This window comes from Microtus oregoni, unplaced genomic scaffold, assembly GCF_018167655.1.
Source record: "Microtus oregoni isolate MIOR12 unplaced genomic scaffold, Mior012 000005F_ref0000423, whole genome shotgun sequence".
NCBI lineage: Eukaryota > Metazoa > Chordata > Mammalia > Rodentia > Cricetidae > Microtus > Microtus oregoni.
In genome coordinates this window covers 49,420,691-49,709,048 of record NW_024543064.1, presented here as the reverse complement: position 1 = coordinate 49,709,048, position 288,358 = coordinate 49,420,691, and the positions used below count along the sequence as shown (strand labels likewise).

At 40.0% G+C, this 288,358-nt stretch overlaps 3 protein-coding genes and 1 pseudogene across 13 annotated transcripts; 3 read left to right on the top strand and 1 right to left on the bottom strand.

The window, feature by feature from the left end:
• The first annotated feature begins 11,174 nt into the window (after window positions 1-11,174).
• On the top strand, window positions 11,175-11,267 carry LOC121448983 (annotated as a pseudogene).
• Window positions 11,268-72,352: 61,085 nt separating this feature from the next.
• Usp1 (ubiquitin specific peptidase 1) lies at window positions 72,353-84,590 on the top strand. Its single transcript, XM_041652801.1, has 9 exons — window positions 72,353-72,959; window positions 75,278-75,516; window positions 76,994-77,114; window positions 77,658-77,762; window positions 78,826-78,986; window positions 80,098-80,789; window positions 81,408-81,578; window positions 82,106-82,307; window positions 83,120-84,590. Exons 2-9 carry the CDS (start codon window positions 75,347-75,349, stop codon window positions 83,847-83,849), a joined length of 2,352 nt encoding a protein of 783 aa, XP_041508735.1. The 5' UTR covers window positions 72,353-72,959; window positions 75,278-75,346; the 3' UTR covers window positions 83,850-84,590.
• Window positions 84,591-86,089: 1,499 nt separating this feature from the next.
• Dock7 (dedicator of cytokinesis 7) lies at window positions 86,090-275,452 on the bottom strand. Of its 11 annotated transcripts, XM_041651518.1 has the most exons (51): window positions 275,075-275,452; window positions 244,688-244,793; window positions 241,033-241,208; window positions 240,738-240,806; window positions 238,573-238,702; window positions 238,270-238,482; window positions 237,646-237,731; window positions 232,661-232,727; window positions 231,316-231,465; window positions 226,053-226,133; window positions 223,187-223,352; window positions 220,990-221,132; window positions 217,588-217,681; window positions 216,317-216,479; window positions 181,491-181,608; window positions 178,177-178,247; window positions 174,651-174,789; window positions 173,739-173,840; window positions 166,720-166,806; window positions 165,419-165,650; window positions 163,081-163,245; window positions 160,954-161,123; window positions 152,856-152,945; window positions 151,676-151,765; window positions 151,312-151,347; window positions 150,675-150,770; window positions 149,076-149,216; window positions 148,880-148,993; window positions 146,890-147,060; window positions 139,745-139,884; window positions 132,817-132,986; window positions 131,053-131,207; window positions 130,517-130,699; window positions 130,282-130,417; window positions 123,393-123,489; window positions 121,331-121,427; window positions 118,737-118,871; window positions 117,803-117,955; window positions 114,392-114,550; window positions 113,404-113,504; window positions 112,032-112,224; window positions 111,072-111,215; window positions 108,815-108,946; window positions 107,373-107,387; window positions 99,787-99,912; window positions 98,516-98,605; window positions 98,159-98,395; window positions 97,655-97,798; window positions 95,835-95,941; window positions 89,500-89,667; window positions 86,090-86,519 (listed from the first exon to the last, which is right to left on the bottom strand). In XM_041651518.1, the coding sequence occupies exons 1-51, from the start codon at window positions 275,110-275,112 to the stop codon at window positions 86,477-86,479; spliced, it is 6,429 nt and encodes a 2,142-aa protein (XP_041507452.1). In that variant the 5' UTR covers window positions 275,113-275,452; the 3' UTR covers window positions 86,090-86,476. The 11 variants fall into 11 exon arrangements, 9 of the variants coding, with proteins under 9 accessions (XP_041507452.1, XP_041507453.1, XP_041507455.1 ...); XM_041651519.1 differs by lacking the exon at window positions 107,373-107,387 and having other exon boundaries at window positions 99,787-99,921; XM_041651521.1 differs by lacking the exon at window positions 151,312-151,347.
• On the top strand, window positions 194,749-202,501 carry Angptl3 (angiopoietin like 3). Its single transcript, XM_041651528.1, has 7 exons — window positions 194,749-195,296; window positions 195,884-195,994; window positions 197,327-197,441; window positions 198,328-198,441; window positions 198,891-198,986; window positions 201,604-201,870; window positions 202,225-202,501. The coding sequence occupies exons 1-7, from the start codon at window positions 194,802-194,804 to the stop codon at window positions 202,407-202,409; spliced, it is 1,383 nt and encodes a 460-aa protein (XP_041507462.1). The 5' UTR covers window positions 194,749-194,801; the 3' UTR covers window positions 202,410-202,501.
• Window positions 275,453-288,358: the final 12,906 nt, after the last annotated feature.

The window sequence follows — 288,358 nt, the reverse complement described above, 5'->3', positions numbered from 1 at the left end:
GTAAAAGCCAGGACAATCCCACAGTCTTGAGACGTCTCCGCCCAGGACACTAATCACAGAGAAGAACAGTAATGTCAGAGTGGAGAAGTCTGGAGAATGCCAGTGTATTCCGGGGACAGAGTTTGGCTTCCCAGCAACACAAGAGACCAGCAGTGTAACTGACCTGTGCATAGCATCACTTCCTGCCAAAGACACAAAATTTGAATCGTGAGGAGACATCAGATAAACCTGAACTGGGGGACATCTCCCAAAATAACGGGCGTATGGTCCATAAACGCAACATGTGATTCTGGCTTAGGACCTAAAATGGCATTCTTCCACTGCAGGGCAGGAGGATGTAGTTAAGATGACTGGCAAGTGGCAGATGACATCTGTCTTTCTGTTAGGTGACAGGTTTCACTATTAACCTCCTGAATTTGACCGTTGTGTGGTGGTTATGTAAGAGACTGTCTTAGGAATCCTACACTGCCAGGATGGGGAGGGAAAGGGCGTCTTGTCTGGAACTTACTCTCTTATAAAAGCAAGTGTGGCAGGGTTAGTGTTTGGGAAATGAATGAAGAATTTCCTTAAATTCCTTAAAAAGTTCTTAAAACAATTATGCATGTTATGTGACGTATGTGTGCATGCATTTATGATTGTGTGTGTGCTCATCTGCGTATGTGTGTGTGCGCGCGCGTACGCGTGCAGAGGACAAACAAAAACTTTACTGGAGATGATTCTCTCCTTCAACCTTGTGGATCATAGGACTCAAACTCGGGTCATCAAGCTTGGTGGCAAATGCCCTTATTCACTGAGCCATCTCTCTAGCCCACGACATTATGATTCCTTTTAAAATTTATTTCTACATTTTTACTATTATTTTATATTCATAAATGTCTACATGTATGTCTGTATCTTTGTTTACATTTCTATCTGTATACCACCTACATGCCTGGTACCTGTGGAGGCCAGAAGAGAGTGTCAGATCCCCTGGAATTAGAGTTACCAATAGCTCTGAACTACCACGTGCATTCTAGGAATTGAACCTGAGTCTTCTGCAAGAACAGCAGCTAGAACTCTTAACCACGGAGCCATCCCTCCAGCCCTGCTGCTGCAATCTTAAAACTGTTTGCTCAGAATAAAGTTATTTTAAAGTAAAAAATTATCAAATTAGTGCATTTGCTTTACTACCAAGATACTGACTTTTAAAATATGGTTTTTAAGCCAGGCGGAGGCCAGGGCTACGCACTGAAACCTTGTCTTGAAAGACAATAAATTAAAACGAGCATTTTACTTATATTTTAAAAATTTGAAAATACAGTTATTGATTGTGTGTTCATGTATGTGTATGTATACCAGAAAAGTAAATCAGGAAAGCTGAACTTTGGCCATGTGAAATTTACACTTGATGGAGGAGATAAGAACAATTACATCCATGCAACATGTGTTCTTCACAAAGCATCCCTCATGGGCAGACAATGCCACATTTCTTCCAGAAATGGCCTCACTGCTTCTTTCTTAATGTGCTTTCTGTCCCCACAGTGCACCCCACCTCCACAGGAAGCCCCCTTGAGGCCACCAGCTGGGTCACTCACTGGCTGTGCAATTCCTTCTGGGCAGTGAGAAATGGTGGTGATTTTTTTTTTTTTTGATAGCTAAAACTTTTTCCATCTTGGAAAGCAATAAAGTCTGCGGCAGATGCAGACTACGTTTTCAAACCCCCTGCTCATTACAGAGATAGGCATCTAAGGAACCCTGGGCCGAGTTCTGGGGCCGCTCTTTTGAAATTTGAACAAAAAGGAACTTGTTTCGGAGCTCATGAGGGAAGGTCTGAAAGCTCCATTAATTTTAATAATGATTTCCAATTAATTCATTAGTCATTTCCTGATTTTCTGAAACAATTTGGTTTCAAAGTGCCTACCCCTTACCATGGGGTAACGCTATGATGGATTGATTCTCTATGCTAAACTTTCAGTTCTTTATGCAAATGCAGACAGAAGCCTGGGCCTGGCTTGACATGTATCATTTGCAACAATAGTCTATTTGTGGTCTTTGGAATGAAGAGACCCAGTGCTCCCAGGGGATATTAAGCAGTTAGTGATACATGGAATCATAACAGGTGCTTCTCCTGGCTGAGGCCCAACATCTGATAACACGGGGGTATCCCTAAGGCCGCAGTCCTAATTCTCCAACTAAGCCTTTTAGGGTAATCACAGCTTCACCATGAGGGGGTGGCAGAGGGGTTGGGGAAGTTAAGTTGTGATGTGGGGTGGGTTAGGGAGAGTGTTCTGGAACTTGCTTTCTTGCCTTCCTTGCCCTTGTCAGCTAGGGACCACATCACCACGGCCCGTCCCTTGTGGCTGGGATGCCTCACTCCTTAGGGTACCACTTGCCTGCTGGGACTTGCCAAGGCCTTTGCACCTTCAATACTGTTCTGGAGCAACTGGTGCCTGCACTCTGGCTTGAACTGCCAGCCAGCAGAGGTTTAGCTGTTCAATAAGGTGACCATCTAGTTTTAGAAAATAAGGAAATACCTCAGTCCACGGCTAATAAACTACTCTCCAGTCCATAAAAGGATTTCCCAGAAAGTCTTTCTGTAAACGGAGCTTTCCTGATAAGTAGGAAACTTATCGTGAAGCCAACAAGGCTCAGCTACAAAGTACTTCGCTTGCAGAGGCCGCTTAAGGTGGTGGGATCAAACAGCCTGCTTCCATGGCCATATGAGCTCACTTTTCTTTCTTTCTTTCCGTCTTCCTGCCTTCCTTCCTGTCTGCCTTTCTCTTTCTTCTTTCTTTCTTTCTTTCTTTCTTTCTTTCTATTTATTTATTTATTTATTAAAGATTTCTGTCTCTTCCCCGCCACCGCCTCCCATTTCCCTCCCCCTCCCCCAATTAAGTCCCCCCCCCTTTGCCCGAAATGCAATCAGGGTTCCCTGTCCTGTGGGAAGTCCAAGGAACCCCCACCTCCATCCAGGTCTAGTAAGTTGAGCATCCAAACTGCCTAGGCTCCCACAAAGCCAGTGCGTGCAGTAGGATCAGAAACCCATTGCCATGGTTCTTGAGTTCTCAGTAGTCCTCATTGTCCGCTATGTTCAGAGAGTCCGGTTTTATCCCAGGCTTTTCCAGACCCAGGCCAGCTGGTCTTGGTGAGTTCCCAGTAGAACATCCCCATTGTCTCAGTGTGTGGGTGCCCCCCTCGCAGTCCTGAGTTCCTTGCTCCTGCTCTCTCTCCTGCTCCTGATTTGGACCTTGAGATTTCAGTCCTGTGCTCCAATGTGGGTCTCTGTCTCTGTCTCCTTTCATCGCTTGCTGAAGGTTAATATTCAGGAGGATGCCTATAAGTTTTTCTTTGGGTTCTCCTTATTTAGCTTCTCTAGGATCACTAATTATAGGCTCAATGTCCTTGGTTTATGGCTAGAAACCAAATATGAGTGAGTACATCCCATGTTCCTCTTTTTGGGTCTGGCTTACCTCACTCAGGATAGTGTTTTCTATTTCCATCCATTTGCCTGCAAAATTCAAGAAGTCCTTGTCTAATATGTATATATTCCATACTTTCTTCATCCATTCTTCCATTGAAGGGCATCTAGGTTGTTTCCAGGTTCTGGCTATTACAAACAATGCTGCTATGAACATAATTGAGCATATACTTTTGTTGTATGATAAGGCCTCTGTTGGGTATATTCCCAAGAGTGGTATTGCGGGGTCCAGGGGTAAGTTGATCCCGAATTTTCTGAGAAACCGCCATACTGCTTTCCAAAGTGGTTGCACAAGTTTGCATTCCCACCAGCAATGGGTGAGTGTACCCCTTTCTCCACAACCTCTCCAACAAAGGCTATCATTGGTGTTTTTTATTTTAGCCATTCTGACAGGTGTAAGATGGTATCTTAAAGTTGTCTTGATTTGCATTTCCCTGATTGCTAAGGAAGTTGAGCATGACCTTAAGTGTCTTTTGGCCATTTGAACTTCTTCTGTTGAGAATTCTCTGTTCAGCTCAGTGCCCCATTTTATAATTGGGTTGATTAGCCTTTTACGGTCTAGTTTCTTGAGTTCTTTATATATTTTGGAGATCAGACCTTTGTCGGTTGCGGGGTTGGTGAAGATCTTCTCCCAGTAAATGGGTTGCCTTTTTTCTTAGTGACAGTGTCCTTTGCTTTACAGAAGCTTCTCAGTCTCAGGAGGTCCCATTTATTCAATGAGGTCCTTAATGTCTGTGCTGCTGGGGTTATACGTAAGAAGTGGTCTCCTGTGCCCATGTGTTGTAGAGTACTTCCCACTTTCTCTTCTATCAGGTTCAGTGTGTTCGGACTGATATTGAGGTCTTTAATCCATTTGGACTTGAGTTTTGTGCATGGTGATAGATATGGATCTATTTTCATTCTTCTACAGGTTGACATCCAGTTTTGCCAGCACAATTTGTTGAAGATGCTCTCTTTTTTCCATTGTATACTTTTAGCTCCTTTATCGAAAATCAGGTGTTCATAGGTTTGTGGGTTAATGTCAGGGTCTTCTATTCGATTCCATTGGTCGACTTCTCTGTTTTTATGCCAATACCAAGCTGTTTTCAATACTGTAGCTCTGTAGTAGAGTTTGAAGTCAGGGATGGTAATGCCTCCAGACGCTCCTTTGTTGTATAAGATTGTTTTGGCTATCCTGGGTTTTTTGTTTTTCCATATAAAGTTGATTATTGTCTTCTCCAGATCGTGAAAGGTGATGCTTCTCTAATTTCCCTCTCTGTTTCCTTATCCTTAGTGTATAGGAAGGCCACTGATTTTTTGGAGTTGATCTTGTATCCTGCCACATTACTAAAGGTGTTTATCAGCTGTAGGAGTTCTTTGGTAGAGTTTTTGGGGTCTCTTATGTATACTATCATATCATCTGCAAATAACGAGAGCTTAACTTCTTCTTTTCCGATACGAATCCCCTTGATCCCTTTATGTTGTCTTATTGCTATTGCTAGAACTTCAAGCACTATATTGAAGAGGTATGGAGAGAGTGGACATCCTTGTCGTGTTCCTAATTTTAGTGGGATGGCTTTGAGTTTTTCTCCATTTAATTTAATGTTAGCTGACGGCTTGCTGTAAATAGCTTTTATTATATTTAGGTATGACCCTTGTATCCCTAATCTGTCCAAGACTTTTATCATAAAGGAGTGTTGAATTTTGTCAAATGCTTTTTCAGCATCTAATGAAATGATCATATGGTTTTTTTCTTTCAGTTTATTTATATGCTGGATTACATTGATAGATTTGCGTATGTTGAACCAGCCCTGCATCTCTGGGATGAAGCCTACTTGATCATAATGGATAATTTTTCTAATGTGTTCTTGGATTCGGTTTGCCAGTATTTTATTGAGAATTTTTACGTCGATATTCATGAGTGAGATAGGCCTATAATTTTCTTTCTTGGTTGGGTCTTTGTGTGGTTTTGGTATCAGGGTAACTGTAGTTTCATAAAAGGAATTTGGCAATGACTCTTCTGTTTCTATATTGTGAAATACATTAAGGAGTATAGGTATTAGCTCTTCTTGGAAGTTCTGGTAGAATTCTGCATTGAAACCATCTGGTCCTGGACTTTTTTTGGAAGGTAGATTTTTGATAACGGTTTCTAGTTCTTCGCGACTAACAGGTCTATTTAGATCGTTCACCTGGTTTTGGTTTAGCTTTGGTATGTGGCACTTATCTAAAAAAATGTCCATTTCTTTTGCATTTTCTAGTTTTGTGGCATACAGGCTTTTGTAGTAAGATCTAATGAGTCTCTGAATTTCCTCTGTGTCTGTGGTTATGTCCCCCTTTTCATTTCTGATCTTATTTATTTGCGTGTTCTCTCTCTGTCGTTTAATTAGTTTGGATAGGGGTTTGTCGATCTTGTTGATTTTCTCCAAGAACCAACTTTTTGTTTCATTGATTCTTTGGACTGTTTTCTGCGTTTCTATTTTGTTGATTTCCGCCCTCAGTTTGATTATTTCCAGTCTTCTACTCCTCCTGGGCGTGTCTGCTTCTTTTTTTTTCTAAAGCTTTCAGGTGTGCTGTTAGGTCTCCGATGTATGCTTTCTCTGTTTTCTTTAAGTGGGCACTTAGTGCTATGAACTTTCCTCTTAGCACTGCTTTCATAGTGTCCCATAGGTTTGAGTATGTTGTCCCTTTATTTTCATTAAATTCAAGGAAGACTTTAATTTCTTTCTTGATTTCTTCCTTGACCCAGGTGTGGTTCAGTATTTGACTGTTCAGTTTCCATGAGTTTGTCGGCTTTCTGGAGGTAGGATTGTTGATGAATTCTAACTTTAATCCGTGGTGATCTGATAAGACACAGGTGGACACTGATATTTTTTTGTATCTGTGGAGGTTTCCTTTGTTTCCGAGTATGTGGTCAATTTTCGAGAAGGTTCCATGGGCTGCAGAGAAGAAGGTATATTCTTTCCTATTTGGGTGGAATGTTCTATAGATGTCTGTTAAGTCCATTTGCTTCATTACCTCCAGTAGTTCTCTTACTTCTCTATTAGGTTTCTGTCTGATTGACCTGTCCATTGCTGAGAAAGGTGTATTGAAGTCTCCTACTACTAGTGTGTGTGGTTTGATGTCTGCCTTGAGTTTTAGTAATATTTCTTTTACATACGTGGGTGCTTTTATATTAGGGGCGTAAATATTCAGGATTGAGACGTCATCCTGACAAATTGTTCCTGTTATGAGTATAAAGTGTCCATCTCGATCTCTTCTGATTGATTTTAGTTTGAAGTCAGTTTTGTTAGAAATTAATATAGCCACACCTGCTTTTTTCTTAGGACCATTTGCTTGAAAGACCTTTTCCCAACCCTTTACTCTGAGTAGATGCCTGTCTTTGTGGTTGAGATGTGTTTCTTACAAACAGCAGAATGTTGGATCCTGTTTTCGTATCCAATCTCTTAGCCTGTGCCTTTTTATAGGTGAATTGAGACCATTAATATTAAGTGATATTAATGACCAGTGGTTGTTTACACCGGATATTCTTATTGTTTTTGGAAGTAGAATTTGTGTGTCTCCCTTCTTTGAGTTGTGCTAGTGAAGGTTCGCTAGATGCCTCAGTTATTGTAGGCAGTGTTGCCAATGTTGGATTCCTTGGGTTGCGGTTTTCCTTCTATTACTTTCTGTAGGGCTGGATTTGTGACTACGTATTGTTTAAATTTGTTCTTATCCTGGAATGTCTTGATTTCTCCATTTATAGTGAACGAAAGCTTGGCTGGGTATAGTAGTCTGGGCTTGCATCTATGGTCTCTTAGCTTCTGCGTTACTTCTATCCAGGACCTTCTGGCTTTCATTGTTTCCATAGAGAAATCAGGTGTAAGTCTGATCGGTTTACCTTTATAAGTTACTTGGCCTTTTTCCTTTGCAGCTCTTAGTATTCTTTCTTTAACCTGTATATTTTGTGTTTTGATTATTATATGGCGAGGGGATGTTTTCCTTTGATCCAGTCTGTTTGGTGTTCTGTATGCTTTTTGAATATTCAAAGGAATATCTTTCTTTATGTTGGGAAAGTTTTCTACCATAATTTTGTTCAAAATATTTTCTGGGCCTTTGAGCTGTGACTCTTCTCCTTCTTCTATTCCTATTATTCTTAGATTTGGTCTTTTTATTGTGTCCCATAATTCCTGAATGTTTTGTGATGAGAATTTGTTGGCTTTGCAGTTTTCTTTGATCAGAGCGTTTATTTTCTCTATGGTGTCCTCAGAATCTGAGATTCTTTCTTCTATTTCTTGTATTCTATTGATTATGCTTGTTTCTGTAGGCTCTGCTCGTTGGCCTAGATTTTCCATATCCAGTTGGTCCTCAGTTTGTGTTTTCTTCCTTGCTTCCATTTCAGTTTTCAATTCTTGAACTGTTTCCATTACCTGTTTGATCGTTCTTTCTTGGTTTCCCAGGGTATTATGTACGTATTTACTCATTTCTTCAAATTTTTGGTTATACTTCTCATCCATTTCTATAAGGGCATTTTTCACATGTTGTTTAAGGGACTCTACTGCTTTTATAAAGTCAATTTTTTCCACTTCTTCTGTGTTTGGGTGTTGGAGACCTTCTGTTGTAAGATCATTGGGTTCTGGTGTTTTCATGTTGTTTTTCAGATTATTGGGTGAATTCTTTCCTTGGCGCCTGCCCATCTCCTCCTATCGATGCTATCTAAGGGGTCTGTTAAAACTGGTTCAGGTTTCCCTGCTGGCCAGGGGCTCCTCTTACAAAATGCCCTTGCTCTGTTTCCTGGTTCCTGTCGGGGGGCCAAGATCCCTCTCACCCCTCAGAAGGGTCTTCAGAAATAGGACCCGGCTCCTCCTTTGCCAGGGACCTCCCCAACCGAAGGCCTACCTCTTTGGTTTAATTGTAGTGGGGCGATCTGTTCTCGGTGTTGTGCGCGGTCCCTGCAGCCTGCTTCTGCTGCTGGGATGGTTCCCGCCGCCAGCAGCCTGTGTCCTCTGCTGCCGCTCCGGTCCCAGCCGGTCCCAGTCAGTCCCCGCTGGCTGCGCTAGGCGTCCTCCGCCGCCCGGTGTTCCTTCTTTCTTTCTTTCTTTCTTTCTTTCTTTCTTTCTCTTTCTTTCTCTCTCTCTTTCTTTCTTTTATCCCTCCCTCCTTCCTTCTTTCCTTTCTTCCTTCCTTTCTGTCTGCCTATCTGTCTCTCTCTCTCTCTCTCTCTCTCTCTCTCTCTCTCTCTCTCCCTCCCTCAAAAGTATGAGATATTTTCACTACTATTGATTACGGCCGTTATTTCTCTTGTGGAAGTTTCCCCTCCATACCCTTGTGCCCTTGGTTATGGGGTCGCTGAGACCAATTAAAAATTTCTCTTAATTATTTTTTAGTGTGTGTGTCAGGGGAGTGTTGTATCCCGAGGAGCTGGAATTACAGGCAGCTGTGAGCAATGATGTGGATGCTGACAACTGAAACAGGAGCCAGCACTCTTAGGTATGAGTTCTCAAGCCTCTCAGAGCAATCGTAAGACTTACATAAGGGCACATAAGTTAGTGCTAAGCCATTTGTCTGGGTTTAGGATGTTTCCATGTGGCTCAAATTCACTCCGCTAGGTCATTTCTTATGTTAGATCCTCGGGTGCAGCGAATTCTCTGAGCTTCCAGCACATACCAAGCTCTTTAAACAGGTGACAGAAAGGGGCAGGTATCAGGTGATGAAGGAAAAACATGTTAGAAGAAGTCTGCCGGGTGGAGAAAAATGAGCCTTGGCTGGACCTTGTCCCTGGATGAAAGGAAGGATCCATCTGGGAAAGTCACACTTCCCTCACAAGGAAAGCAGCCCTTATCATGTGTGTGTGTGCGTGTGTTCATGTTTGTGCACACGTGTATGTGTGTCTGTGTGTCTGCTTAGAAATTTCTGTCCACTCCAGAAAGCCCAGCAGCTGCTCATGTCCCCTTATTTGAAGGAGCTGGAATCTGCATTTCTCAGGAGATCCATCTCTGAGAAATGGAGGTTAGGCAAGTGAGGCATTTAAATGTTTTGAGAGATGACAATATTTAGAAAGATCCCGAGGAGAATCTTCTATAAAACAGGCACTTCTTTCCAGATTATTCTTTTGTAAATTCCAGGCTTACAGGTATTAGTTCATTTATTTGAGGCATTTTCTTCATGACAGCTCCAGGGGAAAGGGTATCTGGCGTGCATTATTTAATCTTCATGTTAACCCGTTGAGGGAGTCACTACAATTGTCTGACATTTGGTGTTTGTTTTGAGGGGTTTAAAAACCTGCCAAGACCCACCCCCAGCTCTGAAGAAGTAGAGCAGTCTTCGAAAGCTACACTCTAAATCGTTCAAAGGGCTGTGTCTCTAGTCCCAGCCCTTGAGACACTGAGCGGGAGGGGCTACCAAGACCAGGAATTCAATATCAGCCTGAGCAACCCCTGAGACCTCATTGAAAATAAGAAAGAGCTGGTGACTTGTCTCAGTGAGAAGCCATGTGCTTAAGATGAGCAAAATTCTAAATTAGATCTCTAGCACCAGAACAAAGAAATAGTGTGTGTGGAGAGAGAGAGAGAGAGAGAGAGAGAGAGAGAGAGAGAGAGAGAGGTGAGTCAGGCATACCTTTGTTCCCAGTACTTGGGAGACAGTGGCAGGTGGATCTCCAGGAGTTCAAGACCAGTCTGGTCTACAGAGGGAATTCCAGGACAGTCAAGGCTACACAGAGAACTCTGTCTCAAAACAAAAATAAATAAATAAACAAACAAACAAGAACAATAGAAGCATTTCATAGAAGAATTTTAGTTTACATAGGAAGTTGTAAGAATTGGACAGCCACCATTTTACAATCTGTATGAAGCTCTATGTAGTCATCAGTACATACTGACATCACAAAACTGAAACAAATCCACCAGACTTTTGGTGGAGTAAGCACCATCTCCTGTATTCTTTTCAATTAAAACAAAACCATACAAATAAATAAATAAATGATCGATTAAACCTGATTCCCACCAAAGATCTTCATTGGATACAGAAACCGCAGGAGAGAGAAGGTGGTAATAGTATGATGGGAACTCATGCTATTCACAGACTGCAGCCTGTGAACAGTCCACAGAAAAAGCCGCCTGGTTCTTTAACAACTTGGTAGCAAGACATTTTAAAAGGAGGAGGAGCTAAAAAGGAGAACCCACGAATAAAAGGCAACTTTAAGAGAAATAATCTATCAATGAGTGGGTTCTGATTCTAAGGGCTCACAATTATTTTAGAACTGAGGACAAACCAATAGAAATTACGGAATATTTGATAAAAATTAAGCTGTTGTTTGTTTTCCATATGGGTTAATGCTATTGTTGGGGTTTTCATTTTAAAAAATTATTTAACTTCATTTTATGTGCATTGGTGTGAAGGTATCAGACCCCCTAGAACTGGAGTTACAGACAGTTGGGAGCTGCCATGTGTGTGCTGGGAATTGAACCTAGATCCTCTGGGAGAACAGGCAGTGCTCTTAACTACTGAGCCACCTCTCCAGCCCCACCCCTCCTTTTAAAGATTTATTAATTTATTATGTATACAGAGTTCTGCCTGCATAGATGCCTACATGCCAGAAGAGGGCACCGGATCTCATTATAGATGGCTGCGAGCTGCCTTGTGGTTGTTCAGAACTGAACTCAGGACCTCTGGAAGAGCAGCCAGTGCTCCCAACTTCTGAGCTATCTCTCCAGCCTAGGGTTTTTATTCTTTATATTTTAGGTATACATATTAAAATATTAAGACTATACTTGCAGGGATCATTTCTATAGTTCATTACTAAAATATTTATAGAGAAAATATGTTATCTGGGATCTGTTCCAAAAAATTCAGTAAGGGAGGAGAAGGCTAGGAATGCAAATGAAAAAAAAAACCACCCTTGTATTAATGTATTGATCTTTAGCCAGTTCACAGAGACAAAGAAGGATAGTGTTACCAGGAGAGGAAATATGGAAGTTCTTTAATAAATAGAGGATTTCAGTTCAGAATGATTAAAAAAATCTGGAATGTTATTAAATATTATTTTAACTAGGCAAAGATGTGTTACATTTGTTTATGCTTCAGAATATCACTTTAACTATGTAAAGGTGTGTTGCTTTTGTTTATGCTGCATTTGTTTAATTATGAAAGGATCTGTTGTATTTGTTTCTGCCTAAGACACCTGATTGGTCTAATAAGAACTGAACAACCAATAGCTAGGCAGGAGAGAGGACGGGCAGGGCTAGCAGGCAGAGAGAATAAATAGGAGGATCAACCTAGGCTGGGAGAAAAGAGGAATGAGAGAGAAGGAGGAGGAGAGAAGGAGGAGGAGAGGAGGAGGAGGAGAGGAGGAGGAGGAGAGGAGGAGGAGGAGAGAAGGAGGAGAGGAGAAGGAGGAGGAGAGAAGGAGGAGGAGAGAAGGAGGAGGAGAGAAGGAGGGGCACATTTGGGGCAAGAAGCCAGGCAGACACACAGCAGCAGTGAAAGTTAGAAAGGGAATAAACCCCGAGGCAAAAGGTAGAGAAAGAGAAACAGGTTAATTTAAGTTAAAAGAGTTAACCAGAAACATGTCTAAGCTAGACTGAGCATTCAAAACTAATAATTAGTCTCAGTGTCCTGATTTGGGAGCTAGTTGGTGGCCCAAAAGAACACACTGGAGAATGCTGGAGACGTAACTCAGTTGGCAGATGTGGGCCTGGCGTGTGTGTGGCCCAGAGTCAAATATGCGCACAGAGCATCGACGAAGGTGTCTCAGTTTTGTGCTGTGCTGCCTCATTTTCACTGTTCTGTGCTGTCAGCCCTTCTCACATGCAGAGTCTCCCAGGCCCTCTGCAAAGGCATCCTCTAGGCATTGCAGCATGCATCGTGTACTCAGAGAGGCTGCTCGCTTAAGGTCCAGCCAAATCCAATCCACACATCTGACTCTGGAAGTCAGGACTCCATTCTGCTTCTGAAGCTTTTGCTGATGAAAATGCACGCACAAGAGAATGCTAAAAATAAATAAAGTCTCTGGGAAGTAGCTAACAGTTGCGATTGGAACCTGGGCTAGAACAGTTATTGCATCAAGCATTGCTTTAGAGCTAAGCCTCCCAATAGCCAAGGCAAAATGGGAAATATGATGCATTGTATGGTGTTTGATTTTTAAAGACAAACGTTACTGTCCTTTCTTCCCCTAGAACCAGGTGTGTGCCAGCTCATTTACTCATCAGCAGAAATCAGGCTCTTCTCAGTTCTTCAAAAGACACACTTGAGATCTAATGTTCCCATGCCATGGACAGGTAACAAATTGTGTATGTGTGTTTCCTTCCTTTCTTCCTTCCTTCCTTCCTTCCCTCCCTCCTTCCCTCCCTCTTTCCTTCCTTCCTTCCTTCCTTCCCTCCCTCCCTCCCTCCCTCCCTCCTTCCTTCCTTCCTTCCCTCCCTCCTCCCTCCCTCCCTCCTTCCTTCCTTCCTTCCTTCCTTCCTTCCTAATTTGGAAAAAGAAGAAAGACATTGTTTTTGACACCAAACTCTAAGCTAAATTGTGCATGTGTTTTCTTATAGAAGGGACACTGGATGTCCTATGGAACAGTATCTTTGTAAGCTGGGACATGTCACAATCCACATGGCCACTTCTGTGTCAGCCCCTAGCATAGACAGGAACTGGAGGGTTATAGGTATCATGGGTCTCCTGCATAGCCTTGAACTACTATGCTGTGTCCAGCCGCACATAGGTAATAGCATTATTATACATAGAATCCCATATTGCTATGTACTGCACTCTGATAAGATCAAGAACTCTTAGGCTCAAGGATTTGAGAAGACATTTAAATTATGAGATTTTTAAATCCTGTCCATTTTTAAATCAGTATGTGTTCCTGAAAATTTTAACAAATACAAAAGTCCTTCAGTAGACGTTAATAGCAGAACGTTTGATATGTCGTCACACAATAAGGTGACAAGCAGGAAGGACAGGATCCCTTGGTTTCCAGGGAAGTGAGCCGGAAATTGGAGGTCAGAGCTGTTCACAGAGGTTGAGGAAAAGACCAACTGGATGAGGAGAACATCCGTTGTCACATGCCAGGTCCTTCAGGGGAAGGGTTTCTCTGTTGGTGGTCTCTAACCGCTTTCCCACAAAGGACCAGTGAATTTCCAGGAAAGACTAACTTGATGTACACGCTGCTTAGGGGACATCTTTATCAGCAGCGCATCTCTTAACATCTCTGTTGGGGATATTATTTTAAGGAGTGTGACTTTTGTTCATGCTGCATTTGTTTAACTCTGTGAAGCTGTGATTCTTTGCCTGTCTAAAACACCTGAAGGTCCTCATAAAAAGCTGGGTGGCCAACAGCAAAGCAAGGTGGGGCTGACAGCAGAGAGTAAAAATAGAAGGAGAAATCTGGGAGAAGAAGAGAACAGAGAACAAGCGGAGGAGAACGTCAGGGGTCAGTCACCAGCTAGTCAAGGAGTAAGAAGGAAAGTAAGATATAGAAAAGTAAGAAAAGGAAAAAGCCCAGAGGCCAAAGGTAGATGGGATAATTTAAGAAAAGCTGGCTTAGAACAAGTCAAGCTAAGGCCAGGCATTCATAACTAAGAATAAGCCTCCGTGTATGATTTATTTGGGAACATTCTTCCCTAAACCTGAGCCTTGTCACCTTAAACATCTAAGAAACGTTTCAGAAACACAGCCACTCCACCCATGGGACCTGATCCGTAAACGGTGGTGGCCTGAGGTCAAACCTCTGGTGCTCTCCTCTTGCTTCTTGGGAAGCCAGTGAGTCCGCTGAGATCGACCAGTTTCTTTCAGAAACTACTTGGAAGAATGAAAAGGGCCAATGGTGGCTAATGTTCCAAGCGACCCTTAGAAAGCTTTGAGTTCAGCCCACCGAGAAAACTAAAGGATGCTTACAGGGGCTGGCTGGGCTTCAGTTATCCCAAGTGTCTTCAGATGCATGCACTCCGGCCCAAGCCAGTGAGCCAGGAGGGGAGGAGGGCAGAGTGATTTTCGGAAGACCCTGGAAGCACTACCTTCTCTATGTTTGCAATGTTGTTGGTTTAACCCAGTGCCTTGTGCATGCCAAGCAAGCCCTCGACTCCATATCCCCAGTTCTCACCCATTTAAAAAAGATTGTTGTTTTGAGACAGAGTCTCCCTAAGTTGCCCAGGCTGGCCTCGGTCTCACTCTGTAGCCCAGATAGGCTCCAGACTTTCAGTCTGCCTACCTTAGCCTCCCAAGTCTAGTATTCTAGGTATGGACCACAATCCTCAGCTTATAGGAACATCTTTTTTTTTCTTACATTTTTATTTTATGTGTATTGATTGTTTTTCCTGCATGTGTATTTGTTTAGCTTAGGAAGGCCTGGTTCCCACAGAAGGTTAGAAAAGAGTGTCGGATCCTCTGGAACTGGAGTTACAGCTGGCTGTGAGCCACCTTGTAGGTGTTGAAAATCAAATCCAGGTCCTCTGCAAGAGCCGCAAATTTCCCTCTGATCATCTTTCAGCATGGAAGAACTGACTCTGGTTTGGGCCATGGGGATGCTCCGGCCCTGGACCACCACCTGAGGCTATCTATGCTGGTATCCAAGGGCCATGCTGTTACCCAGGGCCATAGTGATCTGAATGGCCTGTGACCTACTCAGGACCGTAGTGACTCTGGTTCTGAACGGCAGTCAAAGGTCGAGTCTGGGTCTGTGGTCCTACTGCAGTCAGGTTGGTGTTGATGTCCCTGACCCAGTGGTCTGATCTGAGCTGATCCCAGTGGCCTGAGCCCCTGAGAGCTGGTCCTGCCCCTCACTGGCTGCCTCAGTGGGAGAGCTATCTCTGGTCCCAGGAGAACTGGCCCTAGTGGCATGGGTGTAGGAAAGCTGGCTCTTGGAGAACTGCCTGCCCCCTCACTGGCCTCTGCGGCAGAAGAGCTGGCCCCACCCCTCACCTTGTGCTCTGGAGAGCTGATTCTGACCCTCACTGAAGGAGGGCTGTCCCAGGGGAGGCCCAGACTGACCAACTCAGTTACCACTCAGGTCCATATCCAGGGCTCTGAGTTAGCCCATCCTAATGTATTTTTAAAGATTTATTTTATTTTATATAATGCGCGCGTGTGTGTGTGTGTGTGTGTGTGTCTGTATGTGAGTATATGATATGTGAGTGTAGTATCTGAAGAGGCCAGAAGAGGGCATCAGATCCCATGAAGCTGGAGTTAGTCATTTGTGAACAACTCCATGGTCTATATGGATTTTCTCTAAGAACAGTGTGCATTAACTCATGAGCCACCTCTCCAACCTCCATATCATGTATTTTTTTTTAATTTTTTTTAATATTTATTTATTATGTATACAATATTCTGTCTGTGTGTATGCCTGAAGGCCAGAAGAGGGCACCAGACCTCATTAAAGATGGTTGTGAGCCACCATGTGGTTGCTGGGAATTGAACTCAGGACCTTTGGAAGAGCAGCCAATGCTCTTAACCACTGAGCCATCTCTCCAGCCCCATTTTTTTTTTACATATCATGTATTTTAATCTGTTGTCACCGTCCTAATCCACTAACTGCCTTCCTCTTCTCAGCTAGTACACCTTTTACTTTTGTATCTTTGTATAGACTTGTATCTGTGTGCGTGTGTGTGTGTGTGTATGTGTACGAGCTTAATTATGGTTGCTTGCAGGAATATGGGTGAGGTTTTTATTAGAGCACAGGCAATTTACAGTGGTTACATCACTGGAAAAGAAAGTCTCTCCCACTCCCAAGCAACCATTAATGTCTGTAGACCCTGAGAGGTGTGTGTCCTCATAAGACCCTCCTACTCCATAATGAATGACAGGTTCAGTCGTGCAGGGCTTGTGCAGGTGATCGTGGCTGCTATAAATTCTGCAATACATTTTATCTTAAAGGAATAAAAAGGCATTTCCAAGATCTGTCCATTGGAAAAGGCTAGAGGCAAGCAATCAGCCTAGTAGAATGGACGGAGCCCGTGTAGTTGGTCCTCATATCTGTGGGTTCCACACCTTTGAATGCAGCCAAACTTATACAGAAAATATTTTTTAAAAAAAATTGCCCCTGTACTAGTTATCCATCCATAAATAATTCCTGTGGCAATTATTTTTATGGTTGCATTTGGTATTATAAGTAAGGCAGAGGTGATTTCAAGTATGTGGGAGGGTGTAACAGGCTGCAAAAATATACCCTACCGTTCTATATAAGGAATTGCACATCAGCAGATCTGGGTCCCTTATAGGAGTCAGGCAAAAACTGGAATCAACCCAAGGTCGAGGGGAAATGTACTCAGATTGTGTTTTCCCACACTCTACTTTCTGCAGGAAGGAGCTGCTGGATCCCTGGGGGAGATGAGCGATTCCACATCTCAGGCATGAAGACTCAAGAGAAGACTGCCACACTAAAATGCAAGGACGAGCACTGTAAGCAGGGGGTCTCACCAAACAAGGACACAGTGGCTTGGACAGCAGCAAGAAAATCACTCAAAAGAAACAAAACTATCAGATGTACTGAGAAACCTTGTGTTTATTCTGCAACAGTTGAAATTTGTATTGATGATATTTGGATTGTGGGGAACTGCCACATTTTGATTATTGATAAATAAAAGGTTCAAAATTTAGCATCTTTCTTGTAGACCTGTGCTTCAATTCATAGTGAATAAGACGTTTCTTTCTTTTCTTTTTAAAGATTTATTTTATTTATGTGTATCTGTATGAGGCTGCTGGAGTTTATGGGTAGCACGTGAGTGCAAGTGCCCAGGATGGCCAGAAGGGGGCGTAAGGTCCTTTGGCTCTGAAGAGACAAGTGGTTATGAGCTGCCCAGCTTCAGCGCTGGAAACTGAACCTGAGAATTCTGCAGGAACAGCATCTCCAGCCGTTGTTCCAGCCTCCTTTTTATTTTTTTTGTTTACAAAAATGGTTTCTTTTAGATAGTGTTCCAGTTAAATGAATTGCTTTTTAAAGAAAATCTAAACTGACTATCAGTAATTTATACTTCCCAATAGATCCCAAAGCTGGCCTGGAACTTGCTGTGTAACCCAGGCTTGCTTTGAACATACGATTTTCCAAAGTAATACCAAGCCAGGCGTAATGACACTTGACTTTTACCCAGCACTAGGGAGGCAGAGGCAGGTGGATCTCTGAGTTCAAGGTCAATGTGGTCTGCAGAGCCAGTTCCAGGACAGCCAGGGCTACACAGAGAAACCCTGTCTTGGTGGGGGTGAGGGTGAAGGTGGAAGTAGGATCATTCCTTCTCTTGGAACACTTCACCTTGCACATTCTTGAGACGGCGCCAAGGATGCCCTGCTTTGTTCCTGCTTCTGTGGGTTGAGGTAAGTTTGGCGGTGGCAGCGTCAGAAGTGACCGCGCTCTGTCACTGAAGACATGTTGAACTTTTAAAAACTAGTGGACCAAATAAATACGGAAGAGCCACTATGCCCACAGCTGTCGCGTGACTCCCCTGTTGTTTGACAGGATGAGGGGTTATAGAAAACCGCGTATAAAATCGGAACACAGCAATTTCTCTCCCTGTCTTCATTTAATACCCAGGATGTTTTTATATTTCAGTCTGAACCCAGAAGGAAGATTGTGGGCTCCGGGCCAGCGTCTCCCCCTTTTCAGGACCGACTTTTCTTCCTGTTTCTTTATAGAGTCCAGAAGAGCAGAAAAACCTGGAACACATTATGCACCTCTGACAGAAATAAAATACAAACGTGCTGTGTCAATTTCCCACGGACGCCAGAACCTGATCCTCATTTTATTTTCAGAAATGTGGGGGATGTTTGGCTAAAAACCCAGTCCACCACAACTGAGCAAGCAGGGTGTACTGCGCATGAGCTGTAAACCAAGTTCAGTCTCCTGGGCTTCCTAGCCCTAAGTTTCTAATACCCTGCCCCACAGTGGAATTCCAGGGCCCACATCCTAGGTCCCAGGAGGTTTGCAAAGTTCCCTTCTTTGCAAAGCCCCAGATTCTTGGCATATACTAAAGTGTGTGTGGGATCCTTCATGATAAGTAAGGCAGAAGAAAGACTTGCAGTAGAACAAGCGCTTTCTGAACAGGAAGAAGAGCAGACCAAAGCGGAGCCCCCAGATGGTTCTGTTTGCTGAGCTGCGGGTCTTTGTTCTGCACTTCGCTTCCTGCCTGAGCGCGGTGCTCTTTTGTTAATTTGGATTTGAACCAAACTGGATTCTTATCCCAGAACCAAGCCCCTGGGTGAGGAAGTTGCCGTTAGAAACAAAAATAAATTAAGAGGCTAGCATTGAGCAATGCAGGCATTTTATTATTATTATTATTATTATTAAAAATTCAAAAAACAAAACAACTTAAGGTGGGGGTCTCACTATGTAGTCCTGGCTGGCCTGGAACTCACTGTGTAGACCAAGTTGGACTCGCAGGCACTGGCATCCACCTGCCTTTGCCTCCCCAGTGCTGGGATCAAAGGTGTGCATGCACACCTGGCCCAGGGCGGCTCTTCTTGATATTGACTTCCAGTAAAGCCCATGGGAGCAGCGACTAACTTTCTTTCTTGTCTAACAGCTGAAGGACCTGAATCTTAAGAAGTAGCAATTACCACCTGACAGACCGTTGACTCCCACGCTTCTGCCCGCAGTCACCATGATAAACCTTTTTTGTTTTAATTAGGAGGTTTTGTAAGGATTTATTTTTAAATTTTAAAATTGTAAGAAATTTCTAGGGTAAATGTCATGGCTGCCAGGCATGGTATGAAAAGGGACAAACTAACTGCCTTAGGCACTTACTCACGCCAGGCACCATGCAGCTACAGCGGGAACTGCTTTAGGTTATAGACCTGTGTCCTTGCAGCTGGGCTGGGCACAGGGGCTTTGGACAGGCACAGGCTTTGATGTTTCACTGAGCTCTTGCCGATTTGACCCTGGGTAGGTGCTTTGGGGTAACCAAGCAACAAAAAGGGCCAATCCTGCTGAGATCACTGCTACCTCGGTGGCTATGTTAGTGGTCATGAACACACATTTGTGAGTACCTTAGCAAGAAGGCCACTTTTCTCAGTGTTTCTCCTATGGGAAGAGCATTGACCTGTGACCGTTTCTGAGTCCTCTAAATGCCACTGTGCCCAAGAGCTCCATCCCTGGGCATCTTTTCCAGTTGGTGTTGTCCGTCTATGTGCACATAGCTGGGGGGCGGAGCACAGGAAATTTACCAGTGTGCATATGCTCAAAAAAAGACCGACTCTCTCTCCCACAGCAACTACCCTCTGCCAAAAACTCAGTAAGGGGTGGGGCCCTGGAGATCCTCCTCCATCTATGCTGGGATTTTGGCTGGCTTGATCTTGTGATCTTGTGCCTTGAGTTTGTGACTGTAATAACCACGCCAGGCCCAGAAGACAGCGCTCCACAGCCCCTCTGCATCCTCTGGCTCTGGCATTCTTCCCATCTCCTCTTCTACATTTCCTGAGCCTTGGTGGTGGTGCAGCTAACACAAATATCTCATTTAGGACTTTTCGTCTGTCTTTTAAGCAGTGATTTATCTCTCTCTGCACTGACTGCTATCTACTGTACAAAGAAGCTTCTAAGGCCAAGGTTGAGAAAAGCCCAGGATTTTTGGTAGAAGCTGTCCCCAGGTCTATTGGTAGAAGCTGTGCCCAGGTCTCCTGGTAGAAGGTGTCCCCAGGTCTACTGGTAGAAGCTGTCCCCAGGTCTATTGGTAGACGCTGTCAGCACCAGGAATTGGGCAGATCAAGTCATCAGTTAGATTTTTTATTCACCCCACCCCAGAATCTATATCCCAAACTTCATAGGTAGAAGCTGCCTTCCAAGGTGGTAGTATGGAGGTGATTAGGTTATAAGAGTGGGCTCAGGGGCTGGAGAGATGGCTCAGTGGTTAAGAGCATTGCCTGCTCTTCCAAAGGTTCTGAGTTCAATTCCCAGCAACCACATGGTGGCTCACAACCATCTGTAATTAGGTCTGGTGCCCTCTTGTGGCCTTCAGGCATACACACAGACAGAATATTGTATGCATAATAAATAAATAAATAAATGTTAAAAAAAAAAAAAAAAAAAAAAAAGAGTGGGCTCATCAGGAAGGGGACTAGCATGCCCAACAAAAGAAGATACAGTAAGAAGGCCACCTACGAACCAGACACCAAATAGGCTGGCACCCTGATCTCAGACTTTCTAACCTCCAGAAAAACACGAGAAATAGCTGTTATCTATAGGCACGCAGGCTGTGGTAATTTGAGACAGAAGCCAAATGGGCTAGAATAGCAAGAGAAGCTTTGCCTTTCAGGGAGTAGGCTCTAAGTTTTTTTTTTTTTTTAAATTGTGTCTTCGTGGCTGGGTTCTGATACCAAGTATGTATCACGTACAATGTCAGCTATTAAGAACACTTAATTCTTGTCCTGCCTTGAGCACAAGCATCCTGAAGGATTCTGTCTCTTCTTCCACCATCTACTTCAAAGCCATCCACCCTCTAATTTTACCCATAAGCACCCTGCTAATACTGGCTTGATAAGGCAGCATCTTTCCTAGCTTTGTGATGCCTCCCTGCTCATTGGGAATGGCCAGTCATTCCTCTCACTGTGAGTCCTGCAGCCCTGCGTGGATGCTCTTTCTGACAGGAGGGGGGACTCACCTGGTGAGTCTCCTCTCTTCTTGTTCTCCCTTTCTTTTCGTTCTTCACCACTGCTTTCTAAACTTCTTCTTTTTAAGACACTGTAAAAATATGTCAATGCTGTGGGACATCCTCTTCTAGGAAAGAAAATTCTAAAAAGTCTATACACACGAACATACAGCGAGTAATGTCAAGAGGTTTCCTCCACTCGGCCTTCTCTCATAGGGCATGCTGGCAACTCCTAGGTCTTCAATGGCAAGCATTCTTCCAAACCCCAAAATTGTATGTCCAATTTAACTGAAAAATGTATCTGTCTCAAAGCATCATGACACATATACTCAGTGTGTCAGAAAGTGACCCAAATAGCCTCCCACTCTCCGTTCATTCTTTTCCATAATAGCCCATCTCGTGTTAACAATGTCATTCCCCAATCATCGAGAGGAAGCCTTCCCACGTCTGCTTCTTTGGTTCTTGTATTCTAATGTCATACAAGGATTGCTGGAGGAGTCCTCATTTGGTCTTCCTGTCTCCTAGTCCACCCTCCACACTACAGCAAGTACATCTTCATTATCTCTGTGTCGGTGCCGTTGCTTATGGTCGTACTTCAGCAAGCGCCTTTCAATGAATGAGAGTATTTGCATGGTTAATGCAATTGAAGAAAAAGTAGAAGTTGTGTTTAATGATATTTCAGAATCTCCACTATGCTAAAATGCATTTTGAAGCTTCATGTGAGATATATGAAATAAAGTCGTGATCTCTAATCACTGACATGTCACCTGGTCACCTGCTATATGTGTATCAAAGAATCTATAGGTAGAGAATTTCTGACTGTCCCAATGTGACAGCTCAGCTTGGTCCCTGATGCTGTCCTTTCACAAATTGGGTCTGTTCATCCATCTAGACCTGGTTCTGCACATTGCCCCTATGGCCTCCATCTCCACTTTGCCTGGGCTCTACTGAGAGTCAGTGACCGTCACACCTATTGGTTTGTTAGTACTAACTGCCTGCGTGACCTCTTTGTTTCTGTAGCAATCCTTGCCTGATAAGACTTCTTTAGAAATTTCTGGAACTCTGCTGTTACCCTAACCCTTATAGCCATGTGTATGTGCATGTGTGTGTATGTCTGCTTTTCTTTATATATTGTTATTTATATATTATTTTTCTATAAATATAAAATATTTAATATTACATTTAATTTCATGCATTATTTTTATTCTGTATACTAATATATATCTTATTATTTATATATTTTATGCATAAATATTTTATATTTACATGTAATATATTATTTATATACTTTATAATATATAATATAAAACTATATAAAGTATATGATAATACATTATAATTACTTTTAGTATATATTAATACATATATTTATCACTGTAGATTACAGAATATATGTATTATAGAATAGATATATATTACTCTTCCTGTGTATGTTTATGTCTACATACACAAGCATACACACATTGTGTGATGGGAGAGTTAATGTTAGTAGTTAAGAGTGGAATAAAAGTCAGGTGGTGGTGGCACATGCCTTTAATTCCAGCACCTGGGAGGCAGAGACAAGTGGATCTTGAAGAGTTCCAGGACAGTCAGAGCTTTTACACAGAGAAACCCTGTCTCAGAATTTAAAAAAAAAAAAAAGAAAGATTGTAATAAAAAGAATCAGTACTGTGGGACAATGGTCTGTACCCTGTCACTTGTATTTTAAATAAACACAGATTGGCCAGTAGCCAGGCAGGAAGTGAAGGCAGGGCAAGGAGAACAGGAGAATCCTGGGAAGAAGCAAGAGTCAGTCTGCAGTCATCACCCAGACACAGAGGAAGCCAGACACAGAGCAAGCAAGATGTGACTGCCTCACCAAGAAAGGTACCGAGCCATGTGGCTAACACAGACAAGTATTATGGGCTAATATAAAAAGAGAGATATACAGTAAAGATAGATTCAGATGAAGAAAACCTTTAAATGGTTTACAATGTGTTTAAAAATATGTGTAGGCTTGTGAGAGAAAAGAAAAAGGAAAAGTCCTTAAAATAAAAAAGAACGAGAGTAGTTGGGTGTGGTAGCACACACCTTTAATTCCAGCACTTGGGAGGCAGAGGCTGGCAGATCTCTGTGAGTTCAAGGACAGCCTGGTTCACAGAGTAAGTTCCAAGATAGCCAAAGATACACAGAGAAACCGTGTCTCAAAAAGCCAAAGATTAAAAATAAAAATAAAAGAAATAGAGTTTAAAATAAAGCCATATAAAGATGGAAAACACACACAGAGAGTCTGGATACTGTATGTTATTGTGTTGTCTCTGAATTGTATGACTGCTGGCGAAGGAGCAACAGCTTCTAAAAGGCATTTGATTATAAATGCTGCTGGATTAAATCAACATATGTGTTTTTAAAAATGCCTTGACTTCAAAATTTAAGTCAAAAGGTATGTTACTTTGGAGAAGAGGTGTTGCTTTTGTTTCCACAGGAAATGAGAAGCTGTGAATTCATTCTGAATTAAGAAAAATCAGGTTTGATCAAGAAAGACCCCCCTTGAGAAATCTCCGATACGAGCAGATGGCCCAGATGTCTGATTTCGACATCCAGAACAGTTTTAATACTGCTAGCTGAGATGTTCAGGCCTCACAGAGTATTCCATTCAGGACTTGACCATAATTCAAAATTTTCTTTTGGTCCCTGTAAGATTATCAGCGCCCTTAATCAGCAGGAAGTATCCTGGAAAACTACGCCCACAATCTAAAAAAAAAAAAAAAAAACGGATTATGGATATTTATCTTTGTTTAGAATGTTGGTTTACAAGTTGTTATGGTTAACAGTCAGGAGAAAAGCTAAACAAAGGAGATTAGATTCAGAGTTTTTGTCTAAAAAGGTGGGGAGTGTGGAACAATGGTCTATACCCTTTCACTTGGATTTTAAATAAACGCTGATTGGCCAGTAATATAAGTTATAAGAGTTAATAAAAAGCCTGAGCTAAATAGGCCAACCAGTTTATGATTAATGTAGACCTCTGTGTGTTTCTTTGGGACCGAATGACTGCGGGAACCCTACGAGACAGAAAGCTCTATCAATAGGCAGCCATCAGGGAAAATAAGGACCACTTGGCAAACTGTAGTCAATGAAACCTGTGTCAATCAATTCTGACATTGTGGGAAGACACAAATGTGTCTGTCTTTACTTCTGACATAGTGCACTTCTCTTCCTGGCTTCAGCTCTTGTCAGTCTTGGGTGACTCTCACCTCTCTGTTCTGCTCAAGTCTCAGCGATGGTAACGGCAGCTAGGGAAGATAGCAGCTTCTATCTGTCTCCAACCCCCCCTGGGAGGGGGGGCTCCACCATCTTGCTGGTGTCCTTAGCTCTGTTCACACCTCCGTCAATAGTCACTCCTTCACTTGAATCCTCTCCAGAAGCCGTTTGTTTCCTGCTGGATCCCTGACGGATCACGGTTAGTCTCCATACAAAATGGGGATCCTAACACCTGGGTCAGTGTGAACCCTTGAAGCTCAAAGTTCTGGGCACAGCCCTGACCCCCAACAGTGCTTCCGGGATGGCCAGCTGCCTGGTCGCACCTGTCAAGCACTTACATACTCCGCAGTCTTTCTGCTCTTCTGCCCAGACTCAGGTAGGCAGGAGAATCATGCCAAGCCTAGCATGATGAAGAGAAAGGGCTACCATGGGGATGGAGAACAGAGCTGACCTGCAGGTCCCATTCTAGGGCTCCAGAACAGAGAGTCCTAACAGGGAGTGGAACAGCTGAGGACAAGGCATCCGTGGGCTTGGCATTCCGCTGGAAGAAAGCTGCCTCTGTGTGGGCCCAGCTGCTCCGGCCCCCACACTGACCCCTTGTTTCCCAAGGAGGAAATCCTTTCAGTTCCAGACCTAACCCTCAGTTCCCATTATGAAATCCCAGCGGCCTGGGGCGGAAGGGCTGTGTGGAAAGAGAGGCCATTTGAATTCGATTTTCAGTTTGCAGCATAACTAAGAGGAAACTTGCAAAGGGTGGTGTCCTGGTCTAACTTTTGTCGCTGTGATAAAATACGCTGACGAAAGGCAAGGAGGGGAGAAAAGGTTCACTTCTTTTACAGTTCCAGGGTACAGCTAATCACCGTGGCAAAGTCCAGATAGGAACTTCAAACAGCAAGTAGCATCACATTGTCAAGAACAGAAAGCTAGGCAGTGGTGGCGCACACCTTTAATGCCTGCACTGGGGAGCCAGAGGCAGGCGGATCTCTGTGAGTTCGAGGCCAGTCTGGTCTACAAGAGCTAATTCCAGGACAGGCTCCAAAGCTATGGAGAAACCCTGTCTCGAAAAACAAAAACAAACAAACAAACAAACAAACAAAAACCCAGAGAGAAATGAGCACCATGCATGGACACCTGCTTGCTTGTGTTCAGCTCAGTTTCTCCACTCTGAGACAGTTCAGGACCCCATGCCTAGGGAATGGCACTCCCAAAAGTGGATCTTCTCATATCAGTTAATTTAAGTAAGACAACCCCCTACTGATACGTTCACAGGACCACCTGATATAGACAATACTTTTCTCAGGTGATTCAAGGTTGTGTCAAGTTTGAAAAAGCTAACCATGACAAATGGTACTGGAAATGATCTATTAGGAGAATATGCAGGTAGGTAAACTATTTATTGCTAGTATTGAACTTTACTCATACTGAGAGGTCTCCCTAAAGGAAACTGATATTTTGGCATATTGAATAAGATAAACTATATTGTGGCATTGTGGTGGTTTGAATGAAAATGGCTCCCTGTGAGCTCATATATTTGAATGTTCAGCCCCTAGTTTGTGGAACTGTTTAGAAAGGATTAGGAGGTGTGGCCTTGTGGAGGTGTGCCAGTGGGGATGGACATTAAGGTTTAAAAAGCCCATGTCTTTCCCAGTTATCTCTCTATATCTATCTATCTATCTATCTATCTATCTATCTATCTTCTACCTACCTACCTACCTATCTTTATCGCTCTGTCTCTTCCCCATCTCTGCCTCATGTTTGTGTATCAAGATGTAAGCTCTTATCTCCTGCTCTAGTGCCCTGCCTGCTGCCATGCTTCCTACCATTTTCAAGTATGTTGAACATCCCAGAAGCGCATGTGCTATTTAGTCAATGCCTACATGGCTTGGAGACTCCACACTATTCACCACGACATAAGAGTGGTCAAATGGTCTCCAGTCAGCCAAAACTGGGACCATGAACAAAGCATCGCCGGTTTGTGAGCATTTTGGTGAAAAGGTAAAAGGTTAACAATTCTTCACATTGCTTCCGGATCCTTGTCTTGTTTTGTTTGTAGTTTTATAAGCTTATACTCTTTGTACATAGTGCTGGCTTTTTCATAAGGAGAGTTTCTTCCAAGTGTATCATGTATTTTGAACATATTCAACCCCTTCCATTACCTCTTCTTAGCTCCTCCTCCCCCTTTCCCTGTTTCTCCCCTCCCCCTTCCTTCCACTACTCTCTTTCTCCAGTTTTCTTTTCTTTTCTTTCTTTTTCTTTTTTTTGGTTTTTCGAGACAGGATTTCTCTGTGGCTTTGGAGCCTGTCCTGGAACTAGCTCTTGTAGACCAGGCTGGTCTCGAACTCACAGAGATCTGCCTGCCTCTGCCTCCCGAGTGCTGGGATTAAAGGCGTGTGCTACCATCGCATGGCTCTTTCCAGTTTTCTTGTTGTGTGTGTGTGTGTGCACGCGCACGCATATGCACACGTGTTTGTATGATATATCTATGGGAAAACATGCAATGTTTGCTTCTCTGCATTTGGCTTACTTCATTTACTATGATGATCTCTCATAGCATCCATTTTTTTCCAGGCCACAGTATAATTTAATTTTTTAAGGTTAAATAAAACTGAGTCATGAATATATACCGCATTTTCTTTATCAGGTCATCTGTTGACAGACATGTAAGCTAACTCATAACTTGGCTTTTGCCAGAGGCACCACAGTAAGTGCAGTGTGTGGTCATCTCTAGGGTGTGTTGACTTAGAGTCTTTGAGATATATCCCGAAGACACAGCTGTCATATTTTAGTTTTTTGAGAAAATTCTGTGCTGGTTTTCATAAAGCCTGAACCAGTTTGCATTCCCCCAGTACCAAGTAACGGTTTCCATTTTCCCCACATCCTCACCACAATCGTTGTTTATTTGTTTTCTTAACAAGAGTCATCCTGGCTGCAGTGAGGTGAAATCTTAGTGGGGTTTTAATTGGCAATTCCCAGATGACTAAGGATAGCAAAATTTTTTCACATGTCTAGTGGTCATCAGTACTTCATCTTTAAGAAGTATCTGTTCATTTAATTAGCCCGTTTATTGTTTGGGTTGTTTATTTGTTTTGTTGGATAGGGTTTTGCTTGTTTGTTTTTGGTGTTTGATATTTTTTAACTCTTTCACAATTTCATACATATATGTCTTGGCCATATTTCTCCCTCCCATATTCTCTCTTGTCCCACTAGCCCACCTGCTAACGGCCCCTTCTTTCCAGGTCCCCCTCCTACTACTTCTCCTTCCTTCCTTCCTTCTTCCCTCCCTCCCTCCTTCCCATCCTTCCTTTTTTTCTAAATTAGAGTTTCTTGAATGAACACAGGGTATTTGCTGAGCAAGGGCAATCAACCTTCCAGTGACTACATCACCGAGTTCTATGCCTCCCTCTACCCCAAACACCTTCACCACAAGGGGTGGGACCTTGTAAGGCCCTCTCCCACCCGTGATGGAATGTTGATGAGCCCCATCTTTTGTAGGTCTTGTGCAGGTCTCCACAACTGCTGTGAGTTTGTGGATACAAAAGCCATGTCATACCCAGAATATAATATTTCATCTTATTCTTTCCTACCTCCTATGTTGATTCCCTCATCCCCTACTTCTTCTATTGTCTTAGTTAGGATTTTATTGCTGTGAAGAGATATCATGATCACAACAACTCTTTTTTTTAATTAATTTTTTCACTTATTTTACATACAAGCCACAGTTTCCCTCCTCTCTTCCTCCCTCCCTTCTTTCTTTCTTTCTTCCTCCCTTCCTCCTTCCTTCCCTCTTTCCTTCTTTCTTTCTTTCCTTTCTTCCTTCCTTTCATCGTTTCTTCCTATTCTGGTTTTAGAATATGTAATCTTGGCTTTTGTGATGAGTTTGGCAGTGTCCCTTCTATTTTTATGCAACAATTTGAGGAGTATTAGTATTCTTTTAAAGTCTAGCAATTCATCTCTGAATCTTCTGGGTCTAAGTTTTTATTAGTTGGAAGTCTTATTGTTTCATTTTCACTGCTTGTTGAGAATGAAATGTATTGGATTGATTTAAGTTGTTTACAATATCTTTGTTTAATTTTAATAAATAATATGTACCTGGAAACTTCCTATTTCTTCTACGTTCTTCAAATGATCAGAATACAGGTTTTCAAAGTACCCCTCCAGCAATCATATGAATTTTATCATGCCTTTTGTAATGTCTCCCTTTGTATCTTTAATTTTAATTACTTGGATCGCTTTTTTCTTTCTTTTGGTTGGTTTGTCTAAGAGTTTGTCAGTCTTGCTTATGTTTTGAAGAACCAACTCTTTGCTTCATTATTTGTATTTTTCTTTTTGCTTCTATTTTATTACTTTCTATCATGATCTTTTTTAATTTCCTTCTATTGATTTTGAGTTTGACTTATTTGTATATCCATGTTCCATATATATATATATATATATATATATATATATGATTTAAACTATAATGTCATTTTGGTGTATTGTTCCTTTGATGTGGGACTCCCTCTGTATGCTGTGAATACTTTTTATCACCACTGATTAATAAAGAAGCTACTTTGGCCTATGGCAGGGCAGAATATAGCAAGGTGAGAAATCTGAACAGAGAAAAAGAAGGAGAGAAGGTGGAGTCAGGGAGATGCCATGTAGCTGCCGAAGGAGAAAAATACCAGAGCCTTACTGGTAAGCCACAGCCTCACAGCAATATACAGATTAATAAACATGGGGTAATGTAAGATATGAGAGCTAGGTAGGAATATGCCTAAGCTGTTGCCCAAGCAGTGTTGTAATTAATATAGTTTCTGTGTGATTATTTGGTTTTGGGAAGCTGGGAAATGAAGGTGCAGTCTCCACTTACATTCCTTAGTCAATAATGCTGTCCTTCTTTATTGCTTCTCACTAATTTGGATTTACAAGGTTGTTTTTTTTTTTGTGAGATATTAGACTTGCTACCCTTGCTTTTCTGGTGACATTGTATACTGTTCCACGCTTTCACTCTAAACCTGTGTTTGTCCTGACAGTGAGTTGTATTTCTTACAGGCAACAATAGGCAGATAGATTTTTTTTTTTTAACAGAACTTGCCTCAAGTTTATTTGTAAAAACAGCATAAGGTCCTGAACATCTGCAAATACTGTGTAGGTGTTCACACCAGTCCATCTGTCTTCACACTGGCAGACTGCGACCTTTTTTATGGGGCCTTCACAGGGGCCTGGGCACCTTTGGGAGCCTGAGCTGCAGCTGAGGCCTCTGCCTTGGCTTGAACCTTGGGCTTTGTTTTTTGGAGCCTACGACCCCTGGCCATGTAGCTTCTAATCTTCTTCCCAAGCTTGGGGTGAGCAATTAAAGCCAGACGGGTGAGTTTGCGGGTGGGGCCCTTTGGCACCTTGGGCTTCACCACCTGGGGCTTCACCAGGGCCTTGATGGCCTCCGCACGTGCGCTCATGGCCTTTGCATTATTTGCCTGCATCTTTTTCAGGCCTTTCTTGTTGTGCTTCTTGGCAAAGCGCATGTTCCTCAGGAACTTGGGGTCAACCCCCTTGAGAGATTCGTATCTTTGTGACCGGGGTTTCTTGATGCCATTTCTGTGCCATTTCCGGGACTGGTTGTGTGTGGTGTGGTTCTTGGACTTGGCCATGGCTGGACGGTAATCGGCGGCTCCCCTAGGCAGATAGATTTTAAATCCAGTCTGATCTGTACCTTTTAACTGAAAAGTTGAAATCAGTACTGCTCCATTGTCTAGACTGTGTGAAGCCATGCTAGACAGTTCCCAGCACTAAAAAGAAGCAAACAAAAACATTCAAAGTTTTTATTAAAAGCTGCATGTTAATTTCTGTCATTTTATTGTTTTTGTAGTGTTTGGCACTTTTTTAAAAAAAAATCCTTCCTTTCTTATTTACTGTTCTGGTGTGGTTTGTTCTTCCCTGTGACCCCATGAATGTGTTTGTTTTTCTTTTGGTGTGTAGGATTCCTCTGAATATTTTTCTGTGATCATGGCCAGTGATCATGCGAATTCTTTTCAGTTTTCCTTTCTTCTTTCGTTCAGAAAGATTGGATATTGTCATCTTGGTTGGCGGTTACTGTTTAGAGTTTAAAATAGTTTGCTGTTCTTCTCATGTTTTTGCCATTGTCTGTGACTTCGTGTCTCTCTTTGTCAGTTTTTGGTAAACTTCCTTTGTCCTATGTATTTAGTGTTGTAATTATAGCTGACATGGTGAAGCTCTTTTCTGACCTTGCTGGGTCAGTGTTCTAAATGTCTCAGATCTGCAGGGGCATTTCTTTCTCTAGATCTGGACAGTCTCTGCTGTGGTTTTTATTGAATAAGTTTTCTATATCCTTATCCTGAAATTCCTCCTTTTCTATACCCATGGTGTCAAAATTTTCTCTTTTAATGGTACGAATTGACCTCACATGTTCTAGTCATATTTCCTATTAATTTATTGTTGCCTTTGTCTGAAAGTTACTCAAACTCTCGCATCCTGTCTTCCACATTACCTATCCTATTGATGAGTATTTATATGACTTGTTGAACTTTTCACTTCCCAATATTTAAATTTGATTTTCTCAGAGGCTGGAGTGATGATGGCTCAACAGGGAAAAGCACTTGTTGTCTTTCCAAAGAACCTGAGTTCAGTTTCTAGCACCCTCATCAGGTAGCTCATAACTACCTGTAACTCCAGCTTCAGAGGAATCCAATAACTCTGGCCTCTGCAAGGACCTTCACTGACATTCACACACCCACACGCAGACACACACACATATTCATGGTAGTGCGCACACAATAACAATTAAAAACAATAAAATGTTTTTAAATTAGATTTTCTTAGTATTCATTTCTATTTCTTTATTGATGTTTATCCTTCTTGGCTTCCTTATTTCATTCATTGGTGTGTTCTCTTTTCATTTACCCAGGAGTTTATTCATATCCTCTGTCTTTGTTGATCATTCTTATAATCATTCTCTGGGATTTTGTCTTATTCTCCGATTGGAGGTCATTGCTATGGAACTGGTTGGAGGAATCATGTAGGCTTGATTCTTCGTGTTTCTTGTTTGTGCAGTACATTTTGTGTTTGGATGTTGGCTGGATTTTGTTTTAGTCCCCCACATTCTTTCAGCAGAAGTATTTGCAATGCTGAGGTGGGAAACAACCACACTTGAGAACATGGTATCAGTTAATTCAACCCCATTCCCCTGGCGTTAATAAGGAGCATAGATAGTACTCTGTGCACTAAGATGTTTGATGCGGGTGATTGAATGGAAAAGAATTAACAGAGCAAGACGAATAACTCAGAGGAATCAGAGAAGGGAAAAATAAACAGAAGCAGGAGCAACAAAGACAGAGAGAGGAGACAAGGCAGCTGTGTCTAGAGGTAGATGAAAAGAGAGATAAAGAAATGGAACCAACCAACCTAAAGCAATTCCTGCTTTTGTGTGACTGAGACAGGGGGACCCCGAATTCTGGCCTGTCCTATGTTCTTTGGGGAAACCCCATCAGAAAGTAACAACAACAAAAACAAAGCAGGTAGACAGCGAACAGAGCGGACAAAGCTGGTCCCCTAGACTGGCGTCCCGTGTTATGAGGGATACAAGCAAAGGCAAGGGCTTTGCAGGAGCTCAGAGTCTACACAAGGTCTCTCATCTGGGTGATGGTGCCAGCACATGGGAGGTCTTTCAAATAGTCATGCCACGGGTACCAGCGTCATGCCTCTGGATGACCCTCTGCAGAGTTTAGGCGCGTGTGCAAAGCCCGTGCCTGTGTGGCCCATTCCAGATGACAACGGCTCAGCCCAGATTTTCATCTCACAGGACCCCGAATGGTCCGGCTCAGGTTCCCCCAATTATCTACAGATTTTCTGCAGACCAGGTTTTAGAGTAATACCGGACACTTTTTCTGGGTCTCAAAACAGGAAGTTCAGCCAAGCAACTCATTTAGTAGTATCTCTTTAAAATGGCTTTTTGGCCTTGGTCAAGGGTCAGAAAGAGAAGACTCTGTCCCTTCTGTCTGTGGAGACAGTCGCTCTATGTGGCTTTTGTTCTCTCCTCACTTCTGCTAATAAGGTCTCATCTAGCCCAGACTAGCCTGGAATTGGCTATAGAGTGACCTTTAATTTTTCTGATCCCCCCCCCCACACACACACCCGCTTCCACCTTCCAGATGTTGAGAATATAGACACACATCCCCATGCTCAGTTAACCAAGAATTTAGGATTGAACTCTAATCCTGTAGATGCTAGGCAAGCACTCTCCCAATTGAGCTGTATCCTCTCTCTCCTTAAGCCGTGCATGGACTCCATCTCCCTGGGAGAAGAGCTTTACCCAGGTGGGACTCTGGAACGGCCTTTGAACTTTTCGGTGCCGTTGGGTTTTTATTTTACTTTGCTGCTGAAACTAGTGTTTTCTGCCACGCCCACCCCACAGGACAGCTGCTGGCCACGGTCCTCAGTTTCCTCCCAGCAGATCCGCGCAGTCTGTGTCCTCCACATGGTTTCTTCTTCCACACTAGCAGGTCCCTCTTTCCACAGCTGAGGATCAGTCAGTGCTAGGCTATGAGTGCCCCCTACTGTTGACAGGCTCGAAATCACTCTCAGGGTCCTGCAGCAGACCTCTTGGGCTGTTCCAAAGCTTTCTTTACTGAAGACACCCTTCCCATGGATTAAACCTCTTTTTACCTTAAGATTTCCTTCAGTTTTTAAACAGTTGATTAATTGGCCAGATACTTCTGTATATTCTTTCTCCTTTAACTAGGAAGTCCTGTAATTTTTAGTTACTCAAGTCTTACAATTTATTTATGCAGAAGGTATATATATATGACATTTTGAAAGTCTATAATATAGAACATAAAAAATTGGATTCAAACTTTATTATTTGTGCCAAGCACCAAATATCAGAGAAACAATTTTTTAAAAAAATTATCTCAGTATTGAGCAAACAATAAAATAAAAATGGAAGTGTTTCACGTGAAGGAAAATAAGGCCTCTGTGAGATCCAGAGTCAGGATAGAGAAGAACTTAATCCTTTAGTCTGTGCCCACAGTGTATGCAATGAAAAACTACACAGGGTTTTTCTCCTAAAAGAATCTACAACCTAGTAGGGGGAGTATATATCTGGGTAAATTTTTATTCCCCCCATATTTAATTTAAATCCAAAAAATGAGTGAATTTGGAATGGAACTTTGAACCCCCCAGGGGCCCCAAAATTCAAGGATGTAAGTGAGAATAAACAATCTGGGGAATAAATTGGGAGAAGTTTGAGACTAGCAAGAGAAGCAGGGGAGGCACTCACACATTCATAGTTTAAATGGCTGTGTAAAACAGGGACTTAACCATACAAGGAATAACACCCAGAGTCAGTCCCAGGGGACTGGCCTGTTTTGGGGAGCTCTCCCTACAAGTGAGAGGGAGTGGGACCATGGTTAAGACAGAGAAATGGGAGAAGTGGATGAAGTGGGAGATATAAGCGTAGCCCAAATACTTATCGACTCCAGTCTGGACCTGATATTCCTTCCTTTACCTCTGATGCCTGGCACATTCCTGGACATCTTTGGAAGTGCAGGTCTCCATTGTTGGCCCTGTTTTGGGGCAGTTCCTCACGGGTTGGGGCACAGATTCTGAGACCTGTGCAGTACAACTGTGTAGTATTTTCATAATCAATGTTTTAAAGAAAGAAAAAGAAGGGGGGGAAGAAAAATTTGGGAGCAGCAGTAGCAGACACTGAGAAAGCCTTCTCTTTGGGTTGCTCAGAAGCCCAGGTACCCTTTTTAAAGACCTCTACTAAGGAGGCCATTTAGGGAGCCCAGTCACTGCATGAACAGCCCTCCTGGGGGACTTTAGCAAGTGTGACAGGACAATACTCGGAAACATGGTGAGTGGACTATCTCTCCAGTTAGGGAAAGAAAGTTTGGATGACAATCACTTAGTAGAAACCTATTTAGAATCAGTCTGTAGGGGACCACAAACTCAGATTGCAGCATTATACTAGACACTGGGAAGGAGCCCCTCAGGACAGGGACTTTTGCAACTCAGCCCATGAAAGTGGGACCAGCACCTGTGGCCTGGTCTTGAGACGGGGCAGAAGTTTACAACCAGACTTCTGTAAGGACTGCCTAGGGATATGATGGGCATCTGTGACCCAGCCCATGAAGGACTGCCCAAAGTCAGGGCCAACATTGGCCACCCACGCATTCCTTCCAAAGACAGTCCAGGAATGTGGCAGGTGGCTGAGGGAAGGGAAGGACTGGAGTCAGGAAGGAGTGTGGCCTTCACTCAGCTTTCCCCTTCAACCGCTTCTCCCCTTTTGAGCTACTCCTCATTCTTTATTTATTAGCATTCAATGACAGTTTAATAGGCCAGCTCTGTCTTACTATGTCCCTCTTCCTCTCCTCTCTTCTTTTCTCTTTTATTCTTTTTCTATGATTTTTTCCCCTTTCACAGGTTTTATCAATGAATAGAGGCTGCCCACATTTGTGGGATCTCTGCATCTCCACCTCTTGAGGGCTGGGGTGTTTTAAGTCATCTGGTTGTGTGTCCTTACCTCATGCGTTATTCTGTCTTAAACCGAAACTGCCACATCTCTTCATATTATCTTTTCTGTTTCTCCTTTTTATTTTTCCTTCTCTTTTTCTCTACCAACCTAATGGCCACCATTAATCTTGGTTTGTGTTTTCTGTCCCTCTCATACCCACAGTAACAATATCTCAGGGAACCCGGTACTATCCGTGCTCCTTTGCTTCCTAAAATGATTGTGGTCAAGTGGTTGCTTTTATTGACCCCTTACTGCATTTTCACGGTGGCCTGGCCTTTGATAGTGGTTGTCTTCTGTTGACATTCTGCTGGGGATTGATCCTAGTATTCCTAATGTCATCCTACAAGAAGAAAACTACATCCCAAACCTTCTACAAACTAGATCTTACAAACAATTCCAAGGAAACGAGAAGGGCTTTTTAAACAGCCAAACTACAACCTAACCCCAGATGCACAAGTGTCAAAGCAAAAACATGCAAGACATGAAAACCCAAGACACCAGACACCTCTGCAATTCACTGATCCTGGAGGAGTGGCCTTCACCAAGTGTGAGTTTAAAAATTAATGTGCTCTCTCTCTCTCCAAGTGTAAGTTCAAAAATTAATGTGCTCAGCCGGGCGGTGGTGGCGCACGCCTTTAATCCCAGCACTCGGGAGGCAGAGGCAGGCGGATCTCTGTGAGTTCGCGGCCAGCCTGGTCTAGAAAAGCTAGTTCCAGGACAGGAACCAAAAGCTACGGAGAAACTCTGTCTCGAAAATCAAAAAAAAAAAAAATTAATGCTCTCTCTCTGTCTCTCTGTCTCTGTCTCTCTCTCTCTCTCTCTCTCTCTCTCTCTCTCTCACACACACACACATACACAAACACGCACACACACTAAATTTTTAAAAGTAAATTAAAAAACCCAGGATCCATCTATTTGTTGCTTCCTAAAAAAGCACCCAAAACACAGACACAACCTTAGAATGATTGGTTGGAAAAAGGTATTCCAAACAAATGAAATTAGGAAACAAACAGGAGTTATTGCTCTAATAGCTGACAAAATAGACTTCAAACAAAATTTAATCATACTTTTTTTTTTTTACCGCACTATTTGGCAACATGAACCTGGAAGAGTGGGACCTAAAAATGAGGAGACTTCTGACATCCCCCCCACCACCACCTCGCCTTATTTTTTAAGTGCAACTGTGAGAGCCAAAGTTACATTTTAAGTTTTAATTACTATGCCTAAGAGATCCATGGAACAAAAATGCCTCTGATCCATGAGCCCCTTGCCCAAGGACAGATAGTCCTGATAGCTGGAGGCTGTTGTTGATGGGGATAACCAGTCACGTGTTTTCACTCCCCTGAACATGTTTTGCTCAACCCATCTGCGCTGGATGTGCGTGAACACACAGGAAGGGGCAGGACATTCACCGGCAGGAGATATATCAGGATGCATAGGCTGGAAGTACGCCAGAATGTAAGCGTGCCCCTGATTGGACCTCATAGGAAGTACTTAAGCAGCTGCAAACTGTGACTCAGAGCCATTTTTTCTTGGAAACCAGAGATGGACCAGGCCAGAGCCTATCCACCTTGCCAATGTTTAACTAAAGCTTGCCTCAAATTTGGCTTTAAATTGTGGTAGTGGTCTTATTCTCTACCAGTGAGATTAACACACTATGTCCAGAATAGTTTTTGGTTTTGTAGGACCCAGCCATGACAAACTCAACAGTCTCAGTAGTTTACCCTAAGGAAATACCCGATTCCAAGAAATACCACAAACTGAGACCACCCTGGTACCATCCAGGAACAGACCATCCAAAGGAAATTCCTAATGTTCCAACCATTGTAGACAGGATCACCTGCCAGCATACACCCATCGCTCTTCACCAGGACACCCCTTGACAAACGTCAGCCAATCAGAGGACCTGAACCTTAGAAATCCCTCACCCCAACCTCTGCTATTATAAAAACCCCACCCCAGCTGAGCTCTCTGATCATGCCAATGCATTGGGAACATGTAGAGTTCAAGTTTGAACTTGAATAAGAACAAAGGCTCTTTGCTTTTACAATACAGGACTCGGTCTAGTTGGTTTTTGTGGGACTCCATGATTTGGGGATAACAGTTTTGATTGAAGATGTTGTTGATAAATCTAAATGTCACTTGATACACAAGTATCTAATAAATAAGCAAATTATAAATGCAATGAATAATATTAGACCGGTTGTAATGGTTTATATAAAAACTGCACAGTTCCCTGAGGGACGGCAGCAGGCAGGGAGCCCTCACCGCTCAGGGGGTCACTGAGGGTGGTTTAGGGCAGCAGCGGGTAGGAGACCACAGTAGGCCACGAGGGGCAGCTGCTTCTACCACCCGAGGCCTCTGTGGATCCCAGGCGAGTTGCAAGTGAGAGACGGATAGGCATGCCATGCAAGAAAGTAGGAATAGTTTAATTAGTGGGTTATAGAAGAAAAGGGAAAGGAGAGAGAAAAGAGAGGCAGGGGGGAGAGGAGAAGAGGCAGCAGCCACCTCTTCCAATATACAATATAATTCTTTCCCAAGTGTCTTGCCAATTCTGATGACTTCCCAGTTTGTCCCTGCTGAAGCAGTGGCAGCAGCAGAAGTTCACAGGAACTGTGTCCTATGTGCATCTTTGGAGGAGCGGCGGCAGCCAAAGCTGCATTGCTGGCTGGCATGACCCTGTGCCACAGGTTGGAGTGTTTTTAATCTAAATTTATAACTTACAATTTTACCAACTAAGACTCTGAATTCAGAGGCTGGGGTGAAAACCTGCTAGCTCAGAGAAGTTCAGGAACAACCGACTGACCTTCCTCCTTTTCTGGAATCTTAGAGAAAGAGGGTTCTTCTGTTACCCCAAAAGGGCACCACACTCAAAGCCCCTCCCTGTTACTTCCTGTGTGTCTCTCTATCCATTTTCTGGACTCCCTCTGACCCTCTATAATTATTTTATGTCAACTACTTGCTGGCTCTGTCTCCTGACCCAAGGTTGATTTTATTTAACTTACGCAGTCTCAGGGTTCAGAGTGTGATTGAAAGTCCTGCGACAATAGAGACAATTCCATATCAATGCTTATTGAAGGTCAACGCACAATAGCTTAGTTATGGAATCAATCGAACAGTCTTCTAAAAGGGGAGTAGATTCAAAAGAATTGGTATATATACCTAATTGATTTGTTTTCAGAAACAGAGAAACGAAATTATGCTATTTGCAGAATAATCAATGCAACTAGAGATAACCATTCTTAGATTTTATTTAGATTCATGATATCACATATGTCTAGAGGAACAAAGGGGCCTAGTAGGGGGAATAAAACAAAAGAAGAGAGGGCTGTGAGGGAGGGAATAAGCTCAACATAAAATATATACTTGGATGAAAATCTCCTTATGTGACATAGTTCCATTTACAATAAGTATAAATAATGAAAATTTAAGAAACAAGTAACACCAACAACAGAAAAGAGACCTTGATATTCATACACAAAAACTAACCCAACGGATCTCTGATAGGGTTGAGCATAGTGTGAAATCTTCACCTACAGATGGTTTAATGAACCTTATTGTCGGTGAGGCCTTCTTTTGCTGGAATATTTGTTTCTTGAAGGTATAACTTTGTCTTATTAATTTGACAGCCTCCAGGTTGCCCAGGGTCTGGAAAGGAGTGACACACCAAAGCTGAACTGCAGTCAAGGAAGCGCAGGACAAGAGAAGCTCACAGGAAGACTGAGCTAAAAAGAAAGAGTCTTCAAGGGTGACAGTGGAGGCAAGAAGCCAAAGGACGATTCTGAGCAAAGACCCCAAGGATTTGAGAAATAACCCAAATACTTTGGTCTAGTTGGAGAGTAACCCTGGAAGAGACATATGATTTTTATTGTTACCAGCCTTCCAAATTGTACTGCCTCCATATTCATGAGTGTGGGCCCATTCATTCAGGAGTGAGGTAGCTCACCCTACAAGGAAGGGACAAGTTCCTATCATGGCTAGAGATCCATTTGAACAAGCTTGGCGAACGTCTGAAGCTCCTCTTGCTCTGTCAGATTTTCCCCCTTCTGTGACATTCTAACTCGACAAGCAAACCGGAGCTAAGTTTGTGGTGCCTGAGCTTTCGGTGCGTTTGTTTAAGATGACCGTGGAAAGATCATGATCATTCTCCAGGAAGGAGACGTGTTTGGTAACAGCACTGCACGTCCCTGTCAGGTTACCTCCAGTTCCCATAGAAGACTAACAGGCTAACGAGCCGAGTCTGAATGAGCGCCATGAGATTTTATCACAGCACGGGGGTTGGTTTGCCTCGAGGAGAACATGTGGATTATGCAGATGCCTTATTTCTCAACACTTGATGTTCCTTTTCCAGCAATTGTTAAAATGCCGACCAGAAATAAAACACCATCCAGCAGGCTTTAGTACTCTGTGCGAAGCCTGCTTGCTATCAGCAGCTTGTGGCCCCCTCACTTGGAGTTCCTTCATTTAAAAGATGCGAAGCTGGAAACAACATTAATGTTTCTAACAAAAAAACCCCAGGTCCTTCAAATCACTCCTGGTGGCCTTCCCTGGAGAACAGCCCACTGTGCCTCCCTGCTTATAGGCTGATTTGTAGGTAAGGAAGACATAATAAATGCCATTTAAAGTTAGGGGGAAATGCACTGAGTAGCTCTATTAATGACGAGATGGCTGGGGCCCTCTGCTCTACCCAGACAGTAGTGGATAGGCAAGGGAAAGCTCCGGAAGCGCTGGCTTAGGCCTCGTTCAGATCCCTTGACATTTGATGGCACCTGCAAGCAGGCAAGACCACCAGCAGCTGCTGCCTTCTAATGTTAAGGCTCTCGTCCAAGTTCCTAGTATCAGGACCTTAGTTCCTGAAATGCTCCAGCTATTATCTTGGCCCAGGGCCTCCGTGCGTTTCAGCTCTTGAGTAGGTCTAGGAAGTTGGGATTCCTCAGCTACTGGCCTCAGCCGGTTTTGGGATTCCTCAGCCGTGACCACTGGTCAGTGTTACAGCTATTGGCCTGGAGTTTCTAGACCAATGGTTCTCAACATGTGAGCAGAGACCCCCTGGAAGGTTAAATGCCCCTTTCATAGGGGTTGCATATCAGATAGTTACAATTCATAACAATAGCAAACTGACAGTTACAAAGTAGCAAGGAAATAATTATATGGTTGGGGTCATCACCCATAAGGAAGTATATCCAAGGGTCACAGCATTAGGAAAGTGGAGAACCCCTGGTCTAGACCTCTGACCCTGCAGATCTGACAGCCCTCTAGAGTTCGAGTAACCAAGGCTTGTAATTTCCCTGCATCTTCTCTCCCTTTTTAGCCTCTGCTGCTTGTCCTCTCTTGTCTTCTCCCATTCTCCCACCTTGCTTGTCTGAAACTGTCCAGCTGCTGCTTCAACTGTCAGGCAGCCGTCTGTGCCGCCATGTTTGTGGCTTGACCTAATACCTGCTCTCTTCTGCTGCTTCCTTTCCAGATCATTCTGCACAACCAAACATGGGGTGGCGGTGGAACCACTTTTATTGGATTTAATACTACAATACCGGAGGGAGTCCACCAGCTGACTCTCAGAGTGAGCCTGGATAGCCTGCTGGTATGGTTCAAGGAGAGCCGCTTGGACCAATCACAGATACCTCTTAGGCAAATGGAGGTTTGTGTTTGCGCCGATTGTAGCCATGCCTCTACAACACTGACCGCAGCAGACTGTTGGCTCGCACCCTAGGGGAAGTTTGTCTCTCGGCCTGTGCAAAAATGGTCGCAATGTCATCTAGAGTTCACAGAGACTTTTGTAGCAAAAAGAACTGATTAGATCTGCACCTTCAGCAGCTGAGATCATTGTGCGGTTTCCTCAAGGCCTCTGTGGAGTGTTCACAATGGACAGGGCTGGCTGCTGACCTGACTGACAGTCCTCTGCTCTAGGCAACCAGGGCGGGGGGTGGGGGGAGTGGAGGGGGTGGGGGGTGGCGGGGTGGGGGGGTGGGGGGGACTCCAACAGCTTCCAATATCAGGTTGCCTTGTCCCCTGGTGTCTCTTCTTATCACAGGAAAATGGACATTAGAAGGAATGCTTTAAATAAGAAATCAAGAACATATCATTTATTAGCAGTGATTTTAGCAGATCTTTAATGGAGCTTGACTGAGGAAGACACAGTTTCTTTTCTCTGTCACATCTCCTTACATGGATTGGGATTTAGGCACTCAGGGCTGTGCAAAGATTCGAATAGGTCAAAACCGGTTTCAGCAAGACAATTTGTGACTTCTTCCAGAAGTCCTTTGCCAGCCAGCCCTGTCTTCTCCAGGAGGATCAGAGGAGGAGGCTCTGGAAGGTTTGTCGTTTGCACTGAAAAGGCCTTAAACTAAGAACACACTCAGCCAAAGTGTGCTGGTTTGTGAGAACTGAGAAAAACTCTGGTTTGTTTGTCAGCCTTCCCACCAGTGGGACAAACACCTGGGAGAACAGCGTAAAAGAAGGAAGGGTTTGTCATGGCCCACATTGTCGCTGATTTTAGTCCCTGACTGGATGATGCCATTGCTTTGGACCTAAGCTGAAGCAGACGTCACTGCGGTGGAGGCGTGGCAGATGACGCTTGCCTCACAGGATGTCACTGCGGTGGGGGCGTGGCAGATGACGTTTGCCTCACAGGATGTCACTGCGGTGGGGGCGTGGCAGATGACGTTTGCCTCGCAGGATGTCACTGCGGTGGGGGCGTGGCAGATGACGTTTGCCTCGCAGGATGTCACTGCGGTGGGGGCGTGGCAGATGACGCTTGCCTCGCAGGATGTCACTGCGGTGGGGGCGTGGCAGATGACGCTTGCCTCACAGGATGTCACTGCGGTGGGGGCGTGGCAGATGACGCTTACCTCACCAGCAAGCGGAGTCTGAGAGCAAGCCTGCTCTCGCAGACTTCGTCCCTCCCATTTCTGTTTCATCGGAAACCCCAGCCTACTGGATAGTGCCTCCCACACAGAGGGGGATTCCTCTCCCCTCAGCTGCTAGCCCGCATTGCAATCATCTCTGGAAATATCCTCCTAGAATCTCCCAGAAGTGTCCTTCTAGGCTTCTTTAATCCAAATAAATCAACAACAGAGGTTAACCATTATTCCTGGGTAAACAAAAACTGAGTCAAGGGCCTGGCATGATGGTAGCTTAGCAATGAGGACCACTGGCTGCTCTTCCAGAGGACCTGGTCTTGATTTTCAAACCCACATGGCAGATCACAACCAACTGTAACTCCAGTTCCAGGGGCTCTAATAGTCGTCTTCTGGCCTCTGTGGGTATATATATATATATTAATTTTACATATAAGAATAAAAATTTTAAAGGAGTTAAGACATGTATAAATTAATATATTTAGCATATACATAATTGCTAATTCATAAATGTTAGAAATTATCATCATCATCATCATCATCATCATCATCATCATCATCATCATTATGGCCTGGCAATGCTTAAACATGCATAGGCAGCCCATCTATGGCAGTTCTCTAGTTGTTCCTATCCTGTGCAGTCCTAGATGCTTGTGTTATTGTCATACCCAGGGTTCCACAGTCTTCCTTTATGCTGTCTAGCCAGCGTTTGGGGGGCCTTCCTCTTCACCTTATCCCAGCACTCCTCCAAGCAGTGCTGTCTTCAAGTATCTGCGATCATTCATTGCCGTAACATGGCCGAAGTGTTCAAGCACCATTGCTGTATCCTGTAGTTTTCTTCCTTCTGTTGATGGAGATATTTCTCAATGTCATCTTTGCGCAGCCCATCTCTTTGTGTGACACCTAGAATCCTCCCGAGACATGCCATCTCAAACACATTCAGCCGCTAGAGGTGGATAGGGACAGCAAGGTCTGCATTCCAGACACTCGGAAAGGTTTGGTCAGCAAGAGCCATAACAACAACAACAAAATTACAAGTGTAAGAGACACTTATTTTGAGCTGCCTTCTTTACAACTCCGAAACCTGGATGATGAAACGCTCCTCAGAAATTAGGCTAGCACAAGTAATTTGGGACAATCTTAGACATGATTGTAAAACCATCTCAAGTAAGCGGGTATTCCAAGAAGCTCCAGTGGGTCGCAGTGTTTAATGTATAGAAGTCCCAGCAGGTCGGAGTGTTCAGTGTAAAAGGAACAACAAACATTTGTAAAAGATCTGGAATTTAGAAGTTCAGTCCCGGGCTGGAGAGATGGCTCAGGGTTAAGAGCACTTGATGTTCAAGCAGAGGACCTGGGTTCTGTAACCCAGGTCCTACATGGTGACTCACAACCATGTGTGACTCCAGTTCTAGGGGATCAGACTCCCTCTTCTGACCTCCAGAAACACCAGGCACACATGTGGTGCACTCACACACACATGCAGGCAAAATATCCACACACATAAAAATAAAAAAATTAATCTTTAAAAAATAAAATGAAGGTTCAGCTCAAAAAATTTCAGCAAAATTGAGTAGTTAGTTGGCATTTTCTGTGTCAATGGACTAAAAGAGATTAAAGAGCAATTAAGAGGTAACAGAAGTTACTGTAAATTTTATAATGCTAAGTGATAATTTTAAGCAAATTTTAACATCCATTAATAAACTGCTGGCTTTTACAGAAAAATAGTAGAAACAGTATGACCTCAAAGATATACAGATTACGCAATTCTCTTGCAAACTAATTGAGCTTTAAAGATGTATTTGGATGTCTCAACATCTTTTTTTGTTTTTGTTTTTGTTTTGTTTTGTTTTGTTTTGTTTTTTTGGGAGACAGAGTTTCTGTGTGTATCTCCGGCTGTCCTGGAACTTGCTTAGTAGACCAGGCTGGCCTCAACCACAAAGGATCTGCCTGCTTCTGTCTCTGAGAGTTAGAACTAAAGGTGTGTGCCACCACCACCCAGCTCAAGATCTCAAAAATAATTGTTTAGAAAGATTCTTTCCATGCAGCTAAATAAAATACTTAATTGAAAATATAAATCTTCCATACATAAAGGCATAAGAACAAATTAATTTAAGAAGTCTGTTTAAAACGATGAATACATAAAAATACATTGTGTGAAAACCTAAAGATGTAGTTTTTTATCTATAGTTCATATCTATATATATAATTTTATCTATTGTGATAAATCAGTAAATATGAAGTTATTGTTATGGATTATTTTAACAAATCTTTGTGATTTCAGCATACTCTTAACAAAGAAAAAGTTATCTTATATGTTAAAAATAGCATACAGATGGAATTATGGTATGATAATGAAATGACTTTATACCAGCATGCATGTCAGCCTCCCTACACACACTCACACGGTAATGTGTTCAGAGTTCCCTTCTGCCTCCTGTCTGAGAGAGAAGCTCTTACTTTGACCCCAAAGACCATGGCTTTTTTTTTTTGTTTGTTTTTTTGAGACAGGGTTTCTCTGTAGCTTTGGAGCCTGTCCTGGAACTAGCTCTTGTAGACCAGGCTGGTCTCGAACTCACAGAGATCCGTCTGCCTCTGCCTCCCGAGTGCTGGGATTAAAGGCGTGCGCTACCACCGCCCGGCAAGACCATGGTTTTTGAAATGAGAAGATATGTCTATTACTTTTGGTCTACATTTTATAAATCCACATCTCAGAAATTTTATATTAAATAGTTAAGTTCAATGACATTAAAAAGAAAATCTGAGGCTGAAGAAATGGCTCAGTGGTTAAAAGCACTGGCTGCTCTTCCAGAAGACACAAGTTCAATTTCCCAAACCCACATGGTGGCTCATAACCATCTGTAACTTCAGTTCCAAAAGATCCAATGTTCTCTTCTGGTCTTAGTTGGCATAAGGAATGTAAAAGGTACACAATAAAAATAAAAGAGGAAAATCTATTATAAAATTTCAAGAAAAGGCCAGGCACACCTTTAATCCTAGCACTCGGGAGGCAGAGGCAGACAGATTTCTGAGTTTGAGGCCAGCCTGATCTACAGAGTGAGTTCCAGATCAGCCAGAGTGCAGAACTCCCATTAAACCTGGATATCTCTTAATTTGGCTTGTTTTGATTTGGCTTGATTGGGAATTTGTGTCGGCGGAGAGCTTGCGTTAGAAAAATATTCCCAACACCTACTACAATATGGCCACACGTTCTAGTCCTTCCTGAGCAATGCCACTCCCAGATGACTAAGTATTCAAATATGTGAGCCTATGGGAAGTCATTCTTATTCAACCACCACACACTGGCAAGTGGAAAATTGTCTATAAAAGCTATAATTAAAAAACTATTTCCACCAAATTTTGTCTAAAATTCAATGTAAGAAGTGGGGCATATTGCTAAAGGGGAAGATTTTTTTTTCTTTTTGGGTCACTTACATTGTGCTAATAATCACACAAAGATGGGCACCACAGTAACATTAAGACACCTCAGACTGTGGACCCCAGCACTCGGGTAGTCCCAACGCATGCTGACTCCAGGTTTGACTATAAGATTTGCTTTGGTCATGGTCACTGAGCAGTGAGCCTGTGGTATGTACAAGCAGAAGCCCTGCGCCTACATGCTTGCACACTGGGACTTGCCCTCTTACACTAATACCATGTGCACACTGGGACTTGCCCTCTTACACTAATACCATGATCACTGTATGGAGCTAGATCTAGCTCCCTGGAGTGTAGACACCATTGAGTTCTTCAGATGAACTCATTTCTACTTTTTCAAAAGAACCAGAGACCAGCAGAAGTCTGCTACCAATCTACAGAGTGAAGGAGAAATTGCTATTGTAATAGAACACATTCAGTGGTGATCCACATCAAGGCTTACATAAAATCTAATTTCTAGGTATTTGACCTGAAAGGGAAATACATTATGATGATCAACACAATGTCAATGCTAAAACTAATCATATACTTGTATAATTGAAAAAAATATATAAGTGCTTTTCAATGTCTAAAATAAAATACAATACAATAAATAGTATAGTGTGCTTGAAATAATCTATTTTCTAAAATTAAAAGCCTTTTAAAATATTATTGTTCAAATATGTACTATAGTGAAACAATATAAAGTATAATGAAGTTAGTAAGAAAATACTTTTCAAGGTGGGTCTGGAATTTTCCAAAAGGTAAGGGAGGATGGTAGCATTCAAAAATATTAAAAGAATTCAAAAGCTACTTTCAACAGAGTTCCCCAGAGTTATTGTAACCCATTCTTTGCATCAAAAATGAAATAAAGATTATACTTAATTAAAACAAGATTATAAAAAGCCACGGATCAAAAGAAAATAAGAATTAATTTCTCTTCAAATACCTAGTGCTTAATTAAATTCTATTCAGGAAAGGAAAAATACTGCTGAGAAAGTTTAATTGTAGGTGCCTTTGGGTGGCTGCAAAGGCTGAGAAGATCCTGAAGACATGAGAAAGCCAAGACTCCTTCCCTGAATATAAATAGTCTGGTGAGACTTCCTGCTACTCCCTCAGCCTCACCCACCTGCCGGACACTCCGCCCACTACGTCATCACCAAACCTCAAGATACCACCAGCAAAGCCTTCCTCCCATAGCCTTGGAAGGACCTTCCACTTACCCTGGGGCTAGAGACTATTTAAAAAAAAAAAATCAAACTTCTGAAGCCAAATGAATTTTACCTTCCAAGTGACCTTTAATATTTCAAAGTGGTGCTTTTAGTTGAGCTTTAGTTCTTTGAGAGCGGTTTGATCAGCTATTTTTAAAGCATTTATTTTAAGCGCATCTGTGAGTATATGTGTAGGTGTACCATGTGCCTGCAGGAGCTTGTAGAGGTTAGAAGCCGCATTAGATCTCCTGGAACTGGAGTTACTGATGGGTGTGAGCCTCTGTGTGAGTGCTGGGAACTGAGCCTGGGTCCTCTGCCCCTTGCTCAGCAGTTTTGAAGTTGGTTGCCTTTATTAAAATGCGGGACAAAGCTCAGGGCTTAGTTACCGAGTCTTCCTTTAGTTTATAGCAGTAGGTTGAAAGAATTCACTTCAATCCAAAATAGCCAGGATGTGAAATACAAAAGCAATCCTTGTACAGAGCTCGCTCTCTCTCTCTCTCTCTCTCTCTCTCTCTCTCTCTCTCTCTCTCTCTCTCTGTCTTTGTGGTGATATTTTGTTTATGCTCTAACAAATAAAGCTTGACTGAAGATCAGAGGGAAGAGTAGCCACTAGTTAACCATAGAGGTCTGGAAGTCTATACAGACAGACAGGAAGTGAAGCAGTTGGGTGGAGAGAGGAATATAAACTTGGAGGAGGCAGGAGCATAGTCCTATTTTGGCTGAGGAGTTAGCAAGGTAAGAGTAGGCTGTGGTTTGCTCCTTTCTCTCTCTGTTCTTTCCGCATTTACACTGTTATCTGGCTCTGGAGTTTTATTATTAAGACCAATTAGAATTTGCACTACATTTCCTTCCTCCCTCCGTTCCTCCCTTCCTCCCTCCTTCCTTCTCCTCCCTTCCTTTCCTTTTTATTTTTTTGCAAAGTTATTTTTTTTAGTGTTATATATGTACATGATTTCAACTACCTAAATAGTTTTGACAAGAATCCACATTCTCCAGGACAATCACTGTCAACTTCTGGGTGGTTCTTATATCTAAATAATGTGTTTCTGTTTCTAGGTGGTGATGTTTTAGTCATAGTTAACTTTTCTTAAGTCAGACTCTCTCTACATAGCCCTAGCTGTCCTGCAACTATGTAGACCAGGGTGGCCTTGAACTCACAAAACTCCACCTGCCTCTGCCTCCCACGTGCTGGCATAAAAGGCATTCACCAGTATTCCCCAGCCCCACTTACCTTTCTTTTGTGTTATCCCACACCTTCAGCATGAAAGTACAAGTTAGTATTTTAAGCCTCTTATACAGCTATGCTATAATTTGTCCATTCTGCCCAAGTAAGATGTCACTGACAAAATGGACCAATGTGATATTCTACAGGATGTCTAGAAGATTCAAGTCTCCTGGTTATCTCATGAGTACCATTAGGAAACCCCTAGGACTAAACTGAAAATGTGCCCTTTTCTCTATTTGTGAAAATGCCAACTGTTTCTGGCCTTTCCTTGTTTGGAATAAAAAAAAATAACACTTTCACCAGAATCGATGATGCATACCAATACCCCAGGTTATGTGATTCTGCTCTAAAAAATACCTAACATCTGGCAGAGCAGTTGCATTCTGACCTACTAATAGGGTGAACATGCAGTAATCTTCTGCCATTCTTCATCTCCATATATATATATATATATATATATATATATATATATATATATATATTGTAGGACCAGATGGTGAATTAAACGGGGATATGCTCTGCAGGTCTGTTTTCCTTAGATTCATAAGGGTGGCCCTAATTCCTGCCATTCCCTCCTGAAATACAAAATTATTTTCTGATATGTTCAAAACTGATTGTTTGTGATGGCATCTGTGAGTCTTCAGAGGTAAATAGTTTATTGTCTTTGTCATTTTGGGCTGTAGTGACCGAAAGTATAGACTAGGTGGTTTGTAAACAACAGAAATGGACATCTGATAGTCTCTCTATGATCAAGGTACCAAGAGTGTCCTTATTTGGTAAGAGGCTGCTTCCCAGTTGAATACTTGTATGGGGGAGGGACAAAGACTTTCTTCTCAGTTTTTTTTAAGGGTAGTTTATCCCTAGACACCCCCAAAGGACTCTGCCTCCAAATGTCACACTGGGAATTAGGTGTCACCATATGAACTCTAGGAGACATACATAGTCTGTATTAGATGGGGTCAAGAAAATCGGCCTACAATGAGATGTGAGCTACTTTTTGAGATAGTGTCTCATTATATAGTTTGGAACATCTCCAATTTATGATCCCCTGCCTCAGTCTTCTAAGTACTTGAATTATAGGTATGTACCACCATCCATGTAGGATAAAAGGGCCAGAGGAAAAAACATTTTGACCTTGACTTGACTCTGAGATGAGGGCCAAGAACTTGAAATTCCACCAATCCCTGACCACAGAATCCCACCAATCCCTGACCACAGAATTCCACCAATCCCTGACCAAAGAATCCCACCAATCCCTGACCACAGAATCCCATCAATCCCTGAGCACAAAATCCCACCAATCCCTGATCACAGAATCTCACCAATCCCTGACCACAGAATCCCACCGATCCCTGACCACAGAATCCCACCAATCCCTGACCACAGAATTCCACCAATCCCTGACCAAAGAATCCCACCAATCCCTGACCACAAAATCCCACCAATCCCTGACCACAAAATCCCATCAATCCCTGAGCACAAAATCCCACCAATCCCTGATCACAGAATCTCACCAATCCCTGACCACAGAATCCCACCAATCCCTGACCACAGAATTCCACCAATCCCTAAACACAAAATTCCACTAATCCCTGGGCTTGCCCTAAGATCAGACCACAAAAACTCACCAATTCCAGGCCACCCTGGAAAGCTCTGCCCTGTTCCCAGAAACCCTATATAAATTCTGCATTCTGTTCAGTGCTGCTTCTTGTCTGGGCAGAGGCAGACACCCTTCTGGTGTTTTCCCTCCCAATAAATCTCCTGTGTGCAGTTTGTTGTGTGGTGTGACATTGCGGTACTCCTTAGGTCCTGGTTGCCAGGATACCTCTCAGAGCAGAGCTGTAACACTCTCACTGGGGAAACTCCCCCACGCTGGGGCAGAGACGTAACTCTTCTGTTGGGGAAACCTTTCCCTTTAGAGCTGCAACATGTAAAATGCCCAGCAGAATACGATCTTTATTTTTTGAATATTGTTATTAGTTCCTTAAGAATGTTACTCAATATATTTTGATCACATTCACCTCCTACACCTCCTAGCTCCACCCCCACCACCCCAAACCCTAACTTCATGCCTTTTGCATTTTAAAATTCTTTAAAAATAATCCATCAATTCCAATTTCTACTGCCCATACACTCCTGGGTATGACATCATCCAGTGGAGAGACATCAACCCACCAGGGCCACACCCTTAAAACTGGCTCTCTCTTCTCCAAGAAACAATCAACTGTCCTTCTTAGTTAAGGATAAAATCTTGTGAACACTGTCCATACTCTATGTTTATGTCTTTGTAACCTGAGGAAGATGGATCAGAGTTCTCTCTCTATCACATACACTTAGGAGAATCCACAGGAGGACACATACCAACACATAGTCTTTGACTCCCTAGTTATAGAACCAAGAGAGACAACTGCTATTAAAAACTTGATATATTTCATAATAGTGGCCTGAACTGAAATACGTATCATATTTTGGCTGGAGACAAAGGCAGTTCAAAGGCTTCTGCCATGGCAGTAGGGCAGTTTTGTTAGTAATTATTAACCTCCCAGACAAATGTTCTAATGGGTTTGCACCAATAGGTCATGTTGCGGGATACTTGATCTCATTGTGAAACTCTGAGTTTGGGCTAACAAAATTAATCTTGGAACAGGGGGTGGAGCAAGTGACTAGTTGACAATGATTAGCCATAGAGAGTATGGAGAACCCAGGAATATGGATAGAGAGATGCACAGGAAGGAGTTTGGGATGAATGGAGAGATGCTTCTTTTGCTGGGTCTCCAGCCAGAAGGGAAGGTCAGTTGGTTCCTGCTTGGTGTCTCTGATCTAGCAGGTTTTCACAACAATATCTGGTTCCCATGTCTATATTAGTAAACACATGATAGAAACTAAGTTAAAACCTACATTTGGCAACTATGACCATGGCTGAGCCATGTAGGCAGAACCTTAAATCCCACCAGGCCATAGTCTGAGTGCTGGGGTGCTGATTGCGGGGCTGCAGGGTGCAGAAGGTAGTTAAAATATCAGTAGATTCAGGTGTGGCTGTGAGTTTCCCTTTCCTTGGGGACCATTGGCCCCCAGCTCACAAAGGCAAAGGAAGCAGTGTGCAGGAAGAACTTCCGGGAGTCAGCTTCAGACAAACAGCTCATTTTATTGTTCCGGGGATAAGTTATATGAGGATCCTTAGGGTTATGGTGGGAAGGGCTGTTTGGTCATAACACAGCATCTAATTAGCATAGAGGTGGGAGGAAAGAGGGAGATTTGTGTGCTGAGTCACATAGCATTTGCAGGGAGCTCTGTGCAGGGTCGTACTCCAAACAAGGGCAGGTATCTGAGCGTAGCGAACTGTCCATTTAAATTTAGTGGAGAAGAGGAAGCCCTGGGGAGAAAGGGAGTCCTCAGTTTTGCACCAAGCTCAGACAGCTATCAGGACATGGTGGACTGCAATCTTAATAGCGGGGGTTCTTCAACATGCGGCCGCTAAACCGACAGAAAAACAATGTTGGTTACCCAAATGTGGCACCACCACATGAAGAGAGAAGCCATGCCAGTTGGTGCTGCCACAGTCAGCTACCGCTCTAGGCAGGCTCGGCTCCAGTGGTGAATGCCTTGTGAATGGATCATCATGGGGACTCTGGAGTGGGGGCTTGTGCTGGGGAACTGTGGAAGGGGTCCTGAGCTTGCTGCTTACATCACTGCTATGGACAAATTGAGAAGACTTGGTGAGACACCTGGGAAATTCTTAAGGAGAGAGTTTAGTAATATTTAAAAAAAGAAAAATCTTTCCCACATTAAGATGGGAAATATCACAATGCAGGAATGTAGGCCTTTGTCTAGTGCTACAACAGACTGCTTGAAAAAGGAAAAAATAAATGAAGGTATAACCGACTTAGCTGAGATTGACATAATGCTGCTTAACATTACTATTCGTTTGGGAATTTATATTCATCCTTAAAAGTGGTTTGATAATTGTACCAAATATGAAAATTTGATTGATTAGATACAAATTTTAGAAAGACTTACTATTGATGAGGTACAAGCATTAGAAAGACCTACTAATGGAAATAAGAAATCATCTGGTGTAGCAGGGTCTTCTTTCGATGTGTTGCTTTCATTGGTTGAATAAAGAGACTGCCCTGGTCTTCTGATAGGACAGCAGCTTAGATAGGGGGAGTAGACAGAACAGAATGCTGGGAGAAAGGAGGCAGAGACAGAGCTGCCTGCCATGAAGCTGCTAGATCAGACATGCTGAATCTTTCCCAGTAAGCCACAAGCTCGTGGTGACATACAGATTATTAGAAATGGGTTAATTAAGATGTGAGAGTTAGCCAATATGAGGCTAGAAATAATGGGCCAGACAGTGTTTAAATGAATACAGTTTCTGTGTAATTATTTTGGGTTAAGCTAGCCAGGAGCTGGGCAGCAGGAATCGGCCCGCTGCTCCTCAACAACAATCATTCCTTGTATATAACACACATTAGCTCCCATACACGTCTACCAGGCCCTCTAGTACAAAGTAATGATGAAATTGATCATCTGTTAATAGGAAATGAGCTAAAAGACTCAGAATTTCATAAGAAATACCATGTTAATACCAAAGGTTTGAAGAAAGAATTTTCTGTCACTTGGTAACAAGCCAAGAAAATTGTAAGGGGGATGTCTTCTTGGTCTTTGTATAATCAAACTCCATTACCTGCAGGAAGTAATCCAAAAGGTACCCAAACAAATGAAATTTGGCAGATGGGTGTGTTTCATATTGCAGAGTTTAAGAAATTGAAGTATGTGCATTAAGGAGAGCATCATCAAACCACTTGGTCATTCCAATCCAAACTAACTTATAAGACTATATCGGGCAAGAAAAATAAAAGAAACCCCTAAAGTTAGGGTTGGGGCAGGGTTTTGATTTTGATTTTGTCTTTTCAGGAGAATAAAAGCATCCAACTAAAGGAGTGGAAAAGACCACTGGACAAATGAGACATATGAGGAAGAAGGTGGAATCATCAAGAGAAAATGTCCCAAGGAAAAGAGTAAATTGGCCTAATCGTACAGAGTAGAATTTAATACCTCTTTCCAAATGCTTCTTCTTGCTGCTCTGTACAAACATAAAAGGCCAGTTGTCTTTTTGTAGTGCTAATTCAATCAAAAACTAAAGCTGCTGTTGGAGTTGGAGCATGGCTCTCTCCTCTAAACCCAAGCTTGTTAAAGGAAAATCTAAATCTCTTGTCTCATGTCAGAAGGCACAGAATAAAAGCCAAAATTAAGGGACTATTTTATTGCCCAAAATCTCATAATCCTTTGGTTTTATTTTGACTTTTAAAAACTCTTGTTACGGTATAAATATCTCAACCTTTAAGATCACACACACACACACACACACACACACACACACACACACACACACACATACACTTTCTGGCATGATATTAGTGGTCACATACAGTGCTAACCAATTCTAGAAATAAGCTTCATCTAGCTTCTTGTATGTGTTTTCAGGTTTGAGTCTGAAGCAAGTAGCTACAAACTATGTTTGTGTGCCCTGAGCATACTTAATAGTGTAGGGTTAAAAAGGCCAGTGAAAGAATACCCTAGCCCTGAGACCAGAACCAAGGAAACATCCTGTCTATGAGCAACACAGATATTAAAATCCAACCAATCCTAGAGTATGAAATTCAACCATTCCCAGAACATGAAAACCAAACAGTCCCTAAACATGAAGAAACCAACCAATCCCTGAGTAAGAAATACAATCAATTTCTGAGTTTGTTCCAAGCTTGGGAATTGAGAGTCTACCAATCCCCACCCTGAAAATTTCCACCTTGGAAAACTCCTTTCCTAATAAAACTTATATTAGCCCTGTACTTGTTTAGTTTGGGGGCTGCCCTTTTCCCACCCTGGCAGAGGCAGCCACTGCTTGATTCCTCCCTCCTAATAAATCTCTTGAGTGAGGTTTGTTGTAATGACTTTCTTTTGCTGGAGCAGAGTGATGCTGAGATGTAACAACTTTTACCAGAGCAGAATAGAGCTGTAATAGCTCTCACCAGAGTGAAACAGGAGCACAGAAGAGCTAGAACAGTTTGGGTGGGGAAACTTTCCTTTGCTGGAGCAGAATTGTTACACTCTGAGGAAGCTGAGCAGAGCTATAACATTTCTCCAGAGCAGAGCAGAACAGAGCTATAACAACCTCGCCAGGGAAACCCTCCCCAGCTGGAGCAGAATTGTTGCATTAGGGAAACCTTTCCCAGAGCAAGAACAGTAACACTTTCCTGGGAAAGCCTTGCACCATACGAACAGAGATGTAACACTTCTGTTGAGACACCTTTCTGTTGTAGGGAGATTGCTTCAGTGTTCCTGGCTGCTCAGCCCTGAAATAGTCACACAGAAACAACATTATTTGCAATACTGTTTGACCAATAGCTTAAGCATATTTCTGGCTATCTCATATCTTAAATTAACCCATTTCCATTCATCTGTGTATTGCCACAAGGTTGTGACTTACCAGGTAAAGTTCTGGCATCTGTCTCTGGTGGGGCTACATGGTTTCTCTTGACTCCACCTTCTTCCTCCCTACATTCAGTTTACTTTTCTCCACCTAGCTAAATTCTACCTTGCCATAGGCCAAAGCAGTTTTTTTATTCATCAATGGTAAGCACAGCATACAGAGGGGAATCCCATAACACCTTTCTCTTCAGAACTGTAGGTATTCCTTGGCTGCAGACTGCCAGGATACTTTTTCCTTCAGAGCTGTAACACTTACAAGTATTCCTTAGCCTCTAACTCCCAGGATACCTTTCCCTTCAGAACTTTAACACTTACAAATAGATTGTGGCCCTCTAAGCTTTCAGAGATCTGCTGTATATGGCATTTAAAAGTTTTCTGCAGTGAACTGTGACCATTTCTAACATCAACCTTTGATGTCTTCAAAGGGACCCCTGCGATTACAAATCCACCTGAACTTTGGTGATACCATTAACAAACACCACCCAAAGATCAGTTTTTGACTATAAACTGTTCAGGACAACTTCAAAGCAGTTATCTAAGATGGTCTAGTCTCATAGACTACTTCAGCTAGGACTTCATCTAAGTCTGCACTTTCTCATCACACAGAGGCTTGATAACAAATGATACTCCATTATTCCAGTTTTTTCAGGATCCCCTAAAGATGCCAACACCCACAGACAGCAGGAAGTAATTTTAAGAATATGACACCCATATTCCCAAGAGATGGGGTGAATGGTTTTATCATTCAGTGGGTTGTGAATATTTGTCATTATTTAGGGGGGTTAGTTGCAAGTTGTTATTGGTTATAGTTAGTAAAGAATCTAAACAAAGGAGGCTGGATTAAGGGATTTCTTTCTTTCCTCCATCCTTCTTTCTCCACTATTAGTGAAAAGAGGGGGTATAGGAATGATAGAACAAAGGGGTAGATTATTCAATCTACTAAAAAACAACTACTAATCTTAAATATTTTACATTGGTATGGATTTTTTTATACTGATACAAATGTAAGGTTATTTTGTTATAACATACTGTATTTGTGTTTATATGCCTGTTTACAATATTGTACCTATGCACCCCATTTAATAATGTAATGTAAAGTTCTGTTGTAATAAGAGCGGCAGGGCTGTGTCCCCGCCACCCGGCTGCCCGCACGGCTAGCTTTACCCGAAATAATTACAAGGAAACTGTATTATTTTAAACACTGCTTGGCCCATTAGCTCTAGCCCTTACTGGCTAATTCTGGTATCCCGATCAACCCATCTGTAATAAACTGTAGCACCAGTCTTACCGGGAAAGATTCAGCATGTCTGACCTGGCAGCTTGCTTCATCGCGTGCGTCTGCCCTGGAGAGCGGAGCATGGCCTCTCTGAGGCGTCTGCTCCCGAGAGGAGAGCTGTCGAGTCTGAGCTCACTTCCTCTTCCTCCCAGCATTCTGTTCTGTTTACTCCACCCACCTGTGTTCTAACCTATGAGGGCCAGCCAAGCAGTTTCTTTATTTTTTTAACCAATGACCTTCCTCTATCATTTCCCCTTTTTCTGTTTAAACAAAAAGAAAGGAAGGCTTTAACTTTAACATAGCAAAATTACATATAACAAAACAGTTATCAAGTAAGAATTACAGTTACAATATTTATATCTACATTATCTTTTATCATAACTAAGGAAAACTATAACTATCTATCTATTCTTCAACTCCATCAAAGACTCCAGAAGCATATAATATTACCTAAGCAAACAAAAAGTAAGCAATTTTCAAACTCTAGAAATGACAGAGACATTTTGCTGCCTGGACAGTCATCCAAATTCCTCTGTACTGTTGGGGCATCCATCTTCGGCCTACAGACCCATAGTATCCAGCAGACATTTCCACAAAGCAGGAAATTTCAAAGGCAGTCACTATCTGCTTTTCCTGAAGAATGTCTTGCAGACTCTTTCATGAACCAGGAACCGCGAAAGACCATCTCACCTTTAGGCAAGTTTAGCAGTCCTCTCTCTGCGGGTTCTCTGTGTCCAGTTTATGCAATAGTCCAGGCAAGAACAGTTTCTTGCGCAAATGGCTATCAAACTCCATAAGGATCCTCTTTGATGCCCATCTTCCTCTTGAAGTAGATTGGTGCTGCCAGGAGCAGAGTGTCTCATTGTCATGAAAAGTCCTAAGTTATTAAAAAATTAAATGCCATATTCTATAATCTTTGAAAAATATGAAGAATGCCTATCTAAAATATATCTATGTATATCTAGAAAATTTTAACTAACATAACTACAAGCTTGACTATTATTGATTATCTATTAACAATCTATATTCCTAATTATACATTACATTTTTAAATGAACTACACAAACACAGTACCTTAATCAAGATCAGAAACACATATACATATAACAAAATTGACCTTAAATTTAAATCACTAAAACAAAATCCATATCAATGTAAATTATTCATATCTCTATCATATCCCCCTTTAAATGTAAAAGAACGTTTATAAACCATATTTGGGAACATGGGCACAGTTTTTTCTCTTCAAACTGCTTCCTGTTGAATGGGGGTGTCATTAATTAGGTCTTTCATGGTACAACCTGTGTGCTAGTTTCATCTCAGTTGGCAGTTGAGCAAAGCAATCTTCTGAAGATGTTCACAGCAACCCTTCAGGAGGGCATGGTCCATCATACCATATTGGAATAGAAGAAATGAACAGGGTCTCATCCTCTGTGAAAACAAAATAAGAAACTCCTGTCCAAAGCATCATGTCCTTAGATCCAAATTTCAAAGTCAAGGCATTTTCAAAATATCTATGTTGGATTAGTTCAGCAGCATTTATAAATAAATATCTTTTAGCAGCTGTTGCTCTTTCCTCAGCATTCAAATAATTCAAAGAGAGCATAATAGCATACAGTATTAAGATTCTCTGTGTATTTTCCATCTTTGTGCAGCTTTGTTTTAACCTCTATTTCGTTTATTTTTACTTTTAACTTTTTGCTTTTTGAGACAGGTTCTCTGTATCTTTGACCTGGAATAACTTTGTAGACCAGGCTGTCCTTGAACTCTCAGAGATCCGCTCGTCTCTGCCTCCCAGGCATTTGGGATTAAAGGCATACGCTACTACACCTTGAACTCACAGAGATCTGTTTGTCTCTGCCTTCTAGGCACTGGGATTAAAGGCGTGTGCTACCACACCTTGAAGTCACAGAGGTCAATCTCCCTCTGCCTCCTAAGTGTTGGGATTAAAGGTGTGTACTACCACACACAACAACTCTCTTCCTTTTTTTTATTGTTTTTTACTTTAAGAACTTCAACTTTTAGCCTGCATATATTTTTAACACGCTGTAAATCATTTAAACAACATCTTTGTCTTTGACGTTCTCTTTACTGTATCTCTCTCTGTTTTTCTGACCACATGAGTCTTTAATTTACCAAGCAATCTCAGTAGGACTAAAGCCATGGCTTTGCCGGCTAAATCCAGTCCATTCCTTAACTTTCCAGCCTCATGGCTGAGGTACTGGCTGTAGCCATGTTTACTGCCACAACTCTATGGCATTTCAAGGCTCCTGCCAGCAAGTAAGTTGCAGCATTATGTCCACAGACAACACACAAGTCCTCTCTTTGTAGTCGGCCCTCCTGCCTCAGTCAGAGTTTGCCCTGGCAGGATGGCCCAGAAAGCTGGCATTTTTAAACAGCGCAGCTTTTTTCCTGCTACGGCTGAAAACCGAAAAGCATGCGTTCAGCTTTTCGTCAACACCATTTAAGTGTTTCATGGCAGGACCTCTTAAGAGCTGCAGGGTTTTGCAGCTGAAGCTGAGTCAGGAAGCCTCTCTTAGATGAGAGCACTTGCTTGCCTCTAGCAAGCAGAGCAGACCCAAGAAATTGCCACAAGAAACATGCTTGACTCTATTCTTTTCCAAGTTTTCTTAGGCTTTCTGTGGATTCAGCTGTCCACACGTCTGGGCGCCATTTGTAGTAATAGGAGCAGCGGGGCTGCATCCCCAGCCCCCCTGGCCGCCTGCTAGCTTATGCCTGAAATAACAACACACAAATTGTATTCATTTAAACACTGCTTGGCCCATTTCTATCTAGCCTCTTCTAGGCTAACTCTCGCACCTGGACTAGCCCATTTCTTATAATCTGTTTAGCACAGCTGGGTGGGCTTACTGGGAAGATTCTAGCCTACGTCCATCCTGGGTCAGAGCTGAATCGCGTCTGCCCGGGAGAGAGCTGCATGGCATCTCTCTGAGGCGTCTGCTCCCGAGAGGAGAGCTGTCGAGTCTGAGCTCACTTCCTCTTCCTCCCAGCATTCTGTTCTGTTTACTCCACCCACCAGTGTTCTAACCTATGAGGGCCAGCCAAGCAGTTTCTTTATTTTTTTAACCAATGACCTTCCTCCATCAAAGTTCTAGTCCTTAAAAATTATTATTACAAACTGTTTAGGATAATTAAGAGATGCAGGTAGTTAGTCATAACAATCAAAGTTGTAGTCTTGCTAGATATGTTTTTAAGGTCAAATATAGATATATTTTAGATAGATAAGTGGTCTTAAAGCACTCCAGAGATATTCAGCCTATGTCATCTAAGATGTTTTAATAACATAAAGCTTTTCATGACAGTGAAATATGTCTGTTCATGGCAGCACCAATCTTCTTCAGAGAAGATGATGAACATCAAAGAATCTCCATATGGAGTTTGCATTAAATGTGACAAAACTAGCTACTGGGCAAGAAACTGCCTTTGCCTTAGCTGCTGACAATATGCTGTCTAAATTAAACAAACAGGACACAAAAGAAAGTAGATGCCAAACTTGGCCAAGACAAGGTGGGCAAGTCCTTCAAAATTCTTTGCTGTAGCAAAGATGTTTGTACCAATCACAGCACAACCCTTAGTGCAAATGAATATTGTTTTACTGATGGTGTTTGCCTCTCATGTGAGTGCCAATTTCTGAAAAGGAAAGCCACCTAGAGTTCACCAAGGTTTGTCTACAGTCTGCTTTCCATACCATTGTGTGCTGTCTGAAATGATCATGACTAGAACATGTATTCAGCCCTGTGAGATGGTTTCCTTTAGATGACTGAATATCCTCAGGGTGATTATAACATATCCAAACAGTTAGACTGCCATGAGGGAGTCCAAACAGATGCCAGTAAAAGGGCTACTTGGCTGACAGTTCCAACCCAAGACAACCAGACATAAGAGACTATCTATATGGTCTTGGCTATTAATTATTCATAGAAAGCATTAAAATGGTGCTTACAATAAAGACTGAAGAAAAGACCAGCAATTCTATTAGCCTTTAACAGTAATTGAAAGTGTTTAAGGATGCTTAACAGTGCCTGACTTCCCCCAGGGAGAGATGAGTCCCTCTGATAAATCTGAGTCCTACAATAGCTTTACTGGGTCTGAGACCCCAGTCAGTGGCCATTTTCCAAGTATATAATGATTTACCTTGTAGTTGGACTTTCTTTGGACCACAAGTTCCCAAATAATGACATGAAGACTTATTATTAATTATAAAAGCTTGAAATTAGCTTAGGCTTGATGGAGGAGGGTCATCTGTGTATGTGTTACTTTCATTGGTCAATAAAGAAACTTCCTTGGCCCTTTGATAGGACAAAAGATTAGGTAGGCAGGGTAAACAGGATGCTGGGTAGAAGGCAGTGACGCAGACGCGATGAAGCTCCGACCCAAGATGGATGTAGGCTAGAATCTTCCCGGTAAGCCACCACCTCACGGTGCTACACACATTAATAGAAATGGGTTAATCAAGATATGAGAGTTAGGCAGTAAGAGGCTAGAGCTAATGGGCCAACAGTGTTTAAAAGAACACAATTTGTGTGTTGTTATTTTGGGTGTAAAGCTAACCATGCAGGAGTCGGGCGGGACGAAAAGCAGGCCTGCTTGCCCCTCATTACAAATGGCACCCAGATGTGGATATCTGAATCCACAGAAAGCCTGAGAAAGCTTGGGAAAGAATAGAGTAAAGCATGTTTTCTTGGTAGCAGCAATTTCTTGGGTCCGCTCTGCTTGCTAGAGGCAAGCAAGCACTCTCATCTAAGAGAGGCTTCCTGACTCAGCTTTAGCTGCAAAACCCTGTAGCTCTTTTAAGAGGTCCTGCCACAAAACACTTAAACGGTGTTGATGAAAAGCTGAACACATGCTTTTCGGTTTTCAGCCGTAGCAGGAAAAAAGGCTGTGCTGTTTTAAAATGTCGGCTTTCTGGGCCGTCCTGCCAGGGCAAACTTTGACTCTTTCAGGCAGGCAGTCCTACTGAGTGTGGTCTGTGAGCAGAATGCTGCAACCTGCTTGCTGGCAGGGACATGGAAACATTGTAGAGTTGTTGCAATGAACATTGTTCTGGGCAGCACCTCAGCCACAAAGCTGGAATTGCAGAAAGCTAAAGAATGGGCTGGATCCAGCTGGCGAAGCCACAGCTTTAATCCTACCCATGTTGCTCAGTAATTTAAAGGCCCATGTGGTCAGAAAAAGAGAGAGATACAGTAAAGAGAGATTTAAAACGAAGAAAACCTCTAAATGATTTCCAGTGTATTAAAAATATATGCAGGCTAAAAGTTAAAGTCCTTAAAGTAAAAAACTAAAAAAAAAAGAGAGAGAGAGAGAGAGAGAGTAGTTGGGTGTGGTAGTACACACCTTTAATCCCAACACTTGGGAGCAGAGGTAAATTGACCTCTGAGACTTCAAGGTGTGGTAGCACACACCTTTAATCCCAATGCCTGGGAGGCAGAGACAGACAGATCTCTCTGAGTTCAAGGTGTGGTAGCATACACCTTTAATCTCAATGCCTTGGAGACAGAGGCAAGTGGATCTCTGGGAGTTCAAGGTGTGGTAGCATACACCTTTAATCCCAGCACTAGCACTAGAGAGGCAGAGGCAAGAGGATCTCTGGGAGTTCAAGGACAGCCTGGTCTACAAAGTTATTCCAGGACAAAGATATACAGAGAACCTGTCTCAAAAAAATAAAAGTAAAAATAAACAAAATAGAGGTTAAAATAAAGCAGCACAAAGATGGAAAATACACAAAGAATCTTGATACTGTATGCTATTATGCTCTCTTTGAATTGTTTGAATGCTGAGGAAGGAGCAACAGCTGCAAAAAGATATTTGTTTATAAATGCTGCTGAACTAATCCAAGATAGATATTTTGAAAATACTTTGACTTCAAAATTTGGATCTAAGATTATGATGCTTTGGAAAAGTCCTTTTGTTTTCACAGAGGATGAGACCCTTTGGATTGCTTCTATCCCAATATGGTATGATGGACCACACCCTCCTGAAAGGTTGCTGTGAACACCCTCAAACAATTATTTCACTCAACTGCCGACTGAGATGAACCTGGCACACAGGTTATACCATGAAAGACCTGAATAACAGTGCCCCCATTCAGCACAAAGCAGTTTGGAGAGAAATAACTGCACTCATATTCCCAAATATTGTTTATAAATTTTTTTTACATTAAAAGGGGGATATGATATAGATATGAATAATTTGCATTGATATGGCCTTTAAGGTCAATTTTGTTATATATATATATATATATATATATATATATATATATATGTGTATTTCTGATATTGATTAAGGTATTGTGATTGTGTGGTTTATTTAAAAATATAATGTGTAATTAGGAAATATAGGTTAATGTATAATTGTCAATAATAATCAAGCTTGTAGTCATGTTAGTTAGATTTTCTAGATATATAGAGATATACTTCAGTTAGATAGGCATTCTTCATATCTTTCAAAGACTACAGAACATGGTATTTAAGATGTTTTAATAACTTACGGCTTTTCATGACAATGAGACATGTCTGCTCTTGACAGTACCAATCTACTTCAAGAGGAAGATGGGCATCAAAGAGGCTCCTTAGGGAGTTGGTTAGCCATTTGGGCAAGAAACTGCTCTTGCCTGGACTGATGCATAAACTGAACACAAAGAACCCTCAGAGAGAGGACTGCTGAACTTGCCTAAAGGTGAGATGATCCTTTGGGGTTCCTGACTCATGAAAGAGTCTGTGAGACATTCTGCAGGACACAGCAGATAGTGACTGAACGGTCTTTGAAATTTCCTGCTTCATGGAAACGTCTGCTGGATACTATGGGCCTGAAGGCCAAAGATGGATGCCCCAATGGTACAAAAAACTTTGAGTGACTGTCCAGGCAGCGAGATATTTCTGCCATTTCTAGATTTTGGAAGTTGCTTATTTCTTGTTTTTTTAGGTAATATTATTATTATCCCTATTATCAGTGAGTCAAGGTCTGCCAAAATTCTGTTATTGTTGGTTGTGTTTGCTAAGAGCCATGACTTAACTTCTTAACAATGATTATCTCATCTCAATAGTCTGAGTAAATGCAGTACAGTATCCTCTGGGCTCCTCCTCGGAACATAGATGTGATGGTTTATTTGAGAATGGCCCCATAGGCTAATGTATTTGAATGTTTGTTTCCCATTTGGTGGACTGTTTAAGAAGGGTTAGGATGTTGGAGGAGGTGAGTCATCAAGAGTAGGCTCTGAGGTTTCAAAAGCTCATGCCAGGCCAAGTCTCTCTCTCTCTCTCTCTCTCTCTCTCTCTCTCTCTCTCTCTCTCCCCCTCTCTCTGCAATATTTGAATCAGATATGAGCTCTCAGTTACTGCTCCAGTGCCATGCCTACTAGCTTGCCACAACACGTCCTGCCATGATGATCATGGACTAACCTTCAGAAACTGAAAGCAAGTCCCCAATTAAATGTTTCCTTTAGTATGTAGCCTTGGTCATGGTGTCTTTCCATAGCAATAGAGTAGTAACTAAGTCACCAGGTAGTGGTGCACAAGTCTTTAATATCAGCGCTTGGGAGACAGAGACAGGCAGATCTCTGAGAGTTTGAGGCCAGCCTGTTCTACAGAACAAGTTCCATGATGGTCATGACTACACAGAGAAACCCTGTCCAAAACCAAAGCCCTCCCCCCCCAAAATAAGTAAGTTAATAGCTATATAACCTGCCTGGCTGTACATAATGTACCCAAACTAGCACACTTACCTTCTTTGGCCTTTGAATCCTGTAGGCAATTTTCCTATCCCAGCAGCTGTTTCCCAAATAGCTACAAGAGAGTCTTATTATTAATTATAAATGCTGGACCAATAGCTCAGGCTTATTACTAGCTAACTCTTACATTTAAATTAATCCATATATCTTATCTATGCTTTGCCATGTGGCTTGTAGATAAGTATTACATGCTTATCTAGCTTCTCCTTGTGTTTGTTGGCAACTTCTCTGACTCTTTTTACTTTACAGAATTCTCTCTGCATCTAGATGTCCTGCCTATACTTCCTGCCTAGCTACTGGCCAGTCAGCTTTTTATTAAACCAATCTGGGTGACAAATCTTCATAGTGCACAAAAGGATTATTCCACAGCAGAATCCCTTCTTGTCTCTTCTGCCAGCCCTAACACTTTTGATATTAGGTATTGGTTGCATTTACTAAGATTGATTTCCCATGCTTCTAGGAGTCACTATAACAATAATATCACACCAAGAGAACACAAATTCTGCATTCTAGGGATCCTTGACAAAGTATATTTAAGGAGAATGATTCCAAAGTAGCATAATATTCCTTACCCAATCTTATGGTCTGGCTCCTGACCATATCAAGTATCTCTGAGCTCAGTTTTATGCATACTTCTTAAGTTCTTGTAGGGGTAGGTCTTGCAACATCTTTGGGGAATACTTCTTAATCTCCATTATCAACCACAGCACTTTCCCAACTAGGCTGTCATATAATTATAGCATACTGGACAGAGGGTTAGGTGGAAAGTAGAGTGGGGGATAAGGAAGGAGAAGTTGTTATTTAGTAGACACCATAACAATGTCTAGCAAGACAAAATGATAATTTTCAGTAGGGAGGCAAGTCTGACACTGTGGGCACTAAAGAGCCTGGGGAATGAATATTTCAGGGACACCATCCAAACGGTTTCTCAGTTTATTGGGACGATAGATTCTCCTTAACCATGGCCCTGATTTTGGCATAGCATACTTCCTGTTGGGCACTTGTCTATCTTCTAGGTTCAGTCACTCTAAAATCCTCTTGGATTTTAGCTTTCTCCCCAACAGATGAAAGTTTCTCTGGTTGTATGAAAGTGATCTTGTTTTCACATCTTTCATATTCTAGAGTTTCTACTCCTACTATATCTCAAACATCAGCCAGTATATTTCCTTCCTTTATTAAAAAGTTACATTCATTGGAAAAATAAATCTATTTTTTAAAAAATTACATTTATTGGACCTGGAGGGATATGCATGCTGGATAGGTTTATTTTGTTGTTTAATGCTTTAATCATTGAAGAGGGAACCTCACTTGAGAAAGTGTCCCCACCAGATTGGACTGTGGGAAATCCTGCAGTGCACTGGATGAATGACTGATGTGGAGGACTCGGCCCATGATGGGTGGTGCCAGTACCAGGCAGATGGTCCTGAGCTGTATAGTAAAATGGGCTGAGCAACTATGGAGAACGAGCTAGTAAGCAGCACTCCTCCTTAGTGTCGGCTTCAGTTCCGGCCTCACCTGCCTTAGTGATGGACCATTACCTAGCAGTGTAAGATGAAATGAGCTCTTTCCTCTCTAAGTTGCTTTTAGTTGTTTTATCACAGCAACAGAAACCCTAAAGCATAGATCAGTACCAACAGTGGGTATCATTGTGACAAACCTGATCCATGATTTGCAGAGGACTGTAAAGGGATTTGGGACTCTAGGCTAGAAAAGCCATTGAGTTTTCAGAACTCAGCTATTATCGCAGTAATTTAAAAGAGACTGCGGAGAGTCTGGTTTGTAAAGTTTCAGAGGGGAGATTTTAGAATCCATGAAAGAATTTAGTGGAACCATTCAATATTTTGAACTAAGGATCTGTGGTTCTGGTCAGCTGCAGCTGAAGAATTAGTTGTGATTAAGAAAAGGCAGGCACCAGTGAAGCAAAATCTTCTGGGAAGTGTTTCCTCTGCATCAACACACAGAACCTATGATCCAGAGGGGCCCAAAGCTTACATTGGCAGCTGAATTTGGTAATGTGTAAGAGTTTCTTAGCTTATATTGGTTTTGAAGTTCATGGACAGCAGCTAAAGCTTCGTGAGAGACCATTGGAGAAGATGCAGTCTCAGTTGCCGTATGTAACGGCATAAACGAATGCAGGCAAATTGTAATATATATATGTGTGTGTGTGTGTGTGTGTGTGTGTGTGTGTGTGTGTGTATAGCTTTAATGGAGAAATAGACTTACAGAACCACCGTTCCCGCAGAGACCAGGAAAGCAGAAAGTGACGGGCTGGGAGCATGCTTGCCAAATTTATAGGCAAACATTAGCCCGAGGCGAACACGCCCCCTAAGGGGCGGGACTTATCCCTACATCTCCCCTTTTTGTCTAAATAAGACAGAACTAAACCAAATACAACTATATACAATAATAACAAATAATAAATATAACAAATAATATTGAGAACAGAAGTTTTGCTAAACATTCTATCTCAAGGAGTCTAAATAATGTAGAGAGTAACTACAATTATATAATCTTCAACTCTGTCAAAGATCTGAGAAGGGAATAAATATTACTTAACAAACGAGATATATTCAAAATGTGCAACAATTGACAGAGACAACTGACTACCTGGGCAATCACCCAAAGTCTCGTTTGCAATGTTGAGTCAACCAACTTTGGCTAAGGCCTAACATAACTGACATGCCATTATTAAAGGCAAGGAACTTTTCAAAACTATCTTACCCTGTCTTGGCAGGATAAGACAGTCCTGTTTTATCCATTGATGCACGCTCTGTGTCTCTGTCAGTGGTTGAGGTATGGGCATTTCTTTGCCCAAAGACCAGTTCTGCCAAATAGAAAGGCTCCAGGTGGAGTGTCTTTGGTGCTCAACATTCTCTCGGGAATAGAGCGGTGTTGCCAGGAGCAATTGTGTCTCACTATCACGAAACTCTGAGTTAGATTAAAGGCCATTTTCTACAGCTCTTTGAAGAGGTTGAAGATTATCTATCTATACTGAGTATAATCTTTATATATCTAGAGAACCTGATTAGTCTAATTATAAATGACAAACTTAGATGACTATTTATCTATATAAGTCTCAATATCTATCTGACTTAAAGACTAAGACAATAAATAACTGTGTAACAAATGAGGATAATGACCTCCAAATATAAACACTGTAGAAATATACATTGTAATATGGTAAATATATATCAATACACAAACATTATATAAGTATCTTAATCAGAGGTAGAAATGTACACTGCAATATGGTAAGTATATACAATATATATATATATATCAATACAATATATGTCAATACATAAAAAATGTTTTAATCAGAGATAGAAACATGCATGCATACAATAGTCAATATAATTTAACTTTGTATCAATATACAAGAATCGATACCAATATATTTGTCTAAAAGCAGTAACTCACAATTATACATCTATTATCCCATCATTCCCTCTTTTTTTTTTTCAAAATATCCCTGAGCTTATAAAATTCCTCCCCCAACCTCCCAACCCCTAAATGTTGTCCCTAAACCCAGGGGCAAACTTTACTGGGAAAGGGGACGTCGTCCTCTAGAATTACTTCCAGCTGTCATGGGGGCGACGTTCTTTCTGGGGGATTCTGTGAAACTAAAATGATGGTTAAATTTCAGGATCAATGTCTTTTAAAATTGCAAATAGTCTCTGAGTATTTTGTGGAGGTCTGGCCAGAATGTTGTACAAGATGTGCACCATTTCAGCTAACCAAGTTGGGATCGTCTTGTGCAGCTGGTACCCAAACACAGGTCTTGTAGTAGCGCTATCAGTATCATGACGTCATATCAACCAGGTAGAGTTGTTGTTGTGGGGCCCCATCTTCTTCCTGGAAACTTCAAATGTCACTTCAGGAAAAACTCATTGTTCATTGTGAAAAACTTAAACATTAATCATATAGACATATATAGACATACATATATATATATTCAATGAAATAGACAAAAGGGGGAGATGTAGGGATAAGTCCCGCCCCTTAGGGGGCGTGTTCGCCTCGGGCTAATGTTTGCCTATAAATTTGGCGAGTGCTCCCAGCTACTGCTTCTGCTTTCCTGGTCTCTGCAGGAACGGTGGTTCTGTAAGTCTATTTCTCCATTAAAGCTATATACATATATTTACAATCTGTCTGCATTCGTTTACGCCATTACATTTTGGCATCCAAAGTCGGGCTATTTTGCCCCCGACTCAAGCGCGTAGCCCACTAACTAACACAGCACGCTCCTGGGTGCTGTCTTTTAGTTCGTGACTCGGGCCCCAGTGCCGAGTCTGAGACATACTTGGCGACACAGGCCCATTCTGCCCTGCCTGCTCGCCAGAGCAATTAACCCCTCCCTGCCTGCCTTGGCTAAGTTTGCAGCAGAATCCCACTGCCTGAATTAGCAGAAACTGAAGTACCTGTGGTTTTACAACAAAAGCTGCCACAGCGGCAGATTTGGTCTGATACAAAGTGACTTGGCTGGGCGGTGGTGGCGCATGCCTTTAATCCCAGCACTTGAGAAGCAGAGGCAGGCGGATCTCTGTGAGTTCGAGGCCAGTCAGGCAGTGGTGGTGCACGCCTTTAATCCCAGCACTCGGGAGGCAGAGACAGGTGGATCTCTGTGAGTTCGAGGCCAGCCTGGTCTACAAGAGCTAGTTCCAGGACAGGCTCCAAAAACACAGAGACCACCACTGGCAGGAACCGATCATTGCAGGTAAAAAAATTTCTTTTATAAATAAGATGCTGAACACATTACTGTTCAAGAATTTAACAGTTTTTTTTAATTGTACCATGTGGGAGATTTTACAAGAGGTGTCTATCACCCCACATCTATGGATCCTTCTGGGATTCGTAGTTTTCATTGGCACTAAATGGTTTGATAATAGAAATATGATGACGTCTTTACGAGACAAATCCAGGATTCTTAAGGCAGAGAGACGCCATGCTCCCCTCTCCCGGGTAGACGTGATAGCTCTGCTCTCTGAGACACACACGATGAAGCTCCGACCCAGGATGGACGTAGGCTAGAATCTCCCTGGTAAGCCACCTCGTGGGCTACACAGATTATAAGAAATGGGCTAGTCCAGGTGTGAGAGTTAGCCGAGAAGGGGCTAGATATAATGGGCCAAGCAGTGTTTAAAAGAATACAATTTGTGTGTTGTTATTTTGGGGCATAAGCTAGCCAGGCGGCTGGGGTGCTGGGGATGCAGCCCCGCTGCTCCTATTACAACAGCCGTAAAATCTCCAGGGTTGAAGGGATAACAGAGAGCACATCCCTATATCTACCACACTTGATTGAGGGGGTTCACTTACAGTGTCAGAGAATCAGTCCATTATCATCATCACAGGGAATATGGCAGCATGCAGGCAGATGTGGTTGGTGTTGGAGCCGAGAGTACTACATCTTTACTTAGAGGCAACAGGAAGTCAACTGATAGTTACACTGAGGGAAGCTTGAGCAAAAGAGACCTCAATGCCTGCCCCCACAGTAATACATTTCCTCCAACAAGACCATACCTTCTAATAGTGCCACTCTGTTTGGGGGCCATTTTCTTCCAAAACCCCCGTATTGTTTGAACAAAAACGTGGCACTACCAGTGCATTGCAAAGGATGACAACCTGCAGTGAAGTTTTGCTTATGTTTTTTAACAAATAAAGCTTGCTGAATATCAGGGTGCAGAGCTAAGTAAGCCACTAGAGGCCAGGCAGTGGTGGTACAAACCTTTAATCCCAGGACTCAGGAGACAGAGGCAGAGGGATTTCTGTTAGTACAAGACCACCCTGAGCTACACAAGACTGAATCTAAAAGAGAAACAGAATTCACACAAGGGTGATCCCAACACTTTGGATCCCATGCCTTTAATCCTGGCACTAGGGAGGCACAGGCAGGAGTGATATGGTTAGATGGAGAGAGGAATATAAGGTAGAAGGAAACAATCATTCAGTCAGTTTGAGGCTTCGTGGAAACAGTTGTAGTCTGAGGACAGAACCGCCCCTTCGGTCTGAGCATTGGTAAGGTAAAAGGTCTTTTTAGTGGCTGGCTGCTCTGCTTCTCTGATCTTCAGCATTAACCCCTATATCTGACTCTGGGTTTTTTATTAAGACCAACTAGAATTCATGCTACAAAAACCTAAGACTGATTTATATTATTAACTAGTTTTGTCTCTTGTGTATTTGCTGGCTGGGTTTGGTCTTTGTCTCCTTAGGTATATTTTATATGAAATATGCAGCTTTATCTTTTTAAAAAACTATTGTGAGTCCAGGCACATACCATGACATTTGTGTTGTCAGAGAATGTTTGGAAGTTGGCTTTCTCCTTCCACTGTGGGTTCAAGATTGTCTGGTTTCACAGAAAGGATTCTAACCCACTGTGACACTGGTTAGTCTTCTTTCCCTTCTCCCCTCTCCTCCTGTTTTTGAGATAGCTGAGCTGGGCTGTGACTCATGAGTCTCCTAAGAGCGAATATAATAGGTATTCACCACATACTTATATCTCAGTGTGCTGAAGAACACCAGTCCTTTGAATTTCTGGTAATTCTCCTGCCTCAGATCCTTGGTGAAGATATTACAGGTGTGCACCCTGGTATAACTCCTACTCATGTAGCATTTCCATTGTCACCTTATTTCACGCCACCATTTATTCCCTGGCTTTGTGAACCATCCTCTCAGTGGATATTTCTGCTTGTGCCCTAAGGTCCAGTCTTTTCCATCACAAGTCACTCCTCCTCACACCCCCAGGACAGGGTTTCTCTGTGTTAACAGCCCTGGCTGTCCTGGAACTTGCCTTGTAGACCAGGCTGGCCTTAAACTCACAGAGATCCACTTGCCTCTTCCTGAGTGCTGGGACTAAAGGCACAAACCACCACTGCCTGGCTCAAAGTCACTTTGAAGCCTTGCTGTCTACTAGTTCAGAACTATTTGATGGCATTCAAGTCAGTTTAATCAAAGCTCAGACACGCTGGAAAGGAGATTATGGTAAGGGACATGGGCAGGGAAGAGCCCTCCAACCTGAAGTGTGGCTGAAGCCTCTGCCGGCTGAGATTTCCAAAACCTGTGCTGTAAGGCTGGATACATAGCTTTATTTGTACAAAGATATTTAATGCTAAAGCAACGATGACCCAGGCTTAAGGTTGGAGAGTGTATGACCCTGAGCAGAGCCTCACACCTTCCCTAGACATCACCTGAGAATCTTTGTTTTTTTGAGACAGGGTTTCTCTGTGTAGTTTTGGAGCCAGTCCTGGAACTTCCTCTGTAGATCAGGCTAGCCTTTAACTCACAGAGATCCGCCTGTTTCTGCCTCCCTAGTGCGGGGATTAATGGTGTATGCCACCTCCGCCTGGCATCACCTGAGAATCTTAAAAGAATTTTAGTTTTGTTTTCTTACCTCTCAGTATCCCTGTGGGCTAGATTTTTACTTTAACAACCACAATCCTGTCAGGAGCCCCCTAGAAGCCATTCAGAGATGTCATTTTAGGTTTCTTAGAAGCTCTTTAAAAACTGAAACTTCAAATGCCACCCAAATCCTATGAATGAAAGAAGAGCTGCAACTGTCCCCTGAGTTTGTACTCACACTTGGGCAGGTCTCTTTGGGGCTCTTCTTTAAGGAGCCCCCATCCATGTTCCCTTTTGTCTTGTCTTTCCCACTGAGCCTCTCTGAACCTTCATCCTTACCCCTACATTAAAGTATCTCCAAACTCCAATCCTGCTTCGCAAACTGTCTTCACAAAATGTGTTTCTGTGACTCAGTAGCGATTTGGACTGAGTGCAGGTCCCTAAACGTTGACGGGAACTTCTTAGGCTGCTGAGAGTGACCCTGGGGAGATGTGCCTCCTTGCTTGTCCCCACGAATGCTCATTTCACTGCCATTGCTCCAGTCTTTCTTTGTCTTTGCAAAAAGCATCCTGCCCCCACTGCTTTTCTAACTAAAGCTTCAAAGTGTTATGTAGTGCTATTTCATTTGTATTTTAATAAATGAAGCTCTCCTGAAGATCAGTGTAAAACAGCTACCTTGGTCAGCCTTACAGACCAGGCAGTGATAACACACAACTTTAAACCCAGTAGCAGAATTTGTTTGCCAGAGAAACCCGGCGGTGCATAACCTTAATCCCAGTGGTGCACGCCTTTAATCCCAGCCCTAGAGAGGAATATAAAATGGGAGGAGACAGCTCTCACACAGTCTCCTTCTGAGATTCCTGAAGGCAGGATCACCATTTCAGACTGAGGTAAGAGCTAGTGGCTGGTTGTTTTACTTTTCTGATCTTCAGGCAAGCTTTGTTTGTTAAGATACAAATGAAATATCACTACAGGCTTACAGATATTTACAGTTTTCCCTATGCAAACCCTTTCCAGGTGCACTTCCTGGAGCTGTCTGCCAAAACGCTAAGTCTTTCTAGAGTATCCCATCTAAAACACCCATCTGACACATACAAATCTAACCACTTACATTATTTCAAATCACCAGTTTAATTTCGGTCTCCCGTAGACTGTAAAGCACTCCCCATGTTATCCCTACCACCTCGGGAAAAAGCCTGGCAATACAGTGGGCACTAAAACCAAACCAAATCAAACAAGCAAAACCCAATTTGAACGGATTTAGTGAGTTCTCATCAACTGCGGCACCGCACCGTGAGATCATCTCACAAAGACACAGCAAGCAAAACCAAATCCTCCAAACAGGCAATTCGGTACCAGCTCGCGCCAGAACCCGCCGCGGCTTGTGCCGCGAGAGACCAGCCTGCAAATTAAAACTCCGCAGCCTTGGGCTGAGCACTGCCTAACTCGGGCGGTGCTAGTTTTTATGGACTGGCTTGGGACCGGGCCGCGGCTCCCGCAGCGAACAGGACACCCAGCGGACGCCGAACAGCAAACCAACACGTCAGCCATTTTCCGAGTCTCTAGCGACCCTGCCAGAAAGCGCACGCCAAAGAAGAAAAAAGAAAAGTGGACAGGGTAGGCGGGCCTGCACCGGGGCCTCGCCCCAGGGACCACACCCTCGGTCGCCGCCTCCTAGGGCTAACAAAACGCACAGCGGAACTCTAACCGCCGGCAGCGAAAGCGCGCACGGGAGCGCCAATCAGCGCGGAGAGAGGCGCTCCGGGCCGCCGCACGCCCAACCAGGCGGACAGGGCTCGCTCCCTCTACTTTGTTATTGGCCAGCCATTCCTCTCTGCCCGCTGATTGGCTGGCTGTGCGGACACTTCTGATTGGCTGTCCCTTCCGGGGCAGAGGCAGGAGGCTTTGGAAATTGTTCCTTCTGGATTGGCGCATTTGAGCACCTGAGGCAGGGGCTTGTCCCGGCCACTCCCTGTCCCATCTCCCAACCCGTACGCTCCCTCCCTTCAACTCGCAAGCCCGAATGTTTAAAAAGAATTAAAAAAAAAAAAAAAAAAAAAAGAGGGCGTGAGCGAGCTCTTGCGCGCCAGCCCGGCCTCCTGCGCAGCGCGCGCCTCTGCGAGGACCCGCGCGAGCTGCCCGCGCCGCTGCCTGCGCTGTTGAAAGTGCAGAACCCGTTAGGCCCCGGGAGGAACTACCGTTCCAGCTGGTTCCGGAGCCGAGCGCGCCGCTGGCGAGGGGCGGTCGCGCGGCGGCTCGCGCCTTCCGCGTCTCTGCAGCGTGGGGAGGAGAACCGGCACTTTCCGAGGACGCCACCTCCAGCCGCGACGCTGGCGCGGGCGGGGGTTCACTCGCGGGGGTCCTGAGACTGAGGAAAACGCGCCAAGTTCCCGTCGGTGGCCGAGCGGGGACCCTCCGGCTCGGGAGCGCCGCCACCGCTGTGCAGCCCGGAGCCTTCCCGGCCGGGCTGCGCCGGGGATGTAGTGGGGCCGCGGCGGGCAGGACCGAGCGGCGGCCCGGCTCCCGCTCCGCGGACGAATGGTCACTCCCCCGCGGGAGACACTTACCTGCGAGCCTTCTCTCGGGACTGCGGCGGGGCTCACCTGTCACGCCCGCACTCTGCCTGGCTGGTCTCCCCGGCGGCGGCGCCGCGGACTCGCTCAGGGCCATGACCGGGTAAGGAGGGCCGGGGCTTCGGGGCTCCGCGGTTGCGGGGCAGGTGCGGACTGTGGGGAGCCCCCCCCCCAGGCCCGGGCTGCGCTGCGGGAGGTCGGGGGGGGGGTGGAGCGGGCGGGCGCGGCGACCCCGGGCGGCCACCCGGCAGCTTGTGTCTCTCCGCCCGCGCCTTTCGTAACAGGAGCGCTGGCCCGGAGGAGAGGTGTTTGCCATCGCTGTGTCCCGGATCGGGGTTTGCGAAATTTTACCGCGCATTTTCTTGACTTACACTTTCCCCAGAAGTGTGAACGGCGCCACGTGTCTTAACCCTGCGCCCAAGATCTTGTCTTTATTGTTTCACACTTTTCTTTAAAAAATAGTTGAGTACTTGCTTTTACACAGATTTGAAAAGCAATGGGTCGGGGGTTCCCGGTGTCATTTGGTCAGGAAGGTTTACCGTTAAGTTCATCGTACGAAGCTTGGTTTATAAAGTTCGCGAGAGATGTTTTTGCCCGAAAGCCCCTGCTTAGAAGGGACGGTGAGAGCGTAAGATCGGGCACCTGGGAAAGTGTCACCCTCTCGGCGACCGTCAGGGCTGGTTGTTTGGAGGGGCCGGGAGGGGATGGTCGGCTGAGGTGAGGTCCGCTATTTCAGCTGACTGATCACTTTCTCCGTCTCCCATTGGCTCCCAGCAAGGCACCTTTCTCGAGTCGTTAATGCTTGGGGCTCTCTGACAGTTCAGCGAAGGCTGATTTGTTATTATTCATAACGTTCATGTTTTCATTATCAAATAATAGTAGCAGCTTATTGATAATGTTTCATCAGGAATATTAAGGGGCCAGGAGACAAAATTTAAGTTGCAGACAAGATGGGAAAATTCGTCAGCTTAAAGTTCTTCCTGAGATGATTCCCCAAAAATGTTTCCACTGCAGTGTACACTGGAGTTAATGTTTAGGGGTAGGAGTTGAGTGGCTTTTTGTGTATCTCAATTTACTACTCAGGTACCTACATTTGAAACTCGTTCATATTTTAGGGATATTGAGATGAAAAAGTATTTTTCTTCTAGGTATCCCAAGTGAAAAATAAACTTCTATAAAGTATCACAAATATTGCCATATCCTTTTTTCCTTCCATTTTGAAGTTTTTACCTTGAAACAGGGTAGAAACCTTGTTCAGTGTAGTTTAAATCATAGAGTTTAGAAATAATTGGAGCTGGGTGTGGTGGCTCACAGAACATTCAAAGCAGCACTAGGGAGAGGCCGAGGCAGGTGGATCTCTGAGTTCCAGGCCAGCCTACATGCGGCATTCAAAGACAGGCAGGGCTGTACAGTGAGACCCTGCTCCAAAACAAAATTGGAAAACTAAAGAATACTGTAATTTTTAATGCGCATGACATGGAGCAAGTTTTTCCACCCATGGTTCCAGCTTTGTATGTGTAGCTTCTTTCGGATTTTATAACTAAAGGCCGGATAATGTGCTTTTCTCTGTATGTGAATTACAGCTGTGTAGAGACTTCATTGTGTATATCATAAATTGACTATAATGGCCGTGGAAAGAACATTCTTCAGTGTTCACTACTATTGTGGCTTTTCATTTGTCTCTGGGCTTTTTTTCTTTACAATTAGAGACGTTTTGTGTAAACCTATTTTTTTTTAAGCTGGTGTGTGTGTGTGTGTGTGTGTGTGTGTGTTTGGATGTGCACACAAAGGTCAGAGGGCACCTTCAGAAGTTGGGTTCCTGGGCTCAAGCTCAAGTTGTCAGGCTTATTATTATTAGCAAGTGTCTTTACCCACTTGGTCACCTTACCAGCCCTGGGTTTTTACTTAATTCTATGACTTTGTTGTGCTTTGTGTATGATTTTACTAAATGGGTATTTTGTGATGTGGCCCTTTATATATACTGAAGTATTAAGACTTTAGTAGTACATCTTTGAGAAAGTTAGACAGTGTAGCTTCATTTAATCCATCAGTTCTCACCTTGTGGATTGTGACTCCGTGGTGGTCAAATGACTCTTTTACAGGGGTTGCATACCAGAGATCCTGCATATTATATATTTACATTGCGATTTGTAACAGTAGCAAAATTACAGTTAGGAAGTAGCACACAATAATTTTATGGCTGGGGGTCACCACAACATGAGGAACTGTATTAAAGGGTTGCAGCATTAGGAAGGTTGAAAAGCACCGATTGAAGCAACCATCCCTAAGTGTCTACTGTCAGGTGTTAGGTTTCTAAATATGGTGTCCTGGTGTGCACCATTCTTTTAGCTTTCACAGTTGTTAATTTGGTCATCTACACCTGATGACTAACTACACCCTTTTTGTTTGTGTGATTAACAGATACAATTGGTGATTACAGCTGCCTTCTAAAAGCTAATTCTCGTCAACTCCTCGCAATTTTAAAAGAAAATGCCTGGTGTCATACCTAGTGAAAGTAATGGGCTTGCAAGAGGGAGTCCCTCAAAGAAAAACAGACTTTCTTTGAAGTTTTTTCAGAAAAAGGAAACTAAAAGAGCTTTAGATTTCACCGATTCTCAAGAAAATGAAGAAAAAGCTTCTGAATATAGAGGATCTGAGATGTATGTATTTTATTTTAAATATATTTCTGTACTTTATTCTGAGTCAATGAAGGAACACTGAACTTGGGTTGATACTTCTGCACTGACCTGACAGTTGACATAGGTTAAATACTCAAGAATTTGCATTCAGTGAGACAAGATGTGTCCTGGTGATTTCTCCTAGGGTCACACCCACAGCATTAACTCATTAGCATAACAGCTGCCTTGTGAGTGGTTGAGACTAAATTGGGGTACTATCAAGTGAAATTAGAGCCAGGCTGCGGTGGTGCAGGTCTTTAATCCCAGCACTTGGGAGGCAGAGACAAGCGTGTCTCTGTGAGTTCAAGGCAAGTCTGCTCTACTGAGGGAGTTCCGGGACTGTCTTTAAAGCTACAGAGAAACCCTGTCTTTAAAAATCAAAAAGGGGGGGGGGGGTAGGGTTGGTTGGGCGGAGAAACCATCAGTTTATGCAAGGCATTGCGTGTACAGACGAGATTTTCTTTGGTTTGGTTCAGAAGACTTGACTCCAGAACAACTCAGAAGCAGGAGAGTTGCACATTATATTGAAACTGGATTTTAAAAATGGCTTTTAATGCACATTAATTCTTTAGTCACTAAAAAGATAAGGAGAGAAGGAATGCATAGAAAGTACAGATGAGTCCAACATAAAAGTGGATAAAGCTAATTATTTTTCTAGTCTAAACTCATGTTTTCCCTTTTTTATGGTGGATAAGTGCATAAAAAATGTAATTGATGGTGGCATTGTAAAGCCCTGAATGGAAATCCCTGGTTTCAAATGGCTGTCCTATAGGACTGAACAAGTGTTTGAGTGCCTACATTAGTCTAGCTGCATGATGTTTTTATTGTAATTCATTATAATGTAAAGTTATTTTTAAATTAAAAATAAGGAATAAAAGTGAATATTTCAAATTACTCTAGTTGGGGTCTTAGTTCGACAAATGGGTGGTTTGTTGGGTAACAAAATTAGATTTTATCCCGTGTATGTTTTCCCTGTGATTGTTAGGGTTAGTTTTATAGCTCAGTGATCTCCTGGGTTCAATCCCAAGTACCAAAGATGGAAAAAAGGTGACCTATTTAAGTGAGGAGAAGCAGTCTAATTCTCTTCATAGACTTTCTTCTAAATCTTTACGAATAGGACCTAGTGTATAACCTCTTTAAATAGTGTTGCTAATTATTAGCTCATTCCCAGGTTTATATTCATAATTAAATTGATTAAAAATGTCCCAGTAGGTGAAAGAAACCACCATATCAGTTCATTTACTTTTATGGGACTAACATCCTCTTTATGGAATTATCTGGAGGTTTGTAGAGTGTGACTTAAAGTCTCTGCGGGGGTATGCTTATTTTGAGTCTGAAATGTTTCCTCTTGAAACTGCCATCTGACTGTCCATATCATACCCCATTGTAAAAACCTAAACTTAGCACAGCAGCCTTCCCACTTTGGGGTTTACATCATCTCTTCCCTGTATGTTAACAGTGACCAGGTTGTTCCTGCTGCACAGTCCTCACCGATAAACTGTGAGAAGAGAGAGAACCTGTTACCATTTGTGGGACTGAATAATCTCGGCAACACTTGCTATCTAAATAGCATTCTTCAGGTAAAATGATGTAATGTTTAATGTTTCTTGAAAATTTTAGATTACTGAATGGCTTTGTCTATACTTTGTTTACCTTTATTTGTAAACAAACCAAATTAGGCGATAATACGCTAACTGCATCTTATTAAACTTCCTGTGGGGTAAGAAAAAACAAAGGGGAGATATTAAAATTGGGAAGATTGCTTAAAAGGAAGGTGCCAAACCATCCCCCCCCTTCTTTGCCTGCTTTATTCCTGGTGCTGTGTCCACTTAAAAACTCTTGTTATTTTGTGTACCCTTAAAATTTTTTGTCGCTTTTTTTTTGTCCTTGTAATCTTAATCTTATTAATGTATCTACGTAGGTTCAGTAAGTGCTACTGAGAGTTAGTAGAACAGTGGGTTAGTATTGATGGGGTAGAGAACAGTTTTCATAATGGTCTTAACATCTGATTTTTAGGTAAGACATTAAAAATGCCCTATAAGACATTAAAAGTGCCCTATAGAAGGCATTAGTGATTTTAGGTGTATTGTTTGCTCAGTACTTAGACAATGTCCCTTTTGTAGGTGTTATACTTTTGTCCTGGTTTTAAATCTGGAGTGAAACACTTATTTAATATTATTTCAAGGAAGAAAGAAGCTCTGAAGGATGACTCTAATCAAAAAGATAAGGTAAAAAATTAATTTGGTTTTGTTTTGTTTTTGTTTGTGTTTTTTGCTTTGTTTTTTGGGACAAGATTTCTTTGTAGCTTTGGAGCCTGTTCTGGAACTAGCTCTAGCGGCCTTGAACTCACAGAGATCTGCCTGCTTCCTGAGTGCTGGGATTAAAGGAGTGCACCACCACTGCCTGGCCAAAAATTTGAAAAGCAAAATAAGATAGGGGGAAGGCCATGCATGGTGGTGCACACCTTTAATCCCAGACACAAGTGGATCTCTGAGGCTGAGGTCAAGCCTGGTTTGTCTCTATTTGATTTCTTGACCAGACAGGGCTACACAGTGACACCCAGTCTCAACAACAAAAAACAACTCACACAAACAAATGGGAGGAGTTAAATTTATTTGATAAGTAAGAGGTTAATAGGTTAATATTGATGTTAAATAAAAGGCCGGGTGGTGATGGCAAACATCTTTAATCCCAGCACTCGGGAGGCAGAGGCAGGCGCATCTCTGTGAGTTCGAGGCCAGCCTGGTCTACAAGAGCTAGTTCCAGGACAGGAACCAAAAAGCTACGGAGAAACCCTGTCTTGAAAATCCCCCCCCCCCAAAAAAAAAGTTAAATAAAAGGTAATAGATTATTAGGAGAGTTCAGAACAATGGTGATAGATTATTTCTGTTGATTTATAAACAAGAATTAAGGTTTTAAGCACTGTGTATATTATAGTATTTTTTTATTCTGATAAAGGACCTTACCAGATTATTCAGTCTTGTGTAGAGGGTTTTTTTTTTTTTTGGTTTATTTTTTATGCATTGTTTACTAGACAAGTGAAGCTCCACCACTGAGCCACATTCCTAGCCTGAAATGCAAATGAATACATTAAAAGAAAACTGATTAGAAAAATCACTTTCCATTTAGAAAGCAACAGGAAAAAACTCTAAAATGAAAAAAGTTGACGTATGTTTAATGGAATTTTTGTTGTACTAAAATTAAAATTAGAAGAGCTACATTATTCAGTTAGACTAAGAAGTAAAGAGGTACGTATTTAATGTTTATAAATTATTATTTTTTTCTTGATAGGGAAGCTGCAAAGAAGATCCTTTGGCAAGTTATGAGCTTATATGCAGTTTACAGTCCTTAATAATTTCAGTTGAACAGCTTCAGGCTAGTTTTCTCTTAAATCCAGAGAAATACACAGATGAACTTGCTACACAGCCAAGACGACTGCTTAACACACTCAGGTATAGCCTCTTTGTCTGTTTCTGTTATTAGACAAGAGTGATATATGAATAAATAAGGAATAAATGGCAAGAAAATTGAAGCTTCTAGATTCACAGCCTTTTATATCCCAGAAGCTTTGAAAATTAATTTTTAAAAATAAATTATACTAAGTTAATTAGATTCAAATTTATATTAGTCTATTTATATTCTTTACTCATAGTTCTTTCTGATGTGAATCAATAAATTTTCTATCAAAAGATTGTGTGATTATAGGATACTGCCCCATATGTTGATGATTCATACTTTTATATGTGCTATATTACACTCCTTAAAAAATAACGGATATATGTGGTATGTGGGCTCCACATCAGATCAGTCTCTGGTGGTAAAGCCTAGGTATTAATACAATTACTGATTTTTGTGGTACTAAGGATCAAACCCAGGCCTTGTGCATGCTTGAGCATACACTCCATCATTGATCAACATCCTATAGACCCATATTGTCATCTGAAAATGAAAATACCAGAATTCCTAAACACATATGGTCCTAAAAATTTCAGATTAGAAATTAGTCTATATTCAAAATGTATTATGCATAAAAACTGCAGTTTCTAAATACTTATTATATGTGCTTAAAAATTAACACACACACATGATCCATAACATTAAGAAAATTTCATAATGAGACCTGACGTAAAAACCTCTTTAGTTTTTGAATAGATGTAGGCCCAGGACATTTATTTACTTTTGTTATGAGGCATTATAAAATGGTGGCCAAGAGCTGGTTCTGGACCCTCACTTTGTATCTCTTATGACCCTTTTAGGCAAGTTATTTAGCCTCCTGGCATCTGTCAGTAGTTACTTAGTGGTAGTTACTGTGCAGGACACACAGCATTTCTAATAAAACCTTATATTGTATAGCACTGTCAGCATTAGTTATTCATAATATTTAGAAGAGGGTCACAGTATGGTGATAATAAAATACGGTAAAATTGGTTTTTACTTTCAACTGTAAATTTAGGTAAGAGGTTTCAAATTAGAATACGTTTGGATATTTAAAATAGTTGATGGAAAATTTTTATGTTACTATACAAAACTAGAATTAGCTAAAATGAACACTTCTTTTGATAGGGAGCTCAACCCTATGTATGAAGGTTATCTACAGCATGATGCACAGGAAGTGCTCCAGTGTATTCTGGGAAACATTCAAGAAACATGCCAACTCCTGAAAAAAGACGAAGTGAAAAGTTTGCCTGAATTATCTACAAAGGTAGAAGAAAAATCTCATCAGAAAGAGGAACTAAGAGGAGTTAACAGCATGGAGATTGACAGTATGAGGAATCTGGAGGATTTTAAAGAAAAACTCCCAAAAGGAAACTGGAAAAGGAAATGTGACAGTGAGTCTGGTAACATGAAGAAGAAAGTTAAGTTGTCCAAGGAGTCTCAGTCACTGGAAGAGAACCAGAGACAAACTAGGTCAAAAAGAAAAGCTGCTGGCGACACCTTAGAGGCTTCTCCTAACATCGTCCCCAAGTGTGTTTCTGAAAATGAGAGTGTGAGACCCTCCCAAAAGAAATCAAAAGTTAAAATAAATTGGCTAAAGTCTACAACTAAGCAGCCCAGCATTCTTTCTAAGTTCTGTAGTCTGGGGAAAATAACAACAAACCAGCGATCCAAAGGACAATCTAAAGAAAATGAGTCTGATCTTGAAGAGGACCCAGGGAAACACGAAGGTGATTCTACAGCTAATGGTGGTACAGTTGACTCCCCAGGAAGCAGTGGTACACCTGTGGCCGCTAGTGATGTGAAGCCCATAAACAAAGGTCAGTGTAGTTATTAAAAATGGCAAGTTGGGATATTAGTAACTATAGAAATATACAGTAGTTAAGATTTTGTTTTCAGAAGGTAACTTAAGCATTGGATGTCAACTGTAGTGTTTAAAGTGATATACTTGAGTGTATGAACATGTATTATGTAATACTCTTGTATTAATGTTAGGGTAATTTTGCTCAATGGTTTCTAAAGTAGGGAAGTTCAGTACATTTTTAATGGAAAAGCGGTGGGTTTTCCCTCTTTTATTTACAGAATATGACATAAACTCATAAGGGACACAATTCAGTGAATCTTATTGAGATTGTGTTTATACATGTACGCATCTTAGGGAAAATTTGTAGTTAATGTGAATGTGCCCAATTTTTTTTTTTCTTTCTCTGGGGCAATTCTATAAAGACATGTCTTTGGGAGGCAAGTTGAAGATTCAGCTGACTTTAAGGATAGTAATTTCTATTTAAAATGTTTTTGGTAGTGACTATATTTAATAAATAAGGCACTGCTTAACTAGATGTGAAAAAGGTCTTGTGTTCATGATATACTTTATTTCAGTGGGAAATTGATGAATTGGAGTATACTTTATAGACTTAATTTTCCTGTTTTCATTTTAGGTGCAGAACAAATTGGTTTTGAACTCGTAGAGAAATTATTTCAAGGTCAGCTAGTATTAAGAACTCGCTGTTTGGAATGTGAAAGCTTAACAGAAAGAAGAGAAGATTTCCAGGATATTAGTGTCCCAGTACAAGAAGATGAGCTTTCTAAAGTTGAGGAGAGCTCTGAAAGTAAGCAAATGGGAGCCTGTGTGCACCATGGTATAGTCAGTTTTCTCCAGAATAGTGTAGTATCCTTGGTATATAATATATAGCTTTCCTGTTATTTTGCACCATTTATTAATTATATTTATGGAATTGTAGCATTTTAATTTGAAATGTTGGAATGCAAAAATGAAATACTTTAATATTGGAGACCCTAATATTTGGTAACTGGAGTTGTTTTAAAATTAAATATTTGAGCCACTGTTGTGTTGAGTGTAAACCATGAAAAGTATAGACAGTCATGAGGCCGGCTGGAGATACTGGCAGTTGACTTACACTTAGCAGGGACTGGGCTGACCTGGCTTTTTTTCTTTTTTTGGCTAATAATATTTAGAAGACATGTATGTGTACTTTCAGGATAACTGAAAGCAAATGAAATCTTTTTAGATGTTGGGGATGGGTTATTTGAAACTGAATGATTATATTGCACATGGAACCTTTTTTAATTTTTGAATGTCTGAAAGATACTATGAGTGAACAATTCTGTTTTATAGTTTCTCCAGAGCCAAAAACAGAAATGAAGACCTTGAGATGGGCAATTTCACAATTTGCTTCAGTGGAAAGAATTGTAGGGGAAGACAAATATTTCTGTGAAAATTGCCATCATTATACGGAAGCAGAGCGAAGTCTCTTATTTGATAAAATGCCTGAAGTTATCACTATCCATCTGAAGTGCTTTGCTGCTAGTGGCTTGGAGTGAGTATTGTGAATGAACTGAGGGTCTCTCAGAAACAACTCTGCTCTCCGCAGGTGGGCTGTCAGGGCATGCATCCTACATAACTGTGCTCTTGGGGGCTGGTAGTACAGCTCAGATAGTGTGCTTGTCTAGCAAAGGTGAGCTCTCAGATTTGGTCTCTAGCACCAAAAGAAAAAAAAAAACTAGAACAATTCTCAAATATATCCTTTCTTATTCATTATGTAGGTGCTAGTTTTAGTATTCTGCTTTAGTGGAACTGACTGAAATGGAGAAATCTTTAATGCTTCTTTCCTTCCCCTTCTTTGAGACAGGGTTTCACTGTTAACAGCCATAGCTGGCCTCAAAATACAGCTGTCCCCTTACCTCAGAGGCTGCAGCTAGAATTAGAGGTGTGAGCCACCAGACTCATGCATACTTTTTGGGAATATAACAAAGCAAAATTCTTTTCAGTTTTAAGGAAAGTTGGAAATTGAACTCATCTCTGAAAACTGGAGAAATTTTATAGTTGGGAATTTGTCTATAAGTTATTAAAAATAGATATAAAAATGGATTTTTGGATAATCTGTCTTTTCTGACATGCTGTTGCACACTCCATGGTCTTTCACCTGCCTCTGCTTCCCAAATGCCAGGATTAAAGGTGTGCATTATTACACCTAGGTTCTATTTTAATATTTTTGTGTATGTGCTTTTTCAAAATTGAGGTCTTAGTCTGTCTTTGCTCATAACTAAACATTAAGGGCTTGGTTTCACATTGCGTGTAAAATTTTACATTTAAAATGGAATTACAGGAAACCTTTTTTTCCTTCCAAAGGTTTGACTGTTATGGTGGTGGACTTTCCAAGATCAACACTCCTTTACTGACACCTCTTAAACTGTCCCTAGAAGAATGGAGCACAAAGCCGACTAATGACAGCTATGGATTATTTGCTGTTGTGATGCACAGTGGCATTACCATTAGTAGTGGGCACTATACTGCTTCTGTTAAAGTCACTGACCTTAACAGTCTGGAACTAGATAAAGGGAATTTTGTGGTTGACCAGATGTGTGAGATAGGTAAGCCAGAGCCACTGAATGAGGAAGCAAGGGGGATGGCTGAAAATTACGATGATGAAGTATCAATTAGAGTTGGTGGAAATGCCCAGCCAAGTAAAGTTTTGAACAAAAAAAATGTCGAAGCTGTTGGACTTCTTGGAGGACAAAAGAGCAAAGCAGATTATGAGCTGTACAACAAAGCGTCTAATCCTGATAAGGTTGCCGGGATAGCATTTGCTGAAAATAGGAATTCTGAAACTAATGATACTAATGGGACCCATGAATCTGACAGGAACAAGGAATCCAGTGACCAAACAGGCATTAACATGAATGGATTGGAGAACAAAATTTCATATGTAGTGCAAAGCTTAAAGGAGTACGAGGGGAAGTGGTTGCTTTTTGATGATTCTGAAGTAAAAGTTACAGAAGAAAAGGACTTTTTAAATTCTCTTTCCCCTTCTACATCTCCTACATCTACTCCTTACTTGCTATTTTATAAAAAATTATAGTGAGTATATTTTCCTTGTGTATATATTAAACAGACCTGGACAAACATTGGTAAAGTTGATTACACCTAAGAGTCTTTAGTTTATCTTTTGAAGCTATTGGATATTATTGGTCTCTCTAGGCTTTTATATAAATAGTGAGATTTTTAAATACTGAAAACCATGTTAATTTTTAGAATCATTTTCCACAGTAGAGACTAGTGATGCATAAATAAGCTTCTGGGAACAAACTTGTATAGGTACTAAATAATCCAAAATAGAAGTTTGAAAGCAGTTAACACTTTTGGATTTACACAATCTTTTGTGTTTGCTTTTTAAAATAAAGTGCTTGTATTTGTATTATTCATATTTTGGGGTAATTATCTACTTGATGTTTATAGGTCTGGCTTTTTCACCTGAGAAACAGAATCTCATTCAGTATATTTAGTTTTATAGTAGTCATGGAGCCAAATCTTTGGGCTGTATCAGAGGCACGAAGTCTAGAATGTGTATATTCACAATGATGTATATTTTGTGCCTTCAATAACTTTGGAAAGCGTCTCAGAAAAGCTGGCAGTCCCTCTATCTTCATAAGAATTTTATATGTATTTATGAAGATGACTCTAGTCAATCTTTTGGGCATGACTAATTTGTATCTCTTCATATTCATTCTGCACAATCTGTATATAGTACATCGACCTAAAGGTATGACCTTTAACTTTTTTAAAAACTGGGAGGTCAATAAAATTTAAGCTGTTTAACAACCATGTATATAAATGTGTGGTTTTTAAATGCATATTTTTATCAAAGTGGAGTTCTTAAAAACAAATGTGTACATACAAGAGAGAATAATCATGTATAATTACCTTCAATACTCAATTTCTGGCAGTGGAGAGCAGAGGTGAAAAGCATTTTTAGAGAGAAACTACTTACGTCCATCCAAGTTGTCTTAGTTTTAAGACTCTATGTTCGGCACACATAGAAGGTTGACAAAGTTTTAAGTCACTTGTTTTAGGACCACAAGGGACATTCTTGGCATTAAGCTTTTCTTAGAAATGAGTAAGTAGATAATGCTATTGGAGTAACATTTCATTCTGATAGGAAAGGTTGCTTATTCCATTAACATTCTCCCACAGATGGTGCATGGGAATGAAGTCTGCTTGCCTTCTCAGTAGTTGACAATCACTGGTGAATCTTAAAAATCACCATCCTGTTCTATCAGTTAGAGCTGCAGAGAGTTCCAGTCCAGGAAGGTGTTTTCAGAAAACATTGCCAGGAAATATAACAAAACAGAGTAAGAAGTCATTCTAACTCATGAGAAAATAACTGGTATTTCATAACTAAATCATAATGGCATAAATCTTAAAGTCCTGCAGGCTACCACTGAGATGTGAAACAGCTCAAGTAACAAAGTGAGAAGTGACAGGTGTGTACTTAGTGTCTTCTCCCTAATGCTGCCTCCTTTACCTCCCACAACCTACCAGAGAGGGAAAGGGTGCCATTTCTAATGACTCACCAGTACTCAGCACTTAAGGGTATTATCAGTGTTGCTGTTCTGAAAGCCACAGTGCCAAAAATGTTTGAAACATTCAGGAAATGTCAATATTCACTGGGGTAATGGTGCCAAGCTTGTAAAATGTTGATTTTCCTCTGTGTAACTTTGTCATATTGAAATTACAATTACTTTGGTGACAGCAACTAAATTTATGCATTTTCTAAAAACATGTGACTTCTCACTTAATTGGTAGATTAAAACCAGTGAAACCCTAGCTCTGTGTTACCATCAATGATAAGAAATAGCCTTAAAGCAGCTTCTATTTAATAGTTCAGTCAGTGAACTATTAGGTTCATTTGAGGTTAATATATAGGTTAATTTGAGGCACAGAAATCAGTTCAAATTGCTGATTCATGAAGTTGATACTAATAAATGATCCATAAAGATCAAGCTGCTGTCATTACCATATTACCAGTATTAGATATTTTGGTATATAATCATTTATAGAATTTTTTTTTCCTTTTGAGATGTGGACTAGGCTGGCCTCCAACTCACAGAGTGCTGCCTCTGTTTCTTGAGTGCTGGAATTAAAGGCCTGTGCTACCACTGCCTGATTTTATGGAAATGTTTTATCAAATACATTTTTGGCAATTCTTAATAGGTCTTTTTTTGGGAGTAGAATCTGCCACCAACCATTTTTTTGAACAATTCATTTTTTCCCATTATAATAGAGGAAAAAAAAACAAAATCCCACTCATTAAAATTAGTGTAAACATTCACATATTTAATAGTACCTTTAAAATAAGCATTACTACATTTAAAATGGTTCCAAAATGAATGAATCTATAAATGGTAATATAAATTAAAAAATAAGAACTTAAAGTAAATAAATTTAACATTAGCTATGGTATAAATAATTATAAATGTGTACTGTACCTTTGAATCATTAAAACTTTTTTTAAAAGATGACAGCATGTTACCAGGTTAGACACCACAGCCATGAGCCTGACATGTAACAGCCTGAATCTGGTAGCACATTCTTCAGTGAGTAAATGCTATTGCTTCCAGAATAACATTTAAGTCCTGTGTTGCAATAGACCTCTCAGTCAATGTTGAATACATGGCTCGTTTCAAGTGACTAGAACAAGTGTATACTTTAGAGTTCCATTTTTCGAAGGCTCATTCGGCTGAAGGAATCTCTGAGGAAAATAAGAGAATATGGTTAAGAACGATTTTTAGAAGGTACCAGGTTTTTTTTTTCCCCTCATAAACTTTTAAGGGTTTTTTGTTTTGTTTTCCCTGCCAGAGACACCTCAATATTTAGATGTTCATCTTACATTTTCTATCATATTCTGGTTTACAGATTTCTCTACAGATTAGATGTATGTGATAGCAGCCACTTTGCCAAATCTATTGATTATTTGTCCAAAAGGTTATTTGGATATCTACTTAAAGGTGTCATGGGAGAGATTTCTGAAGTATTCAGAATTACTATGGTACGTTTTTTTAAATCATAAACTTGAAACCAAACAAGTGTTTCTCAAACTACAGTATCTTCTATGTGGATTTATATATTACTATTTACCCTGTGTGAAATTAAGAAATTTAAGTTATTTCACAAAGTAGCTGATTATGTTATTTAAAAAACAACAAAAAGCCGGGCGATGGTGGCGCACGCCTTTAATCCCAGCACTCGGGAGGCAGAGGCAGGAGGATCTCTGAGTTCGAGACCAGCCTGGTCTACAAGAGCTAGTTCCAGGACAGGCTCCAAAGCCACAGAGAAACCCTGTCTCGAAACAAACAAACAAACAAACAAAAACAAAACAAAAAAAAAAACTTGCAAGGGTAAGGCATAGTGGCTCACACCTTTAATCCTGGCACTCAGGAGGCAGGCCTGATCTACATTTAAAAAGAGTAGCATTCATACATAACATCTAGTTTAACAGAAGGCCTAAATTCTCCAACCTGCTTCTATGGTCAGTCCTCTCACCAGGTCTCTGGAAAAGTCCGTTCTACCCATATGAGAGTATGAAGATGGTCAAGGGCCCAGATCACATTTGACAAAACAACATTCCAGGTTTTATATTTTAAGCAAAATTAAATCCTAAGAAATTTTTATTTCTTAAATTCTAAAGAGTTAAGGATTTTATTCATAAAATGTCTCTTTATAGATTTCCTTTCTCATGAATTGGTCCTTTTTTTACTCACCCTTTCTAATGTTAGTTAAGTAGGTGCCGTGGGAGTTTAGGAAATGTGGCAGCAGTTACAAAGAGAATGACATTTAGCTTTGAAGTTCAAAGATTGCTTTTTTAGTTCCAGGGGAAAGTTTTAAAGGCTGGATACTACTCATCAAGAAAAGGGATTGTTAACTCTCCAGCTTAAGAGTGCTTTCTGCCCTTGCTCTTACAGAAGACCCAGGTTAGGTTCCCAGTACCCATAGGTTGCTCACAACCTTCTGTAACTCCAGTTTGAGGAGATCAGATGCCTTCTAGTCTCCAAGGGCATCTGCATGCACGCACACACACAGTCTCTGGGAGTACTGGGGGTGTAATTCAGTTGAGTGCTTGCCTAGCATGCAGCAAGCTCTCTTTTAGTCTCCTAAAACCACACAATCTGGGTCTAGTACCCTTGTAATTGAAGCACTCTGGAGGTGGAGGCAGGACGATCCGAAGTTGATGGCCATTCTCCCCCTACAGATTGAATTCAAGACCAGCCCTGAGTTATAGGATACCTGTTTCAAAAGAATTAATTTTGATTTTTTAAAAAAGAAAAAAGGTTCCCTAGATCTGGGCTTCGCAATGTATGCCTGGGCAGTAGATGCAGGAAAATGGTCAAAGGTCAACCTGGCTTAAGTAGCAACACTTCAAATCACTGCCACCTTCCAAACAAAACCACCAAACCAAACAACAAAACCCAAAAATTCCTCAGAACCAAAAACTGCATGCCGATATTAAGTTCAGAGGACTAGACTAAGGAGATGACAGGAGCCTGAAACTATGTTGTGCTGAAGGAACTTCCTCCAGCTGTAACAGACTCAGCACAGGAAGGACTGGAGAGTGAAGGAGAAACTGGAATTAGATTTGCCAACTGCTTGATCACTGGATACCTTGTACCTTCACATCCCCTGGGGCTCCTGACCTGCTGGGGCTGATGGCGATGAGTGCAGGCAGCTGGAGATTTCAGAAAGTCTGAAGGGAAAGCTAAAAATGAAGGTGCTTCTTTTCTGTCTGGGAATTCTGAGAGGAATTTTCCCCATCCATGGATGTAGGATAGGAGTATACATTTTGTATTTCCTCAGTAGTCCAGGGGGAGATAGATGCTCCCTGGAGGATGTGACATAAAGCAGGCCCTTGGCTGATTTCTTCTTTCCTTTTCTAAGACAGCATTTGTCTATGTGGCCCAGACTCCTTGAATTTACAGCCCTGCTTCAGCTTCTCTAATACTAGTATGACAGCAGTATACGGTAGCTATTTTTCTGAATGGCTATGTGAATTGTTTCATTCAGTGGCTTCTCAAAGGTTATTAAACAACGTAATTAGTTATCAAACAAAAGGGTGATAAAACTGCCACAATAATCCAACAGATAAACAGAAATTTTTAAAAAAATGTGAAAAAAGGGCAGCTTATTTTTATCAGTTTCTGCCCAGTTTGCAGAGCTCAGGTGTTACAGAATGAATGACTGTCACCGCCATGGGTTCTTCATCTGCAATTGTATCTTCACCATAGTCCACCTCAGGTACTAAGCCTGGGGCAAGTACTTCTCGTGTGGAACCAGGATGCAATCGTAGAAAATTCCAAGTCCTTTTTGACTTGTCAAAAAGAGAACACTACTGATGCCTCTGGGACAGTCAGGTCACCTGCTTTAATCTGTGGCAAGGTTATGTAGACTATTGGCCCTGGCTGAGGAAAACGAAGAACGAGCTCATGAAACATTTTAGTGAATTCTCTCACAAAAGTACCAGAAGCTGGGACAGGACTTTGAATAGGTTTATGAAGGCAGACTTAGGAGGACTGTTCCAATTAGCGTATCGTCCACAGAAAAGGCTGACTTTCAGACTGATCAGGGGACAAGTGGCAACAATGGCTCATATACTAGTTGAATTTATTAGGTTTGGGGGGATTAAAATCGATCAGTTTTTCTTTTCCTAAGATGCTCCAAGGAAGAAGCACAGAGCGTACCTGTGGCAGGTGACAGGCAGTGCTGCCTTGTACAGCTGAGGGATTTTTCTGTTTATCAGTGGCTGCAAGGCCTCTTTAAGACGGTGATAGTTTCTCTCCAGTTCTCTTTGATACTCCTTTTGATCTGGCCCAATTAAGCTCTTATTTTTTCTTAAGGCATCCTCACACCTAGGGGGTAAGAAAATACATGTTTAGATATTCCCGTCCTGGAAATTCGTAGTCTTGCCCACCCAAAGACAGAGACACGTTTACCATGATGACATTCCATATTTCAGCTGATGGCAAATGATTCTCTCTTGTTTTAGGTTTATGGTAGTGTTATGGTTTGCGTATAATACGGCTCTATAGTCTTCATGTGTTGAAGGCTTTGTCCCCAGCTCATGATACCGAGAGGACTGGATCATGAGGGTGCTAACGCCATCGGTGACTTATTAGGAGGGGGTGGATGAGCAAAAGGAGTGCTGTGCTTCTGAAGGTCTACTCCGCTTCCTCTCTGTGATAGAATAGTCATCTGAGTCTCTTTAAAATCTGATACACACTTCCTGTACTCACTATTCCTGTACTCATTAATTTAAATACATATTTCATTAATTTGTAGCCCAGGCTGGTCTAGAACTTGTGATTCTTCTGCCTAAGCTTCTGAGTACTGGGAAGTGTGTGCCACCATATCTGACTTTCACAGCGACAGGAGATCAAATGGGAGCGGTGGCACATGCCTATAACCCTAGTGGCTGAGAGTCTGAAGCAGGAGAACAGCAAGGCTCACGTGAGCTGTCTCAACACAACAGTCATATGTATATCAATATCTCCTTGCCTGTGAATGCTTAGACAAATGTATAGTTTTAAATGCTTATATTATAAAGAAGAGGCCATCAAGCTTGACAACCTGATTCCAGACACCTGTAACTTGTCTTCTGGCCTCGAAAGCAGGTCCAGAGCATTTGCATGTGTGTGCATACACAAACACAAATGGAATTTTAAAATTAAAAAGAGTGTTAGTTTCAAATACTAAGCAATTTTAGCAGAGTAAGCTTAAAATATGAATTTAAAGTGTGTATCACCTAGGTGAACACGTGAACCCCAAATCTCTTGTATATGTGGTATCCCATTCAGACATTCTTCTTTGTACATGTTTTATATTTATATGCTTTGCAATAGGGGCACAGCCAGTAGTCTCCAAATATATCCAAAATATACCAGCTAGAGGAAAAAAAGTACATACATTCATATAATGGAACACACAAAAATTAAGTAACGCAACATTTATAATCACTGAAGATAGCAGCTGACAGAAACCAGTACACACTATTCATTTATATAAGACTAAAAGGATGTAAAATGGCACATCACTCAGGGATTCAGTCATTTCTGATAAAACTGTAAAAACAAGAAAAGAACAGAATTCAGGACACTTCTGGAAGTGACACCAGGAGAGGAGGATGACAGCAGACTATAGAAACAAATTGTTTTAATTCAAGATTAATGAAGATAAATTTTAAGAGAATTTCAGACCAAAAGTAAGTACACAGACAGTATTATTTTTAGTAATTAAGAACAAATCGAAGTGTCATGAAAATAGATCAGCAAGAGACACCCTATTTATAGGGGTTTTAATAAAGCTGGGGGCTGAGACTAGAGTGCTGGCATTCATGGCATTATTAGTGCTGAGACATTTTGGGGTGTATACTATATTAAGAGCCAATAAAAATGTTTATTTTGGCTCAGTGATTTCATGATGGAAATTTTAATTCAACGAAAGAAAGAAGACCCACTGTGCTATAAATTACATCACATTTAAATTCAAACTGGGGAAAACAATATCAAATCAGTTAAACTGATGAATATCACCATTTAAATAATGGTTCTAATTTTAACTGAAATATAGTTTAAGATTATATTTAAACTGTGAACTATGATATTTTGTATGTGTGTGTGTTAGTAGAAACACACAGCTAACAGAAAAAAAAGGCATGGCATGGCAGGCATGGTGGTGCACACCTTCAATCCAAGTACTTGTGAGGCAGAGGCAGGCAGATCTCTGTGAGTCAGAGGCCAGTCTGGTCTACAAAGAGAGTTGTTACACTGAGAAACCTTGTCTCGAAAAACCAAAAAAATAACGGAGTATTGACTCTAATTCTTTCTTCCCCCAACTCCCCACCCTTTTTCTTCAAAACGAGTTTTCAACCTGAGGCCCAAGTGGAGTGGACCTCATTGTATAACCCAGGATACCTTCAAACTCACAGCTATCCTCCTGTTTCAGTCTCCAAGTGACTTATAGCTATGCGGTACCAACCAGCTATGTAACTTTTTCTCCAAGGTTTATATGATGAAGCATTTAAAAACTTTTGGCCTTTTTTTTTATAATCGAAAAGGAGAAAGTTCTCTGTCCTGACAATACCACATAAGAAGTCGTGTTGACTACAAGAATTCATTCCTCTGAAGTAAGTCTCTCTAGTGTTAGGATGCAGCTAAGGAGTCCTGGACATGCCTTCTTTATGTGAGACCCTGCCTTTTATACCAAGTACCAAAAAAGAAAAAGCAAACTAAGTATATCCAAAAAGATAACTGTTTACAATCGCAGTCCTGATAAAACATCTTAAAACAATAGCAAGCAAAAAGTTATCTGATCATCTATTATTAAATTCCAATGACCCATAGAAACCTGTATTATCTCATGATCACTTGGCCCAAAGACAGCAGGATTTATTTTGTTGTTTTAAACCTCCTAAATAATGAAATTAATGCTAGCAATCTGTGAATTTCATAAGTATGAAATACATACATCTTCCAGGAAGTGACACAGGTCTTGTGTTCATGTAAGTAACTATGTTTCCTGCTATTTTCTAAGATCAATCCCATGAGGCCATCTAGCCAAATGATTACATTATAGGATACATAGAACTAAATAAAGCTCTTATAGCAAATTCAGGAAATAATCAACAGAGTGAAGGAACAATCTACATATGGGCAAAAATAGTTTGACTAGGGCACACACATGGTGGCTCACAATCATCTGTAACTCTAGTGCATGTAACTCCCTCTTCTGGCCTTTGCAGGGACCAGACACAATCATGATACACAGGCACACATATAGGTAAAACACCTGTACACATAAAAAGAAGCTTAAAAAACAAAACAAAAAAAAATAGAACTACCAAATGGCAGAACAACCCATAACCAGGTCTACCCCCAAGAGAAATAATCAGTCTGTTAGGCAAAAAGACATTTATAACCCACCCCCACTTCGTTCACTGCTGCATGATTCACAATAGCCAAGGAGTTGAACAACCTACGCCAGCCATCTATCAAATGATGAGGAGGGTTAACAGGGGTGGGCAGGAGATGAGAGAGGTAGAGGGCGAGAGACTTAAGAATGTATGACATAAATGGATGAAACTGTCAAAGAACAAATTTAATAATAAAAGGTGGGGGGGAAGCTGGGGAGGTGGCTGTCTAAGCATGAAGACCTGAGCCCAATCCCCTAGCACACATGGAAAAACCAAAACCACAACAAAGATGAGGTGCCAGGTGTGGAGTTCCATATACAAATTAATCTCAGTGGTGGATGGGTGGAGAGGAGAGAGCAGACAGGAGGAGGCATGGAGCTCACTAGCCAGTCAATCTAGTTTGCTCAGGAAGAGACTTTCAAAATAGAAGGTAGAAAATGCTGGAGGAGGTCACCCAATTTCAACTTTAGGTTTCTGTCTGCATGCATATACAAATATACAAGCATGGTACATATATATAATGGAATACATTTTAGCCTTAAAATCGAGTCTTATTCATAACAACTCATAAGAAAACAGATATTGTACAGAGTGAAATAAGTCTAGCTCAGGAAGACAGGTATTATACATGTGTAATCTAAAAATGTGATTCCCAAAGAAGTTGGGACTAGAACAGTGGGTACCAGAAGTTGGGGAGAAGGATGGGACAATGGGCAAAGAGACTGGCAAAGGATACTTAGCTACATCAGACTGGACCGAGACACCGTGGTATGCTATTACAAATTAGGGTAACCAAAGACAACAGTGTGCTATACTATATCCTAAAAAGTTAGAAGAAAAGATTTTGAATATTTTTGCTACTAAGAAATGGTTAAGTGTCTGAGGATATATATATATATATGAATGATGTAGTGTATTCGTGGATCAAAACATATCAATGTATCAGTTAAAAACAAATTTACATTTAAAAATCACAAAATTTCATAGAACTGATTGTTTTGTTTCTGTGACAGAGTCTGGTTCAGTCCAGTCTGGCCTCAGTTGCCAGATAAAAGATGTCCCTGAACCTCTAATTCTCCTGGATGTACCTCTTAAATTCTGAGATTAATTATAGCTGTATGCTTAAATGTTTTATGTAATCCTAGGGATCAAACCTAGAAGGACTCCATGCATGCTACATACACAGACACTCTTACCAGCTGAGCTGTGTTCCCCAGACCCCAGATAAAGCTTTTTAAGTTTTTATTTTGGGTGTCTGTAAAGCTCAGGTGAAAGGAACTGAGAGTTCTGTAAAGCTAATGCAATGAAAAGGGAAGTGGCAGCACCATCCACATTTACTGATGATAAAAACCAATGTCCAGTGCTGTGGGATAATGCTTTTATACACTGTAAAGATTTGTCACTCATATTGGTTTAATAAAATGCTGATTGGCCAGTAGCCAGGCAGAAAGTATAGATGGGTGACCAAACTCAGAGAATTCTGGGAAGAGAAAGGCAGGGATGCAGTTGCCACACAGACAGAGGAAACAGATGAGAATGCGTCACTGAGAAAACATACCAAGCTTAATTTAGATAAGAATTATGGGTTGATTTAAGTTGTAAGAGCTAGTTAATAATAAGCCTGAGCTAATAGGCCAAACAGTTTATAATTAATATAAGCCTCTGTGTGTTTCTTTGGACTAAATGGATGTGGGACCAGGTGGGACAGAAACTTTTGTCTACAGTTCATAAGTTATTTATAATTTAATAAACACATTCAATAAACAATTTGATAAGATAAACCATGTTAGAAAGTACAAGACAGGGTTCTCTGGCTCAAGCTCTGATGCTTTGTTAGCTGGAACTCAGTCACAATTGTCCAGTGGCTCTTTCAGAAACCTTCGGTAGTGTGGGGGATTAATCCAGTACCTTGGATGTGCTAGGGAAGTACTCTTCCACTGAGCTGCAGCTACAGCCCATGGTACTCTTTAGTCTGACCTTTAGTGCTTCCTAGGTGTTTCTCAGGCCCTTACCCCATGGCTTCTACGGTTTCAGCATCACTGCATTACTGACCATTCTTACACAGATACTGAAAATGGTTCATGCTTTTTCCTTTTTGGTAAATTCTTTTACTTTTTTAATGTCTAAAACCTAGAATTAATTCTTCAAGGTCCACATAAAATGTGTGGAATCTTTCCTAACAATGCCAAGTTATATTAATCATTCTTTCTTTTGTGATCATATTATTAATAAATAAAAATTAGGAATTAATAATGAGTTGATAAAGACTTTTCCCTATTGTTACAAATTCTAATATTTATTGAATACCTATTATGTGCCAAATATTAGTGTAGCAATGCTTTTAGGTTGATTTTGTGCTGGGGGAAGTTAAGATTATACACCAAAGTTGCTGTCCTTAGAAGGTCTCATTACAATGCTGATTTTTGGCTGGCCTCTGGGAATCTGGATCTGGAGAGGGGTTTGCTGTTCCAGATATTTTATTACTATGTGCCTTCCTCCTGCCAGTTTAGTATGCCATCCCCAACACTCTGCAAGTTTACTGCTGGAGGAATGCACTGGCAGAGGGTCCTCTGAGCTCTAGACATGTGTTCTTCCCCTTGCTCATCTTCTATTGTGCAATAAGTCACGGTGACCAGAACAGTGACATGCTGAGTCCTGTGAAGGGGGTGCACTTGAGGCCCTAGACATCCGTGCATTATTTAACCCAGTTTGCAAACCTCTCTGAGAGAGGGAGATTACATTATCTTTCATTTGTTAGGAAACTGAAGATCACAAAGACTAAGTGACCTGAGTAAGGACATAAATACACTGATAAGGTTAGTATTTCAACATATTTTTCTTCCAGTTTTTTTGAGGGAGGGAAACTGGTGCTACACACTGAAGAATAATACTAATTGTTTTGGCATAAACAGCAGCTTTCAATGTCAGAGTTGGGTATGAAAGGGTGCAGGTGGATGCTAGTAAAGAATAGTAAATGCCATGCAGATTGCTCATCACAGGGAACAAATTCCTAGCTTCTCTTTTCAACAGTTCCTTGTGGCTCTTATCTTAAATTTTGGTACTGGCCACTCTTAATTTGAAGTTCTTTATGCAACAAACCTCAATTACCTTTTAGTAAAGTCTTTGAAGCAAAGACGCAGCTTGTTGTGATGTCTGAAGAGCTTTGGGTCACCAGGTATTTCAGACAGGAAGACCTGGGCAACCTCCAAAGGTCCCTGAAAAATAAAAGGGAATAATGAAGTGTTTTTATTCTTTAGAGTTATGGAGTTTACCCACAGGGCCATGGCAATGACAGGGCTACATTTACACTGAATACATGCATGTCTTTTACGACTCTTCAGGGACAGCGACTACTTCAGGTTTTCCTACAATTAGATTTCTCTCTCTCTCTCTCTCTCTCTCTCTCTCTCTCTCTCTCTATCTCTTTTAAATTTTACTATTTTATGTGCATGGATATTGTGCATGCATGTATGTGTATTTGTATATATGTATGTATTTATGTATGTATATGTACATAAGTAGGGGCCACTGAAACCAGAAGGCGGCACTGGATGCCCTGGAACTGGAGTTAGGAGACAGTTGTGAGCTGCCATGTGGGTGCTGGGGGAATCAAACTAGGGACCTCTGGAAGAGCACCAAGTGCTCTTACTCACTGAGCCATCTCACCAGCGCTAGATTAATTTCTTAATGGTTCATCCTTCAAAGAAATGAATAGGATTTTGAAGGTTGACTATTGACTTCATGAATACACTTTGCCTTATATTTTTGTTTTTAATTATTCTGGATGCACAAATTTCAATGTATCTCCCAATCCACTGGTTATTAGAAAACAACTTCCAACTTCCCTCAGCCTTGCAAAGGTTACTCTTGATATAGTAAATTAAGCAAGATGATTTTCTAAATAATTTGAAGAGAGAAAACAAACATCACATACATGTTAGGGGCACAAAGGTCTTATTTCAGTTGTACAATAGAGCATTTTTCAGCATTGCTTTTTAATCCAAAAAGTGGTTAAGACATATGAAAAACCTGACTAAAGCTTTTCCTGATGCTCCTAACTGGGGATATTCTTTAAGATTGGGGCCAGGCTCCAGGCGGTGGTGGCGCACGCCTTTAATCCCAGCACTTGGGAGGCAGAGTCAGGAGGATCTCTGTGAGTTCGAGACCAGCCTGGTCTACAAGAGCTAGTGCCAGGACAGGCTCCAAAACCACAGAGAAACCCTGTCTTGAAAAAAACAAAAAAAACAAAAAAAAACCCAAAAAAACAAACAAACAAACAAAAAGATTGGGGCCAGGCCTAAAGTTATGAGCAAGATGATCTGAGCAAACCATAGGAATATCATAATGGCTTCTGACATGTGTGATAAAATAACAGTGGTATCTTATATATAAATGTTATTACATTTTCCAAAATAGTTCCACATTATTTATTCCAGGACAAGGAAACACCATCAAGAATTTAAGAGAGCAGAGATTCACATGTATTCAACACAGCTCTGGAATGAGTCTTTTTTGAATCATGTATATTTTTTAGGGGAAGATTTTGCTTTATGAGACAGGGACTCATTATGTAGCCTGGACTGGAACTTGCTCCAGAGACCAGGCTGGCCTTGAACTCACAGAGATCTGTCTGCCTCAGCCTCTCCAGTGTGTGATTAAAGGTGTGTCCCCACAACTGTCTAGCAAAGAATATTTTACGTGATCAGATTCCTACAATATAATAGATATAAACATAGGCAGTGGAGAAGGCAGATAAGAAAATCGTAATGAGATGCTATTAAACTTCCGTTTTTCAGTTTACCTCCATTTGTACTTCGTACCTTGTGACTAATCCACTTGATATGATTTTGTTATTCTGTAAACATGACACTATTACTCCAAGTCCAGTGTGTAAGTTAAAATGCACACATCCAGCAAGAAACACCAACCTGGTTCACAGTTGTGCCTACAGACCCCTGGAGGACCATCTGAAGCATTTTCGGGTCTGCTGGATCCTGATGTGTTGCAAATGCCAATTCTTGCGTCTTTTTCTGCATGTCTTCGATAGCAACTTCAATTGGTGTTAAGATTATCTGAGTAAAGTAAAACAATAGCAATCAGGTCAGTGTACTGACTAAAACTACCTAATGAGCTTTAAACAATAAAATCAGAAGAAATGGGACCCATTATAAGCTTTCATAACAAAATCTAAACCTCAATCTCTAAATTAATAAAAACAAAACAAAACAAAAACCCAATAAATCCTTAAGAAAAACCAAAACCAAACTGATAATGAATTAGGGACTCAGAAGATAGCCAAAAATGAATGAATAATAATGGTAAAATTCTATTATGTAAAGTAGATGGGGCAGATTTTCTGCTAAAACCATATGCTAATTCACAGCGTGTATATACTAATTGCATGAATCCCTTTTCCTCAGTTGTGGACTTACCTCTTCTTTGTGAGTGACATTGACCCTTGTTTTAATGTAAGGAAAGGCATGAGACGTTGTCAGAATGGTCTTCCGTTTGAACTGTTCATGAAGTTCCCCATGGGCACGGCCATCTAAAGTGAAGGGTGTACAGTACATGAACCGGCGGAGGTTATAATTCTTGTCAAAATAAGTGATTCTGTCCTTCATCTCATAGGTGTCAAAGAATGGCTCCACATAGGTAATCTGAATGTATGCCTGAAAAAGGGAAAGGTCCTTATTCACTAACAGTAACCTGTCACTTAGTAGATGTCAAACAAAACCATGTGGAGACCTTCAGAGACGCAACTAAACATTATTACAGTCTGATCAACTTACCTTGTTAGGATCTAATTTACACTTGTCTACAGGATTTGAGTCCTTGATGACTTCAACCACATCCTCTCCAAATCTTTCTCCATAAAATCCCTGTAATGAAGAGAAGGTAATCTTTTACATGAATTTCCTAGGATTAGTAAACCAGAGTAGGTCCTGGAGGGAGATGCCTCAGCAAGACTGGGAGATTTGGCAAGTTTTGTTCTAACTATATCATTTCCATCTATACAATTAAATAACAGTCAAAGAATTTTTTCTTCAATAAAAACTCAGGTTTTTACAAGGGGTCCTCAAAAGAAATAAGACTGAGCAGCAGCTTGGGCAGTGGTCATGGCTCTTCAGAAGGAAAACTAAGCCATTGAAGGAAGAAGGTGACCTGTGAGTCCAGCCACTCAGGAGCTCTCCACACATTAGCCCCACACCTCCCACAAAGGGGCTTCGTATGATAAAGTTTGGGAAATGTGGTCTCAAAATTTCTCAAGACTTACCAAATTCATAAAAGATAAAAAGTCATAGTTTGAGCCAGATTATGAAAACTACACAGAGTAAAGTGAGCTGTAAGGATCAAGACCAGCAGAGAAGAGAAACAAAGCCGAGAGGCCTGTTTCCCAAGCTGCTCTGTACACACAAGTCTCTTGGAGATCCTGTCAAAATGTAGACTCTGATTTAGTCTGAAGTGGGAGCTAGGATTCTACATTTGAAGCAATCTCCTGGGTGACACTAATAGACTCGAGGCACAAGCCACACTTGGTGCAGTAAACGAAGGGTCAGAGGAGCAACTGGAAAGGAAAGATGTGTTAACACAATGAACACAGCGGTCATCTAAAAGGAAGGAGCTCTCCAGAAGGGATTCTATGAGGGTTTCCAGGCGTGACCGCAGCGGAAATCTTGGAAGACATCTCACTGGATGGTTAGGCCACAGAGACAACACTCAAGTAAGCTATTTCCTGGACCTCTGCTTTCAAACCCATCACACACAGCTACTTAATATCTTGTCTCTTTTGTAAGTGTAGACAAACTCTGGAGTAATTCAGAAGGATAAAGTAGCTTAGAAAATTTGTGTGAAAAGAAAGCCTCAAAAGTATAGCTAATAATAATTTACTGTTGTCATAAAAGAATAGAAGGCTTTGAAAAGGTGTTAAGTTTACCTCTCAAAAATTCTTATATACCATAGAAGTCTTTTATCTGGCTTTTATATAATAATTAAAAACTGGATGTGAAAGTCTATTCATTGTAGAAATAGAAAATGATATTCGTGAAGCGCCAGCATTCACCTCCAATCTGTGAGAAATCTCTGCGAGTTTGGTTATTGCAGGCTCCTTGTACACAAACTCCTGTTCATCCAAATCCCCGAACTTGGTTCCATAAAAACCAACACGGAAATAGGTGCCAAACATCCGCTTACCATCCTAGGTTTAGGAAAATGAAAAAATTTAATATAAAACCTTTTTGTTTTTTACATTCTGCTTAGATTGCTATATTGTAAAATTTTCAAAACACTGTAAAAAGTTAACTCTAAATTATGTTTATTTTTTTCAATGAGAGTAAAAACAAAAAAAAATGATTATTCTTCATTATTTCTAACAATGGTTATGCAAGTTTCTTTCTTTGTTTATTTTTTTACCAAATAAAACAAAATGGTCTTTGCTTTTAAGTTGATACAGTTGGGCTACATTAATTTATTTTCTTTATTGAGCCTTAATAGAAAAGCACACCAAGTTAAATAAAACAGCACTAATATATTTTTAAGTCAACACTATCCTTCTCATCCTTTAATATCCTTTGCGTATATTAAAGGAGCCAAGGAAAGCATCTGGCACACAGTACAAAATCAGTGAGGTGCCAAGTCCTTCAGAAGTATTAATGTAAAAATCACTTCATCAGTGCCATTCTGCTGAGTGAACATATAGGGAAGAGGAAAAGTGGAATAGAAAGGAAAAAATGTGACTGCAAGGCAATAATAACATTTTGAGATGACTTGATATTTTAAAGACTGCCAAAGGCACTCACTAATTTCCCAATTTTTGATCTTTTTATGATAAGAATCACTATCCTGCTTCTGACATCTCAGAAGCACACAATGCTGTCATAGGACTTAACATCAACCACACACTGCTAGCAGGTTCAAGGACAGAAACCTACACGAGTCTTACAAACTCAGGGAGAACCAATTCTTTCAATAAGGATAACATCTGGATTTTCCCCACGCAGTTCTAAAATGTTTCAGAAGAATTTTGCAGTGAGCCCTACGTATAGACCACATAAAGCATTAAGTTCCTCTGATTTTCTTTAAGCCTAACTTGTTTTCTATTTACTTTTGCTTTACAGAAGAGACCAGATGGCAAATACATTGAAAAATTGAACAACAAATATAAGTAATTAATCAAAATGAGAAACTTGGGTCCTAATTTATCAGTTTTATAATCCTCACATGAGGAAAAGTATAATGATAACCTCATATTCTCAGCCATACTCAGAAAAATATCTTTGATGCTAAAGAAATGAAATATCTAACAAAAATTTTCTTCAGTTACTTCATTTGAATTTAACATGAATATTAATTGATTCTTATAGTAAATAAAATGTCTGGATGAATTAAATAAATTTTATGAAAAGTTTTATTAGAACCACCAATAACACACCTGGACACAATGAAAGCAAGAAGACACTGCATGGAACACACACAGAACATCCAAGATATCATATACAAAATCTATGATTCAGTTTCAAACCATGCCTCATACACAAATAATTCTCACTTCTTAAAACTAAAAATACTAGAATATTCTATTCTAGCTATGTGGCTCAAAATGTTTCCAGTTTAAAATGTTATTCTAAATCTTTAATATTATTTAAAGACAGTAATTAGGACTTGCTTCCCTTAGCTAAACTTTCCAATTCTCAACCTTTGTATAATAAGGATTACTTTCTTGCTTCCATTTTATTGATCTTTCTAGTGACATCCCAGAACAGACAGAACATTGTGATGTGACCTGTTGGTGAAGGGACCCAGGAGCTCACTGTCTTACTAGTCTGGACCCTGAATCGGACTAGAACTTAACTACCTCTTTTAACATACTTTTCATATTGATATTATTATGTTAGCTATCATTAATCTTCTATAACAGAATAAAAATAAGACTTGCTCCTCAAAATAATAAAATATGAAATCAAATAGTTACAATATAAATTGGTATAAACTAATGGAGTAGGGTCAAGAATGAAAGATTAATCTTGTTGAAGCCAAATCACAGTTAATGCTCCAGTTATCCACAAGGCTCAAAAAAAAAAAAAAAAAAGTAAAAAAAAGAGGGGACATACCAGTAGACAGAGAAGAAAAAAGCAGATCCTGCCACAAAATAGGATATATGTGATGTGATGGAAAGCGTCCATTTGAGTACTGAATGCCTAAGGCACGTAAGGCATTATGACACACGAATTCACCCAAGGCAGAGAGGGATGTCTCTCGTCAAGCAGGTGACAACTGAGGGGAGAGATGCTAACTAGTCACATAGATTTCTTGGGGGAAGTTTACTGCAGCCAAAGGCTCTGAGACAAAAGTCTTATCTGGATTGAGAAACAAGATGGAGAACAGTGTGGGTGGAGCAGAGGCAATGAGAACAGGAGACAGGAGCATCAGAGAAACAACAAGGAGTTCCTGGACCGTGTGTGTGTGTGTGTGTGTGTGTGTGTGCGCGCGCGTGTGTGCATGTGCGTACACGTATGTGCGAATGTGTGTGGTGTAGAGGGTGAGGACAGACAGAGAAAGGCCAATAATCCAAGCAACCATATTCCAATTTAGAGCTCACTGACTGTATCCAGTTTATCAAAGCTTCATCTTCAGTAAAAAACATTCAACTAATTTTCTTTTCAGTTTTGATACTTGCTTTTGTTTTGAATTACTTTCCTGCAATTTATCACTCTTTCCTTTCCTGTTCAGAATTTATTCTGAATTTCACATCACACTCTCACACTACACATAGCATATTCTTCCCAAGCATTTTACTCAGGACTTTCTTGACTCTGTGGGTGATGAAGCTACGCACCAGCAAAGAAAGTTAGCTCCCAAGTCAAACACATTTTACGTCTGTTCTAGCTTTGTTTTCTTTACTAAAGAAGCAACCTTCTGTTGGGTAGCGGTATATTTCCACAATGACACCATTCCTGGAGCATTGCTTATCTTCATCCAGAGGTTTCCACTATGCTAGCTGATTTCCATACAGGCACAGCAGCATCTACAGTGGCCATCTCCTTTCCCTTCTGTTAGGTCTATTCTTCTTAAAGACCATTTATCAGATTCTTCTAGCAACGATTTCCACTTGGAAACATAATACATGAAGCATTTTATTAACCTATTTTTTTTTTTTGAGCAGACCAGGGAAGGGCACATGGGGATTGATCCTGGGGCTTTAGGCAAGCCCTCTACTAATGAATGACATCTCAGCCTTGTTTTCCTTTCTGTTTTCTATCTTGAGACAAGGCCTTGCTAAAGTTTCCAGGCTAGCCTCAAACTGTAACCGTCTCGACCCCTCCTCTGGAATGGCTGGGATTATAGGAACATGCCACTGCACCTAGCCTGTTAGCCTAACTCTTATGTGAAGATTTCAACAGGAGCTGGGGGATAGTCCAGCATTCGCTAGAATTCATGAAGTCTATGGGTCTGACCCCATTATATCAACAACCAAACCAACATATTTCAAGTGACAGTAATGGTAAAAACAATGACATTAACACAGCAACAATAAAAAACTGATCTCCAGCAGTTTCTGAGTATTTACTATGTTGTAAACACTCTATATGCATTATATCAACTTCCTTTTCATTTCTAGTTTTTGTAGCCTATACTGGCTACCAGAATGCTGAAGTTACAGGCACACAACAGTATGCCCAGCCTAAATGTATTACATCAATATTTAGCAGAATTCTGTGATTAGTATCACTATTTTTTTAATCTTACAGATGAAAAAGAAAAAGAAAGAAAGAAAGAAAGAAAAGAGCGTGAGAGAGTAATAACCTTCCTATGATCACACTGTAGAAAGGGATGGAGCAAATGTTAAACTCCGGCATTGTTATGGGACACCAAAATCCAGGCTCCTACACAGTCCATACCCGAGTACAAACGCCCACACATGAGGACGACCTTCAGCTGTCGTCACTTCTCTGGTGATTTTCTTAAGAACTCTTGTGAATTTCTCTGAGTAATTCAATTTATTTTTAACTTTTTTTTTTCTGGTTTTAAAACAGTGTTTCTTGTAATCCAGAATAGCCTGGAACACCCTATCTAGCGAAGACTGGCCTTGAACCCCATCTTCCTACCTCAGCCTCCTAGGTCCTGGGATTATAAACACGTCTGCTGAGTAACTGGCTACAGGATTACCTCCCCTTCTCTGTTTTATCTTCCTTCATGTTACAGTGCCATCCTCTACCACCCCTGTTTGTGTGTGTCTGTTTTGTTTTGTTTTTGAGACAGGGTTTCTCTGTGTAACAGCCCTGACTGTCCTGGAACTAGCTCTTGTAGACCAGATTGGCCTCAAACTCACAGAGATCTACCTGTCTCTGCCTCCCGAGTGCTGGAATCAAAGACGTGCTCCACCACTGCCTGGCGCTGCCATACCTGTTTTTTTATATTTTGCAGATCTTTCTTGTACAATCCAATGTAAAGATCAAGTGGTAGCTTAACAGACATACTTTTCTCAGATATAGCCTCACCAGTTTCTTATCAGAGGTTAAATTACGACCATTACATATCCCCATCCCCCCAGAAGATGTCATATTCAATATCACCTACAGTTTGCTGATGTCAAAGCCAGCAGAGGAAGCAAAACAAAATGGTTTGGCATGTTCTCACTAGATCCACCTTAAGGTCTACTACCAGGGAGGCACCAACTGCACAAAGCACTCCCTCTCACTCCCTGCCCCCTCAGCTAAAATAGCACATGGTCCTGAGGTAAAGACCCATGCGTGCTTTATACCCGTATTTCCTCTCTTCTTGTAAAGTGTCACACATCCCCCACTCAACTACCTCCAAGTACCTTTACGTTCCATCCTCAGAGAGAGAGGGAAAAAGGGATAAAACCTTTCAGTGTTCATTCATCTCCTCTCATTTTAATTGGCTGTTTCTAATTCTGCATTCATTTTATTTATTTGGATGAATTACAATATTTAACTCAACATTAGTGTAGAAGCCAAAACTGTATGTAGCCAGTGTTTCTGAGCACACAACAACCTAAGCATTAACTGAAATTTATGATGTTCATGCAATTCAGTAATAAGTTAAGGGAATCACTTCAGATGCCTTTATGTCAAAGGTTAGGGGACAGCTCTGTTTGGTAATACATCAGGAGTTATCCTTATAAGGTAACTTTATTTTCTATAACAGTTCTGCAGTTCTGGATTCTAAATGCTACATGGAATAGGATATGGTATTTAAATAAATAGGTTGTGATAATTTTTGAATAGAGGAAATGACATGTAACTATGTTATCAATATTTGAAGAGAGTTTTTTTTTTAAAAAAAAATATGAGCTTCCAGAGGTGGATCTCATCAAACAGACTGATAACTATTTGGCAAATGAGCAAATGCATCTTTTAGAAATAAATGGATGCGCACAAAATGTGAAATGGTCATGACATTTCATACAGAAATGAAACATTTTCTTTTAAATATAATTTAAGCACACCATAGGAAATGATGCCAAGTACAACAAACAGGCTTAGGGGAAAAATGATAAACAATAATAAATATAAAAGCAAATAGCAAACAGATATGGAGGAACAAAATGCAGTAGTCAGCACTGGCAGCTCTGGAGAGTGTCACAATGTATCATCTATAAATACTTCAGTAAACTGCTAAATATCATGACTGAGGGTTTTCTTTCTCTCTCTCTCTCTCTCTCTCTCTCTCTCTCTCTCCCCCCCCCCCCAAAAAAAGCTTTGCGAAGTTACATAATTTCTCCGAATCAAGAACAGAATGTAAAATGAGGAACATTGCAGAATCAAGAAACCTTCTACAATATATAAGTTGTCCTTACTAGGTATTGATCCAATGAGAGCTGTATGAGAATACTAAGAAATTAGCTAAGAAACAGTTTTAAGAAAAATGAAGAGCTGTCAGAGTCAAACAGGAAAAGATTCACAAGGTAGGAACTTACCACAATAGACAATAGTAAAAGTAGGGAGGAGGCCAGCAACCAGGGGCAAGAGAGAGAAAACAGAAAGCATTTTAATTAGGGGAATTTCAAAACATTTAAGCAGCAAATGGCAGCAAACACATTTTTAAAACACAAGCATCCACTTAAGTTTAACAAGGGATAGCAAAAAAAAAAAAAAAAACCAAACAAACCAAACAAACAAACAAACAAAACCACACGTGCAACAAATTCAGATGCTATGAAGCTGAAGATCCATAAAGGCAGTGACAGGAATGCAAACGAGGAAACACGGTCTGTGCAGCTTTTACCATGCAATGACATGATGGGAGAATGGGATTAATCTCAACCAGTGGAAAGAATATTGTCCAGGGGTCGATTTAGCATCAAGCAGACTTGTAAAAAACTGCTCAGAGGTTTTAATGTATTCTTAATTTTTATGTCTAGTTTTCAGTTAATTCTATTTCATGCTAGAATATCCATGAGGAACTTTATCCCTGGAAGACAGCCGTGGCAAGACTCTGCTTATGTCTAGATGAAGCCACAAAATGAAAGATTCTATTTTAAACATAAATAAGGGCATGCACATTTAATCTGGAGAATGGACGTAGATGTACAAGTACCAGCTCATGAAAAGATAAGCAGAGGGTAAGCGCTTTTTCAGAAATAGAATGACATTCAGTAGTCACATTGCTCCCTACGGTTTACTATTGGGTTCCCAAACAAGGATTGTAAAGGAACCAAACAGAGAAGCCTAGCTATTCAGGCAACACAGGTCTAATGACAAGCCGAGAGGCAAAGCCAAAATCTTACCAACACACCTAGCCCAAATAGACCTTATTCACTATTAGGGCATAATTTATAGTATTCTCCCTTTACAGAAAGATGAAAAATTACTATAATCAGCTCTCCATGGTAATTTTAGATAATATTTAGTTTATATTTAACTTTTCTAAATTTAACTACTATATAAAAGGAAGTGCAGGTAGTCTTTATTATATAGTAATAAACTATAAGAATATGAAGTCAAATTTACATTTTCTCAATGTCTTTATCTTGCTTTCCTAACTAAATTTAAATGAACAAAATGGATTTCTTTCCAGGGGTGAGGGTCGGGTGGGCTATATACAGGGCAAAGTGACTCATGATCAAATTAAACACAATTTCTTCAATTCAAGACGCCTACTCTCTGCCCACATTTCAGTTATCACCAGAGTTGGCCTCCATCTTTACTGACGGGATGCCCAGTTTAACAGACAAATGACTTTTCTCTTCACATAGACATAGAAAATGGTATGTCTGCTAACGGACGGCATCAAACAAAATACACTATTTTCTGTTTATACCTCTGAGCAATATCATACAAATCGACCTCTGTAAATGAGTGAAACAACATGGTTAAAGGAAATCCGTGTGTAAGTGTGGATGAGGAAATGCGCCAAAGGATAAAAACAAACTCAAGTGACAACAGCGGCTCATTTACCAAAGAATCTCATTAGTGTAACAGCTTCCATGCACTGCCTGAATCTCTACAGCAGAAAAGTCTTAGAATAACTTACAGTATTTAACAAAATTTCTTTGGTTAATGAATTCAGTTGATAAGCAGACAGCAACAGAATGCCCACAGCTAGCACATGTGGGCAAAGCATTGGCATAAGAAATCTGGTCCAATCCATCTATTAGTGTCTTTAACTAACTAAAACATTACCTACCTCCCAGCCAGTACTCTGTGTAATAAAAAGTAAAAAAAAAAAAAGGGCAAGTCATAAAAAACTGTTCAGAAGAAAAAAAGGCCAAAGGAAGTTCAGTTACATGGTACCATACCACAAATTCCTTACCACAGAGGATAACAAAATATTTCAAACAGCAAACATTCCTTCATTTAAGACAGACAGAAATTTTATAACCTATTTGTTTAAAACTCAATATCCAAAATTTACCTTTGAAAAGACATCTTAAAAGTGAAAGTACTTTCTAAGTGGAAGGACACATTTCAGGGAACAAGAACCTAATCTACCGCCTGTTCTGCCTCTGTCTAACTCAGATCTCTAATTTCATTCCACTGAAATATCCAGGTTAAACAGGACATATACTGCAATTTTGCCAAATGCCAGGAACTCAATCAAATGGATGGAACTTTCCGGAAAAACCACTAGCTCCAGACTGAACACATAATTTGCATCAAAGAGCTCTCAAGGCAGATGAAGTTCCTTGTATATGTACATAACTGATTATTTAAAAATACCTATTATAATCATGAAACCTAAATAATCTTTTGCAATTTCAATATCTGATAAGATTACAATAGAGTCCTGGCTTACCAGGAGCAGCCTAGTTGACTTTCAGATTCTGTCAACTCATCTCTGACTGCTTGGCACTGAGGTCGAGTTGGTAGGCAGTGCAGCAGCTGCAGTGCTGCGTGCAGGAGGGGGTGGTCACTGCTCCACTGCCCTGTGGAGGGCGGGGCTGAGGGAAGCAGATCACTGCATGGGAGGAGGCCCAACAGGAAAATTTCAATGGTGCCAATGACTGGGTCAGAAGTGCCAGCCACTAATTTCACTTTCTAAGGAAGTTTAATTTGATTCTAATTTTGGTGATAATGTGGCCTACACAGTGAAGTAAAGTACTGAAATGACTTTATAAATTACACAAGAACTTTTTTTTGTTCATTATTTTCATGTTAGAAATACACTATGGGTAACAGTGCAAATGCAGGAGAAACAAACATAGCCACAGCAGTAAAAGATACCAAGATTTCATTAGAATTTCACATCACTCAACAAAAAGTTAATTTATACATAAAAACTTTTTGGCAACAAAGGAACAGATATTAATTTAAATATCAGGTCCATAATTATAATCTACAATGTATTACAGAAAATAAAGTAAGATCACGAAACACTGCTAGATGGTAATAATTCAAAAGTTGGGGGGGGGGAAGTCATTTGAGAAGTCTCTAATAGTCATAACCACTTTAGGTCAATTCACTCATTGTTGTGTTAATGAATCTGGGCTTAGCTTAGCTATGAACCTTCTTTTAGCCCAAGTAAAATGGTCATTTCATGGGATCTGGCTAGACAAGAGCACCAGGCAGTGTTAAGGTTTCTAGACGCCCCCTCCCCATAATAATAAAGCGAGAAGTCGGGACTGTTACCTGATGAACGATTTTGCTGAATGCTTCCTGAAGTTTACCATGGATTGTGGAGAGCTTCTTTGCATCCCGATTAGCTTCATGAATAGGAATGAGTACTTTGTAAACCTCATTAACTGCTTCGTACATGCCAGCCTACAGAAATAATGTCTGTGAGATGCTGCTTTCTTTTAGATCAATGAGAAGAGTCATTACAATTTGTAAATTCACTGTATTTTTAAAGATAACACCACTGAAGCTTTTCCAAGAGGTCTAATTTTTAATTGTATTAAAGCTTAAAAACCAATTTTATGTAATGTATCCTTTCATCTGGAAGGACTCAAGTGGGTATGTGCTTATAACTATATATATATATATATATATATATATATATATATATATATATATATATATATATATGAATTCTTCCATTTGTGAATCACTTGACCTGGGCATCCTGTTCCTGGTTAGCCTATAATGATGTCACTAAGTTAAACGTGTGTGCATAGACACTCCTGAGAACCAATTCAATTATTACACTGGTCACAGATCCCCAATTCTCTTACAATCAGATAACCTGTGGCCTCTGGGAAAACCTAAATCATTTGATTTTTGAAAATTGTAAGCTGGCACAGGAAGCTGCTTACTAGAAACTCATGGAAAAGTCTTGAAACACTTTAAGGCAGTGTGAGGTTCTGAGCGCTCGCACTGCTCTGCACTCTGGCCCGTAGCAGACTATACTGTAGTAGTGGAGACAGCAGCTTTCCCAGGGCTTCCCAGCTCAGCAAACGTGCTTTCTGTAAGAGTGCGAGTAGTACACACTTCAGAACTGATCACAGGAGGACCGTGAAGCAATAATGTAGCTTCAATAGGGAAATAAATTTAGCATAAGTAAAATACTCTGCAAATTATCTTAATAAGTTAACATTTTTAATTAAATTAAAAAGAATATATACTTAATATATATTAATAATATGTGTTAGCAAAAGAATTTCTGCACAACAGACCACTAGTCTTTAATCTAAATGTACTTCTTTGGATGATTAAAATTATATACATATATAGATACACAGATAAAATTCACTAAATTAGTCTGTCAATAGCAAAAACAAAACAAACCAAACAAACAAAACCTTGCCCCATGCCCCCCAGCTAGTTCTCTTCAGTTTTGGGCTAGCATGGGATGGTCACGTTCCTTAGTGATAGGACATTTTTGAAAGGACTGAAGTCTGGAAAATATTTTTAAGAGCTTGAAAATTATTATACTTAAATATATTGGTTCTAAGGACCAATAACACTAAAGATGGTAATGATGCCAGTGGACTACCACTGACTAAAGCAATGAACACACACTCTCTCTCTATGAACTGACTCACTCCTTCCTCATGCTAACCTGCAGTACAAATTACTATTAGATGTGTTTAACAGTCAAGGAAAGCAAGACATAAACAGACTGAACAACTTATACCTGAACTGACACGGCTGTTAAGTGTGGAATGCAGACTGAACTTGATGCACTGAACTATACATTGCAGGACAGGCTCAAGGCCTAGAGAAGAAATCTCTAGGCCCAGGGAAGAAGGGCAGCTATGTACATCATCTCAAGCTTTGCCTTTACCCTTCCATAACCTTATAGTCTCCTGAACCTTGGTGCTGGGACACTGAACACTAAGCAGTAAAATCAAAGAAAGCAGGGACTTGATCAAAGAGGCTCAAGAAAGTTGGGCTATGTTCCTTCTATAAACGTCCTGTCTGGGCTCCCCTTGACAGCTTCAATTCTTCACATACAGATGGGAAGGAACGAAGACTGGCCTTATACAAACAGAACAGGCCGGTAAGGGATGCAGGATGCACTCTGACGGGCAAGAGCCAGTCCTCCAACACCTACCCAGGGAGGACCTGCTCCACAAGCACAGCTCAACGGAAGGGAAACCTCCAATTCCTCTGGCAGAAATGCTGCAAAGTCATGTTGGTCTACTCTTAATGGAACTTAAAAACCTCAAAGAAGTTTTAGTTTCTTCTTTTTCAATTTAAAGGTTTCAGAAAATATTTTATAAACAAAGAAAATAACCACTGCAGATTAACCCAGATTGGCCTGGTTCAGAAACAAGCCAATGAAAATGCTGGGGCAAGCCACACACCATTAAGATACAAAGAGCAGCAGTAACAGATCTGGATGGAGAGTTCTTAAAGACACGTGGAGCAAAAGCTCTCAAAGGAAATGCAAGGTCGCAAGGCAGAGAACACTGCCATGCATGTCATTTATGGATCAGTCACCTACCATAGAGAAGGAAGCGGCGGCTTGTTCCAGTAACCCCACGAGCCCTGACTCAGTAAAGTACTTTCCGGAGCAAATACCTTCTTCGTCTGGAGACACCACATCATCTGAGACAGCAGATTCTTCTAACACATTAGATGAAATATTCTAGGGAAAAATAATGAAAAGATTTTTGCAGTGAATTACTTTCCTAGCATGAAAAACGTACACGGGGAAATAACTGACGGTTAGATTTCACTATTCACTAAAGTTAAAGAAAAGAAGCTGGGGTAAGCCCATTCAGCTGTGTGGGACCCTGGATTCAGCCCCTGTGCACACTTTCACAATGGGGAAGAGAAATCTCTACATCACGCTCTATTTTAAGATAATAAAATTATAACTGTTGCTGGATAACTTCCCCAAAAAACCATGTGGGAAAGGCTGACATCTGACCCCCACAGGTGGTGTCCTGGCACATCGTGAATGAACACACTCTCTCTCTTTTAATTTGTGAAAAAGAAAAGAAACAGCTCATGCTCAGTAGCTAAGAGGACCTAGGACTGAAGCTCTAATTTCAGCTTCCAGTTTAAAACCAAGTCCTCTTGGGTGGCAGTGGTGCATGCCTTTAATCTCAGCACTCAGGAGGAAGCAGGTGGATCTCTGACTTCAAGGCCAGCCTAGTCTGTAGAGTAAGTTCCAGGATAGTCAGGGATACATAGAGAAACACTGTCTTGAAAAAAAAATAAATAAAAACTAAGTCCTCTTTAATAGGCTGGAGATGCAGCCCGGGTGGAGTGCACGCCTGGTACCATGAAGCTCTGACTAAATTCTCGGAACAGACACAGAACAAGAGGATGGGCACTGCTCACTCACTGTGCTGGCCACTGACCTACCTCCTTCTTGCTTTCCTTACAAACTCAAGGAGTCCACAGGACCAGGTTAAAGGATTTACCTTGATCGCACACACACACAACAAATTCCTACCTGGAATGTTACACAGCCAACAGGAAGGTATTTCCGGTCCTCCAGCATGCTCAGATATTCAGCGACCAGTGCTGCTGAGTGGACCAGGCACTGGGCAGCTTCAGCGTGATTGCTTCGTTCAGAGTGTTTTCCAGCCATGTTCTGAAGCCAGGTCAGTCGCAGGTCTGGAGAGGTCTGGTAGCCCTTGGCAATTCTAATCAGAACAGAAATGCTTCTCAGACTGGGTGGGAGTTCAGAGAGTCATGCAGAGTTTACCAGACAAGTTCCTGCTACGGCACAAACCTGCCACAGTAAGTGTTTCAGTGGCTGGAAATGTCACAGAATACGGAAAGAATCACTGTGTCACCTAAAATGGGCACTACTGCTTTGGGTTGGGGTAAAGAGACATGCTACATTAAAACCTGGCTGCTCAGAAAACTATTATATTTAAATCTAAAATAAGATAATTTCACATAATCTATAAGGAAAATTAGAAGATATATAAGGTAGTTCCATCACACCATCTTTGTCTGAAGAGAATGCTTTTGTGTGTGTTTCTTATGATGGGTAAAACTGTGAAAAAGAGGGCCACATACAAAGGAAAATCCCGATTTTGCTGCTGTGTCTATCAGGATACAATGAGAAGAACAAGATTCTCAAAATTTGTACCTAGAAACACTATTTTTAAACAATCATAATTTGAAATTATGACAATTTGTATTACATTAAACATTCACATTCTGTATTTTCTGAAAAGATTGTTCTTTATATTTAAAATGTGGGTTTGGGGGTTTTCTAAGAAGTTCAAGATCTAAGATACTAAATTATTTATTAAAAATTTTTTCTTTCTTTAGACAAGCATTCTGTACTTCTGAGGCTCTACCTTTAATCCCTTGTACTGCAAAATCATAACATACAAGCAAACTGAAGTCAGTTTTTAACTTTTACTTTATGCATATGGGTGTTTTGCCTTCATGTATGTATGTCTATGCTCTGCAGCTGTAGATGGTTCTGATCTGTCACATGGGTGCTGGAAACTGAACCTGAGTCCTTTGGAAGAGTAACAAGTATTCTCAACTGCTGAAGCATCTCTCCAGTCCAAACAGAAGAGTTTAAGAGCAGTGACAGAACATATTTAAAAGTTGCCTCAAAACAAAACAAAAAACCATTCTCCCAGCCTCTGCAGACATCACACATACACATGGTCACAGACATACATGCAGGCAAAATACCTACACACATACATAAAAAAGTAAAATTGCAATTGACCATTTAATTAACATTAGAAGGTCACTTCAATAATTTTTGTATATTTGTTCTCGTCAAACATTTCCCAGGTGACTTACTAATCTCATAGTGGAAAGAATGAGTGAGTGAGTCACACAAAGGCTACCTGTACATGAGATCAATCAGCATTTCGGGATCCTCCTGGTGTTCCTTCATTTTAACAGTGTCAGAAAGGATCATATGGAGATTAAAAACCAGATCTTGGACCTGTGGTAGAGATCATATGAAAAGTTCTTTTGTTATTCATTAATTTTGTCATTGATTAAATGAGTTTGTGAACCACTTCAGAGAAGCTTCTAGAATTTGAAAAACAAGTTATAGTGAGAACATGGGTGTGACGAAGGGGGGGCATACGCTCTGCATTCTGCAGTAGACTAGACTTTCCCACTGCACAGGGTGCTGTGAGCAGGGGCTGAGGCAGGGAAATGAGGACTAGGAGAGCACGAGAAACTCCCTCACTGTCTGACAGGGTAGCTGGGTGGAATCGGCTTTATTAAAGGCAGACTAGCACTGGACTATCAGGCAGGAGTGTGTCATCACTGTCTAGTCTGCCTGAGTCCACTGTCCTGTTACAGATGAGCAGAATTAAACGGCAACCATATGAACAATTTTAAAGACAAGGGTCTATGGAGATGGTTCAGTTGGAATAGCACTCTCCACACAAGCATGGGAACTTGAGCTTGTCCCCAGCACAAGACAGGCATGGTGACTGGCATAATTCCAGTGCAGAGGGAGGTAAACACAGGAGGATTGTTGTGCCTCACTGGTCAGTCATCCTAGCCAAACTAGAAAGCTCCAGGTTCAGGGAGCTAACATCTAATCTCGACCTTTGGAGCTTCCCATGTATGAACACATATATGCACACAGACACAGATCACTTAGCCATGTCTGCATGCACGCATGCACGTGCGCGCGCGCACACACACACACACACACACACACACACACGAAAGACAGTTTTATGAAACAATCTTCTCTAGGTTACTGTGGAAAGAAATACAATACTCCAGTAAAAACCACTATTTAAGAATCTGGAAAGTACCTATTCAGCAGTTTTACTGCGAATTAAAAATATAGATAGTAGCATTTCTCACCTGATCAGGAAATGTTGTTTCCCTCAACTCCAGATCTTCTTCAGCATATGTCAAAATAGTTTTTAGAGAGCGTCTTAAGAATTCTTCATTAAAATTCTGAGATGTACCCACCAAAGAGGACAGTGACATTGTTACTTGCATTTTCACTCTGGCAAAGTTCTGTGGAAGGGAAATTGTTGTTATATCAAGCATCTGGTGAAAAACATTAGTGATCCTAGAGAAGCTAAATAAGGAGAACCCAAAGAAAAACATATAGGCATCCTCCTGAATATTAACCTTCAGCAAGCGATGAAAGGAGACAGAGACAGAGACCCACATTGGAGCACAGGACTGAAATCTCAAGGTCCAAATGAGGAGCAGAAGGAGAGAGAGCACGAGCAAGGAACTCAGGACTGTGAGGGGTGCACCCACACACTTGGACAATGGGGATGTTCTACTGGGAACTCACCAAGACCAGCTGGCCTGGGTCTGGAAAAGCCTGGGATAAAACCGGACTCTCTGAACATAGCGGACAATGAGGACTACTGAGAACTCAAGAACAATGGCAATGGGTTTCTGATCCTACTGCACGCACTGGCTTTGTGGGAGCCTAGGCAGTTTGGATGCTCAACTTACTAGACCTGGATGGAGGTGGGGGTTCCTTGGACTTCCCACAGGACAGGGAACCCTGATTGCTTTTCGGGCTGAGGGGGGGGGGGACTTAATTGGGGGAGGGGGAGGGAAATGGGAGGCGGTGGCGGGGAAGAGACAGAAATCTTTAATAAATAAATGAATTAAAAAATTAAAAAAAATAAAAAAATAAATTATAGCAGCAGAAAAAAAAATAAAAAATTCCGAAGGAAAGATGCTTTAAATAAAGTAATGAAATCTGAAATCTATGCATTAAAATCTGAATTTGAAAAGGACACAACAGACTCCCCGGTAACTAGGCAGATTCTTCCTATAGTCTTCCTTTGTTTCACCCAGCTATCATCCAGAGATGGTCCCTCTTGTGAACCTTGCCATGCTGGCCAGGAATCACATACGTGATTTTCACTCTCCTTCCTGCCTGCAAATTCCAATTCCCTAGTCTTATCCTCAGCTTTGTAGCAGACCACTTGCTGTGGCCCCTCCTTCCTGTCTGTGCCACTTCCAGGAAGCTAAGATGATTCTCTCCTATAGCCTTCCTTCCCAGCCCCTCCCTCTGTCTCATCCACCAACACCAGAGACACTCTTTTTCTAGAAACCTATTGGTGAGCAGGAAATCAGTTCCTCTGGGGAATCAGATTCTTGTGGCAGGCCTGCTTTCCTCCCTCCTACGGACCTTCTCAGCACCCCCACATTCTAGACCATCCCAACTCCTGTGTGTCAGCTTGGGAACTCCAGTGGTCACACATAAGGTACTCAGAAGCACCCTCTACCAGGCAGCCCACAAGCTCCACTTGCTCTTAAAATCCAGAGGGCAACAGAAACCAAGGAACAGAAAATCCACCTAACAACAACAACAACAAAAGACCAGATACCAACACCTAGAATTACAGTCATCACAAACCCAGGTGCCTAGATGCCAGTGTAAAAACACAAACAATAGTCAGGACAATGCATCTCCACCTGCAGCCCAGGAAGCCTACTGCAATAGGCCAAGGGTGTTCCAATATAGCTGAAGCACAAAAAAAAAAAAAAGACTTCCAAATAGCTATTATGAATATAATCAAGGATTTTAAAGGATATGAATCCACTAAGGAAATCTATGAAAACACAAACAGTGGAATAAAATGAAGAAAATAGTTCAAGACAGGAAAGTAGAAATGGAGTCCATAAAGAAAACCTAAATTGAGATAAAATTAGAAACAAAAAATTCAGGAACTTAAACAGGAAACTGAGAACATAATACAAGTATATGCTCTACCACTAAATTAAGCTCTGACCACCATATCCATAGTCTAAGAGGGACAAGAAATATGTAACTCTAGCTTACTTCACTAGGTCCATGCTATGACGAAATCCTAGTTTTTAGTAAACTGCATTCTTATGCAGTGATATTTTTAAGAGTTTACATTTTATCTTCTTTTTTTCATAGCAAAAACTCATTTCTGCTCCATTATTCCCTATGAAACCACTCTTAGAACTAGCTGTCAAATCCAAGTCTGACAGTTTTCTACTTCCCACTTGTGGTATCTATGGTACTGGTCACCTTCTCCCTGGAATCTCTGGCTTTACCTTCAGTGGCACTGCTTTCTACAGGTTTCTCAGTCTTTGTGTAGAGCTAGGGCCTGTTTAGGGCCTCTGCACAGCACAGGAAGTCAAGTGCTCCTACACTAAGCTATGTTCCCTGCTCATCTTATTCTTTTTTAACTATTTTCTGTCTTCTTTGTCTGCTATCTATTTTAAATCAAAATTGTGATGTTTAGTGTTAATTTTTAACTCAATAAACTCTAGAATCGCATAGGAGATGAGCCTTCAGGCATATCTGTGAGGGATGGTCTTGATTAATCTTAGCTTTTAAGAATGCTTGCTAGGATTCTCTTGATTACACTGATGTGGGAAAACTTGTTTTTAATTGTACGTTAATCTATTCTCAGAGCAAAGGACCCTGAAGTACATAAACATAAACAGAGAGAGAACAGAACAGTGGCCTGCATTTATCCCTGTCTGAAGAGACCAGCTGCTCTATGCCCTTGATGCCTTGACTTCCCAGCCACGATGAATTGCTCCTTGAACTATGAGTGAATACAAACCCATTCTCCCTTCAGCTGCTTCTGTCAGGGTTTTTACCAGACAACAGGAAAAGAAACTAAAACACCAATGTTCACTGTTTTGTCAAAAATCTCTTTCCATGTGGTAAGTACTAAAGAAGGCCTTTCCTTGGATGAACATACATGCTTGTTAGCACTCGGCTCGTACTCCTCTGGAGAGCTCTAGACCATTCTACTTTACTCAACAGTTCCATCTGGATAGGGCACAGACAACCTAAAGTCAGTATGGCCAGTGTATCTTGTTTTCTCATTGACTTCCTCAAACCAAAAATCTAGAAGCCAGCCCATGCTCACTCTTCTCTTAGTCTTCAAAGAATAAACCCAATCCAGTCCCTGCTGCCCTCTAGACTGCCTATGTTTCTTTCCGAAAGACGCTACTCTTGTCAACAACCTTGCCATTCTGCTCTAAGTCACTGTAGTTAAATTTTAGGGACTTTAAAAACTAAATGCAATCTGTAAAGTTACTAGAATCTTTTCTTCTGGGTGATGAGAACCTGGCACCTAATAAAAATGTGGCAATGGGAGTTGTATTGCCAAACACACCACACACATGCATGCACACACATTTGTAAGATATCCACATGATGGGAAATAAAGACATTCTAAGTTCTTAATACCTGTCTATTAAAGCTGCATTTCATTACGAACCCAGACAGTTTTCATGGCAGACACTTACATTCCCAATCTCAAAGTTCTGCCTCATGAGGAGGTAGAGAGAGGCACTAGCATGGGACCGTATGGTGCTGATGCTACTGCTGCAGTGTCGGAGAAGCCGGAGGCACAGATCAGCACACTGCTCTGTCTCTTCCTCAAACAGGAGCTCAGGAAACTGCAAGATTTTAATACAGAGATGTATTAATATAGCCTGACTTGGGAGTCTGGTCGGTTGGTCAAGAAATTAAAAAGAATGGTTAAGAGACTATTTTAATTAAGGTAAAAAGTGCACACCACAGTCAGACAGCTTGGGCTAAAATACTAGGGATGTCACTTGTTAGGTAGCAGTGTAACCCCGGGAAGGTTTCCTTTCTCCATAAAGTAGGCCTAATAATATTATCTAGATTGCTGTACCTCAGTGCGGTACTGTGAACACAGCACGAACATATAAGAGCTCAACATAAATAAGTAAATACAAATGCACATTTTGGGAGGAGGGGCAAACAGCAAATAAACTTCTGAGGCAGCAGAACATGGAGCCACCTTTAGACAGCAAAGGGTGTAAAAAGTGCATTAACTTCTTAATGAACAAGGTGAAAAGGAAGATACATGGTTGAGGTGGAGCTTAGTGAAAGGGTGTTCGTATCACATGTGTGAAGACCCAGGCTCCATTTTCAAAACCACAACACCCAGATTTCAGGCTCTTCTCAAAACAAGACCTTAAGATTTTTAAAATTTTAAGACAAGAAACTGATTACCGATAATTTGGATCAATTCAGGTTCTGAAGACAGAAGCAGAGACAGAGGATCAGGGTAAACACATTAAGTTTTTAAAAACACATTAAGTGTTTAAAATTAATTTATAATATATTGACCAGTGAGCGTGACAAATGACCTTAGGCAGTGTTAAAGAAGAAAGGAAAGTCACATAAGACCACAGGTACAAGATCACGCACCTTGGAGACCAGGGCTCTCTGCGTGGCAAAGCAGTGCTGCAGATACACTGCGCTTTGGTTGCAGGCCATGCTCTGCAGCAGCACTTTCAGCACCCCACCCAGAATGCTCTCCTTGGATTCTGTTACAGAAACAGTCTGCAATGGAAACACAAACACATTAAGCAGGCATGCACCTATAATGTGGGTAGGTAAGTAAAATACGTATAAAAATCCAAACATTTACAAGAAAGGGAAATGGTAAAAGCCAAAAGGACTTCAAGAGAAGATGCTGAGCAGTATTCGGATGGAAGAAAAAAAAAAGGAGTAAAAAGGCCACAGAGACTTTTAAGTTGGGTGTTGCAGCGGGGATTACAGACACAATGGCAAGAAAACATGAAGTACGTTCTATGAAAATTTATAAATAAACTTGGACATCTGACTTGAGGCACATGCAGAAGATGAGCCAAAAAAAACTAGAGTAAGTGCCCATGGCAGATGACACTGGTTTCATATAAAATATCATTTCCTTTCTTTCTTCCTTTTAAGATCTAGAAGCCTGGCTTTTGTCTGAGTCTTGGAATTAAGCTCAAAAGAAACGTGAACTAAAGAGAAGTTGTGTTTCTACACTCAGAAACCCAAGTCTCTTCTAGTCAGTGAAAGGCAGTGTAGTGAGGATGAAGCCTGAGCAAGCACCTCACATAATCGATCTTGGAAATACTATTTCTGTTCATACTATTTTTTTCTAGTAGTTTACACCTAGCCCAACTAACAGAGCACCAAAATAAAAAGTGTGGTGATATTTTGTTTGTGCTTTAATAGTAAAGCTTGCCTGACAATCAGAGTGCGGAGCTAACCACTAGTTAGCCATAGAGGCCAGGCAGGGGTGGCACACACTTTTATTTCTAGCACTACGGAGGTGGACACAGAAAGATATTTGACTGGGTAGAGAGGAGACAGGAGCTCATGCCATTAGGATCTCCCATTTGGTCTGAGGATTTTGTAGAGGTAAGAAACAGTGGCTGGATGCTCTGCTTCTCTGATCTTTCAGCTTTCACCCCCAATATCTGACTCCAGGTTTTTATTATTAAGACCAATTATATATTTATGCTACATCTGGCCATATGTGGCTAACATCTGGCATCCAATGTAGTGCAATTAAAATTTACGCAACAAAAGTCTTTTAAAATCTAAAGAATTTCCCATTTTGGTCATTAAGCAATCAAGAAATACAGACTTTTTTTTTTTTTTTTTTTTTTTTTTGGTTTTTCAAGACAGGGTTTCTCTGTAGCTTTGGTGCCCGTCGCGGAACTAGCTCTTGTAGACCAGGCTGGCCTCGAACTCCCAGAGATCCGCCTGCCTCTGCCTCCCAAGTGCTGGGATTAAAGGCATGTGCCACCACCGCCCGGCGAAATACAGACTTTAAAAAGCCATTTATTATTAATTTGTGCATATTGTATGTCTGCTTGTACAGTGGAGGTATATGTGTACACAGTTCAGAAAAGGGTGCTAAGAGTCTTCTACTACTCCCTGACTATTCCCTCTCAACCCTGGGCTTATATTCCTGGCTAGGCTGAAAGTCAGCAAGCCTCAGTGATCCTCTTGTCTCCATGTCCTTGGAACTGAGGTTACAGGTATGTGCTAGACATAGGGTTGTCATGTGGTGCTGGGAATTTGGTCTGCAGTCTTCGTGACTGCACATCAAGTGCTCTTACCGCTGAATTATCTCTCCAGCCCCAAGAAATACTGAAAGTTTTATGTTTTAAAATTTTCAGTCAGGGTAAGTCAGTGAAACATAAGAATTAAAATCTCAAGAAAATGAAAAGAACAGGCTAAGAAGAAAATACAGAACATCATGAAGTAGTAGCCATTATAGGAGCACTGAATTAAGAATATGACAAAGTGATGGTACAGGAAGTGAATGGAAGAAACCGGTGACACATTTACTAAAACAGCTGGGGCATCCTGGTAATAGACTCACATCTGGTTCTTCTACTTACTTCCTGTGTGACCATGGGACACTGCCTAACCATCGCTATGGCTAACTACTGCTATCTACAAGATGGGGACAATGGTAGTTTCCATTGTCTGTTTCTTATAAAAACCAAGTTAAAACTTATGAAGTGCTTACTTAGTACATTGCTTGAAAAACTCCATAAATGGCGCCTGTCACTAACAGGGTAATAAGGTCTACAAAGCTACTGATAAGGCAGTTTGCATTTATGTAAAATTACCAAGTAGAGAAATTACACATAAAAACCCTAAACTACTGCTTAATATACAGGAGACACAGAATAAACCTAGCTTTGCACTGCATGTTAAATGTATTCCAGCGGGACACCCCAATATAAATATATAGTGGTTACTGGAAACACAAGAGCAAGCCAAAGACTTTTTCTTTTTTGTCCAAAAGCAAAGGACAAAGAGATGTAGATTTTACAAGCACCTTCAAATAAACATTTACAAACTGTGGAAAGAAATAAAATTTACAACTAGAGAATCACTGACTACTCAGAACTACCTATAATTATTAATGCCCAAGCATCCTTATAAGGGTCACACTGATTCTAATCTCTGCCTGCCGAGTCTCTGCTTACACTCCTCTTCCCTGTCCTTACCTGAACGACGATCTCTAATGTGTCTAAGATGATGAGATTCGCTTCAGTAGCCAGGTTTCCATCAATCAGTGCTTCATGCTCTATCTCTGCTCTTGACCTAATATAAAATATTGTAAGAAATTTTACTTATCTTTCAAAAAGCCAGAAGTAAAAAATGACTTAGATTCATTAAAACAAAAACCTTGAAAGTATTAACTTTGCTTGAACAAAAACATAAAAAAGGAAGAAAAAGGCAGTAATTCATGTATTAAAATGTTTTGATCCCTACATTTTGTTGACTGTATAGTAACATATACCTCTCTCCCTCTTTTTCTGACTCTGTCTGTCTCTCCTCCCCACCACAGACAGGTTCTCACCGTGTAGCCCTACCGGCCTGGAACACTTATGTAGACCAGGCTGGTCGCGAATTCAGAGATTCACCTGCCTCTGCCTCCCGAGTGCCACTATGTCCAGCAATATATACATCTGTCCCCAACAACACAGTGCCACTCAGGGCATATGCATTTGTTTTACAGCCACTGGCACAGACACTAGGTGGTGCTAATATATACTACTATGGTGCGTAAAGCAACAGTCAAAGGTATTTATCTTCAATTCCAAACATTTTCAATGTATTTAGTAAATAAAAGCACTCGATTATTCTAAGATTTTATCTATTTTCTGCTTAGCTATTCATACAAATATTCTCAAAAGGCAATTTAACTCTTTTTTAATTTTTAGTTTTTCAGGACAGGGTATCTCTTTGTAGCATTGGCTGTCTTGGAACTCACTTTGTAGACCAGACTGGCCTCAAACTCACAGAGATCCACTTGCCTCTGCTTCCTGAGGGCTGGGATTAAAGGTGTGCACTACCACCAGTGATTTAACTCTTAAACAAGACAGGCTGGAATCATATATTAGAAACAACACATGAGGCAATAATGTTAATAAACCTCATTATAATCATTCCACAACTGTATATACATCAAAACTCACATTGTATAGCGTAAATATACTTCTTGCCAATTATAACTCTTTAGAGAGGGAAAGAAAAACAATTTGATGCTGAAATCAGTTGCCAAATGTCTTTTCCACAGAAAATGAGTTGGGTAAAATAGTTTTGCTGTATTTATTTATAAATGAGTTTTTAAATATGCAATGTATTTTACTGTAACATAAAATTATTTTCTCAAATAGTTTTAAAGCTAAAACTTAAGAAAAATAGTTATCTTCTAAGATATAAATGACTAACAAAATAAAAAGATACAAAGACTCTCTTTCTTTTTTTTGATCTGCACAGGTTTTTATTTTCTCCCCTCATTTTCCATTTCAAAAGTTTCCGATGCCTTTTCATGTTCCACTGCCATATGAAGTGGAAAAAGTATTTTAGAGGAAAACCTGTGATGACTTTTTTTCCCCTTAAGAATGTATTCAAAATCGTCTCAAGTGGCTTGGTCCCTCTATCCATAGGAGCCAGTCTTGTGGACATGAACCTGTAGCCCAGCGGGGCTCTCCAGATGTACAGTCAGCATTGGCTTGTGTTCTATAAGTGGGGACGAAAACTACATTGGGCTCTCTCCTCTTCCAATAAAACACAATTGTTCTGACAGGCAGGGCGGGATGAGTGCAATCCCGACAAAACGGCTATGGGGAGGAATTCATTCAGAATACTGCATGCATAAGGATGTTCATATAAAGCCCCGTGCCTCATGATGGACACATATCTCCACAGCATGCATTTGGCTATCAAGGAAGCCTTGTCCCCCAAGCCACAATATGGTAAATTTACATGTGTGTAATCAGGGTAGAGTAGTTGAATTTACAAGGCATATAAAAGGCAGCCGTGAATATAAGGAAATGTACATGGGGGGAGAGACTTTATATGGAAGTTCCCCTTATGGTTCTGGTGCAGTATGCATAGAGAGTGTGAGTGGATGAGGATAATACTTTATCTAAAATTTTGGCCTAGACTGGGAATAGTCATCAAAAGGGAAAAGCCACATTTACAAGAATTTCTGCAAAGTCGTTTTCTTTTTTTTAAAATATGGCTAGCCCATCAGAACAGATTAGAAGGTCATATTACTTATCGAGTTTCTCTGTGTTCTGGCGCCAGTGAGTCATGTCCTTTCTCCACCGCAGGTTTTCTTGGCTCCCAAAGGCACTTCCAGATGGGCTCCTCTCTGTGAAAGCAAAGTCAAAATGGTATTTCAGGTAGAACACATGTACATATATTTGAAAACCTACAATAAATAGTGTATATCTTTAATTTTATAAAATCATTTCTTTAAAAAAAAAGATTTATTTCTTTTTTATGTACAGTGTTCTGCCTGCATGCATTGCCTGCATGTGTATCTACACCCCAGAAGAGGGCACCAGACCTCATTACAGATGGTTGTGAGCCACCATGTGGTTGCTGGGAATTGAACTTAGGCCCTTTGGAAGAAAAGTCAGTGCTCTTAACTGCTGAGCCATCTCTCCAGTCCCATAAAAATATTTTTTTTTCAGTACAAGTGGAAGAAATGAACGGTGGTATTTTCAGTTAAAAGTTTTCATAATAATTAAGAAGGAACCATTTCTTATACAGGTTGTTTCTTGGTAAAACCCAATCTCTTAAGTAAGCAAAGAAAGGACCTAACATGAGCTCTATTATAAGGCTAAAAAAATGGCCCAATTTCCTTGAGGGTACTGAGATGTGTTGAATTATTCTCTCTTGCTCTCCCTGTGTGCATGGGTAGTCAGAATGGTCTCACCACACAGGATCCTGATTAAAGACTCATACAATGGCTCCTGAAACTTTTATCTGATTGGTCTGCTCATAAACTTCCACTGGGTAAGCACTCACTTAGCACCTCTTCAGAAAACCTTTACCCATCCTCCAAGATATCAATGCCTCAGTACTTGCTTTGCTTTTGCTCATAACACTGATTGTTAATTTTTAACAAGACAGGGTCTCACTTTAGCCAGGCTGGCCTGAAATGCACTATACAGTCAAAGCTGTTCATGAATTTAATATAATCCTCCTGCCTCAGCCTCCCAAGTGCTGGGACAGATGTGAACCACCACACAGGACTCCATAGCATATATTCATGCAAGAACACGTTACTTGACAAAAGTGATGTTTGTTTTGTTCTGCATTTCATAATAAAGTATCTGGAATACAGTGAGTGCACAATAAGTTTGTGTCCGTAACAAAACATAATAAAGCCTGGGAAGATGGACTTATGATTACAGTGTTTGCAGTGCAAGCAAGGAAACAGGAATTCAGATTCCCAGAACCCACACACATATGAGGGAGATGTGGCAGTCTGCTTGTAATTTCAATTTTGGAAATCAGAGAGAGGGAACCCTTGGAGCATGTTGGCTAGCAAGATGGTCATACTGGAGCACTTTGGGAGACCTTCCCTTAAAAAATAAGGAGGGATGACTAAGGGAAGTGTCACATCAGCCTTAGGGTTCACACATGCATGCACACACACAACCTATACAGAAGCACATATATACCAGCATGTATATATGCACCACACAGATATGAAAAGATTAAAAAAATCTGTAACAAGATTAAATTCTTTTAAGAAAAAGATTCTGAGAGAGAGAGAGAGAGAGAGAGAGAGAGAGAGAGAGAACATGTATGAGAGAAGGGAGGGAGAACACGCCACAGAAAACAGAAGAGGGCATTAGATTTTCTGGAGGTGAGGTTGCACAAGAAGCTGTGAGTTGCCTGACATTAATGCTGGGAACAAACTTGTATCCTCTAAGAACAGCTTAAAATTACTTCTCTGTTCTATAGGAACGGGCTGGGGGACCTCTTTCCCGAGGACTTTAGGTTTGAAGGCATGAGTGGTCTTTTAATAGGCACCATACATTTATTCTGCATGGAAAAAGGACTGAAACTGGTGGGTAAATATACAAGAATGTGATGGACTCAAGATTTCAAGCTCTCAACTAGGAAATGAAGACTCCACATTTGAAAATAATAAGACCGAAGACTTGAGAGGATGGAAGAACAATGAAAGTAGAATTAAGAGTTCACATAGGAATTTAAAAAATTCTAAGAAACAGGGATCATTTTATACAATGACAAAAAAGTCTCTATGCTTTCCTATTGTTTTTCTTTCCTACCTTTCTTAGCTTTTTAATTTGGAGGGTTTTCTTATAGATTTATTATTATTAATCATGTGTCTGTATTTGTGTCTCTGTGTACTCAAGGGCAAGTATTCACTGAGGTTCTCAGAGGATTAATCTCCTAGGAACTGAAATTACAGGTCATTGTAAGCCATGTGACATGGGTGCCGAGACCTGAATTTGGATCCTCTACAAAAGTGTAGGAGCATTTAACCACTGAATCACCTTTCCTTATTTTGAAATGTATTTTGATCATATTTACTACCCCCAACTCCTAGCCACCCCACTTCATATTCATATTCTGTCCTTTTTAACCCACTGAATTCAATTTGTGTTACTCAAATACTCTTGGGTGAAGAGCCTACCATGCGGCATGGTCAATGTACTGGATCCTTAAAGAAAACTAGTTCTTCCACTCCTCATATCTATCAATGCTAAAAGCTCTATGTTAATGCAGGACTTTGCTATGGAACAATCCTTTTGTACACTGTGAATATTTGTTGCTCTCATTGGTTTAATAGAGGGCTAATTGGCCAATAGCTGGGCAGGAGGCCAACAAAAGGAGAGCACAGGGATGAAGAAGTGCAGAGTCTCCAGAGACCACAGAGAAAACAGGAGATGAACGTGCCATGTTGAAAAAGCTACCAGCACGTGGTAGAACCTAAGTAAGAAATGTGGGTCAAAATGTGAGTTACTTATTAACAAACCTAAACTATCTGCCAAGGATTTATAATTAGTAATAAGTCTCCATGTCGATTATTGGGGAGCTGGAGGTCCTGAAAAAAACCCCACCTACAAATGGCACCAATGTCCAGCACCTACATGCACATAAGGCCTAAGAAAACTTAAAAGAAGGCTTGAAAACCACAGCCAAACACAATTTCCTAGTCCTGCAGTCTCTCATGCCAGATGTGATACACAGATACATCTTTCAGCCACTGCCTGTGGGCTTGAGTTACCAGCATGAGTGCCACCAACACACTATAAGCTAAGCTGCCTGTCGGGTTTAAGGTTCTGCAAATGCAGACAGAAAAGGTTACAGATATGCAGTAAAGACAGATCCAGATGGGTAAAACTTCTAAATGGGATATGTGTATTTAAAAGCGTACATAGTCAGGCTGGAGAGATGACTCAGTGGTTAAGACCACTGACTGCTCTTCCAGAGGTCCCAAGTTCAATTCCCAGCAACCACACGGCTCACAACCATCTGTAATGAGAACTGGTGCTCTCTCCTGGCCTGCAGGCATACATGCAGGTAGAACACTGTATACTAAATAAATAAATAAATCTTTAAAAAAAAGCCTACATAGTCTTGGGAGAGAAAAGAGAAAGGATATAGACATTCACAGAATAGTTTAAAAATAATAGTATTTAAAAAGACAGTAAAAAAAAAATAAGTCACATAGAGATGGGAAATGCGCAAGAAGTCTGGGTCCCGTGATGTTAATATGTTGCACTCATTTATTTATTTATTTAAAAAGAAGGGGTTTCTCTGCATAGATTTTGGAGCCTGTTCTAGAACTTGCTCTGTAGAGCAGATCTTGAACTCACAGAGACACCCTTCCTCTCCCTCCCAAGTGCTGGGATTAAAGGTGTGCATCACCACCATCCAGCTGCCTTCTTTGGCTATGTACAACACAGTCAAGGCTTGTATTAATGCAGATATGTATTCTACCTTTGAAAATTTATGATTTTCCTAAAACAGGGACCAGATACAAAATAAGGAAGAAAGAAAGAAAGAAAGAAAGAAAGATGATCCGGTGATCCATGATCCAATATCTCTGAGCACCTCTGTTGCAGTTTCCTCAGAGCTCTGCATACAAAACGGCTTCAAGATTGCTGGCTGATAGAGTACAGTCTCACAAACTACTCTAGCTAAGACTTAACCATTATCCTGATTTTCTTAAGTTTTCCCCAAAGATGCCAGCGCCCCCAGACAACAGGAAGCAGTCTAGAGAAACAACACTCACATTCCCAAAAGATGGGATATGGATGTTTGTCATCAATTAAGGGGATTAGTTATGAGTTATTATTGGCCATGGTCTAAACAAAGGAGTTACATTCAAAGACCTTTCTATACAAAAGAAGAAATATAAAACAGAAATGATGAGATATATAAAAGTGTAGATTATTGAATCTACTTTAAATCAAGAAGCAACTATTAATCTCAAATATCTTGGTATGGATTTTGATTTATTGATACAAAATTAAAAGTTATTTTTGATATACTATATGTATGTTTCTACTCTTGTTTGGGGCATGCAGTTCATTTAAAAATGTAATGTATAATTAAGAAATACAGGTTAGTAGTTAGTCATCTATAATAATCAAACTTATAGTCATATTAGGTATGTTTTCAAGGTTAAGCAGATATATTTAGATAGACGGTCTTCAAACACTTCAAAAACCTAGAGAATAGGGTATTTAAGATGTTTCGTGACAGTGAGACACATCTGCTCTTGGCAGCACCAATTTACTTCAAAAGAAGAGGGTGGGCATCGAAGCATCTGTGTGTGGAACTTGCTTTCTTTATGGCAAAAGCTAGTCATTTGGGCAAGAAATGGTACTTGCTTCAATTGCTCATGGTATGCTGTCCAAACTGGACCAGCAGGAAGCAAAAGAAAGCAACTGCCAAACTGCCAAGATAAGATTCAACAGACGTTCAAAATTCCCTTTTCTCAGATGTCAGATATATTAGGCTTGTAGGGCAAAGCTGGATGCCCCAACACTGCAGAGGAACTTTAAATCAAGTTTAAACACTTGATTTAAACACTGCAGAGGAACTGCAGCCAGATGTCTCTATTCTTAGGTAATATTACATCCTTCTTGGGTCTTTGAGAGTTAAAGACTAAATAGTTAAACATACAGTTTTCCTTAGTTATGATAAAAAGTAAATTAGGTATAAAACTTTAGACTCACAAAGATAAATAAAGTATTTTCTCTAAATTTTCCAAATATAAATGGACTGGATACTGTAACTGTAATTCTTACTTAATAACTTTTTATTATATTTTTTTATTTTTTAATAATATATTATGTATAATATATTATATTTTATTATAATTTTACTATGCTACAGTTTAAACCTTCCTTTTTAATTAGACAAAAGGGGGGAAATGCTGTGGAACAATCTTTTTGTACACTGTGATTATTTATTGTTCTCATTGGTTTAATAAAGGGGTAAATGTCCAAGAGCTAGGCAGTTAGCAATTAGGTGGGACTTGCAGACAAAAGGAGAGTGTGGGGTTAAAGAAAGGCAAAGTCCCCATCCACAGTGCAAGCAGGAGATGAATATGTTGTGATGCAAAAGGTAGATAAAAAGGTGATAAAAAGGCTCCACATGGTAAAGCCTAGATAAGAAATGTAGATTTATTCAAATTATAAGAGTTAGTTAGTAACAAGTCTAAGCTATCAGCCAAGCATTTACAGTTAATAGCAAGTCTCCATGTTGACTATTGGGGAACCAGCAGTCATGAAGAAAACCCTGCCTAACGGACTTCTTACTCCATGATAGAACTGTCTGGCTTGAGCTCTATTATTTCCTTCCCAGGCTGATTGTGTCCTACTCACCATTAAATTCTAAACACATACAGTATATAAAATCTACCAATATCAATGATTTCTGAAACTGAAATGTCAGAAAATTCTAATTGTGCTGATGTTGGTTGGTGAAACAACTTTAATCCCTGCACTCAGGAGCCAGAGGTAGGTGGATCTCTGAGTTTGAGGACAGTCTAGCCTACAGAGAGAGTTCTAGGACAGCCAGAACTATACAGAGAAATCCTGTCTTTTAACGCCCCCCCAAAAAAAGTAAAGAAAAAAATCTAACTAACAATTAAAGAATTATAGTTCACAAGCCAGATGTGGGGGCACACCTGTAATCTCAATACTCAAAAGTGAGACAGGGGGATCACCAACAGTTTAAGGTCAGACTGTTCTACATAGCCAGGTTCAGTCACTCAGGTATACACCAGCAGACCAGACCCTATCTCAAAATAAATAATTATATAAAGGAAAAATAAAATCCATTTACAGATTCATATTTAACTCAATAAATACATATTAGACATTTAGTACGCATTCTTTACACAGATAACTAAGCCATTTCTGACACTACAAAACTCTTATCAGTATTATTATTTATGACATTTTAGTATTTACAAATGCTTGCACACATATTATCATCACAGCGGTGATAAAAGCAGGCAGTTATCCTATCTTCTAAATACTGAAAACAATTACAAAGAAGTGAGGAAAAGGAAGTTGGGAGATTAAGTATCATAGCCATGGTGATACGGTTAGTGGAAGCCAACCTAGCAATAGAAACAGACCTCAACAGGGAATAAACTATTTTTTTCTACTTCACATATGAGTCTGTGGGCAACATCTTTTTTAATTAATATACACAATATACTAATTTACACTGCAAAATGAAAGATTTAGCAATAAAGGGGCATGTTACATAGAATGACCTCTGTAAGAAGTGTGCTACTCTCAAAGACAGTGATAACGAGGAAGCTACACTATCTACACAGAGGATACACATACACGCCTGTCCTTTGTGTTCAGTTCTGCCCTGAATCTAAACGAAAGTGTCTCTTTTAAGAAGGAGTGGGAAGGAATGCCACACACAAGGACAGCAGGCAAAGCTGAGACCACCCATAGCTAACTAGGACCCACTTCTCATTTTAATTAGAATTTCAAACAGCATCTTCAGAAAAGCAATTATCATGTTGATTCAGTTATGTTCAAAGTGTTTCTAGAAAGTCACTGTGGACTTGCAGCAGCAATGAGTACAGAACACAATCCTTGGAACTGACACATCCCTCATCAAGAGAAGCTGCACCTACCAAGCTGTCCTCGGCTCCGCCGCACCATTTCCTGCCTGGCACCGATGCTTCCCAGAATGGCTTCTTCAAGCTTGGCTCTCATATCTTTTGATTTCTTAAAGGTCAAACTATTCATCCTTTCAAACACCTTTTTCCCCTAAAATTTAACAGCAGAAGAGGCATTGAGAACATTTCCTTCTTCCTTTCCACATTATTTTACTTCCTTGTAAGTTTCAATGGGCTAATAGCTACTTACTTTGTACTCAAAACAAGAAACACATAGATAAAGCAGATCCAGCAGCCGGTTCAGCTGTAGGACGGAGAGATCTGTAAACCACTTCTGCAGAACAGTTTCATCTGCATTCTTGAGAACCCACAGCAGGCAGATCAAAAGGCTGCGGCTTGATTCTGCTGAGAAGGTGGTATGTTGCCTGCCGCTCTGAAAACAGAAGAGCAGCATGGGTCCCACTGACCAGCGATCATTTCACTCTTGTTGACACACACCTATAACTCCAGGACTTGGGAGACTCGGGTAGAAGGGCTCCAAGTTTGAGAAAGTTTGAGCTACCTTACAAGCTTCAGACATATGATATCATATGAGCAAATAAATACTACTATAAAATAGAATTTTCTTAAAAATAAACTACTCTAAAGAAAGCATTTGATTTAGATAACACATGGGAAGGCCAGCCATAACGAACCCTAGCATCTGAAGCTTCATGACTGGCAGTAGACACTGGCTTCATTGTGGCAGAACTGCCAGCGGAGAACAGAACAAGTGCTTCATTTTACCGTTGAAGTGAGAAGGAAACTGCCAGGCCTTGTTAGCTGAGGGACTGACGTTCCTGCGATTGCCATGGCAACTGTCTGGCTTATCATGCTCCCACTCTCACTATCATAATCATCAGGGGCTATACAAATCGGTCTTCCTCGTTGATTGTGTGTTTCTGAAAGGAAAAAAAAGGAAGAACTTTAGGTCAGCTGACAGTTACTACACATGAACTCCTCATAGGTTAGAACACCCAAAGCCAAAGATCCATGTGTAATGTTTACTCTCCCCAAACTCAACCACTAATACTCTGCGTTAACTAGCAGCCTCACTGACAGCAGGAGACGGCGGCAGTGAGACTGTGTTCCCCTTTCAGAGACCATTAGTGCCACGGCACTTTACATGTGCTCTCGACACTTCAGACAGCTACCCGGTACTACAGTACTACAGTGTGAGCCAGAACTAATCCATGCTCTGTTTAATGCTGCATTTTATATCTAATTGCATGTCTCTTAACTGTGAGGGCCACCATGTAAAAACAGACTCTATTTTTAAAATGAACTTTATAACTTTTCAAGATTTAAACATATTGCGGTACAAAATAGTTGTTAACTATTATCTATATTTTATCATTTATTACATATCTGACCTTTTCTTGATATTTTTGACATTTCTAGACTATGTAGCTTGTCTGAGTTTTTTAAAATGTGAATTTTTTTGCATTTTAAACTTAAATCCATGTTTTCAAGATTATCAATTTTTATCAAGATTAATTTCTTCACTATCATTTTTATCATCAAAATTAATTTCTTTTTAAGTTTTTAAATATCAACTTTTTCTATTTCAGTACTTTTTAGTGGAAAAACTGACTAGTTACAAAGAGAAATCTAACAGCATAAACATCCCTGCCTTCAGACCAGAAGCACTTCAGTGACCCTAACCCTGGGAGGTCACAATGCCAATCTCTCACAGACAGAGAGTTATTTCCTGATAATATCAGGAACCCAGGAAATGTTTTTACTTCATTAAAATTGAAGTACTTTACCAGGTTGGTTGCTAGCTTAAATACTGTACAATCTAAACTGCGTATTTAAGTACCTTCCAAACAGTCAAAGTAAGGGAAGGAAACACTACAGGTTCTAGCTTTTAGTGAGCAGCATGGTCTCAACATACTAACCTGGAATAAACATAATTTTTTATATGCAGGTAAATAATAATTTCCATTACTCATCTCTATGAATAAAGCTGGTGACAGAAGGCAAGTACTATTCTCTCTTAACATGCACAATACACATACATACAATAAAGGCATATTTTCTAGAAGGCAGGTATGAACTGCTATAAACTCATGGTAATTTACACTAAGATCATCTCAGGGATCTCAAAATGAATCTTGTTTGTTCAAATGAAACGCAAAAGTTTCAAACAAAAAAGTTAAACATAGTTATTTACAGAGTATTTCTATGGGGGGTGCATTTAATTTAATTTTTAAATTATTTCATTTTATTTTTTATATGTCTGGGAGTTTTGTCTGCATGTGTGTATGTGCACCTTGCATGTGCCTGGTGCCCAAAGAGATCAGAAGAGGATATTAGATCACCTAGAATTTATTGGTCTTGTAGCAATAGTACCATGTGAGTACTGGGAATCAACCTGGAGTCCTCTGCAGGAAAAGTCAGTGCTACTAATCACTGAGCCTCTAACTTCTTTATATATTTTTAACCTTAAAAAGCATTTTCTACAACTTTTGGACAAGCTTTGAAAACTGCTTTAATTATACTAAGTACCTGTAAAATCGTACAGCTGAGGTACAGTTTCCATGATGATACCAATGAGAGGAAGGTACAACATAGCCACCCGAGCCTTTATCTGAGGGTCAGAGTACCGTGGGTCAGAGTCATGACTGGAAAGTAAGTTGTGCACCATATTGATGACTTTCTTATGCAATCCAAACAGTCTATTTGAAAAGAAGAGATGAAGAAGCAGCAACGAGGTCACAGAGATTAGTCATGTCTTTAAAACAAATAGAAAGTAATGGCACTCAATCAATCTTTTTAATTACATAACTCTGCCAGCTATATTTTTGTGTATTCCTATAAAATACTCAATTTAAATAAAATAAAATACACAAATTTCAAAACAGTATAAAGTAAATATTGTAGGAAAAGAAAGCATTTCATCAGTTCACTTAAGAGTAAAACCCTTTGACATAACTCCTTACTAGTGTTTCCAACTGAGAATGAACATGAGAGCACACACAGTACCACTTTCAACAAAACGTAAGCATTATTATTGTGTGTACGGAAATAGAGGCCGCACATGTGCCATGGTGCTGTGTAGAAGTCAGGGGACAACTTTATGGTGTCAGTTTCTCCTTTCACCTTTCCATGGGTGCTGGGGCTTAACTACGGCTGTCGGCTTGCACGGCACACACTCTACCTGTTGAGCCATCTCACTGGCTCGGTAGTCACAATTTCTAAGCAGGTTTCAGGTAGTTTTAACTTTTACTTCAACAAATTAGATCTTTTCACATTCATCAACAATGTACTATTTCTTCTATTTTTATTTTGTATGTGTACTTAGTGCTAGTACACGCATGACTCTTTGTGTGCATGTGTGAGGCCCATGCGTACATGCGTAAGAGTTGTAGATGTATGGAGATCAGAGGTGGACATAAGATTATGTCTTCCTTAATTGTCCTCCAATTCATTTTTTTTTTTGAGGCAAATTCTCCCACTGACCCGTATGTTACCAATTTGGCAAGATTAGCTGGCCAGCAAGGTGTAGGAAGTTTCCTATTCCTACCTTCCCTGAGCTAGAATTACAGATGTTATGATCTGTGGGTGCTGGGAATCCACACTCAGATCCTCATGAGTCAACCGCAACTCCTTTACTGAAGGAGCGAGCCATCTCCCTTGCCTCCATTCCCTTTTTTCTTCCCTGAAAGAAAAACCCTCTATCTGACAGACCATATGATCAAAACACTGGGGGTGTCTTTGGCCATCTCTAGTTTTAAGTGGACTTATTCGCTCACGCACCTCATTTAAGCCCTTCAGATTCCTCTAGACTCTAATCCCTGCACTTTCAAAAGTACTCTAACAAGGGTTCCTGTGCTCTTCCCACACACACCTGTCGTCTTCACAGACTCTGATTAAAGCATACCCACTCCAGCTCCCACAGCCCATAAACTGTAGCAAGCACCAGCTTCAGCGCCTGTCCTTGCAGGAGGACTCAGCGGCGAGTTCTTGTCTTGGCAAAGAAGAGCCATTCTGGATTTATGCTGGCCAGATCTTTTAAATATGCCCATCTCTTCTAAAACAGCATTTTTCCTTTTCTTTTTGTCTTCTTTTTTAAAAAAATTTATGTGTTTGTGTAAATGTGATGTGTAGAGGGTAGGCCTGAAGGTCATCAGGGGGCATAAGATCCCCTGGAGCTAGAGTTACAGTGGTTGTGTGATGTGGGATTCCCCTCTGTATGCTGTATGTTTTATTGCCATTGGTTAATGAATAAAGCTGGTTTGGCCACAGGCTTAGCTGAGTAAAGCCAGGCAGGAAATATAAAGAGAGTAGACACAGTCAGGAAGACGTCATGTAGCTGCTCAAGAATAAGAGGTAACGAACCATGAGCCTCGTGGTAAAATACAAAATAACAGAAATGGGTTAACCTAAGATGTAAGAGCTAGCTAGAAATACACCAGAGACATCAGTCAAACAGTGTTGTAATTAATATAGTTTCTGTGTGATTACTCAGGTCTGGGCGGCCAGAAATGAAGGGGCAGTCTCCGCCTACAGTTGTGAATCATACAGCACAGGTGCTAGGAACCAATTTCACATTCTCTTCAAGAGCAGGAACGCTTTTAACAGGTGAGCCATCTCTCCAATCCCCAAACAGGTCTGTCCCTGTACTTGTAAAACACTCTTTTTTTTTTTGTCTCAGAAAAAGTTGTATTTCTCCCAGAAAGTGCTCTCCCATGCTGTCAGTGAATCCCATCTCCCTTCAACACTTTCAATGACCATCCTGACCAAATTCTTCCCTTGCTTCAAGCAAGCTTTACATATTTTTAAAGCACATCTTAAATTTTATTATAGGGTTTACTTATAAAGTAAATATATTCAAATATTGTCCAAACTACGCAGGTTCACAGAAGTCTCTGTGTGACACTCTTCCTATCCGCTCCCCTGTGTCACATCCTCCTGAAGAAGCCAATCCCAATGCCGATTCTTTTTATTTTCACTCACTCTTTCACAGCTAACGAGCTCCTCCCCTACTTCCTTGTGTCCCACTGCACTTAATGAGCATGAACGGTGGGGGTTCCCAGGCTCAGTTTCTGAGCTTCTGCTGTTTACATTCTCACCATAACGGTTCTCAGGCCCGGACAGGCACTCCTACCCTGTCAGCAGCTGTCACACCCAGACTCCAACTGCCTAAACTGTTTTTATGAAGTCTTTTCGTGTATTTTATTTTTCAATCACATTAAAGTATTAAATGTATAATTATCCAATACTCAGTGCTAATGACTGACCCCAGAGTTTTGTGTAAGCCACACAAGCGTGCTCCCTCTGAGCTGCTGCCCCAGCTCCTGCCCTGTTCATGCTGTCTGAATTAAGATGCATCAGCTCCTGCTTCCTGATTCCTTCTTTGAGTTCCTGCCTGACATCCCTTCATGATGGATTGTGATCTGGACATATCTGGACATACAAGTTTCCAAGTTTCATCACAGAAATAGAAAACTAGAACGACAGCTCTTTAGAACACGAGAGATCTGTGCCTCTATTAGACTGTTTCATGGCCAGCTTTCCTGCTATAAGGGAAGTTCATAACAAGCACATCTTTGGCCAATTACAGAACATATTAGTGCTAATCAAGGAATGATTCTTAGTGCTTAGCAAGCAGATGAAGTCAAAGGACAAGCACTCGCCTTAAGGATCTGGGGCAATGTATCCTACACACAATCTCTGTCTACACCTGAAAAAATGTAACAGAGGCATATGACAATCTTAGGGTCATTAAGCACTATTCTGAAATTCAACTGCTAAATCCCAAAGGTAGAAATGAACTTGTCACATTCAAGCTAAAAGGTTAGAATGGTTTCCCTTAGATGAGCTGAGCCTCTAGTTACTGAGAGCATTAGACAAGCTCTGCGGCTACAGCGCAGAGCACGAAGCACAAGAGTTGGTCGGCTCTCTAGCTCCTCCTCTAATGGAGGGGCACCTGATAAACCTCAAGGAAGCAGTTTGCAGAGAGAAAACAAGACTGTGCGGCTAACGGTGACTGTGGCAAGGGCAACACGGCTACAATTTAGTAGGCGGTGAGAATCTCCATAGGAACATCCTGTTTTGTGAGAAGGTCTGAGAAACTACAAGCAGGAAACGACTATGTGAAGATCTTAGATAATTCAAGTACTGCTTTGGGCAGAGAAAAATGCAAGCATCAAGGCCCAAATGTATGAATGAACTTGTCACACTTAAGAAACAGACAATAGCAAGGCATGGCTTTGAGGACAATTAATAAAACTCTGGGTTTTATTCTAAGTGGTATTTAACTTACAGGAAAAAAAAGAGAGGATAACTTTAAGTTATTACAAATAATGCTGTTATGAACATAGTTGAACAAATGCTCTTGCAGTATGATTGAGCATCTTTTGGGTATATTCTCAACAGTGGTATTGCTGGATCCTGAGGTAGACTGATTCCCAATTTTCTGAGAAACAGTCACACTGATTTCCAAAGTGGTTGCACAAGTTTGCATTCTTACCAGCAATGGATGAGTGTACCCCTTACTCCACATCCTCTCCAGCATAGGCTATCATTGGTGTTTTTTATCTTAGCCATTCTGATAGGTGTAAGATGGTATCTCAAAGTTGTTTTGATTTGCATTTTCCTGATAGCTAAGGAAGTTGAACGTGTCCTCAAGTATCTTTTGACCATTTAAAATTCTTCTGTTGAGAAACCTCACACTGGACTGAGCTCCCAAGGTCCAGTTGAAGAGTGGAAGGCGGGAGTGTATGAGCAAGGGAGTCAAGACCACGAGGGGTTCACCCACCGAGATAATTTGCCTGACTAATGGGAACTCACCAACTCCAACTGGACTGGGAGTGAACAAGCATGGGATCAAACTAGTCCCTATGAATGTGGTTGACAGTTGGGGCAGACTGAGGAGCCAATGAGAATGGTACTGAGATTTATCTCTACTGCATGTACTGGGTTTTGGGAACCTATTCTCTTTGGATGTTTACCTTGCTCAACTTTGATGTAGTGGAAAGGGCATTGGATTTTCCACAGAGCAGGGTGCCTTGCCCTCTCTCAAGATTGGAAGGGAGTGGAGGGGAAGGTGTGTGGAGGGAGTGGGAGGGGAGTGGGAGGAGGGGAGGAAATGAGAATTTGGATTGCTATTTTTTTTAAGTAATAAAAAAAAACTTTAAGTAAGGTCATGGCATAATCTTACCCCATTTTAAAAAGATTATTCAGGCTACTTGCTATTGCATCAAAAATGATTTGAGAGACACAATAAGGAAACATAATTAGTTCCAGTAGAAGCAGGGCTGAAAAGATGGGGCTGAACTTGGGATGTTTTAGAGAGCTGCAGACTTTGCTAACGAAGAGGGCGCAGGGAAGAAAAGAAAGAGGAAACAAACCAGACTAAAGCTAAGGCTAAGCTGATATGCTCTCTTCTACTATGTAGCGCACAGTCTACGATGTCTGAATACACACAAAAAAAGCGACGGTAAACACATCATTACTCATGGGACTCAACAGAAACCTTTCCAAGAGCCAAAGAACAGCACATTCTAGCTTCAAGAAGAAAAGAGTCAGTAACGAATTCCTTCATAAGCCAAATATTATAACACATAAACGTAGGGTTTAATAGAATTGATTATTGACGTGGAAAGGAACATCACTACAGGAATTGCCTATCCTTTATATCCTTTATATGAGACATTACTGAAATCTAGACAGCATGCATTTTCCTGCCATCCATCCTAATTCAAAGAAAACTATGCTCCCCTGGGGTTCAGGAGAAGCTGACTATCCAATTTCAGCACCAGAGTCTAGCTAGGTCAGCCCTGTCACTTCAAATGGCTAGCTGGCATGTTCCTTTGACTCTTCAAAAAGACAACCTTTAATTAGCTCATAGCTTTCCTCAATAGAAGAAGCCTGACAATAATGAATACTGCCTAGTGACACAGCTGGGTATAATATCCCCATCCTGTGTGCTGTGGCAAACAATCCATGTCTGGTCTAAGGTCTCATGTGAGCAGAACTGACCTAATCCTTCCAGCAACCCAGCGTCCATCAGGATAACCAGCTGAAACCCATCAGGCCACTAGAAAGATTTATACTTGCGTGTAAAAGGGAGTCATCCCCCCTTTCCTGACAGTCATAAACAAAGAGAGTATTTAATCCTAACTCAGTGGGAACCATCCTGCAGTCAGAGTAGAGCTGACTATTCTTGCAGCAGAAACAAGATGAAATTAATGAGCTGAAGACTGAGTTACACAAGAAACCTCTTCCTACCAAATATGAGTAAATTTATTTCCTTGAAAAAGCCAATATGAAGAATTTTGTTTCTTACAACTGAAGCCATCCTGCCCAAATAAACACACCGGAAACATAACTCAAAGTCCTGAGTTGTTTAGGAAAGCTACAATGTTTGGGAAACTGTAGAGTATCTTCTCTCCTCAAAAACGGACAGGTTTATTACTGCCTTCAAATGACATTGTCCTCTTCTGTCAAATGTAAACCAGGAATGCGCTTGCAGACAGAACAGGCAGGCATGGCGTCTCTCTCGGCCATGTGAACTCTTCTCTCTGAACAGAGTCTACACAAACCCCTACCCCACATGCAGCCTATAGAACTGCACAGTTCTGGTGAAAACTAATTCTTTAAAATATATTCCACATGTAGGTTCTCATTATTTTAAAAATATAAATCTTTCATTTGCAGACAGTCTGGGCCTTTTAAAATTTATTCAGTATCAACTCTGTCGCTGACATAATAACTACAGACTTAGTCTTTCAACTTTTTTTTCTTTCTTCTCTTAAGCAGATTAAACATCCACTAAAAACCTATTTAAGGTTGTATGATTTTGTTTCCTGGACTTCCTGTATGACATGTAACTGCAGGATAAACTTAAGATGATCGGACCATCAAAAAATTTTTTGTTACCCAAATGAACCACAATACAGTTTTAGTTTCTAAATAGCTTCTTTTAAAATTAGTTTATGTGTGTGTGTGACTGTGTATTGAATGAGCACATGAATGCCGGTGTCTTTAGAAGCTAGCAGAGGTGTGAGGTCTAACAGCAGAAATTTTAAAAAGAATAGGGTAAGTTTTAAGATAAAATACTACACAGTAGGATGACAAATTATAAATTTTTCTTATAAAGAATTAAAGAAAAACTAGCCTATTTTCCTTAACTGAAAACTGCCTACTGTTATTTTAACAAATAGTCCATATACTAATATATATAATTGTTTCTTATACTATTAAAAAATGCTACTGATCAACCATAATATACCATTAGCGTAGATAAATCTCAAACTCAGAGATGATTAAATAAAATATAAACACCACACAGAAAACAAAGTATATGAACCTCAGAGGATAAATAAGCATAAAAAATAAAGAGACAGAAATAGTACTAAAATCTTAGCAAGATCTGTCCCACTTTCCAAAATCAAACTGATATTTTACAAGGCAAAACAGATCTACTCACCCTTCAGCATCAGGGTCTAAAATGAGCGCGAGCTCTGTTAACACGAGGCCTGCCAGGTAGTGCTGCTGGCGGAAGGGCAAGGACAGTTCAAACATATTTGCGATCTTCTGGTCCTGCACGTTTGTGGAAAATCCAGAACTCTGTTGGGGACAAGGTAGAACTCAACTGTTGACAGCTGTGCAACAAACACCCTACAGCTGGGGCATTGCAACAAACACCCAACAGCTGGGGCATTGCAACAAACACCCAACAGCTGGGGCATTGCAACAAACACCCTACAGCTGGGGCATTGCAACAAACACCCTACAGCTGGGGCATTGCAACAAACACCCTACTGTTGCGGGAGGTCCTCCCACTCCTCCAGCCTATCACCGCTGAGGTACCAGCCAATTCCAAGCCTGTTAGTAAGAGAAAAACCCAGAGTTTCTGGAGTTTCTGTCTCATGTCAAGAGCCATGATATGGGACAGAAAGAAATATGAGTTTAGAAAACATCTTTGCTTTTCTTCATATCTATCATACTTTTCATTGAATATATCTATCATGTCTTTCATTGAATATATATATATGTTTATATATGTCTATATGATTAATGTTTAAGTTTTTCATAATGAACAATGAGTTTTTCCTGAAGTGACATTTGAAGTTTCCAGGAAGAAGATGGGGCCCCATAACAACAACTCCACCTGGTTGATATGACGTCATGATGCTGATAGCGCTACTACAAGACCTGCTTTTGGTACCAGCTGCACAAGACAGTTCCAACTTGGTTAGCTGAAATGGTGCACATCTTATACAACATTTTGGCCAGACCTGCACAAAATACTCAGAGACTATTGGCAATTTTAAAAGACATTGATCTTGAAATTTAACCATCATTTCACTTTCACAGGATCCCCCAGAAACAACGTCGCCCCCATGACAGCTGAAAGTAATTCTAGAGGACGACGTCCCCTTTCCCAGTAAAACTTGCCCTTGGGTTTAGGGACATCATTTAGGGGTTGATTATAATTAGTACACGATTGAGGGTTGGGGGAGGAATTTTATACGCTCAGGGATCATTTAAAAAAAAAAAAAAAAAGAGGGATGATGGGATAATAGATTTGTAATTGTGAGTTACTGTTTTTAGACAAATACATTGGTATAGATTCTTGTATATTGATACAAAGTTAAATTATATTGACTATTGTACGCATGCATGTTTCTACCTCTGTTTAAAACATTTTTTTTATGTATTGACATATATTGTATTGATATATATATATATATATTGTATATATTTACCATATTGCAGTGTACATTTCTACCTCTGATTAAGATACTTATATAATGATTGTGTATTGATATATATTTGCCTACTGCAATGTATATTTGTACATTGTTTATATTTGGAGGTCATTGTCCTCATTTGTTTCACAGTCGTTTATTGTCTTAGTCTTTAAGTTAGATAGATATTGAGAATTATATAGACTAATAGTCATCTAAGTTTGTCATTTATAATAGACTAATCAGGTTCTTTAGATATATAGAGATTATACTCAGTATAGATAGATAATCTTCAACTTCTTCAAAGAGCTGTAGAAAATGGCCTTTAATCTAACTCAGAGTTTTGTGGTAGTGAGACACAATTGCTCCTGGCAACACCACTCTATTCCCGAGAGAATGTTGAGCACCAAAGACACTCCACCTGGAGCCTTTCTTTTTGGCAGAACTGGCGTTTGGGCAAAGAAATGCCCATACCTCAACAACTGACAAAGATACAGAGCATGCATCAATGGATAAAACAGGACTGTCATATCCTGCCAAGACAGGGTAAGATAGTTTTGAAAAGTTGCTTGCCTTAGAAAATGGTATGTCCGTTATGTTAGGCCTTAGCCAAAGTTGGTTGCTTCAACGCTGCTAATGTGACTTTGGGTGATTGCCCAGGTAGCTAGTTGTCTCTGTAATTTGTTGCATGTTTTGGAAGTTGTTCTACTGAACTTCCTAATTACCCAGGTAACATTATTTCCCTTCTCAGATCTTCGATGGGGTTGAAGACTATATAAATGTAGTTACTTTCTCTCATGACTTGGCCAAGTTATTTATTATACAAGACCTAAGCTAGTTAGAATAGGATATTTGTACTTATTGTATATAATTTCATAGTAGGTTTAGAACTCTCTTATTTAAACAAAAGGGGGAGGTGTTGCGGGAGGTCCTCCCACTCCTCCAGCCTATCACCGCTGAGGTACCAGCCCACTGGGGCGTGGTTTCTCTCCCTTTAAAAAAGCGGCCACTTCCAAATGATGTGGGAGTGATTTCTTATTAATAAAGAAACTGCCTAGACCCATTTGATAGGCCAACCCTTAGGTAGGCGGAGTAAACAGAACGGAATGCTGGGAGAAAGAAGCTGAGTCAGGGAGTCGCCATGATTCTCCCACTCCAGACAGACGCAGGTTAAGATCATTCCTGGTAAGCCAGCTCGTGGGCTACACAGATTAATAGAAATGGGTTAGATAAATATGTAAAAGCTAGCCAATAAGAAACTAAAACTAATGGGTCAGGCAGTGTTTAAAAGAATACAGTTTCCGTGTAATTATTTCGGGTAAAGCTAGCCGGGTGGCGGGACACAGCCCGCCGATCCGTACTTCAACACCCTACAGCTGGGGCATTGCAACAAACACCCTACAGCTGGGGCATTGCAACAAACACCCTACAGCTGGGGCATTGCAACAAACGAAACGTGACATTATTATGCCAGACAAAAGTTACGCCAGCGAGTTCACAGAAGCGTGACTGCTCTTACTTTGGGTACAGGAGAGTATGGTGACAGTCTTTATTTCTGTTACCAAACATAGAAGACTGACCTAGTCTGGACCTACTTGGGGATTGCAGACCTTAGGAAGAGGATTCATCGGTGCATAAGATAAAGGCTGACTTCAGGCAGAAAGAGCTCAGGAAAGTGGCTTGTTCAAGTCATTAATCTATTTGTTTTTAAATAGAAGGTGGGATCTTGCTATGCTGGGCCTTGAACACAGCCTATGATCTCAGCATTCCAAACAATAAAACAATTTTATTACTAAAATTAATAAACTAAAAGTTTAATTTTGCTTTTCTCATTGAAATTCCCCATTTGCTTAATTTTTTATTCTTAATCATCTACTATTCTGGTAGCCCCTGAAGGGGAGAGATGGAAGTGAACACTAATGCTGTAAATGCCCTCACCCTACCAAAACCATGGCACTTGTTTTCTAGAGAAATTTCAAATATCACTTAAACCATATTTCATTTGTCTTTGGAATTACCATCATCTAGTGGTTTCTTCACCAAATCTCCAGAAATTGTAGTGTTAAAAAAAGTTTATATCATTATATTCATGGCTACCCATGTATATGTATGCGTGTGTATATCTGGTTGTGTACATGAAGGTGAACAAGATAATTCAAGAAATCCTGATTATTCATAGGTAAATGTCATGTAGTAAGGAGGTTTCAGGAAAGGTACCTGTTGTGGAACAATCTTTTTGTACACTGTGAAGATGTGTCACTCTGACTGGCTTAATAAAAAACTGAACAGCCAATAGCTAGGCAGGATTTCTAGGCACAGAGGACTCTGAGGAGAAGAAGGACAGAGATACCAGGAGACGTAGACAGAGCAAGAAGCCTGGGCATTACAAAGTAACAATGATTGAACCACTTAAAAGAATATAGATTTAAAAATATGGTTTAAATTATAAGAGCTAGTTAGAAACAAGCCTAAGCTACTGGCTAAGCTTTCATAATTAAAAATAAGTCTCCAGGTTGTTTTTTGTGAGCGGGCAGCCCAGAAAAAAAAATTCCATCTATAGTTACCTATGACTGATTTAGCTCTGGCTATTTAGCTACATCTTTGGAAGAAGACAGAGAAAAACGCAAAGGGCTACATGTGTCCATTAGGGAGGCAGAAAGATGTAGGAAGTAGGTTGGTCCAGGAGATGAACTGAAAAGATGAAGTTAAAAGTTTTGGCTGGCTCTCTAACCAGTTTATGTACGTGAGGTCTGTTTGTTTGTTTGTTTGTTTGTTTATTTTTAACAAGCACGTCAGATCAACCCAGTCTAGGTAACTGCACCCAAGCATTCCAAACCACAGAAATAGGATTAGGGAATGTGTAAGATCAACTCTAACATCAGACATTAGGAGGTACTATAAAAACAGCTTTCCAACTCAGGAAGAATATAACATGTATATTTTATTAGGTGGAAGGAAAAATATTGGCTTTCTTGATACTACAACTATAAAATTTTAATCTTTTCATCTTCAAAGAAACTATTAGTTGTGAAAGTGAAGAAGTACCCACTTCAACTTTAAATGTCCATTAATTTTTTGTAAGCAGGTCAGGTTGAGCTAGGCAGACTGGCTTCTTTTCCCTGCTTCAAGGCATTTATAAATATAATATATAAATACAATATAAATTTAAATAGCTATTTCACAGGAATTAACCCAAACTTGTTTTCCATATTTGCTTCAAAAAACCTCAATTTGGGAAAACAACAAAATAAGTGAGTGTATTTAGGTGAGCTCACATATCTGTAAACACATACATCATGCTTTAAAACCTGGGCTCTGGAATAAAGCTTTGGTTCAAAGTCTAACCTGACCATTTCTTACTTTCAGTGTTTCTTGTCTGGAGCTATCCAATGTGCATACTAACAGAACAATCCCACAGCACTGTTCTTGTAATTAGATGAGCTAATACTTATAAAGCACTCACGAGGTGGTTTGAATAAAAAGGGTCCCCATAGACTTACAGGGAATGACACTATTAGGAGGTGTGTCCTTATTGGAGGATGTGTGTCACTAAGGGGTTGAACTTGAGTACTGAGGTGCTAAAGCCAGGCCCAGTGTGGCATTCTCTTCCTGTTGCCTGTCAGTCTAGATGTAGAACTCTCTGCTCATTCCCTAACACTATGCCTGCCTGCTGCTATGCTTCCCCCATGATGATAATAGACAAAACCTCTGAATGTAAGCCAGTCCAATTAAATGTTTTCCTTTCTAAGGGCTGCCATGGTCATGATGTCTCCTCATAGCAATAGAAAGCCTAAGACAGAAGTTGGTACCAGAGTGGGATATTGTAATATGCTTTTATTTGGAGGAATGCAGACTCTGGGACTTTGAATGAGAAAGCAGTTGAATGCTTTATCTGGAACTTAATGGGCCATCCTAGTAGGAGCATAGAAGACAGTGGTGCTGAGGGTGATGTGAACTTTGGGGGCCTGGCTCAAGAGGTTTCAGAGGAGAAGAATATTAGTACATGGCCTAGAGACTAGTCTTGTGATATTCCGGTGACGTCTGTGGCTGCTTTCTGCCTTTGTTCAAAAGATCTGCCTGAGGCAGATTGAAAAGGTTTTGTATTAATGTGTTGGCAGAGGAAATCTCAAAACAGCCTAGTATTGTCTCTGTTTTATGGTTATTAGTGGTCGCTCTTATGCAGAACTATAAAGAAAAGAAGCAAGCTGATCAAGGAAAAATACAAAATGTAAAGTTCAAGGAGAAAGGGGGCCTGTGTTCAAAGAGATAAGCAGATTAAAGAAAAGCCTGATGTTAAATGGAATGAAGGAACTGGTGATCTCAGGGCGAGATCCCACCCAACTAAACTTCTAATTTGTAAAAAGGGCAGAAGTGGAGGAATGTGCCTTTAATCCCAGCAATCCAGAGTCAAAGGGAAGGGATTCTCTGGTCAACAGAGGGCATTTTGGGACAGCCAAGCTTAGGCAGCGAAGGAAACCTTGAAAACAGGAAGCTGGTGAAAATATTTTAAATGAGGGGCCATGTTCCAGCCCGAAAAAGCAGCAGAATCTGGCAGTTTTCACCATGTGGTTCTGGCTTTAGAGTTAGGGATAGAAGAAAGCGGTTATGGAATCTTCCCTCTGCAACTAAGGAAAGCAGCTAAGGCCAAGTATGTGGCAGCAGTATCCCTGCATGGAGGCCAAAAAAGGCCACTGTGTGAAGCTGTGAAGTTGAAGTATGCATTGCCTTGGAGACCCCAAGATGCTGGGGATGCCAGAGTCATGGGATACCTGCTGAGGAAAGCTGCTAACAGGGAGTGAAACCAGCCCAAGAGAAAGAAGTGTGTTATAGTCAACAAAACTGGAAAACATTAGAGATCTGAAGAGTGCTTTGTTATCAGACATGGAGATGTAGAATTTGGAGTTTGTCCATCTGGTTTTCAGTCTTCCTTTGGTCTAGTATTTCCTCACTAAGCCCCCTTTCTTCCCTTCAGAAATGATAATGTATAACTTGTGCCATTGTATGTTATAAATACATCATCTGCTTTTTCATTTTGATTTTACAGAGTATTACAGGGGATACACTTAAAGAGATGGCATGAGTCTCAGAAGATATTTTGAAATTTGGAATTTTAAACATTGTTGAGACTATAACCATAGACTATGGGAACTTTTGAAGTTTGGACTAAATGCATTTTGCATTATGATATGGCTATAAGCCTATGGGGGCCAGGGAATGGAATGTGGTAGTTTGAATAAAAATGGTCCCCATGGGCTCACAGAGAGTGGCACTATTAGGAGGTGTGGCCTTGTTGGAGGACGTGTTTCACTAAAGGGTGGGCTTTGAGTTCTCAGGTGCTCAAATGAGGCCCAGTGTGGCATTATCTTCTGGCTGCCTGCCAATCTGGAATTCTCTGCTCATTCTCTAGCACCATGTCTGCCTGTGCAATGCCATGCTTCCCACCATGATGATAATGGACTAAACCTCTGAACTGTAAGCTAGTGGCAATTAAAAGCTTTCCTTTATAAGAGTTGCCATGGGGGCTGGAGAGATGGCTCAGTGGTTAAGAGAACTGACTGCTCTTCCAGAGGTCCTGAGTTCAATTCCCAGCAACCACATGGTGGCTCACAGCCATCTATAATGAGACCTGGCGCCCCCCTCCTGGCTTGTGGGCACACATGGAAGGAATGCTATACACATAATAAATAAATAAATATAAAAAAAAAAAGAGTTGCCATGGTCATGGTATCTCTTCACAGCAATAGAAACCCTCACAAAGACAATCCAGAAATGAGCCTATTACCTAACTAATCATCAAATTACACATTATGATTTTTCCACCCATTGTTTTCAATCCTTTTTTATAAGTATGAACATAGGTATGTCTTCACATTTTGCATACCTGAGATGTTGCAGAAGAAACAGAAGGTGATGGAGATGCAGGTGGGGTGAGCAAGCTGCAGGGTAAGTTTAATGTTACATAGTGCTCATGGCTGCAGATAATTCGCAGGAAATCCAACCTCAAGGACACCAGCACACTTGGATTTGGCAGTGAATAGAGCTTTGATGCCACCTTGGAAGAATTGCATAAATAAGAGAACACAATGATACATTTTTTTCCTTCCATAGCAATAGAAGTTTGGGTCTCTGTGGCTCATAGGAGAACATCCTCTTTCTGAAAATTATAGCAAACACTATAAACATAGAACTTACGGGACCGACAGTATAAATCCACTTGACTAGCCTTAAGTCACGTTATCTTATTGCCAATATTGCATTAATATCTCTACTTCTCAAAAATGTACTTTATGAAGGAAAAGCCTACTTCTTTTCAACATTTCTGTTTAATGAATTTATAATTGTCTATCTTTGCCAACTATATCACAGGCTACTTGGGGAGACATACTGTAAGTTGACTGAATAACATCCTTTGGGTCAACCTCAATGCTTGACAGTGCAGGAGGTCATTAAGTCAGAATAAGGTTTTTTGTTGTTATTGTTTTTCTGAGACAGGGTTTCATTATGTAGCTTTGGCTGTCCTGAAACCCACTACATAGACCAGGCTGGCCTCAAACTCACAGAGACCTGTCTGCCTCTGCCTCCTGAGTGTTGGGACTAAAGGTGTGCATCATAATGTCTGGCTCAGAATAAATTTTGATAGTAATAAAATTTAAATTTTGGGGGAAAATAGTGGTTTTGGGGGAAAAAATAGTGAGCCAGTGCCCACACATAGGTAATTTCTATAACTATAAAAGAAATAAAAATATCCAATTGAACAGGTCTTTAAAATTTTAAAGACTATATTGCCAAATAGAATTGTATGAAATTTTGATTTTATGTGGATGAGTGTTTTGCCTGTATTTACGCTTCTGGTACTCACAGAACTCAGATACCCTAGAATTGGATTTCAGACTATTGTGAACTGCCGTGTAGATGTTGAGTTTTAAATCCAGGTCATCAAGAACAACAGTGAGTGCTCTTAACCACTGACCTATCTCCCTAGCACCCTAGAATTATTGACCAACAGCTCTCCAAAACTAATTGATGGGCCAGTTAGGAAGGGTTTCATAAGTTTAACTCCTAAACCCCATGGACTCAACTTCTCAAAACTTCTGAGATAAAACCCTGACATTTTATTTTTTAAGGCTTCATTAAAAATAACACTGGAGTCAATGCACTGTTTATAGAGGGGCCAATTCAGAGACAAATATCAGTATTTCTCAAAAGGTAATACATTAATAATCAGTTGATAACATTTACAAAATGTAACTTGCTGCCTGTGGACAAGGTCTAGGATGTTTGTGATTTATAAAAGGCAAGGTAATAAATGACATTTTGAACATCAGTAACCATCTGACCACAAGTTCAAACTCTACTGTTTAGGATTAAATAGTAGCAATAACAACAAACTGCTGAAAGACCACCCAAAAGCAGGCACAATGGCTCACATTCATAACCCTAGGATTGGAGAGGTAGACCAGAGTTCAAGGCCACCCTCAGCTACACAGTCAATTTGGAGCTGTCCTAGGCTATATGATACCCTATCTCAAATAAACAAATAATACCCAGAACAGGAAAAATTCAGTTAACTATGCACTCAACATAAATGCTGTACTTGCACAGCATTCAAAGGCTGCAATCCATCACTAATTATCTGACTATCTGTTAATGAGAAGGAAGAAAAACTGAGTGGGGTGAATTAGCTGTTCTGGGATCTGCTTGCTATAGTCCTAGTAAAACACATTCGATATACTTTCACCACAGTATTATCAACACATAACTCTGTGCTACTTTTTCATTTTAATACCAAAATATGAATGTGTTTTTGAAGCTCCAGTCCTGGACAAAGCTACCCCAATATTTCAGTTACTTGATTACTAATTATGCATTACCTGTTTATAGCAGGACTTTATAAGACTGAAGACAAATCCTCTGTCCATAACAGACAACAAATCATTAAGAAAGAAGGCAAGGCTTGTATTCAGTCTCTCAACCATTTCTGTGTCCTAGGAAACAGAACATAAGCAATAATCATGATGATGACAGTTCACTCTCACTGTAAGGCGCACCAGGGGCGGTCATCCTCACCTTCTGAAATCGTGTCACAACATCACCAGCGATTGTGCTAACTAGAGCAGCAATGTCATCCATGAAACGTTCTGGGAAGCGGGTTTTCCTTGGAGCGTCCAACTTATCGTTAAAGTACAAGTGGTGCACCATGCTCTTTACCTGCAAAAGGGTGCACACTGTTATCTGTGCTGGCGGGGTCTGGCTTTATTTTATGCCAGCAACTTATAATATAACCCAGATCACCTCTGGGTTCTCGATCCATCTATCTCAGCCTCTCAGCGATGAGATCACACCTGTGCTCTACCACCTGGCTGATTTCTTAATTTTAAGCAAATTATAACGCTCTAAATATTCTAGTTATTTTTTAAATATACCATGTAATTTAACAAGTGACTGAAATATATTTTCATTTCTCAATGTTTTTAAATGTTCCTTAAATATTTTATGCCAATGAAATGTCAAATATAGTGAAACTTTCCCACTTCAGCCTCATAAATTATCCAACAAAAAATAATCAGTGTATGTTAATGAGAAAAAACTCACAGTGTAAGAACAATTTTAATAAAAAGTTTTAAGACTCGTTCACCTTTTTTCCTTCCACTGTTCCTAAACCAGAAATTTTCACTGGTTAGAAACCCTGTCTTCACTGTGCTATCATCAATATCTATTACATAAAATATTAGTTAATAAATCCGTGGGGGGGTGTTTTCTATTTCAAATATAGGTAACAGTCAATGCTGAGAATGACTATTCTAAAAGTAACTTTTATTTCCTTCTCTTTTGTCCTCCCTCTCTCCTCATTCCCTGTACTTAATTTTTTTTTGCTGTGCTTTATTTCTTATTTATTAAATACTATTTTGTCGGAAGAAAATAGTCCCATGATCTATGTTTATGCCAATGAAATGTCAAATATAGTGAAACTTTCCCACTTCAGCCTCATAAATTATCCAACAAAAAATAATCAGTGTATGTTAATGAGAAAAAACTCACAGTGTAAGAACAATTTTAATAAAAAGGGAGAAAACAAAGAGAAAGGTCCCTAGTGCCAGAATACCTGGACATGAATTACAGTGCTGCTACCTACACTGTGTATACTTAGAAAACTTACACAACCTCTTGGAGCCTCAGTCACAACATGCTCAGTCACTGCGTTAGCACTCACTGCTTTGTTCAGTAATAGGTATGACTGCATATAAGTATAGCCATGCTCTATATGACAGGAATATTAATTGGTTTGTAGTATCATTTATTGAATTAAACAAAAAGTGTTTTTCTAATTGGCTGTAACTAGTATTTCCCTATGTGTCCTTCATCTATAATAATAACAGTAAATATTTATAAAGCTCTAAAATAATTGTTACAAAATCAACAGCATTGCCTTTATTAACTTGCATAGACTAGAAAAGAATGTCACAAATTTCCTTGATAAGTATCCAGAAAAACAAGACAAAAATCAAAACCAGAGAATAAATGAACCTCACACTTTATAATTTCACCTATATTGTATTGGTGTCCATATTGTATAGGGCAAACACAGAAATGCAATTTCTAAGATAAAAGGAAAATGAACTGATACAAAATTGCTTACTGAGTTAGAAAGTATTAAAGTTTGCTCACCATCAACTCAAAAAAGAACCAGGCTTGCTGCAAAGCTGATTCCCGAACACTGCCACTGCAAACAACCCACTGCAAAGCCAGCTCCTCGTGAAAAAGCTAGCCAGAAGTAAATTCAAGGTTATTACCAAAGTGAAATCTGCTGGTGAGATAAACCAAATGACAATGCAGGTACAATGAAGGCATCATGAGAATAAGCGGAAGAGGGCACATGAATCTGAATGATGCAGGGGAGACACCCATTAACGAAACGACTACTTATGTATGAAGATAGTGTGATGTGTTCAAAGCTGAAAAATTACATGTTTTCTTGGAGTAAAATGTAATTTTAAAAGGACAGGCAGGAAACAACTTCCTAAATTGCACTTGCAAACCAAAAACTAGCTACAAATTGTATTTTGTTTTTATTTTGAATATGTATTTGAACATATAATACACTCATCAACTTTGCTGGTACAATTTAGGAAATACCATTACAAATTTAAACTTTTCTATGTGCTATTACGATCATGTGTTTAAGATGTATTTTTACAAAGCAAAAACCCTTAAATGGATATGCATACAAAGCACTTGCAAAGTAGCATAGATCACTATGAGGACTAGCAGGACTGTGCGTAAGGGGCAAGCCAGCATCGCTTACTAAGAGTGATAACTTTTCTAACTCATCTTCCTTTCCCTGGAGATTTAAAATAAAACAGAAGCAGTTACAGAAACAGAATTAAGAGTTTATACATTTTTATGGCATTAAAATTTGATTATCTAATATGAATTACTAAATTCTAGTCAATTCTAGTCAAAGACAGAAACATCAACTTATGTACACAAGTCCTCAATGACAGCGCTATGCCCCAAAAGGCACCAGACAGGCACTGTTAATTCAAATGTAACTTTAGACACACCAAAACTATTGTAATAACTCAAATTGGTTGTGTAAAAAAACTTTACATGTTTTTACTTGTTGGAATTACTTTCCCCCTCTATGAACTGTCTTCTTATGAATCTACCTTTTTAGTTGGTAAGCGTCCCGTTAATGTTTGTAAGAAACTTGACGTCTCTGTGTGCGAAGACATACGATTACAACTTCGATCCATAGCCTATGGAGTGGAGACGAATGGATGGCGAGATAACATTAACACCGCAGAGAAGACTTTGAAGTTCAAGGACTACGTACAATTTTCAACCATCTGTATTATTTCTGATTTCATTATGTTATTTTGAACTGCTTTAAAAGCAAGTATGAACATTATTTCTATGTTTTTAGTCTTTTAGATGAATTACCTTAATGATTTTAACGCACAGAGTGCTGCAAAGGATGAAACTTATCTGTGTAATCTACACATGCACATATCTAGTGAAAACATACAAAAAGAAAAAACATACTTCTCAACTGGTGTCTGAAGAAAAAGAAATCAAGAATTTTGTAATTAATAAGAAAAATTAAACTTTAGAAAATTTACTTTTTCTATTAAAAATACCATTTAAGTTTATCATAAATAATATCTAATATAAATCAGTTATAGTCTTAAACAGAAATTGGGATTTTTTAGGAGTAAGAGAATTTTCATTCAAAGTCAATACACAAGTAAGAAGTATATTTTCATAAATCATGCAGTCAGTTATCAAGCAACTAGTCTTAAATTACATGTTATAATTGTAAAAAATTTCATACTTTGCAACACAGTACAAATTCAATGGAGTTTTCTTTCTAGCATTTATTTTGAAAACATGCATACTGTATACTTCAGATTTATTTATATTTAACTACCAGTCTTTCTACTTGGTGATTATGACAAAGAGATAAGGTCAAAGGTCACAGGAAACAATATATTTACTTTACAGGAAATGGAAAACTGTTGGTTGTTTTCTATGTAAAAATTTCCTACTAAGGATGTACAAGGCCTGAATAGACCCTATTATAAAACTATCAATGCATTGTCAGCAGGCACAGAGACACTGATACGGTGTGTACGGAGTAAGCAGGAGGAGACAGAAGACAGAAAAGAAGAGCATTACCGGTGCGACTGGTGGGATTCATGCACAGTGGTTGGGAAATGTGCTAAATAAAAATACACACTTATAATGATTAAAAACAGCAAGCCACTGAAATCACAGCATGTACTAAAAGGTAATGTTCTAAAGGGAAACACCAGCAGCCAATAAAGAAACCTATAATGTAAACACCACCTGTGTTGATTCTGCACTTGGACTGGGGTTGGATCCCCATGGGGCAGCTTTTGGACCAGTGTTAACCCAGGAATTGGAGCGGTCTAAACCCTAAGCACATAATAGAGAGCAGTTGGAAAGGAGAGAAATGTTACATGGTGCATGCTATGAATTATTCCTAAAGAAATCCAGCCCTCCCAATGCAAAATGTTCTTTATTAGTACTGTTAAAGCAACCAAAACCCCTCAGGTACATATAGAATATTAGTTCATTCACATTATCTTATCATATAACATAATTTTTTTTTAAAAAAAAAAGAATATTAAACATAGCATTTAAAGATCATTTCAATGTAAAGTGATTGCTCCGAAGTGAAAACCACAGAACGCTTTACAGCATCACCCTCAAAACGCTTCTTAAATATGGTACAAATTTTTAGCTGAACTAAGACTGGGGCAGGGGTCACCACTCTTTGCTAAAAGACCTAACTTCACTGCGTTTCTCACTAGCTTAAAGTTACTACGTCGTTTGCCCTTGCCTCTCCTTTCTTTTAGAGAATAGAAAACATTTAGAAAACTATTATGCAAAGGAACAGCTAAATTTGTTCCTTTCTACTCACAGTGAAGTTGGAGTTGTGCTCCTTTTTATTACTTTGTCATTAGATATAATAGTGTACTATCCTATATAAATATTATAAGGAAAACATGTATCTCTCTAGGAATTATATCTTCATCATCACTGGCATTAAATTTAAGTGTTAGTAACTATTAATAAATATACCAGAAGTGACATACTTTTTTCTGAAAGAGATTACTGATTTCTGGTGATTTTAGCTGAGGCTTGACTTCAACTTCCAAAGCCTAAGAGATCATCAGAGTCATGTAAAAATTCTTTATAAAACTCACATTCTGTGCTCTACCTCTCAACTTCCTGACTTCAAACTCAACTAATGGCAGAGAACCTGCTAAATGGAGTTGGAGCAAGTTGTAACAGATGTTTGGAGGATTTAAGGGCATAATTACAGAGATAACCCAAAGCAACCTGACTAAAAATACTAAAGCAGAGAATATACTGGAACTAGAAACTACCAATGTTAAGGCTGCTCAGGGGAAAAAAAATGTTGGCAGTGGTAACCAGTTCTATCGAGACAGCAGGCTCCTTAGGAGGATTCCCAGCAGCAAAAGCAAATGTGCTGGCCCCAGGCCCCACCATAAAACAGAATAGATGAAGGTAAGGCCTATACAGAAGTACATTTTTTAACATCTCAAGAGAAGTTTTAAAATGGAAGCAAAAGAAAGGAAAAATAACCACTGCTTGGAGTTTTGACTTTAGGGAGAATATTTTCTCTACTCTCTTTTCTTCCCAAATGCAGAGCAGCTGAAGTGATGAATGTGATGGCTTGAATGAAACTGACCCCACAGGCTGGTGAGGAGCAGCCTAGTAGGGGGTGTGACCCCACAGGCTGGTGAGGAGCAGCCTAGTAGGGGGTGTGACCCCACAGGCTGGTGAGGAGCAGCCTAGTAGGGGGTGTGACCCCACAGGCTGGTGAGGAGCAGCCTAGTAGGTGTGATTTGGTTGGAGGGAGGGTCTCACTGCGGGTTGGCTTTGATGTTTCAGATGATCAAGTCAGGCCTAAAGCCTCACTCTCTCTTCCTGTTGCCTGCTGATCAAGATGTAGAACTCTCAGCTACCTCTCCAGCATGACTGCCTGAATGTCACCATGCTAAACCTCTGAAATATAAGCCAGTCCTAATTAAATGTTCTCCTTTATAAGTGTTGCCATGGTCATGGTATCTCCTCACAGCAATAAAAACCCTAACTAATTTTCCTTCATTTTTGACACTATCAAAGATGGGAGTTAAGGTTCATATACAGGCTGTCTTGCTTACTAATTTAAAAGTCTAAAACAAATGACTTTTTTTTAACTGTTTCTCATCCACAAAATAGAAATAACAAGTCTTCTCTTGTTTTAAGAAAAGTCAAAGTGAGATGTCCTAAACATGACACATTTTCTAGAGATTCAAATTTTGTCTTTGAATTGGTTATTTTTTGATGAGTATAAGTATACTGTTTGCTCAAATGTATGTACAATCTTGTTTAATAATTTCTTCTTAAAATCATTTTTTTTTTTTTTTGGTTTTTCGAGACAGGGTTTCTCTGTGGTTTTGGAGCCTGTCCTGGAACTAGCTCTTGTAGACCAGGCTGGCCTCTAACTCACAGAGATCCGCCTGCCTCTGCCTCCCGAGTGCTGGGATTAAAGGCGTGCGCCACCACCGCCCGGCCCTTAAAATCATTTTTATGGTAATCTCAACATCAGGTTAAAATACCAGTTTGCTATCAGTTATATTTCACATACAACACTGATGCTCTGACCAGTTACATCAAAACATAATTAAAGACATGTAGTCAGTTAGTTTGTGAAGCAAATAACTTTCACATTTCAAGTGTTATAAAACTGAATTATATATAAAATGTAACAATCCTTAAACAAATTCATTACAGAGAGATACTAATGTAACATCTTTCCAGGCCTCCAAGAAACAAGGAAAAGGTAAAAGGTACCCAGTTACCTAAGGCTAGTACTATTATTTTGTCTTAGCTTGTAGGTGGACAACCCTTTGAAAGGTGAAGCGGAACTTAACGAGCTATTCTTGGCAGGAAGATAGGAATTCTGCAGGAAACAGACAGTGAGAGACTTGCCTGTGAGGTCTCCGGGGTAACATGAACTCTGTCAGGATTTGAGCTAGGAGGAGCAAGCATGCATATTCTGGTCAAGAATGAGGTTCCATTTTGCCTATGTCCTGAGAACCTGAACAAAGCTGAAGCTAAAGATATTGGACGGATTCATTCATATGGCACCGGAAATTTCATGCAGGAGCAATCAGATGGTGATAAGAAAGCAGTTGTGTGGCACCAGGACAATAGGAAAGACATCCTGACTCCTCAGAGGCTCCATCTTGTGAAAACAGAAATTCATTCAAAGAAAAAAGCTTAAGTTGGTGGGTTCCCTGATCATTAAAAGTAATTGTCTAGTAAAGTGTATCCCTGGGGTCAACAAACTGAAGCTGAGTGTGTCCCAGGAACCCAGACTACATCTTGAAGTGACAGTATACCTTGGCAGCGCCAACCACCTGACCCTGCTTTTCAAAGCATAAAAGTTGGAAGACAGAGAAGGTCATGGAAAGCAGCTGATGGCAGACAATATACAACAGTGTTGGAGTCCATGGAGGAGGCCCTGAGAGGCCATTGTGCAAAGCTAAGAAGATAAAGCCTAAGTTTTAATGAAGACCTCAATAGGATATTGGAGATTCCAAAATCATGAATTAAGGAGAACTGTGGACATGGAGCTGGCCTAGGAGAGAATCTAAGTGTTTCAAGGGCAGCAGATATGGAGGGGTGGAGTTACTCAAGCCTTTTGGAATCCAGTGGACTATATTACAAGCCCCAGATGCCAGGCATGGAGCTGCAATATTTGGTTGTTGCCCAGATAGATGCTGGTTTTGCTTTGGTGCTACTGTTTCTTGCTATATCCCTGTTCTTCCATTTGGGGAAGGGAGTCTTTATTTTATGTCATTATATATTGGAAGTATTTAACCTGTGTGTGTTTGTTTGCTTGCTTTGTTGTTAGTGAGCGATTTGGAATTTAAAGGGTAGGAACTATCACTATCAGGATTTATAAAGATGGAATGAACATATTTTATATTATAACTTGGTCACAAGCCTACAGTGCTAAGGGGTAGCTGGTTACAGTTTCACAGTGATTTGTTGAAGGCCCAACTGACAGTGGCTGGACTTGTGATGATTAGTATTAGTTATCTACTGTAGAGAATCTGGAGAAGGCCCTCTGGGCATACCTGTGGGGGAACTGTCTAGATTACACTAAATGGTATGTGAAAGCCTATATTAATTGTAAACAGGAGATCCTAAATTATATAAAATGGAGAAGATGAGTTGAGACCAGCATGCAATCACCCCTCTGCTTCTATATCAAAGGTACAAGTTGGCCAGCTCGCAAAGCTTATGCCACTGTGACTCCCCTGACACAATGACCTACAACCTGGAAGTGTGAACTAAATAAGGTAAATGCTCCCTCCATCCAGGTGTTTTCTCACTGCAACAGGAAAAGACACTAAACACTGGCTATACAAGAATTAAACAAGAATCTTAGGCAGACCTCACCGGGAGGAGTCCTTCTAAGTAAAGTCTTACATGATCTGAGAGAGCTGGCCACAGAAGGATGCAGCAAGGATGCAATCTAATTTAATTTTTAAAGCAACACTCTGGACGTTATGTTGTGAACAGAAGAAAGTAACAGAAGGTAAAGGAACATCTCAGGGCTACAACATTAACTCAGGGAGACCTGATGACACCTCAAACTAAGATGGTGGGGATGATAAGAAATTTTATGAAAAGCCTTCAATTCAACCTCTATCTAGCACAGGAAAAAAGAGAAAATAAAACCAAACAAACAGAAAACTGTGAGGCTCTCCTTTAACGTGTGTGCAGTCTGAAAAAGGATTTAGAAAACAGTTAAGTGGAATTCCTGAGAGGGATCTGAGGAATGATTCACCTAGCATTTCGAAACGTCCTGAATAAAAAGAGACTTGCAAAATAAGGGATTATCAAAAAAGGAAGAACTCAGATAAGAATATGAAAAGATAGAAACAGTAAACAAAAAAAAAAACAAAAAAACTAGGACAATGTAAAGACTGAGAAGCCAAGTAAACTAAATGAAAAAGAAGCATTTGTGTCAAAGATACTGGCAGAACTGGAGATGTGACTCAGAGAAAGGCCCTGAATTGGGTTCCCAGCATCCACATAGCTCAAAACTGCCTGTAATTCCATCCAGCTCTAGGGAATTTGATGCTCTTGTCTGGCCTCCACAAATACCTGCATATACATGCAGACATCCATACACAGAAACACACAAACACATAATTTAAAATGAAAAAAAGAATTAAAGACACTGGCATATAAACCAAGTTTGGATGCATAACTATTGGCTTTAGCAAGGTGGCAAACATCTGCAATACAACAAGTGCAGTTTTGGGGGAGACAGCAGGAAAGTTAATTGAAGACAGTAAAGGAACTGAAGACACAAAGTGTACAAAGTAAAAGAAGCGAAGATACAAAGGATAAGGTGCTCTGCTTTAAGAGACAGCAGAGATGGCATTACTGCACATATCTTTAATCCAAACACTGGCTCCAGGGACACTTCCCCACCCTACTCCCTGCTACAAAGGTACCAGAAAACAGCATAGAAAAAAGTAGTAGCAGAAACACTACAGAGAATTTTGAAAGTGAGAAATAACACATCTGTCTTCAGATGAAAATGATTCAATACAAAGGAAAACACTGGTAACACAGGAAAAGGGATCAAAGAACTCTAAGACTGGGAATCCTGAGTAGGTGAGAAAAGGAGATGGACAAGAAAGGACAAGAAGAAGCTGAGGACTGAGAACAAGGAACTTAATCTGAGGACTTAATCAGAAGATTAAGCAGTAGATAGTAGTTGGCAGACATGATGACCAGAATCCATAAGGGGAAATATTAGGTTGTTTGTGGCAAGAAACTACAGCAGAATGAACTAGTGAAAAGAGCACCAAATGACTAGCTGACAGCAGTAAGGGAACTTCAGATGAGGCTAGCTGCATGTGGTAGTTAGAAAGAAAATGGCGCCACAGTCTCATAGAGAGTGGTACTATTAGGAGATGTGACCATGCTGAAGTAGATGCCAGCTAGCCCTAATTAAACGTTTTCTTTTATAAAAGTTGCTGTGGTCATGGTGTCTTCACAGCAATAGAACTCTAACAAAGACACCAGCATTTTTCAAAACATAAAAGAGGCAGTCAACTGGTTTTAATGACGGTTTCAAGTTTGAGAAGAAAACAGAATTGAGATTTGATTGTGAAAAGAATATATACTCGCTGGTCCTGACTAGTCAGGCAAACTAGTTAGTAGGAAGAAAGAATGGTAAGACACTCATCCTTCTCGCCTCCCAGAAAAAACAAAACAAGATTAATGATGAGAAGCTGAAAGGAAGGGGAAACCACCGAAACTGAGACACTAGAAAGAAAAGAGAATGGTCGGACAACAAAATGTGTGAAACTGAAATCATGAAGACTAAGTTATTGGTACTGAAATACCTAAGGTAAGAAAGACCACGACAGAGATACAAGACAATATCTCTAAAGAAGGGGTCACTGAATCGCCTGGACAATTAAATAAGAACAAATAAAGACTAGACATACACAAAAATTTAGACACCTCACATTTTATGAGATAAAAGTATGTTATTAACATTAGGGGAAGATATGCAAATAATTATAATTTTTCCACCAAAGGGAAAAAATGTAAAACTACTCAAAATAAAATTTAATTAGATCTGGGTTGGCAGCACATACCTGTTATCACAACACTTGGGAGGCTGAAGTGAGAGGATCACGAGTTCAAAGCCAGCCTTGGCTACATAATGAGAATGTCTCAAAAGAAAAAAAAATTAATTAAGACAGAATCAAGCTATTACAAGACAAATTTTTATGCTGTGATGACCTTTCTCTAAAAAAGAAATTAGTATATACACACACATATGTATACTAATTTCATATAAATATGTATATATAGACTGTTACTACATTCCATTTAATGACCTATAAAAGAGCAAACCCAATCAATTAATATTGCTCCTTGCTCTAAATCTTGGAAGTTATACAACAAATATATAAAGAGTAATTGTTATATGAAGCACAATGTAAGTCCTATAGAAATTAAGGATTTTTTTTAGGTACTGTCTTGAAGGATATGGTTTCTATAGCCTTTGGACAATAAACATCTGTAGTTCACAAATGGGTCTTAGTCTACTACAGAACTATACTTTGTGGTATGAGTGCTAAGTACTGCCCCTATTAAACAAGAAACAATTGAGGATAAAACAAGATTAAAAATCTTGAGTACTTTCCTAAGCTTAAACTCAGAGTTATCTTTAAGTTTTTTGTTTGTTTGTTTTTAGGTTTGGTTTGATTTGGTTTTTGGAGACAGGGTTTCTCTGTGTAATAGTCCTGGCTGTCCTGGAACTTGCTTTGTAGATCAGGCTGACTTCAAACTCAAAGAGATCCACCTGACTCTGCCTCCTGAGTGCTGAGATTAAAAGCATGCACCACCACCACATGGCCTATTTTTGTGTTTTATGCATATAAAGGTAGTTTTTTTCTGATTGTTTTTGTGTAATAATAATGGAGGCCCTGAATAAAGTATAGTGTTGGGACTAATTGAGTCCTGGCTTTCAGCTGCTCTTCCCTGTCTAGAGCCTTCTAATTGAAGTTACTAGAAGCTGTGCCTAGCTTAGAGGATCAGAGGATGGGATTTTCACCTGTTGGCCATTGACTGCAGTGTATTTAAGCCTCCATGGTGCTATTAAAGGGGGGCTTTTTGGTACCAGTGTTGGAAGGTCTGTGTGTCGGTCCGTCTCTGCATGTGTATTCTCAACCTCCAGCCCCTTGCCCGAAGCTCGCGAACTGGGTTCTAGCGCACAAAGCGCAGACGGGTGCCGAGGTGCACAGGAGTATAGGTGGGCCTTCTATAACCTAGATGGCCTCTCTCTTGTCTAGCATAATTACTAACCATTGTTACATAATCTACTTCTCTAATCCTAGTGCAGTCCACACAGGTTCATAGGAAATGCAGCTCTAATATCAACCAAGGCCAGAAACTATTCTGGATGCTTTTCTGAAGGAGGAATGCCCACTTGAACTCGATGACAGCCTGTTTCTTGAACACATCAGTCACACAGATCCCCCTCCCCCAGGTTATAGCGTCAAGCTAAGAATTTTTCACATGATTAGATATCAAATAAGTTATAAGTGATAATTTATCCTAAACAAATTTTAGAATTTGGCTGATTTTTTAAATGCACAATGTATAACCCAGTTTATAACAGGGAACATATTTAATAGAAACATGAAAAATATTTACTGATAGAATAGAATATAAACTTCTTGCTTATTTCTAACTCAAATAAAACAGAAAACAATTCCTTGCTTATTCTGAACTCAAATACATCTTAACATTAAGAATATATTAAATACTTGAATAACTGTTATAAACGGGTAGGAATGTTTACCTTACTGCCAATAATGGACCGAACTTCATCATCTGGTGACGTGGGAGTACCAGATATATCTGGATTACTGTTGCTAAGGCTTCGTGAACGATTTAAGTTAAGGCTTGCAGGTCTCACTGCAGACCTGGCCATTGTGGCATAATGCACCGATCCTCCCAAACCCCCAGGACCTAGAGATGTAAATAAGAAACACATAATTAATAAGAGAAAACCAGGAAAGGACCAAAAGAAATAATTGAACACTTTACGAAATCCCACAAAAATTATGCATTGCTTTGGTTTCTAAATAAAAATTAACACAGGTCGTCTTTTGAAAAAAACATTGGAAATAAAAACATTCAAGAACCAGTGACAGCGATATGAAGTTCTGCTTTGTAACAGCTGATACAAACCATATTAATTATATGTAAAAATCACTCTCTTAACTGTTTCTATATTATATGAACAATAAAAAATAAACTGAATAAGAAACACTGTTCTTACTCAAACACAGTAGTGGCAGGACCCAAAATGCAGAAGCTGGCCTTCTCTCCCCTTTTGCCTACACTTCCAGCTCTGCCCTTGGTATATGGTCATATATAGGGACATCCAATTTATTACCAACATCACTTAAATGAAAGTATGCTTTTATTTATCTTCATAAGCAATTTGTTAAAAATAACAAAATGGCATCTTTGTTTTACACTCACATAAAACAAACCTAAAGATAATTCTAACAGTTTCCTAGGTTATAAAAAAAAAAGCGAAGAATTCCTTTGTCGAAATAAAATTAAGCATTTTATTTTCTTTCAAACATGTTCCATACAAACAAAAATACCTGGCAATTATATTCAATGATCTATATCTTTTTTTGTATGTGTATACACGTGTGTATACTATAAAAGTGTTTGTATATGTGTGTTTGTGTGTGCACGCATGCACACCTGCATGAGTGTGGAAGCCAGATATCAACCTGAACTGTCTTCTTCACTTGCCCGTCCCCTTAGATTGTGGAGACAGGGTCTCTCAACCCGACATTCATTGATTCTGCAGATTCGTTTTTTTATGGGATTAGAGATGTGCAGACCATGTGTGGTTTAACATGGGTTCTGAGCCCAAACTCAGGTCCTCATGCTTGCATGACAAGCATTTTATGGAGAAAGTCATCTCCCCAACTCTATCTATGTCTCTGAATTGTAGAATATGTTTTAATGTCTTATTGAAAGTGACACAAATCTGACAACTAATTAATGTGTATACTTTTTCTTAATTACTGAACCAAACAAAAAGGCAGATGCAGTAGCATTCTGGGTGTTCTATTCTGGGTATAGCACCATGACTCACATGCTCAGATTCTCAAGTTACATAGCTAAGATCAAGATAGTAAGTTATAGGTCAGGATAAGAGACAAATGCTCATCCTTCAACAGGAACAACAAAAATTCTAGGCTAAAGCTTAAACCAATACCATTGCCAATAGCTGCAAAGGAGCACGTACCATCATCACCAGGGATGAGTGATTGCTTATACAGCAAACAGATAAGCAGTTTCAAAGGTTAAACAATAAACTAACAAACCAAATGGAAAATCCAAACTCAAACATCCCTCCAAACACCACTATCATCAACATCATATGAAAGACAAGTAACTAATTGAGCCTTTAATATTCAGAAACCTTATGTTATTTTACTGGTCATGAAGAAATTGGGAAATTTTCTAGACAATCATTTTTATGTTAACATAGACCTTATAGGTAGGGTTATAAAGACCTATAGGTCCTTATAGGTAGGGAAAATTATTAGTCTACCATGTATCTCCCTAAATGTTCAAATATACACTAAAAATGACAAATAAAATTTTCTATTAATTTTAAGAAGAAATGATAAAATGTTTTCAAAGATGGGTGAAGTGATTGTCAATGTTCATTTTCAATTATTAATTTAACCAAGCCCTCCAACTCAACTTAAAGCTGTATATATAATGATGCTTTAAAATGAAACATACCCTCAATGACCGACCCTGAGCGCGCTCCTTATCAGAGAGGAAATAAATGCCGTGAGCGTGGGACACGCCACAGACTACACAACTACCTCAGTCTTGGCATGAACACATCACGAAGGGCAGTTTAGTACTAACGGGAGTAAAATACCTGGTGATGGTGAGTTAGGATAAGTATTGGGCAGGCGGAACACATAATAGATATACGATGCGAGAAGGTTGTTTCTCCCATGCTGGTCATGATTTCCTTCTAAGTTTTTGTGAAGTCGATTTATAATTGATGCCATAGCTTCAAAAGATGCTTGCCCTAGATTAACTTTTCAGAAAGAAGAAAATATTTTAATGCTTTAATGTTTTTAAATTTGCAGTTGCACAAAAAAGAAGGCTCTGTCCCTTTACAAAAGGCTGCAAGTAGAATAAGATACAACAGGGTATAAAAATAGATTGATTTTGGTATTTTGTAATAGTTGACAAAAATTCTTGAAAACAAAAGGAGAAATAACATATTTTATGAATTTAATGTGAAAATGTATGGGTTAGATTAGTTAAAATAAAATACTGTTCGACAGATACACATTATCTTGATGTAATACATTTCACACAGAGAAATCCATCGCATATACTAACTTGAGAATTAACTTCTCATTTTAAAGATGATTCTGAAAATCTAAAGAGCATACAATAAGCATATATTACTTTTAAAGAAATTTAAAATAACAATGAAAATAAATCATTAAAATCAATAATATGAAAAGACGACAGTAGGTAAGCAACTTGATTGAAATTACTGAACCTATAAAAGGATTAGAAGGGAAGGGCTAGAAAAACAGAAAGAAGCAGAACACTTGAAATGACAAAGAACACACCTACTCCATCTCCATGTTGATACACCTCAAGAACCTTTTAAAAGCAGGGAATTCTGACAGCACATTGGAGAATTACGTAAACCAAGTAGACATCTGAGTAAGGGTGTCAGTTCTGTGATTTACTTAATCAGGACAGAAAATCATGGACAGATAAATAAAGCCAACTAAGTTTCCTAAAGGTGAAGTCATGGAGTGAAATGGCTATTTACAAGATTAAAGAACATGTACTGAACTAAAGGAACAGAGAGAGTCTTGAAAGGGTTAGCAGCCTCCTGTCTGCCGTTGAGCTTTCCTTTCTTCCCTCATAGTCGCTGCTCCAAATCAGCAGAATCCTTTTCAAAACCAGCTCCAGGGTGAGAGAGATGGCTTAATAGTTAAGAGCTCTGACCACTCTTCCAAAGAACCAGACTCAATTTCCACCACCCACATGGTGGCTCACAACCATCTGTGACTACAGTTCCAGGGGATCTGAGGTCTCTTCTGTCCTCCCTTGGGTACCAGGCACACATGAGGCGCGCGCGCATACACACACACTTGCTGTCTTTCTACTGTGTATGCCAGGGTATCTGACCCATGAGCTTCCAATGAGTCCCATTTCTCCATCTCCACTTCCCCATAGTAATGTGGGCATTGCAGACACTCACACCACTTTCACAGTTGCCATATGCACACCCACTAAAACATATCCCCTGTCCCCACACAGTATGTCTATATGCTATATGCACACCCACTAAAACATATCCCCTGTCCCCACACAGTATGTCTTTAATGGTGAAATGTAGTCACATTGCTTCCATAATTATAGCCAGATCTTTCAAAGGCTAATGTTTGCTATGGAATAATTTTCTGGTTTCAGAAAGTGTGGCAGGAAATTTCTACTATTATCTCATGTCTCCCATATCAGCTCTACCTTGTAGTGCATTCCTTCCCAGTCTTCACACAACTTCCTAAGATCTTATGTCTGTGCATGAATGTGGTTTCTTCTCCTTGAGCAGGACACAAGACACACTCCTATTCATCTCGGAGTGTCTGACTCAACAACTCCCCCCACTTACAAGTGTCCCTAAAAGAACACATATTGTTGTGAACAGACACCTCCCTGGCACCATCAGCTACCAAAAACGTTAATAAAAGAGCAGCTTGTATCTTTTGGGCTCAATTTCTTCCCCAGATTTTATTTGGAAAAGGGTGGAAATGAGAAACAATTCTTTTTTCGGAGTACAAAAGAGAATAAATAGAGTGATTCGGAGAAAAGAGAATAGAGGAAAATGTAGAATGGATACACTGTAAGCTCTATAAAACGCAACAGGATTGCCTATGGACCACTGTTCTTAACAATGAGAACTTAGTAGCAGAGACCAAGCTTTGGACAATGTCTATGAGTATCACATTCATCATAAGTGCTTAATACAACTTTGATGATTGACTATTAACTAAATTTGATAGTTTGATTAAAAGTCTATAAAAATATGTTATCATTTTCTGGCACATATAAGTCAGCAGCACCTTCGTACCTCTTCCCACTGCAAACACGGCAAAGAGAAATCATGTTTGTTTTTTTTTAATTGAAGTTAGAAATGCAAAATTTTAATTTTGTAATTCATCCCAAGTAAACTTAATTACCTATTTGGCCAGCAATCACAGGAGGTCTAACAACTAAAAGTATTAGTTTATCAAGCAGAAGATGAAGAAACCGGACTACTGGTTCCAGCTGTGAGGAATTCAAGGCTGAAATGCTACTCTTCAGTTCATTTTCTAAGTTGTTTTCCATGATCCGCATGTCCCCAATTCGGACTGGGAACATGTGTTCATCCAGAGCATTGACAAGAGCAAAGAATTTGTCAAGGTAAGGATCCTAAAACAAAGAACAAATACAGAGCTAAACAATTCTAACCATGTTAATTATCAAACCCACACGAACTGGAGAACATCAATATTTCATATTAATTGATAATGAAGAAAAGCACATACAAGTATATATAAACAATTATTCCAAACTAATATATGCCTTCTTACTTATCATTCTAAAACAGTCATCTCAAATACCATCAGTTACTCAAGAAATGAATCTTTGAGAGTGATGGAGGATGTCATTTTTTGGAGTTCGATCCTCATGGCAGATACCTTAGTAACCTGCATCTGTTCCAAACTTACTGTCTCTTAGCTCCTAGTCTACCTTCTTTGTTATATCATGCAAGACAGGAGCTAGATCCTTCCACCCATGCTTCTCCCTCATCAGCTGTAGTCTGTGGGGATGATGACATGAAAGACTCATCCTTATTTTTCTAGTGGAGGCTAGACTGCATGGATGTGCACCACACCAAGTTTCTCTGACGCCACAGAAGGCTGAGCTCCATATTCCTACATCAGTATCCTCTCCAGACTCTGTCAGTTGTTAGGAGTTTGCTTCGGACTTCAGGATAATTCTGTCTGCTATTTGTCATTATCATAGAATTCTTTAAACATTCATTTAATAGCAAATCATCTTTAATATTTTAACAAGTCTGTATTTTAAGTGGTCTCCATTCAAATTGCTGGTGAATTTGTGTCCTAACTGAACCTTTATGCTCCTATTCAATGTCCCTCCTTTTCACTACTAACACAGTCCAGAACCTGGAAAAAAGAATCTCTAAAACCTTTCCACATGAGATACCTGGCCTGTCAGAATTAAAATGAGCCAGCAACAGCTTTGCTACTCTGTTTTACCAGAAATGAAGAGAAAGAAAAAGGTCCCTAATTGTTCAAAATACATCAATGGCATTTAAAGGGTAGAGTATTCAATGGTAGTTAATGAAAAAAATGTCTAAATCTATGTTTTTAACTAACATATATTCCTAAAGCCAGGAAAGACAACAGAGCTGACATAAATAACAGGTTCAATTCATTTAAGTGAAATCTGATTATTAAAAAACAGTAAACCTCACTTGTGTATGAATGGATGAAACAGCAACAACTTCAACATTAAATACTCCTTTGTGGTTATCTACCCACTTCATACCAGGTAGAGGAACCTGCAAGAAACCAAGTAAAATAATCACACACTTGTAAATGGATTATGAGCTCATCTAACTAAAGTCTAAACCTAAAGGACTAAAAATCCTGTGAAAATATCTACTTTGATTTATTCTTTGGGAATTCTATACATATATACTATGTATTTTGATTATATCTACCCCCTGTTACCTCTTTCCACCTTTCCCTGGGGCCCTTCAATTCATGCATATATATTGAATTTCTTTTGCTACACACAGCTAAGATCCTGGGTAGAATTAACAAATCGAACATGAAGACTTTGAAAATTGGAATAAAAAACAGATAGGCTGGCAAACTTTGTATACAAGTACTAATAAAGCAAGTTTCTTGTTTCATTTGAGCCTTATATATCCAAGGTTGGGTCTGAGAGAAAGAGACAAAGAGAGAACTCTACTCAATCAGCATTACTGTGAGGTGGTGGAACCTAGGCGACATGTCACTGTGGACATGCTCCAAATATCCCATGTTTCGGTATCCTCCCCAACTCTTCTGCTTCTGTCCCAAGTAAAGAACTCTGCTCTCCCATTCTTAGAATGCCATGATGTTCTGCCGTCTCAAACTTCAGAGCAGTACAGCCACGCAAAGATATTGTAATATTTACTTCTTTTATATTCTTTAAGCTATTTGCCACAATGATATAAAACTTACCCCATGAAAATAATGCTTATGGGTTCATGTATTTAAAGGAAAATAGTTAAGAAATTGAGAAAATGAAGAGTAATAAAGCTAGATTTAAACACACACACATTTTAAGGGCTTTAACAATGATTACCAAGTGAATTAAATAAATAGTTTAGTAGAAAAATTAGTTTCTTAGTACTGAAGCATAGTTACATATAACTTACATTAAGATCTAATAAAACAGTAAAGTTTAAACTCAATAAATGGGCAAGGGCTTTTGATCAATGGCAGTACACTTGTTTAGGATATAAAAATCCTGGGTACAGGAGCACAGACACGGAAAGCAACAATTAATAAATGGAACCTCCTGAAACTGAAAAGCTTCTGTAAAGCAAAGGACACGGTCAACAAGACAAAACAGCGGCCTACAGAATGGGAAAAGATCTTCACCAACTCTACATTGGATATAGGACTGATCTCCAAAATATACAAAGAACTCAAGAAACTTGACATCAAAAGAACAAATAATCCAATTTTAAAAATAGGGTATAGATCTAAACAGAGAACTCTCAATAGACAAATCTCAAAGAGCTGAAAGATACCTAAGGAAATGCTCAACATCTTTAGCCATCAGAAAAATGCAAATCAAAACAACTCTTATACCCCTCAGAATGGCCAAGATCAAAAACACTGATGACAACTTATGCTGGAGAGTATGTAAGATAAGGGGAACACTCTTCCGCTACTGGTAGGAGTGCAAACTTGTACAGCTACTTCGGAAATCAGTATAGCGATATCTCAGAAAATTAGGAAACAATCTACCTCAAGACACAGCAATACCACTTTTGGGTATATACCCGAAGGAGGTTCAATCATACCATAAGGGCATGTGCTCAACTATGTTCATAGTAGCATTATTTGTACTGGCCAGATTTTGGAAACAACCTAGATGTCCCTCAACCAAAGAATAAATAAAGAAAATGTGGCACATTTGCACAATGGAGTACTACTCAGTGGGAAAAAAACAATGGCATCTTGAAATTTGCAGGCAAATGGATGGATCTAGAAAACACCATATTGAGTGAGGTAATGTAGACCCAGAAAAGACAAATATAATATGTACTCATTCATAAATGACATAAAGTAAAGAAAAACCAGCCTATAATCCACAACCCCAGAGAATTAAGACAACAATGAGGACACTAAGAGAGACATATATGGATCTAAATATGAAGGAGAAAAAGACAAAAATCTCCTAAGTAAATTGAGAGCATGGGAATCATGGGAGAGGGTAGAAGGGGAGGGTAAAGGAAGAGGGGAGCAAAGAAAAATGTATAACACAATAAAAATAATAAAAAGGGGGAGGGGAAAGCCCTGGGCACTACACTCAACATAGGAAGGAGGGAATGGAGGGGCACAAGCAGGCAGAAAGGCAGGCTGAATCTCAGACCTATGATCCAAGGTATGGTGGTACATGTCTGTACTAGTAAGGCTAAGGCAAAGGGATCACAAGATGACTGAGGACAGCGTGGACTACATATCAAGATCCTGTCTACCCCTACCACAATCAAAGGAATACAGAGGTTTCTGACTCTATGTATAGAGACTCAAAGCGCATTAGACCTTAGCCAGGAAATAGAGTTCAAGAGAAATCAAGAAAATACAAAATTGCAGTAAACAATTATTATGAGTTTTAAAATCCTTACTTCAGTTATTATAAGCACTGAAACTAACACTATATATGATTCTTAAGGGTTTTTTTTTTTGCAAAATTAGTATTCAAAGCATTAGGCATCATTATATTTTCAAGCAGAATTTGTTTTAGTTGTTCTCCACCTCCCTCCCTTGTATTCGCCCCTCAGTCAGCTCCTTTCTACTTCTGTATGTCTTTCTGTCCACTCCCACACTCCCTCCTGCTCTCCTCACCAATTCTCTTTCCCCTCTGAGGTCTTAAGCTTTAACCTATATTTACTCCCATTGAAATGCACACATGCATATATATTCTAAGCTATCTGCATATCAGAGAGAACACTTGGAGCTTATCTTTCTAAGTTTGGCTTATCTTAAAAAATATGCTTTCCAGAGTCTTTACATTAAGGATATTCCAAGATGGCCTCAAACTACAGATCCTCCTGCCTCTGTCTCCTTCTGCAAATCCTACAGGCCTTGCCACCAGAACTAGCACAGCTATCGGGTGGTCAGAGGTGAGGGTGACCCAACCCTGATGTTATAAGCAAAAGCGAGCAGTCCCCATTATTCGTGAGACATGTAGTATCATGGGCACCCTCCCACCCATAAATGCCAAATGCCTGAGACAGGAGGAAGAGCTGGCCCTGGGGTCATACAGAAGAGCAGGAAGGCTGTTCCTATCCCTTACCAGATACAGCACTCAGGGACAGTGGCCCCTGTAAGCCTGGGTAAGACAATAGAGCTGTCCCTACGGTACTGGTGTAGGAGAGCCAACCCTGAGGCCATGAAAGCAGAACACACACTCCCACCCCCACCCCGCCCCTCATTCATTGTTTCAAGAGGTGAATTAGCCCGGGCAAAACAGAGAATTGGCTGGTGCACCAATCCTATAGCTGCCCAGAATCAGGGTTATGACCTGGCCCACCCAAACATCCAACCCATCTATGATCTGCTGGAGCATGTGAAGGGACCTGTCTGCAGACCCAAAGCTGCAGGACCTCCACAATACAGGATAACAAAGAATATACAAGAAGAGGCCCAGTGAGGGCCCAGCATTGATAGTGTAGTGGAAACCAGATGCCTTGGACCAGACTCTGCAATGAACACTTATAAGTAAAGATATATGAACAAAGGGGTTGACTGTGTGACCCACCGTATCACATTGCAGCTTCTGTGACAGAGATTCTTTATATTTCCCCTTTTTCTCTTAAATTTTGTTTTATTGGGGGGTTTTGCAGGGGTGGAGGGAGAATATGAAAAGATGGGAAAATGAATGGGGATCAAGATACAAGATGTAAAAGACACATAGAATAAGTAAAAAGAAAGTTTAAAAAGCAGGATCTATAGTTGTTTATTATCACACTTTTTTAAAAGTTTAGCATATCATGAATTCTAGCATACGAGGTAGTAGGTTTCACTATAGCACCTTCATATATATATTCCATTACGGAACTTTTATTCTTATTTTTTAATTTATTATTTATTGTTATATGTATGGGTATCTCGCTTGCATGCATGTCTGTGCATCATATGCGCACAGTGCCCATGGAGGCCAGAAGAGCGTCTGATCCCCTGGGACAACAGTTAACTGGCATGTGGGTGCTGAGAATCAATCCTGGGTCCTTTAGAAGAGAGCCACTGCTCTTAACCACTGATCAATCTATTGCTCCAATTCCAGAACTTTTATTCTTGATTCTCGGTTCAGGTATCACTTACGCACACTATGCATTGTTAGCATGTTCTTATATGAACATAAGTACTATAGCTCCTACAAGAAAACCATTGGCTGTCCTTCAGAAACTGATCATGCACATGAAAATTATCTAGTAAAAATAAATCCATAACTTCCACCAAAATACACTTTCTTATAAAAAAAAACTTCCTTTGAAATATGCTTTGTCTAAAACAATAGCAAAAAAAAAAAAGAGTACAAGGTATTTACTCATAGGAAAAAGGCCATGCTTCTGCATAACAGAGCCATATAAACAGCCAGCTGGGAGTAGAAAGCATGTACTTTTGCCATTGATTGTTCATGTTTATCTGTTTCTTGTCTGTACAAGATAGCTTTCATGAGGGTAGGATTCCTGTATTTGCAATGGTACTTAAGTCAGTGGGTGAGCATCTCTGAAATGAACACAGCAATGTTAATGACAATGTCCTTTGCTTTACAGAAGCTTCTTAGTTTCAGGAGGTCCCATTTATTCAGTGTTGCTCCTGTCTGTGTTACGGGGGTTATATGTAGGAAGTGGTCTCCTGTACTCATGTGTTGCAGTCTACTTCCCACTTTCTCCTCTATCAGGTTCAGTGTGGTTGGATTTATATTGAGGTCTTAAATCCATTTGGACTTGAGTTTTGTGCATGGTGATAGATAAGGATCTATTTTCATTCTTCTACAGGTTGACATCCAATTATGTCAGCACCATTTATTGAAGATGATTTCTTTCTTCCATTGTACACTTTTAGCTCCTTTGTTGAAAATCAGGTGTTCATAGGTTTGTGGGTTAATATCCAGGTCTTTGATTCGATTCCATTGGTCAACATCTCTGTTTTTATGCCAATACCAAGCTGTTTTCATTACTGTAGCTCTGTAATAGAGTTTGAAGTCAGGTATGGTAACGCCTCCGCAAGTTCATTTATTGTATAGGATTGTTTTGGCTATCCTGCGTTTTTTGTTTTTCCATATAAAGTTGATCATTGTTCTCTCAAGGTCTGTGAAGAAATTTTGTTGGGATTTTGATGGGGATTGCATTGAATGTATAGATTGCCTTTGGTAGAACTGCCATTTTTACTATGTTGATCCTACCTATCCAAGAGCATGGGAGATCCTTCCATTTTCTGGAGTCCTCTTCAATTTCTTTCTTCAAAGCCTTAAAGTTCTTGTCAAATAGATTTTTCACTTCCTTGGTTAGTGTAACCCCAAGATACTTCATGAATCAGTGTGGCGATTTCTCAGGAAATTCGGGATCAACCTACCCCAAGATCCAGTAATACCACTCTTGGGAATATACCCAAGAGATGCCCAATCATACTACAAAAGCATTTGTTCAACTATGTTCATAGCAGCATTATTTGTAATAGCAAGAACCTGGAAACAACCTAGATGCCCCTCAATGGAAGAATGGATAAAGAAAGTGTGGAATAAATACTGCTCAGCAGTAAAAACTAATGACATCTTGAATTTTGCATGCAAATGGATGGAAATAGAAAACACTATCCTGAATGAGATAACCCAGACCCAAAAAGATGAATATGGTATGTACTCACTCATTACTGGACTCTAGCCATAAACAAAGGACATTAAGCCTATAGTTCACAAGCCTAGAGAACCCAAATAACAAGGTGAACCCAACGAAAAACATATATAGATCCTCCTGGAAATTGGAAGCAAACAAGATCGCTGGGCAAAAGTTGGGAGCATGGGGGTGGGGGTAGGTGTTGGTGTGGGGATGGAAGAGGGGGGAGGAGGAGAGAGAAGGGAGAAGGGGATGGATTAGGGAGACCTTGGGGGAGTGGGATGGTTGAGATGGAGGAAGGGCAGATATGGGTGCAGGGAAGAAGATATTAATTAAGGGAGCCATTTTAGGGTTGGCAAGAGACTTAGCTCTAGAGGGGATCCCAGGTGTCCACAGGGATGTCCCCAGCTAGGTCCTTGAGCAGCAGAGTAGAGGGTGCCTGAACTGGCCCTTGCCCCACTATCACACTGGTGATTATCTCAAATATTACCATAGAATCTTCGTCGGGCGATGGATGGAGATAGAGACAGAGACCCTCATCCATCAGAGCAACGGACTGAGCTCCCAAGGTCCAGTTGAAGAGCAGGAGGGAAAAGATGAGCAAGGAAGTCAGGACCGCAGGGGTTGGTCCACCTACTGAGACAGTATGCCAGTTCTAATGGGAGCTCACCACATCTGGCTGGAACGGGACTGAATGAGCATGTGATCAAACCGGACTCTCTGAATGTGGCTGACAATGGGGGCTGACTGAGAAGCCATTGATAAAGGCACTGGGACTTGTTTCTACTGCATGTACTGGCTTTTTGGGATCCTAGTCTATTTGGATGCAAAGCTTCCAAGGCCTGGATGTAGTGGGAAGGGCCTTGGACTTCCTACAGGAGGGTAAGTGGGGGTACAGGACAAGAATGGAAGGAGGGGAGGAAGTGTAAATTTTTGAATGGAAAAAAAATTAATAAATAAAAATTAAAAAATTAAAAAAAATAAAATGACAGGATCCTTCTAAAAAAAATTAACAAATAATTGAGGATGATACCAATGTTTACTTCTGGCCTAGCTACATACAAATACATGTACATACAAATATACCACACATATATGCACTATGCATCCTGGGCTAGCTTCAAACCTGTGTCAATCCTCCTGTATCAGGAGGATTAAGAGTTAGCTTGCGACTACATCTAGCTAAAAGTGTCAACGTTTTAGAAAGAAAAATTGCTAATTATCAACGAAAAAACATTGCTTCATTACATATGTTCACACAGAAAAAAACAGCAAAGTTTTGTTTGGTAAGCATTGTTATATTTGTTTGGTTCTTTTATCTTTTTTTCTTTCAGTCTGGAGACCTGAACAAGCAGAGATGCACTGACCTCAGGAGAGAGCACTGAATAAGCCTGGGGTGGTTTCTCCAATGAGACTGGTAGGCAGAACTGCCCAGTCTTCAGCCGTCCGTTCTGCAGCATAGGTATCCACTTGAAACGAAAAGAGACACTGTCTGTTTCAGAAATCACTGTGTGGACAGTCTGCTTTAAGAATGTGACACAACCCAAATTTCTCACATATCAACAATGGGCCTTCAGCATTCCATTTCCTGGTGGTATTTAATTAATGAAGGTTCCCAAACTATGACTATTTTAACATGCAATATTTAGTATGGGGCCTTATTATCCAAGGAAGAATCAGTTCTAGAAAAGGCTACAAAATGAATCAATTTAAAAACAGTAGTTGTAAGGGATATAGAGAAACCCATGAATGCTAGGGGGAAAGTAAGAACATAATTTATTTCCTTACAGTGACCATAATTCTTGTCTCAAACATAAGAGACAAAATTACTGAATCAACTATGAATTTCATTTTTTGAGCTGGATAAATTACATAATAAAATTGCATTATGACACCTCATGCTGGCTTTCACTGTGATTTAACCTTGGCAATTTAACCATAATTTAAAAAAAATGTCCAAAGGCTTTAATTTCTTGTTTATGGGTTTCTTTTATTTGTCTTCATTCAAATCATTCTATTAAATCTATTATGTTTATACTGCATTGTTAGGAAAACACTTCGACTCAGAAAACGATCACGTAAACCTTTATGACGTTAACTAGCTAAGGACACCATGAGCATCTGTGATGGGGACGCTTCCTTACAAGTGTGAGTTTAGGCATTACAGATAATCAAACAGGCAGAACTCAAACAACAGAAAACATTCACTGAATACTAAATTTATAAATGTTTTATTATGCATAAGATTCCTTACTATAAACATTAACGGAAAGACTTACTGTGTATCCGACTGGGGTCTCTAGAGGCGTGTTCTGTTTCTGCTGACAGCTAACATGATAAAAGGTAAAGAGCAAGTGGTGATGGTCAGTTAAAGTGGCGGGGAGTTTAACCTTGACTTCTTCATGGAAATCAGGAGACCTTCGTGCAAAAAAATCAAAGAAAAACAAAAAAATCAATAGTCAATAATTTGTTCAAATGAATAATTATTACATTTGCTTATCTGAATGATCTTAAGATTAACTTTTAGGCTCATGCATTATTTTTCTTCTAGTCCAGGATATTTTTTTATTGTTCTTAATTTCTAAATAATTAACTTCTCCTTCCAGATGAGGGAGCTAACACTGTTTCTGAAGTTGTTCATCACATTTTCATTAATAAGCTAAGGCACCCTACTATTAGAGAATTCACTAATAATCACTGCCTAGGTTCTGCGATCTTCTCATGCTGGTGCTGTACTACATTTATGAACCAAATCTGGCGAACACTGCACAGAAAAGTCAAAGGAGTATTGCAGGTATACACTTTCAAGCCATATCACAGGAAAACACCTCCCTTTTGTAGGCGTACAATCATCCTTTGGGAGGGGGTATCTTTAAAGATACCTTAACACTATAAAGTTGGGCTCTCTGTGGAATGTGTTTTCTCAAATGTTCCATCGTTAAAGGAGTAAATGTTAGCAAACAGACTACTGCTGACACAGGAAAACAAAGAAAGTCACAATCAGAGAAAGTCCACAAATTGTACTTATCCAACAGCATAAAAGTGCTCCTAACCATTACACTAATACAGAGAATGCCATGCTGGATGGTCCTGATGCTTCATCTCAACAGGAAGGGTGTGGTCTCAAGGGGCACTTTAATAGAATCATGTTTTTTTTTTTTCATAAAACAAATAAAAAGAACTCAGTGGAGGTATCTCAATTCTCCATTCTTGGCATCTTTCCGAATTATATCAATGGAAATACAGCTAAGTCACATGGTTCCAGACACCTTTAAAATGAAGGTTGTCCTTCCTGTAAGGTAGTTTCTGCCTCAGATATCAATCAGCCAATTTTCTTCCTCTCCAAATAAAGCTCAAAACTACATGAACAGGTGTGGATTTGATCACAGATATATTAAGTGGAACAAGGACTTAATTAATGATAACAAGAAACAGCTAATGCTAGCTGAAAATCTGATGACTGGCTGAACATTTTTAAAGGTGTGTATCTTATTACTAAGTTCACCAATCACTAATGAAATATAAAAACTTAATTTATATTTAAGCAATGTCAGACGATATTGTCATTTTAATTCCACTAGTACTTAATAATAATAATAATGACCCAACCAAACTGAGAAACTTTCAGAAATCGTTATTTTTATAGAAATATATCTCCTGGTATATGGTGTTTGGGTTAATTTCTTTGTGAAATCACATAACAAGCATCTGTAGAAATTACTGATGGTTTCTCATATTTATGCTACATGTTTTTTTTTGTGGTTGTTTTAAAGATAAGACAACAATACCCTTAAAGTCGTATGACTTAGTAGGAATATGAATGGACACAGATGTCAAAAGGTACACTGTAAAACAAGGGTTGGCAAATGGTAACAGGCCAAGCCCAGTTCATTACCTGTTCTACAGAGACTGAAGATAATGAATGGGCTTCATGTTTTTAAATGGTTTTCAAGAATCAAAATAATAACAATAATCATATATTTCTTAATATGAAATTCAAATTTAAGTGTTCATAATAAAGTTTCATTAGGACACAGACACACCATGTTACTGTAACATCACCTACTGACTATGGTGCTTTTGTCCTATAGTGGCAGAATTCATTGGCTGCAAGAGATATGGTATGCGGCCATAGGCTTAGAACATACACTGCCGAGTCCTTTGTAGAAAATGTTTGCTAACTCTTGATGTAAAGTACATAAGGTTAACACTTCAAGAACAAAGTTAAACAAATTATTTCAAGTTTGAGATCAGAATAAGATATTTGATACAGGCCTTAAAAGTATATAGAGTTTAGTAAACACAGTTCTAAGAAAGGTCCAGAAACAGATGGCACAAAAAGCAGAAAGAGTTTTATGACTTAAAATCAGAGAACAGAAGTAAAAGGTAAAAGATGTCTAATTCTGAACCAGAAAAAATAGTGGTATCATCATTGAAAATAAGAGAGTCATGAAGACAAACATGGAAACCAAGAAGGGAGGACACAAAAACCAGTGTCTTGTCCATCAGTGAAAAGATGCTTGAGTACAAATGGTCAGGACTAGAAAGGATTTGGAAGCACTCTGTATAAATGCTCAAGTAGAAGTGCTGTCACTGAATGTAGCAGAAAGACACAGATAGGATCACTCAAGAGGAGTCTAGAGAGACTAAGAATTATGAGCAAAGTTTTCGTATTTTGTGGGAACTGTCTATACTTTAAAAAATCATTATAGATAGAAAATCTCAAGAAGCAGACAGAAACTGAAATGTGTACCAGACAGAGATGAGAAAGAAGGAAGGAGAGTACAAAAGCAGGTGTCATATAAAGCACCAGGGACAGACCAGCATTTGCTATGCGTGAAGATAAGCTTCACTCTGAGTAATAGACGGCACCATGAAACAACTGCGATGAGCAAGAGGCAGGAGCTGACCCGTATTCGGAAGAAGTGGAACAAGACTAGGAGCAGATGTGAGTCACACTGAGCAGGACAGGGGACACTACTGCTGGTGACAGAGAAGGAGAGGCAAACAAGTGCGGAGATAATCTGAGGCAGTGAACAGAGAAGTTACATTGGGCATAAATGTCAAAATATATCTCAAGTTTGACATCCATAATCAGTAAGCTAGAAATTCAGAAGAAAGACAAGCTGCAGGAAACCCCGCAGTTACTGGTTCATGAGGAAAAAAGTACAAAATAAAACCAGATCAAGATGATCACAAGAAGACTGTAAAAAAGAAGCTAACAGGAAATAAACAAATGACTGTAGCCCCAACATGAGATATAACAGCACAGCTCTGCAACAGCCAACACAGCAGGGCAATTTCGTGATTTCCTTCTTAACTACATTCAATAACCACCACCCCTCCCACCCCACACACAAACAGAAAAAAGAAAATAAAAGCTCTCCAAGGTTAGCAATTTCCTATAGAAGTAAAACTGGAGAGCCACTAAAGCAAAGGATGGTGGGATGTTGAACACATCACTACTTCAATGGGCTTGAACACAGTAGAGCTCAACAAAATGAAAAAGTGTCTGAGAAAAATAATAGTCAAAGATCAAAGAATCAGAGGCCAAAATATTAATCAATAACCCTACAGGAAGAAATAGAATTTTTTAAAAAGATGCTTTTATTTTTTATAAAGCATTACATTTGAGACTTTTGCAAAGAAGAACTGTGAATCTACAGACAGAAAATTGTCATTGTGATGTCAGCTGTGAATTTGGCACATTCAGTGCAGCAAAGCATTTGGTAAACATACTAATGTGAGTGCTAACAATGCCACTAAGAAGTGAGTAACTTTGAAAGAAATATTGTAATTCAGTACCTGTTATGATATACTACGGCTGTATAGGCTTCCTTTGAAAACTCTGAACAGCTAGATTTACCAAAGATTACCTGTAACAAATAACAGCATGTTGAAACTTGGTTGTAATAAATGCTGGATGTTTCATATCTATGTAAGAATTTGTATGCTTTAATAACTACTTGAGAAAATGGGCTGAAATGGCCAGTGAAGAACAATGTGCCTACTTCACGATCTTTAAAAGCTTAACTGCTCAACTACAGATTTCTTTTCAGTGACAGACCCATCTGACATTCAACCATTCAGAAAGCTTCTCTAATTACATCTCTGTCTACTGAGTAATAAGATACATTTTTGTCCTCTTCCCCTGCCCCACTTTTTGAGACAGGGCTTCAGTAACCAAGGGTGGCCTCGAACCCCACACGTAGTTGAGGACGGCTTTGACTCCAGCGCTGGGATTTTCGGCTTGTGCCACCACACCTAGCTCTTTGTACCCGGCTTCATGCATGCTAGGCAAGGTTTCTAGCAACTGAACCACAGCATCAGCCCTCTTTCCTTTTTCTTAAAAAAAAAAAAAAAAAAAAAAAAAAAAACTAAATATTCTGGGTATAAGATATCATTTTGAATTTATAATAAGAAAATTACCAAAGCACGGTGGCATAAATATACTTTACAGAGTGGTGGTAAAACATGAGAGCCATTCTCAAGGTCAAATACTGGTTCTTTATAAATGATATAAAAGACTTTTAGGTCATGCTTTTTATCTTTTACATCTTGTACAGCCTGCACAGTACTTCATAAAGGACATGCTCCATTTTGGACTTGTGTATTGTATTATTTTTAAAATTCACCACATTAAAAAAATTCAGGGTACATACACAGAAATCTTAGTGGTAAAACTACTGAGCCAGGAACACAGATTAACTAAAGACTGCTGTCGATGTCACTGGTATGACTACTGTTAACAGTACAGTCAAAAAGCGCCACGGACTGAATGCTGTAAATCTGACTATCTTTACACATGCAGGTCAGTACACGTCTATCATCCAATGGAAACAATTCAGTTTATTCCTTCTGTAAAGGAGGTAATCAGCGTTTGTTTCTTTTTCTGACATTTCAAGCCGGTGCTTCTATTTTAAAGGAACAACAAATACAGTAATTATCCGTTATATAATGTTCCAATTCCTTAGTATGTTTCTTCTTATTTCATTCTTACTTTAATTTGAGATGGGATCCTACTATGTAGCCCAGGTTGGACTTGAATTTGATATATAGCTCAGGCTGGTTTTAAACTCTTGCTCTTCCCATATCAGAACTCCCAAGTATTGGGATTAAAGACATGCACCACCAAACCTAGTTACCTTAATATACTTTTATAAAATTTTATTTTAGTGCCATAATTACAAACTTTTACAGTTTTGTCATTCTAACAATAATATAATCAAAAATTTATATGAACATCCCCTGAAAAGTCATATTTCAAAAACATAAACATATAAATTATGCCCATACATATATACATATATTTTCATAGCATCCATTTACACTAACATAAAAATTATATTTACATATAAATAATAATGTACAGATGAAAGGAACACAGTACCCTATTTCCTTTAGAAGCTATCTTTTTTTACAAAGCAAAATATTTATCTATGCAACAAGAACAGAACAAAATAGAGTATGTTCCATTGTGATCATTGGCATGTATTTTAGTCCCTGAGCAACAAAGGTTGAGCAATAATTAAGAGGCAAGCACTATGATAAGCATCAAGGTACAGATATAAATAAGACAAGGTCCCTGCCCTCAAGGAGCTCACAATCTAATGCATACAATGAATAGCCATGCAACCATACTATGAAAGAAAATGCTGTAACATCAGAAAGGGAGGGGTCTAACTGCCAGTACAGGTGGGATGTACTCATTGCTATGTGGAAGCCAGAAAAAAGTTAAGACATAGAACACTGATAAGTAAACAATGCAACATTCTTTGACATATGCAACATCTTTCATAAAGCTCAAACACACAATTCATATAGGGTATCTGCTTTTACAGTATATTACCTCGATTAAAACACATTTATTAATTTAGCAGAAATAAGGATCTAATAAAGAACGAAATGTTAATTTCAAGCCTTAGAAATAAATTCCATACCTATTCAATAAATATTTATTCAACTCAACATGTTATATGTAATGATCTGAAAGAACAGGCCCAAGAGAATACAAAGATGAATAATTTGTGTACACTGATGACAAGGAGATCTACAAGTGGATACAACTGAGGCATCAGGAAAGAAAATCTAAAGAACTTAATTAAAAGACAGATTTGGAAGGATAACATAAAGCCCACGAACAATGCACCCATGCTCAGCTAAGCATTCTCATTACACTAACATAGTCTGAGGCTAAATCTGCCATAGCATATGCCCATCTGTTTCCAACTTCAATGGCCCCAGTTCATCAGCAATGGCAATTCTGGTAGTCCAGAATCACTGCAGGCTAGCCACAAAAGACTCCTAGCTCGTCTACGTCTCCCTGACTCGCGCTGGCTTTGCTGTACTCATCGTTCTCAGGAGCACGGGCCTTCCTCACTGCAGTCTCCTGATGCACTGCCATTCCCATTCTCTCTACAGAAGGACCCTCTTCATAAGCTGCTCGCCTGTCATCTGTTAGTCATCCTCTCCCACCTTTTCATTTGACTCTATCTGGCTTCCAAATACATATCAGAATTCTCAACATTTGGTAAAAATTTTAATCACTTGATGAGAAATTTTTAAATTACTACTTAGTTTAAAAGCCACAGAGGTGAGTTAATGACAGTGAGATTCAGCCTGGGCAGTGGGAGTTTTACCTACTTCCTAGAAGGATCTAATGTGTACCCAAGATGGTCAGTTTTCTTCACAAAGTTGAAAAGAACCACATATTTTATTCTCCAGGACCCATCTGCAAATGACAACATCACCTCCTACCTCCCTCACCTGCCATTCATTCTGGGGGACGGGTCACTGAGGAAAATCAGATCACAAGAGACAAAAGGAAAGTTACCTGTTCTCTGAGAGCAGTTCCTAGTTCTCTCACTGCAGTACGTTCTCTAGATTATAGATTTATTCATCTTTGTATCTCTAGGAGTGCTTAACATAAGCGAAGTACTCATAAATAATTAGAATTAAGCAAATTACTATATTAAGGAAGTTTCACAGTTAGAAATTTGGTTTAAGGGATCACATTAAATTGCAGTTTACAGCTGCCAGTCAGTGATACAAGACAAAGCAAAAGCTTCAGCTATTTCAATAAAGTATGAAAAAGAGAAACAATAAAGAATGTTTCTTACCGGCATTGCATTACTTGGATCTTCTCCGTACATAAACTGGACTTTGACTGTGATGTTTCTGGCAGAACCTTGACGATTGGCAAAATTAAGACTTTGAGGGTAAATGTAGAGAAGATTTCTGTAAAACCAAAAAGTGTAAGTTATACAGAGTGCATATCTAATACTACTGTGTGTAGAACTTATAGTGAATACTTATCTAAGACTACTGTATGTCTTTCACTAAATATCACAAAAGAAACATGCAAAAATACACAATTACTATTTACCAATGCCTGTGCTGTTTTCATGTATGTGATGCCTAAAGCAACATTAATACAAAGCTATCAAATATACCTTGATTTTACAGACAAATTTAAACCCAGAAAGTTAACTGTTTTTCATATGCAATGGTTAAACGTCAAAGCGGAAGACAGATAATAAACAAGCCAGACTACAAACATTCTTTTTCCTCTATAAGAAGCTTCTGAGAATTAAGTATTAGCCAAAACATTATCAAGAATTTAAGACAGTTCTAATTCTATTTATCTGCTCCAAACAGACACAAACAAGACAGACTTCACAATGTTTTTGATATGAATCTGATCAAGATCTTTTGAAGAACAAAATGACACATTATCAATCAAAACTATATGAAAGAAACTGGAGTAATGGCTCATTAGTAAAGTGCTGGTCATGCAAACAAGAGGACCTCAGTTCAAGCTCCAGAACCCACCAAAAGGTGGAGACATGTCTGGAATACCAGCACAGGGCAGGCAGAGACAGAAGGCCCTCAGGGGCCTGCCACTCTATCATTTGAGCCCTAGGTTCAGTGTGAAATCCTGTCTCAAAAAATAAGTTAGAGAGCCGGGCAGTGGCGGCGCACGCCTTTAATCCTAGCACTTGGGAGGCAGAGGCAAGCGGATCTCTGTGAGCTCGAGACCAGCCTGGTCTACAAGAGCTAGTTCCAGGACAGGCTCCAAAACCACAGAGAAACCCTGTCTCGAAAAACAAAACAAAACAAAAAAAAAGTTAGACATCAAATGATGAAGACACCCAAAGTGACCTCTGGCCTCCACATGCGAGGACATATACATGTGTACACACACGCACACTCGAGCATGTACATGCATATACAAACAAATATATATGTACATATATATGTATGTATATTATAATACAAAAGATACAACCGCCAGGTAGTTACTATAAAATTATTATAATCTACCTGATGTGTATTAGCTATCTTTTCAGTTCATAACTGTACATCTTATACAATTTAATAGTTCCTGCTGTCAACATAAAGATGAAAAACCAAAGTCACATGAATAAAGGGCTAAAAAATGAAAGTTATTTTATGTGAAGACCACCACTTAGGGCTGATGATCAAAATTTTAATAACAATAAGACCCTGAAAACCACTGATAGGGTAATGGAAACAGTTCTAAGGTTTTTAGGGAGCAGTATGGCAGTATATAATTTCATTTTTTTCCCCCTGAACAGGGTTTCTCTGTAGCTTTGGATCCTGTCCTGGAACCCTCTCTGTAGACCAGGCTGGCCTTCAACTCATAGAAATCCACCTCCTGAGTGCTGGGATTAAAGGTATGTACCACCACTGACCAGCACTAATATATAACTTTTTAATGAACATATCTTTTTTAAAGATTTATTTATTATGTACACAGTGTTCTGTCTGTGTGTATATCTGCGTGCCAGAAGAGGACACCAGATCTCATTATAAATGGTTGAGAGCTACCATGTGATTGCTGCGATTTGAACTCAGGACCTCTGAAGAGCAGCCTGTGCTCTTAACTTCTAAGCCTTCACTTTTATAAACAAGAATAATTAAAATGTACTATAAAAACATAAACTGTCCATCACAATGTTAAGCATCCCAAAAAAAAACAAAAGTTTGAAAATTCCCAAGTCTGAACATTTTGAAAAGAAATTTTATTCCCTCTGAGAACCTCTAAATTTTTTTAATTTACTTTTATTTTATTTTTTTGAGAAAGGATCTTACTATGTATCCCTGGCTGGCTGGGAACTCCCTATGTAGAGCAAGCTGACGTCAAACACACAGAAATCTATCTGCCTCTGTCGCTGTTTCAAGTGTGGAGTGCCATGCCTGGCTTTTTTTTTAAGTGAAACTTTCTAAGTGTCACATCACAAGTCTAATGATTGAATGTATACGTGTTCTTTAATATACTAAACAATACATTATTTCAAATATTGCATAAATTTACTCCACACATAATGTGTATATATCATAAATGAATTCCATTCTTAGATTTGGGTTCCAGTCCCCCAGGATATTTCATACTCAAATAACTACTCAAATAATTAAAGAATTTCAAAATATCGAGCTGTTGTAGTTTCAAGCATTTTGGTGAAAGGATATTAAATCTATGATGGACTGATTAATTAAATCATGATAACAAAAACATGAAGGGATACTATGGGATCACTTGACAATGTGTAGCAGTATTTACTGATATGGGAAGTAATACCCAAAAGTATGATGGATGAAGGAACAAGTGGGACAAAGATACTAGACTGGAGGGTATAGTGGCATTATCATGTTTATGAAAAATTCAGTGTAGTAACTTATGTTGTGGAATGACAGGGAAGGTAAAGGCAAAAAAAAGGAGATAAAATTGTATTTCTAAATTACTAATATTGGTGGTCTTAGTTCTATCTATCTATCTATCTATCTATCAATGACATTTTTCAGACAAGGTTCCTCTGTGCAGCCCTGGCTAACCTGGAGGTAGCTCTGTAAACCAGGCTGACCTAGAACTCACAGGAACTTCTGCCTCACAAGTACTAGGATTAAAGGTGTGCGTCATATCTTTCTACTTTAAACTTTTTTCCTTAGTGAAAAACATTAAAACTTTCAATGATAAAGTATAGGAATGACTTTGACAAAAAGCATCCATGAATATTAAATAGAGAACAGTACTCAAAATATGACAAGTATACAGCTGTTAATTAACAAAAATGAGAAATCAAAGATGAGTACAACTAGTTAACTATAATATTTATTGATCACCCCAGAAACATTATATAAAATGTTAAGCAATGGGAAATCATAGAAAGATTTGAACTGATGACTGCGACGGTTCAGCAGGGAAACACACTTGCTGTCAAGCCTGGTGGCTTCAGGTAGGAGTACTGACGACTGCTAGTTGTCCTCTAACCCACAGCATGCAGTGGCGCGCACGCACACACGCACGTACAAATTTTTTTGAATGAATTTAAAAAATGTTTTTTACTGCTGAGTAGTACTCTAATATGTATACATTCCATACTTTCTTCATCCATTCTTCCATTGAAGGGCATCTAGGTTGTTTCCAGGTTCTGGCTATTACAAACAATGCTGCTATGAACATAGTTGAACATATACTTTTGTTGTATGATAAGGCATCTCTTGGGTATATTCCCAAGAGTGGTATTGCTGGATCCAGGGGTAGGTTGATCCTGAATTTCCTGAGAAACCGAAACACTGCTTTCCAAAGTGGTTGCACAAGTTTGCATTCCCACCAGCAATGGATGAGTGTACCCCTTTCTCCACATCCTCTCCAGCAAAGGCTATCATTGGTGTTTTTTATTTTAGCCATTCTGACAGGTGTAAGATGGTATCTTAAAGTTGTCTTGATTTGCATTTCCCTGATCGCTAAGGAAGTTGAGCATGATCTTAAGTGTCTTTTGGCCATTTGAACTTCTTGTGTTGACAATTCTCTGTTCAGCTCAATGCCCCATTTTATAATTGGGTTGATTAGCCTTTTACAGTCTAGTTTCTTGAGTTCTTTATATATTTTTGAGATTCTGCATACAAATTGACAAAAATAGAAAACACTATCCTGAGTGAGGTAACCCAGACCCAAAAAGAGGAACATGGGATGCACTCACTCATATTTGGTTTCTAGCCATAAATAAAGGACATTGAGCCTATAATTCGGGATACAAGAGAAGCTAAATAAGAAGGTGAACCCAAAGAAAAACATATAGGCATCCTCCTGAATATTAACCTTCATCAGGCGATGAAAGGAGACAGAGACCCACATTGGAGCACCGGACTGAAATCTCAAGGTCCAAATCAGGAGCAGATGGAGAGAGAGCACAAGCAAGGAACTCAGGACCGCAAGGGTGCATCCACACACTGAGACAATGGGGATGTTCTATCGGGAACTCACCAAGGCCAGCTGGCCCAGGTCTGAAAAAGCCTGGGATAAAACCAGACTCGCTGAACATAGCGGACAATGAGGACTACTGAGAACTCAAGAACAATGGCAATAGGTTTTTTATCCTACTGCACGTACTGGCTTTGGGGGAGCCTAGGCAGTTTGGATGCTCACCTTACTAGACCTGGATGGAGGTGGGTGGTCCTTGGATTTCCCACAGGGCAGGGAACCCTGATTGCTCTTTGGGCTGACGAGGGAGGGGGACTTGATGGGAGAGGGGGAGGGAAATGGGAGGCGGTGGCAGGGAGGAGGCAGAAATCTTTAATAAATAAATAAATAAATAAATAATAAAAGAATCTAAAAAATGTAAAGGGTAAATGAGATGTCTCCATGGGTACAAGTTTCTTGGACAAGCCTGACAGCCTAAATTGAATCCTAGAGCCCACAAAGGCATAGGATGAGACATGACTCCACAGAACCGTTCCCTAACCTTCACAGGTGTGCTCCTCAGCCTGTCCCCACACTAATGATACGTGCTTCAAAATATAGGTAATATTTAAAAGCCATTCCCTAGTCATGGGGACCATGTAGTTTAGTAGGACAGAAATGCCTATAAACAGACCAAAATAATGAGAGAGATGCAGAAGCTATAGAAGATAATTGTTTAGCTATGGACTTTCTTTTCTTCATTCTTTTCATTTACTTAGTTTTAAGAAAGGGTCTTGTGTAGCCCAAATATTCATTCATTCATTCACTCATTCAGTTAGGTAGACAGGTGAGGAGGTAGTTATTTTTGAGAAAGGGTCCCACGTAGCTCACACTGCCTTGACCTTACTATAGAGCTTAGATGGATTTTCAGCTTCATGCTATTTCTTATGACAAGATAATCCAGGTTCTTACACATTTTCTTCACCAACCAAGAATCAAGCATTTCTCCAATGCATTTGGTTATTTTGAATAAAAAACTTTTTTCCAAATTGCAGTTTGAACACTACTAAGTTTTCAAATTACAGTTTGAACACTCAGTGGAGAGTTAACCCTTATTTGTAGTTCATTTAAATATAAAAAGAATAGTGCTTCAACATGAAAAACATCTGCTGTCTCTGTCTCCAAAGTTCTGGGAATAAAAGCATGCACCACCACACCTGACAATATTGATGTTTTCAATCCAAATTAGGACTACAGTTATTTGTTTAATCTTTTCTACAGAACATCTATATATCATTTTTCCCATGCTAGGAACCATTCTTAAAGACACTAACTATGGAAGAATCAGAATATATCACTTCATCCAAGAATTTAAGTGACAAACTCCTCAGGAGGTGGAGGCAGAGTGATCATGAGCACAAGGCTAACTCAATCCACATAGAAAGTTTGAGTCTTGAAGGGGCTATATCTGAGATCCTGGAAGGAAAAAGGGGGGAGGAAAAGGAGAAGGGGAGAGGAACCTCAACATTTATTCACTGGTTCTACTGCAAGGTGGCATTTGAAGAGCTCCACAGAAGAAGACAAGCCTTCAAGAACACTAAAAACTCTCATAGTGAAGTTGATGGGAAATGACAAGGAAATTAAACAAAGACAAAGGGGGATAAAATACTAGTATCAAATGCTAGAAAGTTCTCAGGCACACTGAGTCTGTACTCCTCCAGAACATTTCAAACTAGCAAGGATATGGCAGACAAAGGAAAAGTGTTCACTAGCCATTTAGAGGGGGAAAAAGACAAATATTTTACTTTACATGAAAATCAATCCTAGACTAATCAAAGGATTCCATTAACAAAACTATAAGAATATAAGAAAAACTTTTTAAAAAGACTAGTGAGAGAAGGAATTTCTTAGCATAAATTACAAAAAATCATAAAAGACATACATTTTTTAAGTTCTCACAGAAAGTAGTACCATAAAAACAGGTGGAGAAAAAAATGACAAACAGAAGAAACACTATTTGTTACATATATGACAGAGTACTCCTAAAATCACCCAGAAACAAACAAACCGTGTAAAAACGCACATGTGCAGGTAATTCCCAGAGACAGGAACATAGATGCTAAAACAAACTAGATGTTGTTGGGGAATCTTATTTTAAGGTGTGTGACTTTTGTTTATGTTGCATTTGTTTAACTGTGGGAAGCTGTGATGGTTTTGCCTATCTAAAACATCTGATGGTCCTAGTAAAGGGCTGAACGGCAAATAGCAAGGCAGGAGCAAGGATAGATAAGGCTGGCAGGCATAGAGTATAAATAGAAGTATACTATAGATTATAAATAGAAGAAGTGAGAGGAAGGACGAGAGAACAAGGAGAGGAGGATGTCAGGGACCAGTCACCCAGCCAGTCACGGAGGAAGAAGGAAAGTAAGATACACAGAAGGAAGAAAGACAAGAGCCCAGAGGGAAAAGGTAGATGGATTAATTTAAGAAAAGCCAGCAAGAAATAAGCCAAGGCCAGGCGAGTATAAGAAAGAATAAGCCTCTGTGTGTGATTGATTTGAGAGCTGGGTGGTGCTCCACCGCGCACGCTCACACACATAAGAGCCAAAAAGCCAAGAAAGAGTAAGAGCAACAAGATGTATATATGCCCATTAGAGTGAGCAAAACTGTCTTTTTCACGGAAAGTATACTGGTATGTATGTGAAGAAGAATCTCAGGAAAGGAATCATAACTTACAAGTCTGTTCCTACAAAATATATTCCCCATAAATACAGAATATAGTTTCTATGTAAACTGTTTATAAAGCAGAAAATATCTGTGGATCAATAACAGGCATGATTAAACTAAGGTGTCTATAAATAGGAGCCAACATAAATACAATATTGTTGAGTCCTTAAAAAGGACATGGAGATTTCACACTTTTAATCTCAATACTTTGGAGGCTGAGGCAGGAGGATTGGGAGTTCAAGATCAGCCTAGAACATATAACAAGATTGCCTCAATAGAAAACAAAAGCTACAAGCAAGCTATCATGTTAAATCTAAAATTATTTCTACATAAATAAATTCTGAAAGAAAGTGGTCATGGACCACTATAAGTGTATGTGACATGAACTGCATGTTCTGATTTCTGTTAGAATATATATATTTAGCTAGTTATTCAAAAAATCTGGTATAGTCGGTAATAATAGAGCAGTCAAATTCTTTATTTTTATAGGTTTTAAAATACCCAAGATTGCAAAAAATAAAATCCAACAAACTATGCAGCACGAGTTCATGAGCGTGCATAGACACACACACAAACACACACACAGTTTTTGCTCAGTATTTGAGCACTTACCTTGAATATGTGAGGCACTGAATTCAACTGTAAAAACATTGCCTCAAACTCTGGATCATAATATGATAGCTTTATTTGCTGTTTTTCAGCTTCCTGGGCTAGCAAAATGCTATTCAACACTCTCCTGGTGCTAAGCAGTGCTAGTAAACTGAAGCCCTTACTCAGACATGGGGTGACTATAATACAGAGGTGCTGTGCTATGATGGTTCAGCAGATTAGCTGTGCTAGATGCATTTTCTACTTACAGAATTATCAGGGAGGAACCTGACCATAAGTCAAAGAATATGTCTACATATGTAGCTCACTTTGTATTTCTTTAAAAACAGAGTGTCATTTGTCCTGTCTAGTCTAGAAATTTCTATATAAATAAACATGAATGATTGTGATCCCCAGTCTCCACCTCCCAAGTGTTACTCTACGGGAAAGCACAGCCAAATGAATTCTGTCCCAAACCTCTAACCTTACATTGATGTGGGATTCCCCTCTGTATGCTTTGAATAAGCTTTATTACCATTGGTTAATAAAGAAGCTATTTCGGCCAATGGCTTAAGAGAGTAAAGGTAGATAGGAAATCAGAACAGAGATATAGAGAATGTAAGTGGAGTCAAGGAGATGCCATGTAACTGCCAAAGGAGAAAGCCAGCCAGAACCTTTACCCATAAGTCAAAAACACATGCTGATACGCAAATTAATAGGAAAGAGTTAAGAAAGAAGAGCTATCTAGAAATACACCTGAGTCATCAGCCAAACAGTGTTGTAATTAATACAGTTTCTATGTGATTATTCAGGTCTGGGCAGCCAGGAAACTAACAAACAGTCTCCAATACACCTAAGACCTAAAAAAGCTGGAAAAAAGTGGGGAGCTTTTAGACCCACAAAAAAATGGAGTCAACTGTAGCTTCTTGGTATCCGCATTTTTTTTCAGATAGACTCTGTTTGTGGGCAGTGAGCAGAGGCAGGGCTCCTTTAAGAGAAGACTTCCTGACTCAGCATTAGCAGCAAAAACCATATGGCTTCTTTAAAAGAAGGTTTCCTGGTTCTCACTGGTAGCATGAACTCTGGCTCTTTCAGGAGGTCTACACTTAAATAGGGTTTGTGAGCCATGTGCTACTAGCTGCTTAATGGTGACATAGACCCACTGTATCCCTGAAGCTGGGGCAGTAAGCATGGCTAGCAGAGGCAGGGAACATGGCTCTGCCATGTTGGGTAGAGCCAATAGGCAGGGCCATAAAGTTGGTCCTAGATATGTCTGCATAGCATTTAGGTTTAAAAAAAAAAAAAGGCGCTCCTGATCATAAAATGATAACAGATACATAGTAAAGACAGATTCAGGCAAAAATAAACCTCTAAACTGGTAACAGTATGTTTAAAAATGTACATAGGCTTGAGAGAGAGGAAAGGGGGTATAGACAGTTATAAAAAGACAGTCATAGATTAAAAGAGTAAAGATAATAAAATAAATATTAAAAAGTAATAGAGTAGAAAAATAAGCCATGTAAAGATGAAAATACACAAAGAATCTGGATTGTGTATATTATTGTGTTTTCTTTAAATTTTTGACTATTAATGAGCTAAGTACAGAGAGACATTTCATTGTACAGGCTGCTAAACTAAACTAACATATATATATATATATACATATATATATATATATATATTTTAAATGTATCTTGACTTCAAAATTTGAGTGTAAAAATATGTTACTTTGGAAAAGAGGTTCTGCTTTTGTTTCCACAGAGGATAAGAACCTGGTGGATTCCATCCAGGCTAATGTGGTTTGATGAAATAAGACACCCCCTCCCCCCAATGAAAGACCTCCTTAGTTTTCTGATAGTTTTCCTAAGTTACGATAAAAGATAAAGAAGATATGAAACTTTAGACTCACAAAGATAAAATAGATAATAGTGTATTTTCTTTAATTTTGCTAGATATGAACAGACTAAATATTGTAACTGTAATTTTTGCTTGATACCTATTTTGTTATATGTAATTTTACTATGTTAAAGTTAAAACCTTCCTTTTCATTTAGACAGAAAAGGGGAGATGATATGGGATTCCCCTCTGTATTTGTGAATGTTTTATTACCATTGATTAATAAAGAAGCTGTTTTGGCCAATGGCTTAGCAGAGTAAAGCCAGGCAGGAAATCAGAACACAGATATAGAGTAGGCTGAGTCAAGAAGATGCCATATAGCCAAAGGAGAAAGACGTCTAGAACCTGGTAAGCCACGGCCACATGGCAATACACAAGTTAACAGAAATGAGTTAATTTAAGATGTAAGACCTTGCTAGAAATACATCTGAGTCATCGATCAAACAGTGTTGTAAATTAATATAGTTTCTGTGTGATTCTTTGGGTCTGGGTGGCTGGGAAATCAATGAGCAGTCTCTGCTTATATTATGTCTCTATTAAACATCTATTTAATTGGTGCTGTTGTTCTGATCAGAGAAAGGGGGAGCGAATGTCTTATCTAACATTGCTCTTTTCTTCAGTTCACATTTCTATTTATCCATTTATATTTTTTCTCAGATAGATATTTTTAAGCATTTCTAACAAACATATTACATTAGACTTCCATTTATCTACAAGGTAAGCATTCCAAAATTCAGGGGATCCAAAACTCTTTCCAGACCACTGCACACATGTAATATGTGCACGTGCACACACACACGCACACACATACACACACACACAAGCAAAACATTAATAGACAAAAAAAGGTTTTCTTAACTAGGCAAAATATTTTGTTTCTAATTTGAAATTCATTTTATCTTAATTCCTCGTAAGCTGGGAAAGCAAGTGGTGTCTGTGGTTCATGGAACATAAGCATGCTAAGGCTGGTCAGTGTCCTAGAATTCTACGTGGCTAGGAAAATTTGAATTTCCTAGAAATAGATTCTTAAATACTGAGTTTACTTAACAGTGTTTTATTTGTTTGACTTAAGTTTTTGTTTTTCTAAATGACTGGATATATTTGACCAGGGTTCTATTTAAAGGGCTCCTTTCTGGGGACTAGAATGATGGCTCAGTGATTAAGAGCCCTGGCTGCTCCTTCAAATGATCTGGGTTTGATTCCTAGCACTCACGTGGCAGCTTATAACAGTCTCTAATTCAGTCCTAGGGGATCTGATGAGCATCTGCAGACACACATGCAGACAAACTGCTCTCGAGCATAAAATAAAATAATTTCTTTCAAAAGGGGGCTCCTCTTCATAATCCCTTTTTTACAAGGAAGCTGCAATAGCAAAGCAGTCTGCATCTGCTACATACAAGTTTACACTTCACTATATGTAAAAATCTTTTACCCATCCCATAAATATTTATTGTTCCTATAAGGCATAAGGCATTGTACAAAGGAGGTAGGATATAAATTAATAATCACCTAGCCAAAAAAAAAAAAAAACGGTTTATAGTGTAACAAAGTAGAGAGATTGGCTCATCATGCACCTTAACTAGGTGGATGTAATTCTGGGGTCAATAGTTTTAAACCACAAAGGCTAACAGCTTAGTCAAGAAAAGTTTCGAAATATGCCCTGTATGACCAAGGATCACTACCTTTTACCATGAAAGGAGAAAATGTGACTATTCAATGAAGTTCAACATACACTTTAATAATTCATGGCAGCATCAGTGCACAGGACATTCAACTAATTAGCCTCCATATTTATTTGTAGAATTGTATGGACATGTCTGTTTATTATTTACTTCCACCAAAAGTACTTACAAAACTCTGTAATACATACTTAAATAAAGATACACACAGGGTGGGCTGAGGAAATTGCTCAGAGGGAGAGTGCTCAACTAGTATGCTAAGGTCCTAGGTTTTCGAGGCCCACCACCACCCACATATACATTCTAAAAAGAAAAGAGAAAGTATGCACAAATACACGATAATCAAAGGAGATATTTCCTTGCCAAGATTCAAGAGAACAAACCTCTTCAGCCTAGATATCAGCAAAATTCCCATGTCTGCATAATCGCACATCAGTTCTCACCAATAAACACTGTGAGCTGTAACCACATTGTTTCTAATGACAAGGAATAGCTGATACACGATATTTAGTGCCTACCACACAGCAAGTAGATGCCCGTGATTTAACTAACTTTAATTTTTTCACAACCCTAAATGAAGTATTATCTCCACTTGGCAAAAGAGGAAACAGAGAAAGCAAATAACGTGACTAATGGCGGAAAAACTGAAGAGTAGCAGCCTCAGGATTCCACTTGGGGAGCTGTGCTCCAGAGTCATGTTCACAACCTCCATGTTAACCATGTCTCTAAAGAAACCACCAGAGTCAAACCCTTGATACTTAGTCACTCAACAACAACAAAAAAAAAAAAAAAAAAAAACTCTATTTTATGCCAGAAATGGATATTTCTATGAATTAAATTTTAGAAATGGTGCAGTTTGTAAAATTTTGTCTGACAACTTAATTTACAAATCTTTATATTACATAAGCATGAAGGTTGGAAAGACGGTTCATTAAAGCAGAGCACTGACCGCTCTTCCAGAGGACCCACATGGTGGCTCACAGCCATCTGTGACTCCAGTTTGAGAGACTCCAACATCATCTTACCTCGACAGTAGTACACAGGTATGAACAAAGGCAAAACAACTATGCATTTTAAACATTTTTAAAGTTATAGACATGATCCTGATGTGTGATGGTAAATGCCCATAATCTCAGCACTAAAGCAGAAGAATCACCACAAATCTGAGGTTAGCCTGGGCTACAAAACAAAACAAAGCTACAGATTACAAAGTACAATCATCCCAAGAAATGAGGAAACTGCTGCATGGGAAAATTAAATAATTTGTTTAAGGCCAAAACACTAACTTTTAGAACCAGACAACAATGAGACTCCAGAACTCACACTCTTAATAATTTTACCACGTCAGCTTTCCCAAATATTTTGTATTAATATTAAGGGTGATAATAGTGGTTAATGCAACAACCACCTATAGCTTAAGAGCTTACTATTTTTCCTTTTAACATCAACTGGAGACACTGGAACATTTACTCTTTAATATACTTTTAATCTTTAATGTTGTTAAATTTATAGTAACAAAATTGTTATTAAGATCACAAACTTCAGAAAAATATATATTGGGCAAATTTTCTCTGCCACTGGAGGCATTAAGAATAATTCTAGTTTATATTCAGATGATTACAAGTCTACTGCTACTTCACATGGAATAGAAACTATAAGACATGAAAACAACAGAAAGGGAGAGAAATGTCTTCACTGACAAGATATTGGGAATTTTGGGATGATATACAAGAATGGTTAGGACATTTGGGGAGTAAAGACACTAACCAGTAGCTATCGTGACAAAACAGAAATATATAGTTACATGTTGGCGGACACGAAATACAAGCTACAGCAACGACAACCATAGCACTGCCACAGGACTGGGAAAGGTTACACAAAAGGCTTTTGGAGAATGGTGGCTGTTTCCAGAATAAACAAACGAGAACTAGGGGTACATATAGTTAATTCTCCTCAATTTTAATGACAACTTATGCATCAAAAGTTAAGGTTTATTTGTAAATCTCCTATAGAAAAAGAAATACTAAAATAAACTTTTTAAAAGTGAGTAGATACCTTAGTACTGAAAATATAATTCTTAATATGGCAAATTTAAATACCAATTTTTAAAATTACCTCCTGCTAGTTGCTCATTTCCTTGATTTCATTGCCATCGATCTAACTCAATATGGGGAGGGTTACATTCGTGCAAGTCAGCACAGCTTAATGGTTAACCACATTTAGCTGCCAGCTATGTGCACGCTGCAAACAGCCGTGTATATAAAGTCAAGAGGTTCAGCTCTCCTTACAGGAAGAAGTAGGTCCAAATTGCTTAAAATTGAATAATTAGGACAAAAATGTACACAATTAAAATATTTCTTTTTATTGTTCCTCTAGTAATTTCATCCAGAATTGATACAGACAATTCATCATTTGATTCTGTATCTTCAGAGCCAAAATCAAGATTTGCTATGTTAGATGATGTCAAAATTTTAGCCAATGGCCTCCTTCAGCTGGGACATGGACTTAAAGATTTTGTCCATAAGACTAAGGGACAAATTAACGACATATTTCAGAAACTCAACATATTTGATCAATCTTTTTATGACCTATCACTTCAAACCAACGAAATCAGAGAAGAGGAAAAGGAACTAAGAAGAACTACATCCAAACTACGAGTCAGAAATGAGGAGGTGAAGAATATGTCACTTGAACTCAACTCCAAACTTGAAAACCTACTAGAAGAGAAAACTGCACTTCAACAAAAAGTCGGTGCTTTGGAGGAGCAGCTAATGAATTTAATTCAAAGTCAACCTGGGACTCAGGAGCACCCAGAAGTGACGTCACTTAAAGTAAGTAGAACTCATAACTATTTTCCATGTGGATTTTTAAAAATACATCTTAAAGAGATACTATTTTAAATACTCTGCCATGTGAGTAAACTACTTAATACTTTCCAGAAAGAAATTTTACTAGGAAATAAAATTTTCCTCTGTAACTTCAATTCAGTTTTGCTTGCCTAATATTATATTTGAAAATAGCTAAAATATATATTTCATATGATGATTAAATATCAGCTGAGCAATAAAGTTTATAATGTTCAATTATTATGTTACTACTAATTACTAGAGGTAAAAAAATTTTTAAAAAATTAAATTTAATACTATTCTTTCATAAACAAAAATAGATTAATACTGCAAATGGTATGTTTTAATTCCTTTGAAACATTGTTTCTTTTAGTTTAAATAAAACTCAGAAAATTTTAGAAATGGTAATTTTTAAGATAGTAACAAAAGTATATATTATTTGAAAAAACACAGGACAACGATAGCCAATGTTCACTTTTCTAACCCACTACCAGTTTAAAATTAGATAATTAAAATGAATAAAAACTTAAAAAGACAGAGAAAATTTTAAACAAACTAAAATCTGTGTGCAGAGTTTTGTAGAACAGCAAGATAACAGCATCAAAGACCTCCTCCAGACTGTGGAAGAGCAATATAAACAATTAAGTCAACAGCACAGCCAGATAAAAGAAATAGAAAACCAGGTAAGTCAGCCTACTGCTCTGTTGGATCTGCTGCACTGGCTGATGTCAACACGGGCTGTTGAGACAGCCCTCCACAGCTAATCATCTGCTTGCAAACTTTCTATGCAACTGGCAACTAACCTGTCTTGCGATTTCCTCACATGTCCTACAAAGCAAACAGCAGAGCCTATCATATAAACTGCGAGGAAAAAGGATTCATAACTGCGTGCATTAAAGTGATCCGATTGGATTTTAAAGCAGGTCCTGAACCTGTTCTGCTCAAAACCCCCACAATAGCTTCCTGTCTTACTCATCACTACCCTGAGAACCTGATCATCTTACTGATTCTATCTCACTGGCTTCCTTGCTGTTCCTGAAGCACATGAAACACGCTGCCCCAGGACCTCTGTCTAAAATGCTCTTTTTTTCAGGTATCTGCACTTCTCATATACTTTCATCAAATACAAAATGTTCAGTAAAGCTGTCAAGGCATTAAATCAAAAATAAAAGTTCTCCCAAAAGGCACTAATCCAATTATTTCTCAACATCTTTATATTTAGCATAAATATAAAGTTATTTCTTGCCTATCCCTGAATTAAACTGAAAGATCTATGAACCTAGGATTCTTTTCCTATTACTTTATTTACTAAAACCCTTCACATAAATACTGTACCAACACAGAGTAGACATTCAACATTTGAATTGGCCATGGCAATATCATATTTGGCACACAAAAGTTAATAAAGTTGGCCAAGATTGTGATCCATACTGCTGGAAAGAGAACATATTCAAATATGTTAAGCAAAGCATATAGCCTTACTGGTTCTTTTCCTTTTAATCAATGTCTCGTTTTGTTTGTTTCATTCTCTTAATTTTGTTACTTATTAAACAATATGTTTGTTTGTTTGTTTGTTTTTAGTTTTTCCGAGACAGGGTTTCTCTGTAGCTTTGGTTCCTGTCCTGGCACTAGCTCTTGTAGATCAGGCTGGCCTCAAACTCACAGAGATCCACCTGCCTCTGCCTCCCAAGTGCTGGGATTAAAGGCGTGCGCCACCACTGCCCGGCTAAACAATATGTTTAAATGTCTCAAGAACAGAATGCATATACATTCTGAAAAGCACTGTTTATTCCTATTTGCTCCCTTGTAGAGCTGGGGTCAGACCTTTATGCACAGGCTCAGCAGGCACCCTGCCACTGAGCTCTATTTCCAGCCCAGTTTATTGTTTTACCATAGAAAACATTATAAACTCAAAGACAACGTGTACATAATTGTACTTTTTGGTATCCTTACCCAGAATTCCTTAATTATATATTCAATAGCATTTTTTAAGTAGATTTATATTCTTTTATCAGCTCAGAAAGACTGGTATTCAAGAACCCACAGAAAATACCCTTTCTTCTAAATCAAGAGCACCAAGAACTACTCCCCCTCTTCAACCGAATGAAACAAAAATTATAGAACAAGATGGTAAGATAATCTGGTGGGGTTCATCTATATAATTCCCTATTTTTAGGACCTGATCTAAACTAAAAAAGTAAAAAGACATATATATCAAATACCATCATCAAATGTCAACTTAATTAGATACTGGTTTTTTAGTTTCTTTTTTTTTAATATTTTAACACTATGTAAGGTATTAAGATATGAAGCTGATATTAAAAACATGAACTAATTATTAATTTAATAGATAGAAAATGATACTGCAGGTGTAGAAAAAGAATAAGCTCATGTTTATAAGAGACTTAGAAACCTATGCAAGGGGCCTAAAGTCATTATTTAAAAATTACTTTCAAAAGCAACAAAATACAGTCATGTGTATAAAGAAAAAGTACACTTCTAAAAACTGATGAAGATTATGAAATTCTTCTCTTCAAAAATTCTGCTTTCTTTTCTGCTTAAAATCTTTTACAGATATAACAAAAGTTCCGGGGAACAAGATCTCTTATTTCCAGCTAGACTTCAACAAAACTATATATTCCCAACAATTATTCTTGTTTATGTAATTCACATAGGAAATATACCTGTTAGCTCTCTTCCTGTATGTTCACTGCTTCTACATATCTGTAGATTCTAGTTATGAACCAAACCCTGTACTGAACTTCCTCTACTTAATATTCTTACTATGCCGAACAAATTAGTAATGCCTTTTAAAATTCTCATTTTGTAGATTTTCTTTAAAATAAGTAAGTTGGAAATGTTATTTTAATGTTAGTTGGATAGTTTGCTGTCTAGCAAATATGCCTTAGCATAAACATTACTGAACATTCACATCAATTCCATGAAACAGCAACTCCATCAAGCTCTAAAAATATTCTACTCCTAAACATTACATTATTATGTTTGTTAATTCTAGACCTTCCTGCTGACTGCTCTGCCATTTATAACAGAGGTGAACATACAAGTGGCGTGTATGCCATTAGAACAAGCAACTCTCAAGTGTTTAATGTGTACTGTGACACCCAATCAGGTAAAACCTGCCTAAGGAAAGAATGGGTTAAAGTAAATTAAAGATATTCATTGCCTATTACCAAGACTAAGCTTGTTATTAATCCACTGAATATGATTATTTCTGCAAATTTGGGACCATAATAAATAATAAAGTACATTACCTTAACTATATAATACCAAATTAACAAATCACCTCCCAGCCGGGCAGTGGTGGTGCACGCCTTTAATCCTAGCACTCGGGAGGCAGAGGCAGGCGGGTCTCTGTGAGTTCGAGACCAGCCTGGTCTATAGAGCTAGTTCCAGGACAGGCTCCAAAGCCACAGAGAAACCCTGTCTCGAAAAACCAAAAAAAAAAAAAAAAACAAATCACCTCCCAAAATCACCAATTAAAACCAAAGTTAAAACATGGTCATTTTTCCCATTAATATTAATCTACTAAGAATAACTACATCCATTAACACCCTCCAGGTAGCCCATGGACATTAATTCAACACCGGAAAGATGGGTCACAAGACTTCAACGAAACATGGGAGAACTACAAAAACGGTTTCGGAAGATTTGACGGTAAAGTGATTTCCTTGTATTATTCACTTATCTGCTAATTTAACAATATGAACTGGGTGTACTGATATAGGCCTGAGATCTTTATTAACACTATTAACATATTCATTTATCTGCATATTTAACAATGTTGACTGGATAGAGGCCTAAGATCTTTACATTATTAACATTATTCATTTATCTACTAATTTAACAATATGAACTGGATGTACTGATACAGGCCTGAGATTTTAACCCTGGGGGCGGGGGACTGGAATGAAGCAGAGGATGGAAAGTTCAAGGCCAGTCTGGACCACACACTGAGATCCATTTTCGAAGAAAAAGAATATAAGTTAAGAAACAATTATAAAAATAGACAGTGGAAATGTAACAATAAACAAAAAACTAGTCTTCATAAAACTGATTGATAAATTTTACACGCTAGCAAGTACAATTATTTGTACTTATCACTAATACATGTCTGCTCTTAAGTATGCTTGTTGAAATTTAATTCAATAGTTCATGATTATCATAATGGTTATTAGGGAAAAACATAAGTGCCATGGGCTTTAGAGACTGGTAAGGCTATGAATGAGCGGCAAAGGCAGCATTGTAGGACTCTTTCGTTGATATTTTAAGTACAAGTGACATGAGGTTAAAATGGGGCAGAGCACCTGACTAGCACTACACTGGGACTGATCCCTGCAGCTTAAAGAAAGTAATAAAGTAAAAAATGAAACAGAGTTAGAACGAACAGGGGAACTGTCACAGATACAGTGTCTAGCTACTTAAATACTAATTTCAATTTTAATTATTCAAGTATTATAAATACATACTACGGAGCTGTGGTTCTCTGCGATATATTTAATGTAGAATATTCTACTCTGATCACAAAACTAAACTATAAAAATAACCAAAAGAATATAAAATAAACAGATACTTAAAATCCCAAAAACACATTATGGACTTCTGTGAATGTATAAGTATTCACTTATAGAGTGGAATGCATCTGCCATTACACCAAATTTTTAAGATTCAGTACTACTTGACTATTTTTAAAATTCTTTACTCACAATACTAGTTAAATCCCTAAAGAGAAGGTAAATTCAGTAATATTTTATAGTCCTAATTCTGAAGCACAATTAATAAAAACCTCAGAGACAGAAATTGGGGTTCAACCTGAAGGTCAGAAAAGAAAAACAGGCAGGCACTAGCTCTTCCCTCTACCTCAGGCTAAAATGGTGATCCTTCCTCTAGGAAACTTCAGAAGGAGACTGTGACTAAGAAGTCTCTCCTCCCATTTTATAATCCTCTCTAGTTCTGGGATTAAGGGTGTGCACCATTACTGACTGGCTTCTATGGCAAGCTAGTGTGGTTACTGGGATTAAAGGTCTGTGTCATTGCTGCCTGGCCTGTAAGGCTGGCCAGTGTGGCTGTTTTACTTTTCTGATCTTTAGGCAAGCTTTATTTATTAAAATACAAATGAAATGCCACTGCATAACTCTTCTAAGATTGAGTTTAACACTAAAAGACTGACAGTTCAGAATGCTCATTGATTTCTAATCAGAAACTAATTTCATTTATAATCCTTAAGTGAAGTATCCTAATTCAGCAGCAATGATGAAGTATTCATTTTTATAATTAAATAATAGTTGTATAATGATCTACCTATATAACTGCTGTTTTTAATTCTGAATAAAAAGTTTTAATTATAGAGAAAAACACTAATAACAAAACATTCAAATCTAATGTTTTTGTTAATTTCTGAGATTCTTTTTCTATTTTAAAGTAACTTTGCATTTGAGAAAAATTCTATCAGTATTATCCAAAACTGAATATATAAAAGCATTCTCTTGACTGAATGTAGGCATATTAATTAACATCCGATATACATAAGGAGGTACAAATGAGATATTACTCTATCAATGACCAAATCTTTAAATACCTATAATAATGTAGCCAATGGACAACCAATGGGTGTAGTTCAGTGGGAGAGTCTTCCCCAAGGTGCATGAAGTCAGAGTTAGAGCCCAAAACTCAAAGAAAGTAAAAATAAACAAATAAATAAAAATAAATAAATAAATAATGAAAGGAAATTTCATAAAGAGGGAAAGAGAAAGGGAGGGACAGTGTATATATCCAGACACAGACATGAGTTTCACAAAAGTGTGCATTAATAAAAGTTTTAGAAAGGATTTGTTTTGGGTTTTTGAGATAGGGTCTCATGTAGCCCAGGATAACCTTAGACAACTCTGTGTCGCTGAGGACTCAACAAATCTTTCTGTCTGACCTCCCAACAGTTAATTAATATTACAAGCACACACCACAACATCAATAATATAAATGTTTTATAGGGTTTCAAAGTAACCAAGGAGTCAGGACTAAAACAACTCATTTACTTTAGGGAATTGAAAAGAATGTTAAAAAATGTTAAAAATTGGCCAGGGAGCATGATTGTACATACCTGTAATCACAGCACTGGAGGGGCTGAGGCAGGGAGATCTCAACTTTGAGGTCAGGCTGGGCTAAACAGTGAGAGCTTGGCAAAGGCACATACAAAGACGAACGAGTCAGTCAGGACCTGATCTGTAGCTAACAATACACAGGTGTCGCTCCCCCCACACACACCTTTTCTCTTCAGGAGAATTTTGGCTGGGCCTAGAGAAGATCTATGCCATAGTAAAACAGTCTAACTACATCTTACGACTTGAGCTCCAAGACTGGAAAGACAGCAAGCACTATGTCGATTATTCCCTGCACCTGGGAAGTCATGAGACCAACTACACGCTACATCTGGCCGAGACTGCTGGCAATGTCCCCGAGGCACTCCCGGAACACAAAGATCTGATGTTTTCTACATGGGATCACAGAGCAAAGGGGCAGCTCTACTGTCCAGAAAGTGACTCAGGTATTTCATTAATACCAATACTGTTTTCTTCAAAGTATCCCCCTACAGTTTTAACTATTATCTATAATATCAATTTTTTAAAATACTAATCTTAAGTAAGTATTCTGTCCAAAGACAAAAATCTATTTTGGGTTGTAGTTTGAAGTGCTAATTCTGGTCCAGCTGGCAATTTTGAATATGATACTCCTCAAACACTATTTTGATGGTGTACGTGGGTTACAAAGATGAATATTGGAATACATGCACCTACCACATAATATAGTTTATATGAAATAAAGATATAACCATGAAATACATTAACAGCTACTAGACAGGAGGCATTATCAAATTAAATCACACATCTGTCTTCTTTAGGAGGCTGGTGGTGGTATGACGTATGCGGAGAAAACAACCTAAACGGTAAATACAACAAACCCAGAGCCAAATCCAAGACAGACAGGAGAAGAGGGATCTACTGGAGGTCTCAGAACGGAAAATTACACTCTATCAAATCATCCAAAATGATGATTCAGCCCACCGATTTAGAAAGCTTTGAATGAAATAAGACAAATTAAAAGGCCAATAAATTAAATATTAAAGTCCTCCCAGATTACTGTAGTATAATAATCTGGTATTAAATCTTTAATGGAAAGCTTGAGAAATGAATTCACTATTAAGATCAGAAACCATCACACCAATTTAACACCATTTGTCTTTCTCAATCAAACCTCCTACAATAATATCATTTGTTCATGTTTGTGATGTGGGAATCAATTTAAGATAGTGCAAGTCAGCTGGGAGTGGTGGTGCACGCCTTTAATCATAGCACTCAGGAGGAAGAGGCAAGCAGATCTCTGAGTCCGAAGCCAGCGTGGCCTATAGTGTGTGTTCCAGTACAGCCAGGGCTAAACAAGAAAACCTTGTCTCAAAATAAATAAATAAATAAATAAACAAACAAACAAACAAAAACATGGCTTCAAACTAAATTATAACTAATGGGTAAATTCTAATCATTCTTATATTTAAAATCTTGAATACTTCAACTTAAAAAAAAAGCGCTGTTTTCATGTTAAACTTCAAAAAGTGGTATTTTTACAGGTCTCAAATGCTATCTTACTAGTTTTAGAATTAAATTTGGTCAATTTAGAATACACATCTGTAATAGGAACTTATAAAATTATGCTTCATTTTGCTACAACATGGTCTGGAGTAAATTTTTAAGGCTGTCACATAAAGTTGAATGCAATGGTGGTTTTGCACCAGGCCAATGTCTACCAACACGGCAGGTCCACATCATACTGACTTTCAGTGTCAAGAAGACAGTAACTTAGAGTATATTTAGCTTATCTACACTTTGAACATTTTATATACTTCAACAGTTAATACTATGATAGTGATTTTAAGAGACATCTGTCAAAATGAAATAAGAATGAATGCCTTTGTAGCATTAAATGAAAGTTTAAGAAGAATTTTGATGGAGGAAGGTCATTGGCTAATAAAGAAACTGCCTTGGCCCATTTTATTGGTTAGAACATAGGTGGGTGGAGTAAACAGAACAGAATGCTGGGAGGAAGAGGAAGTGAGCTCAGAGACGCCGTGCTCCCCTCTCCCGGGCAGATGCGATAGCTCTGCTCTATGAGGCACATGCGATGAAGCTCCGACCCAGGATGGACATAGGCTAGAATCTTCCCGGTAAGTGCACCTTGGAGTGCTACACACCTTATTAGAAATGGGCTAGTTCAGGTGCAAGAGTTAGCCAAGAAGAGACTAGCCTACGTCCATCCTGGGTTGGAGCTTCATTGAGATGCCTCAGAGAGCAGAACTATCGAGTCTGCCTGGGAGAGGGGAGCACGGCGTCTCTGAGCTCACTTCCTCTTCCTCCCAGCATTCTGTTCTGTTTACTCCACCCACCTATGTTCTAACCAATAAAACAGGCCAAGGCAGTTTCTTTATTAGCCAATGATCTTCCTCCATCAGAATTTAATATCCATGGACATAATGTAGAGCCAACATTTTGTGTATTTTAAGTAGAATTAAAACTCATTATAGATTATCATATTTTAAAGCCTGATAGGTATGTATGTATGTTCAAAACATCTTAGACACTGACATTACAATATTGTTTCTAAAACAAAATGATTGTTTCTAAAAAGTAATTCGAACTTTAACTCCTCAAAGATCCTTGGATACAAGTATTTGCATCATAACATCCAGCACCTATTACTGTTTGTTTCAAGTATTTTGCTCCATGGTTATAAGATCACCTTGCAGAAGACCTGAGTTTGGTTCCCAGCACCTACTCTGGGGGCTCATAAGCACTGAAACTCTAGCTTCAGGGGATTCAATGCCTTCTTCTCACCTCCACAGACAAATGGACACAGGTCATATACACATCGCATAAAGATGTATCTTTTTATTTATTTTTATTTCACATGCACTGATGTTTTGGCTACATGTATGTCTGTGGAGGGTGTAAGATCTCTTGGAGCTGGAGTTACAGACAGTTGTGAGCTGCCATGTGGGTGCTGGGACTTGAACCCAGGTTCTCAGGAAGAGCAGCCAGAGCTCTTAACCACTGAGCCATTTCTTCAGCTCTAAGAATTATATCTTTGAAAAACTTCCAAAAAAAAATTCTGAGTTAGACCAAGGCTTTAAATATAAGTAGTATCCAAGTTATACTATGACTTGCCTCAATCAGTATCTAGCATCATAGCTTACATTATACTATATCATACATATCTTTAAAATCACATAAGAGACATATATGGGGGGCTGGAGAGATGGCTCAGAGGTTAAGAGCACTGGCTGCTCTTCCTAGAGGATCTGAGTTCAATTCCCAGCAACCACATGGTGGCTCACAACCATCTATAAAGAGATCCGGTGCCTTCTTCTGGAATGCCGGCAGAACAGTGTGTACATTATAAATAAATAAATCTTTTTAAAAAAGAGACATATATGGTCTGTGTGGATCCTACATTAATATTTTTCTACAGAAAAACACAAAAAAATTAAAGTAAGAAAAAGCCACAGAGTTCATAGTTACAATTCAACCTGCCAAAAATTTAGTTTGAGTTTTACAGCTGAATACCAAAATGGCTCCATGGCAAAAAAAAAAAAAAAAACAAAAAAAAACAAAACAAAAAAAAAAAACCCAGAAACCCTGGGGCACAAATGATTCAGGACACAGCACAGCAGGTGTTCCTTCTAGCTGCTTTCCTTCATTTTCTCACACTCTCAGATGATGGGTTTCATTCTGTTCCCTTTAGAAGTACCAAAATGGTCTCCCCCCACCCAGCCCCCAGAATGCTCAGACAGAGAGATTCTTCTGGAGGAGAAAGGCTTCCTCTTTGCATTTCCCAGAGCATTGATCCTGTCTCACTTCTTTGCCTGGAGATGATTTTAGCACTGACCCATGGTTGTGGAACCCAGTGGGACTTTTCCAGTCAGTCCCTTTCCCTTTGCTCTCTCTAGCACTTACTACTAGTCACCCTCCAGTACCGCTACACTCAGCAGCCCTCCCTCAGATCCACCTTCAGAAGTCTAGTCCTTCCTCTTACTCTCTGACCACCCCATCACCCTCCCCCTTACTTGTTGAGACAACAGTCTGACACTGAACTGGAGCTAGCCAGTCAAACAGCTCCAGAAATCCACCTGTCTCTGGCCCCTGTAGTAATGGGGCGGCGGGGCTACGTCCCCAACACCCCAGCCGCCTGCCCGGCTAGCTTATGCCCGAAATAACAACACACAAACTGCATTCTTTTAAACACTGCTTGGCCCATTCTCTTCTAGGCTAATTCTCACATATTAATTTAGCCCATTTCTAATCATCTGTGTGTAGCACCCCAAGGTGCGCTTACCGGGGAGATTCTAGCCTAGTCCATCCTGGGTCGGAGCTTCATCCCGGGAGTGGGGCATGGCGTCTCTCTCAGGCGTCTGCTCCCAGAGAGGAGAGCTGTCGAGACTCTGAGCTCACTTCCTCTTCCTCCCAATGTTCTGTTCTGTTTACTCCTCCCACCTATGTTCTAACCAATAAAATGGGCCAAGGCAGTTCCTTTATTAGCCAATGACCTTCCTCCATCAGGCCCCCAACACTGAGGTGCCAGGGGGGGCCTGCCATACCTGGATGTTACATAGTAGGTGATGGGAATTCAGACTCAGCACTCGGGGCTCTGTGATGAAAACTTCACTGACTGCGCCATCCCCCAGTCCCACAACGGTATTTATAAATGTGACCCTCAAATATTCTGTCTGCACTCATGGACTCTATTTTCCACGGGAAAATTCCCCAACTCTACACTCCCAACCCATAATCTGTTAGATCCCCTTCTCACACTGCTTACTAGCCACTTCTCCATCCTGCAGGTACATCGCAGTAGCCCAGCCCCTTGCAGTTCTTTTCAACTCCTCTCTAAACTTCACACCCTCTCAACTTTTATAGCCATCGGCATCACTACCAGGCTATTAGTCTGGAACCTGGAGAAGGTCTGGATTTTTCCTTAAATTGTAAACACAGCCTCTCATATCCTATAACCTTCTTTTGAAATCTTTCTGATAAAATTTCTTCTCAAGGATTGCCTTTAGTCTGATCAACTCCTAGCCCACTAATTATCAATCATACTATGACAAATTTATAATAACACATTGTGACTGTTTTGTTTAAGGCTATCTACTATAGAAATACAACATCAGTATTAAAAATATTCCTGTAATTTTCAAATTACAAGTTAATGACATGCCACATTCTCTTAAAATTTTACTGGACTCTTACTTTAAAACATAGTATCTTATTATATATGAATCATATCTCATACTCTATATATCTACCTCCATATAAAAAGTTATTTTCTCCAAAAATCTCCTAAGTAGAAGTGATGCTCCCAAAAGATGCCATATTCATTCTTGTGGATCTCACATAAGCCCTATTGCCATACAGTTACGGGACTGTTTTCCAATTAGAAGAGCAATTGCCTAAATAATGAATCCAAGGTCCCTAGCAGCTGAGCCCGATCAGTGTTTGAGGCAGCCTAGCTGGCTTCAACCATGCCACCCATCTTTCTCCGCCTCCAAAGGTCTGAGATTGTACTTATGCACCACGCCTGGCTCCTCTTTAACAACTTTACCCCAGCACAATGCTGCTCTTTTGAAATCAAAATTTATATACTTTAAAACATCCTATTAGCAAGGTGGTAGCACATGCCTTTAATCCCAGCACTTGGGAGGCAGAGGCAATCGATCTCTGTGAGTTCAAGGCCAGCCTGGTCTACAAAGAGAGTTCCAGGACAGCAAGGATGTTACATAGAGAAACCCTGTCTCAAAAAACCAAACCAAACAAAAACAAAACAAAAAAAACCATAAAACATCCTATTAGTATTTCCCTAGTTAGTCCCATCTGTCTACAATTCCTCCTCTTTCTGACTGGATTGAACATATTTCTATTCTGAGGTACAGGTAATCTTCCTTCTCCCACAGCTCTAGTAAATGGTCACTCAGTCTTCCTTGTGCAGCACTTGTGTCTATTGCCCTCAAATGGCAGCATTACATAGACAGAAAAGTAACCTAGATTATAGTAAAAATTGAAAAGCGGTAATTAAAAGGCTAAGAGCATCAAACATTCATCTACCTGATCTTAGTGAATTACTGTTAAATCTCACATCAAAAGCTTACTCTTAAGCAGTATGAGAGCTGGCATACACATTTCTCATTCCATTGTCACCTGTTACTGTAAGATCTATTTACATATTTTCTCATACAACAGCATGTTTTCATACTGACATCTTTCTAGTAGCACAACTCATGGCAGTAAGCTTACTCATACATTAGTAGAGATGTATTAACTAGCCAATATTTTTTGATTCCTATTTTATACAACTTATTCCAAATTTGTATTTTTATACATACTGCCTTCTGTACAGAATAACAGTTCACCCCATTTTTGTGCCTAACACTAACACCTACAAGCAAGACACCGTGTACACTACGTAGTGATTATCCAACACTGCAGTTTTGAAAACTGAAAGTTGTCAACTGCCCCTTTTAGCAAAGTCCAAAGTGTTTTCCGTGGGTGAAAATCACCTAGGGCAAAATTACGCAATTAGTTTCAACAGTGCAGTTCAAGGCTGTGTGTGAAAGCAAGGTTGACAAGTCCCCCACAATATGCCTTCATAGGGTGAAGTTTCAAATGAGTTTTATAAAATATAAATATAACAAAAAATTCCATGCAAACCACATAAACGGTTTGCTACAGCTACAATGCTCTAAGATAGTAACACACCTAAAAATGATTAGGTTTATTGAAATAGCAATAAACAACCTTAAAGACATAGAATTGTTGCTGCTCATCTTCAGAGAAGCAGCCAAGCTTCAGATTACAATTCCACAACCTGCCAAAGCTGCCCCACTGGGTGCTCGCGGCCAGAGAAAGCACTTAAATGGTCTTAGGAACAAAATGTTTAAATACACGCACATATCTATAAAGTCGGATCTTAGGTTATCACTGTTCAAACTCCTTTAAGAAAATAATCCATACAAACACTTCTGGTGGAAATAGTTTAATTTTTAGGGTAAATGAACGGAACTCTTTTCAGGCTGCTCCTGTTTCTAGAACTTTATCTCTCCCTTGGGAGCCTGGGATAGCACACCACCACCCTGAGGTTTTAAAAACACCTGTGTGGCAATATGAACGTGCTAGGAAATCGACCTCTCATGAGTTTTAACAGATTCTCTTAATTTTCAGTACCACTCACATTAAATTAAGAATGTAAATAATGAACCACAGCAGTATTAGCAGTATATAACAACTGTGATATTGAGAATGCAAACATTTTTATATCCTAACTATTATGGCTATCTCAAAATACTGCTTAGAAAATAGTATTTTTGATTATATCAGGACAGAATGTTTTAGTTTAATTCGTTAATAAAGAATATAACTAGATAATGGCACTGGGATTTGTCTCTACTGCATGTACCGGCTTTTGGGGATCCTAGTCTATTTGCATGCACACCTTCCTAAGCCTGGATCGAGAGGGGAGGGCCTTGGACTTCCCACAGGGCAGAGTACCCTGCCCTCCCTTAGGACTGGAGGAGGAGGGGAGAGGGTGAGTGGGGGAGTGGGAGGGAAATGGGAGGAGGGGAGGAAATGGAAATTTTGAATGGTATTATTTATAAAGCAATAACAAATAAACAAAAACAAAAAAAATATAACTAATATTTATCACTTTAATTCAACATAATTGACTTCTTTTATTAACCCCATGCATTTTATGAACTAAAATATTATTCCAAAAACGTAAGATTATAGGATTCACATATACACAAAAATCAAGAATTGCTCTGCAAAGGGAGATCTACCATAACACAAGGACAAGCCATAAGAGGTCACGTGAGTCGCATGAGCTCACACTGACCTGGTCTGACTAGCCAAGCTGCACCTTGAAATAAAACATTGGCAAAATTAAACTGGTTCATTATAAGCGTATCAAATGACTCAAAAGAAAACTAGTAACATACAATTTTAAGTAGTTTTTTGTATAATTTTTTATTGATATTTATTGAGCTCTACATTTATCTCTGCTCCCCTCCCTGCCTCTCCCCTCCCCCTTTAATCCTCCCCCAAGGTCCCCATGTTTCCAATTTACTCAGGAGATCTTGTCTTTTTCTACTTTCTACTTCTCATGTAGATTAGATCTATGTAAGTCTCTCTTAGTGTCCTCATTGTTGTCTAAGTTCTCTGGGATTGTGGTTTGTAGGCTGGCTTTCTTTATGTTTAAAAACCACCTATGGGTGAGTACATGTGATAATTGCCTTTCTGTGTCTGGGTTACCTCACTCAAAATGTTTTCTAGCTCCATCCATTTTCCTGCAAAATTCAAGTTGTCGTTATTTTTTTCTGTTGTGTAGTACTCCATTGTGTAAATGTACCACATTTTTCTTATTCATTCTTTCATCGAGGGCCATTTAGGTTGTTTTCAGGTTCTAGGTATTATAAACAAAGCTGCTGTGAACATAGTTGAACACATGTCCTTGTGGCACGAATGAGCATCCTTTGGATATATACCCAAAAGTGGTATTACTGGGTCTTGAGGAAGGTTGTTTCCTAATTTTCTGAGAAATCACCATACTGACATCCAAAGGGGCTGTACCAGCTTGCATCCCCACCTGCAAAGGAGGAGTGTTCTCTTTTCCTCACAACCTCTCCAGCATAAGTTGTCATCAGTGTTTTTGATATTGGCCATTCTTACAGGTATAAGATGGAATCTCAAAGTTGTTTTGATTTGCATTTCTCTGATGACTAAGGATGTTGAACATTTCCTTAAGTGTCTTTCAGCCATTTCAGATTCCTCTGTTGAGAATTCTCTGTTTAGGTCTGAACTCCATTTTTTTTTATTGGATTATGTGATCTTTTGGTGTTCAATTTCTTGAGTTCTTTGTATATTTTGAAGATCAGACCTCTGATGTGAGGTTGGTGAAGATCTTTTCCTATTCTGTAGGCTGTTGTTTTGTCTTGTTGACTGTGTCCTTTGCTTTACAGAAGCTTTTCAGTTTCAGGAAGTATCTGTTTCTCTCAGTATCTGTGCTGCTGGGGTTATATTTAGGAAGTGGTTCCCTGTGCCAATGAGTTCAAGTGTACTTCCCACTTTCTCTTCTATAAGGTTCAGTGTAGCTGGCTTTATGTTGAGGTCTTTGATCCATTTGGACTTGACAAAGTAGGTTTTAAAACTAACATTTGTTATTGTGGCTACCAGAGTCCTTACCGTCACAGAGACACCCCATAGCTACAAATGACATGCAGTGACTGACATAATGAGGAAGTCAACCGTAATTAATTACACTAATCTCTCTCTCTCTCTCTCTCTCTCTCTCTCTCTCTCTCTCTCTCTGTGTGTGTGTGTGTGTGTGTTTGTTTAGTATTTCATAGAACAGAACAACAACCATTTCACAGACAATAAGAATACTGGTGTTTATGCAGAGGAGGGGGTCCATAGAGCCAACTGTGAAGGGCAGTATCATACAAACTGCATGCTTTTATTTTGATCTTCACACTAATAATTACCAAATCTCTCTTACATTAGTTATAGCACATTTGCTAGCCACACTTAAAAAAATATGAACTAGATAGAAAAACAAAGATACAAAAGTTCAACAGCAAACACAACTAAGGCTATTGTTGGGAAAGAGGGCAACTCTCACAGTCTGCCAAGAATATCATGTGCTTTGTGGACATGTCTCAAAAAACTGGATGTCAATAAAACAGAAGGATTTGCTCAATTAGATGTACCTTGATCTAGTACAAGTCAAAGGCTACAATAGTCATCAAGAAATGATTTGGAACACAAGTAACACCACAAGGGAGCTACTAACTTCTAAGTAATTTCAAACATTTAATAAAATCCCAGTAAGAAAGGGCTCATTGCTGCTAATCCAAACGTAACAACTACACAGGGCCTTTTATGTGATAATATGATAGCATAAGCAATCAGTTGATAGGCTTCACTTATGTGGATTATTAGTTCTATGTCTTCCGATTCTTAATTGCACCTATCATTTACCACCATAAAGGATTTCAAAGACTGGGCCTCTTCTCGGTTAACGATACTGAAAACTAGCTTATCAGCTACACAGGGAAAAACCTGTCATCCAATGCGACAATTTACACTTGCAACCTCAGACCTGGGAGGCAGAGATGGAAGAACCCTGAGTTCTGGGCGACAAAGCAACAACCTATCTCAAAAATTACACGTGTGGTTATCAGTCCCGTGAACACTGGAGTTCCGAGAACAAGCACAAAACTGGCCAATGCTAACTTTCATAGCCTCCCTTTACATTCTGCATTTTATTTATTATGGGGGAGGGGAGACATATGCATGGCCCATACATAGAAATCAGAAAACAGCTATGGAAAGTTGGCTCCTTCCTTCCACATGGTTCTTAGGGGATCAAACTTCAGTCATCAAGCTAACATAGCAAGTATTTTACCCAAAGAGCTATCTCACCAGCCCATCCCTCCTCTTTTTACCTATTTATACCTGCAAAGTCCATTGTCTTCGTGCATTTCAAATCACTCTCTCTAAGACTGTGCAATGTATGAATTTCTAGGGCACACGGGATTCCATTTTCCCATATTGAGAGAAAGAAAGTCAACTGATCGCAGTTTTAAATAATGCTAACATAGAAGCCCACCTATAGTTTCTGGATGAACTTACTAATACTAACCATTTCAAATAATAAAAAGTTCAATCATAAAAATGAAAATCAAATCCAAATAAACAATTTACCTCAAGCACTTACTATTTACATAATTTGCACAAATTCAAAAGCAAAATCATATCCTTTATAACGTGTAAAATGCACTTCGTTCTCTGATGTATTTACTTGCTGTCCCTTCATGAGGGTATGAACATTAAATCAGACACGCACTTAAAACCCTCATTCAGCAAGGTTTTCTTCGCTTGGTAAGCCCTGCACTCAACCCCATTTAACTTCGATAACAAGGTTTTCTCAAGTGCTCCTAGCTTCTACTAATTAATATAGATAATATTCTCTAGATGTCATTTATATCCAAGATTCCATGCCCACAGTAAGGCATTAAAAATTCTAGAAAATGATGATTCAGATTTTGAGGCAAAGTGTAAGATAAAATTATTCTGGGATGCTTTAATAATGTATCAATCAATAATCCAAAAAATGGGAATATTTTATTTTATTCATGACACATGCAATTATATATGTTGCATATCTTCTTTAGTATGAAGATTATAGAAAAAGAAGCAATACTTAGATTTTAGACCAAATAAGTCTCTTAGTCTCAGCTTAATGTTTTTCTCATATACAAAAATAACATCTCTGAAATTATGAAATGTATAAGATGTCTATGAAACTGAATAAACTAATTTAAATGAAAATAATTAAAATAAAAGGTACTAAATCGTTATCATCTACCACTAGGTAGTATCTACAGAAAACCTTAAAACATAAGAAATGAAGAGAATAATTGGAGAACTCCTTTAGAGCGGTGCTTCTCAACCTCCCTGATGCTGTGACCCTTTATACAGGTCCTCATGTCATGGTGACCCCAACCATAAAATTATTTCATTGCTACTTCATAACTGTAATTCTGCTACTGTGATGAATCAGAATCTGATATTCAGGATATATATGTGACTCCTGTGGGGGTCATGACCCACAGGTTGAGAAGCACTGCTTTGAGTATCTACAAGATACAACAAGTTTGCAAACATAGCATCAGACTTCTCAAAAACGACACCCGCGGGCAAGAGAGTAGCGGCATTGTCTAGCTGCTGTTAAAAAAAATGTACAACTTAGAATTCTGTACCTAACAAAACTATCAGTCTGGGAAGATTCAAAAGAATCAACCCAAAGTGAGGAAACGTGTGTGCTTGTAGTCACTGAGAGGAAAGGCTGGAGAGGGAGAGCACCTGAGCCCAGGGGCTATGAGAGGCCATCCTGCACAGCCTGGCAAGACCTCATCTCAAAAAAAACCAAACGAAATAAAAACATTATCAGGTACATTTCTTAAAGTACCTCCATACATCATAGTATGGAGGAAGATGTTGAAAGTTTTCAGTAAAATAATACATCCAGAAAGAAAAACGAGGGAAATAGGACTTCCTCGGGGAGTTTAAAAAAAAAAAATCTCTAGGATAAAAAATGGGTAATGAATAATGGTAAATAATGTCTAGAATAATGGTGGAAATGGATAATGGGAAATTGGCTTCTAGACAGAAACTCCATATAGTCAGCCTGGCGACCTTAGAAAGCATCCGCTGTTCAACAGCGTCAAGACAGAAGAGGACATTCTTCGCTGCACTCTCAGGCATGTAATCAAGTTTCAGTGATGAAAGACAGAAGGGTGGGGACAAAATGACGTAACTCTTCTAGGAGAAAGAACGAGCTGCAGAACAGGAATAAAATTCAGTCGTCTACACTGCTCAGGTGTGGAGAGTTACATAATACACACAACTAACACCGACACAAAAGCAGAAGAGAGAGCCCTTTACTTGACGATGAACTGTGGCATCAAGACGGGGGTGGGCTGGCAGCAGAACTTAGGTCTGTTTTCAGTTTTAAGCCTTATTCTACTCTGTGATCTCCAAGCATACTCATATAATTTTTTTCAGAAAATATTACAATGTAATTAAATAACAATGATAAGCAGAAACATGAAGGAAAGACAACTCAAAGTCCCTAATTTCTATTTTCTCTGACTCTGAGCTACTTCAAGCAAAGGTAAGAGGGAGAAACACAAATTGTAGGTCTTCTTCCAGAACCTGCTCTCCTGGGCGGGCAGCAGAGGTGAAGGTCTCTGAATTAAGCACTATACAGCGTTGGTTATGCTGTATGCTGTATGTTGGTTATGCTCCATACTCCTGTCCTATAAAGCACTCTCACACATAACGTGTAGAATAAATTGTATTACTTTCTTCCTTTAAATGCTATTCATAAGTACTTGTGGGCATATTTGAATGTTTGTTTCCTCATTTTTTATTAATATAAAAACTGAGTATGCCAGGTTGTCATAGACTACACCTTTAATCCTAGCACTCAGGAGGCAGAGGCAGGCAGATCACTGTGAGTTTGAGGCCATCCTGGTCTACTGAGAGTTCCAGGACAGCCAGGACTATTAGAGAAACTTTGTCTCCAAAAAAAAAAAAAAAAAACACCTGAATAGCCAATATGTAACTTTCCCTAAACCACCCCACAAGTAAAAGTGGCCCCAGAACTCATAGCCATATCCATGACTGAAAACCCCATTTTCCCATTTCTCTATAGCTTTGTATTTTTAACTCAGTGAATAAATATTTATTTATGTGCTTTCCATGTTCTAAGATATTATGGATGCTGAAAAGTAATCTGTAAAATGTAAGTCAGTGCCTTTTACAGTAATTATATTCAAATGAAAATAGTAACATAATTATAACTTCCAGATAATGAATGGTATAGGAGGTAGAAGCTGGGAGAGTGAGGAAGTGGACCAGTTAGCAGTAAGAAGGTTGAGAACCTTAGGAAGAATGTTTGAGTGTGTAAAGACAGGAGAAAAAGCAAGAAAGGCAAAGAGATTCTGATGGTGAATTGCTAGGCAAAACTTTGTTCACGGACAAACAGAAGGTCACTGAGATGAAATGCAGTGAGAAAACAAAGGACACCAAAATGTGAAAGACAATAACAGAGTATACAGTCTAATACACTACTGAAAAGAATAAATACATTTTCTGCTTGGAATAGAAGTTAAAAATTATAGCGTGTAAAAGTCTTGTTAGGTACAATGTCAAGAACTGACAGAGATAAAAATGGAAATAAAATCACCTAGGAAGGTACAGCAAAATCTGAGATTAGCAGCCATACAACACAGAGGTCTCTAATCACATGTGGTTTGTAAGAATTTTAAGTGTACCTAAAATACACATGAGATGCTGAAAATAGAGAAAAGAATAAAATATTATTTTGCATTATATGGTATTTATATTGTTTTTAAAAACAATTAAAATTATTGTTTTCACCTGATTATAAACATATAGCAACTATAAAATTGTAAATTACAAGTTTTGTTTAACGATATTTCTACCTGACAGTAATGCTCTATATGGTAACTTACACTAGAGTTTTAAAAAGGTACAATGGTAAAAAGCATTGGATTGGAGGTACATTTTTAAAAGTAGAATCTATATAACTTGTTGACCAAATGAAATGTAGGTAAGGAAAGAAGTAAAGCACTAATGATTCTAAAAATTTGGGACTGAGGAGCTTGGGAAATAAAAGTAGCACTATTGGGATGGCATATGAGTCCAAACTGAAACTTAAATTCTGTTTTAGATTGTCTCTGAGCTACCTGCTAGACTTCCCAACAGACATGTCAAGTCTTGATCTCCACAATTAATTATTATTAACAACAAAGGAACATCATTCTCAGGCAGTGTGTGCAAAGGCCTAGACAGCAGCTGCACAGTGTTCAGTCTGAGAAGCCGTACATATAACAGCCTGTTGCTCTCTACACAACATACACTCCACAAGTGCTGATTACCTACAGCCTGATGCCAGAAGCATATGCATTAGATTCGTGTGTAACCCAAAATTCTACTAATACCTAACATTTGAGGAAACATAAATTTGCAGTTCAAACGCTTTAACCAAACAGCCCCATAATCAAATGCTGGCCACCACCACACTAAAATGCGATGCTCAGCAATATTTTAAATTTCTCCATCCTTCAGCTTAATTACCTAGAACATGAGGGCTATAGTTTATAAGGTCATTAACATTATACCTGGCACACAGGCACAGCTTATTACATACATGACAATTATTAATAAAATTGTGCTTTAAGAGTGGAAGGCATAAGAGACAGAAAAAGTAATAAATATACATAAGATTGAGAGTTTCATCCTGGTTCTATTTTAATATTAGAATATACAGTATTTTATCTGAGAATTCACCAAGATTGTATATCTTACCTGTAAGTAGTGTTTGGAACATAGACATCCCTGGCAGGAAATTCCAGAATTTCTCTGGTGGGCCTGACTCGGCTGTCAGGGTAAAGCTTCACCTGAAGCAGCTCTGGGGTTAGGCAATAATGGGGATTTTCAGGTGCAGGAGAAATGTCTATCTTCAGCTGAGCTGTGAGAAATACATTATAAAGTCACTGTGAATGTAAGTGCTCTGTGATGGCTACCCTTGGGTCTCAGTGCCTCCCAGAGACTTTTCACTAGGGCGTGGCACTAACTAGGACATGACAGAGATGTTAAGGGGTAGGGCCTAGTGGGAGGAAGTTCCACCATCGGAAGTGTGCCCCTGAGAAGCATCCCCTGGTCCTTCCGTCTACTTCCGCGAACCATACACTAAGCAGCTTTGCTGGACCGAAGTGTTACACTTCAGGACTGGTCCCAAAGCAAAGCCGCTCGCCTATCGACTGGAAGCTCTGAAAAGCGGGTCAAAGGGAAACATTCCTCCTTTGAAGTTGATTAATCTTAGGTAATTTATCTTCATTCGAAGCAATCTGCCACAGCAACAGAACTTTTATTAACACAGATTGTTCTTAGTAGGATTTTGGCATTATTTTATAAAAATCTGTGATGAATAGTATAGAAATCAATAATCAAGCACTTAGATATTGAAATCATTCCATTTTATCAAGATTCAATTTGTTAAACATGACATCCATGCATAGGTGCATGTAAAATAGTAAATGCTAACTGAAAGAATGGGAAGTATAGAATTAAAGAACAAGAGAGCAAGTAGGGTGTGTAGACGCACACCTTTGATCCCAACACTCAACAGGGAGAGGCAGGACGGCCAGGGCTCCACAGAGAACCCTAGGTACTCAAAAACCAAAACAAAAGACTACTAGTACAGGACTGGCTAAACTTTGAGAGGAAGTGACTTGATTTTCAGCTTGACGGGTTCTTTGCACAGATGTTACCATCTGGTTTAGCAGACTCCTGGTCAGTTCTACTCTGGACTGTCGGCTCTAACAGTAGCAGTGACCCGCTTCTGTATACTTGCTGTCCATACGCATGTTCAGCCACAATTATAATTCATCATTCTCAGTTTAGAGCTAATTTAATAATGGTTCTGAATTCAGAATCCAAATTGTTAGCCCACATGGTAGTGAGACAGAAAACACTGACATGTATTGAGCACAGAAAGATGTATGGGCCAGATAAACGGGAAAAGGGGCAAATAATTATCAGTGATAATTACCGTATCACTCAAAACCTGGAAATACCTGTAATCGGTCTCAGCCTCCGTAAGACAGAAGATGGCCTTCTCATATCAGCGAGGAACTTGTACAGATCTTCATCACTTAAGCGGTCTCCTTCCTAATTTCAATGATATTGAGAAAAAGTATTTAATAAAACAAAAGCAGGAAATAAGAAATAAATTTTTAGTGTTTGCAAATAAGCACCAACTTATGCATATATGCTGCCAGAAAGACTGACGTATTTATTAGAAGAAATAGCTTCCTAACCTGTCTCATGTTTTCAAACCTGAGATTTATAATGCTACAAATCATTTTAATTTATGTACACAGTGATGATCTATTACTTAGCCCATAAAGTATTATACAACATCTAGTATACAGACAATCGATGCAAATTAAAGGTAGGTATAAAAAGAAAAATAAGAATGTAGACATAAAACAGAACCAAAAGAAGACAAATACAAAAACATGGGACAATTACAAATTACGATTTAGATCATATATTTTTTAACTTTATATTCCAAAAATTCTCAAATCCAGAATCTTCAGACATGCTACATTTTCACAAAAATAAATAATAACAATAATAATTGTTCTTTTATTGAGTTAAAGGTAGAAAATGTAGCTTTATAAAATAAAAATCAAGCTGAGACGGGGCATACACCTTTGGTCCCAGAACTTGGGAATCAGAGGCAGGCAGATCTCTCTGAGTTCAAGATCAGTCTGGTCTACAGAGAGTTCCAGAACAACCAAGGATATACAGAGAACCCTATCTAGAAAAACCAAAAAATAAAAATAAATAAAAGGTAGAGGCTTTATATGATTAATTAATTTAAAATTTTCATTAGCTGCTAAAACAGTATATAAAGCAGTATATTCTCTTTATTGAGCACAGAATATAGGCCTTCATTCTTTATTCATTAATACACTGAAGGTTATCTCTAGACTTTTTATTTTCTTATGCATTAAGTTTTAATACTAACATCTACTCTTTTGTTTGGGGTTTTGTTTTTGTTTTTGTTTTTTTGTTTTTTTTTTGAGACAGTATAGCCCTGGCTGTCCTGAAACTCGCTCTGTAGACCAGGCTGCCCTCAAACTCAGAGATCTTCCTCCTGAGTGCTGGGATTGAAAGCATATGCCATCACCACCCAGTTAGCCTTCTTTCTTTAGTGATGATTACCATCCATTTCTGTGCCTTTTACTGGGTGGGACACGACTTCATTCCCTATGCGTGGCTCTATGTACCTCCCTCTTGTCATTGAGCAAATACCTAAACTGAGACTTTTAGAGCATTCATCCAAGCCGGCTGGTCCGCTCTTGAATTTCTTCCTCTGGTAGAGGATGGAAAAACTGAGTTTTTCTAGAAACCAATCTAGGTCAGCTGACCCAGCCAACCTCCACATGAAGGAAGAAGTTAAGCTCATGAGAATGGCCAAGCTGAAACTCTTCCCGTCACTGTTTGTTTAGTACTGTGTGCCCCTGACACAAAAACACAAGTGTATTAATGTATAAAACAAATGTCTTTACAATCGCTGTATGGATTTACTTTTCTTTTAAAACCTCTGTGTATTTCTAATAATTGTGGACACTTGAAACATTACATGATTAACTATACCACTACAACTACAGGGAGTAATTTCTCATAAAATGGGGAAGTGGAGCTAAATCTCATTTAAGGGAAATTTATTGACTGAATTCTACTTTGCTAAATAAAACCACAGTCTCTGCTTTTTACTTAATTTGCATTTTTGTGATGTATAATAGTCTAGCTATTTAAAATACCTACAAAAATAATACATATTTATAGCTAAATATTTTCAATGAAGAATGTCAACTGGAAAGCTTTGCTCTGCCCTGTGTTTTGAGCAATCATTTATTTTTAACTTTTTATACGGATTTGTGCGGTACCCTACTTCTAGTACTAAAAACAGAGCCAACTAGAGTGTGACTATACAACAGAATGATTATAGACTGAAATGATGAACTCTAATTTCAAAATATTGTGAGAACATGTAGTTTTCACAGTAAAGCTGTAACCAAAATTTGCGAAGTTGGAAATGTTTAACATAAAGATTACACAATGTACACATGTAATAAAACATGACATATTACCATCAATACAGATAACTCATTTTGTTTTATATATGTTAAATAATACTTTAATTTGAAGCCCTCCATCCATGCTCAGAGCTGCTGACGGACCATGGCTTCAAGGAGACTTCTCCAACTCAAAGCACATGCGTTCTGCTCTTGTCCTCTCTACACTACACTACACCAGCAGGCCAGAGTTTGCTCCATCCCACTCAGAATAACACCTCAGAAGGAGCGTTTTCTTATCTGCTCCCAAATTCATGGTTGGTACACCTCATTAATCTGTCACACTAATAAAAAGTTTTCTCCTCATTCTTCCATAGTTTTGGGTCATCTGGCCACATAAAACACATTTTTAATTTTTTTAAATCTTCATTCACAATATAAAACCCATTTGACATCAAAACCCAGTGTATATATACACATACAAATGTATCCACATTAAAAAAAAAAAGAGGGAAAAGGAGGGATCTGGGAAGCAATATTTAAACTCAATATATGAAATGCACTTATTTTTTAGATTTTCAAAACTCTACTTTTTTTTAAAGCTGTGTGTTACCTACTAAATTGATTTTCATGAAATGACATGTGGAAAACATTGATTAGATTAGAAGTAGACAGAAAATATCTTCAAGAATAAAATGTTTGATGAAAAAAGTGTCTTGACTACTCAACATTACCTCCCACACTCAGTTTCAGCACAGAGGTGGAGTCGGGAAGTTCTGCTCCATGAACCACCCACCGGTGAGCTAGCGAAGTTCAGCATATGGTGGGTGGGGAAGCACACATCACTCTGACAATTCACAAGCCGTCAGTATTTAAGAAAAGGCCATTGGAGTCTAGACGGCTCAGCGGTGAAGACCACGTGCTATACTGCAGAGGACCCGAGCTCAGTTCCTAACACCCATAATAATATGGGCTTTAACCACCTGTAACTGTGGCTCCAGGACAATCTGATGTCACTGGTCTCTGCAAGGAACTGCCTACATGCCCACACACAGATACACGTGCATACACAGAATTAAAGATAATAACAATTAAAATAGATAAGTTCATTATAACAACTGAATAAGATATAGGTATGAAAGACAAATTTTAATGCATTGAAAATGTCAATGTAAACATTTAAATAAAGTTAGTGATAAAACAAATACAATGTCAATTATTTCATATTCTTACTAGTTTTTACTCTTATATTCATTTTTATTTAAAAGCTGCTAGAAGTTCTTGACATTATGGCATGGACATACATGGAAAAACAGTTAACCGCTCTCCTAAAAGCAAGTGATAGCCTTACTAACACCTCCCCAAAGTCCCTACATAACAGAGCATTACCTGCTTAAAAAAATTTGCCACAGTGAGGGTGGCAGGCCGAAAGCTGGTCAGGTTGCAAGCATCATCGCCACTGGTTGTCCTTTCCAGAGACCGCCTACCAACAAGACTAGAGTTCCTCCTCTCTGACCAAGAACCTTTGCGTTCTGCCAAAGAGGAAAGAAGACTGTCAGTTTTATATAAAGTGAACATGAGAAAGAATCCATTCGTGTTGAAAGTTGTACTTTACTCAGCTGACAGGTTACTCTAGAAGGATTCACTACTGGGGTAAGGAGTAAGAAAGCGTTCCATCTGAATCTTCGGCCTCACTTCTACAGTGGCCAATACGGAGTCTCTAGCATATGATGATCTAACTGTATGCCCAGCGATGTAGCGAGTCAGCGCAAGAGAAGTATGCACCACTATGAAGGACCCACCTAAGTGAACTATAACTGTCTCTCAAGCCTTAGCATTTGAGCTGAAACTAATTCAAAAGACAAGGTACAAGTTCAAAGACTTGGCATGATAATCTTCCCCTCCATGCTGCTGGAATGCAAACCCACACATACAACATAACCCCACTTTTGTGACCTAAAAGGACAACGATATTAAAGATTAACACGGAAAGAAGAATTTTAGAACTATGCAAGCACTGTGGTCTAAAGACAGTTGGTTATACCATACTCTACTAAGCAAAAGCAGAATAACACTATTATCAACAAGTTATAAGACATTCTCCAGGACGTAAGACAAGATATGAAGAGACCAAAAAGATGAAAATAAAGTATTTACTAAAACTTGGATAAACTATAAATTAACAATAAAAGAATAATTAGGGAATTCACAAATATGCATAAGTGAAAAAAAAACACTATTTCTAAAAAAGAAATAGGAACTCTAGGAAAAAGTTGTTCCCAAAGGAAATCAGAAAGTAAGAAGTATGGAGACGCAGCACACCAAAACATGTGAGATACTGCTACAGCAGGGCTCCAGGGCAGGTGATGATGGCCAGATACTGCTACAGGCTCTGGGGGACGTGATCGCCAGAAATGCTTCTAATCAAAAGAAATACCTCATCCTGACATGGCACAGTTGATAAACCCAGCGCTCAGAAGACTAACGAAAAAGAACCATAAATTCAAGGCCTGTCTGTGATAATAGCAAGACTCAAATTTAAAATAAAGAAAACAAACTCTAGAAACCGTAATTTCATCTCACACTTTAAGGAACTATGTGTCTAAAGAAGCTGGGAGTGATTCTCCATGTCTCCATGACAACAATGGAGAAGCCAAGTCATGAAGATCACTATGCACTGAAAGAGAAACTAAACCCAAAAACACCAGAGAATTACATAAGAACAGTGGTAGAACGAAAATAAGTAAAACAGAAACTAGAGGGAAAAGACAACAGACTATTAAATCTGACAAACCTTTAACTAAACTGTAGGAAAAAACACAAAGCACTAAAATTATTATATTAACGAATCAAGTGACATCACTAGATTTTACAAATAGAAATGATTATATAATAATGCAGTATTTTTATAAATTCAAATTATTATCAATAATGAACAGATTAAATAAAATGCAGTATATAAATACAATGGAGTGTCATGACAACAAAAGGAAATCAAATACTAAAACATGCTACACACGGGTAATACCTGTGAAAACATTATATTATATTAAACAAGCTTGCCACCAACACCATACACTATTTAATTCTAGTTCCATTATATGCCTGAAATAGACAAACCCATAAAGACAGAAAGTATACTAGCGACTGTTTAAGAATGGGCTTGGGAACTTGGGGATAATGAGGAGTAATTACTAATAGGTGTGAACATGTTCTAAACACTGACTTTGGTGGTGCCTTTAGTGCCCCATGACCACAGCAAAATAAAGCACCGTAGCATATACTTTAAATGGATGACTTTATAACATGCAAATTGTATTTCAATAAATAAACAATATTTAAATTTATTTGCCCCTTCTTTTTGATTTAGGGTGAGGGGTGGCAGAGCCTCATAAATGAAGCCTTGGCTGACCTTTATCTGAAACTGCTGCTGACTCAGCCAAGCAATGGGATTATAGGCATGTAGCTCCAGCCCAGCTAAGGAAATCTAACAAGTCGCAGGACACTGCCCAGGCTACAATAAAGTGAGCCTATAGAAGGCGGAGAGATTACTGCTTTAGAAATAACAGATACAAAGCAATCTTACCTCCAGTACTGATTTCTACTTCTGTGGAGTCCCTTTCTAAACTGCCAGCACTGCTAACAATATTCATTAAATGAATCGCCGTCCAAGCAAAAGGCATGCGGTATTTCCCAAGTCTCTGGCAAAACTGGTCAGCTTGACTTTTCAGCTTCTCCAATTTTTCCTTATTCTGTAAAACATAACTTTATCCGTGATCACACTTGAAGGTAAGCACCTAAGGGCTATTTCAGACAGTATTGAGGGCAGGTTAAGTGCTCAGTACTCAGCAAAGACAGTAAAGAAAGGCTGAGCATGAGGCTCAGAGGTGGAGTGCTTGCTTGCCCGTCATGTGCAACAACCCAGGTTCTTATCCTCAATGTGAAGAGGAGAAAATAGCAACTTTCATCAGTTAAAATACAAGGTACAACCTGAACACCACTCCTCAAATCATTCTACGAATGTATGCATGGAACAGAGCACTGAAATCTCTGTTTATGATTACGTCACCTTGACAGAAAAGAAAGGTGAGAGGGCCAAGCACACGGATGTACTGTAAGTGATCTTTGAGGAAAGGAAGTGACACCATAGTCCGTCTTTTTAACACAAGATTTAATGCCAGAACAACTAGGAATTAAAGAGATCTAGAAGAGGTTTGTCTTTATGAGCTCCAGATAAAACCTGAGTGTTCCTTAAAAATTTCTCAGAAACTGAGGCCTTCTCAAAACTATCTTTTAAAAAAAAAACAACTGCTCATACAAAGATATTCATGTTAAGTTGTTCTGGTGTTTCCCTGGGTATCATTTAACACATTAAATCGGTTCTGCTACATAAACTCACAAGTACACCAGTGCCTTAGTCTATTTTTTCTGTACATATTTACACTGACTGATAGACAGAAGCACGCTTGGTATTTAGGCGACTTTCTCTTCCTTCTTTTCTTTTTGGTCAGGAGTTCATGCATCCCAGACTGCCCTCAAACTTGCTACATATTGAAGGACGGCCTCAGACCTCCATCCTACCACTTCCACCCCAAAACTACAGGCATAAGCTACATCAGTTTCATGAGGTGCTGGGGAGTGAACCTATGGCTTTGTGCATGCTGGCAAAGACCTCTACCAAATGAGCTATACGTGATATTCAGGTTCTTTAAGCAAGAACTTTTTTGGATGTACACTAGACACAGCAATAGATATCGGTACCATTTTGGTAGTTTTCTATATCCCCCTAGCTATACTATTTAGGGTTTTGCCAACTTGACACAAACCAGGCTCAGCTGGAAAGAGGATACCTCAATTCAGAAAACTGCCTCCATCAGATTAGCTTGTAGTCAAGTCTGTGGGACGTTTTCTTAATTAATGACTGATGTGGGAGACCCAGCCCACTGCAGGCAGTGCTGCCTCAGTGGTAATCCCAAGAGGTATCAGGAAGACAGAAACATGAACCTGGAACAAGCCAGTAATCAGTATTTCTTATGGTCTTCTGCCTTTAGGTCCCTACCCTGATTTCACTCAGTGATTGAGCACTGGCCAGTTTTATGTCAACTTGCAATAATAATAACAAGTCATCAGATAATAATAAGTCATCAGAGACGAGGAACCTCAATTAAACCTCAATTAAAATGTCTCCATAAGAACTAGCTGTAAGGCATTTTCTTAGTTAGTGATCAATGGGGGAGGGCCCAGCCCACTGTGGTTGGTACTATCCTTGTGTTGGTAGACCTGGGTTCTATAAGAATGCATGCAGGCTGAGTAAGCCTCCATGTTCCCGGACTACATATGTGGAAATGTAAGCCCAATAGCAACAGTAATCCTAAAACATATGGACTATGATTGTATGCAGATATGGCCGAGGATGTACAAATCGAAAGTTGTTTTTAGGCCTGGTGTTTATCCTGGGAATAGAAAGCAAACCAGGACACCAGCTGAGTCCCATGGCAGAACACTCAGCAGCACACAGCTCACTCTAAATGAAGGAAGTGACAGGTTTCAGAGTCCTGAACTCTGAGCCAGCTTCAGGATGACTTACATGTGGGTGTGTGCCTGGTCCACGATCACACTCCAGAGTTTGGTCCTGCAGCAGCAGTGTTTTTCCTTTCTTCCTTTTATTGTTGGTCTGGACCTGTTTATCATTGCCCTGTTTGTGTCCCTGCTCCCATCCTCATGTTGTTGTAATTTATGGACTGTTAGAAATTAGCTCAGCTACTTCCCTCCTTCACAGCAAAACAACTTAACAAGTCATAGCCTGGATATTTTATTACTGGCAGCTGCTAATGATACCACAACTACGCTCTTTTCCTAACCTCCTACTTACGAACGTATGTGTGCATGACCCTTGCCCATCTTTCTTTTCTCTCAAGATGACAAAATCACAGTAATTTCAATGTTAGGAACATTGATTTTATCAACATCACTATTTTGTAAATAACAGAACTTTTAAATGAATTAGAAGTTAATTAGCTTAGTTCTCATCAAGAGAGTATTTATTAAGCTCTACTTAAATTACAATTACTACTAATACTATTGGGGGGGGTGAGTCATGGGAGGAGTGTTTCACTGTGTATGTCTTCAAGTGCAGAAGAGAACATTTTGGAGTTTGGGGTCAAGTTAAGGTCACCAGGCTTGCACAACAAATGCCATTACCCACACTAAGTTATCTTTCTGCCTCTCCTGCCAAAAACAACTTTTAAAGAAGTAGATATAGGTGGAAGAGACTTTTAAGACTAGCACAGGACTTGACACATGCTAAATGACAAAGAAAACAGGGATCAGCATGAAAGGAAAAAGAGAAAGAAATAAATTAACAGTAAAATGTTTTAAAGAACCGTACATGTTTCTATTTTTCCCAAATTAGAATAGGAGTGGCATGGGAAAATCAGGGCCTAACATGGTACCTTGGTGGCATCAGCTTCTTTGAAAATCATATATGGCTCTGCACATTCTCCAATGTCTCCTTGCTGTAGGACTTTTTCTAGCTGTCAGAAGCAAACATAGAAAAGTTAAGCTAAAGTTTTAAAAATAAATGTACTTAGTCAGAAATGCAAGGATGCTTCAATATATTAAAAATTAATATAATACAGCACACATTAATAGGATGTCAGAGGAAAGGGGAATAATTATCTCTGTGCAAAAAAATGGATTAAAAAATAATACAGAACCATTTCCCTATAGAAACACTCAAAAAACTATGAATACAAGGAAACTATCTTAATCTAATAAAGCTATATATGAAAAGCACACGGCTAACATTCTCAAGAGTGACCCAAAACTTTCCCACTAAAATCAGCAACAATACTTTTTAGACTCTTCCCAAATTGCTTTTAGTCATGGTCATAGCAATACAAAGCAAATCAAGACATCACGTGCAGGTGCCCACGGGAGTCAGAAGGCGTCAGATCCCCTGGAACTGGAGTTACAGGTGATGCTGTGCCACCTGAAGAGGTGCTGAGATCTGAATTCAGGTCCTCTGTAAGAGCGTCAAGTGATCTTAACCACTAAGGCATCTCTCTAGCCTCCCCTCACAATAACAGTCTTAAGGGACTAGACAGATTTTTTTCAATTCCCATATTTCTCTAAAATACCTCAATTTCCTATGATTTTTTAAAATTTACGTCTGTTTTGAAACAGGGCAGGGGAACTGGCTCACTTTGTGGATGGCTACTTATGGAAGCATCAAGACCTGATTTCATCATGCTGCCCCTCACAGCTCAGACAGCTGAGTAAAAAAGGCAGGAAGACCGTAGGAGCTCTAGATGTGGGTCAAAGAAACAGTGTCTTCCAGACACAGCAGGACTGGTGCACATGTGAACTCAGAGACTGACAGCACACACAGGGCCTACACAGGTTCAAGCCAGATGGAGTCTCAACACTGAGAGGGAGAAAAGGAGACAGAGTCTCACCCTTAACCAAGATGTTATCTGCAATTGATAGCTGCTGGCAAAAGGGAAATCAGTGTTCTCCAGTGGAGTCTCAGCTAGGTATTATGAACCACACTTCAACTCCTAACAGATTGCAAATGTTCATCAAATTAAAATACAAGTCACAAATTTAAATGAACCAAAGTGTCCCCAGCCAATATAATGGACAAGTTATCATATATTCATACGATGAAATACTAAGAAGCAATAAAATACATTTAAAACTTGTTTCAAGCAACAATACCAACTACTGAATTATATGGACGGGAAAAAAGTTCTTTCTCCCTTTCTTTCCCTCCCCAACTCTGCTCTCTCTCTGATCCCTTTAACTGTTCAAAAACGGGAACCGTGTTGAAGAGAAACAGGGCAGTGGATGGAATGGGGGTACTACATTACACAAACACTGTAGTAAAGAAGCTTGTTAGGGTGTTTTCTGGAATTCCTTTTTTGTTTCGTGACCTGGGTGTTCACATAAGTGTATTCATTATAGGATAATTAATCAAACTACACATTTACAACTTCCATAATTTCTTTTACAATTGTATCACATTTCAATAAAATTTTAATTTAAATAATTTTAAGTACATTTTATTAACATCACCTAAGTGTAATCAAGTTTTACTTGTCTGTGTAAGTTTCTTTCAATGTGCTTTGTGCTTTTTTTTTCTTCTAAATAACATTACATAGAAGACAATAGAACTTCTTCATCTACTTAGCCACAAAACGAGCAAGCCAATAAAGAAGACAAAAAAAGATAGGGAATTAATAATTCTTGCTGAATAAGAATCCAAATATTCCAGTCAGCAATACTGCACTAACAGTCCAATTCCTCAACCTTTGCTACAAGATCTGTAAACTTCCTTCCAGACGTGGCCTATTTAGATATACCCCAGTTGCCTGAGTGTATGTTCTGTTATGACCTGCTTTAGCAACTGAGATGTTGGCTGCTGTGATATGGCCAAAGACTTGAAAAACAGCTCTTGCAACTGAGTCTACTCTTTAGTATGTCTACAAAGATCAAGAATTTACCACTAAAAACGACACACAAACAGAACATCTCCAGCCAGAGACAATTCAACTGATTCCAGACAACGTACAGACACAAACATGATCATCTGGTTTCAGAAAACCTACAGACAGACACACAAATACAACCATCTGAAAACACTAGAGCCCAGACTGGCTGACCAATGCACATATCATAATGTATAGATAAATATACAAACACCGTAATAGAAATATAAATAAAGACTTTCTGTACAGTCCACGGGGATATCCTCTCTTTGTTCTAGTATAGCAACAACTACACAACACAGGTGCTAAGGAAATTTCCTCTCAAGAAATGATAATGATGGACTGAAACTATAAGTCAAACTATACTATTCTTCTTGGGAAAAAAAAAAGAGAGAAATATCATGATGGACCACAAATAACTAAAGAAAATCTCCAAAACTAATTTCCTTTAAAAGGGCCGAAGTTAAAAAGATGGCTTGGGGGCTGGAGAGATGGCTCAGTGGTTAAGAGCATTGCCTGCTCTTCCAAAGGTCCTGAGTTCAATTCCCAGCAACCACATGGTGGCTCACAACCATCTGTAAAGAGGTTTGGTGCCCTCTTCTGGCCTTCAGGCATACAGACAGAATATTGTATACATAATAAATAAATAAATATTTAAAAAAAAAAAAAAAAGATGGCTTGGCACTTAGAACATGCTACTCCAAGAGAACCAAGGTCTGATTCCCAGCAGCCACATGACAGTTCACAATCATCTATAACCCCAGTTCCCAGGGGATCTGACGCCCTTCTGCGGGCATCACAGACACATGCACAGAAAACAACCAAATACATCAAATAAAACAAAATTTAGTAATATTTTTCATTTTGGAAATTACAAAACATTTCTCACATACACATGCATTTATATATACATGCAAATCTACATTTGCTTATATTTTATGAGAATTATGATATATAGACTTATTTTTCACTATTCTCATGTTTGTTACATAACATCATGGATTTATCATGATTTACCTACCTATTTCTTTGTAATGAGCGTTTACATTCAATGTTTTTTATTCTATTCCTTAAAGCCGCTTATTCCCATTATGACGACTAAATCTCTTCACTTCCAAGCCATCTATATTCCAGTCATCTTTGCCTTACTAGCTCTTTTCTTCTGAGATGATCTAGTTTATAAAAACTTGCCATTTTACCCATGTAAAATAACTATATTGCTCATTCATGTTCATTTCTTTTTAAATAATTATATCATTATTTTATATAAAATAATTATAATATCATCAACATCATAATAAGTATTTGAAGGCAGGGTCTCTCTATGTAGGTCTGGCTGTTCTAGAACTTGCTGTGTAGACCAGACTGGCCTTGAACTCACAGATGCACCTGCCTCTGTGGTGCTGAGATGAAGGCAGGATTAAAGGTATGCACCACCACACCCAGGAGAACTCACTCACCTCACTTAAGAGGATTTTCTAAAATAAATTTCTTCTGGGATGTTCACTGAAACTAAGACTAATTTTAACCTGAATTCACAGGAATGCACCCAACAAATTGGGACATTATTCCTGTGGGTAAAAAGGGCTAATTTTTATGAAAATCCACTTTACAATCTAATTAAAATTTCATATTATATAAATTACATAAATAAGGGACTAAGGAATATATTGTAGGCTGCTCTCAAGTCAAGGTCAATTTAACCAAAGTCAAGTAACCAAATTCTTCTGTTTATCTGTCTTGAATATTTATTTATTTACTTTGTGTATGAAGGAGATGGCACCACAAGCATGCCAAAGTCAATTCTCTTCATCCACCATATAGATTTAAGGAACAAACTCAAGTACTTGAGCTGGGCTAAAAAGTGAACACCTGCAGAGCCACCTGCTGGTCCCAATCAGTCTTTAAGCTATAACAAGATAGCAGCATAGTAATATCTGAATTTATTCCCCAATTGCTGGGGATGAACCTACATCCTCAGCCCTCATTTTATTTTTGATTTTGAGACAAGTTTTCCTTAAGTTGCCCAGGCTGGCCTCAAACTCACTCTATAACCCAACCTAACCTTGAAATTGCAACCCTCCTGCCTCAGCCTACCAAGGAGCTGGAATCATAGACCTTATCACCAGCATGGCTAGTCTCTAGAATTTCTAAATACTTTTCTGGGGGAGGTATGCTCGGAGCATTGTGTGGCTGCTTTTTCACTTTGTTTTGCTTTTTCAGAGGCAGGCTCTTGCTAGGTAGTCCAGCTGCCCTCTACGTTTCCAACCTCCTGCCCCCACCTTTTCAACACTAGTTATAGGCATGTGCCTCTATGCCCAGAGGGCAACTCTTACTGTACCTGGTTGATAGTCAAATCACAATGACCTAGGACTTCAACAGTTTAGCTTTCATATTTATATGACTTAGAAACTGAATAAAATAATTGCACTATAGCAACTATGAGCGTTAATGTAAACAGACCCGAATATTCAGTTATTTGGTCAAGCATTCCTTTAAGTCCGTGGTTCTCAACCTTCCTAATGCTGTGACCCTTTAATATAGTTCCTCATGTTGCAATGACCCCCCCAGCCAAAAAATTATTTCATTGCTACTTCATAACTGTCATTTTGTTACTGTTATGAATCATAATGTACACATCTGCTAGGCAGGATATATGATATGTCTCCCCTGTGGATCATTCAAGCCCCAAAGAGGTTGTGACCCACAGTATGAAAGCACTGCTCTAAATGTTGCTGGAAAAGTGTTTTGTTTTTCTTTTTTTAAGAGATCATCAAGGATTAGAATAGTAGACTTTGACTAGAGTTGATTAATCTCTACTGTGAATCAGTTGAAAGGTTTACAAACAAAGACTGAGGTTTCCTGAAGAAAATAGAAACCAAGCCTCAGTCTCCAGTCCGTTATCACGTGGACTCTAGACTCAAGGCTAGGTGGACTGGCACGTGGCAGCTTGCCCAACAAATCAGAGAGAGAGCTGTCAGCTCCCAGGATCCCATGAGGCAATCCCTTAAGACAACCCACTGCTTGTTGACTGCAGAGCCATGATTAACTCTACTTCCCATTCAGGGAAAGTCAAAAGTCAGGTTGTAACTACAGCATATGTCCAATGTGGCATTGCAAAGACTCAAAGACAAAACCAAGTAAAAACAGGTTACTAAGTTTGCAATATTGACAATGACAGGAATAGACACCAAACAATAAATACACCTGTTAAAGATATTCTCACCTTTATCACAAGAAAGACGTCTTGGGAAGGATAAGTTATAGAAAAAATGGCTGATCTTGCCAGAGTGGTAATGGCAGCAGGTGGTACGTGTGGCCGTAACAATCCCTTCATTTGTTCTGAATTAAGGTCAAAATAAAAGTTTTCTGAAATCTGAAAAATACATTCATACATTACACTTTTACAAAATTTTTGAAATACACAAAAAGCATATATATAAAATATACATAATGAAAGATTATATTCTAAAACACTCCATTCTAATTTGTAGTTGAGTATATATTTCACTGAGACCAATCTACATTTCTACATCAAAGTCAAAAAACTGTATGAACTACTTTGGAATATAACATGGAAACATTTTCTAATGAGACTTAAGTTCCTTAGTTTAAAATACAGCTAAGCTAATTACCACTGATTGACTGACTACAAACTGAATTTTAAAATTTTATGTTAATAACATCTCAGCAATTTTCATTTTACAAATATAAGCTACTAGAGCAAGTTCTCCTGAAGAAATCTATCACAGGTCATATGCTGACACTGAAGGCACCTTCAAGTCTCTCCTTCAGCATGACTTACTATACTAAAGGAAGAAATGCTGGACTGGAGATGTGGCCAAGGGCTAATTTCCAGGCTAGAATGCTCAGAACCCTGGGCTCCATCCCCAGCACCCCAGAAACAGCAGAGAAAGGGGAAGGGAGAGGGAAGGAGACGGAGAAGAAGAAAAAAATATCAAGAAAAGCTGTTTAATACCCCCTGAAAACTCTGAAGCACAAAAAAAGCAGCACAGTAAACCAAATTCATTCCTTCAGACACACCACCTAAATAGACACAAAACAGCTGTGGCTATAAAAGGTTACAAACTGCATCAATAAACTTCGGTGATCGTCATGTTTATTTCTACATACTGCTTTCAGACAGTTCCCAATCCAGTATTAGCTTGTCTTTTTTTTTTTTTTTGGTTGTTCTTTGTTTCTCAAGACAAGATTTCTCTTCTCTAAGTAACAGTGCCAGTTATCCTCAACCAGGCTGTCCTCAAACCCACAGAGATTCGCCTGCCTCTGCCTCCCAAATGCTGGGATTAAAGGCACGCACCACCACTCCCTAGCTTGCTTGTCTATTTCTTAAAAGTTGCTTCTGCTATTTGCTTTAGGAATTTTTTTCAATAAATCAAAAACCAGGTTTCAACTAAAGTGTTTCCTATAAGAAGAAAATATGTAACTAGTCTTGGAAGGGTAAATTTCAGTTAACAGCAGATGAGGAATGTTTATCTTATAAAGAATGTAAGCAGGTTTCTGAAATTTACGATTATAACAATGACTGCAATCAAATCCCAGAAACTTACCTTTTTTTTTTCCTTGACATCATATAAAGCCAAACTTGCAAAAATGGGCTCAATTTCAATCTCAAACCTGTATGAAGAAAAAAGATAAACTAACTTCAAAATACATATGAAAGGTAAATCTGGGGCTAGAGATATGGCTCATCAATTAAGACGGCTGCTCTTGCAGAGAACCCAAGTTCAGTTCCCAAAACCTACATCAGGCTGAGGCAGCTAACAACTACCCTGGAATTCCAGCTTTAGGGGAGCTGGCTCCCTCTTCAGGACACCACAGACATCTATACTCACATGTACATATCCACATATGGACACATGAACTGAGACAGAAGGACAGAAACAGATACACACACACACACACACACACACACACATACACACACACACACCAGGAACTCACACACCAGAGATCCAGATCAAGATCCAGAAAGATCTCTTTGGAAAAAAGAAATCTGGATTTCAAACTTCATTATTTCAATACCTTCCTCTTTCACACCCATGCCTATCTCTGCATTACTTCTCCTTCTAAGACACTTTCCACATATATCTTTCAGAGTTTCAAAACCAATATGCTCTCTTTATAAATCTCCTTATTTTTCCAGCAATAATTAAATATCCTAAGTCTCTCAAAATTTTCTGTCCATTTTGTGGCACTAATTACTTTCTAACCTGTAATTAGGTTATTTACTTAGGTGTGTTCACTCTAAAATAAAGTTTTAAAATATTTTCTTTTCCAGGCTATAAATCAAATAATACACACCCAAAAAATTAAAATACATTTAAAACATTCTGAGAAAATCAGAAACATTTGGAAACTCCTTCTGTGCAGAAAGAACTGGGATGAAGTTGGGTGGCCATCTACCCAGACTTTTTGTCCGAGTGTAAAATGTGCATGTGAAATACTTTTCTTTAAATAAAGAATATAATACTATTTTGTGATCTGCTCTTTTAACTCAATAGTCAATGGGCAAATTTCCATATCTTAAATCTTATCATTTTAATGCTGGGAAGGTAATTCCTGTTTGATGAAAATGTCGAAAGTTCTTTCTAACTTTATACTTGAGATGTTTAATACACTTTCCTTAACCAGAGCTAGCACACAGTAAGGTGGTACATGTTTACTAACTCAAAGTTAGTGAGAAGTTGATTGATTGATTGAAACAACAGCACAGTGGTGCCTCAGCCAAAGACAATGTGCCCAAGAGGACACCTGGCCATGCTGCAGACCATTTTGGCTGTCAGCTGAAGGAACATTACCCATATTTCAAAAGTAGAAGTCTGGAATGTGACTGAGCATCCTGCGTTGTGCAGCCCCAACAGCAAGACATACTAAGAAAAGATTGCTAAGCAGTGTTGGAGCTGCAATAACCCTGCTCCACTGCACCTGTCTGCTGATTGTAAGTCAAGGTCAGCGCCCCTCTAAGAGAGAGATAACATTTCCACAGCACAAGTTCAATAAAGAGCCATTCAAAAAGATGTGCACAGAATCTGAAAACAACCATGTATATACTGTGAAAATCATCAATCCAAGGCTAAGGAAGTGGTAAGCAAGAGACAAGGTAAGCAGCCCTTGACAGAGAAGCTGTGGCCTCTGAGGTCTCCACAGGGAAGGAATACAGGAAATGAACACTGCAAAGGGAGACTTCACTCTTCCTCCCCTTCACTTCCAGCTAACACCTCCCCTAGCAACACAAACCGAGGCTGAGCACAATGGGATCTCAGAGACTCTTTCAGCACTTGACAACCACTAAGTATCTACTCTGCATCCTCTTCTCCTTGAGACTCGGCAGGGTAAGTGGTACTGCAATATCTTACCATATACAGCTTTTCACGTACTTATTAACCATATAAAAATCCTCTACTGCAGTGATCCTCAACCTCCCTGATGCTGTGACCCTTTAATACAGTTCACATTATGGTGACCTCCAACTATAAAGTTTAAAGCTAGGGTGTAATTCTGTTGTAGAATCAGAAAACTCAAGGTCATTGTCAGCTGCACAGTAAGTTCTAACCTAGAAAAGATGAGACCCTGTCAATAAATAAATTTGTGGTATACAACCAGTATCACCATGGCTGCTAAAAGGACTTTAAGTATAATATAATGTAGAAGTCAAGCTATGCAGAAAAGTCTACTCAATTTATCTAATATGTTTCTACATGAACTTAACTAAATGCATAAAGCTTTGGCTTCCAAAGAAAGAAAACTGTCATAATACAGACAAAGAAATCTCTCTGGCTGATCTCTTTTGTCCAGAGAGAGCTAGAAATTAAATCTTTTTCTTAAGTTAAAACTAATAAGCCTATAATAACACACTATAATGAGAAAAGCAAGGTTTCTTTTTTCAATGACTCTCTGAGCATTGAAATTGAATTAAGCAGAATTCATACTAATTCTCTTTAATTCACATTTTCTTGTTTGTAAAATAAAGAAAATACAGCTTGGCTTGTAGACGTACTCTAGAGACAACAAAAACTAAGCGAAACTACTGGGAAAGCAGGACATAGGTATGAAGTCACCCCAAGGGCACATGACATTTAACTGTCATCACGGGAAAACACACTTCAAAACAGAGTCCAACCTACAGAAAAGAAGAACCTAGATGTTTAGAGAAAAAGACTTCTTGCTGGGCACAGTGGTGTGTACTTTTAATCCCAGCACTCATGAGGCAAGTGGTCATGGTCTACATAGTAAATCCCAGGACAGACAGAGATACATAATGAGACCCTGTCTCAAAATGAGAGACTTCTTGTCATCCTAACTCCTCATCAAACAGTGGCCAGCAAACACCACAGACGGTGGTAAACGCTCTTCAAAGCTGGAATACGGGCTGCACAGGTGCAGCACTTACCATTGTCTCTAAAATGCTCTAGCTTCGTGCACCAACGTGGAAACTACATACTATTCAGTGTGAGCCATAAAAAATGCTTCTCAAGCTTGCTTTGGCAACACTGTCCCTGGGCAAGGAGGCACGAAAACTAAGCCTTCCATAGTTGGTTTTAATTTGGAGATTAGTGAACAATTGAGTTTAAAAAGCTCATAAAGCCGGGCGGTGGTGGTGCACACCTTTAACCTCAGCACTCAGGAGGCAGAGGCAGGTGGATCTTTGAATTCCAGGCTAACCTTGTCTATAGAGTGAGTTCCAGGACAGCCAAGGCTACTTTCTCAGAAAAATCCTATCTCAAAAGACCAAGAAGAAGAGAAGAGAAGAGGAGAGGAGGGGAGAGGAGGGGAGGGGAGGGGGGGAGGGGAGGGGAGGGGAGAAAAAAAAGAAAGAAAAGAAGGTCATGAAATTAACCTTTGTGTTTGTCTCCCAAGATGCTTTCTATTTCTAAATGAAAATCACTTCAGGGGCTGGAAAGATGACTCTCTTCTCAGAGAAAGGCACATATGCTGCTCTTGCCAAGGACAAGAGTTCTGTTCCCAGCACTCTTGCTGGATGGCTCACAATCGACTGTAACTCCAGTTCCAGGGATCTAGTGTTCTCCAGCGCCTGTATTTACATGCTCATACACATAAAATAAGACACCTGGCTAGGATTCAGAACAGTGTTTTGATCAGCTATCATCAGAGAAGCATCTTCTAGCAGTAGATGGCAATTAACACAGAACAACTGGACAACATGTGGCGAATGCTGTAGAGACTCTATAGAGACCTCAGCCCTAAGTGGCTATCTTTATTAAACCCCTCTCCTCAAGGCTCAGGGAATCTATGCAGAAGGGGAGACAGAAAGATTCTAAGAACAGAGGTGGTGGATAACTCCAAAGAAACAGCATCTTCCAGACACAACACAACTCGTACATATATTAACTCACAGAGACTGACCGTATGCACAAGAATTGACAGGTTCAAGCCAGCTTGAACAGGTCCCAGTTCAGAAGTGGACACAAACTTCTAACCTAACCCCAACCAAGAAGTTATTTATAATCAGTACCTGCTGGGAAAGGGAACAAGTTCTCCCCAAAGGAGTGTCACTGGGCATATCAACTACACTCCAGAGCAGGTCCCCTGCCCAAGAGCAGTTGACCAATCATAAAATGTGTTCTTTCTCTTTTGGTTTTGTATTTTTGTTCTATTGAGTTTTTTGTTTATTTGTTTTGATTTTCACTTTTGTTTATTTTCCTGAGAGATACAGAGGCAAAGAAAGTAAGAGAGAACATGGTGTTGGGTGAGAAGGAAGGCAGGAAAAATCTTAGAGGAACTGGGGGAGGGGAAAGATTATGATCAAAGATATATGAGATTACATTTAAATAAAAAAAATGTTAAAAAATAAAACTTTGCAAAAAATCCTAGATTTTCCTTATAGAATTTTTAATGTAAAAGACTGAGATCTATGCCTGTCAATTTCTCCATGAATGTGTGGAACTATCCAAACTATCCTTTCCTTAACCTAACATGAACGCTGCAAAAAGACTAACAGGCTGACTCCCGGAGTCTGGCAGGACCCATACACGGACTGCCACTCTGTTTTGTCCTCATTACACAAAAGCCTTCTGACTGAAATTATTTGGGGAATGAAACTTTAAGGTGCACTTAAAAATTTATAAAACTTAAAAATATAAATAGATGACTTTTCTGAGAGAGAAAAACAGAGAGTCTTGTTATTCAGCTCAAGTGGCCTCAAACCCATGCCCCTTGTCGGCAACCTACTAAAATGCCACAATTACAGATATGCACCATCACCCCAGTTGCAGTTTCAGCTTTATAAGCCAAATAATTTGAGAACAGTGGTCTCTTATATATGTACATTTTTATCTTCCCTGAATAGGTATACACAGTAGATGTATTATGTGGAAAACACCAACTATAATTAAACATTTTTCTTAAAATCAAAATAAATACATAAGATCTTAAAAATAACAATTTCAAAAGAAAAAAGGAATATCATTCCTCATAAATACAACACACAAGTATAAAGTCTAAAGTTTTGTTACACTAGCAATTAAAATAATTGCCTAGGTAATAGAAATTATACAATAAAAGAAATACTTACTTTAGTGATAAACATTTTACAAGAAGTCTCTGTCCAAAATGCTCTTTGGGTACATCAGGAATGCTAAGCCGTTCTATTGGCTCTTCCTGTAGAGTGAGAAGTAACGCCAATATGAAAACTTGCCACTTGTCTTTAAGACTTTAAGCATTCTGATACTTCCAGTCTTCACAATTAAACACAGCAAAGAACGCCACATTTGTATAAACAGAAGCCATTATATTCAGTGCACTCCTCGATAAAAACCAGCCCACTAGTACTAAAAGCATATTTAGCTCATAAATCCAATGGCTCTGTTTCCAACATGGCTGTAATACTAAGTACAAATCATACCCCCAACTGAGTATCTTAACAATCACTTGCTGCCTCTTTGTGGCTCTGGAGACTGTACCTACAGCCCTGCACATGATAGGTAAGTGCTCTGGCCACTGAGCCACATCCCTGGCCTATTTTTAGCTTAGTTTTTAATAGGCTCTTACTAAGATACCCAAGTTTGCCTTGAACTAATTATGTAGCCCAAATAATCCTAAAACTTGTGATCCTCCTGCTTCAGCTTTCCAAGTAGCTGGGATGACAGGAATGCACCACGCCTGGCCTCCTTTGCTTCTTTATATGCAAAGGCAATACCTCATCTGGTGATGGATGCAAAGCAAACAGTTCCTTGTGACGGTTTGATTTCCTTTGGTCATCATTCTGATGGTCTATTTCTTCATTTGGAGTTCGATCAAGTAAATTAGGAAGCAAGGCATCAGGAAGTGAGTTTTTTAAGTCAAATATACTGCAGGCCCAGCTACCCCTTGGAGTATCATCTATTGACATCGAACGTCTTTTAAGGTCATCCTGTTATGAAAAATATTAAACTATAAATATTGATATATTAATTAACTAAAAAAATACTTTCTCACAGTCATTTAAGAATAAAAATATTACTTGCTCATCTTGGTAGCTGTTGCAATCTGGAGCTTCATCAGATTCAAAGACCTGTCTGGGCAGTCCTTTCTGTCTTTCTCTCTGCTTGTCCAACGTGTTAGGGTTAAATCCTGTTCCCAGTTTATGGTATCTATTCAAAATAAAATCAATTTCTGAAAATCTCTCTTTCTGCATTCTTATGTAATAACTGCATATATATATATATACATAATTATTTGTTTACTCACAAACACCACAGGAAACTCTGCTAGCAGTTCTAAGTGTGATAAACCCAGGATTTAAGAAATTGTCCACTGCTCACCACCCCAAAAAAAGCCAGGTAGTGATGACACACACCTTTAATCCCAGCACTCTGGAAGCAGAGGCAGGAGGATCTCCGTGGGTTTGAGACCAGCCTGGTCTATAGGCTGTCCCAGGACAGTCAATGCACATTTTCTGTGTACAAAGTAACCATGCCTCAAGGAAAAATGAAAAACAAAAATAAGACCAAAAAATAAAAAAAACTGTCCGCCCAAAGTTCCTTTAATCCAAATAAAGAGCAGACTATCCATTTCTAAAAGTAAATCATATTTTCTTCCTTTCAGGCCAATGATGTATATAACTTAAATTTTACTTTCTATTCAGAAAATCGGTCAGCTAAAACAAGCAAACAGAAAAAAGCAAGGAGCCAAGGATAAAGAATAAACTAGTAGAAAATACATATTAATAATATAAAATTTTAATAATGTAAATAGATATATATGCGTGGAATTTTAAAAGTATTTCAGCTCTCAATTTAAATCTACAATATAAAATGAAAAACAAAAAGATCTATATATCATTATATACATATATTAGTTTACACACACATATGGAGGGGTTTGGAACTTCTAAGTTAATATAATTTACTTTCTTTTCTAACAACATTTTTATAAAAACCTAGTAGCCGAGAACTGATCACAAAGTAGAATACTGCATCATAGTTCTCCTATGTCCAGGTCACACACCTTCTGTCTTTCTGAGACACCAACAACTTCTAGTCCACCCTTTTGTCTCCCACTCATCAAGAAAGATAACAATATTTAGTGTGACAGAAAAACGGTATGCTTTTGGGGCTGGAGAGATGGCTCAGAGGTTAAGAGCACTGGCTGTTCTTCCAGAGGTCCTGAGTTCAATTCCCAGCAACCACATGGTGGCTCACAACCATCTGTACTGAGATCTGGCGCCCTCCTCTGGCGTGCGGGCATACATCGAGGCAGAATGTTATATACATAATAAATAAATAAATCCTTTAAAAAAAAAAAAAGAAAAACTGTATGCTTTTGAATCTGCTGCCCTAGCTTCTAATCTTGGCCACCTCCATTTTGGTTTCTGGGACCTCAGAAAAATGTGTCCTTAACTGCTTTGAGTCTGAGGTTCCTATCAATTGAATTCATAAATGCTATGAGCATAAAGCCCTCAATAAAATCCCTAGCATATGATTAATTACCCATTAACGTTAATTTCCCTCCCATCATGCCTCAACTAATGATGAGCCACCATGATTCTGAGGCCAATAATTAATAATCAATCAATCAATATTTTTAAAAAAAAAACTTCAAATAGCTGGATCTGAAAGTAGGCTTTTAAATTTAACTTAGCTATGCAAGTTTTACAAAACCTCAATTTTTTGAGAAAAACTATTCAGCAATATCCCTCATGATTTCCTAAGAGAATGAGCCTACAGAATTATCATCATTACATCCAATCAGTCTGTACTGATTCTTAACAAGACAAAAATAGTATTCCTTCAAGCTTAATATTTTATAAAGAAAACAAGCAAAAGTATGGAGCTCCATGAAATAATATATCTATTGATAATAATCTTCTGCTTCTCTGACCATTTTGTTTAATGATTTTTGTCTTACAATTTTTATGAAATATAACTTAATACATTAAAATTTCTACTAGGTTACTTTTTTCAGATTTACTTATTCTCATTTTATGTATGAGTGCTGGCCTGCACGTGTGTGATCATATGCATGCCTTGTGCCTGAATGCTAAAGAGGCTATGAGCTATTCTGAAAGCAGAATTCCAGATGGTTGTAATGTGGGTGCCCTGAACCAAACCTGTGTCCTCTACAACAGCAGCAAGTGTTCTTAGCCACTGATCCACCAGTTAAATAGACAGTAGCCGAGCAACTTACTTTCTGATTACGATCGCCCAGTCTTCCGTGTAACTCCTTATACAATCTCTAACATGTGGATCCATTTCACTGTTTCAAAAAACAAAATACATTTATAATTTAGACAGAAAAGAAATAATTATTATTTTAAGTAGAACACAAGAGATTTATGGGACTCCCAAAAGCACTTCCAAGGGAAGAATATTAAATTTTTGCTGTAGTTCTTTTTATAATAATAAACAAACATTACTTAAATAAAGTAATGAAAAACTTCCTACAGTTACATTAAAACTGAAACAAGGCAATGTCTCCTTACCTTTCTTCAGGCACGGCTGAAACAAGGGTCCTGCAGTCCCGGGGACTATACACAACTTCAATATCATCTGGAGGGAATTCAACCAAATCTCTCAGAGGCCCAGAGTCCACAGCTAAAGGGTGAGTGATGAGGTAATCTTCCAAATCCACAGGATCGACTGCTTCAGTAAGGGGCACCTTAGTGGAGAGGAGTGTGCGCAAAGAAAGAGGTGAATAATAATCTGACAACTTTAAGCAAAGGAAAAATAAACCCGTTTTTAACCCAATCCTTTGGAAAACCTCAGCAGATATTTTCAGATGCACTGAGAATCACAGCACACGGCCATGTGCTCCCTTATGCTTTCTTCACACTCTTAATTCTCACTTGCAGACTCTTCCCATAATTCACACATTAAAGAAAGAAACAATAATTAGCAATCTTGCTACACTTTACAGCTTGCAGTGTACTCACTAGAATGATTATTGTTATCTCTAGAATTTGTATCGTTAAGTTTCTGAAAGCTGCCTTTATTTTATTTGTTGTTACTGGTGACTATCCTAGCAAATATTTTTGACCAGACTGTGATAAGTTAAACAATGATGCCCCCAAAACTTCCCACACTCTAATTCATGACCTCTGTGCATGTTAATATGCATGGAAATAAAGTACAGTCAAAGTCCTTCCACGTGTTTTTTAACTCTTTAGCTTAAGATGGGGACACTGTCCTGCATTACAGGAGTGTGCTCTCCGTGAAGTCATCAATATTCACTTAGGAGAGAAATGTGACCTGGGCTGTATACACTGAGGAAGAAGCCATGTGAGGTGGAGTAAAAAGACATTTGAAGATTCTAACCTTAAAGGGTAAGTGATGCAGCTTCAGGTAAAGGAACGTCAGAAGCCACCAGAACCAGGAAGTGGCAAGGACTGACTTTCCCCCAGAACTACTGCAGGGACAATGACCCTGCCAGACCTTACTTCAGTTCATTTCTGTTGACTTCAGAAACCCGGGCTCAGGACTGAGGGAGTAAACTTCTATTGTTTTGAGATACCCAGTTTACAGTCATCTTTAATGGTTTAACAATAACCACAGAATATTTAATATTCAGACCCTACTTATATTATATATCATTAGTAATAGTTATTGCATTTTACCCTGGCTGAAAATTACTTTTAAAAGATTTCTTTTAAGTGTGTGTGTGTGCACACTCTAGAGACTGCACTCACAAATTTAAAGCTACTGGGGGGTGGTCATCAAACAGCTCCCCCACAACCAAGTATGAGTGTGTGGGGCTCAGAAAGAAGGATGAGAAAATATGAGACAAAGGTTTGTTTTTGAGGTAAGTCGACTGTGGTGGTATATCAGTGAATTTATTAAGCCCCATGGAGTTTACTCTTTAAAGTGATAGATTGTATGGTAGGTGAGCTACAACTCAATGAAGTCATTTTTAAAAAGCTGAAACAGAACTTTATCCATTCATCGGAAATAGAGAAGAAACATGTCTACAAGAAAGCAAAGCAACTTTGACCTAACTTCTAAATAAGCCAATGGTGTGAACACAGTTCAAAGTTAGGGGGGCAAAGAGGGGTAAGAGCACAAGAACATGGCAAGAATCTCTACTGACCTAAGATCAAATCCCATCTGCTGACAGTTTCCCAAATTCTAATGTGAATGAACTGAGTATATAAAAAAAAAAAAAAAAAAAATCATGGGCTGGAGAAATGGCTCAGCGGTTAAGAGCACTGCCTGCTCTTCCAAAGGTCCTGAGTTCAATTCCCAGCAACCACATGGTGGCTCACAACCATCTGTAATGAGGTCTGGTGCCCTCTTCTGGCCTGCAGGCACACAAGCAGACAGAATACTGTATAAATAATTAATAAATAAATAAATAAATAAATAAATATTTAAGAAAAAAATCATGAAACCAATAAGGAAACAGCACACGCCCGACTGTAGATGACAGCAAGACATTACTGCTGATGTAGTTATGTGTGATAATGAAAATGTCAGTGTGTTCAGTACTCTGTCTAGTTCAGGGTGTCTGAAGACTTCATGATCAACAAGTACCTTTTCAAAGAAACTGAAAGAGAAATTTAATCCAAACAACATTGCACACACCCTCTGAAAAAAATACTGCTGCTAAGAAAATTTGGAAAGTGGAGACTGGTAGAAAAGGTGAGGCAACAACAAAAAAGTAAAAAAAAAAAAAAAAAAAAGTATGAGTCCTGACAGGCTGAATTAGTAAGTAAGGAACAAATTTTTTAAAAATGCTATTTTTAAGGGAGATCTGTGAAAGTGCTCAAGTCACTGGAATAACCCTTGCTCTTAAATTTAAACTGACTCTAGTCAACAACGCTGAGCATCTTCTCTAGCCACACTCCTGGATACAGGGGTACAATAAGTGGACACCAGATTTAAACAGCATTGAGGTTGTGCCAAGGGGTGAGAGATAACATGAGAGAAGATTAAAGAAATCAAGGAGTGGATGCAACAGAGTAGTTACACAATGCTCAAAAACTAAGTTCTTCGGTGAGAACTGAAGAGGACATCAAGGGACAAGGACAGTAAAAAGTTAGTGGATTTGAGGTGTGTGAATCCTCACAGTCAGGAGGATAGCTGGAATCAGGAAACTAGAATGAGAAGACAAGAGATGTAATCAGAATGGGGAGCATAAAACAAATTGCATGAGTTGTAGTTATTCATAAAAACAAATCGGGTGTCTGGCTACGTGATTTTCAATAGCTGATGAAAGATAACACGACGAAAGGCAAAGAGCTAAAAGCACCAACAACATACACGAAGGAATACCCCCATGCACCCAGAAATTCATGTATGCTAGACTTCCCAACCAGCATATTGCTGCTCATAAAACTAAATTCCGGCTTTAAGGTTTAGTAACACAATTATAACAGGTCAATCAAACTCTTTTTCACACTGGCATATAATGTTTGTTCAATAATCAGTATTTTTCCTGAGCTTCATGTAAAAACTGTAGAATCCCACCTTTTGTGTTTTATGTTTAAGCTAGTGTCTCACATGTACCATACCCATGCCTCCACCTCCAGTGTGCTCAGATTACAGTAAACACCACGCCCAGACACTCCAGTGTGCTCAGATTACAGTAAACACCACGCCCAGACACTCTGTCCCCTTTTACACACTTTTCTAGTTTTCCACACTTGAACTTTAAAGTACTATAATTTTAAGATAAATGAAAGTTTGTTTTAATTCATATTCCTAACATAAATATGAGTTTAAATAAAAATTACTATCTCGTGATAGCTTCTTTCATAGGTTATGATTTATTTATGTTTATGATGCTTGGCCTACAATGATTCAATAACTATTCCCTTCTATTAAAAGGGACAGAACTATGAACCCACATAGAGCTTACCTCAATGCCTAACTGTAGAAGAGTCTAGTATTTTCACATAATGAATCTATGTATAAAAGCCCAGCACTGATTAAGTCCTGCTGTAGAGTTTTGGAGTTGACTAGGACACCAGCACTTCTCCAGCACCCCATAACCCTCTGTCAACTTGAACGGCAAATGAAGAGGCAACAGTGAAGGCTAACACTAGTGTAGAACCCAGTTTACTGACTGACTTCTCCAGTACTTTTTCATGGTCTCCTCAAGAATGCACCTGTAACACTCCATGGCTTGAATGTGCTACTTACTGTGGTGTGATGGGATATATTGCCAACTATGTTGAGGTTTTTGAGCAGCTGGGGGGAACCACTGTATTGTGCAGAGATCTGCTTTCTGACTTCAGCAGCAACAGTTCTAGAACAAAGAAATAATACATTACAGACACATGCACACCACAGATAGATAAAGATATATTTAAGAAAATAAAACATTTATAATGAAGGGAAGTACATTAAATTTTGTTTATAAAATAACGTCTAGGCATATTAAGGTTAAATTCATAAAGAATCTTAACAATTTGGTTCTTGCTTATAATTATAACATCTTTTTTGTTTTTACTTTTTTGAGACAGAATCTCACTACATTGTCCTGGTTGTCCTCAAATTCACTGTAACACCTTTTAATATTGATGGAGGATACAAGCAGTACAGCTAATTTTTTACATGGCTGGTTTCTAATGTGACGTTTTAGGAATACAATCTATGATATCGTATAAGTTATAAAATATATACATAAGTTAAAATGTAAAGATTGAAAATAAATTCTAAACTATTTTATAAATCAACCTATGCTAAGAATTGGAAGAAAAAAGTCTTCTTTCTTCTATAATATTACTACCTCCTCATTTATGCCCCCCAGAAAACTACTTCCTATTTTTACTTAAGTGACAATGTCCTCATACCCAGGTAATAAGAGCGTCCCATAATCTGATCCTAATTTCTCTCTCCAGCCTTTCATATTATTAACCAAACTCTTTTATAATCGTTCATATTGTTTGAAAATTTCATATATGAATACAAGGTGTTTTGGTCAAACCTACCTCCATCCCCTCTCCTCTAATCCCTTCAATTAACCCCACACGACTGTTCCCGCTCTACTTTATACACCCCTTTCTAACCCGCTGACTGAGTCACCTTAGTTCTGCCCATAAGTCTAGGACATCTACTGAATCATGGATAGCCTTCAGCAGTGGCTCTCCTGAACCAGATAGTTCCAACAAGGTACTCACTATCTAGAAAGACACCCCAAGTTGACCTCTGACCTCCACATACACATGTACACGTGTACATCCACTTCCATGAACACACACACAGGCTCTTGCACTCAACGCCATCATGAAAGCTCTGTACAGCATACATCACACATGAATCCTTGACAGATGTAACCACAAAGGCACTACCATAACAGAAAAATCTTCACTTGAAAATCAGCAGGAGAATGCAGTAATCCCAAGACTTTAAGGTATTTGGTGGCCCTTATATATTAGTATTTTAAATGTATTTAAATAAATATTTTAAAACAAAATTTTAGACATTCAAATGGATGCATAGCTTACTAATGACTATAATCCTCAGTTTCCACAAAATTGTCAACTAAAATAATCAGTGACTTCCAAACACACAATAACTTCCCATTATATTAATGAGAATTTTTTCAATGTAGGTCACAAATACAACAAAGAGTACTATCCATAGACCTTATGCAATTGTATCTCAATGTCAATATCTAACCTCTACCCTGATTCTCAAGCAACTACTTCTCTATTTTATAAAATTTTCCTCCTATTCTTTGACTCATTACCAAAATTTAACCCTACTTCCTCTCGTTATCCCATGCACTTAAAGTGGTACCTACCTGATGGCCTGGTGTCTATGCAGACGCGACAATAGTTTTAAGAATATTCTCAAGCTCACAGTTGGATTTAGAACCTCAATTTCCAATAGAGTTTTCAGAAAAATCTCATTTTCCAAAAATTATCCAGAATTAATGTAATCCTTCCCCCTACTTTATCTCTTCAGTGTCTTTTTCCTTCTTTCACAACCAAATATCACATAGAAATTTCTTAAAGATGGTTATAAGCTAAACATACAAGTCTAAGTGTTTTATTCTAAGACTTATTCTCTAAGGCTCAAGATACTGAGCTGTTCATTTTTCACCTTATATTAATGTTTTGAAAGAGACTAAATCATGATTCATAACTGACAAAACTTGGAAGCAACTAAGCCGTTCTTCAATGAATGAATGGATAAACAAAGTATGTCACATCCATGGAACAAATTACTTATTTGGAAAAGGAAATGAGTTATCAGCCATGCAAGAAGAGTCAGTTCCAAGAAAAAGAAAGCAGTCTTAAAAGACTACATTTATGTAATTTCTGCTTTATGACATAATGAAATAGGCAAAAGCATGCACAATGACTCTAGGGGCTGAAGGGGAATGAGAGACGGGCATTTAGAAGTCGTCCTAGCCGGCTTTCTACTGATGTGATCACCATGACTAAAAGCAACCTGAGATGTTCTGAGGCAGAGACCACAGAGGAGTGCTGCTTGCTCAGCCTGTTTTCTTATATAACACAAGGATGGTACCAACCATCATTAGTTGGTCCCTCCCACCTTAATTATTAAGCAAGAAAATAAATGCCCCATAGACCTGGCCTATGGGACAATCTGATGGAGGTATTTTCAAGGTTGCTTCTTCTTCCCAGAAGTTTGTGTTAAGTTGACCAAAAAACAAACAATTACAAAAAACAAAACAAACAAACAAAAAACTCTCACCAGCACAGAGAGGGAAACTATTCTGTGTGACACTATAATAGTGGGTATATGTCATTAAATATCAGTCAAAAACCCTGTTGTACTCTGTGGACTTTAGTCAATAGTGATTCATAGTAACTCCAGCTCATTTGATTAAAACTAATGCATATACACACTAATGTAAGACGTTACTAGTAACAAAAACATTGAGAAGGTAGTAGTAATATAGCAGAAATCATCATGTTTCCAGAATTTTAAGAGTAAGAACTTGGGTCTTTGTAGCCCCAACAAGCTAGATTTAGGCAGAGAAAGGAGATTTACTTAGTGTGGCCATATTGAGAAAAGGAGAGAGGAAAAAAACCACCTCAGTTAACTAGGAGTGGGTAAGGGAGGAAGAGAAGAGCTTCAGAAACAGCTAGAGGAAGTCAGGTGGTGGTGGCACACACCTTTAATCCCAGCATAGGCAGGCAGATCTCTGTAAATTTAGGCCAGCCTGGTCTACAGAGTGAGTTCCAGGACAGCCAGGGCTACACAGAGAAACCCTGTCTTGAAACACAAAATATAACAAAGAATCAGCTAGAAGTAAAGTTGAAAACTGGAGAGGGAACACAATTTTTTTTCTTTTGGGAGGGAGGGAAGGAGGGAGGGAGGGAGGGAGGGAGGGAGGACAAGAACAGATTGAGGAAAGGGCAGAGGACGATTTTACAATTGCCTTAGTCTTTGCAGGGAAAGACAAAGGCAGACTCTTTAATTGATGACTGGATTAAGCTTTTCCCTTTTAAACTTGAGGGAGGGCAGGTACACACACTGTTGATTGTCAGAGGAGTTCAAAGGACAACCTTTGAGATTCCTTTTTCTCCTTCTACCATGTATGCAGGGGAAATGAATTCAGTTCACTGGCCCTCCACTAGGCCTTTTAATGGAGTCCACACAATGCATGCATTTCTTTATTTTTTAAACTTTCTCTTTATTTATTCTATGTCTTTCACATCATGCATCTCAATCCCATTTATTTCCCCATCCCTTCTTATCTGCCTTCTGCCCTTGCAGCACCCCCCACAAAAAATAAAGGAAAAATTTTGTCATGGACACTGTACTGTGACAAAAAGAGTCACACAGTAACCACTTTTTCTATGTATCTATGTGCAAGTGTTCATTGCAAATAGTCACTGGTCTGGTTTGAGGCCTCTGGTTTCTGCTACACTACCAACGCTCTTGGATTGCCTGTTGTCACCCTATGTCATAGAGATCCTGCAGTTTTGGGTCTGCAGGAGTGGCCCTTCACATGCTCCCACAGATCACAGATTGGGTGGACGCAGGGTAAGCCAACTCATAACCCTAGTTCTGGGCCCACCAGCTCTCCCCTTGTCCTCACCACCAGGGTGAGCTCTCCTGCACTCCCCTGGCTAGTTAGTTCACCCCTTGCAGCAATGGACAAGAGAAAGGGCAGGTTCCACTGCTTTCACGCCCCCAGGGTGGGCTCTCCCACACCAGGATCTACTGTGTTGCCTAGGCCACTCTCCTGAGTGCTAATCCAAGTATTTCTTAATCATGATTAAAGACCTTACATTTCTGATTCATTTGCAAAACTGAGAAAACAACAACAAAAAAATTCTTCAAAAAGAAATATAACCAATTTGGGTTTTGCTATTGTAGATATAGGGTTTCACTGTGCAGTCCTGAATGTCCTGGAACTTGCTTATGTAAATCAGGCTGGCCTCAAAGTCACAGAGATCTTCCTGCCTCTGTTTCCTAAGTGCTGAAAGGCATAAGTTACCATGTTCATTCTTTGAGATGTGAGAAAGAGAACTCAGTTTTGTCTCAAGAAAGATTACCTATCAACTGGCAATTTCAATATTAAAGAGAGAAACAAATGAGACAGTTACTTTAAAAAAAAAAGAGATTATCTTTTATTTAATAAAAGACATACACAAGACAGTCCTCTGTGAAGTGGGGTCCATTCACTGACCTAAGTCCATTTTGCCCCTCTCTAACTCATCTTTACCTGTGATTTTTTTTTCCTTCTGAATTCTCCTGAGTCATTCCCTCCTACGGGTTACCTCTGATTCCAAGAACAGCTGATGTGCTTACTGTCTTTACAACAAGAGGCCAAACCACCGCCAAGTACCAGGGCCTCACAGGCAGATAATCACATGATAATGATGTCCAGCTCTGCAGAATTACCCCATTGCCTGATGAGAGAACCTAGGCTAGGCTATCTCCGTAAGAGGAACGATCTTCTCACAATGGGAACTGATTTGTTCCCTCCAGGGATGAAGACTTTTCTGAAGCTTTGTAGAAACAGTCTCCCCACCCCAACTCTCCCCACATACCTTGGTTTGTTTGGGGGTTTCACTATGCAGCCTCCAATTTCAGTAACACTCCTGCCTCAGCATCTTGAGTGTTGGGATTGAAGGCATGACCACATGACAGGGTTCAGAACCACTCCTGAGATAATGATCAACCATACTACCACCGAACTGCTTATCTGCTCAGGAAATCACCAGCAGGCAAACCACAACTCTTGCTTATTTACATTCTCTACAAAAACCTCAAAGCTCTTGTTACCACCTCGAAGACAGATCTCAAACCGCCAGACTCTCTGTTCTTTCCTGTCCCCACACCAATTAAAATGCCTCGCATGCCTTTCAGCACTGCTCGCCTGTGGCATTTCAGGACGGGCAGCCAAGCCTCCTCTGCTCAGAGCCCCAGAGATAGGCCTCTGCAAATACTACAAATATGTATTACTTTCACATGCTGTCATGTTCCTAAAAGGGAATATCAGTAATAATTTGAAAATAAGATGTAATAATGCAAAAAATAAATCATTTCAAAATAAGCTGTAACAGCAAATGTTCACTGCCCAGAGAAGGGACCTATTTCAAGCTCCTGAATACCCCGCCCCAAAAATACTCCATCTCTTAACCATACTATAATCCAACATATCCAAAAAAGGTACATTGCTTTAGGGAAGGTACAAGGCCCTCCCTACTATATATAGGCTGAGCAAGGTATCACCCATAGAGAATAGGTTCCCCAAAAGCCAGTACATGCAGTAGGGATAAATCCTGGTGCCACTGCCAGTGGCCCACAGTCTGCCCCAGCCATGCAACTGTCAATCACAGTCTGAGGAACTAGTTTGGTCCTATGCTTGCTTGTTCCTTCCCAGTTCAGCTGAAGTTGGTGAGCTCCTATTAGCTCAGGTAAACTGTTTCAGTGGGTGAACCCATCATGGTCTTGACCTCTTTGCTCATATTCTCACTCCTCCCACTCTTCAGCTGGACTTTGGGAGCTCAGTCCAGTGCTCCAATGCAGGTCTCTGCCTCTGTTTCCATCAGTTGCTGGATGAAGGTTCTATGGTGACATTTAAGATATTCATCAGTCTGACTGAGTCAAGATCAGGCTCCCTCTCCTCTATTGCTTAGGGTCTTAGCTGGGGTCATCCTTGTGGATTCCTGAGAATTTCTCTAGAGCCAGGTTTCTTGCTAACCCTATAATGGTTCCCTCAACCAAGATATCTGTTTCCTTGCTTTCATCTCTATCCTTCCTCCTTCTCATCTATCCCATTCCCTCAAGTTTTCCTCACCCCTCTCCTTCTTCCCTCCTCTTCCGCTTCCACCCTCCCTTCTCCCTCTACCCCCTTGCTCCCAATTTTGTCAGGTGATCTTGTTTGTTTCCACTTTCCAGATGGATCTATATGTTTTTCTTGGGGTTCAGCTTATGACTTAGCTTCTCTAGGATCGTGAAGTATAAGCTCAATGTCCTTTGCTTATAGCTACTATCCACTTATGAGTGTATGCTCCTCAATTATACTATGAAAATTTGTACTTGAGTCCAAGAAAAAAATAATCCAAAATTTGATCTATTTATCTTTTTTCAGCTCTCCAATTCTACAAAATCCCTCACTGTTAACACAAATCACAGTTTTGACACAAGAGATAACTTTGCTGGGCCAGTTACAAAAGAATGCTAGAAACCACCAGCAGAAGACACCTATCAAACTATGAAAATAAAATGTGTTCTTTACTAAGAAAGGGTGGTTTCCAGTTTTGAATTTGGAGATCTTTTTAGTTTGTTTGTTTTTGTTGTTGAGACAGGGTTTCTCTATGTAACAGCCCTGGCTGTCCTGGAACTCACTCTGTAGACCAGGCTGGCCTCAAACTCAAGAGTTTCACCTGCCTCTGCCTCCTGTATGCTGGGATTAATTAAAGTCATGCACCACCACCACCACCAGGCTCATATTAGGAGATCTTGAAGTATTGTTTCAACATGTAAATTTAAAGAAGTAATCAAAATGGCACAGGAAGGAATCATAAGAATGACAAGAAATAGAAAGGAAGTTAATGAGAACTATTGTCATGGAAGAAAACTGAAGAGGATTTTAATCAAAAGTATTTTGAAATATAGAATAAGATTCTGCCCGAGAGTAAGATGACTAAACAGGATTGATTATAACTATAGGTTTAACCAAACAAGCAGAGATGAGGCACAGTAGCAAGACTACCTGGAAATCTACTTCATCTCAGTATTTCTCATTATCAAAGAAAACCCCAAAAGCTGCCTGTGGATCCAGAGTCTTAACTTTTCTGGTCTGGTGGAGATTATCTTTCATAGATGGAGACTGCTCTTTCATTCCCAGCCGTCCAGACCCAAATAATCACACAGAAAATATATTAATTACAACACTGCTTAGCCAATAGCCTAGGCATATTTGGCTAAATCCTATATCTTAAATTAACCCGTTTCTATTATTTTGTGTATCACCACGAGGCTGTGGCCTAATAATAAGGTTCCAAGGTGTTTGTCTCCTTCAGCAGCTACATGGCATCTGACTTCACCTACTCTCTATCTTTGTTCTGATTTCCTGCCTGGCTTTGTTCTGCTAAGTCACTGGCTCAAACAGATTTATTCATCAACCAATAAATGCAACACATATACAGAAGGACATTCCATGTCTTTAAGGTTTTTAACAGCAACGATGTGACTGAACTGAAGGGGAAATGAGAAAGCAAGTTGCTCTAAGGGGCTGACATCCTTCAGAGAGAGGTCCTGTTTCCCAGGGTAAAACCCACTGGCCAGTACAGCTGGGGAAAACTCAGTGTACATTCTGAATAAAGAGAGGAACTGTCCAAACTCTCCTAAGAGACTGAAGTTAGTGACCAATCTGACACCTTTACATTTCCTCTTTCAGATGAGCACTAAGAGGGCCAAAATCTCCTATTTGATTCCCTTCAGTACAATCCAGATTTCCTAAGCACACAAGAAAAGATTTGGTTACTGGAAAAGACATAGGAGTTTTATTAGTGTGGTGGTTTGAAGGAGAATCTAGTATGTTTGAATGCTTAACCCCAGTTAGTAGAACTCCCTGGGAAGGACTAGGAGGTGTGGCTGTCATTGGGGGTGGGCTGTGAGGCTTCAAAAACCCACGTCATTCCCAGTCTTGCACTCTCTCACTGCTCCACCTTAAACACCAGGATGCAAGCTCTCAGCTCCTGCTTCAGCACCATGCCTGCCTGCCACCACACTCCACCATGATGATCAGGAACTAACTCTCAGAAACTGTAAACCAGCCCCCAGTTAAATGCTTCCTTTTTTTTTTTTTTTTTTTTTTTTTTTTTGGTTTTTCGAGACAGGGTTTCTCTGTGGTTTTGGAGCCTGTCCTGGAACTAGCTCTTGTAGACCAGGCTGGCCTCGAACTCACAGAGATCCGCCTGCCTCTGCCTCCCGAGTGCTGGGATTAAAGGCGTGCGCCACCACCGCCCGGCTTTAAATGCTTCCTTTTATAAGCTACCTTGGTAATGGTGTCTCTTCACAGCAATAGAAACTAATTAGGATGGATGCTTAAAGAGGTTATTGAATGCACCCAGTTAACTCATCCTGGAAAGAAAACTCTTTACAACTAGCTTCTTAGAGTAAAAAAAAAAAACCCAATTTAAGGGACCTCATAGCCAAACTAACGGGCCCATGTGTCTACTATCAAAAGGATAACTAATTTTTAAGGAATCTACCAGTAGCCCTATGTGGTAGTTTGAATACCATTGGTCCCCATAAGCTCATAGGGAGTAGCACTATTGGGTGTGGTCTTGTTGGAGTATGTATGGCCTTGCTAGAGGAAATGTGTCATTGTGGAGGTAGGTTTTGAGGTCTCCTTTGCTCAAGCTACATTCAGTGTGACACAGAGTTCATTTTCTGTTGCCTGCAGATCAAGATGTAGAAATCTTGGCTCCTTCTCTAGCACCATGTCTGCCTGCATATTACCATGCTCCCTGCCATACTGATAATGGACTAAACCTCTGAAATCATAAGCCAGTCCCAATTAAATGTTTTCCCTTATTAGGGCTGCTGTGGCCGGGCGATGGTGGCGTACACCTTTAATCCCAGCACTCGGAAGTGTTGAGATAGGGAGCTGAGGGCTGCATCCCCAGCACCCGGCCGCCCGCATGGCTAGCTTATGCCCTGAAATAATTACATGGAAACTGTATTCTTTTAAACACTGCCTGGCCCATTAGTTTCAGCCTCTTATTGGCTAGCTCTTACATATTGACCTAACCCATTTCTAATAATCTGTGTAGCCCACGAGCTGGCTTACCAGGAATGATCTTAACCTGTGTCTGCCTGGAGTGGAAGAATCATGGCGACTCACTGACTCAGCTTCTTTCTCCCAGCATTCTGTTCTGTTTACTCCGCCTACCTAATTTTCTGTCCTATTAAAGGGCCAGGGCAGTCTCCTTATTTAACCAATGAAATTAACACAAAACAGAAGACTCTCCCCCATCACGGAGGGCAGAGACAGGCAGATCTCTGTGAGTTTGAAGCCAGCCTGGTCTACACAGTGAGTTTCAGTACAGCCAGGACTACACAGAGAAAGACCCAGTCTCCAAAAAAAAAAAAAAAAAAAAAAAGAGTTGCTGTGGTCATGGGGTCTCTTCACAGCAATAGAAACTCTAACAAAGACGCCCTACTAGAGAAATGAGAACACAAACCAAAGGCACACTGCCTGGAAATTACTGACAAATGGATTTACAGTCAAGTTACTGGCCCCAGGAAGCTCTTAATCTAGTTCTTAATTTTTGTCAATATTTGCCATCTAGAAGTAAGCTTTCCTTTGCAGAACAGAAAAAGTTTAAGTTTTAAGAGTACTCTTAGAAGAAATGGTCCCCGGTTTGCAATACCCACATCTAAGACAACAATTGTTTTAGTCTCTTATTTCAAACATAGCGTATGATGGGATAGAGAGAGATGGCCCAGTGTGTACAGATGTTTGCACTCTGGCCTAGTTACCTAAGTTCAATCTCTAGACTCCACATAAATGTGAAAGAGAGAGACGGAGCCTACAAAATTACCTGTCACCTGACTTCCAAACACTCACATGTGTGTCCACACACGTGCAGCACACACACACACACCATTTGAAGAATACAATGGGAGATACATGCAGCATGGAGACCCCGTCATCTGATAAAACTGAAAGGGCCCAATTTTACACTTAAGGTCACACTGGTCAACTGGGGAAAGGCTCATAGAAGTTGGTCATTACTTCTGTCTGTTGCTGTGCTCACACATCAGAGCTTCCCCAGGCAGAAACTAATAAAATGCTATGTGGAAGGTCCTTCCATAGAAAACTAGCTCTGAATGGGCACCTTGGTATGGAAATTATCAGGTAATAAAATATAATCAGTTGAGAGAAGATAATGTAAACCCTTAATAGGTACATAAACCTATTAACTTCCATTTCCTATAGGGTTAAAACTTTAACCTATAAGCCAGGGACGAGGTATATTTTAAAATGGGAAGTTGAGGTCCCCTCAGGACTAGCCAAATCCAATTAGGACAGGATATTATATATCTTAATACTATTCATTCTTCCCTTACATTACAAGGTATATCTTCCTGGATTCATCATATCAGAATCCTGGTGATACAAGAACAGACCCAGGTGAGTTACTAAGACTCATGCAGAAACTAAAGGAAGGAGACCTACCTCCTAGTTGTTCTCATTTGTACAGTTTCCTCACCTTCTGAATACTTACCGTCTTTTGTGTGTTAACCAGCAACTCAAAATGAATTTAATGCACTGTACTGTAAGAGAACCACAAGCATCCTTTTTGTCTTTGTCTTCTAGTTGACCTCTTGGCTGAGCTATGTTTTGGACTAGATTCCCCCAGGACTAAGCCTCTATTTTCTGGGCTACTTAAGTTGGGAATATCAATGATAATGATTTCATTCATAGTTTATGTCATAATTAAATAATGCTTTAAAGTATTGTAGTAAATCAATTATTAGAGAACTCAAGCTAAGGTGCTAGGCTACTTCTGGCAACCCACAACCCATTACGCATTATTGTCAACAGGATTTCACACAACTACTAGGAAGATACTGAACCCTCTGCCAGTAAGCTGTTTAGGAATAAGAATGAGATGTGTCTAGACAATACTGAGCCACTAAGCAAGGTGGGCATCTTTGGAAGAAAACGTCTATATTATGTACTCTCAAAGTATCCTTTTCCTATTTTTTTAAGTTTTTTTTTTAATTTTACATATTAATCCCAGTTCTCCTTACCTCCCCTCATTCTGCTCACCACACCTTTCCCTCACCCTACCTCCCACCCATTCCTCAGAGAGGGAAACCTAGGAAGTCTGTCCCATCACCACATTGAGGCCTAACTAAAGTCCTCCCCGCTGTGTCTAAGTTGAGGAAAGTATCTCTCCATAGAAAATGAGCTCCAAAAACCCAGTTCATATACTAGGGACAGATCCTGGACCCCACTGCCAGTGGCCTCATAAACTGCCCAATCCACCCACTGTCACCTGAATTCAGGGGTCTAGTTCAGGTTCCGCAGCTGTCAGTCCAGAGGCGGTGAGCTCTCACTAGCTCAGGTCAGGTATTTCTCTGGGATTCCCCATCATGGTCTTGATCCCTTTGCTCATATTATCTCTCCTCCCTCTTTGACTAGACTCCGCAAGGTTGGCCTAGTGGTTAGTTGTGAATCTCTGCATCTGCTTCCATCAGTTACTCGATGAAGGTGTGACAGTTATGGCAGTCCGCAATCTGATTACAGGGGAAGGTCAGTTCAGTCCCCTCTCCACTACTGCTTAGAGATTTGTCTGGGGTCATCCTTGTGTTTTCTTAGGAATTTCCCAATGCCCAGTTTCTCACTAATCCCATAATGGTTCCCTCCATCAAGATATTTCTTTCCTTGTTCTCCCTCTGTTTTTCCCCGACTTGATCTTTCCGATCCCTCGTGTTTTTAAGATATAATTTTATAAGAAAGCTTAGCATGCTCAAAAGTGTATCCTGTCCTGTCCTCCATCTTAACATTTCAATATGTATGCCACTGACACAAGGCTAAACCTGTCCAAACATACCCAATGTGTATGTTTGTGTCTGTGTGTGCACACATGCATGTGTGTGCAGTGTGTATGTGTGCCTGTGTGTGAACAACAGCACATGGATGAAGATATACTCAGAACTACACATAGAAAGACACCATAAAACAATTTAAATGTCACCCACCTTTTTTGAAAGGGTTTCTCAATGGCCTGGGACATGCCCATTAGCTAAGCTGGTTAACCAGCAAAACCCAAGAACCCACCTATCTCCACCTCCCAGCAGTAGAATGCAAAGTACACAACACTGCACTCAATTTGGTATGTTGGTGTTGGGGACCTAGCTTAGTTCCTCAGGCTTGTGTGGCCAGAACTTAACCAACTGAGCTATCTCCCCAAATTATATATTTTGGCTTATGGTTTCAAAGTGTTCAGTACCTGGTCTCATGTGCTTGGCAAATGTCATCCACCCTGGTTTTTTGATGGTCTTGTTTTTAATGGTCTCATGGCTGCCGTTGTGGTGGCAGAGATGTATGGCAGAGGAGTTTCTTCATGGACAGGAAACAGAGAGAAGAGATATACATGAAGAGGCCAGAGCAAGATACAGCTCACAGGGACACTCAGTGTTCTACTTCCTCCAATTACTCCCCAGTTCCTATCACTTAGCACGTCCTAATAAGACCATCATATTTTGGATCTATCAAGAATCTATTAATTTCCTTATGTCAAAACCCTCACGCTCTAATCTCTAGAGATGCCCTCTGAGACTCACCAGGAGAACGTCACTAACTACCTAGGCTTTAATCTAATCATGGCGATAGTCAAGACAAACTATCACAACCATCTTTCCTTGAACTATGATCTTAAATTGAGCATGCCCAAGAATATACTCAGCCCTAAAAATCTTACCCACATGAGTATATACAGGCTCACGGGGAAAAAAAAAAAAAAAAAAAAAAAACTCCATACTTCCTTTGTTCAAGAAAGGCATAGCTTTGGAAATAGCCTTCAGCTCTCCTTGCCTGCTGCAGAAAATAAATCTTTCTCCACTTTTCTTGACTGTGCTTGTTTTGACATCACACTCATTATATTATGAACTATTATACCCAACTATACCATGGATACAGAGCATCCCAAAGCATTCAAGGAAATACAGGTTCCAAAAGACTGGATCAAATAAGGACTAAATTAGTAAGTGCAGCAATCTACCAGTAGAGATGAAACTCTTGTCTTAGCTGCAATCAGCTTGATTCCAGCCACAGGGAAACCAATGACTATAATCTTTTCTTTTGACAGAAGCACAAAAATTGCAAAGTGGTTTCTCTGGAAAAGCAGCAACGCAACAACTGTGCACAGAATGTGGTGGGAGAAAAAAGCACAGTGCAGTATCAAGAATCTGGCCCCCCGAGTTCCCAAAAACCTGCAAAAGACTTGGAGACAGCCCCTGTTCCCACTGTTAGGAGTCCCATAAGAAGACCAAGCTACGCAACTATAATATATATTCATAGTATCTAGGTCAGTCCACGCAGGATCAGTGTCTGTAAATCCTTATGAGTCCAGGTTAGTTGATTCTGTGGGTTTTCTTGTGTCCTTGACCTTTCTGACTCCTACAATCCTTCCTCTCCCTCTTCTGCAGGATTCCCCAAACTCTGCCAAATATTTGGCTGTGGGTCTGCATCTGGTTCCATCAGCTGCTGGATGAAGCCTCTGAGATGACAATTGGACTGGGCACCAATGTGGTCACAGGAGACGGCCAGTTCTAGCTCCACATCTGCTACTGCTAGGGCCTCGGTACACCAAACACTATTCAAAGCTACACTTAATATTCTGGGACACTCTGTGAAACAAGGACCATATAAGGATACTGAAGCTTCAAGGTCATTACGGTTACATAATTAACTAGGAAAGGTGCCAAGATCTGAACACAGAGATGCCACAGTTAACCACTGTTAATCTGCTATACAGTCCATTCTGTGGATACACCGAAATGTATTCAACAAGCCTCTATTCATGGACATTACACCATTTCTAGTTTTCCCAAACATTATCACTAGAATGTAAATTCTCTGCTGGAGAGATGGCTCAGTGGTTAAGAGCATTGCCTGCTCTTCCGAAGGTCCTGAGTTCAATTCCCAGCAACCACATGGTGGCTCACAACAATCTGTAATGAGGTCTGGTGCCCTCTTCTAGCTTGCAGACATATACATAGAATGTAAATTCTCCAAGACAAAGAACGATTTTTGTCTAAATGGAGAATTATAGGTAACTTCTGTCTTCCTTTTGGGCCTTCCAGATTTCCAAATTTTCTGTAACAAATGAGTTTGTAGTGAGAAAAACAATTTTAGAAACTGTAAAATGTAAAAGAACATGCCTAGCCTTAGAAAAGATAGGGGCAGGGGGGTTAAGTTATATCTATAACAGGCCTAGCTATAAACACGCATTATTCTAGTCCTTTAAAGATTAAGTTCTAGCATGCCTGAGCAACAGTGTAAGGCACTGCTTCAAAATGAGAAAAAGTCATACAGGTATACAATGTATCCATAATATATATTATAGAGTCAGATACTATACATATACTTATACATGGGGTATATGATGTATGTGTAGCATATAGTATAGATAAGAGTCAGACACACACACACACACACACACACACACACTTCCCTGGAATCAACTTTCCAAAAGCAAGCAATTTTGGCTATAGTTCATGTTCGTTTTTTCTCTATTTGCCCAAACTTAGTTCAGAGCTCAGGTAAAGACAGTTAAGACACCTAGTTACAAAGTACGAGAGCGGTAGGACATTCCATCGGCCACCATTGTTACAATCCGTCTCCAGTCTTGCCAGGACGCTGAACAGAATTCTAAGCTGAGGCACCATCTGTGGGTCACGTTTATGTGAACCTGTCTAAAGTCTTTAGGATGAGCCAGAGGACTGGACCAGCATGAACACTGCAAGCCAAGGAAAATTAAACTCAGGCTGAGACGCAGACAACAGGACAGAAAGAGACCTTCTACTTGATGTATTTAGTACTTTAAGTATAACTCCTTTCCTGAGAGTTATATTTGAAATTATATATTATATGTTATATAATTTCAATATGTATTGAGATTTTAAAAACTGATGAGAGCTGTTTCATGGTTCCCATCTGATACAATTTCAGGATACCTGTCAAAGCCTGATGAAGTACTATGTATTTCAGTGTATATTAAGTTTCCTCTACTAACTAACACACAGTAACAACACTGCTCTCCACTTTATAAAGCATATTAAATTATAAAACAGTGGGGGAAACTCAGAAAAAAAAAACAAAAAAAAAAGTATCTGTGAACATTGGCACTGACCTAAAATTAACAAGTAGAAACAGGTGGAAAAAAGTCTACAGTAAAAAGTCAATCTTCCTCCTCAAAGTAAACAAAGAAGATTAAATACATAAATATCCTTAATTCCACCCTGTTTCTTAAGAATGGAGTCAGACTCATCTTGCTTACAAGCATATAAATCATATTTTTCATATGAGCTATATATATATTAATAAATCCTTGCTTATTTAAAGTTTTTTTTCTCTTTCTTTCTTTTTTTTTTTTTTTTTTTTTTTTGGTTTTTGAGACAGAGTTTCTTTGTGAAACAGTCCTGGCTGGCTGTCCTAGAACTCACTCTGTAGACCAGGCTGGCCTTGAACTCACAGAGATCTATCTACCTGCCTCTGCCTCCCAAGTGCTGGAGTGGGATTAAAGGCATGCACCACCACTGCCAGACTGGGGGGGCGTGGTTTATTTTTTCCTGTTTTTAAGACAAGGTCTCTCTCTGTACCCCAGGTTGCCAAACTCACAAGATCTTCCTGCCTCAGCTCGAGTACTGGGACTATAAGCACAAACCACCATACCTGGCTTATCCTAACTTTAAATGCTTCCTAAATCTGTGTTCTCTCCTACCTCTTCCTACGGTATTTGACTACAACTCGTAACGTGCTTGTAGCCAGGCATGGTGGTGCACAACTTTAATCCAGCACTCGGGAAGCAGATGCAGGGGAAAGTCCCTATGAGTTCAAGAACAGCCTTGTTTGCATAGTAAAATTCTTTGGGGAGGGGGCAACAATGCAATACACTTGTGAAAATCTGAACATTATTTTGCTTAGATCAGAAAGAAAGCGAAGATTTCTGCTGGTTCTGCACTACACTGGAGGTTGTTGCCAATGAATTAGGACAGAAAAAAGAATGAAGTCTGAGGAAGAGTAGAGGTGGCAAACCACTCCAGTCAGGAGACACCAGTTTCACACTCCGAGGCTGCCACTCTCAGCTAAAGGTTGGATAAAGGGTATCCCTTGGATAAGGCAAGCCCCAAGTCCCAAGCCCTGAACACCTGAATTATTTAATGGAAAAGAAACGAAGGAGCCATAAAACATCAAGGGTATGGAGAGCTTGCCGGTACTCTCTACATTATGTTCCAAGGAGATATTGCTATAGTGGCCATCACCGTATCAAAATTCCAAGCCAATGGGAAACAGGTCTGACCGTGGACCTTATTTGTTCTGTGTCAGCTAGAGGAGCCCTCTGAGGCAGGGAAGGCTACAGAAGCTTATCAACTGAGAGATAAGATAGAAGAAACTGTCCTTTCTCTCTGGAGAGTCAATCAGCAAGCAGAGACACGGGAGTGATGCTTACAGGATGGATTACACAGGGCAAAAGATCCACCCCTGGGGCCATCCTGAACACTACTTGCAAGAAGTTGGTTGTAAAGATCTCTTCACAAGACACCATTTCACACTACCAGGAAGAACCAAATACTTCTAAGATTTGGTGAGGACTCGGGGAAAGAAGGTAAAAATCAGCAGAATTTGATGATAGGACATCTGACTGACCAGTCAGACTGAGGGGACCAGCAACAGTGACACAGACAGCAAGGCTGTGGCTAAGACAGTGCAGCCATTAAAATGCTCGCCACACAAGAACCTGAGTTTGACCCCAGCATCCGCGAAAGAAGCTGGGTGTCTCTTCAGTTTGCTGTGACACTACATCTCCTGGGAATGGCAGAAGCTACACCATAAAGTCTTATGAACATGACTGCCTAAACACGAGCTGACAGTACAGCAAGAGGCTTGCTAAAGAGGACGGAGCGCTCATGGGGCTCAACCCTCACTAAGGACGGCTGGGAATGAGAGACGTCTTCCCCAGGGAAGAACACACCAATTAGTTATCCAGTATCAAATGGTCAGCCCTGAAAACATACAAACAAGTAACATTATACAGACTAAGTTGTATTTATGCATTTACAAATATGTGTGTATGTAATAATAATTAATGTAGCACAAATTCTAATTGGTTTTAATAATAAAAACCCAGAGAGAGATAGGGGTTAATGCTGAAAGATCAGAGAAGCAGAGCAGCCAGCCACTAGTTCTTACCTCTACTGAATTCTCAGACCAAAGGGGAGATCCTGTTCCTACGAATCCTCAGACTGAACCCTCAGACTGAATGCCTGAGTTTCTATCTTCTCCCACCTTATATTCCTCTCTCTGCGCAGCCATATCCCTTCCTGTCTCCACGTCCCTAGTGTTGGGATTAAAGTCATGTGACTCCCAAATACTGGGATTAAAAGTACGAGCCGCATAGCCAGGCTCTGTTTCTCTTTGGGACTAGATCAATCTCGTGTAGACCAGGGTAGCATTAAATTCACAGAGATCCGTCTGCCTCTGTCTATGGAGTGTTGGGACTAAAGGTGTATGCCACCACTGCCTGGCTAACTAGTGGCTAGCTCTGCACTCTGATCTTCAGGCAAGCTTTATTTGTTAGATCACAAACAAAATATTATCACAAGTTAATGGGGGGAAAAAAGCCATGGATTTGAAAGAGAGCAAGGATGGGTATATGGGAGGGTTTGAAGGGAAGAAAGGGAAGGGGTGAAATGACATAATAATTATACTATAATCTCAAAACATTAAAAAAAGCTAGGGTGGGCATGGCAGCATACACCTATAATCTGATTGGTAGTCTAGACAAATTAGAGAGTTCCAGCTTGTCAACAATAGACCTTTTCTCAAAAAAATGCATGGGAAGCAACTGAAAATGACACCTGACATTGACCTCTGGCCTCTACATATGTACACAGACAGACAAAGGACAAGGACACACAGGCAGGTGGGTACACACATATGGGGTGGGGGCTGCTGACTTTGTTCCATGGAGGGTGTTCCACACATACAACAGACAAATTTGGGAGCTAAAGGGGCAAGAAAGAGAGCAAGGGGTAAGAGAGAGGAAATAAAAATATTCAGATTGAAAAGCAATCAAAATTATACTCCACACAGAGAATTCTAAGAAGAACCCATGAAAAGACAGTAAAATAAACAATTTTATCAAGGTCCTGGGATAGCACTTCAGTACTCAAAAGCAACAGTTACTTATATATTCTAGCAACGAAAACTCAATTTTTAAAAAATTCTTTGCATGATAACATCCAAAACAAAAAATAGTTTAAAACAAATTTACCAAAAGAACATGATGAGAAGAGTAAGCCCAAAAGAAGGCAGAGGCGGCAGCCTAGTCATTGAAAACTCCTGCTGAGAGGAAGCTACACAAGAGCCTGGGAAATGGGCTTAGTAGAGTATCTGCCTAGCATGAGGCTCTGGGTTCCACCCCTAGCACCTTGCATACTTGAAATCCCAGCATTCACGAAGTGGAGGCAAGATTGGAAGTTCAAGGTTGTCTTGACTACACAGCAAATTCAAAGTCAGCCTGGGCAAATGAGATGCTGTGTCAAAACAAAACAACATCCCTTTTAGGACCAAGCACTACATCACCACCTACTCTCAACTGGATCACCCCTCCCAAGGCGGAGAAACAGCAGCGAAGAGGAGAAAAGAACATAAGAGCCAAAGGATGGGGAGATGCAAAGCAAACAGACATCTTCTGGACTTGGCATGGCCACCACACTCACGAACCCACTGCAGCTGTGGTTTATCTGCACAAAGCCTGCAGAGTCCACCAACACCCATCATGGGTGTGGGAGGGGGTCTGAGGGTGTGTTATTTTCAGTGTTAAAGTCGCTGATAAGTGGTCCTTTCTCCCCTTGCTCCAGTAAATAACATCCTACCCACATCCACAAACGGAGCCCTAATTAAACTCAATACATCAAACACACACACACACTCACACCATAAAAAGAGGAGTGCTTGTTGGAAATAAAACATTTCAGCAGGAAAGAGAAGGGAATGGGGAACAGAGAACAAATGAAATTCATATAGACAGGCAAAGCACTCATACACATAAAATAATATAAATCTAAAAAAATTTCTCTAAAGAATTAAAACCAAGTGTTCAAACAAGCCAGCACAGAAAAGTATAGAGGCACATTCACAATGGCCAAAAACAGATACCAAAAGTTCATTAGCTGATGGAAAAACAAAATGTGCTACATAAAATGGATTATTTAAACATAAAAAGTAAAAATGGCAATATGTACTACAGTATAAAAAAATGAAAACATTATGCTAACTTTTTTTTTTTTTTTTTTTTTTGGTTTTTCGAGACAGGGTTTCTCTGTGGCTTTGGAGCCTGTCCTGGAACTAGCTCTGTAGACCAGGCTGGTCTCGAACTCACAGAGATCCGCCTGCCTCTGCCTCCCGAGTGCTGGAATTAAAGGCGTGCGCCACCAACGCCCGGCTTATGCTAACTTTTAAAAGTCACACACAGAAAGACCACATGCTACATAACTCCATTTATGTGAAATGTTCAAAACAGGAAAATATATAGATATAAAAAGTAGATCAGTGTTACCTAAGGTTTTGACTAAGAAATGGAGACTGACTAAAAACTGGCCCAAAGCATATTTCAGGGTGATAGAAATACTCTAAAAGTGGATGATGGTTTCATAACCATAAATTTACTAAAAATCATTCACTTACATTAAATAAATAATATTTTATGGCATGTAAAAGATACCTGAATAGGGACAATGAGAAGTCTCCCAGGGTAAAAAGACTTGCCATGAGAGTGTGAGAGTTCAGCCCAGAACCCACATTGGAAGAAGAGAACCAAATACAGAAAGTTGTTCTCTGACCTCCACATATGCAACTTGGCACGTGTGTGTGTGTGCACTAGCAATAAATAAAGCTAAATTAAATACATCTACAAAGCTAGGTCTTTTGTGGCTGGGGCTTCTCTGAGCAGCTAAGGAAAGGGTATCAATCAAAAAAATTTTTTAAAAAGGTGTGGTGGGGGAGGGTTGGAAAGAGAAGAGCTAGTGCAGAGTGACAGAGACAGTTGGGACCCTGAAACATACACCACTCTCCCTGGATCATTAGCAGAAATTATGGCAATTATCCAAGAGCTAATATAAATGAGAGGGCTAGTTCAGTTTTCTGGTGCCATGAGTGCATATGTACGAGAAAGCCAAAATCCAAACACGAAAACATTCCTATGAAGGTTATGAAAGTTCACTATGGCCGTGTGAATAAGAATGGTCCTCACAGGTTCATATGCTTGGTCCCCAGTTAGTAGAACTCTCTGGGAAGGACTAGGAGGTGTGGCTGTCATTGGGGGTGGGCTGTGAGGCTTCAAAAACCCACATCATTCCCAGTCTTGCACTCTCTCACTGCTCCACCTTAAACACCAGGATGCAAGCTCTCAGCTCCTGCTTCAGCACCATGCCTGCCTGCCACCACACTCCACCATGACGATCAGGAACTAACTCTCAGAAACTGTAAACCAGCCCCCAGTTAAATGCTTCCTTTTATAAGCTACCTTGGTCATGGTGTCTCTTCACAGCAATAGAATAGTAACTAAGATCTGCATTTAGGTCTGAGCTAGGCTTTTCAAAATTAAGTGACAGACACCCCACAGCCAGCTAACATCAAGTTATGATGATATTGTGGAATAATCCTTTACGCTGTGTGAAGGTGTGTCACTATGACTGATTTAATAAAAAGCTAAACAGCCAATAGCTAGGCAGCAGGTATAGGCAGGACTTCTGGACTGAGAGAACTCTGGGAAGAAGAAAGGTGGGGCCACCAGCCAGAAGAAGAGAAAGAGAAAGAGAGGGAGAAGCCACAAGCCACCTGGCAACACACAGACAAATAGAAATGGGTTAATTTAAGTTATAATAGCTGGTGGGTCAAGCCTAAGGTATAGGCCAAGCTCTCATAATAATGTCTCCATGTCGTTTTTTTGGTTTTGTTTTGTCTTTTTTTTTTGTGTGTGTGTGTGTGTGTGTGTGTGTGTGTGTGCTGGCGGTGCAAAGAAAAATCTGCAATGGTTGGTTCTCTTTGAATTTCACCAGTTCCACTTCAATTTAAGGAAGAATATGGGACAATTAAAATGATTACTTTGGAGGCCAAGGAAATGGCTAAGTTAGAAAGCTTGTTACCAAGATGAGGACTGGGGTTCAGATTCACAGCACCCACATAAATTCCACATGAAGATGGGAATGGAGGAAACCCTACCTCAATAAATAAGGTAGATGATCAACAAAAACACCAAACATAAATCTTGGGTATGTGCACACACACACACAAAAGTAAATTAGGAAAATGTTGAAGTTCATGTATGTGTATGTATTTGTACATGTGAAAGCATTTGTATATATATGTTCCTGTGGAGGTCAAAGGCCAACCTTGGGTGTCATTCCTCAGGTACCATCTGCCTTGTTTTATGAGATGAGGGTCTCTCATAGACTTGAAGCTCCCTGATTAAGCCATACTGGCAGGCCAGGGCGCCCCAGGGATCAAACTGTCTCCAACTCCCCAGCTCTGGGTACATATGCACACTACTACACTAGCTTATGTGTAAGGGTTTTGGAGACCAATCTGAGGTTCTTGTGCTTGCAACAAGCCTGAGCCATCTCCCTGGCCAGAATTAACTCTGAAGAGCATCTGTCAACTTGGTATGACCAGCACTCTCACCTTCCTTCCTTCCTTAGAAACCTCTTTTTTGTAATGAACTTACGCCCTGAGATTCAAGAGGGGCTGACATCGTTCATTACACCTCCCTCCAAGCCAGGTAAAGGGACGAGGAACTCAGGACTGACCAGACTCGTCAACATTCTTAAACACAGCAGTTGGTTCAAGGAACCACATACAACTGAAGCAGACAGGAAACTGAACACCTGGTAGAAGTGGAGCCTAGAACTGTCAAATCTCAGTGTAAGCATTTTGGTTTCAGTTTTTGTGCAAAATCTGAGATACAAAGATAGCAGACCTACTGACAACACCTGTATCCCCTAATCCAGTCATCAATTTATAAGAGTGAGCACTTTATGATTTGAGCTTCTATAATTGCATATTAAAAACTCCTTTGGTAGAGAGAGAGAGAGAGAGAGAGAGAGAGAGAGAGAGAGAGAAACAAGACAGGAGCTGGAGAGATGGCTCGGCAGTTAAGAAAGAGCACTGACTTCTTCCAGAGGACCCAGGTGGCGGCTCACAACTGTCTGTAACTCCAGTTCCAACACCCTCACACAGACATAAATACAGGCAAAACACCAATGCACCTACGTAAATTCTTAAAAGAAAAGGAAAAACAAGACATCCAAAGTGGCTGCCAAAGCCCAAATGACACAACAAAGCAGGACTTAACCCTGGAGTCTGAGCTGCTTAAAACAGGAGAAAATAGGACTGTAGGTAGGTACACTTCCGGCAAAATCCAACGGATCTGAGACGTCTTTCTCTGTCCACAGATACTCCTCACGGCCAACAAACACACCTGCCAAATGCTCTCCCAGGTTCTTTGTGAAGCAGCAGCCAGGAAGACATGCCCTCACCTTCCAGCACTCCTCATCTCTCTGAACAGTACCTACTTCCCCTTCTTCCTGATGCCCTGGGATTGTACTTTCCAAACAATGATTTGATTCTCAATCCTTAGCCTCTGTTTCTAGGGAATAAAGTCTGAAAGAATTTCTTTAAAAAAAAAAAAAAATCACCTCTCAGTAACTGTCTGGCTCAAAAGTGAAACACAGAATGCTTTGCCTTTGAGCTCACAAACCTAACAAGAACACTCAACATTAATACAATGTTAAACACCAATAGTAATAACCACACAGTAATGTAAGATCATGGACTTCATCCCATCACTACAGCAAGACACCAAAGTTTTCTTTGGACTCGCTTTCAGAAGTTCTAGTCCATGCCAACAGCACCGTTCCTTTAGGCCCACAGTAGGTAACACATCATGGGGTATGGACATGGCAGGGCAAACTTGGTCTTTATGACCACAAAGCAAAAGGAAAGAGGAATAGGTGAGGGCCCTTAAGTCAGTGCTATGCTTCTGATGCCCCAGCTCTTAAAAGTCCCATCAACTTCCCAAAAGCCACCTGGGACCACCTGTTACGATACAGGCCTTTGGGACATATTATGATCCAACTACAGAGCAAAATACACATACATACATAAGATTTTAAAGTTACTAACAGATGAAAAATAATAAACTTTTGTAACTCCCAGAAAATACAACTATATATGTAGAAATTATCAAAGACTCTATAGCCATTCTTTATTATCAACAAGAGTTTAGTGAGATATAGCTGGATATAAAATTGTTGGATACCTAAAAATAAACCTGACTAAAGACAAGCAAGGATCTCACAGAAAACCATGGAGCTTTTTCTGTGATAACTGAAGAGATTGCAAACAGTATTAAAAGACCATCATTTTCCACCAAACTGATGTGTAAGTTCAATGTAACTCCAACACAAGTCTAACAGGGTATGGGTGGGAAGTTTTTTGGGTTTTTGTTTTTTATTTTAGAGGAGTGAGATATAATGTAAAATTTATATAGACTTTCAAAGGGCTAAATGAAACCAACATACTTAAAAAAAAAAAAAAGAGAGAGAGAGAGAGAGGGACTAACCAGGCTACTAAATCCTGAAGGTAATATAATTAAAATCACTATGACTGGTTAAAAGACACCCAACCAGATCTACGGAACAAAATCAAGACTTTACGGTAGAGGTGGAAGTTACAAGTCCATTCCGTTCCCATATTAAGTCAGGTGGAATACAAACCTCAGCTCAGGTTTGTGTAAATACAGGCAATGTCGTCTGTCTCAGGATAAGGAGCAATTTCTTATCCAAGAGCCATAAGGTACTGGGGTTGAATTGAGTTCAGTTCGGAAAAATGTGTGCAGGAAACCCTGGGTTTGATCTCCAACAGTCCATAAACTGGACAAAGTAGCCTGTAATCCCAGCCCTCAGGAGGTAGAGGCAGAAAGATCAGAAGTGCAAAGTCAGGTCATCATCTGCTATATAGGCCAAACTGGACTACATGGGATCCTGTCTCAAAAAACAAGCAAGCAAACAAATATAAAGTAATAACCATAATAATATAAACATAAAACAACAACAAAAAACACAAGGAGCATTAAAACTAAGAACTTACTTTTCAAGAACTTCCCTAGAAAGAATGAGAAATAAGTCATAATGGGGTGTTATTATCCAAATAATCAATAAACAATTAGTATACTGGCTGTATGCAAAGTTCCCACACAAAATCACAAAGGAAAATATGGAGAGGGGATGGCCACAAAGATTTAAATAGGCAACTTAAACAAAACAAGGCATTCAAATGGTCAATAAACAAACAAAGCAGAGCTCAACTTCATTAATAATTCAGTAAATAAAAATTAAAACTTAACAATGCACTAGCATCATGAATCCAAAACACCGATAAAACTGAAAAGCTTGGCAACACCAAGTAACAGCAACTATGGAAAGCAACACTGTAAGACTCGCCTAATAAACCCAGTGATAAATAAAATTGCTACAAATAACAACAAAATATCACTCAACCAGGAATTGAGTAGTCCTTAGAGCAGAGGTTCTCAACTTGTGGGTCACGATGGATCCTTTGTGAGTCAGGTTGAAAGACCCTTTCATAGGGACAATCCTGCATTATCAGATATTTACATTACAATTCATAACAGTAGCAAAATTATAGTTATGAAGTAGCAATAAAATAATTTTATGATCAGAGGTCACCACAACCTGAGGAATTGTATTAAAGGGCTGTATCGTTAGGAAGGTTGAGAACCATAGCCCTAAAGGAACTTATGCATAGATGGGTCCCAGAATACGCATTCTGTCTAGTAGTCAGAAACTGCATCATGGCGTACTTATACAATAAAACACACTACAAAACCATAAAAATGAATGCATTTTAACTGCAATCATGAATGAACAACACAATAAAATTTTAGCAAAAGCAAGAGAATAAAGGAAAAAACATGCAATACAATACTGTTCAAATACCTTCAAAAGCAGAAAAGAAAACCATTTTGCTTAGAAATGCATGCACAGGTGATAAGAAGAAAACACAAGGGGCTGGAGAAATGGCTCAGCGGTTAAGAGCACTGATTGCTCTTCCAGAGGACCCAGGTTCAATTCCCAGCACCCACATGGCAGTTCACAACTGTCTGAAAATCCAGTTCCGGGGTATCTGACACCTTCACACCAATGCACATAAAATAAAGATAAATAAATCATAAAAAATTTAAAAAAACAAAAAAGAAGAAGAAAACACAAAGTGAAGCAAAGTGGGCTGGAATAATCTGAGAATGGGCAAGATCTGCCTTGTTTGTTTGAAATTTTTAAGTTATACTTTTACTATTTCTTTAGGAAGGGGTGCGTGCATGTACCAAGGCAGCAAGATGCTTAAAGAAAGATTTATCACAACAGTTGATAAAGGTACTTGCTACCAACCTGGGCCTGAGTTAGAACCCTGGGACCCACGTGGTAGAAGGAGAGAACTGACTTCTGCAAGTTGTCCTCTGACCCCCGCATGCATGACAGTACATAGCATGCACACCCACATATACACACATGACACACATACTAAATATATCTTCTATTTTTAAAAAATGAGGCATACAAAAAATTTTAAGTAATATAAATGACAAATGAAAACAAGCACAACAGAATAGTTACAGCTGTGGTTTATAGTACCATAGCTATAGTTATCACACAGTGGAAACACCGCTGCCTGGAGAGCAAGGGGTAAACTAAAGAAGGAGTCAACAAGAGAGACAAGATTACAGAGAACCCTAGGACACAACCCTGGACTCCCCACTGTCAGAAAACTGTATTCCTGATTAAAGCCTTGCCTTGAGGAGCCTGAGTAAGAGGGCGGAGAAACTGGGGCTGGGATTGCCTAGGGAGGTGTGGAAATAGGGCTGGACTGAGGAGGCAGGCAAACAATTCTTAAGTTTCAGCATCTACATGGCACTAGATTTGAACAGTCAAGACCTGAGCTAGCAGTATCTATTGTTTGCTTTCTTGTTTCTTTTCTGAAAATTAGACTGAAAGATTTATTATTGTAACTGAAGTTCACTTGCTTTGTTACTTTATAGCAAGTCAAGGGGAGGAAGGAGGCAGATACCAGATACTGGAGAGGGGCACAGCTCCTGAAATCAGTGCTCAGGCAGGAGAAAGGGTCAAAAGTTAACTCCAGATCTACAACTCAGGAACACATAAACTAAGCTCGCTCACACAGCCTAAGCTTTCCTAAGAGAAAGCAGCAAGCAGTCCTGATGTTAACCGAGAGAAAGAGAATCCTGACTGGAAATGAAAAACCAATAATTGGTGGACAGTTAGGAAGTCCAGACAACTCAGTAGGTCTTTGTTTTGTACTGAGGCGGGCATAGGAAGTTTTATGACAGAGAGAAAGATCTCTTAAAGGGGATAAAAATGTTAGAATGGAAAGGGGAGAGTGTAGAGCCAAGATTCTCAAAAAGTGATCAGAAGTAGGCTTCAAGATTCCAATGGCACATGGGGCCATCATCCCAGCACAACGGTGGCTAAGACAGGAAGATCAGGGTTCAAAGCCAGCCTGAAGACTGTCTCAGAGAGAGGGAAGAGGAATTTGGAGTCACTTCATCTGAAAGAAGATGGTAATAAAAGGAAACTCGATCCCAATCTCCCTCCAACATGTGGCTTAGAAGGTAGAAGGAGACTAGATTCTGAGCATTAAACATCAGTGAGCTAAGGGCTGGGATGGAGATCAGCAGTACAGAGTACCCAATAACGCTCATGCTGCCCTGGGTTCAACAAAAACTAAAAGAATTTGTGAGGATAAGGTGAACAAAAGATCTGGGAAGTCTATAAACCCAAAGAGAAAAGTGGGCAGCGCAATTAACAACACATGGAACTAAACCAAGACTGGGTCCACTAACACGTAAGAGGTCACATTTGGGCTACTAAATAAGACTACATTCAGGCCTCCCCCCAAAAATGTTTTCACTAATTCTGCTTCTTGGCAAAAATTATAGCCAATCAAAAGAGGAACAACAAGAAAATAAGCATAAAGTTGTGACATTAACAGTGTTGGTGGGGAGACTACCATGAAAATATGCTACAAAAAGAAAATACAAATAAAAAATATAGTAACTGGCCGGGCAGTGGTGGCAGACATCTGCAATCCCAGTACTTGGGAGGCAGAGGCAAGTAGATTTCTGTGAGTTCGAGGCCAGTCTCTTCTACAAAGCAAGTTCCAGGACAGCCAGAGCTGTTACACAGGGAAACCCTGTCTCAAAAGAGAGAGAGAGAAAGAGAAAAAGAGAGAGAGAAAGGGTTTGAATGACAATTTAGGCAATGACATCTCATCTGGAAAAGAGAAACTATTATTAGCAAATAAAAATTAGCCACTGATTTTTAAATTTAAAAAAAAAAAGAAATCAGTAGCTAACATTTTTAATGCTCATGTCCCAGGCAGTTTCAAGGGTATTCATTCATTTAATTCTCCCACTAATTGTATGGGGGCTTTTGGAAACCAAAACAAGGAGACCTGATCAAACGTTCAGAACTGCCCAGCTATAATGAATGCAGTGTAGGCAGAGTTTTGACCTGTGCAATTTGGCCCCCAAAACAATATTCTTTACTATGTTGTTGTGCCTCTCTAGCTTATATGGATAAGAATCTAATAAAAATGGGCACAAATGTCCATCCACTTGTTAAATATCAAGTCACTGGATAAAATGGTCCAAATGAAATCCTATACCATTAATCTACAAATAGTTAATCTTCATAAATGCATAGACCATGTCCTCAGAAAGGAGAAAGATCAGAGAAGAGGCAAATTCTTGACATGGACAAAATGCATTGTGCTTGGAAAGGCTGACCTGAGGTAAGCAGTCCAGTCAGGGATTCATGAATAAAGATCCCAGCCTCCAAAAATCAACAACACCCCATTCAAAGGGATGAAAAAAGATCTCAATGAGAAAAGCTGATCAGCACCGGTCTTCATAAAGATTTCTGAACCATCATGAGCCTGTTTTTCCTAACGTATCACACGGCAGTAGGTTTTTACAGAGCAATGAATTTCATATATGCATACATTATGGAAAAGATTGTCACTTTAAAGAAAAGGTCCTAAGCCTCATTTCATAAAGACTGCAAAAATAAAATAGCTCTATTTACTAAGCAATTACTGCACACAAGGCTTCATTCTAAGCATCTGAGAGATACTGGATTCTTTAACCTCATAGCAGCCCTCCGAGAAAAGTCCTAGAACTATAACCATTTGCAGGGCCAGTGGGAATGGAGTCAAGAAACTGCTCAAGTCTATGCAATGAGTGGCAGAGCCAGGCTGCCAACCCCGATCTATCCCCACACATTGTCCTGTTTCCACTGGCAGGAACTCAAAGGCACAGCTCTCAATCCTTCCCAAGGATTACTTATGAGACTCGGTAACAAGGAGGACAGTTCACTCCTGTGAACAGCTAACTACTAATTACATTCAGCACTCTGTCCCTGGTTTGCTGTCCAATCTACTTGCAGATGATTCTGGACTCTAGATCCCCAGTCTCTCCTGTGTCTCAAACCAGCACCAAAAATCTAATGGATATTTCCATTTAAATGACTTACAAGCCCTCAAAGCCAAGATGCCCAAACCCGCATCATTTCCATCCAGTAGTCCCTCCCACTCTTAAACCGTGTCCCCAACGCATGGACCTCGCATGGACCTCAGTGACCCCTTCCATTCTCCAGCGGGCTGCCCAGTTAGAGAGCTGCATGTCCCCCTCTTCCTCAACTTCCATGTCCAATCCATCCCTCATCATTGCCATGACTACCCAAGAGTCCCTCTTGCAAGGGCACATGCCCTTCATTCCCCTGTCTTGATTTTATACCTTTCGAGACTATCCTTACTTGTATTTGAGGCTGTTTTCCACAATGGAGTCTATTTTCTTTCTTGAGGCTAGTCCAGTTCCACCTGCTAACTCCATTCACAGACAAGAGGCATTGCCTTTATGTCATCCCTTACCCTCAAAGGTGTGCTTGCTGTATAAGACACAAACTCTAGCTCTATTTAAAAGAAATGTATAAGATGTGTCCGTTAATGGTATGCCTTAAGGCCCAAGAGCAATTGGGATTGGAAATAATAATATATAATAAATAATTATTCATTCCCAACCCCGATCACAAGTGTCTGGTGGCAGTATGGGTAATACACTGTGTTAACTATGCACTTTATACAAGACTGACCATTTACCATTCATGGTACTCTTATAAGCTAAGCACCACTATTTACCAACTTTCAGATGGGACAACTTTCAGCAAGGTCCCGATTTAGAAAACAACACTCTGTATTTGGCTTCACCTTAGTCTTCCAGCAGCACCCACGTTCCTACGAACTTATTTCACCTCTTAAGAAAAAAATGAAAAATATGTCTTAAAACTCAAAATTAAAAGGAGACATTTTACATCTGATCTTGGCCAAAGGCGAGATGCAAAATGAGATGTTAGTTTTAAATGGAAAAAAAAAAATCCCAAAACCCTTAATACTGTGGAGGTTCAGAAGCTAAAAATGCCTTTCTCTGACATATCCAAAAATTTTCTAGAAATGTCAACAGCTAAAAAGATTCAGAACCACAGAAATAAAATACAACTGCCAAAAGAATTCACTTGAATGTTGTCTTTCTTTAAATATAAGTCACTGAAAAAAGGTTTTACTGAAACAAGCAAACAAAAAAAAAACTGCCTAGCGTCTTATCCATAAGAGCATACCATAGTTAAATGCTACAAATATTCTTTAATTTTTATCTGGACCCGGAGGTAAACTACTGGGAAACTGTATCCTCGGTGGGTGGCTTACTCCTAGGACTTGAACGCTAGGCCCCTGCATAAAGCACAGTGCGGGTCGGGTCATCCATCTTTCCCTGAGGAGAGAGAAAGGGCGCCCACCCAGCCCACGGGGGGAAGCGGGGTGCCCCCGTGTCCCGCAGCCCGCAACTTTGCACTTGCGGCCTTAGTGTGCGTGTGCAGGCGAGGGTGCAGAGCCGGCGGTGCGGACGGGGCACCCGGGGTGCTGTCAGCGGTGGCGGCGGGTGCGAGCGTGAGCGCCGTGGCCTCCTCGCCAGTTCCTTTTGTTGGGGCGCCGGGAGCCGGGGCGTGGGCGTGGAGCGCCGGAGCGGACTCCACTGCGGACACAAAGAACCGCCGAGCTGGCTGCCGCACGCCCTGCGGGCCTGGCGAGGCGCGGGCTGCAGGCCCCGGACCGCGCCTGGCCAGGCCGGGGGGCGGCGCCACACCCACCCTCTCACCCCCACCCCCCGAGACCCGGCCCGGTTCCCCGCCGCGTACCTGCTGATCTTCTGCGCGAAGGCGCGGCGCTCCGCCATGGCTGCGGCGGCGCGGGGCTGAGCGCGGGGCTGGGCGGCCTCCTTCCTCGCGCTCCCGCTCGCTCTCCCTCCCTGCCTCCCTCCCGCGCGCTCGCCCGTCGGCTCTCCGGACCCCACCGCGAGGCTGGGCCGGCCGCGGGAGCCCGGAACGAGGGTACCGTAAAGCGCCGAGGAGGCGCGCACGGGGAACCGTTCTCCGCCCCCGCCCTCTCCCCCGCCTCCGCCCCGCGCGCCAATCCCGGCTGGAGGTCGGGTTGGAAGGCGGCTGTGGCTGCCCGGAGCCGACGGGACGCGGGGCGTGGAAACCGCTGCGGAGCCCTCGCTGTCCTGCCGCCTAACACTCGCGACAAGGAAGACCCAGGATGGGGCCGCGGCCGCCGAAAGTGCGCGGAGCTGGGCTTTTCCCCCAAAGGGGAGGTTAGGAAGTGGAGAAGGCCTCGCGGCCCGGCCGGGAATGGCTGAGCTCGGTTCCGGCGCTCCCCACTCCCTGCAGTTTAAGGCACCTTTCTTGCCCGCCTAGACCTTGTGAGTGGGGTCTGGCCGGAGAAACAATGGCTCTTCTTTGTAGTAAGAACTCTCCCGCAGAGATGGTGTGGTAATCGCTGATTTGTGGTGCACAGCCAGGAATACAGGCATGGTTTTTCTTAATCTCCACTCCATCTCTTTGAAGTAGATTACATCCATTTTAGAGAAAAAGAAATTGTCTCAGAGACTGTGATTAGCCTTTGGGACACACGGGGCAAACTCTTCGCCTGAATGTAAGACCCAGAGCCCAGGCCTTAGAAGTCTCTGTGAGTCCATCACAGAAACTGGCGTCTGGTTTCATGTTTGTCCACACATTCATATCCTCCAGATGAGCTGTGTTTCCCACTCTTTTGATGTTCTAAAAATAATCTCTATCACTGAAACTGACCTCGTCCATTCTATCCTAATGCATAGATTACTGAAATTGTGATGAAACCAAGAAAAGTCCTCTGGCTTCTTGTAGCAGTTTTCCTCCTAAATGTTGCAAGAATTTAGTAAGCCTTATTTGCAGTTACTGTATGTTCCCTGTGTCTTAGCGGAGCATGTTCCATCCCGTTTCCCCCTCTTTCACCATAGAGAAAACCTGCATCTTGAAGCCTGGTCCCTTGTCCGGTCACACAGAACCGAACACACACCCCACCCCACCCCCATTGCTGTCGGTCCCTAACTTCCTGTCTGTGCTCTAACCTGGGTTTGTGAATCAGTGCCCACTCCAGTAGCACGATGCTTTGAAAACCACTGGTGTACTGGGAGGCTGGCCTATTTGGAGCAAGTATGTATTTAACGTCTACTTAAATACAGGTGTTCTTGAATAAACACTAACGGGAGCCAGACACAGTTCAGCTTTCGGAATGTTTGAGTCCATGGAGAAAGATGGCACAGCGGCTCAAAGAGTTCCAACATAGCGATTAACGCTGTGTCGCTGTGTCTGACCTTTCCATTGACAGGAACCTAGTTGCGTTCTACTTCCTGGCCGTGTGACTTTGAGCCAACTATGTAAAGACAGGGAATAATTTTACCTACTTGAAACCATGTTGTGGAGATGCGGCGAACTGACGGTCTTAGAGTGGCACCTGGGATGTGCTGGGCACCGATGCTAGCTGCTAAGCTTTCCTCACAGGTGGTCCCATTATCCATCCTCTACTTGACTTTGTCCTGGGTGCTTCATAGCCCCTGGATGGCCTGTCTGCTCTCATGCTCTGGGCAGATGTTGTAGGCCTTTATCTCGGCTTGACAAACATCTTTTCAGCTCTCTCTTAGAGACCAAGCACATTTTTGCTTTGAATAGTTCTTTGTATACATGACTCACTGGTTGCCAAAGAGTCTAAAAGGCCATTGCATGCGCTGTGAAGCTGACTGGAAACAGTTGAGTGGGAATGGGACAAGCGGAGCCAAAATGTATGCTGGAGAAACAGAGTCTCTGAGGACCACGCCACACAGGAACTTCAACCCTGACCTCGGGAAGACCTGTCAGTCACTGAATGAGAGTGTGGGCCAGTGCCCATAGGCCTCAGGGTCCAATCTAAAGATAAGATACCTGGAGTTCAGCAGTGGATGCCTGTGTTCATGCTTCCCACCACCCTTTACAGGAATGCACGCGTGTGTGCGCATCTTAGGTCCCCGTACCCTTTACAGGAATGCACGCGTGTGTGCGCATCTCAGGCCCCCGTACCCTTTACGGGAATGCATGCATATGTGCGGATCTCAGGCCCCTGGACTTTGAGGAGGTGATAACCTCACCCCTATTTTTAAGGGTGAGCCAAAGACCTATCCCTGCCAAATGAACCGGCCTCAGGGTAGGCACATGAATCAAGCCAAGACCATCAGGTCCATTTAGAACTAAAGTCCTTGCTGAACCGGGGACTTCCCATCGTTCACTTCATCCCGGGCGTAGAGCCACACAGAATAGAGAGAAGAGGAAAACGCTGAAGATGAGCTCCTTAGGGGCACAACATGAGCCTTGGACTTCGCTGTCATTTCGTTTGTTTGGTGAGGAGTTTTGTTTTGTTTTAAGCTATGTTGAGTTGGACTTTTAGTCCTTTCGTCTTACCTGGCACAGGCCTTCATCCAATCAGTATGCATGCTCATCCCTGGAAATACAATGTAATTAAAACCTATTTCTGTCCTCCAAGAGTGAGGCATCTGTTTGAAGAGGTAAATACTTAAGTACTTAGGAGGTGTGTTCAGTGGTGAGGCCGGGACACTTTAGAAAGCTGCTAGCACCGGTTTGAGCATTTAGAAATCACGGTGTTCTGTCTGGACTGCTCCTGGCGTTTGAGGCACTGAGAAGTGAGCAGAGTTTAGCTCCTGCTTTATTTAGCCTTTGCAGAAAGGCTGGCTGTAGTTCTGGAAGTGTCCGCAGTCTGATCACTGGCTGGGCGTCAGGACCCAAGCTCCACACCAGCAGGAAGATGCTGGCAAAACAACTCAGCATGAGCCAAGACCAGTTTCCCGGGCTCAAAAATGGTAGATCTCGGGGCAAGAAAGCCTCAGGACACTCTTTCCATTAGACACGCAGGTGTTCGAGAGGCCTCCAAGCAGAAGGCCTGGGGATATTGCAAGGGAAAGAAAGAGAAGTGGGAAAGTCCCATGAATTCCACACCCTGCCCCTTAATGCAGAACCAAGAAGGTTTAGGCATAGGGCATGCTCAGGGTTCTGAGACTACATATGCCTCTGACTTTGCAGGCAGAGTGTATTCTCTCAGCATTGGGTAGCATAAGGTTTAGTCCTTTTTCTCAGACTTGTCTTTACCCCGATCCATACAATAAGATGAACATATATCGCCCATCACTGAAAGCCCCTGTCGAGGCCACATAGGTGTGGCCCAGAGGAAGGGATGACTGGAGCAGACACGTGGGTATACTGCAATCCCAAAGTACAAGTAGTGCTGGGATCTCTATGCAAGCTGAAGATGCTTTTGCCTGCCCTTGTTCTTCCTCACACTGCCTAACACCTAGCAAATATAGTTTTGCAGGGCTCAACTTCAGGCCCTTAAACTTAGCCATATTTCACCACTAGTAACACCAATGTTTGATCTGCTGTTAAACTATGTTATTAGGTTATTGCCTGTTTTATCTACACACTCCAGTCTTCAACATTGTATCTGCAGCATCTTATGTGCTAGTTGATACATTGTAATCCTCTAAGTAAATAGTTTAGTTAAAAGGAGTCATGAACATATTTTCACATACTACTTTGATTTATGTTTTTCCCTTAAAAGGAATTAGATGCATATTTATTAGGGATACACTGCCCAGATGCTAAAATAGTGTCATGGAAACAGTGGAAAGCCCTTCTGGAACAATGTTGAGCTCCTACCACCATGGACAACTGAGGCTCTAGTCTGTCTCTAATGTGCTTGAGATAGACAATACACCCAAAATTGCCTATCAAGGCCAGATTGATACTAATAACTTCTTGACCTTTTGGTGAACGATTTTCCCTGGAAACATTAAGTACCCACACACCACTTTACACAAAGCTAAGAGATGTGGTGGGTGCCTTAATAGGAAACCAGAATGCATAAAAGGTGTCTGCTTGCGGCTAAAGTCAGATGAACCATGAGGATGGAGTATGGGTCATCAATAGTATGCAGTACAGATAATATCCTGGAAGTGACACAGGATGTCACAACAGTCCTGCCACATAAAACATGTGCTACCCTGAAGGTATAGAACCTTGTGGTCTGCTCCTTTACAGAGCTGGGAAATGCCTGTCGTCTGCACACTGCAGGCCCAGAGAACTGCAAAGGTTTCTCTACGAGCCGGAAGGCCTGAGAAGCAGGACAGCAGCAGGTTGCTTTCCATCCACAGTCCATCAGACTGGCTGGAAACATAGAAAGAACCAATATTTCTACTCTACACAAAGGGAGGTAGAATTGATGTCCGTTCAAAGGCACTTAGACAGGAGATCTCACTTACCTAGAAGGTAATCTGTCCTGTTGTTCTCCCCAGGCCTCCCACAGTAGATGAACCCCAACTACACCAATAAGGCAACTACATCAGTTTTCATTAATGTATGTGTCAGATTCACCCAAAAGCACCCTCACAAAAACATCCACAAGGACATTTGGCCAATATCCGGGCACCCTTGATCCCACTCAAGTTGGCATATAAAATTAAACATCACATACATACGGAGTTTGGCAACCCAAGGAAAACAGATATAAAATAAAAGACATTTTTGAGACAGTTGGCAAGTTCTAATTGCTGACTAAATATTAAACAGTATTAAGAATGATTTACTGAAGATTCCTCAAAAGGAAAAAAGACAACTAAAAATAGAACTGCTGTATGACCCAGCTATACCACTCCTGATTATATAGCCAAAATATTCTAAGTCAGTATACCATAGAGATATTGGTACATCCCCATTTTAACCTAACAGCCCACTGGCCTCAGTTTATTGCATTGTATCTTACCATTTCCTATATTCACAAACTTTTAAATAAACCAGTCTAAAAGTGTCCTGCTTTGGATATATCCTCCATTTCCTATTGCTGTCTTGATTTATATGCTGCAAAGGCCTGTGAATACGCAAACAGAAGGACAATCCTTTCTTCTCTGCACATTGCTTACTGAATTATCTAGGACTGAGAGAAGACCTGGCATTTACTCAAAAAATAATCCTACTTGGGCTTAAATTAATAGTTACAACTAGATGACAGGAACATGGGTGTTCATTAAGTAGTTGTAAGTTGAAGAAAGACCTCCAAGTATGATGCTAGAAAGGAAAAGATACTTCATTGAATTGAGAAGAAAGACAGACGAGTGTAACCAGCCTAAGACAGATGCAGTCAACGGTCAAGGAAATAAAAGCCAGTAGAGCAAACGCAAGTCAAGGATCAATTTGGAACCAGTACTTCCTCTTCTTACGAGCATAAGAACTGAGACTTGCTGGGTATTATTGGATCAGAACAGATCTGAACCAGGGTTGTTTAGGAACAGCAGGACGGAGCTGAGATAAGCAGATATGACATGAAGAAAGGCCAGATCTTATGCGAAGATTTAAAGGAGGGAGAAGATGTGAAGATATCTGGGACTTTTGACACACTTGAGGAGACAGGTAGCTTTTATCCTGTAACTTGAGAGGGATAAAGATGGAAAACCACATGGGATGTTAGAGAGGAAGGTGAGTTTGAAGACACTCATTCGTATAATATTTCATTGTCTCCCTGAATGTATAAAGCCAGGACATTGCTATATAATGGCATAAGGCTAGTATAATGGAAGGCTCTTACACTGTTTCATTGCCTCACTAAATATGATGATGTGGACCAGAGAGATAGTTCTGCAGGAAAAGGTGATTGCCACCAAGCCTGACAACCAGAGTTCAATCCCAGAACTCACATGGGGATAAAGAGAAACCACACACACACAATAAATGGTGGATGGATACACATACATAGCCAATATAAGGTTTCTCTTGTTGTATGACCAAAGCTGATCATCTCTTTTGTCATAAAATATAACCCATCAAGGGTCAACTAGATCATTACATCTATACATACTACGTATATGAAAGGGAAGGATGAATCAGAACGACTACACCAGGGACAGGAATACTTGAGGACATTAGCCACAAGCAGGCAAGGCTGACAATCATAGCTAGATGGAACATTGCTGGTACAGCCTTTGAACCATAACAAAGGCCTGCAATGAGCAAGCAATGACCATACTGAAAACTTACTAGGAGACAGCCAGTCAAATAAGGAACGCGCTAAAACCGTATGCCTCTTGGAAAGTTTGCAGCAGGCAACGGGTAGTCAGAAAAGGGGAGGTTTGGGTTTTGGCTCAGCCGTGATCTCGATTTTGAGCAAAGCACAAAGTTTCTGCATGTCATCCCTTAGCCAGAAGACAAAAATCGTCACACCTGGTGACTGCTGAAGTAGAGGAAAATGTGCTGGTGCTGGTGCCCTGTGGAGAAGAACTGTGAAATGCTTTCTTTACTTATTTATTTATTTAATTTTTGTTATGTGTATGGGCATTTCATCTGCATGTATGTCTGTGAACCACTTATGTTCCTGGTGCCTGCGGAGACCGGAAGAGGAAGGATATCAGACCCTGTGGAACTGGAGTTATTCACTGACCATTGTGAGGCACCATGTGGGTGCTTGGGAATTAAACCCAAATTCTCTGAAAGAGCAGCAAGCTCTCTTAACTGCTGAGTCTTCTCTCGAATCCCTCTTTTCCCCAATATTTTTGAAGCATTGTGTAATTTACCTGTTTCGGATTTGATTTGGGATAGCCTTGCATTAAAAAAAAAAAAAGCCAGAGGATTGCCTCTTGAGAGTGTGTCAGACCATAGTCACATGATTAAAGTCAATGACTGTATCAGACTGTAGTCACATGACTCTAAAGTAACCGATAGTGTGCCAAACCATAGTCACAGGATTCTAAGTTAGTCCGGCACCTCATGGCTTAGCGCTGGCATTTGCAGCTGTGATCTGTCCGCGGTCTGAGCTCACTGCTCTCTTTACTGATGTCACTGTAGCATCAAGGCCCTCACAGATGCTGTGATCAGGCAAGTCAACACTGAATAGGATTCTCACTCCGCTTCCATCTCTGCTTTTGGCTTTAAGAATTTATTTCATATTCTTAAGTTCACTTAAGATGGTAGTGCATATTTCTAGTAGAGAGATTTTGTTAAAAACAGATTCTATAAAAAAAAATAAATGAGTAGAACAGACTTAAAGACTGCTAAAATTTTCATTTTAGCTGGACCTGAGGGCTCCTGCTTTTAACCCCAGCTACTCCTGAGGCAGGAGGATTGAAAGTTCAAGGCCAGCCTAGGCTACAGAGGAACTTCAAGGCCATCCTGTCCAATGCTGAGAAAATTTGTCTCAAAATAAATATAACAGGGCTGAAGGTATAGCTCAGTGGTAAGAAGGCTCACCTACAATCACATGGCACTGGGTTCAAACCCAGTACTGAAATGAAAATGAAACATATTTGGTATGTTTTTTAAATGATCCTTGTAATTTATTTTTCATAATGCTTTACTTTTCTTATTTATCGAAGTCAGAGACAACTTGGGGGAGTCAGTTCTCTCCTTCCACCAAGGGGTTTTGGGGGGCTTGAATTCAGGTCACCAGGCTTGGCAGCAATGCCATTACCCGGTGAACCATCTTACTGGCCCCGGAACTGATATTTTAAAATGCTACTGTGTACCAGGGCTGGTGCTAGGGACCAGTAATAAGAGTAAAAAAACAATTCTTATTACCAAAGAATAACGGCTGGTAGGGCAGGGTGGAGAAGGGGGCGGGTGGGAATTGCTCTGATGGGATCACAAAGGTACTATAACTAATCCTGCAGTGCTCAGGAAAACTCCCAACTACTCTTGGGACGTAAGGCCCCAAGGACCACTAGAAACCAGGCGAGTCCGGTAAACTATTCAAGGCAGAGAAGGTGCCCTCTGAGCTGAGCAGGCGGTTTCTTCAGACCCACACGTGGAGACAGTAGGCGTGGCTTATACCGTTAAGCTGCAAATGGTTCCCTATGCTTGGGTCCTAAGAACAAAGCTGAGGAGTGATTAGAAATGAGGCCGAGTAGTAAAGCCGAGGCCAGCGTGCAGTTTCACACAGAGGAATGAAAAGTACACCCTGTGGGAAGTGGAGCCAGGGGTAACCAGGAGTAAGACAATCACGTTGAATTTGTCAATGAACGTCCTGATTTTGATGAGAAAAAAAAAAAAAAGAATAGTTTGAATACATTTCAGAGACGCTCAAAGTGGTGGCTGAAAGAGGAACCTAAAAGGCTGTGGCTCCAATCCTGGAGTATTAGTCTGGGATTGGCTCCTGTAGCGGAAGCCCCAAGGAACAGTGATTTGCTTGAGTTAAAAGTTCGTTCCTCTGTTGCTAATCTGTGAATTAGTGACCTAGGGTTGCTTGAAGGTCACTGACTCTGGGTGTGCCTCCCCCCCACCATAAATCTAAGAAGGATTTCCTCTTCACAGAGTATTTCCTCTTCACAGTGTAGGCATAACAGCCTAAGGGAAAGAAACACAGGGAAAGACGTTTAGCGCTGACGTTGACGACTGGGACGGGACTAGTCGGTCGTTGTTTAGCTGCAAGGATCACTAGGGGAAGTAGATAGCAGTGCACCGAGTTCCAAACAGGCTCTGTTTCCAGACAAAGGAAACAGATCTTCTGTTTGACTGCCAGCAGCTTCTCCTAGGCTATGAAAAGAAAAAGGCCTGACTGAGGGAGTGGTGTCACAGTGAAAAGCCAAGTGTGAGGGGAAACCAGCTGGAGGGTGAGTGGTTGGGCTGACGAGAGACTGGATGGGGGAGAGGGCGGAAAGGTGCCGGAGAGGGTGGAATGGTGCTGGAGAAGGCGGAATGGTGCCGGAGGTGACACTCCGGCTTCCTGCTGCAGCACCGAGTCAGACGCTGGTAACAACCTTTACTTAGTGTTACTATTTGGACATGGTTTGGTAGTCACCAAGGGTCCATGTGGAAAGACTTTGTCCCCAAGGTGGCAGTATTAGGAGGTTCTGTGGAACCTTGAAGAGATGGGAAAGTCCTGCTGTCATTGATGGTATAGAGTCTTTCTCCTACAAAGCCTTGAGCATTTTGTAAGATGATTGCTACAAGACTGGGAACACTGGTCACGTGGAGAGCACCATCTTGAGATGTTAAAGCCTTGGGTTTGATCCTAATACCAAAAATATTTTTAAAAGGGAAGGACAGAGTGAAGGACATATAAAAAAGAACCAGGAGCCACAAGATGCCTCAGTGGGTAAAGGCACCTGCTGCCATGCCTGACCTGAGTTCAACCCCTGGAATCCACAAGGTGAAAGAAGGGAATGGACCTCCACACTGGCACTGTGGCATGTGCGCGCACGCACACATACGCAATAAGTAAATGTGAAAAAATAAAGAAAGGAGCCAACTGTGGCCGTGAGCAGTTATGATACTTCCACTCAGAAAGCTAAAGCAAAAGAATCTCATATTGGAAGTTAGCTTGGGCTACATAGCCAAACTGTGTCTCAAAACCAAAATGGGGGAATGTCAAAAGACTCCTCTACAAGGAGCAAAAGTGACCCCACCCAGCCCTCTCTGTTCTCTGGCTGATAGGCAACCCACCATCGTTGCTCCACCACAAGGAGCCGCCTTTGCTGCAAAGGCTTTTCGGTGCTGATTGGACTCCAAGCCTCCAGCATTTCTTTTTGTGTGTGTGTGAGTGTGTGTGTGTTTTCGAGACAGGGTTTCTCTGTGGTTTTGGAGCCTGTCCTGGAACTAGCTCTTGTAGACCAGGCTGATCTCAAACTCACAGAGATCCGCCTGCCTCTGCCTCCCAAGTGCTGGGATTAAAGGCGTGCACCACCACCACCCAACTCCAGCATTTCTTTTTCTTTTCTTTTTTTAAATTTATTTATTTATTATGTATACAGTATTCTCAGTACTCTGCCTGCAGGCCAGAAGAGGGCACAGATCTCATTACAGATGGTTGTGAGCCACCATGTGGTTGCTGGGAATTGAACTCAGGACCTTTGGAAGAGCAAGCAATGCTCTTAACCACTGAGCCATCTCTCCAGCCCTCCAGCATTTCTTGAAGGTAACAAAAGGCCAATGGAGGGAGATGGGGCTTAGGGAGAAAGTGAAATACACGCTTCAGTTTTGCTCCAGGCTTGAAGCGTATGGAGGACATCCAGACAGAAATAACCCAGTGGGCTGAGTTTAGAATCATCAGCTTTGCAGGGAACTTCAAAGTATGACAGCAGATGTTATTTGAGGTCTGAGAGAAGGCAGAAACCATCAGCCAAGAAAAAGAAGGGAAAAAAGGAGGACAGAAACCAAAAAACGTCAAAGACACAAGTGGAAAGGGGTAATGAGGAAGACAGGGGAAAAGGACAAAGGAAGTTGGAGAGACTGGGAATGAGCTAAGGAAGAAACCAAGGAGGGAAAAATGAGATGGGTGGGCACTGTGGAAGACACTTCCAAGGACAAACCATCAAAAATCCAAATTCTCCACTCATGGAATGAAGGGAACATGCATTAGTTTTCACGCTGTGGGGCAGCCCACCCAGTTCAAAACAAGTCTCTTTTACCAGAGACTCTGAGGAGGATGGGTGTGAAATGTGCTTCCCAGACTGTGGGAACAAGTGACCCCTTCCGGCACCCGGCACAGGATAAGCTGAAGTTTATCATTTTTTGTTTTCTGCATTAGTTTTTGTTGGTTGGCTTCTGCTTCTGTGGGTCGTTGTTGCTGTGGTTTGAGCCGGGTCTCACTGTGTAACTTGCACTGGCCGGGAACTCATAGGGATTCACCTGCCTCTGTCCGTTGAGTGCTGGGATTAAAGGAATACACCACAATTCGTATTTTAATCCATTTGATAAACAACCTGTTCTCCATATATTTTTTAGCCATTTCTCCTACTTCTCATCCCCCCCCCCCTTTTTTTTTCCCGAGTTTAGTTTGGTTTAGATCTAAGTGAAAAGCTTTATTCAGAGTGCTGTGGCAGCCTAAGTGTTGCGGGTACCATCAAGTCCGCAGAGCTCAATGTCATACTGACCCTCATAATCAGATCAGCTTCAGCTCATACAGATGGGGCAGAGCATATTCCAGCCATTTCAAAAGTTGCTCTCGGTTGTGTCCTGGTTCTTCCTGCATTTAGACAGCATTTCCGGGGATCTTCCTTCAGTATGTAAATTTTTAAAGACATTACACCTAAGAAGTATTTACTGCACAATGCTAGGCAACCAGCATAGTTAAGAACTTGGGGTTCAGAGTTGAGAAGCTGTTACTTGGGAATTTCATCCAACTTCACAAAACTTTATTTTTTTTGATGTATAGAATGATAACCACACCAAACCAGGAGGCCTCAGCCTCGTGATGTTACTATGACATCCCAATGGGTTCTAACATGTTTACCACAATGCCAAGTACAGACATTTTTATTACTATGCAGATAGCCGCCTCCCCAGTTTTGTTTTGTTTTTTAATTCTAGGCAGGGTCTCATGTAGTCCAGGGTGACTTCAAATTCCACGGGAGACTGAGAGGATGACCTTGAATTAGCTTCGGATCCACTTCCTGAATGCTGGGTTACAGACGTGCATCATCAAGCCTGGTGTACGTGAGTCTAAGAACCAAGCCCAGGGCTTGGTGCTTTCTGGGCAAGCACTCTACCGACTGAGCCTCAGCCCAGCCCTTCCAGTTCTCACCCTGGTGCTTTTTCAGCTGGAGCTCACTGTTCTGTTTGCTGAATTCCGAATAACTAAAGAAAAGAAGTGTCCGAAGTATGCTGCATGATACAGGCAAGGTTCAAATGGTGCATAAATGGTCCTTTGTCACAAGAGCAATGCAAGCACCACGAGATGCTGTGTGGACTTTTAGAAAGAGTGTCTTGTGCTAGGTCCTTGGGTCAATGAGGCCTGCTGCCGGGTGGTATTGTGGGACTCCTTCCTTCTTCCTCTTTTTCCCCAGTCATGAGGTTCATAGCTTTGCTCTGACTCACGTTCCTGCTGGCCGTGAGGGCAGCTTTGCAGCAGTGCTAGCCAATCACAGACAAAAATCTTCAGAACCACGTGCCTGCCGAAGTAACTCTTTTTCCTTGTTCCTCACCTCAGGCGAGTGTCCCGGTGACAGAACGCTGACTAACATCGTTTCTATTTTGCAATATTTAGCATGGGTGAAAAAAAAATGAAAAACTCTAATGTCCAACAAAATAATTCATGTGTCAGTTGCTTAGAAAGTGATGATTTGGGCCACCGAGATGGTTCCGGGGGTATGGGTACTTGTCACCAAGCCTGACAACCTAAGCTGACTCCCCAGGCCCTGTGTGGTAGAAGGTTTTCTTCTGGCTGCCACACAGGACATGGCTTGTGCCCCTCAAAATGAAATAAATGCAATAAAAAAATAGTGTTTGGGGGCTGGGGAGATGGCTTGGCAGTTAAGAGCACTGGCTGCTCTTCCAGATGACTTGGGTTCACACCTCAGGACACAGATGGCAGCTAACGACTGTCTGTAACTCCAGTCCCAGGGTCTCCAAGGCTCTCCTCTGGTCTCCGTGGGCATGTTGCACACAGACATACATTCAGGCAAAACATTCACATGCATAAAACAAAAATAAACAAATCCTTAACAAGTTTGTTCTTTTTTTTTTTTTTTTTTTAGTTTTTCGAGACAAGGTTTCTCCATAGCTTTTGGTTCCTGTCCTGGAACTAGCTCTTGTCTCTGAAGTCTTGTCACTAGAGGGTAATGACAGTAAGAACACGCGTTTTCCTTCCTCGGGTGTTCACTGAGCAGGGCCCACAGCATGTAGCTCCATGGGCCCTCTACTGCAATGCATAGTGCCAGGAGCAGCCAGAGACATCAGCCTCCCCATTAATCTCCCTGGGTAGGGTATCTCTGTGAGCAATTTGCCTGTTACCCTAAAATTCACCTAAAGGGTGAATTTCTGGCAAAATCCTGTTTCGCCATTGCAACACAACAGTGACTTATCTGCCATCAAATGAGCCACCTCTACACTCTCTCTCAAATGGTCAAGATCACTGCTCAGTGGGTATGGATGGAGCTGTTCTCATGTCGCCTCAGCCCTAGCAGTTAGTGTCTTAGATTGCTATTTCTGTATTAGTTAGAATTCTTATTCCCCTCCCTTCATTTAAAAACTGTATATGTATGACTGATTTTACCTACATGAATATATGTGCCATTTGTGTGCCTGATGCCTGCGAGGCCAGAAGAGGGCTTCGGATCCTCTGGAATTGAAGTTACCAAC

Coding starts and splice junctions, on each gene's coding strand:
- Usp1 (XM_041652801.1), top strand. CDS start 75,347: ATGCCTGGTGTCATACCTAGTGAAAGTAATGGGCTTGCAAGAGGGAGT. Junction 80,790..81,407: donor TGTGAAGCCCATAAACAAAG/GTCAGTGTAGTT, acceptor TTTTCATTTTAG/GTGCAGAACAAATTGGTTTT. Junction 82,308..83,119: donor TTTGCTGCTAGTGGCTTGGA/GTGAGTATTGTG, acceptor TTCCTTCCAAAG/GTTTGACTGTTATGGTGGTG.
- Dock7 (XM_041651518.1), bottom strand. CDS start 275,112: ATGGCGGAGCGCCGCGCCTTCGCGCAGAAGATCAGCAG. Junction 244,794..275,074: donor TTCGCGCAGAAGATCAGCAG/GTACGCGGCGGG, acceptor TCTTTGTTCTAG/AACTGTTGCTGCTGAAGTCA. Junction 174,790..178,176: donor GCCGTAGTATATCATAACAG/GTACTGAATTAC, acceptor TTTTGCACGAAG/GTCTCCTGATTTCCATGAAG.
- Angptl3 (XM_041651528.1), top strand. CDS start 194,802: ATGTACACAATTAAAATATTTCTTTTTATTGTTCCTCTAGTAATTTCA. Junction 195,297..195,883: donor CAGAAGTGACGTCACTTAAA/GTAAGTAGAACT, acceptor ATCTGTGTGCAG/AGTTTTGTAGAACAGCAAGA. Junction 198,442..198,890: donor GTACTGTGACACCCAATCAG/GTAAAACCTGCC, acceptor AACACCCTCCAG/GTAGCCCATGGACATTAATT.